This window comes from Scyliorhinus torazame, chromosome 25 (genome assembly GCF_047496885.1).
Source record: "Scyliorhinus torazame isolate Kashiwa2021f chromosome 25, sScyTor2.1, whole genome shotgun sequence".
NCBI lineage: Eukaryota > Metazoa > Chordata > Chondrichthyes > Carcharhiniformes > Scyliorhinidae > Scyliorhinus > Scyliorhinus torazame.
The window spans coordinates 35427817-35666755 of record NC_092731.1 but is presented as its reverse complement, the minus strand read 5'-3'; the positions used below and the strand labels follow the sequence as shown (position 1 = coordinate 35666755).

Sequence of the window (238939 nt, the reverse complement as noted above, 5' to 3'; positions counted from 1 at the left end):
AACAGATCCCAGCCGAGGGCAAGAGAGGGAAGCTGCTGTCACGGCCAAGGTCATGTTTACCTGCAGGGCAATGGGACAGAAAGAACAAAAGCACTTGCATTGGTATAGCGCCTTACACAGCGCCCCCCCCCCGCAAACCGCTTTGCTGCTGGTTACACAGGGAACACAGCAGCAAATGTGTACACAGCAAGACGCCATCTTTATCAGTTGGCTGGGAGATAAATATTGACCGGGTCTCCAGGGAGCCCCACCCCACTGCTCTTGCAGTAGCGCAATAAGATTTTTTTCTCTTGTAAAGGCGGGCAGGGTTGTAGCTTAATGTCTTCCCCAAGTTGGGTAGCTCTGGTGGTGGATAGCGTGCTGGAGTGTCAGCCTGGGTCAGGTGATCCAGGCTCTGGAGTGTAGCTTGAACCCAGAGCCAGCTGACAGCCAACTAACTGAGGCATGGCGGAGACTGGAGGGCAGGTGTGTAAGGCCAAGCGTTCCCAGACCGGAGATTAGTGAAATTAGTGAACAGCACTGACTACTTGCACTGTTAAACTGGGAGCAGTCATGCCCTCTGAGGGGTGGTGGGAAGGATCACGTGGCATTATTTCGAAGACGAGCGGGACAGTTCACCTTGGCGTCCTGGCTAATGAAGTGAATGTCCCAGGGGGTCCCAGGCCGCTTCCCCCTTTGAGGGGGGGGGGGAGAGCTGACTGGCGGTGATTCAACCTGAGGGTCACCACACCTCATGCGAGGGTCAAGGTTGAGAAGGCGGGGCCTTCCCGAATAACCTCAGCCGGTACGGGCATTGAACCTCCGCTGTTGGAGTTGCACACATCACGAATCAGCTGCCCAGCCCACTGAGCTGAACCGGCCCCCTCTGGCTAATATTTATCCCTCAACTAAAAATAATCCATAGAACCCCCACGTTGCATAAGGAGGCCATTCGGCCCATTGAGTCTGCACCGACCCTCCTAAAGAGCACTGCACATAGGCCCATTCCCCCCATCCTGTCCTGCAACAATCATGGCCAATTCACTTAACTTGCATATCTTTAGACTGCGGGAGGAAACCCACGCAGGCACGGGGAGAACGTGCAGACTCCTCACAGACAGTGACCCGAGGTTGGAATCGAACCCGGGTCCCTGGCGCTGTGAGGCAGCGGTGCTAGCCAGTGTGCATCACCTTATTACAACAGTGGCTACATTTCAAAGGTACGTAATTGGCTGAAAAGCTCTTTGGGAACACCTTGAGGTTGTGAAAGGCGCTATAGAAATGTAAGTCTTTCTTGCCGTTGTGACCAGAAGAAACGAACCTTCTGGGCCGCTTGCCTCGGTTTTTTTCTTTGAACCTGATAGGTCGCCAGGGAAGACAAAACTTTGCAACGTTGAAATGTAACCGTTCTGCTCGGAGCCTCCCGTCGCTGTGATTAATCTGACGCGTTGTCCAACGCATGATAAATGTCTCAGAAAGTTGCCCAGTTTGATTCTGTCAATCTTCCCTCAAAGGTCAGCGTGCCGTTGCACCCGCCCGACTGCACCGCCTTCCCCGTGATTGGGGCTAACTGACGACCGACACCATGGAGAACAATGTGGAAAACAGCATGGAACCGAAGTCGGAGCAGGACGAGATGCAGCGATGCGCTGACCAGATCACGGATGAGGTGAGTGACATTCCACGCACGAGGAAAAGTGTTGAAGAAGTGTTAGAGCAGCGCTCCCAGACTAGGCAGGGACCTCATGCAATGCCCATAGGGCTAAAATTAAAGAGGAATTGTGGCCAGCATCGCAGTCTTAAGACAATAGAGACCCAAGAACAGAAAATGATGGAATACTCAGCAGGTCTGGCAGCATCTGAGGAGAGAGAAACGGGGTTAATGGGCCGGATTCTCCGCTTCCCCCAGCCGCGCGTTACCCGCTGCTCATCAGCGGGCTTTTCCCAGTGAAGTCACTCCACGCCGCCGGGGGACCCTCGGGGGGGGGGGGGGGGGGGGGGGGGGGGGGGGGGTGTGGGTGGCTGCGCTGCCGGCGGGAATCGAGAACCCCAACGGCCGGAGAATTCCGGCCAACGTTCCGAGCCCACACGACCTTCTGCAGACTCAAGACAGCGGAGCTGGATGCGGAAAGGAGAACTGAGAAAGAAAGTAGAGGGCAGGGCTCAATTCTCCGCCGCTCAGGCCCCGGGGCCGTGAACCACGATCGGGGCGTCCGCCGAAATCGGGGTTCGTGCCGGCCGCTGAAGCGGACCGCTGTGCCCTGCCCCCCCCCGCCCTGCTGGCGTAGGGATCGAGGTTCACACCTGCTAATTAATTCAAATGGGTCTTAATGACGCATTCGCAGCCACTCAGCGGGCCAGGCACCGTATTCTCCAGCCCCGCGTTATTCTCCGGTCCTCCGGACTGCGAATCACGTGGGCGGGATTTACAACAGGCTTTTACCAAACCTGAGCCTGACGTGGTGGGGCCTCGTGGTGGGCCAAGGGGAATAACCTCTTCAGGGGGATTGGCCCCAAAGTCCATCCGAGGGACAAGCCCCCCCCCCCACCCCCCCCCCCCCCTGCAAAATGCACACTCTGCCCATCCCTCCAGAAAGGGATATTTCTGGGGGGCCTCCCTCTATTTAAGGGGTCCCGTAGTTAGGGTGTCTCTGCGGGGCGTCTCCCCATTAAAGGGTCCGGGCAGGGTTCTTCCTATTAAGGAGGTTCCTGGGAAGGGTGTCTCTTTTAAGGGGGTTCCGGGGGGCGGGTCTCCCTAGTTAGGGGGTCTCTGTGGGGAATCTATCTAGTTAGGGGTCCCTGTTGGGGGGGGTTCCTTTAGTTAGGGGCTCCTTGAGGGGGTCCTCCCTCTTTAGGGGGCTCCTGGGGTGGATCTCCCTATTTTGGGGCCCCTGGGGGTTAGGGGGGGGGGTCTGATCACTCCCATACTTGGGGGAAGGGGGGAACCCAAAATATCCGGGGGTGGAGATCTGATTTGCAGTACGGAGGGAGGGGCTTCGCAATCAGCCCGCCCACTCAAAATGGCAGCCCAGTAGCAGGATTCCCGTGGGAATCCCTCGTCTCGCTCGGCATGTAGAAATTTGCATGGCGAGTGTGGTATTATCAGGTATTGCAGTACCCGAGAGGCTGAAGACCATTGGTTAAATCTAGGAGTTTACCATTGGCTGTTTGGTATGTAGCTCCACCCTGACAGGCGGGGTATAAGAACCGGTGCAGCCCCAGCAGCCCTCATTCTGTACCGAAGCTGCTGGGGAACAGTTCTAGTCTATTAAAGCCTTCAGTTATGTTACAACCTTGTCTTTAATAGTAATTGATCGTGCATCAGCGAGTGACACTGAATTGCCGGGTGATTTGCGCTCCCACGTGTGCGATCCATCTCCGGCGGGGGAACAGAGGGCTGGATTCTCCGTTTCAGCGGCTCAGTTCCGGCTCGAACGGAGAGACCGCGGGAGGTTTACGGCCAACAAATGCGGCGGAAACGGCCGGACAATGGCCGGGTCCCTGGCCGTCAGTCGTGCGCTGTCCCGACCCGCCATCCGCGACTCCACAGGTACCCCCTGGCCTTCCCCCGCCAGTCCTCCCAGCCCTCGCAGAAGGCCCCCCCCCCCCCCCGGGCCGGCAGGCGGTATCCCAGCCGTGTTCCCGACCGCTGAGACCACACGTGTCCCAGCCCGTCAGGAACCCGGCCCATCGGGGGAGGGCCTGCTGATGATGCGCCAACGCTGTTGCAACTGCGCGCAACCCGATGACGCCATTTCTGAGGGGGGCGGAGCGTGGCTGACCGTCATCAAACCGGCGTCGGCCCCGATTCGGACGTCGGAGTTGATCCTCCGCCCGATCGCTCATTACAGAGAATCCAGCCCATTGTCTCCCAAATATGGATCAGCAGCCGACATATAAAGCGATCCCAAACGTCTTTAACAAACGTATAAATATTGAAAGGCAGTCAGTGGAAGGATGCGGCTAATTCGAGACTTAAATTAAATTCTGTGGGGGTGGAAGACATGGCCAGGGCTCTGTCTCTGCCAGGGAAGAGGGTGCCAGTCGCAGTAAAGGACAAGATAAAAATAGAAACAAAGGAGAGACTTAAAGGATGCACCGTGCTCAAAGCAGATAAGTCGCCTGTTAAGGACAGTATCAAAACGATATGGGATGGGTTACCAAGGAAAATAAAGAAAACTGCAACGGCTGTCTGCAATTTTCCAATCCTCTGTTGATATGGACATAGTGCCAGGAGGTGAGAGTTGCATTTATGTAGCACCTTTCACTGGACATCTCAAAGCACTTCGCAGCCAACTAAATACTTCTGACGTGTAATCACTGTTGTAAGTAGGGAACACAGCAGCCAATTTGCGCACAGCAAACTCCCAGAGGCAGCACTATGACAATCACGATGTGATGTGTTTCTCTGTGTTTGCTGAGGGAAACATCCTGGGTCAGACAGCAAGGCGAGTTCCTCTGCTCTTTGTCAAAATAGTGCCGTGGGATCTTTCACAGCCACCAGAGCAGGCAGGTAAGGCCTTGGCTTCACATCACATCTGAAAGACTGCTGCTCTGGCAGTGCAGTGCTCCCTCAGTACTGCGCTGGATTGTTAGTTCTGGAGTGGGACTTGAACTCAGAACCTTGTGCGGGCTAATAAACGAGAGTAAGCATCGGTTTGTTCAAGGGAAATTATGTTCGACCGACTCGATTAGAGTTTTAGAGTGATGATTGAGGTCATGTGGTAGATGTGTGTACAGGCAGCACAGTAGCCCATTGGTTAGCACTGTGGTTCAACGGCGCCAAGGTCCCGGGTTCGATTCCCCGCTGGGTCACTGTCTGTGCGGAGTCTGCGCGTTCTCCCCGTGTCTGCGTGGGTTTCCTCCGAGTGCTCCGGTTTCCTCCCACAAGTCCCGAAAGACGTGCTTGTTAGGTGAATTGGACATTCTGAATTCTCCCTCCGTGTCCCCGAACAGGCGCCGGAATGTGGCGACGAGGGGATTTTCACAGTAACTTCATTCTGTGTTAATGTAAGCCTACTTGTGACAATAAAGATTATTATTATGTGGACTTTCTAAATATCTTTGAGAACGTACAACCTAATTGTCTTGCTGGCTAACCTGAAGCCCGTGGGACATTGTTAAGGTGTTCCCCAGGGCTCAGAATTTGGACATCTGCTTTGTTTTAATATAAATGGACGATTCTTCGGCACTGCTCCCCCAGGCGCAAATCACGTTATTCCCAGACACTCTCGGGAGAGGGCCGTAAGGTGAGTTGCACCAGGGGAAACTCATTTTGAGATTCTCTCCACCCCTGGCCGGTGACGGAGTCTGGTTTACGCCCAGCGAGGATGGGGACCAGGTTAGCATATTTAAATCCTCATTAACATAACTCAGATTTAGCTTTAAACTGAATTCACCGGCCCCTTCAATCCTCCCATCCTCACTTTTGCACCCCCAGGTGGTCAGGGGGACCGGCTCCCTAGCACTGCTCCCTGGCAGTGCCAAAGGGCGGGGCCTGAAGAGGGGGGGTCTGAAGGGGGGACTGAGGGGGGGACTGAAGGGGGGACTGAGGGGGGGTCTGAAGGGGTGACTGAGGGGGGTCTGAAGGGAGGACTGAGGGGGGGTCCTGAAGGGGGGACTGAGGGGGGGACTGAGGGGGGATCTGAAGGGGGGACTGATGGGGGTCTGAAGGGGGGACTGAGGGGGGTCTGAAGGAGGGGTCTGAAGGGGGACTGAAGGGGGGATGAGGGGGGAGTCTGAAGGGGGGACTGAGGGGGGTTCTGAAGGGGGAATCTGAAGGGGGGGTCTGAAGGGGGGACTGAGGGGGGGTTTGAAGGGGGGACTGAGGGGGGGTCTGAAGGGGGGGTCTGAAGGGGGGACTGAGGGGGGTCTGAAGGGGGGACTGAGGGGGGATCTGAAGGGGGGATCTGAAGGGGGGACTGATGGGGGTCTGAAGGGGGGTCTGAAGGGGGGACTGAGGGGGGATCTGAAGGGGGGATCTGAAGGGGGGGGTCTGAAGGGGGGACTGAGGGGAGGACTGAGGGGGGGGACTGAGGGGGGATCTGAATGGGGAACTGAAGGGGGGACTGAGGGGGGGTCTGAAGGGGGGACTGAGGGGGGATCTGAAGGGGGGACTGAGGGGGGACTGAAGGGGGGACTGAGGGGGGGACTGAGGGGGGGTCTGAAGCGGGGACTGAAGGGGGGACTGATGGGGGTCTGAAGGGGAGACTGAGGGGGGATCTGAAGGGGGGATCTGAAGGGTGGACTGATGGGGGTCTGAAGGGGGGACTGAGGGGGGGAACTGAGGGGAGGACTGAGGGGGGGACTGAGGGGGGTCTGAGGGGGGATCTGAAGGGGGGACTGAAGGGGGGACTGAGGGGGGGTCTGAAGGGGGGACTGAGGGGGGATCCGAAGGGGGGATCTGAAGGGGGGACTGAGGGGGGGACTGAGGGGTGGTCTGAAGGGGGGACTGAAGGGGGGTCTGAAGGGGGGTCAGAAGGGGGGACTGATGGGGGTCTGAAGGGGGGTCTGAGGGGGGATCTGAAGGGGGGACTGATGGGGGTCTGAAGGGGGGACTGAGGGGGGATCTGAAGGGGGGACTGAGGGGGGATCTGAAGGGGGGATCTGAAGGGTGGACTGATGGGGGTCTGAAGGGGGGACTGAGGGGGGGACTGAGGGGAGGACTGAGGGGGGGACTGAGGGGGGTCTGAGGGGGGATCTGAAGGGGGGACTGAAGGGGGGACTGAGGGGGGGTCTGAAGGGGGGACTGAGGGGGGATCCGAAGGGGGGATCTGAAGGGGGGACTGAGGGGGGACTGAAGGGGGGACTGAGGGGGGGTCTGAAGGGGGGACTGAAGGGGGGTCTGAAGGGGGGTCAGAAGGGGGGGTCTGAGGGGGGATCTGAAGGGGGGACTGATGGGGGTCTGAAGGGGGGACTGAGGGGGGATCTGAAGGGGGGACTGAGGGGGGACTGAGGGGGGACTGAGGGGGGGTCTGAAGGGGGGACTGAGGGGGGTCTGAAGGGGGGACTGAGGGGAGATCTGAAGGGGGGACTGAGGGGGGATCTGAAGGGGGGGACTGAAGGGGGGACTGAGGGGGGGACTGAGGGGGGTCTGAAGGGGGGACTGAGGGGGGATCTGAAGGGGGGGTTCTGAAAATGTGGGGTTGGGGCCTTTGGCGACCCCATAGCGGGGTTTGGGGGCAGGGCCTGAGACGGAGATTACGGGGAGGGGGGCTTCTTTGCTGGCGATTGCGGGCAGAGGGGGACGGTTCTGTACATTTGTCTTAAAATCAGGATGCCCTCGATCTCCGAGAAGTCGGGCTTGCCGACGTCTTTAGATCCCGCAAACCTCATTCACCGCGCAAATCACCCCAACCTCAAAAAACCCCGCCGAGGTGTGAGCGGATTGTGATCTGGATTGCACCAACCCAGCGGGCTTCAATCACACCGCCTTTCCTGCCATTCACCCCGCTTAGAAATCTTTTGGGAGAATTGCAGCCATGGACTTGGACGTAACGGGCGGGATTCTGCATTTGTTCACGCCAATGGGATTTTCCATTCCCGCTGCGGTGAACGGAGATTTGGCCAGGCGTCCCATTCCCCGTCCTCGCTGGCAGCGGTAGCGGGATGAACCCGGATCGGGAAATCCCGGCCACAGGTTTTCAATTCAACTTTGTAGATGGCATAAAACTCGGGAAATATTGTAAACAAGTGAGGCACGAATAGGTTTAAAACTGGAGCAAGACAAATTTCGACGAAGCCATCAGGAAAGGTTATAGAGGCCGGAGCTCTGAAGACTGAGGGGTTATCATGCAGGTCTTCAACGTCTTAAGGTGTTCGAGAGGGAAAGCCTTTCTATTTGTTGGGGAGACCGAAACCAAGGCCCACAGATAGTGAATCCTGCCCTCAGTGAACGGCGCGCCAAATTCTCCATCCTCACTCGCAGCGGTGGAGGGGCGGACTCGCAACAGGGAATCCCGGCCACGGCAATCACTAATAAATCCCGGAAGGAAGCCAGGAGAAGTTCTTAGCTCAGAATATGGAGCTTGTTACCACGTGGAGTAGTTGAGCGGAATTGCATAGATGCTCTAAGGAAAAGTAGAAGACATGAGTAATATCCCAACAATTCCGGAGAGTCAGGGGGCAGAGTTGAATATGGTAGCCATCACAAAGGAGAAAGTGCTAGAGAAACTAAGAGGTCTAAAAATTGATAAATCTCCAGGCCCAGATGGGCTACATCCTAGAGTTCTAAAGGAGATAGCTGAAGAAATAGTGGAGGCGTTAGTTATGATCTTTCAAAAGTCACTGGAGTCAGGGAAAGTCCCAGAGGATTGGAAAATCGCTGTTGTAACCCCCCTGTTCAAGAAGGGAACAAGGAAAAAGGTGGAAAATTATAGGCCAATTAGCCTAACCTCGGTTGTTGGCAAGATTCTAGAATCCATTGTTAAGGATGAGATTTCTAAATTCTTGGAAGTGCAGGGTCGGATTAGGACAAGTCAGCATGGATTTAGTAAGGGGAGGTCATGCCTGACAAACCTGTTAGAGTTCTTTGAAGAGATAACAAATAGGTTAGACCAAGGAGAGCCAATGGATGTTATCTATCTTGACTTCCAAAAGGCCTTTGATAAGGTGCCTCATGGGAGACTGCTGAGTAAAATAAGGGCCCATGGTATTCGAGGCAAGGTACTAACATGGATTGACGATTGGCTGTCAGGCAGAAGGCAGAGAGTTGGGATAAAAGGTTCTTTTTCGGAATGGCAACCGGTGACGAGTGGTGTCCCGCAGGGTTCAGTGTTGGGGCCACAGCTGTTCTCTTTATATATTAACGATCTAGATGACGGGACTGGGGGCATTCTGGCTAAGTTTGCCGATGATACAAAGATAGGTGGAGGGGCAGGTAGCATGGAGGAGGTGGGGAGGGTGCAGAAAGATTTAGACAGTTTAGGAGAGTGGTCCAAGAAATGGCTGATGAAATTCAACATGGGCAAGTGCGGGGTCTTGCACTTTGGAAAAAAGAATAGAGGCATGGACTATTTTCTAAACGGTGACAAAATTCATAATGCTGAAGTGCAAAGGGACTTGGGAGTCCTAGTCCAGGATTCTCTAAAGGTAAACTTGCAGGTTGAGTCCGTAATTAAGAAAGCAAATGCAATGTTGTCATTCATCTCAAGAGGCTTGGAATATAAAAGCAGGGATGTACTTCTGAAGCTTTATAAAGCATTAGTTAGGCCCCATTTAGAATACTGTGAGCAATTTTGGGCCCCACACCTCAGGAAGGACATACTGGCACTGGAGCGGGTCCAGTGGAGATTCACACGGATGATCCCAGGAATGGTAGGCCTAACATACGATGAACGTCTGAGGATCCTGGGATTATATTCATTGGAGTTTAGGAGGTTGAGGGGAGATCTAATAGAAATTTACAAGATAATGAATGGTGGATGTAGGGAAGTTGTTTCCATTAGCAGGGAAGACTAGGACCCGGGGGCACAGCCTTAGAATAAAAGGGAGTCACTTTAGAACAGAGATGAGGAGAAATTTCTTCAGCCAGAGAGTGGTGGGTCTGTGGAATTCATTGCCACAGAGGGCGGTGGAGGCCGGGACGTTGAGTGTCTTTAAGACAGAAGTTGATAAATTCTTGATTTCTTGAGGAATGAAGGGCTATGGAGAGAGAGCGGGTAAATGGAGTTGAAATCAGCCATGATTGAATGGCGGAGTGGACTCGATGGGCCGAATGGCCTTACTTCCGCTCCTATGTCTTATGGTCTTATGGTAAACACGGGCGAGGAAGCAGTAAAAGGACGGATAAAACAAAGACCAGTGATTCAATGTGATTCAATATAATGATTCATATCATCGTCGAAAGGAGTGAACAGCTGGGTCGGGCAATGGAGATAAACCCTGGAATAATTCACTGACGATTGGATATTGTGTTTGGGGGGGGGGGTTTGCATGGCTTGCGTTGGAGGATCTGAAATGGGGGCGATCTGTTCCCACTCGTCATGTGGAGGAACATTCAGATCAGATGAACGATTCTTCCCCCTTTCCTAAGACCTTCCCACTCTGTCCCTTTCTTGTCTTTGTCTATTTTATCCAGTTGCCGTTCTCCCTCTGTGGAGTTTCTAGTGTGTGGGTATCAATTAGAATGATAGATCCCGACCGTGCCGTTTGGCCCCTCCAATCTGCACCGGCCCTTGGAAAGAACACTTTATTTAAGCCCACGCCTCCTCCCTATCCACGTAACCTACCCTGACCTTTTGGTAACTTAGGGGCAGTTTCTCTTGGCCAATCCACCTAACCTGCACATCTTTGGACTGTGGGAGGAAACCGGAGCACCCGGAGGAAACCCACGCAGACACTGGTTCTCCCTCCGCCCGCTCGGAGCTGTCCGAATGATGTGGAGCTGATTGAGGCCTGTTTGAATTTTAATTTTCTTGCTTTGGGATTCTCCCCGCCCCCGCACGCTGACGGAATCCTGTTCACGCCCGGCGAGAGCGCGAACCAGATTTGCATATTCAAATCCTGGTTTAAATCTGCTCTGTCAGTTTAAAGCCGGATTCTCCCGGCTCCCGGGATTCCCCAACCCTCGGGGGCAGCGTGAACCCAGCAGGAATCACTACTGGTTTCCGAAAACGGGAACCGGTCATGGTGTCCGCGCCGGGGAGGCCATTGACTCCGTCGGGTTAATGGCTGGGTAGTGCCCACTGGCACCCTGGCCACTGGCACCCTGGCCACTGGCACCCTGGCCACTGGCACCCTGGCAGCACCAACCTGGAAGTGGGGGTTGGCACTGCCAGGGTGGCACTGGCAAGTGGGTGAGCCTAAAGGGGCGAGGCCTTAGGTGACCCCAGGCGGGGTATCGTTCACTTGTGGGGTGGGGGCACCAATGAGGATGGATGGATGGGGCAAGTCTGGTCACCCTCATGCCTGTGTGGTGTGTTGGGTGACATGGAGGGGGTTTGCCCCGCTGGGGTCAGAGGTCGGGCTGTTGCCCATGTCTTCAGGGGGTCGCAATGACCATGGGTGGGGGTGGGGGGAAGGGGGGGGGGGGGGAGGAGGACCTTCAACTTAACTTTGAGATCCCTGAGGAGCCGGTCTTGCCAAGAGAGAATTGTAAGTGTGGGAGAATTCTAAGTGCTGGATTCTCCATTCGAGAAACCGAGGGGTGGGGTCTCTGCCACCTGCCACAGGTAACGGAGTTCTCCCTGCAGCGGAGAATCGAGCGTCGGGCATTCCGGTCACCCGATGGCGGCGGAAGTGAGGTACACGCCTCGTGCCGGCGGGAGGGTAAATGTGGGTGTTTTCATAGAACTTACAGTGCAGAAGGAGGCCATTCGGCCCATCGAGTCTGCACCGGCCCTTGGAAAGAGCACCCCACCCAAGGTCAACACCTCCACCCCGTCCCCATAACCCAGTAACCCCACCCAACTCTAAGGGCAAATTTTGGACACTAAGGGCAATTTATCATGGCCAATCCACCTAACCTGCACATCTTTGGACTGTGGGAGGAAACCGGAGCACCCGGAGGAAACCCACGCACACACGGGGAGGATGTGCAGACTCCGCACAGACAGTGACCCAAGCCGGAATCAAACCTGGGACCCTGGAGCTGTGAAGCAATTGTGCTATCCACAATGCTACTGTGCTGCCCTAAATAATCTTTTTATTGTCACAAGTATGAAGTTACTGTGAAAAGCCCCTAGTCGCCACATTCCGGCGCCTGTTCGGGGAGGCCGGTACGGGAATTGAACCCGCGCTGCTGGCCTTGTTCTGCATTACAAACTAGCTGTGTAGCCCACTGAGCTAAACTGGCTCATACTGGTTTTGAACCCATTCGCATCCAATTAGCAAGCGAGAAGCCCGTTTCTCCACACCTCCATGATGCAAGCATTATTAAACGTGGCCCTGATGTGGTGCACCTCATGGTGGATCAGGGGGTAAGTATGTAATGTAGGTGCCCCCAAAGTTCATCGGAGGGCACCCTCCCCCCACAAAGCAAATTCTGCCCATCTCACCCCAGCCCCCATCAGACCCCCTCATATCTGAGACCCCCTTATCAGAGACCCCTAAATTAGACCCCCCATATCAGAGACCCCATATCAGAGACCCCATATCAGAGACTCCCCCCATATCAGAAACCTCCTCATATCACAGTCCCACATATCAGAGACAAACCATCACAGTCTCACCATATCAGAGACCTCCCCAACAGTAACCCCTGCCCGGAAGCTGAAATCCAGGCAGAAACATTGAACAATTACTGCTTTTTCAGTCATCCGCCCCTTATTCCTGCTGCCTCAGAGAGAAGTGTTGAAAGCAGCAGCTATTACTTCATTGAAAGCCAAAACATATCACAAGACTTCAACCTGCCCTTAAAATCCTTTGATCTGTGAGGCTTCTATTTCAAAGATAAATAGCTTTTAGTAGGCTGTAATTGACAGGGTATAGCTTCCAAACATCCAGGTGTCTGGATTGTTTATTGTCATTTCCCTTCACACTTGAATGCATCTCACTTAGCCAGCTAACCACAATGTTTATAAACATAAAGCTATGATTGACAGGTCCTTACTACATCAAAAGCAAATAAGTGCTTTCTTCTGAGAAAAAGTGGAAGTGAAAGCATTTATCTCCCAGATGTTTATAACATTGTGATTAGCTTCACAGCAGGGTGCTTGTGATACATTCAAGTGTGAAGGGAAATGACAATAAAGAAGCTATTACCCTGTTAATTATAGCATATCAAAAGTTATTATCCTTTTGAAGTGAAAGCACTTTGAAGTGTACTGGGCTTCGGAGGAAGCCTCTGACACTTGTAACAGCTGCTGCTTTGAACATTGCCGTCTGAGGCAGCAGATGTTAGGGAAGGGTAAGTGCAAATGCAGCGATTTTTCAACCTGCTGCCTGGATGTTCTCAGTTTTCAGGGAGGGGGGGGTTTGATGCGCTGTCTGATGGGGGGTCTCTTTTGAGGATCTGATGGGGGCATTCTCTTTTGGGGGTTTTATGGGGGGTCTGATGAGGGGGTCCCTTTTGGGGCTCTGATGAGGGTCTCTGTTGGGGGCCTAATCAGGTGTCCCTTTTTGGGTTCTGCTGGGGGGTCTCTTTTGGGGGTCTAATGGGGGGCTCTGATGGGGGGAAGGATTTGCATTGTCGGGGTGGGGGGAGCCTTCCAAAGGACTTTGGGGACGCCAATGTTACACACTTACAGCCTTGACCCACTGCGGGGTCCACCACGTCAAGGCCACGCTTGGAATTACCTGTACCAATCCAGCCGAGAAGTGCGGAGCATCAGGGGGCCATGGGGATTCGGGATTCCAGCCCATTAATCGGATCCAAATGGGTTGAAATTACCCTCTTTGCGTGCTCCCTGCCGGTGCTAGCTCCCTCCTAGCTCGCTGCTGCCGCCGGCGGGAGACCGGAGCATCGGAACAGGCGCCGATCCCGTTTTTAGCCCGCCGCTCAGTACTCTGCCAGATCAGGAACCCTGTTTCCAGTGGTGGGCAGCAGAGATTCCACCCCCTAAGTGCGAATTACCAACTGATTCACCCCAAACCACCGGGCGGGAATCTCGCCAGGTTTTCCTGCTGGGGACCAGCACGTGGCACTTTCCTGGAGGATTCCGCCCGTCGTGTTTCACGGTGCTTGCGGCATTGCCACTTTGCTGTGTTCCCCCTTTACTGAGCGGGGTAGGGTGAAGGGCGCGGGGCAGGCGCGGATCGACAGATTTCAACCATAGAAAAGCCACTCAGATCGGCAGAAGATGCAGCTTAGCCAGGCATGCTGAGAGGAGAAGAAAGAGCTCGCAACATCCCAAAGGACTTTACGACCAATAACGTACTCTTAAAGGTCCCGTGCCGGCCTCCCCGGCGCCGGAATGTGGCGACTAGGGGCTTTTCACAGTAACTTCATTGAAGCCTACTTGTGACAATAAACAATTGTTATTGGGCGGCACGGTAGCTCAGCGGTTAGCACAATTGCTTCACAGCGCCACGATCCCAGGTTCGATTCCGGGCTTGGGTCACTGTCTGTGCGGAGTCTGCACGTTCCCCCCGTGTCTGCGTGGGTTTCCTCCGGGAGCTCCGGTTTCCTCCCACAGTCCAAAGATGTGCAGGTTAGGTGGATTGGCCATGCTAAATTGCCCTTAGTATCCAAAATTGCCCTTGGTGTTGGGTGGGGTTACTGGGTTATGGGGGATAGGGTGGAAGTGTTGACCTTGGGTAGGGTGCTCTTTCCAAGAGCCGGTGCAGACTCGATGGGCCGAATGGCCTTCTTCTGCACTGTAAATTCTATGAAGATGTGCAGGTTAGGTGGATTGGCCACGCTAAATTGCCCCTTAGTGTATAAAATTGCCCTTAGTGTTGTGTGGGGTTACTGGGTTATGGGGATAGGTTGAGGTGTGACCTTGGTCACTGTCTGTGCGGAGTCTGCACGTTCTCCCCGTGTGTGCGTGGGTTTCCTCCGGGTGCTCCGGTTTCCTCCCACAGTCCAAAGATGTGCAGGTTAGGTGGATTGGCCATGCTAAATTGCCCTTAGTATCCAAAATTGCCCTTAGTGTTGGGTGGGTTACTGGGTTATGGGGGATAGGGTGGAAGTGTTGACCTTGGGTAGGGTGCTCTTTCCAAGAGCCGGTGCAGACTCGATGGGCCGAATGGCCTTCTTCTGCACTGTAAATTCGATGAAAATGGAGTCATAGATTATCATAGAATTTACAGTGCAGAAGGAGGCCATTCGGCCCATCGAGTCTGCACTGGCTCTTGGAAAGAGCACCCTACCCAAGCCCACACCTCCACCCTATCCCCATATCCCAGTAACCCACCCAATACTAAGGGCAATTTTGGACACTAAGGGGCAATTTATCATGGCCAATCCACCTAACCTGCACATCTTTGGACTGTGGGAGGAAACCGGAGCACCCGGAGGAAACCCACGCACACACGGGGAGGATGTGCAGACTCCGCACAGACAGTGACCCAAGCCGGAATCGAACCTGGGACCCTGGAGCTGTGAAGCAATTGTGCTATCCACTGTGCTACCGTGCTGCCCTGTCACTGTTATAGGAAACATCGCTGACGGTGTGATTCCCTCTTCCCGCCGCTTGTCAATGGGATTTACTTTTGAAGCCCCCCCCCATGCCGCCGGGGGGATGGGGGTGGGAAGAGAATTCCAACGGCGGGAGGATTTCGGCCACCTCTGACGGTGCAGCATGGGAATGTCGGCCTACATTTTGTGCTCGAGCCTCTGGAGTGAGGCCTGGGCCCAGAGTCAAAGGGAAAAGTTCGATTAGCAAAGCGTTGCGCAGGTAGCTTTGGACACAAGAGGCTGGCTCTGCTCCCAGAGAGAGCATCCGCACGACACAGACAGGGCCGCAGAGCGAGAGAGGAGGAAAATAATGAGAGGAACCACTTCGCCAGGCCCTGCAGCTCTTAGCAAACGCAGATTGCTGCTTTTAGCAGGGAATATTACAGCACAGATGGAGGCTGTTTGGCCGTTCGTGCTCCTGCCAATGTCGGTTTTTTTAACCCTTTCAAAAATTTACCCAATTCCACTTTGAAAGATGCCAGCGAATCTGCTTCTGCTGCAGGATGTTTTTATGGTAAGTCGCAGCCTCTGTGGCCAAGCTTGTACACGACTGATGTGGGCTGAAAGCCTCGCACCAGGGCCTGCCTGCCTTTGATGACACTTTGGGGACTTGGAGCCTTGAAATATTACCCAGCCAGCCAACCAGTGGCAGCATTGCTCAGCAAGCCAGCCAATTGTGGAAGCTTCGCGGCTGGCGCAGTTAATGAATATTAACCAGCCTTGGTATAAAAAATTAATAACGGTCCATTAGTAACAGTCTAGCAGCCTTTCAGTGGCAGTATGCTGAGAATGTCAAGGAGCTGCTTCGGAGGAAAAGCAGGAGCACTGTGTGAATAGCCAATTCAACAAGCCTTCAGCGTGTGTGCAGACAATTGGCCGCTTCGGCCTAATTCTGAGCAAGGCGCTTGTCACTTGCAGCCTTGAATTCCGATGAGCTTTTTCCTGGGCGGGTGCCATGTGCGGAATTGATTTTTGACGATGCCGCAGAGATGGTAGCTGCAGGGATAGTAACTCAAGTGGGACAGAGACGTCGGTCACACCCGGCCTCTCGACCAACAGAAGCTCAGCAGTGGGAGCCAAAAGGGCAACGAATATTACGCGTGCCTGTGCACAGGAAGAACTTGCCTTTCAGCATGTCCCTCAGCGTTTCACGGCCAAGTGTGTTATTTTTCCCAAAAGAAAAATGTAGCCACTCTTGTAACGTGGGAAGCACAACAACCAATATCTGCACAGCAAGATCCCACAAATAACAATGCGATAATGACCAGACAATCATTTTTTCGTGACGTTGGGCAATCAGGACTGGATGGGACATTGGAGGGAATTGGGATCAGTGAATTGGGATCAGTGAATTGGGATTCCACTATCAAGAGCTAAAAGGCCAGTTCCCCACCCGCTGAAGCATCCCTTCTCACCCGGTGAGCCATACCTCCCCGCTTTATCCTATTGCCTTCGATCGAACCAGGAAAGGCATTCCCTGTGCCCGTCAGCGGTACGCGGAACCTACTCCAAGGCCCCCACTATTATTGTTCTTTGCTGTGTGATCAAGAGTTACACGAGAACATGTGCCAATGAAGTGCTCAATTGTTTAATTAATCTGTGTTTCATCATGTGAGTCTGGTAACTGATCTATGCTCACTATGCTTGATTGGTTAAACCTGGGTGATGACTCTGAGCTAAAGTAGACAGACGCTACTAGAAACTGTTTAAAAACTCTTGTAGATAAACGTATTGCACACTTGGAGCAATGCAGAGATGACACTAGTTTCTAAGATATATAAAATAATGAATAATTCAACAGTACAAAACAGGCACAACCCCAATTCTTCCTTTCTGACCCTCCTAATCCCTGCTCATAAGGAGGCACCTCAACCCTACCATATCCATTTGGAGGAATTAAGCTCACATTGGCCACTGGATATTGGCATTTCAGCACTGTATCAATACGTCACAGACCCACCCCAGGGATTCATGGCTTCAATCGCAGTGAAAGAATGTAGCCAAATCAATTGAAAATTAATTTCAGAGAGCTCTTTCCCCCAATCTCTGTTGATTATTCTTTTGTCTACTATGTATGTACCGTGTACGTTCCCGTGGCCGCAGAAAAATACTTTCCACTGTATTTCGGTACATGCGACAATAAATATCAATTAATTTTTTTTTGAAAAATATTTTATTAAGGCATTTATATTAGAAATGTTAACACAATTTTACACAAGGAACAATCTTACCCCCAAAACCAGCCAACATGGCTTGTATAAACAACACCCCAACAAAAATACCCCACAGACACGCCCCTAACTTGTCCACCTCCCCCTGCCTCCTCTTTTTAACCCTCCCCCCCCCTCCCCCCCCCCCCCTCTTGCTGACAGTTTAGTTCCTACCAAAGAAGTCGACGAACGGCTACCACCTCCGGGCAAACCCTTCCTTCGAGCCCCTCGGGGCAAACTTAATTTTCTCAATTTTCTCATGGGAAACCCATGCATGACACTCACCCCCCCCCCCCCCCCCCCGACTTTGGGGGTTCCGAGTCCCTCCACGCTAGCAAGATCCGACTCCCAGCTGCCAGGGAGGCAAAGGCCAAAGCACCAGCCTCTCTCGCCCCCTGGGGGTCTTCTGACGCACCAAAAATCGCCACCTCTGGACCCGGGACCACCGTTACTTTTAGAACCTCCGACACGATGTCGGCAGATCCCTCAAGCTTCAGACATGTCCAAAACATGTGGACATGATCCGTGGGCCCTCCCGCACACCGCACACACCTATCCTCCATCCCTTCAAAGAACCTCATCCGGGCCACAGTCATGTGTGCCCTGTGAACCCCTTAAATTGTATCAGGCTGCGCCTGGCACACCGGCGAGGATGCATTGACTCGCCTCCGGGCCTCCGCCCATAACCCCGCCTCCAGCTCCCTGTCCAACACTTCCTCCCACTTCCACTTCACCTTCCCCATCAGGGTTCCCTCCCAGTCCATCAGCTCCTTATAGGTTTCCGATACCTTCCGCTCCCCCACTCCCATTTTCGACACAACCTTACCCTGTAACCCTGGGGTGGCAGGTGCGGGAAGGTTGATAACTGCCTCCTCACAAAGTCACTCACCTGCAAATATTGGGTCCAATTGTCAAACCCCTCCCCCAAGCACGGAAAGCCTCCGTTCGTAAACAGGTCCTCAAACCGCTCGATCCTTACCCGCTGTCACCCCCGAAACCCTCCATCCAACCCCCCTGGAGCAAACCGGTGGTTGCCACCCCCGCACGGAAGACCTCACTCTTCCCCATGTCCAATTTATACCCGGAAAACCGTCCAAATTCCTCTAAAATCCCCATGATGCCCCCTATACCACCCAACGGATCTGAAATATACAGTAACAAATCATCCGCGTAACGGGAGACCCTATGCTCCACCCCCAACCTTCTTATGAAAGCACGTGAATGGAATTCTAGCCCAAACAACCAACCATTTGGGGCGGCACGGTGGCACAGTGGTTAGCACTGTTGCCTCACAGCTCCAGGGTCCCAGATTCAATTCCAGCCTTGGGTGACTCTCTGAGTGGAGTCGGCACGTTCTCCCAGTGTCTGCGTGGGTTTCCTCCGGGTGCTCCAGTTTCCTCCCACAGTCCAAAGATGTGCAGGTTAGGTGGGGTTACGGGGATAGGGTATGGCATTGGACCTAGGTAGGGTGCTCTTTCAGAGCGTCGGTGCAGACCCGATGGGCCGAATGGCCTCCTCTTGCACTGTAGGAATTCTAGGTAAATATGTGAGGTAACACATATTTGAGGGCAGCACGGTAGCATAGTGGTTAGCACTATGGCTTCACAGCACCAGCGTCTCAGGTTCGATTCCGGCTTGGGTCACTGTCTGTGCGGAGTCTGCACGTCCTCCCCGTGTCTGCGTGGGTTTCCTCCGGGTGCTCCGGTTTCCTCCCACAGTCCAAAGATGTGCAGGTTAGGTGGATTGGCCGTGATAAATTGCCCTTAGTGTTCAAAATTGCCCTTAGTGTTGGGTGGGGTTACTGGGATATGGGGATAGGGTGGAGGTGTGGGCTTGGGTAGGGTGCTCTTTCCAAGAGCCGGTGCAGACTCGATGGGCTGATTGGCCTCCTTCTGCACTGTAAATTCTATGATCTATAATCGCTAGGACACTCTTCAGCTGCAGAAGCCATATTCTTCCATTTCCCATCACGTGGGTGTTTTTAAAAATTAAATTTAGAGTATCCAATTATTTTTTTCCAATTAAGGGGCAATTTTGCGTGGCCAATCCACCTACCCTGCACTTCTTTGGGTTGTGGGGACGAAACCCACGCAGACACGGGGAGAATGTGCAAACTCCACACGGACAGTGACTCGGGGCTGGTATTCGAACCTGGGACCACGGCGCCGTGAGGCGGCGGTGCTAACCCACTGCGCCCCCGTGCCGGCCTCATGTGGTATTTTGACCAATTGCGACTGACGCCACAGGAGCTGCCGTGATTGAGATTCAAGCCTCCACCTTCAAAATGCTGGCTGCTGGATTGCAGGGAATGAATTCCTGTCTGGTGTCCCCTTTAAATATGGCACCCGGACCTTTGAACCCCCCCCCAACCACGAGGTAACAGCAGTGTCGTTGACTTGCTGCCCGCCTCAGCCACCATATTGATCGGCGCCTTTTCCGTGAAGATCTAATTGGCTGGCGGCCTACTAACCGAATCCTGCCCACTCATTGTCCAGCTCGGGGCAGGATACAAGAACTGGAATCCTCTTTGCTCAATGGATTGCACTTGGCCAGCCTTCCTTGCGTTTTGAGTGCCACCGTCGGGCAAAGCTGGATTTTACCATAGAATTTACAGTGCAGAAGGAGGCCATTCGGCCCATCGAGTCTGCACCGGCTCTTGGAAAGAGCACCCTACCCAAGGTCAACACCTCCACCCTATCCCCATAACCCAGCAACCCCAACACTAAGGGCAATTTTGGACACTAAGGGCAATTTATCATGGCCAATCCACCTAACCTGCACATCTTTGGACTGTGGGAGGAAACCGGAGCACCCGGAGGAAGCCCACGCACACACGGGGAGGATGTGCAGACTCCGCACCGACAGTGACCCAAGCTGGAATCGAACCTGGGACCCTGGAGCTGTGAAGCAATTGTGCTACCCACAATGCTACCGTGCTGCCCGTGCTACCGTGTTTACCCAGCATTTAATTTACACAAGGCAAACCTCCAGAAGCAGCAACGCTTGCGGAATCTGTTTTTGCCATGTTAGTTGTGAGATACATATTGGCCGGGAACACTGGGAATTAATCCCCCACTCTTCTCCGAAATTTCCCATGGGATCCCGTACAACGACCTGAGCGGTTGCGAATACTCGCTAATGAAAGATATCACCGCCAACGGTGCAGCAGCCCCTCAGCGCTGCACTGGGAGCATCAGCGTGAATCCAATTCCCAAATCCTTGGATAATAACGGAAAAAGCGGGACGCAGCTTGGCTTGGCTTGCCGAAGTAACCTACTGGCATTGTTACCGTGCCGCAGACTGTAAGACAGACCGGGAGGCCCTTTGAAAAGAAAATCTCATATCAATCGATTTGCAAATGCATTTTAATCTAACCCAAACCCATAAAAATAGCATTAGCGCAATTAAAGAGGTTGTTTTTTTTTAGCAATAAGAATGTGCAATCAGAATTAATGTAGTGTGAAGTCTTTCTTTAAAGACTCCGCTGGGATCAGAAGATCTCAATTCAACAGTCGAGCGGTGATAATATTCTGGCATAGCGATGGATTGGGTTATGTATCCGCTTGAAGCGATCTGCACATATGGAGCCTTGAAATTGCACAAATTAATTTTCCACAGAAATCTTCTGACAGTCGTACCTGAATAGCAATGACAGAGGATGGCAATAATAATCTTTATTAGTGTCACAAGTAGGCTTACGTTAACGCTGCAATGAAGTTACTGTGAAAAGCCCCTCATTGCCACACTCCGGCGCCTGTTCAGGTACACAGAGGGAGAGCTCAGAATGTCCAATTCACCTAACAGCACGTCTTTCGGGACTTGTGTAGGAGCGTTTCCAAGGCCTGAGTATTGAGGCAACCTTTACATGTTGCTCTTCCCTCATTGTTGTGGCTTAGCTTAATAAACAGAGCAGACACACAACCTGGTTAAGATGGCATTATTACCCCAAGCTTGGTTTCATGTACACGAGAGATGGACCTGGACAATGCCAAGATCGATCTGCTAAACACTGATAAAAACACATCGATTATACGATTTCCAGAAATCAATAGCCCATCCCAGTAGGACTTGATCCAATCCTTGAAGCTGTCATGTTCAAACTATCCAGTAAAATTGTGATCCGCTCATGACTTAACCCCATCCTGTCACCTGTTGTTTACCAAGATCCTGTGACCATTTTAACATTGTTTTTCCTGGACATTCCCATCTTGATGTCACCGTCAGATCCTGTCCACTCATTGTCCGTCAAGGGGAAGGATACCAGAATTGGTATCCTCTTTATTCCATGGACTGTTTCAGACAGGATATTGGGGGCCACTGATAAAACTTGTTTACTAAGTCCACTATGTAATCTGCTGACCACGCATCTCGTGTGTCCCAAAAACATGGGCAAGTTAGCTAGCCTAAATCCCATCATGCATTGTGGCCACTGCTTGTAGCTAGAGTTTACATGATTATCATTGCTATGTCGTAAAATACAGGTTGAACGGTCAATAATGATTACTGACTTTCTATGATCAATCTCAATCCTTAATAAACAAACTTATGTAGAACTACTCTAGTGGCATCCTAGCTATTCAGTTTTAAGAGGTCTCATTGCCGGACACACCCCTTCAACTTGTGGGAGGAAACCGGAGCCCCCGGAGGAAACCCACGCAGACACGGGGAGAACGTGCAGACTCCACACAGACAGTGACCCAGCGGGGAATCGAACCTGGGACCCCGGCGCTGTGAAGCCACAGTTCTATCCGCTTGTGCTACCGTGCTGCCCAAACACGACCCATTGTACGTGCTGGTTTCTGTTTTTACAGCAGTGGGTGTTGAGCTGTGTGAATGCCCGCTTTGGAAAGTGAGGACGCTTTGTTAATACATTTAAATCATATTCCCAGATCATTGATTCCGCTGATAGCTGTAAAGATTTGGAGCTGCCAGGAATATACTGGGTTTGATTCCTGATAAAAGCAAATTACTGCTGATGTTGGAATCTGAAACCAAAGAGAAAATGCTGGAACATTTCAGCAAGTCTGGCAGCATCTGGAGGGCAAGAGAAGAGCTAACGTTTCGAGTCCGATGACACTTTGTCAAAGATGACCGCTTTGACAAAAGGTCATCTGGACTGGGAACATCAGCTCTTCTCTCTCCCCACAGATGCCGCCAGACCTGCTGAGGTTTTCCAGCATTTTCTCTTGGGCTTGATTCCTGGTCTTTACAGAGTTAGCTGGTCCCAGGCACAATAGTGGTTGGAGTACTGCATTCAACCACATCTCTCTCTAACAGGGAGAGAACAGTATACAAGCCATGGTTCCTGCTCCATATCACCCCCATTCACCAAGTACCTGACGCTGCATCGCCTCAAATTAAAAATTATCATCCTTTTGTTCACACCACACCGTGGCTTCACTGCTGGAAACATAGGAGCCATTCAGCCCATCGAGCCTGCTCTGTTATTCAATTAGATCATGGTTGATCATCTACTTCAGTACCACTTTCCCGCACTGCCTCTTGGTATCCAGAAATCTAGCAATTTCTCTTTTGAACATGCACAGTGTTTGAGATTCCGCAGGCCTCGGGGAGAGATTTCCAAAGATTCATCACCCTACGACTGAAGAAATTCCTCCTTGTTTCAGTGCTGGATGTCCGGCCTCTTATTCTGAGACTGCATCGCCTGGTTCTAGACTCACCAGCCAAGGGGAGAGAAGCATCCACTCTGTAAGAATTTTAGAAGTTTCAATGAGATCACCTCTCGCTCCTCGAAACTAGAGAATACAGTTTCCTCAATCTCTCCACATGAAACCATCCCAAGAATCAGAATGGTGAATCTGTTACGCACCCGCTGTGGCAAAGTATATCCTTCCTTAGATTAGGAGACCAAAACTATACACAATACTCCAGGTGTGGTCTCAGAGAGACAATTGCCGCAGGACGTGTTCAATCCTCTACTCAAATACCCTTGCGATGAAGGCCAACATACCATTGCCTTCCTACCATTTTCTGTTCCGGTCTGACTCGTGGGCAAGGATACCCAGGTTCCTTTGGCCACTCACACGGCCCAATCTCTCGCCATTTGTGACGTACTCTGTCTTTCTGTTTTTCCCACCAAAGTGGGCACTTATTCCCATTACATTCCGTCTGCCATGCTCTTGCCCATTCACTTAGTCCCGTTGAAGCCTCTTTGTATCCTCCTCGTAGCTTGCATTGCCACCCAGGTTGTGTGAGCAGCACATGTGGAGATATTATTTTATTATTTTAGGTTCCCACAACCAAATTATTTCTCTAGATTATGAACCGCTGCGGCTATCCTTGCGCTATCCCGGTAGGAGCAGCCTGCCATCCAGAGTACGACCTCTTTATTCCTAATCTCTGCTTTCTGTCTATTAACCAATTCTCAATCCGCGCCAGTGAATAATAATATCTCTATTAGTGTCACAAGTCGGCTTACATTAACACCGCAATGAAGTTACTGTGAAAAGCCCCTCGTCGCCACATTCCGGAGCCTGTTCGGGTACGCCGAGGGCCAATCCACCTAACCCGCACGCCTTTGGACTGCGGGAGGAAACCGGAGCACCCGGAGGAAATCCACGCAGACACGGGGAGAACGTGCAGACTCCGCACAGGCAGTGACCCAACCTTGTATTTCCGGGAGAGCTTCTGTGTCCTCCTCTGTGATGCCCGACACAAAGTCATTGTTTTGTTTCTCTGATCTTTCCCGATACCCGCTTCTCCTGTCGCCACCAGTAATGGACCCACATTTCTCCTTTTCACAGACCTACGGAAGCTTTTACAGTCTGCCGCAATAGGCCGGATTCTTCCGCCCTGCCCGCCGCAAGGTCGCCACAGACAATGGAAAAGTCCATCGACCTCAGGCGGGTTCCCCGGTCGCCGGGCGAGCGCGGCCGCAGAACCCCGCCCATATTTTCTCACTGGCTTAAATTCAGATTCTCTTCTCCATTTCTTTAGCAGTTTCTTGGCCATCCTTCGCTGAATTCTAAATTGCTCCCAATCTTCGGGCTAACCACTTTTTCTGGCGATCTTATTGCGGTAATCACCACTGTTGTATAGATTAGGAGATGTGTGGTAAGGCCCCTGTAGTCCCTGCCTGCTGGCTCCGCCCAGTAGGCGGAGTATAAATATGTGTGCTCCCCATGCAGCAGCCATTTCGCCAGCTGCTGTAGGAGGCCACACATCTTACAGTAATAAAGCCTCAGTTGTATTCAGCTCTTGTCTCTCTGCAATTGATCGTGCATCACTTAAGCGGTTTCTTTCGATCGAATGCAATCTTTAACTTCTTTTCTTGGTCAGGGTTGATGTACCTTTCCAGCTTGGTGTTTTGTCGAAGAGTAATGTATGTTTGTTGCAGACCATGTAAAGCCTCTCTAAATACTAACCACTGCCTGCCTACTGTCAAATTTATTGGTGTATTTTCCCAATTCACCTACTTGCCCCTCATACCATCATAGTTTCCATTGTTCACTTACTGCTTTTCTACTTCCAGGTACCAGCTTTGCTTCCCTCCGATCTGAGCTCCCTCTCAAGTTCCCAGCCCTCTGCTAACCCCTCGCCAACAGCATCGGCAATTCTCCGAGGAAGTTAGCTCCAGTCCGGCTCAGGGCAACCAGTTCATCAAGTCCCGCCGGCCCCCAATTCTGCTGAAATCAGATGCCCCCCACACCAATTCTCTGGCCACGTGTTCAATCCCTCAATCTTCCCATTCCTGTGAGGCTTTTCAGGATGTTGCCTGGTATGGAGGGCATTAGCTATGAGGAGAGGTTGAATAAACTCGGTTCGTTCTCACTGGAACGACGGAGGGTGAGGGGCGACCTGATAGAAGTCGACAAAATTATGAGGGGCATAGACAGAGTGGATAGTCAGAGGCTTTTCCCCAGGGTTGGGGGGTCAATTACTAGGGGGCATAGGTTTAAGGTGCGAGGGGCAAGGTTTAGAGGAGATGTGCAAGGCAAGTTTTTTACACAGAGGGTAGTGGGTGCCTGGAACTCGCTGCTGGGGGAGATGGTGGAAGCAGGGACGATTAAGGGGCATCTTGACAAATACATGAATAGGATGGGAATAGAGGGATACGGACCCAGGAAGTGTAGAAGGTTTTAGGTTAGACGGGCAGCATGGCCGGCGCAGGCTTGGAGGGCCGAAGGGCCTGTTCCTGTGCTGAACCTTTCTTTGTTCTTTGACCCTACGAAAGAGCGCCCTACTTTTCCTTCTTCTTTGTTCTGTGCTCACCAGTACATGGCACTGGGAGTAAGCTTGAGGTTACTGCTTTCGAGAACCTGCTTTTTAACTTCTTCCAATCTGTTTTCACCTCACCTCTCTGTCTCCCTCAGTCATCGACACTAATAAGGGCAGTGACGTACAGCTGTTCACCCTTCCCAGGAGGATGTCGTGCAGCCGCTCTGTGGCATCCTTGACCCTGGCACCAGGGAGGCAACATACCATCCTGGAGTCACGCCCACCGCTGCAGAAATGTCTGCCTGTTCCGCTTACTGATGAATCCCCTATGACGAGTGCTCTTCCACTCCTCTTTCTCCCCTCCTTTCCAGCTAAGCCAGCCCTGATGCCACAGAGTTGTTTCTTTTTGCAATTCCCAGAGGAACCATTAACTTCACCAGCATCAGAAAAGGGAAACTGGGTAGCAAGCGACATCAACTCGCGAGACCTGTCTCAATCTCTTAGCCTGCCTGACGGTGACCCATTCCCTCTCTGCTTCTGTGCTTCTAACCTGTGGTGTGGCCACCTCCCGAAACCTGCCATCCGCACAGTTCTCTGCCTCGCAGTTACACTACAGTGGCTCCAGCTGCCCCTCAGGTTCTGAAATCCAAGGCTCAAAGCTTGCGCGGTAGGTGAGACCCCCTCCAGATGCGTTTGCCCAGGACAACCGGAGCGGCCACGACTTCCCACGTGTCACAGGAGATGGATTCCCCGCCGCGCGCAATTCGCTAGAGGTGGGATTCTCTACGCTGTCAGTGGGATTTCCCATTGAATGCTCCCCACGCCGCTGGGAAACCCGTGGACGGGGGGTGCGCTGCCGACGGGAATAGAGGATCCCAACGGCCGGAGAATTATGGCCCTTAACTTCACAAACTTTTTCTTACAAAAGAATGAGGAGAATAACCAACCAGTTCCTCACCAATCAGCGTTTTTCCCTGTACCAGAGGAGGAACCATCCGAGCTCTGCGGCCTCCAGCTCCACAGCTCTCTGAGGCCTCAATGTCCCTCAAACTCTGACGCCTTCAGCATCTCTCATTTCCTTCACTCCACCATCAACGACACTGCCTTCAGCTGGGAACACCCTTAACTCCGGCATTTGCTCCCGACATCTGTCTGCCTCTCTTTAAGATGCTCATTAAAACTTATCGCTTTGACCAACGTTCCTGATCACCTGTCCCAACATCTCAACATGTTGTCTCTGACAGTAAGTAAAGCCACGACAGTCCCTGATGACCACAGGCTGCTTTCCCCTTTGAGCGGGAAGAGCTGACCGGCGGTGAATTAACCTGAGGGTCACCACACCTCAGGCGAGGGGGCAAGGTTGAGAAGGCGGAGCCTTCCTGAATAACCTCAGCCGGTACGGGGGATTGAACCCGCGCTGTTGGAGTCGCTCTGCATCACGAACCAGCTGTCCAGCCGACTGAGCTAAACTGCCCTGTGCAGTGCTCTGCAATGCTGTACTGCATTAATAGCGCTTTACAAATGCAAGATGTTGCAGAATGTGAGCCTTTTGCAATCCCCCAGTAGGTTTTACAGAGGGGGATCTTGGTGGGGGACCAGCTCCTCCTTTCCCACTGCAGTACGTTTGGTGTGAAGTGCACAGGGCGACAATGTTCCCAATGTGTACAGTGAGGATAACGAATGACACAGAGGGAGTAAATCCATGGAAATGTCCCACCCAGGTGTCAGGGTGTACTTCCAGCAGGAATTCCCCTGCCCTCTGCCCAACACATGGGGAGCCCTTCAGTTACCGACTGAAATCACTGAAAGGTGGATTTCATAGAATCGCTACAGTGCAGGGGAAGGCCATTCGGCCCATCAGGTCTGCACCCACCCTCCGAAGGAGCCTCTAGGCTCACTGCCCCACCCTTACCCCTAACCTAACCTACACACCTTTGGACAGTGGGAGGAAACCGGAGCATCCAAGAGGAAACCCACGCAGACACGGGGAGAACGTGCAGACTCCCCACACAGACAGTGAACCGAGGCCGGAATTGAAACGGGGTCCCTGGCGCAGTGAGGCAGCAGTGCTAGCCGCTGTGCCACCGTGCTGCCCTATTTCCATTTTTTGTAGGCCCAGATCCCGAGGAGAATGTTCCAAAATCTCATGGGCCGATCTGCCTTCCAAATACAACGCTGCAAAATAGCACTGCACCCAAAGGCGAAAAAACCGTTTGGACCATTGTTATCACTATTTCTATCCTTTCTGGGGGCAATCATGCAGGAATGTGTCAAAGCAGCGCCCAGAGCAATAAATGAGATTCTGACTCTGTAGCTCCTCGTGGATTTAAAAGGCTCATATCTATTTTTTAAAAGGAACGGGTGAATCTGCCTGATTGGAGCGGTTTGTGCACTCTGAGCAGGCAACTTGAAACCAATGTAGGTCAGGGATTCCCAGGGGACGCCGTGGAGTCAATTCCCTGGGATAGGGCCGGAATATTGTGCTCCGGCGGCACAGAATCCCGCAGTGCACACGGAGGCCATTCGGCCCGTCGAGTCTGCACCGACCCTCAGAAAGAGCAGCCTGCCCCTCGGCCCACTCCCTGTAACTTCGCCTCACCTGCACACCTTTGGACCGTGGATCAAACTCCGCCTGCCCGGGCTCCAGCTAAACAGTCCCTGGGAGTGCTGGGATTCACCGAGCCTGACTGAGCAACATAGCTGGCAATGCGACACAATTCATTCTTATTGTCCTCCACAAGCCACATACGGAAAAGAACAATTCTGCCCCGTTATTACTCGTGCAGCTAAAAATAATTGTGTGAGAGAGAGGAAGACATAGGAAAAAGAGCTGGAGCCTTGACAAAGGCAAGACTAAAGGAAAACATACTGTGGGGTGAGGGAGGGTTGTTCAGAGAGACCTGCTCTGATTCTGGATCGACTCCCGTGATGTTCTGAGATTGCTGTGCTGTTTATCTTCAGCTTGGCTGCGAAGTTCCGAAGGGGCCGAATCGACATTCATTTCCCCCACCCACCCCGAGACTCCCCGAGGGGGGGGGGGGGGGGGGGGGTCACTGGGGCCTGGAGGAGCGGCAGAGCGAAAGCGTGTTGCGGGGAGATCGGGTGAAGGTTGACCTTGAGGACGGAGGAGACAATGGAAGACGGGGCAGCCTGCGGTGTGCGATGGGGAAGCGGATAATTCGTGCTGACAGCTCGTGGCTGGGGTCTGTGTGGTTGGTCGGAGCGTTGCTGGAAGCAAAATAATAACATACCCATCGTGAGGTTTGAACGAGTGGGTCATGTGATCCCAGCGGGGAAGCAAGAGAATTAAACTAAACAGCAGGCAAAAGGGTTGCTATTATGTTTGTGCTATTGTGAAATAAAAGAATTGCAGTCTGTTTAAATTGCACAGTGACTGCGTGATCCCTGCCACATTACCATGGCTGACTGCTCATCATGTAGAATGGTCATTAACATACAGAAACTTAAACACATCGATATATTGCACTTAACTGTTATCCCTCGAATATACGGTGACCTCTACAGTACACACATTGATTACATCTTCAATTTATGTAGAAAGCCACTCTCCCGACAATATTCAGTGTCTGTGACCTGTATGTGACCTCCAGCAGAGTCGACAATCTCGACAATTTATGGAGCTCTAAAATTCGGAGTTGCTTTTGCCAGGGGGGAAATAAAGGAAATGATCCCAAAATTTGAATTCAGCTACTTCAATGACAGAGCAGCTTTTGACACAGCAAGGCACGGTCCTGATTTTAAACTGCCCATCCTTGTTTTCAAATCCCTCCCTGACCTCCTCCCGCTTTATCTCCCAGCCCTGCCACGCTTGCGGGACCTCTGCTTCCCAGAAGATCTGGCCTCCTGTGCCAATTTTAAACGCTCTGCCATTGGTGGCCCTGAGCTGGCTAAGTTCTAACCTAGCGGTGGGCAAACTGCGGCCCACCTGGGTTCACAATGCGGCCCCCACGAGACATTTTGTGGACCGTTGCCCACGCGCGGGGTCACCACATTCCGCTGATTTCCGTCCGTGCGTTTTTTTTTCCTGCCGGTATGGCTGAAGTGATCCGCCCGGAAAGCGAGGGCGAGTGAATGAGGCGCCTGCTGACTGCTCACAAGATTGAGCCGTGAGAGCCGTGCGCCCCCTCGGTGTGCGACGAAGCGTAAATATTCATTTCCACTGGATGCTGATGCCACTTCTATTGATATACAAATAATTAAGCATTTTCCATAACCCGTAACGAAATATTTGGCCTGTATTAAATGTATTTAATCTTATGCACGGGTCACGGTTAGGGAACAAGCCCAATTTCAATCCTACGGCCCACTGGGATGAAGGAGGGTTGGTCGTGCGATCCACTAACCCGCCCAGATTGCTCTAAACTCTGCAATTCCATCTCGAAGGCTCTCCGTATTTTTAGCTCGCTCTCCTCCTCCAGAATCCTCCCGACAACCGACACCTTTGACTAATTATTTGGTCATTTGCCCCAATGTTTCCACCACACGGGTTAAAATATATTTTGTTCGATAAAGTTCTGGAAGTGCTTCAAGAACTTGGAGGAACTCGTTTAAACCATGTTAAAATTGTGACAGAGTAGTTACTTGTTATAGAAGGAATGAAACTTAATCCATGATACGTAGCCATAGTAACCTTGAACATGAGATACAGTCTATACAGAGCAAAGATAACCTCGGTATAATAAACTGTGTAATCCATTTAGTAAACAATGCTACATCGATATTAAACATGGAGTCATTGTATGGAATCTGAATGAATTCTATATGAATACATTATGTACAAAATATACATAAATATTTGCATGAGTGTGGGATTGACAGAGCAACTCACTGCGTGATTCGGGATGGCAGGAAGCGGCCTGCAATTGGTCAGCACTGGGGTCATCTGGTCCCGCCATTGTCAACGGGGTTTCCACCCATCCCCCACTCATCAACTCCCCGCCCATCCCCCACTCATCAACTCCCCGCCCATCCCCCACTCATCAACTCCCCGCCCATCCCCCAATCATCAACTCCCCGCCCATCCCCCACTCATCAACTCCCCGCCCATCCCCCACTCATCAACTCCCCGCCCATCCCCCACTCATCAACTCCCCACCCATCCCCCACTCATCAACTCCCCACCCATCCCCCACTCATCAACTCCACACCCATCCCCCAATCATCAACTCCCCGCCCATCCCCCACTCATCAACTCTCTGCCCATCCCCCACTCATCAACTCCCCGCCCATCCCCCACTCATCAACTCCCCGCCCATCCCCCACTCATCAACTCCCCGCCCATCCCCCACTCATCAACTCCCCGCCCATCCCCCACTCATCAACTCTCTGCCCATCCCCCACTCATCAACTCCCCGCCCATCCCCCACTCATCAACTCCCCGCCCATCCCCCACTCATCAACTCCCCGCCCATCCCCCACTCATCAACTCCCCACCCATCCCCCACTCATCAACTCCCCACCCATCCCCCATCATCAACTCCCCGCCCATCCCCCACTCATCAACTCCCCACCCATCCCCCACTCATCAACTCCCCGCCCATCCCCCACTCATCAACTCCACACCCATCCCCCACTCATCAACTCCACACCCATCCCCCACTCACCAACTCCCCGCCCATCCCCCACTCATCAACTCCCCGCCCATCCCCCACTCATCAACTCCCCGCCCATCCCCCACTCATCAACTCCCCGCCCATCCCCCACTCATCAACTCCCCGCCCATCCCCCACTCATCAACTCCACACCCATCCCCCACTCATCAACTCCCCGCCCATCCCCCACTCATCAACTCCACGCCCATCCCCCACTCATCAACTCCACGCCCATCCCCCACTCATCAACTCCACACCCATCCCCCACTCATCAACTCCCCCCCCATCCCCCACTCATCAACTCCCCGCCCATCCCCCACTCATCAACTCCCCACCCATCCCCCATTCATCAACTCTCTGCCCATCCCCCACTCATCAACTCCCCGCCCATCCCCCACTCATCAACTCCCCGCCCATCCCCCACTCATCAACTCCCCACCCATCCCCCACTCATCTACTCCCCGCCCATCCCCCACTCATCAACTCTCTGCCCATCCCCCACTCATCAACTCTCTGCCCATCCCCCACTCATCAACTCCACACCCATCCCCCACTCTTCAACTCCCCGCCCATCCCCCACTCATCAACTCCCCGCCCATCCCCCACTCATCAACTCCCCGCCCATCCCCCACTCATCAACTCCCCACCCATCCCCCACTCATCAACTCCCCACCCATCCCCCACTCATCAACTCCCCACCCATCCCCCACTCATCAACTCTCTGCCCATCCCCCACTCATCAACTCCCCGCCCATCCCCCACTCATCAACTCCCCGCCCATCCCCCACTCATCAACTCCCCGCCCATCCCCCACTCATCAACTCTCTGCCCATCCCCCACTCATCAACTCCCCACCCATCCCCCACTCATCAACTCCCCGCCCATCCCCACTCATCAACTCTCTGCGCATCCCCCAGTCATCAACTCCCCACCCATCCCCCACTCATCAACTCTCTGCCCATCCCCCACTCATCAACTCCCCGCCCATCCCCCACTCATCAACTCTCTGCCCATCCCCCACTCATCAACTCCCCGCCCATCCCCCACTCATCAACTCCCCACCTATCCCCCACTCATCAACTCCCCGCCCATCCCCCACTCATCAACTCTCTGCCCATCCCCCACTCATCAACTCCCCACCCATCCCCCACTCATCAACTCCCCGCCCATCCCCCACTCATCAACTCCCCACCCATCCCCCACTCATCAACTCCCCGCCCATCCCCCACTCATCAACTCCCCACCCATCCCCCACTCATCAACTCTCCGCCCATCCCCCACTCATCAACTCCCCACCCATCCCCACTCATCAAATCCCTGCCCATCCCCCACTCATCAACTCCCCGCCCATCCCCCACTCATCAACTCCCCGCCCATCCCCCACTCATCAACTCCCCACCCATCCCCACTCATCAAATCCCTGCCCATCCCCCACTCATCAACTCCCCGCCCATCCCCCACTCATCAACTCCCCGCCCATCCCCCACTCATCAACTCCCCACCCATCCCCCACTCATCAACTCCCCGCCCATCCCCCACTCATCAACTCCCCGCCCATCCCCCACTCATCAAATCCCCACCCATCCCCCACTCATCAACTCCCCGCCCATCCCCCACTCATCAACTCCCCGCCCATCCCCACTCATCAAATCCCCACCCATCCCCCACTCATCAACTCCCCGCCCATCCCCCACTCATCAACTCCCCACCCATCCCCCACTCATCAACTCCCCGCCCATCCCCCACTCATCAACTCCCCACCCATCCCCCACTCATCAACTCCCCACCCATCCCCCACTCATCAACTCCCCGCCCATCCCCCACTCATCAACTCCCCACCCATCCCCCACTCATCAACTCCCTGCCCATCCCCCACTCATCAACTCCCCGCCCACCCCCCACTCATCAACTCCCCGCCCATCCCCCACTCATCAACTCTCTCCCCATCCCCCACTCATCAACTCCCCGCCCATCCCCCACTCATCAACTCCCCGCCCATCCCCCACTCATCAACTCCCCACCCATCCCCCACTCATCAACTCCCCGCCCATCCCCCACTCATCAACTCCCCGCCCATCCCCCACTCATCAACTCCCCGCCCATCCCCCACTCATCAACTCCCCACCCATCCCCCACTCATCAACTCCCCGCCCATCCCCCACTCATCAACTCCCCGCCCATCCCCCACTCATCAACTCCCCACCCATCCCCCACTCATCAACTCCCCGCCCATCCCCCACTCATCAACTCCCCACCCATCCCCCACTCATCAACACCCCGCCCATCCCCCACTCATCAACTCTCTCCCCATCCCCCACTCATCAAATCCCCGCCCATCCCCCACTCATCAACTCTCTGCCCATCCCCCACTCATCAACTCCCTGCCCATCCCCCACTCATCAACTCCCCGCCCATCCCCCACTCATCAACTTCACACCCATCCCCCACTCATCAACTCCCCGCCCATCCCCCACTCATCAACTTCACACCCATCCCCCACTCATCAACTCCCCGCCCATCCCCCACTCATCAACTCCCCACCCATCCCCCACTCATCAACTCTCCGCCCATCCCCCACTCATCAACTCTCTCCCCATCCCCCACTCATCAAATCCCCACCCATCCCCCACTCATCAACTCCCCGCCCATCCCCCACTCATCAAATCCCCACCCACCCCCCACTCATCAACTCCCCACCCATCCCCCACTCATCAACTCCCCGCCCATCCCCCACTCATCAACTCCCTGCCCATCCCCCACTCATCAACTCCCCGCCCATCCCCCACTCATCAACTCTCTCCCCATCCCCCACTCATTAACTCCCCGCCCATCCCCCACTCATCAACTCTCTCCCCATCCCCCACTCATCAACTCCCCGCCCATCCCCCACTCATCAACTCCCCGCCCATCCCCCACTCATCAACTCCCCGCCCATCCCCCACTCATCAACTCCCCACCCATCCCCCACTCATCAACTCCCCGCCCATCCCCCACTCATCAACTCCCCGCCCATCCCCCACTCATCAACTCCCCGCCCATCCCCCACTCATCAACTCCCCACCCATCCCCCACTCATCAACTCCGCGCCCATCCCCCACTCATCAACTCCCCACCCATCCCCCACTCATCAACTCCCCACCCATCCCCCACTCATCAACTCCGCACCCATCCCCCACTCATCAACTCCCCGCCCATCCCCCACTCATCAACTCTCTCCCCATCCCCCACTCATCAAATCCCTGCCCATCCCCCACTCATCAACTCCCCGCCCATCCCCCACTCATCAACTCCACACCCATCCCCCACTCATCAACTCCCCGCCCATCCCCCACTCATCAACTCCACACCCATCCCCCACTCATCAACTCCCCACCCATCCCCCACGCATCAACTCCCCACCCATCCCCCACTCATCAACTCCCCACCCATCCCCCACTCATCAACTCTCTGCCCATCCCCCACTCATCAACTCCACACCCATCCCCCACTCATCAACTCCCCGCCCATCCCCCACTCATCAACTCCACACCCATCCCCCACTCATCAACTCCCCGCCCATCCCCCACTCATCAACTCCCCACCCATCCCCCACTCATCAACTCCCCGCCCATCCCCCACTCATCAACTCTCCGCCCATCCCCCACTCATCAACTCCCCACCCATCCCCCACTCATCAACTCTCCGCCCATCCCCCACTCATCAACTCTCTCCCCATCCCCCACTCATCAACTCCCCGCCCACCCCCCACTCATCAACTCCCCACCCATCCCCCACTCATCAACTCCCCGCCCATCCCCCACTCATCAACTCCCCACCCATCCCCCACTCATCAACTCTCTCCCCATCCCCCACTCATCAACTCTCCGCCCATCCCCCACTCATCAACTCCCCGCCCATCCCCCACTCATCAACTCCCCGCCCATCCCCCACTCATCAACTCCCCGCCCATCCCCCACTCATCAACTCCCCGCCCATCCCCCACTCATCAACTCCCCACCCATCCCCCACTCATCAACACCCCGCCCATCCCCCACTCATCAACTCTCTCCCCATCCCCCACTCATCAACTCCCCACCCATCCCCCACTCATCAAATCCCCGCCCATCCCCCACTCATCAACTCTCTGCCCATCCCCCACTCATCAACTCCCTGCCCATCCCCCACTCATCAACTCCCCGCCCATCCCCCACTCATCAACTCCCCGCCCATCCCCCACTCATCAACTTCACACCCATCCCCCACTCATCAACTCCCCGCCCATCCCCCACTCATCAACTCCACACCCATCCCCCACTCATCAACTCCCCGCCCATCCCCCACTCATCAACTCCACACCCATCCCCCACTCATCAACTCCCCGCCCATCCCCCACTCATCAACTCCACACCCATCCCCCACTCATCAACTCCCCGCCCATCCCCCACTCATCAACTCCCCACCCATCCCCCACTCATCAACTCTCCGCCCATCCCCCACTCATCAACTCTCTCCCCATCCCCCACTCATCAACTCCCTGCCCATCCCCCACTCATCAACTCCCCGCCCATCCCCCACTCATCAACTCTCCGCCCATCCCCCACTCATCAACTCCCCACCCATCCCCCACTCATCAACTCTCCGCCCATCCCCCACTCATCAACTCTCTCCCCATCCCCCACTCATCAACTCCCCGCCCATCCCCCACTCATCAACTCCCCACCCATCCCCCACTCATCAACTCCCCGCCCATCCCCCACTCATCAACTCCCCGCCCATCCCCCACTCATCAACTCCCCACCCATCCCCCACTCATCAACTCTCTCCCCATCCCCCACTCATCAACTCTCCGCCCATCCCCCACTCATCAACTCCCCGCCCATCCCCCACTCATCAACTCCCCGCCCATCCCCCACTCATCAACTCCCCGCCCATCCCCCACTCATCAACTCCCCACCCATCCCCCACTCATCAACTCCCCACCCATCCCCCACTCATCAATGCTCCGCCCATCCCCCACTCATCAACTCTCTGCCCATCCCCCACTCATCAACTCTCCACCCATCCCCCACTAAACAACTCCCCGCCCATCCCCCACTCATCAACTCCCCGCCCATCCCCCACTCATCAACTCCCCGCCCATCCCCCACTCGTCAACTCCCCGCCCATCCCCCACTCATCAACTCCCCGCCCATCCCCCACTCATCAATCTCTCCCCATCCCCCACTCATCAACTCCCCACCCATCCCCCACTCATCAACTCCCCACCCATCCCCCACTCATCAACTCCCCACCCATCCCCCACTCATCAACTCCCCACCCATCCCCCACTCATCAACTCCCCACCCATCCCCCACTCATCAACTCCCCACCCATCCCCCACTCATCAACTCCCCACCCATCCCCCACTCATCAACACCCCACCCATCCCCCACTCATCAACTCCCTGCCCATCCCCCACTCATCAACTCCCCGCCCATCCCCGACTCATCAACTCTCCGCCCATCCCCCACTCATCAACTCCCCGCCCATCCCCCACTCATCAACTCTCTGCCCATCCCCCACTCATCAACTCCCCGCCCATCCCCCACTCATCAACTCTCTGCCCATCCCCCACTCATCAACTCTCTGCCCATCCCGCACTCATCAACTCCCCACCCATCCCCCACTCATCAACTCCCCGCCCATCCCCCACTCATCAACTCCCCGCCCATCCCCCACTCATCAACTCCCCACCCATCCCCCACTCATCAACTCCCCGCCCATCCCCCACTCATCAACTCTCTGCCCATCCCCCACTCATCAACTCCCCACCCATCCCCCACTCATCAACTCCCCACCCATCCCCCACTCATCAACACCCCACCCATCCCCCACTCATCAACTCCCTGCCCATCCCCCACTCATCAACTCCCCGCCCATCCCCGACTCATCAACTCTCCGCCCATCCCCCACTCATCAACTCCCCGCCCATCCCCCACTCATCAACTCTCTGCCCATCCCCCACTCATCAACTCCCCGCCCATCCCCCACTCATCAACTCTCTGCCCATCCCCCACTCATCAACTCTCTGCCCATCCCGCACTCATCAACTCCCCACCCATCCCCCACTCATCAACTCCCCGCCCATCCCCCACTCATCAACTCCCCGCCCATCCCCCACTCATCAACTCCCCGCCCATCCCCCACTCATCAACTCCCCACCCATCCCCCACTCATCAACTCCCCACCCATCCCCCACTCATCAACTCTCTGCCCATCCCCCACTCATCAACTCCCCACCCATCCCCCACTCATCAACTCCCCGCCCATCCCCCACTCATCAACTCCCCGCCCATCCCCCACTCATCAACTCTCTGCCCATCCCCCACTCATCAACTCCCCACCCATCCCCCACTCATCAACTCTCTGCCCATCCCCCACTCATCAACTCCCCGCCCATCCCCCACTCATCAACTCTCTGCCCATCCCCCACTCATCAACTCCCCACCCATCCCCCACTCATGAACTCCCCTCCCATCCCCCACTCATCAACTCCCCGCCCATCCCCCACTCATCAACTCCCCACCCATCCCCCACTCATCAACTCCCCACCCATCCCCCACTCATCAACTCTCTGCCCATCCCCCACTCATCAACTCCCCGCCCATCCCCCACTCATCAACTCCCCACCCATCCCCCACTCATCAACTCCCCACCCATCCCCCACTCATCAACTCCCCACCCATCCCCCACTCATCAACTCCCCGCCCATCCCCCACTCATCAACTCCCCGCCCATCCCCAACTCATCAACTCCCCGCCCATCCCCCACTCATCAACTCCCCACCCATCCCCCACTCATCAACTCCCCACCCATCCCCCACTCATCAACTCCGCACCCATCCCCCACTCATCAACTCCCCACCCATCCCCCACTCATCAACTCCCCACCCATCCCCCACTCATCAACTCCCCGCCCATCCCCCACTCATCAACTCCCCGCCCATCCCCCACTCATCAACTCCCCGCCCATCCCCCACTCATCAACTCCCCACCCATCCCCCACTCATCAACTCCGCACCCATCCCCCACTCATCAACTCCCCGTCCATCCCCCACTCATCAACTCCCCACCCATCCCCCACTCATCAACTCCGCACCCATCCCCCACTCATCAACTCCCCACCCATCCCCCACTCATCAACTCCCCACCCATCCCCCACTCATCAACTCCGCACCCATCCCCCACTCATCAACTCCGCACCCATCCCCCACTCATCAACTCCCCGTCCATCCCCCACTCATCAACTCCCCGCCCATCCCCCACTCATCAACTCTCTGCCCATCCCCCACTCATCAACTCTCTGCCCATCCCCCACTCATCAACCCCCCACCCATCCCCCACTCATCAACTCCCCACCCATCCCCCACTCATCAACTCCCCGCCCATCCCCCACTCATCAACTCCACACCCATCCCCCACTCATCAACTCCCCACCCATCCCCCACTCATCAACTCCCCACCCATCCCCCACTCATCAACTCTCTGCCCATCCCCCACTCATCAACTCCCCACCCATCCCCCACTCATCAACTCCCCGCCCATCCCCCACTCATCAACTCCACACCCATCCCCCACTCATCAACTCCCCACCCACCCCCCAACTCCCCACCCACCCCCCACTCATCAACTCCCCGCCCATCCCCCACTCATCAACACTCTGCCCATCCCCCACTCATCAACTCCACACCCATCCCCCACTCATCAACTCCCCGCCCATCCCCCACTCATCAACTCCCCACCCATCCCCCACTCATCAACTCCCCGCCCATCCCCCACTCATCAACTCCCCGCCCATCCCCCACTCATCAACTCCCCGCCCATCCCCACTCATCAACTCCCCGCCCATCCCCCACTCATCAACTCTCTGCCCATCCCCCACTCATCAACTCCCCGCCCATCCCCCACTCATCAACTCTCTGCCCATCCCCCACTCATCAACTCCCCGCCCATCCCCCACTCATCAACTCCCCACCCATCCCCCACTCATCAACTCCCCACCCATCCCCCATCATCAACTCCCCACCCACCCCCCACTCATCAACTCCCCGCCCATCCCCCACTGATCAACTCGTCGCCCACCCCCCACTCATCAACTCCCCACCCATCCCCCATCATCAACTCCCCACCCACCCCCCACTCATCAACTCCCCGCCCATCCCCCACTCATCAACTCTCTGCCCATCCCCCACTCATCAACTCCCCACCCATCCCCACTCATCAACTCTCTGCCCATCCCCCACTCATCAACTCCCCGCCCATCCCCCACTCATAAACTCTCTGCCCATCCCCCACTCATCAACTCCCCGCCCATCCCCCACTCATCAACTCTCTGCCCATCCCCCACTCATCAACTCCCCGCCCATCCCCCACTCATCAACTCTCTGCCCATCCCCCACTCATCAACTCCCCACCCATCCCCCACTCATCAACTCCCCGCCCATCCCCCACTCATCAACTCCCCGCCCATCCCCCACTCATCAACTCCCCACCCATCCCCCACTCATCAACTCCCCACCCATCCCCCACTCATCAACTCCCCGCCCATCCCCCACTCATCAACTCCCCGCCCATCCCCCACTCATCAACTCCCCGCCCATCCCCCACTCATCAACTCTCTGCCCATCCCCCACTCATCAACTCCCCGCCCATCCCCCACTCATCAACTCCCCGCCCATCCCCCACTCATCAACTCCCCACCCATCCCCCACTCATCAACTCCCCACCCATCCCCCACTCATCAACTCCCCGCCCATCCCCCACTCATCAACTCCCCGCCCATCCCCCACTCATCAACTCTCTGCCCATCCCACACTCATCAACTCCCCGCCCATCCCCCACTCATCAACTCTCCACCCATCCCCCACTCATCAACTCTCCACCCATCCCCCACTCATCAACTCCCCGCCCACCCCCCACTCATCAACTCCCCGCCCATCCCCCACTCATCAACTCTCTGCCCATCCCCCACTCATCAACTCTCTGCCCATCCCCCACTCATCAACTCTCTGCCCATCCCCCACTCATCAACTCCCCACCCATCCCCCACTCATCAACTCTCCACCCATCCCCCAGTCATCAACTCTCTGCCCATCCCCCACTCATCAACTCCCCGCCCATCCCCCACTCATCAACTCCCCACCCACCCCCCACTCATCAACTCCCCGCCCATCCCCCACTCATCAACTCCCCGCCCATCCCCCACTCATCAACTCCCCGCCCATCCCCCACTCATCAACTCTCCACCCATCCCCCACTCATCAACTCCCCACCCATCCCCCACTCATCAACTCTCCGCCCATCCCCCACTCATCAACTCCTCGCCCATCCCCCACTCATCAACTCCCCGCCCATCCCCCACTCATCAACTCCCCGCCCATCCCCCACTCATCAACTCCCCACCCATCCCCCACTCATCAACTCCCCGCCCATCCCCCACTCATCAACTCCCCGCCCATCCCCCACTCATCAACTCCCCGCCCATCCCCCACTCATCAACTCCCCGCCCATCCCCCACTCATCAACTCCCCGCCCATCCCCCACTCATCAACTCTCCGCCCATCCCCCACTCATCAACTCCCCGCCCATCCCCCACTCATCAACTCCCCTCCCATCCCCCACTCATCAACTCCCCACCCATCCCCCACTCATCAACTCCCCACCCATCCCCCACTCATCAACTCTCCACCCATCCCCCACTCATCAACTCTCCGCCCATCCCCCACTCATCAACTCTCCGCCCATCCCCCACTCATCAACTCCCCGCCCATCCCCCACTCATCAACTCCCCGCCCATCCCCCACTCATCAACTCCCCGCCCATCCCCCACTCATCAACTCCCCACCCATCCCCCACTCATCAACTCTCCACCCATCCCCCACTCATCAACTCCACACCCACCCCCCACTCATCAACTCCCCGCCCATCCCCCACTCATCAACTCCACACCCATCCCCCACTCATCAACTCCCCGCCCATCCCCCACTCATCAACTCTCTGCCCATCCCCCACTCATCAACTCCCCACCCATCCCCCACTCATCAACTCCCCGCCCATCCCCCACTCATCAACTCTCCACCCATCCCCCACTCATCAACTCCCCGCCCATCCCCCACTCATCAACTCCCCGCCCATCCCCCACTCATCAACTCCCCACCCATCCCCCACTCATCAACTCCCCGCCCATCCCCCACTCATCAACTCCCCACCCATCCCCCACTCATCAACTCCCCACCCATCCCCCACTCATCAACTCCCCGCCCATCCCCCACTCATCAACTCCCCGCCCATCCCCCACTCATCAACTCCCCACCCATCCCCCACTCATCAACTCCCCGCCCACCCCCCACTCATCAACTCTCTGCCCATCCCCCACTCATCAACTCCCCACCCATCCCCCACTCATCAACTCCCCACCCATCCCCCACTCATCAACTCCCCGCCCATCCCCCACTCATCAACTCCCCGCCCATCCCCCACTCATCAACTCCCCGCCCATCCCCCACTCATCAACTCTCTGCCCATCCCCCACTCATCAACTCCCCACCCATCCCCCACTCATCAACTCTCTGCCCATCCCCCACTCATCAACTCCCCGCCCATCCCCCACTCATCAACTCCCCGCCCATCCCCCACTCATCAACTCCACACCCATCCCCCACTCATCAACTCCCCACCCATCAACTCTCTGCCCATCCCCCACTCTTCAACTCCCCACCCATCCCCGACTCATCAACTCTCTGCCCATCCCCCACTCATCAACTCCCCGCCCATCCCCCACTCATCAACTCCCCGCCCATCCGCCACTCATCAACTCCCCACCCATCCCCCACTCATCAACTCTCTGCCCATCCCCCACTCATCAACTCCCCACCCATCCCCCACTCATCAACTCCCCACCCATCCCCCACTCATCAACTCTCTGCCCATCCCCCACTCATACAACTCCCCGCCCATCCCCCACTCATCAACTCCACACCCATCCCCCACTCATCAACTCCCCACCCATCCCCCACTCATCAACTCCCCGCCCATCCCCCACTCATCAACTCTCCACCCATCCCCCACTCATCAACTCTCCGCCCATCCCCCACTCATCAACTCTCCACCCATCCCCCACTCATCAACTCTCCGCCCATCCCCCACTCATCAACTCCCCACCCATCCCCCACTCATCAACTCCCCACCCATCCCCACTCATCAACTCCCCGCCCATCCCCCACTCATCAACTCCCCACCCATCCCCCACTCATCAACTCTCCGCCCATCCCCCACTCATCAACTCTCCACCCATCCCCCACTCATCAACTCTCCGCCCATCCCCCACTCATCAACTCCCCACCCATCCCCCACTCATCAACTCCCCACCCATCCCCACTCATCAACTCCCCGCCCATCCCCCACTCATCAACTCCCCACCCATCCCCCACTCATCAACTCCCCACCCATCCCCCACTCATCAACTCCCCACCCATCCCCCACTCATCAACTCCCCACCCATCCCCCACTCATCAACTCTCTGCCCATCCCCCACTCATCAACTCCCCACCCATCCCCCACTCATCAACTCTCTGCCCATCCCCCACTCATCAACTCCCCGCCCATCCCCCACTCATCAACTCCCCGCCCATCCCCCACTCATCAACTCCCCGCCCATCCCCCACTCATCAACTCCCCGCCCATCCCCCACTCATCAACTCCCCGCCCATCCCCCACTCATCAACTCTCTGCCCATCCCCCACTCATCAACTCCCCGCCCATCCCCCATTCATCAACTCTCTGCCCATCCCCCACTCATCAACTCCCCACCCATCCCCCACTCATCAACACCCCACCCATCCCCCACTCATCAACTCTCCGCCCATCCCCCACTCATCAACTCCCCACCCATCCCCCACTCATCAACTCTCTGCCCATCCCCCATTCATCAACTCTCTGCCCATCCCCCACTCATCAACTCCCCGCCCATCCCCCACTCATCAACTCCCCACACATCCCCCACTCATCAACTCCCCACCCATCCCCCACTCATCAACTCCCCGCCCATCCCCCACTCATCAACTCCCCGCCCATCCCCCACTCATCAACTCCCCGCCCATCCCCCACTCATCAACTCTCCACCCATCCCCCACTCATCAACTCCCCACCCATCCCCCACTCATCAACTCTCTGCCCATCCCCCATTCATCAACTCTCTGCCCATCCCCCACTCATCAACTCCCCGCCCATCCCCCACTCATCAACTCCCCACCCATCCCCCACTCATCAACTCCCCGCCCATCCCCCACTCATCAACTCCCCGCCCATCCCCCACTCATCAACTCCCCGCCCATCCCCCACTCATCAACTCCCCACCCATCCCCCACTCATCAACTCCCCACCCATCCCCCACTCATCAACTCCCCACCCATCCCCCACTCATCAACTCCCCGCCCATCCCCCACTCATCAACTCCCCGCCCATCCCCCACTCATCAACTCCCCGCCCATCCCCCACTCATCAACTCCACACCCATCCCCCACTCATCAACTCCCCACCCATCCCCCACTCATCAACTCCCCACCCATCCCCCACTCATCAACTCCCCACCCATCCCTCACTCATCAACTCCCCGCCCATCCCCCACTCATCAACTCCCCACCCATCCCCCACTCATCAACGCTCCGCCCATCCCCCACTCATCAACTCCCCACCCATCCCCCACTCATCAACTCCCCGCCCATCCCCCACTCATCAACTCTCCACCCATCCCCCACTCATCAACTCCCCACCCATCCCCCACTCATCAACTCCCCACCCATCCCCCACTCATCAACGCTCCGCCCATCCCCCACTCATCAACTCCCCGCCCATCCCCCACTCATCAACTCCCCACCCATCCCCCACTCATCAACTCCCCACCCATCCCCCACTCATCAACTCTCTGCCCATCCCCCACTCATCAACTCCCCGCCCATCCCCCACTCATCAACTCCCCGCCCACCCCCCACTCATCAACTCCCCACCCATCCCCCACTCATCAACTCCCCGCCCATCCCCCACTCATCAACTCCCCACCCATCCCCACTCATCAACTCCCCACCCATCCCCCACTCATCAACTCTCCACCCATCCCCCACTCATCAACTCCCCACCCATCCCCCACTCATCAACTCCCCGCCCATCCCCCACTCATCAACTCCCCACCCATCCCCCACTCATCAACTCCCCGCCCATCCCCCACTCATCAACTCCCCAACCATCCCCCACTCATCAACTCCCCGCCCATCCCCCACTCATCAACTCCACACCCACCCCCCACTCATCAACTCCCCGCCCATCCCCCACTCATCAACTCTCCACCCATCCCCCACTCATCAACTCTCCACCCATCCCCCACTCATCAACTCCCCGCCCATCCCCCACTCATCAACTCCCCGCCCATCCCCCACTCATCAACTCCCCACCCATCCCCCACTCATCAACTCCCCGCCCATCCCCCACTCATCAACTCCCCCCATCCCCCACTCATCAACTCCCCGCCCATCCCCCACTCATCAACTCCCCGCCCATCCCCCACTCATCAACTCTACACCCATTCCCCCACTCATCAACTCCCCACCCATCCCCCACTCATCAACTCCCCACCCATCCCCCACTCATCAACTCCCCACCCATCCCCCACTCATCAACTCCCCGCCCATCCCCCACTCATCAACTCCCCACCCATCCCCCACTCATCAACGCTCCGCCCATCCCCCACTCATCAACTCCTCACCCATCCCCCACTCATCAACTCCCCACCCATCCCCCACTCATCAACTCCCCGCCCATCCCCCACTCATCAACTCTCCACCCATCCCCCACTCATCAACTCCCCACCCATCCCCCCTCATCAACTCCCCGCCCATCCCCCACTCATCAACTCCCCACCCATCCCCCACTCATCAACGCTCCGCCCATCCCCCACTCATCAACTCCCCACCCATCCCCCACTCATCAACTCCCCGCCCATCCCCCACTCATCAACTCTCTGCCCATCCCCCACTCATCAACTCCCCACCCACCCCCCACTCATCAACTCTCTGCCCATCCCCCACTCATCAACTCCCCGCCCATCCCCCACTCATCAACTCCCCACCCATCCCCCACTCATCAACTCTCTGCCCATCCCCCACTCATCAACTCCCCACCCATCCCCCACTCATCAACTCTCTGCCCATCCCCCACTCATCAACTCCCCGCCCATCCCCCACTCATCAACTCCCCACCCATCCCCCACTCATCAACTCTCTGCCCATCCCCCACTCATCAACTCCCCGCCCATCCCCCACTCATCAACTCCCCGCCCATCCCCCACTCATCAACTCCCCGCCCATCCCCCACTCATCAACTCCCCGCCCATCCCCCACTCATCAACTCCACACCCATCCCCCACTCATCAACTCCTCACCCATCCCCCACTCATCAACTCCCCGCCCACCCCCACTCATCAACTCTCTGCCCATCCCCCACTCATCAACTCTCTGCCCATCCCCCACTCATCAACTCCCCGCCCACCCCCCACTCATCAACTCCCCACCCAACCCCCACTCATCAACTCCCCGCCCATCCCCCACTCATCAACTCCCCGCCCATCCCCCACTCATTAACTCCCCGCCCATCCCCCACTCATCAACTCCCCGCCCATCCCCCACTCATTAACTCCCCACCCATCCCCCACTCATCAACTCCCCGCCCATCCCCCACTCATCAACTCCCCGCCCATCCCCCACTCATTAACTCCCCACTCATCAACTCCCCGCCCATCCCCCACTCATCAACTCCCCGCCCATCCCCCACTCATCAACTCCCCGCCCATCCCCCACTCATCAACTCCCCACCCATCCCCCACTCATCAACTCCCCACCCATCCCCCACTCATCAACTCCCCGCCCATCCCCCACTCATCAACTCCCCGCCCATCCCCCACTCATCAACTCCCCGCCCATCCCCCACTCATCAACTCCCCGCCCATCCCCCAGTCATCAACTCTCTGCCCATCCCCCACTCATCAACTCCACACCCATCCCCCACTCATCAACTCCCCGCCCATCCCCCAGTCATCAACTCTCTGCCCATCCCCCACTCATCAACTCCCCGCCCATCCCCCAGTCATCAACTCTCTGCCCATCCCCCACTCATCAACTCCCCACCCATCCCCCACTCATCAACTCCCCACCCATCCCCCACTCATCAACTGTCCGCCCATCCCCCACTCATCAACACTCTGCCCATCCCCCACTCATCAACTCCCCACCCATCCCCCACTCATCAACTCGCCGCCCATCCCCCACTCATCAACTCCCCGCCCATCCCCCACTCATCAACTCCCCACCCATCCCCCACTCATCAGCTCCCCACCCATCCCCCACTCATCAACTCCCCACCCATCCCCCACTCATCAACTCTCTGCCCACCCCCCACTCATCAACTCCCCGCCCATCCCCCACTCATCAACTCTCTGCCCATCCCCCACTCATCAACTCCCCACCCATCCCCCACTCATCAACTCTCTGCCCATCCCCCACTCATCAACTCCCCACCCATCCCCCACTCATCAACTCCCCGCCCATCCCCCACTCATCAACTCCCCACCCATCCCCCACTCATCAACTCCCCACCCATCCCCCACTCATCAACTCCCCACCCATCCCCCACTCATCAACTCTCTGCCCATCCCCCACTCATCAACTCCCCGCCCATCCCCCACTCATCAACTCCCCGCCCATCCCCCACTCATCAACTCTCCACCCATCCCCCACTCATCAACTCTCCACCCATCCCCCACTCATCAACTCTCTGCCCATCCCCCACTCATCAACTCCCCACCCATCCCCCACTCATCAACTCCCCGCCCATCCCCCACTCATCAACTCCCCACCCATCCCCCACTCATCAACACTCCACCCATCCCCCACTCATCAACTCCCCACCCATCCCCCACTCATCAACTCCCCGCCCATCCCCCACTCATCAACTCCCCACCCATCCCCCACTCATCAACTCCCCACCCATCCCCCACTCATCAACTCCCCGCCCATCCCCCACTCATCAACTCCCCGCCCATCCCCCACTCATCAACTCCCCACCCATCCCCCACTCATCAACTCTCTGCCCATCCCCCACTCATCAACTCCACACCCATCCCCCACTCATCAACTCCCCGCCCATCCCCCACTCATAAACTCCCCACCCATCCCCCACTCATCAACTCCCCGCCCACCCCCCACTCATCAACTCCCCACCCATCCCCCACTCATCAACTCCCCACCCATCCCCCACTCATCAACTCCCCACCCATCCCCCACTCATCAACTCTCTGCCCATTCCCCACTCATCAACTCCCCGCCCATCCCCCACTCATCAACTCTCTGCCCATCCCCCTTTCATCAACTCTCTGCCCATCCCCCACTCATCATCTCCCCACCCATCCCCCACTCATCAACTCCCCACCCATCCCCCACTCATCAACTCTCTGCCCATCCCCCACTCATCAACTCCCCACCCATCCCCCACTCATCAACTCCCCGCCCATCCCCCACTCATCAACACTGTGCCCATCCCCCACTCATCAACTCCCCGCCCATCCCCCACTCATCAACTCCCCGCCCATCCCCCACTCATCAACACTCTGCCCATCCCCCACTCATCAACTCCCCGCCCATCCCCCACTCATCAACTCCCCACCCATCCCCCACTCATCAACTCCCCACCCATCCCCCACTCATCAACTCCCCGCCCATCCCCCACTCATCAACTCCCCGCCCATCCCCCACTCATCAACTCCCCGCCCATCCCCCACTCATCAACTCTCTGCCCATCCCCCACTCATCAACTCCCCGCCCATCCCCCACTCATCAACTCCCCGCCCATCCCCCACTCATCAACTCTCCGCCCATCCCCCACTCATCAACTCCACACCCATCCCCCACTCATCAACTCCCCGCCCATCCCCCAGTCATCAACTCTCTGCCCATCCCCCACTCATCAACTCCCCGCCCATCCCCCAGTCATCAACTCTCTGCCCATCCCCCACTCATCAACTCCCCACCCATCCCCCACTCATCAACTCCCCACCCATCCCCCACTCATCAACTGTCCGCCCATCCCCCACTCATCAACACTCTGCCCATCCCCCACTCATCAACTCCCCACCCATCCCCCACTCATCAACTCGCCGCCCATCCCCCACTCATCAACTCCCCGCCCATCCCCCACTCATCAACTCCCCACCCATCCCCCACTCATCAGCTCCCCACCCATCCCCCACTCATCAACTCCCCACCCATCCCCCACTCATCAACTCTCTGCCCACCCCCCACTCATCAACTCCCCGCCCATCCCCCACTCATCAACTCTCTGCCCATCCCCCACTCATCAACTCCCCACCCATCCCCCACTCATCAACTCCCCGCCCATCCCCCACTCATCAACTCCCCACCCATCCCCCACTCATCAACTCCCCACCCATCCCCCACTCATCAACTCCCCACCCATCCCCCACTCATCAACTCTCTGCCCATCCCCCACTCATCAACTCCCCGCCCATCCCCCACTCATCAACTCCCCGCCCATCCCCCACTCATCAACTCTCCACCCATCCCCCACTCATCAACTCTCCACCCATCCCCCACTCATCAACTCTCTGCCCATCCCCCACTCATCAACTCCCCACCCATCCCCCACTCATCAACTCCCCGCCCATCCCCCACTCATCAACTCCCCACCCATCCCCCACTCATCAACACTCCACCCATCCCCCACTCATCAACTCCCCACCCATCCCCCACTCATCAACTCCCCGCCCATCCCCCACTCATCAACTCCCCACCCATCCCCCACTCATCAACTCCCCACCCATCCCCCACTCATCAACTCCCCGCCCATCCCCCACTCATCAACTCCCCGCCCATCCCCCACTCATCAACTCCCCACCCATCCCCCACTCATCAACTCTCTGCCCATCCCCCACTCATCAACTCCACACCCATCCCCCACTCATCAACTCCCCGCCCATCCCCCACTCATAAACTCCCCACCCATCCCCCACTCATCAACTCCCCGCCCACCCCCCACTCATCAACTCCCCACCCATCCCCCACTCATCAACTCTCCACCCATCCCCCACTCATCAACTCCCCACCCATCCCCCACTCATCAACTCTCTGCCCATTCCCCACTCATCAACTCCCCGCCCATCCCCCACTCATCAACTCTCTGCCCATCCCCCTTTCATCAACTCTCTGCCCATCCCCCACTCATCATCTCCCCACCCATCCCCCACTCATCAACTCCCCACCCATCCCCCACTCATCAACTCTCTGCCCATCCCCCACTCATCAACTCCCCACCCATCCCCCACTCATCAACTCCCCGCCCATCCCCCACTCATCAACACTGTGCCCATCCCCCACTCATCAACTCCCCGCCCATCCCCCACTCATCAACTCCCCGCCCATCCCCCACTCATCAACACTCTGCCCATCCCCCACTCATCAACTCCCCGCCCATCCCCCACTCATCAACTCCCCACCCATCCCCCACTCATCAACTCCCCACCCATCCCCCACTCATCAACTCCCCGCCCATCCCCCACTCATCAACTCCCCGCCCATCCCCCACTCATCAACTCCCCGCCCATCCCCCACTCATCAACTCTCTGCCCATCCCCCACTCATCAACTCCCCGCCCATCCCCCACTCATCAACTCCCCGCCCATCCCCCACTCATCAACTCTCCGCCCATCCCCCACTCATCAACTCCCCACCCATCCCCCACTCATCAACTCCCCACCCATCCCCCACTTATCAACTCCCCACCCACCCCCCACTCATCAACTCTCTGCCCATCCCCCATTCATCAACTCTCTGCCCATCCCCCACTCATCAACTCCCCGCCCATCCCCCACTCATCAACTCCCCACCCATCCCCCACTCATCAACTCCCCGCCCATCCCCCACTCATCAACTCCCCACCCATCCCCCACTCATCAACTCCCCGCCCATCCCCCACTCATCAACTCCCCACCCATCCCCCACTCATCAACTCCCCGCCCATCCCCCACTCATCAACTCTCTGCCCATCCCCCACTCATCAACTCCCCGCCCATCCCCCACTCATCAACTCCCCGCCCATCCCCCACTCATCAACTCCCCGCCCATCCCCCACTCATCAACTCCCCACCCATCCCCCACTCATCAACTCTCTGCCCATCCCCCACTCATCAACTCCCCGCCCACCCCCCACTCATCAACTCCCCACCCAACCCCCACTCATCAACTCCCCGCCCATCCCCCACTCATCAACTCCCCGCCCATCCCCCAGTCATCAACTCTCTGCCCATCCCCCACTCATCAACTGTCCGCCCATCCCCCACTCATCAACTCCCCGCCCATCCCCCACTCATCAACTCCCCGCCCATCCGCCACTCATCAACTCCCCGCCCATCCCCCACTCATCAACACTCTGCCCATCCCCCACTCATCAACTCCCCACCCATCCCCCACTCATCAACTCCCCGCCCATCCCCCACTCATCAACTCCCCGCCCATCCCCCACTCATCAACTCCCCACCCATCCCCCACTCATCAGCTCCCCACCCATCCCCCACTCATCAACTCCCCACCCATCCCCCACTCATCAACTCTCTGCCCACCCCCCACTCATCAACTCCCCGCCCATCCCCCACTCATCAACTCTCTGCCCATCCCCCACTCATCAACTCCCCACCCATCCCCCACTCATCAACTCTCTGCCCATCCCCCACTCATCAACTCCCCACCCATCCCCCACTCATCAACTCCCCGCCCATCCCCCACTCATCAACTCCCCACCCATCCCCCACTCATCAACTCCCCACCCATCCCCCACTCATCAACTCCCCACCCATCCCCCACTCATCAACTCTCTGCCCATCCCCCACTCATCAACTCCCCGCCCATCCCCCACTCATCAACTCCCCGCCCATCCCCCACTCATCAACTCTCCACCCATCCCCCACTCATCAACTCTCCACCCATCCCCCACTCATCAACTCTCTGCCCATCCCCCACTCATCAACTCCCCACCCATCCCCCACTCATCAACTCCCCGCCCATCCCCCACTCATCAACTCCCCACCCATCCCCCACTCATCAACACTCCACCCATCCCCCACTCATCAACTCCCCACCCATCCCCCACTCATCAACTCCCCGCCCATCCCCCACTCATCAACTCCCCACCCATCCCCCACTCATCAACTCCCCACCCATCCCCCACTCATCAACTCCCCGCCCATCCCCCACTCATCAACTCCCCGCCCATCCCCCACTCATCAACTCCCCACCCATCCCCCACTCATCAACTCTCTGTCCATCCCCCACTCATCAACTCCACACCCATCCCCCACTCATCAACTCCCCGCCCATCCCCCACTCATAAACTCCCCACCCATCCCCCACTCATCAACTCCCCGCCCACCCCCCACTCATCAACTCCCCACCCATCCCCCACTCATCAACTCCCCACCCATCCCCCACTCATCAACTCCCCACCCATCCCCCACTCATCAACTCTCTGCCCATTCCCCACTCATCAACTCTCTGCCCATCCCCCTTTCATCAACTCTCTGCCCATCCCCCACTCATCATCTCCCCACCCATCCCCCACTCATCAACTCCCCACCCATCAACTCCCCACCCATCCCCCACTCATCAACTCCCCGCCCATCCCCCACTCATCAACACTGTGCCCATCCCCCACTCATCAACTCCCCGCCCATCCCCCACTCATCAACTCCCCGCCCATCCCCCACTCATCAACTCCCGCCCATCCCCCACTCATCAACACTCTGCCCATCCCCCACTCATCAACTCCCCGCCCATCCCCCACTCATCAACTCCCCGCCCATCCCCCACTCATCAACTCTCCGCCCATCCCCCACTCATCAACTCCCCACCCATCCCCCACTCATCAACTCCCCACCCATCCCCCACTTATGAACTCCCCACCCACCCCCCACTCATCAACTCTCTGCCCATCCCCCATTCATCAACTCTCTGCCCATCCCCCACTCATCAACTCCCCGCCCATCCCCCACTCATCAACTCCCCACCCATCCCCCACTCATCAACTCCCCGCCCATCCCCCACTCATCAACTCCCCACCCATCCCCCACTCATCAACTCCCCGCCCATCCCCCACTCATCAACTCCCCACCCATCCCCCACTCATCAACTCCCCGCCCATCCCCCACTCATCAACTCCACACCCATCCCCCACTCATCAACTCCCCGCCCATCCCCCACTCATCAACTCCCCGCCCATCCCCCACTCATCAACTCCCCGCCCATCCCCCACTCATCCCCCACTCATCAACTCCCCACCCATCCCCCACTCATCAACTCTCTGCCCATCCCCCACTCATCAACTCCCCGCCCATCCCCCACTCATCAACTCCCCGCCCATCCCCCACTCATCAACTCTCTGCCCATCCCCCACTCATCAACTCCCCACCCACCCCCCACTCATCAACTCTCTGCCCATCCCCCACTCATCAACTCCCCGCCCATCCCCCACTCATCAACTCCCCACCCATCCCCCATTCATCAACTCCCCACCCATCCCCCACTCATCAACTCTCTGCCCATCCCCCACTCATCAACTCCCCGCCCATCCCCCACTCATCAACTCCCCACCCATCCCACACTCATCAACTCTCTGCCCATCCCCCACTCATCAACTCCCCGCCCATCCCCCACTCATCAACTCCCCGCCCATCCCCCACTCATCAACTCCCCACCCATCCCCCACTCATCAACTCTCTGCCCATCCCCCACTCATCAACTCCCCGCCCACCCCCCACTCATCAACTCCCCACCCAACCCCCACTCATCAACTCCCCGCCCATCCCCCACTCATCAACTCCCCGCCCATCCCCCACTCATCAACTCCCCGCCCATCCCCCACTCATTAACTCCCCACCCATCCCCCACTCATCAACTCCCCGCCCATCCCCCACTCATCAACTCCCCGCCCATCCCCCACTCATTAACTCCCCGCCCATCCCCCACTCATCAACTCCCCACCCATCCCCCACTCATCAACTCCCCGCCCATCCCCCACTCATCAACTCCCCGCCCATCCCCCACTCATCAACTCCCTGCCCATCCCCCACTCATCAACTCCCCGCCCATCCCCCACTCATCAACTCCCCGCCCATCCCCCACTCATCAACTCCCCGCCCATCCCCCAGTCATCAACTCTCTGCCCATCCCCCACTCATCAACTCCACACCCATCCCCCACTCATCAACTCCCCGCCCATCCCCCAGTCATCAACTCTCTGCCCATCCCCCACTCATCAACTCCCCGCCCATCCCCCAGTCATCAACTCTCTGCCCATCCCCCACTCATCAACTCCCCACCCATCCCCCACTCATCAACTCCCCACCCATCCCCCACTCATCAACTGTCCGCCCATCCCCCACTCATCAACACTCTGCCCATCCCCCACTCATCAACTCCCCACCCATCCCCCACTCATCAACTCCCCGCCCATCCCCCACTCATCAACTCCCCGCCCATCCCCCACTCATCAACTCCCCACCCATCCCCCACTCATCAGCTCCCCACCCATCCCCCACTCATCAACTCCCCACCCATCCCCCACTCATCAACTCTCTGCCCACCCCCCACTCATCAACTCCCCGCCCATCCCCCACTCATCAACTCTCTGCCCATCCCCCACTCATCAACTCCCCACCCATCCCCCACTCATCAACTCTCTGCCCATCCCCCACTCATCAACTCTCTGCCCATTCCCCACTCATCAACTCCCCGCCCATCCCCCACTCATCAACTCTCTGCCCATCCCCCTTTCATCAACTCTCTGCCCATCCCCCACTCATCATCTCCCCACCCATCCCCCACTCATCAACTCCCCACCCATCCCCCACTCATCAACTCCCCGCCCATCCCCCACTCATCAACTCCCCACCCATCCCCCACTCATCAACTCCCCACCCATCCCCCACTCATCAACTCCCCGCCCATCCCCCACTCATCAACTCCCCGCCCATCCCCCACTCATCAACTCCCCACCCATCCCCCACTCATCAACTCTCTGCCCATCCCCCACTCATCAACTCCACACCCATCCCCCACTCATCAACTCCCCGCCCATCCCCCACTCATCAACTCCCCACCCATCCCCCACTCATCAACTCTCTGCCCATCCCCCACTCATCAACTCCACACCCATCCCCCACTCATCAACTCCCCGCCCATCCCCCACTCATAAACTCCCCACCCATCCCCCACTCATCAACTCCCCGCCCACCCCCCACTCATCAACTCCCCACCCATCCCCCACTCATCAACTCCCCACCCATCCCCCACTCATCAACTCCCCGCCCATCCCCCACTCATCAACTCCCCACCCATCCCCCACTCATCAACTCCCCGCCCATCCCCCACTCATCAACTCCCCACCCATCCCCCACTCATCAACTCCCCACCCATCCCCCACTCATCAACTCTCTGCCCATTCCCCACTCATCAACTCCCCGCCCATCCCCCACTCATCAACTCTCTGCCCATCCCCCTTTCATCAACTCTCTGCCCATCCCCCACTCATCATCTCCCCACCCATCCCCCACTCATCAACTCCCCACCCATCCCCCACTCATCAACTCTCTGCCCATCCCCCACTCATCAACTCCCCACCCATCCCCCACTCATCAACTCCCCGCCCATCCCCCACTCATCAACACTGTGCCCATCCCCCACTCATCAACTCCCCGCCCATCCCCCACTCATCAACTCCCCGCCCATCCCCCACTCATCAACTCCCGCCCATCCCCCACTCATCAACACTCTGCCCATCCCCCACTCATCAACTCCCCGCCCATCCCCCACTCATCAACTCCCCACCCATCCCCCACTCATCAACTCCCCACCCATCCCCCACTCATCAACTCCCCGCCCATCCCCCACTCATCAACTCCCCGCCCATCCCCCACTCATCAACTCCCCGCCCAACCCCCACTCATCAACTCTCTGCCCATCCCCCACTCATCAACTCCCCGCCCATCCCCCACTCATCAACTCCCCGCCCATCCCCCACTCATCAACTCTCCGCCCATCCCCCACTCATCAACTCCCCACCCATCCCCCACTCATCAACTCCCCACCCATCCCCCACTTATCAACCCCCCACCCACCCCCCACTCATCAACTCTCTGCCCATCCCCCATTCATCAACTCTCTGCCCATCCCCCACTCATCAACTCCCCGCCCATCCCCCACTCATCAACTCCCCACCCATCCCCCACTCATCAACTCCCCACCCATCCCCCACTCATCAACTCCCCGCCCATCCCCCACTCATCAACTCCCCGCCCATCCCCCACTCATCAACTCCCCGCCCATCCCCCACTCATCAACTCTCCACCCATCCCCCACTCATCAACTCCCCACCCATCCCCCACTCATCAACTCTCTGCCCATCCCCCATTCATCAACTCTCTGCCCATCCCCCACTCATCAACTCCCCGCCCATCCCCCACTCATCAACTCCCCACCCATCCCCCACTCATCAACTCCCCGCCCATCCCCCACTCATCAACTCCCCGCCCATCCCCCACTCATCAACTCCCCGCCCATCCCCCACTCATCAACTCCCCACCCATCCCCCACTCATCAACTCCCCACCCATCCCCCACTCATCAACTCCCCGCCCATCCTCCACTCATCAACTCCCCCCCATCCCCCACTCATCAACTCCCCGCCCATCCCCCACTCATCAACTCCCCGCCAATCCCCCACTCATCAACTCCACACCCATCCCCCACTCATCAACTCCCCACCCATCCCCCACTCATCAACTCCCCGCCCATCCCCCACTCATCAACTCCCCGCCCATCCCCCACTCATCAACTCCCCACCCATCCCCCACTCATCAACTCCCCACCCATCCCCCACTCATCAACTCCCCGCCCATCCCCCACTCATCAACTCCCCGCCCATCCCCCACTCATCAACTCCCACCCATCCCCCACTCATCAACTCCACACCCATCCCCCACTCATCAACTCCCCACCCATCCCCCACTCATCAACTCCCCGCCCATCCCCCACTCATCAACTCCCCCCCATCCCCCACTCATCAACTCCCCGCCCATCCCCCACTCATCAACTCCCCGCCCATCCCCCACTCATCAACTCTACACCCATCCCCCACTCATCAACTCCCCACCCATCCCCCACTCATCAACTCCCCACCCATCCCCCACTCATCAACTCCCCGCCCACCCCCCACTCATCAACTCCCCACCCATCCCCCACTCATCAACGCTCCGCCCATCCCCCACTCATCAACTCCTCACCCATCCCCCACTCATCAACTCCCCACCCATCCCCCACTCATCAACTCCCCGCCTATCCCCCACTCATCAACTCTCCACCCATCCCCCACTCATCAACTCCCCACCCATCCCCCACTCATCAACTCCCCGCCCATCCCCCACTCATCAACTCCCCACCCATCCCCCACTCATCAACGCTCCGCCCATCCCCCACTCATCAACTCCCCACCCATCCCCCACTCATCAACTCCCCGCCCATCCCCCACTCATCAACGCTCCGCCCATCCCCCACTCATCAAGTCCCCACCCATCCCCCACTCATCAACTCCCCGCCCATCCCCCACTCATCAACTCCCCACCCATCCCCCACTCATCAACTCCACACCCATCCCCCACTCATCAACTCCCCGCCCATCCCCCACTCATCAACTCCCCACCCATCCCCCACTCATCAACTCCCCGCCCATCCCCCACTCATCAACTCCCCGCCCATCCCCCACTCATCAACTCCCCACCCATCCCCCACTCATCAACTCCCTGCCCATCCCCCACTCATCAACTCCCCACCCATCCCCCACTCATCAACTCCCCACCCATCCCCCACTCATCAACTCCCCGCCCATCCCCCACTCATCAACTCCCCGCCCATCCCCCACTCATCAACTCCCACCCATCCCCCACTCATCAACTCCACACCCATCCCCCACTCATCAACTCTCCGCCCATCCCCCACTCATCAACTCCCACCCATCCCCCACTCATCAACTCCCCGCCCATCCCCCACTCATCAACTCCCCGCCCATCCCCCACTCATCATCTCCACACCCATCCCCCACTCAGCAACTCCCCACCCATCCCCCACTCATCAACTCCCCACCCATCCCCCACTCATCAACTCTCTGCCCATCCCCCACTCATCAACTCCCCGCCCATCCCCCACTCATCAACTCCCCGCCCATCCCCCACTCATCAACTCTCTGCCCATCCCCCACTCATCAACTCCCCACCCATCCCCCACTCATCAACTCCCCACTAATCCCCCACTCATCAACTCCCCACCCATCCCCCACTCATCAACTCTCCGCCCATCCCCCACTCATCAACTCCCCACGCATCCCCCACTCATCAACTCCCCACCCATCCCCCACTCATCAACTCCCCACCCATCCCCCACTCATCAACTCTCTGCCCATCCCCCACTCATCAACTCCCCGCCCATCCCCCACTCATCAACTCCCCGCCCATCCCCCACTCATCAACTCTCCACCCATCCCCCACTCATCAACTCTCCACCCATCCCCCACTCATCAACTCTCTGCCCATCCCCCACTCATCAACTCCCCACCCATCCCCCACTCATCAACTCCCCGCCCATCCCCCACTCATCAACTCCCCACCCATCCCCCACTCATCAACACTCCACCCATCCTCCACTCATCAACTCCCCACCCATCCCCCACTCATCAACTCCCCGCCCATCCCCCACTCATCAACTCCCCACCCATCCCCCACTCATCAACTCCCCACCCATCCCCCACTCATCAACTCCCCGCCCATCCCCCACTCATCAACTCCCCGCCCATCCCCCACTCATCAACTCCCCACCCATCCCCCACTCATCAACTCTCTGCCCATCCCCCACTCATCAACTCCACACCCATCCCCCACTCATCAACTCCCCGCCCATCCCCCACTCATCAACTCCCCACCCATCCCCCACACATCAACTCCCCGCCCACCCCCCACTCATCAACTCCCCACCCATCCCCCACTCATCAACTCCCCACCCATCCCCCACTCATCAACTCCCCGCCCATCCCCCACTCATCAACTCCCCACCCATCCCCCACTCATCAACTCCCCACCCATCCCCCACTCATCAACTCTCTGCCCATTCCCCACTCATCAACTCCCCGCCCATCCCCCACTCATCAACTCTCTGCCCATCCCCCTTTCATCAACTCTCTGCCCATCCCCCACTCATCAACTCCCCACCCATCCCCCACTCATCAACTCCCCACCCATCCCCCACTCATCAACTCTCTGCCCATCCCCCACTCATCAACTCCCCACCCATCCCCCACTCATCAACTCCCCGCCCATCCCCCACTCATCAACACTGTGCCCATCCCCCACTCATCAACTCCCCGCCCATCCCCCACTCATCAACTCCCCGCCCATCCCCCACTCATCAACTCCCGCCCATCCCCCACTCATCAACACTCTGCCCATCCCCCACTCATCAACTCCCCGCCCATCCCCCACTCATCAACTCCCCACCCACCCCCCACTCATCAACTCCCCACCCATCCCCCACTCATCAACTCCCCGCCCATCCCCCACTCATCAACTCCCCGCCCATCCCCCACTCATCAACTCCCCGCCCATCCCCCACTCATCAACTCTCTGCCCATCCCCCACTCATCAACTCCCCGCCCATCCCCCACTCATCAACTCCCCACCCATCCCCCACTCATCAACTCTCCGCCCATCCCCCACTCATCAACTCCCCACCCATCCCCCACTCATCAACTCCCCACCCATCCCCCACTTATCAACTCCCCACCCACCCCCCACTCATCAACTCTCTGCCCATCCCCCATTCATCAACTCTCTGCCCATCCCCCACTCATCAACTCCCCGCCCATCCCCCACTCATCAACTCCCCACCCATCCCCCACTCATCAACTCCCCACCCATCCCCCACTCATCAACTCCCCGCCCATCCCCCACTCATCAACTCCCCGCCCATCCCCCACTCATCAACTCCCCGCCCATCCCCCACTCATCAACTCTCCACCCATCCCCCACTCATCAACTCCCCACCCATCCCCCACTCATCAACTCTCTGCCCATCCCCCATTCATCAACTCTCTGCCCATCCCCCACTCATCAACTCCCCGCCCATCCCCCACTCATCAACTCCCCACCCATCCCCCACTCATCAACTCCCCGCCCATCCCCCACTCATCAACTCCCCGCCCATCCCCCACTCATCAACTCCCCGCCCATCCCCCACTCATCAACTCCCCACCCATCCCCCACTCATCAACTCCCCACCCATCCCCCACTCATCAACTCCCCACCCATCCCCCACTCATCAACTCCCCCCCATCCCCCACTCATCAACTCCCCGCCCATCCCCCACTCATCAACTCCCCGCCAATCCCCCACTCATCAACTCCACACCCATCCCCCACTCATCAACTCCCCACCCATCCCCCACTCATCAACTCCCCACCCATCCCCCACTCATCAACTCCCCGCCCATCCCCCACTCATCAACTCCCCACCCATCCCCCACTCATCAACGCTCCGCCCATCCCCCACTCATCAACTCCCCACCCATCCCCCACTCATCAACTCCCCGCCCATCCCCCACTCATCAACTCTCCACCCATCCCCCACTCATCAACTCCCCACCCATCCCCCACTCATCAACTCCCCGCCCATCCCCCACTCATCAACTCCCCACCCATCAACGCTCCGCCCATCCCCCACTCATCAACTCCCCACCCATCCCCCACTCATCAACTCCCCGCCCATCCCCCACTCATCAACGCTCCGCCCATCCCCCACTCATCAACTCCCCACCCATCCCCCACTCATCAACTCCCCGCCCATCCCCCACTCATCAACTCCCCACCCATCCCCCACTCATCAACTCCACACCCATCCCCCACTCATCAACTCCCCGCCCATCCCCCACTCATCAACTCCCCGCCCATCCCCCACTCATCAACTCCCCACCCATCCCCCACTCATCAACTCCCCGCCCATCCCCCACTCATCAACTCCCCGCCCATCCCCCACTCATCAACTCCCCGCCCATCCCCCACTCATCAACTCCCCGCCCATCCCCCACTCATCAACTCCCCACCCATCCCCCACTCATCAACTCCACACCCATCCCCCACTCATCAACTCCCCGCCCATCCCCCACTCATCAACTCCCCGCCCATCCCCCACTCATCAACTCCCCGCCCATCCCCCACTCATCAACTCCCCACCCATCCTCCACTCATCAACTCCCCACCCATCCCCCACTCATCAACTCCCCGCCCATCCCCCACTCATCAACTCCCCGCCCATCCCCCACTCATCAACTCCACACCCATCCCCCACTCATCAACTCCCCGCCCATCCCCCACTCATCAACTCCCCACCCATCAACGCTCCGCCCATCCCCCACTCATCAACTCCCCACCCATCCCCCACTCATCAACTCCCCGCCCATCCCCCACTCATCAACGCTCCGCCCATCCCCCACTCATCAACTCCCCACCCATCCCCCACTCATCAACTCCCCGCCCATCCCCCACTCATCAACTCCCCACCCATCCCCCACTCATCAACTCCACACCCATCCCCCACTCATCAACTCCCCGCCCATCCCCCACTCATCAACTCCCCGCCCATCCCCCACTCATCAACTCCCCGCCCATCCCCCACTCATCAACTCCCCGCCCATCCCCCACTCATCAACTCCCCACCCATCCTCCACTCATCAACTCCCCACCCATCCCCCACTCATCAACTCCCCGCCCATCCCCCACTCATCAACTCCCCGCCCATCCCCCACTCATCAACTCCACACCCATCCCCCACTCATCAACTCTCCGCCCATCCCCCACTCATCAACTCCCACCCATCCCCCACTCATCAACTCCCCGCCCATCCCCCACTCACCAACTCCCCGCCCATCCCCCACTCATCAACTCCACACCCATCCCCCACTCATCAACTCCCCACCCATCCCCCACTCATCAACTCCCCACCCATCCCCCACTCATCAACTCTCTGCCCATCCCCCACTCATCAACTCCCCGCCCATCCCCCACTCATCAACTCCCCGCCCATCCCCCACTCATCAACTCTCTGCCCATCCCCCACTCATCAACTCCCCGCCCATCCCCCACTCATCAACTCCCCACCCATCCCCCACTCATCAACTCCCCACCCATCCCCCACTCATCAACTCTCTGCCCATCCCCCACTCATCAACTCCCCACCCATCCCCCACTCATCAACTCCCCACTCATCAACTCCCCACCCATCCCCCACTCATCAACTCTCCACCCATCCCCCACTCATCAACTCCCCACCCATCCCCCACTCATCAACTCCCCGCCCATCCCCCACTCATCAACTCCCCACCCATCCCCCACTCATCAACTCCCCGCCCATCCCCCACTCATCAACTCCACACCCATCCCCCACTCATCAACTCCCCGCCCATCCCCCACTCATCAACTCCCCGCCCATCCCCCACTCATCAACTCCCCGCCCATCCCCCACTCATCAACTCCCCACCCATCCCCCACTCATCAACTCCCCACCCATCCCCCACTCATCAACTCCCCGCCCATCCCCCACTCATCAACTCCCCCCATCCCCCACTCATCAACTCCCCGCCCATCCCCCACTCATCAACTCCCCGCCCATCCCCCACTCATCAACTCCACACCCATCCCCCACTCATCAACTCCCCACCCATCCCCCACTCATCAACTCCCCACCCATCCCCCACTCATCAACTCCCCGCCCATCCCCCACTCATCAACTCCCCACCCATCCCCCACTCATCAACGCTCCGCCCATCCCCCACTCATCAACTCCCCACCCATCCCCCACTCATCAACTCCCCGCCCATCCCCCACTCATCAACTCTCCACCCATCCCCCACTCATCAACTCCCCACCCATCCCCCACTCATCAACTCCCCACCCATCCCCCACTCATCAACGCTCCGCCCATCCCCCACTCATCAACTCCCCACCCATCCCCCACTCATCAACTCCACACCCATCCCCCACTCATCAACTCCCCGCCCATCCCCCACTCATCAACTCCCCACCCATCCCCCACTCATCAACTCCCCGCCCATCCCCCACTCATCAACTCCCCGCCCATCCCCCACTCATCAACTCCCCACCCATCCCCCACTCATCAACTCCCCGCCCATCCCCCACTCATCAACTCCCCACCCATCCCCCACTCATCAACTCCCCGCCCATCCCCCACTCATCAACTCCCCGCCCATCCCCCACTCATCAACTCCCCGCCCATCCCCCACTCATCAACGCTCCGCCCATCCCCCACTCATCAACTCCCCACCCATCCCCCACTCATCAACTCCCCGCCCATCCCCCACTCATCAACTCCCCACCCATCCCCCACTCATCAACTCCACACCCATCCCCCACTCATCAACTCCCCGCCCATCCCCCACTCATCAACTCCCCACCCATCCCCCACTCATCAACTCCCCGCCCATCGCCCACTCATCAACTCCCCGCCCATCCCCCACTCATCAACTCCCCACCCATCCCCCACTCATCAACTCCCCGCCCATCCCCCACTCATCAACTCCCCACCCATCCCCCACTCATCAACTCCCCACCCATCCCCCACTCATCAACTCCCCGCCCATCCCCCACTCATCAACTCCCCGCCCATCCCCCACTCATCAACTCCCCGCCCATCCCCCACTCATCAACTCCCACCCATCCCCCACTCATCAACTCCACACCCATCCCCCACTCATCAACTCTCCGCCCATCCCCCACTCATCAACTCCCACCCATCCCCCACTCATCAACTCCCCGCCCATCCCCCACTCATCAACTCCCCGCCCATCCCCCACTCATCAACTCCACAACCACCCCCCACTCATCAACTCCCCACCCATCCCCCACTCATCAACTCCCCACCCATCCCCCACTCATCAACTCTCTGCCCATCCCCCACTCATCAACTCCCCGCCCATCCCCCACTCATCAACTCCCCGCCCATCCCCCACTCATCAACTCTCTGCCCATCCCCCACTCATCAACTCCCCACCCATCCCCCACTCATCAACTCCCCACCCATCCCCCACTCATCAACTCCCCACCCATCCCCCACTCATCAACTCTCCGCCCATCCCCCACTCATCAACTCCCCGCCCATCCCCCACTCATCAACTCCCCGCCCACCCCCCACTCATCAACTCCCCACCCATCCCCCACTCATCAACTCCCCGCCCATCCCCCACTCATCAACTCCCCACCCATCCCCCACTCATCAACTCCCCACCCATCCCCCACTCATCAACTCTCCACCCATCCCCCACTCATCAACTCCCCACCCATCCCCCACTCATCAACTCCCCGCCCATCCCCCACTCATCAACTCCCCACCCATCCCCCACTCATCAACTCCCCGCCCATCCCCCACTCATCAACTCCCCACCCATCCCCCACTCATCAACTCCCCGCCCATCCCCCACTCATCAACTCCACACCCATCCCCCACTCATCAACTCCCCGCCCATCCCCCACTCATCAACTCCCCGCCCATCCCCCACTCATCAACTCCCCGCCCATCCCCCACTCATCAACTCCCCGCCCATCCCCCACTCATCAACTCCACACCCATCCCCCACTCATCAACTCCCCACCCATCCCCCACTCATCAACTCCCCACCCATCCCCCACTCATCAACTCTCTGCCCATCCCCCACTCATCAACTCCCCCCCATCCCCCACTCATCAACTCCCCGCCCATCCCCCACTCATCAACTCCCCACCCATCCCCCACTCATCAACTCCCCACCCATCCCCCACTCATCAACTCCCCACCCATCCCCCACTCATCAACTCCCCGCCCATCCCCCACTCATCAACTCTCTGCCCATCCCCCACTCATCAACTCCCCGCCCATCCCCCAATCATCAACTCCCCACCCATCCCCCACTCATCAACTCCCCACCCATCCCCCACTCATCAACTCTCTGCCCATCCCCCACTCATCAACTCCCCGCCCATCCCCCACTCATCAACTCCCCACCCATCCCCCACTCATCAACTCTCTGCCCATCCCCCACTCATCAACTCTCTGCCCATCCCCCACTCATCAACTCCCCGCCCATCCCCCACTCATCAACTCCCCGCCCATCCCCCACTCATCAACTCCCCGCCCATCCCCCACTCATCAACTCCCCACCCATCCCCCACTCATCAACTCTCTGCCCATCCCCCACTCATCAACTCCCCGCCCACCCCCCACTCATCAACTCCCCACCCAACCCCCACTCATCAACTCCCCGCCCATCCCCCACTCATCAACTCCCCGCCCATCCCCCACTCATTAACTCCCCGCCCATCCCCCACTCATCAACTCCCCGCCCATCCCCCACTCATTAACTCCCCCCCATCCCCCACTCAACAACTCCCCGCCCATCCCCCACTCATCAACTCCCCGCCCATCCCCCACTCATTAACTCCCCGCCCATCCCCCACTCATCAACTCCCCACCCATCCCCCACTCATCAACTCCCCGCCCATCCCCCACTCATCAACTCCCCGCCCATCCCCCACTCATCAACTCCCTGCCCATCCCCCACTCATCAACTCCCCGCCCATCCCCCACTCATCAACTCCCCGCCCATCCCCCACTCATCAACTCCCCGCCCATCCCCCACTCATCAACTCCCCACCCATCCCCCACTCATCAACTCCCCGCCCATCCCCCAGTCATCAACTCTCTGCCCATCCCCCACTCATCAACTCCACACCCATCCCCCACTCATCAACTCCCCGCCCATCCCCCAGTCATCAACTCTCTGCCCATCCCCCACTCATCAACTCCCCGCCCATCCCCCACTCATCAACTCCCCGCCCATCCCCCAGTCATCAACTCTCTGCCCATCCCCCACTCATCAACTCCCCGCCCATCCCCCACTCATCAACTCCCGCCCATCCCCCACTCATCAACTCCCCACCCACCCCCCACTCATCAACTCCCCGCCCATCCCCCACTCATCAACTCCCCGCCCATCCCCCACTCATCAACACCCCACCCATCCCCCACTCATCAACACCCCGCCCATCCCCCACTCATCAACTCCACACCCATCCCCCACTCATCAACACCCCACCCATCCCCCACTCATCAACACCCCACCCATCCCCCACTCATCAACTCCACACCCATCCCCCACTCATCAACTCCCCGCCCATCCCCCACTCATCAACTCCCCGCCCATCCCCCACTCATCAACTCCCCACCCATCCCCCACTCATCAACTCCCCACCCATCCCCCACTCATCAACTGTCCGCCCATCCTCCACTCATCAACACTCTGCCCATCCCCCACTCATCAACTCCCCACCCATCCCCCACTCATCAACTCCCCGCCCATCCCCCACTCATCAACTCCCCGCCCATCCCCCACTCATCAACTCCCCACCCATCCCCCACTCATCAACTCCCCACCCATCCCCCACTCATCAACTCCCCACCCATCCCCCACTCATCAACTCTCTGCCCACCCCCCACTCATCAACTCCCCGCCCATCCCCCACTCATCAACTCTCTGCCCATCCCCCACTCATCAACTCCCCACCCATCCCCCACTCATCAACTCTCTGCCCATCCCCCACTCATCAACTCCCCACCCATCCCCCACTCATCAACTCCCCGCCCATCCCCCACTCATCAACTCCCCACCCATCCCCCACTCATCAACTCCCCACCCATCCCCCACTCATCAACTCCCCACCCATTCCCCACTCATCAACTCTCTGCCCATCCCCCACTCATCAACTCCCCGCCCATCCCCCACTCATCAACTCCCCGCCCATCCCCCACTCATCAACTCTCCACCCATCCCCCACTCATCAACTCTCCACCCATCCCCCACTCATCAACTCTCTGCCCATCCCCCACTCATCAACTCCCCACCCATCCCCCACTCATCAACTCCCCGCCCATCCCCCACTCATCAACTCCCCACCCATCCCCCACTCATCAACACTCCACCCATCCCCCACTCATCAACTCCCCACCCATCCCCCACTCATCAACTCCCCGCCCATCCCCCACTCATCAACTCCCCACCCATCCCCCACTCATCAACTCCCCGCCCACCCCCCACTCATCAACTCCCCACCCATCCCCCACTCATCAACTCCCCACCCATCCCCCACTCATCAACTCCCCGCCCATCCCCCACTCATCAACTCCCCACCCATCCCCCACTCATCAACTCCCCGCCCATCCCCCACTCATCAACTCCCCGCCCACCCCCCACTCATCAACTCCCCACCCATCCCCCACTCTTCAACTCCCCACCCATCCCCCACTCATCAACTCCCCGCCCATCCCCCACTCATCAACTCCCCACCCATCCCCCACTCATCAACTCCCCGCCCATCCCCCACTCATCAACTCCCCACCCATCCCCCACTCATCAACTCCCCACCCATCCCCCACTCATCAACTCCCCGCCCATCCCCCACTCATCAACTCCCCACCCATCCCCCACTCATCAACTCCCCGCCCATCCCCCACTCATCAACTCTCTGCCCATCCCCCACTCATCAACTCTCTGCCCATCCCCCACTCATCAACTCCCCACCCATCCCCCACTCATCAACTCCCCACCCATCCCCCACTCATCAACTCTCTGCCCATCCCCCACTCATCAACTCCCCACCCATCCCCCACTCATCAACTCCCCGCCCATCCCCCACTCATCAACACTGTGCCCATCCCCCACTCATCAACTCCCCGCCCATCCCCCACTCATCAACTCCCGCCCATCCCCCACTCATCAACACTCTGCCCATCCCCCACTCATCAACTCCCCGCCCATCCCCCACTCATCAACTCCCCACCCATCCCCCACTCATCAACTCCCCACCCATCCCCCACTCATCAACTCCCCGCCCATCCCCCACTCATCAACTCCCCGCCCATCCCCCACTCATCAACTCCCCGCCCATCCCCCACTCATCAACTCTCTGCCCATCCCCCACTCATCAACTCCCCGCCCATCCCCCACTCATCAACTCCCCACCCATCCCCCACTCATCAACTCCCCACCCATCCCCCACTCATCAACTCCCCGCCCATCCCCCACTCATCAACTCCCCGCCCATCCCCCACTCATCAACTCCCCGCCCATCCCCCACTCATCAGCTCTCTGCCCATCCCCCACTCATCAACTCCCCACCCATCCCCCACTCATCAACTCTCTGCCCGTCCCCCACTCATCAACTCTCCGCCCATCCCCCACTCATCAACTCCCCGCCCATCCCCCACTCATCAACTCCCCGCCCATCCCCCACTCATCAACTCCCCAGCCATCCCCCACTCATCAACTCCCCACCCATCCCCCACTCATCAACTCCCCGCCCATCCCCCACTCATCAACTCTCCGCCCATCCCCCACTCATCAACTCCCCGCCCATCCCCCACTCATCAACTCTCTGCCCATCCCCCACTCATCAACTCCCCACCCATCCCCCACTCATCAACTCCACACCCATCCCCCACTCATCAACTCCCCACCCATCCCCCACTCATCAACTCCCCGCCCATCCCCCACTCATCAACACTGTGCCCATCCCCCACTCATCAACTCCCCGCCCATCCCCCACTCATCAACTCCCCGCCCATCCCCCACTCATCAACTCCCGCCCATCCCCCACTCATCAACACTCTGCCCATCCCCCACTCATCAACTCCCCGCCCATCCCCCACTCATCAACTCCCGCCCATCCCCCACTCATCAACTCTCTGCCCATCCCCCACTCATCAACTCCCCACCCATCCCCCACTCATCAACTCCCCACCCATCCCCCACTCACCAACTCCCCGCCCATCCCCCATTCATCAACTCCCCGCCCATCCCCCACACATCAACTCCCCGCCCATCCCGCACTCATCAACTCCCCGCCCATCCCTCACTCGTCAACTCCCCGCCCATCCCCCACTCATCAACTCCCCGCCCATCCCCCACTCATCAGCTCCCCACCCATCCCCCACTCATCAACTCCCCACCCATCCCCCACTCATCAACTCCCCACCCATCCCCCACTCATCAACTCCCGCCCATCCCCCACTCATCAACTCCCCGCCCATCCCCCACTCATCAACTCCCCACCCATCCCCCACTCATCAACTCCCGCCCATCCCCCACTCATCAACTCCCCGCCCATCCCCCACTCATCAACTCCCCGCCCATCCCCCACTCATCAACTCCCCGCCCATCCCCCACTCATCAACTCCCCACCCATCCCCCACTCATCAACACTCTGCCCATCCCCCACTCATCAACTCCCCACCCATCCCCCACTCATCAACTCCCCGCCCATCCCCCACTCATCAACTCCCCACCCATCCCCCACTCATCCCCCACTCATCAACTCCCCGCCCATCCCCCACTCATCAACTCCCCGCCCATCCCCCACTCATCAACTCCCCACCCATCCCCCACTCATCAACTCTCTGCCCATCCCCCACTCATCAACTCCAGACCCATCCCCCACTCATCAACTCCCCGCCCATCCCCCACTCATCAACTCCCCACCCATCCCCCACTCATCAACTCCCCGCCCATCCCCCACTCATCAACTCCCCACCCATCCCCCACTCATCAACTCCCCGCCCATCCCCCACTCATCAACTCCCCACCCATCCCCCACTCATCAACTCCCCGCCCATCCCCCACTCATCAACTCCCCACCCATCCCCCACTCATCAACTCCCCACCCATCCCCCACTCATCAACTCTCTGCCCATCCCCCACTCATCAACTCCCCGCCCATCCCCCACTCATCAACTCCCCACCCACCCCCCACTCATCAACTCCCCACCCATCCCCCACTCATCAACTCCCCACCCATCCCCCACTCATCAACTCTCTGCCCATCCCCCACTCATCAACTCCCCGCCCATCCCCCACTCATCAACTCCCCACCCACCCCCCACTCATCAACTCCCCACCCATCCCCCACTCATCAACTCCCCACGCATCCCCCACTCATCAACTCTCTGCCCATCCCCCACTCATCAACTCCACGCCCATCCCCCACTCATCAACTCCCCACCCACCCCCCACTCATCAACTCCCCACCCAGCCCCCACTCATCAACTCCCCGCCCATCCCCCACTCATCAACTCCCCACCCATCCCCCACTCATCAACTCCCCACCCATCCCCCACTCATCAACTCCCCGCCCATCCCTCACTCATCAACTCCCCACCCATCCCCCACTCATCAACTCCCCGCCCATCCCCCACTCATCAACTCCCCACCCATCCCCCACTCATCAACTCCCCACCCATCCCCCACTCATCAACTCTCTGCCCATCCCCCACTCATCAACTCTCTGCCCATCCCTCACTCATCAACTCCCCACCCATCCCCCACTCATCAACTCCCCGCCCATCCCCCACTCATCAACACTCTGCCCATCCCCCACTCATCAACTCCCCGCCCATCCCCCACTCATCAACTCCCGCCCATCCCCCACTCATCAACACTCTGCCCATCCCCCACTCATCAACTCTCTGCCCATCCCCCACTCATCAACTCCCCACCCATCCCCCATTCATCAACTCCCCGCCCATCCCCCACTCATCAACTCTCTGCCCATCCCCCACTCATCAACTCTCTGCCCATCCCCCACTCATCAACTCCCCACCCATCCCCCACTCATCAACTCCCCACCCATCCCCCACTCATCAACTCCCCACCCATCCCCCACTCATCAACTCCCCACCCATCCCCCACTCATCAACTCTCTGCCCATCCCCCACTCAAACTCTCTGCCCATCCCCCACTCATCAACTCTCTGCCCATCCCCCACTCATCAACTCTCTGCCCATCCCCCACTCATCAACTCTCTGCCCATCCCCCACTCATCAACACTCTGCCCATCCCCCACTCATCAACTCCCCGCCCATCCCCCACTCATCAACTCCCGCCCATCACCCACTCATCAACACTCTGCCCATCCCCCACTCATCAACTCCCCGCCCATCCCCCACTCATCAACTCCCCACCCATCCCCCACTCATCAACTCCCCGCCCATCCCCCACTCATCAACTCTCTGCCCATCCCCCACTCATCAACTCTCTGCCCATCACCCACTCATCAACTCCCCGCCCATCCCCCACTCATCAACGCCCTGCCCAGCCCCCACTCATCAACTCCCCACCCATCACCCACTCATCAACTCCCCACCCATCCCCCACTCATCAACTCTCCGCCCATCCCCCACTCATCAACTCCCCGCCCATCCCCCACTCTTCAACTCCCCACCCATCCCCCACTCACCAACTCCCCGCCCATCCCCCACTCATCAACTCCCCGCCCATCCCCCACTCATCAACTCCCCGCCCATCCCCCACTCATCTACTCCCCGCCCATCCCCCACTCATCAACTCCACACCCATCCCCCACTCATCAACTCCCCACCCATCCCCTACTCATCAACTCCCCACCCATCCCCCACTCATCAACTCCCCACCCATCCCCCACTCATCAACTCCCGCCCATCCCCCACTCATCAACTCCCCGCCCATCCCCCACTCATCAACTCCCCGCCCATCCCCCACTCATCAACTCCCCGCCCATCCCCCACTCATCAACTCCCCACCCATCCCCCACTCATCAACTCCCCGCCCATCCCCCACTCATCAACTCCCCGCCCATCCCCCACTCATCAACTCCCCACCCATCCCCCACTCATCAACACTCTGCCCATCCCCCACTCATCAACTCCCCGCCCATCCCCCACTCATCAACACTCTGCCCATCCCCCACTCATCAACTCCCCACCCATCCCCCACTCATCAACTCCCCGTCCATCCCCCACTCATCAACTCCCCACCCATCCCCCACTCATCAACTCCCCACCCATCCCCCACTCATCAACTCCCCACCCATCCCCCACTCATCAACTCCACACCCATCCCCCACTCATCAACTCTCTGCCCATCCCCCACTCATCAACTCCACACCCATCCCCCACTCATCAACTCCCCGCCCATCCCCCACTCATCAACTCCCCACCCATCCCCCACTCATCAACTCCCCACCCATCCCCCACTCATCAACTCTCTGCCCACCCCCCACTCATCAACTCCCCACCCATCCCCCACTCATCAACTCCCCGCCCATCCCCCACTCATCAACTCTCTGCCCATCCCCCACTCATCAACTCTCTGCCCATCCCCCACTCATCAACACTCTGCCCATCCCCCACTCATCAACTCCCCGCCCATCCCCCACTCATCAACCCTCTGCCCATCCCCCACTCAACAACACTCTGCCCATCCCCCACTCATCAACTCCCCACCCATCCCCCACTCATCAACTCCACACCCATCCCCCACTCATCAACTCCCCACCCATCCCCCACTCATCAACTCCCCACCCATCCCCCACTCATCAACTCCCCACCCATCCCCCACTCATCAACTCCCCGCCCATCCCCCACTCATCAACTCCCCGCCCATCCCCCACTCATCAACTCCCCACCCACCCCCACTCATCAACTCCCCACCCATCCCCCACTCATCAACTCCCCGCCCATCCCCCACTCATCAACTCCCCACCCACCCCCACTCATCAGCTCCCCACCCATCCCCCACTCATCAACTCCCCGCCCATCCCCCACTCATCAACACTCTGCCCATCCCCCACTCATCAACTCCACACCCATCCCCCACTCATCAACTCCCCACCCATCCCCCACTCATCAACTCCCCGCCCATCCCCCACTCATCAACTCCCCACCCATCCCCCACTCATCAACTCCCCACCAATCCCCCACTCATCAACTCCACACGCATCCCCCACTCATCAACTCCCCACCCATCCCCCACTCATCAACTCCCCACCCATCCCCCACTCATGAACTCCCCGCCCATCCCCCACTCATCAACTCCCCGCCCATCCCCCACTCATCAACTCCCCGCCCATCCCCCACTCATCAACTCCCCGCCCATCCCCCACTCATCAACTCCCCTCCCATCCCCCACTCATCAACTCTCCAACCATCCCCCACTCATCAACTCCCCACCCATCCCCCACTCATCAACTCCCCACCCAACCCCCACTCATCAACACCCGCCCATCCCCCACTCATCAACTCTCTGCCCACCCCCCACTCATCAACTCCCCGCCCATCCCCCACTCATCAACTCCCCGCCCATCCCCCACTCATCAACTCCCCGCCCATCCCCCACTCATCAACTCTCTGCCCATCCCCCACTCCCCACCCATCCCCCACTCATCAACTCTCCAACCATCCCCCACTCATCAACTCCCCTCCCATCCCCCACTCATCAACTCTCCAACCATCCCCCACTCATCAACTCCCCACCCATCCCCCACTCATCAACTCCCCACCCATCCCCCACTCTTCAACTCCCCACCCATCCCCCACTCACCAACTCCCCGCCCATCCCCACTCATCAACTCCCCGCCCATCCCCCACTCATCAACTCCCCGCCCATCCCCCACTCATCTACTCCCCGCCCATCCCCCACTCATCAACTCCACACCCATCCCCCACTCATCAACTCCCCGCCCATCCCCCACTCATCAACTCCCCACCCATCCCCTACTCATCAACTCCCCACCCATCCCCCACTCATCAACTCCCCACCCATCCCCCACTCATCAACTCCCGCCCATCCCCCACTCATCAACTCCCCGCCCATCCCCCACTCATCAACTCCCCGCCCATCCCCCACTCATCAACTCCCCGCCCATCCCCCACTCATCAACTCCCCACCCATCCCCCACTCATCAACTCCCCGCCCATCCCCCACTCATCAACTCCCCGCCCATCCCCCACTCATCAACTCCCCACCCATCCCCCACTCATCAACACTCTGCCCATCCCCCACTCATCAACTCCCCGCCCATCCCCCACTCATCAACACTCTGCCCATCCCCCACTCATCAACTCCCCACCCATCCCCCACTCATCAACTCCCCGCCCATCCCCCACTCATCAACTCCCCACCCATCCCCCACTCATCAACTCCCCACCCATCCCCCACTCATCAACTCCCCACCCATCCCCCACTCATCAACTCCACACCCATCCCCCACTCATCAACTCTCTGCCCATCCCCCACTCATCAACTCCACACCCATCCCCCACTCATCAACTCCCCGCCCACCCCCCACTCATCAACTCCCCACCCATCCCCCACTCATCAACTCCCCACCCATCCCCCACTCATCAACTCTCTGCCCACCCCCCACTCATCAACTCCCCACCCATCCCCCACTCATCAACTCCCCGCCCATCCCCCACTCATCAACTCTCTGCCCATCCCCCACTCATCAACTCTCTGCCCATCCCCCACTCATCAACACTCTGCCCATCCCCCACTCATCAACTCCCCGCCCATCCCCCACTCATCAACTCTCTGCCCATCCCCCACTCATCAACACTCTGCCCATCCCCCACTCATCAACTCCCCACCCATCCCCCACTCATCAACTCCACACCCATCCCCCACTCATCAACTCCCCACCCATCCCCCACTCATCAACTCACCACCCATCCCCCACTCATCAACTCCCCACCCATCCCCCACTCATCAACTCCCCGCCCATCCCCCACTCATCAACTCCCCGCCCATCCCCCACTCATCAACTCCCCACCCACCCCCACTCATCAACTCCCCACCCATCCCCCACTCATCAACTCCCCGCCCATCCCCCACTCATCAACTCCCCACCCACCCCCACTCATCAACTCCCCACCCATCCCCCACTCATCAACTCCCCGCCCATCCCCCACTCATCAACACTCTGCCCATCCCCCACTCATCAACTCCACACCCATCCCCCACTCATCAACTCCCCACCCATCCCCCACTCATCAACTCCCCGCCCATCCCCCACTCATCAACTCCCCACCCATCCCCCACTCATCAACTCCCCACTCATCCCCCACTCATCAACTCCCCACCCATCCCCCACTCATCAACTCCCCACCCATCCCCCACTCATCAACTCCCCACCCATCCCCCACTCATGAACTCCCCGCCCATCCCCCACTCATCAACTCCCCGCCCATCCCCCACTCATCAACTCCCCGCCCATCCCCCACTCATCAACTCCCCGCCCATCCCCCACTCATCAACTCCCCTCCCATCCCCCACTCATCAACTCTCCAACCATCCCCCACTCATCAACTCCCCACCCATCCCCCACTCATCAACTCCCCACCCAACCCCCACTCATCAACACCCGCCCATCCCCCACTCATCAACTCTCTGCCCACCCCCCACTCATCAAATCCCCGCCCATCCCCCACTCATCAATTCCCCGCCCATCCCCCACTCATCAACTCCCCGCCCATCCCCCACTCATCAACTCTCTGCCCATCCCCCACTCCCCACCCATCCCCCACTCATCAACTCCCCACCCATCCCCCACTCATCAACTCTCTGCCCATCCCCCACTCATCAACTCCCCGCCCATCCCCCACTCATCAACTCCCCGCCCATCCCTCACTCATCAACTCCCCGCCCATCCCCCACTCATCAACTCTCCACCCATCCCCCACTCATCAACTCCCCGCCCATCCCCCACTCATCAACTCCACACCCATCCCCCACTCATCAACTCCCTGCCCATCCCCCACTCATCAACTCCCCGCCCATCCCCCACTCATCAACTCCCCGCCCATCCCCCACTCATCAACTCCCCGCCCATCCCCCACTCATCAACTCCCCGCCCATCCCCCACTCATCAACTCCACACCCATCCCCCACTCATCAATTCCCCGCCCATCCCCCACTCATCAACTCCCCACCCATCCCCCACTCATCAACTCTCTGCCCATCCCCCACTCATCAACTCCACACCCACCCCCCACTCATCAACTCCCCGCCCATCCCCCACTCATCAATTCCCCACCCATCCCCCACTCATCAACTCCCCGCCCATCCCCCACTCATCAACTCCCCACCCATCCCCCACTCATCAACTCTCTGCCCATCCCCCACTCATCAACTCCCCGCCCATCCCCCACTCATCAACTCCACACCCATCCCCCACTCATCAACTCCCCGCCCATCCCCCACTCATCAACTCCCCGCCCATCCCCCACTCATCAACTCCCCGCCCATCCCCCACTCATCAACTCCCCGCCCATCCCGCACTCATCAACTCCCCGCCCATCCCCCACTCATCAACTCCACACCCATCCCCCACTCATCAACTCCCCGCCCATCCCCCACTCATCAACTCCCCACCCATCCCCCACTCATCAACTCTCTGCCCATCCCCCACTCATCAACTCCACACCCATCCCCCACTCATCAACTCTCCACCCATCCCCCACTCATCAACTCCCCACCCATCCCCCACTCATCAACTCCCCGCCCATCCCCCACTCATCAACTCCCCGCCCATCCCCCACTCATCAACTCCCCGCCCACCCCCCACTCATCAACTCCCCGCCCATCCCCCACTCATCAACTCCCCACCCATCCCCCACTCATCAACTCCCCACCCATCCCCCACTCATCAACTCCCCGCCCATCCCCCACTCATCAACTCCCCGCCCATCCCCCACTCATCAACTATCCACCCATCCCCCACTCATCAACTCCCCACCCATCCCCCACTCATCAACTCCCCGCCCATCCCCCACTCATCAACTCCCCACCCATCCCCCACTCATCAACTCCCCGCCCATCCCCCACTCATCAACTCCCCACCCATCCCCCACTCATCAACTATCCACCCACCCCCCACTCATCAACTCCCCACCCATCCCCCACTCATCAACTCCCCGCCCATCCCCCACTCATCAACTCCCCGCCCATCCCCCACTCATCAACTCCCCGCCCATCCCCCACTCATCAACTCCCCGCCCATCCCCCACTCATCAACTCCCCGCCCATCCCCCACTGATCAACTCCCCACCCATCCGCCACTCATCAACTCCCCGCCCATCCCCCACTCATCAACTCCCCACCCATCCCCCACTCATCAACTCCCCGCCCATCCCCCACTCATCAACTCCCCGCCCATCCCCCACTCATCAACTATCCACCCATCCCCCACTCATCAACTCCCCGCCCATCCCCCACTCATCAACTCCCCGCCCATCCCCCACTCATCAACTCCCCACCCATCCCCCACTCATCAACTCCCCACCCATCCCCCACTCATCAACTCCCCGCCCATCCCCCACTCATCAACTCTCTGCCCATCCCCCACTCATCAACTCTCTGCCCATCCCCCACTCATCAACTCCCCACCCATCCCCCACTCATCAACTCCCCACCCATCCCCCACTCATCAACTCCCCGCCCATCCCCCACTCATCAACTCCCCACCCATCCCCCACTCATCAACTCTCTGCCCATCCCCCACTCATCAACTCCCCGCCCATCCCCCACTCATCAACTCCCCACCCATCCCCCACTCATCAACTCTCTGCCCATCCCCCACTCATCAACTCCCCGCCCATCCCACACTCATCAACTCTCTGCCCATCCCCCACTCATCAACTCCCCACACATCCCCCACTCATCAACTCTCTGCCCATCCCCCACTCATCAACTCCCCGCCCATCCCCCACTCATCAACTCTCCGCCCATCCCCCACTCATCAACTCCCCGCCCATCCCCCACTCATCAACTCCCCGCCCATCCCCCACTCATCAACTCCCCGCCCACCCCCCACTCATCAACTCCCCGCCCATCCCCAACTCATCAACTCCCCGCCCATCCCCCACTCATCAACTCCCCGCCCATCCCCCACTCATCAACTCCCCGCCCATCCCCCACTCATCAACTCCTCGCCCATCCCCCACTCATCAACTCCCCACCCATCCCCCACTCATCAACTCCCCACCCACCCACCCCCCACTCATCAACTCCCCGCCCATCCCCCACTCATCAACTCTCTGCCCATCCCCCACTCATCAACTCCCCGCCCATCCCCCACTCATCAACTCCCCGCCCATCCCCCACTCATCAACTCCCCGCCCATCCCCCACTCATCAACTCCCCACCCATCCCCCACTCATCAACTCTCTGCCCATCCCTCACTCATCAACTCCCCGCCCATCCCCCACTCATCAACTCCCCACCCATCCCCCACTCATCAACTCCCCACCCATCCCCCACTCATCAACTCCCCGCCCATCCCCCACTCATCAACTCCCCGCCCATCCCCCACTCATCAACTCTCTGCCTATCCCCCACTCATCAACTCCCCACCCATCCCCCACTCATCAACTCTCTGCCCATCCCCCACTCATCAACTCCCCGCCCATCCCCCACTCATCAACTCCCCGCCCATCCCCCACTCATCAACTCCCCACCCATCCCCCACTCATCAACTCCCCACCCATCCCCCACTCATCAACTCCCCGCCCATCCCCCACTCATCAACTCCCCGCCCATCCCCCACTCATCAACTCCCCACCCATCCCCCACTCATCAACTCCCCGCCCATCCCCCACTCATCAACTCCCCGCCCATCCCCCACTCATCAACTCCCCGCCCATCCCCCACTCATCAACTCCCCGCCCATCCCCCACTCATCAACTCCCCACCCATCCCCCACTCATCAACTCCCCACCCATCCCCCACTCATCAACTCCCCGCCCATCCCCCACTCATCAACTCCCCGCCCATCCCCCACTCATCAACTCTCTGCCCATCCCCCACTCATCAACTCCCCGCCCATCCCCCACTCATCAACTCCCCGCCCATCCCCCACTCATCAACTCTCCGCCCATCCCCCACTCACCAACTCTCTGCCCATCCCCCACTCATCAACTCCCCGCCCATCCCCCACTCATCAACTCCCCTCCCATCCCCCACTCATCAACTCTCTGCCCATCCCCCACTCATCAACTCCCCACCCATCCCCCACTCATCAACTCCCCGCCCACCCCCCACTCATCAACTCCCCGCCCATCCCCCACTCATCAACTCCCCGCCCATCCCCCACTCATCAACTCCCCTCCCATCCCCCACTCATCAACTCCCCACCCATCCCCCACTCATCAACTCCCCGCCCATCCCCCACTCATCAACTCCCCACCCATCCCCCACTCATCAACTCCCCACCCATCCCCCACTCATCAACTCCCCACCCATCCCCCACTCATCAACTCCCCACCCATCCCCCACTCATCAACTCCCCACCCATCCCCCACTCATCAACTCTCTGCCCATCCCCCACTCATCAACTCCCCACCCATCCCCCACTCATTAACTCCCCACCCATCCCCCACTCATCAACTCCCCACCTATCCCCCACTCATCAACTCCCCACCCATCCCCCACTCATCAACTCTCTGCCCATCCCCCACTCATCAACTCCCCACCCATCCCCCACTCATCAACTCCCCACCCATCCCCCACTCATCAACTCTCCGCCCATCCCCCACTCATCAACTCTCTGCCCATCCCCCACTCATCAACTCCCCACCCATCCCCCACTCATCAACTCCCCACCCATCCCCCACTCATCAACTCCCCACCCATCCCCCACTCATCAACTCCCCGCCCATCCCCCACTCATCAACTCCCCTCCCATCCCCCACTCATCAACTCCCCGCCCATCCCCCACTCATCAACTCCACACCCATCCCCCACTCATCAACTCCCCGCCCATCCCCCACTCATCAACTCCCCGCCCATCCCCCACTCATCAACTCCACACCCATCCCCCACTCATCAACTCCCCGCCCATCCCCCACTCATCAACTCCCCTCCCATCCCCCACTCATCAACTCCCCGCCCATCCCCCACTCATCAACTCCCCTCCCATCCCCCACTCATCAACTCCCCACCCATCCCCCACTCATCAACTCCCCACCCATCCCCCACTCATCAACTCCCCTCCCATCCCCCACTCATCAACTCCCCGCCCATCCCCCACTCATCAACTCCCCGCCCATCCCCCACTCATCAACTCTCTGCCCATCCCCCACTCATCGACTCCTCACCCATCCCCCACTCATCAACTCCCCGCCCATCCCCCACTCATCAACTCCCCGCCCATCCCCCACTCATCAGCTCCCCACCCATCCCCCACTCATCAACTCCCCGCCCATCCCCCACTCATCAACTCCCCACCCATCCCCCACTCATCAACTCCCCACCCATCCCCCACTCATCAACTCCCCACCCATCCCCCACTCATCAACACCCCGCCCATCCCCCACTTATCAACTCCCCACCCATCCCCCACTCATCAACTCCCCGCCCATCCCCCACTCATCAACTCCCCACCCATCCCCCACTCATCAACTCCCCGCCCATCCCCCACTCATCAACTCTCCGCCCATCCCCCACTCATCAACTCCCCACCCATCCCCCACTCATCAACTCCCTGCCCATCCCCCACTCATCAACTCCCCGCCCATCCCCCACTCATCAACTCTCTGCCCATCCCCCACTCATCAACTCCCCGCCCATCCCCCACTCATCAACTCCACACCCATCCCCCACTCATCAACTCCCTGCCCATCCCCCACTCATCAACTCCCCGCCCATCCCCCACTCATCAACTCTCTGCCCATCCCCCACTCATCAACTCTCCACCCATCCCCCACTCATCAACTCCCCACCCATCCCCCACTCATCAACTCCCCGCCCATCCCCCACTCATCAACTCCCCGCCCATCCCCCACTAATCAACTCCCCGCCCATCCCCCACTCATCAACTCCCTGCCCATCCCCCACTCATCAACTCCTCGCCCATCCCCCACTCATCAACTCCTCACCCATCCCCCACTCATCAACTCCCCGCCCATCCCCCACTCATCAACTCCCCACCCATCCCCCACTCATCAACTCCCCGCCCATCCCCCACTCATCAACTCCCCGCCCATCCCCCACTCATCAACTCCCCGCCCATCCCCCACTCATCAACTCTCCGCCCATCCCCCACTCATCAACTCCCTGCCCATCCCCCACTCATCAACTCTCTGCCCATCCCCCACTCATCAACTCCCCGCCCATCCCCCACTCAGCAACTCCCCACCCATCCCCCACTGATCAACTCCCCACCCACCCCCCACTCATCAACTCTCTGCCCATCCCCCACTCATCAACTCCCCGCCCATCCCCCACTCATCAACTCCCCGCCCATCCCCCACTCATCAACTCTCTGCCCATCCCCCACTCATCAACTCCCCACCCATCCCCCACTCATCAACTCCCCGCCCATCCCCCACTCATCAACACTCTGCCCATCCCCCACTCATCAACTCTCTGCCCATCCCCCACTCATCAACTCCCTGCCCATCCCCCACTCATCAACTCCCCACCCATCCCCCACTCATCAACTTCCCGCCCATCCCCCACTCATCAACTCTCTGCCCATCCCCCACTCATCAACTCCCCACCCATCCCCCACTCATCAACTCCCCGCCCATCCCCCACTCATCAACACTCTGCCCATCCCCCACTCATCAACTCTCTGCCCATCCGCCACTCATCAACTCCCCGCCCATCCCCCACTCATCAACTCTCCGCCCATCCCCCACTCATCAACTCCCCGCCCATCCCCCACTCATCAACTCCCCGCCCATCCCCCACTCATCAACTCCCCGCCCATCCCCCACTCATCAACTCCCCGCCCATCCCCCACTCATCAACTCCCCGCCCATCCCCCACTCATCAACTCCCCACCCATCCCCCACTCATCAACTCCCCGCCCATACCCCACTCATCAACTCTCCACCCATCCCCCACTCATCAACTCCCCTCCCATCCCCCACTCATCAACTCCCTGCCCATCCCCCACTCATCAACTCCACACCCATCCCCCACTCATCAACTCCCCGCCCATCCCCCACTCATCAACTCCCCTCCCATCCCCCACTCATCAACTCCCCACCCATCCCCCACTCATCAACTCCCCACCCATCCCCCACTCATCAACTCCCCGCCCATCCCCCACTCATCAACTCCACACCCATCCCCCACTCATCAACTCCCCGCCCATCCCCCACTCATCAACTCCCCGCCCATCCCCCACTCATCAACTCCCCGCCCATCCCCCACTCATCAACTCCCCGCCCATCCCCCACTCATCAACTCCCCGCCCATCCCCCACTCATCAACTCCCCACCCATCCCCCACTCATCAACTCCCCGCCCATCCCCCACTCATCAACTCCCCGCCCATCCCCCACTCATCAACTCCCCGCCCATCCCCCACTGATCAACTCTCTGCCCATCCCCCACTCATCAACTCCCCGCCCATCCCCCACTCATCAACTCCCCGCCCATCCCCCACTCATCAACTCCCCACCCATCCCCCACTCATCAACTCCCCACCAATCCCCCACTCATCAACTCCCCGCCCATCCCCCACTGATCAACTCCCCACCCATCCCCCACTGATCAACTCTCTGCCCATCCCCCACTCATCAACTCCCCGCCCATCCCCCACTCATCAACTCTCTGCCCATCCCCCACTCATCAACTCCCCACCCATCCCCCACTCATCAACTCCACACCCATCCCCCACTCATCAACTCCCCGCCCATCCCCCACTCATCAACTCTCTGCCCATCCCCCACTCATCAACTCCCCACCCATCCCCCACTCATCAACTCCCCGCCCATCCCCCACTCATCAACTCCCCGCCCATCCCCCACTCATCAACTCCCCGCCCATCCCCCACTCATCAACTCCCCGCCCATCCCCCACTCATCAACTCTCCGCCCATCCCCCACTCATCAACTCCCCACCCATCCCCCACTCATCAACTCCACACCCATCCCCCACTCATCAACTCCCCACCCATCCCCCACTCATCAACTCCCCGCCTATCCCCCACTCATCAACTCCCCACCCATCCCCCACTCATCAACTCCCTGCCCATCCCCCACTCATCAACTCCCCACCCATCCCCCACTCATCAACTCTCCACCCATCCCCCACTCATCAACTCCCCGCCCATCCCCCACTCATCAACTCTCCGCCCATCCCCCACTCATCAACTCCCCACCCATCCCCCACTCATCAACTCCACACCCATCCCCCACTCATCAACTCCCCGCCCATCCCCCACTCATCAACTCCCCGCCCATCCCCCACTCATCAACTCCCCGCCCATCCCCCACTCATCAACTCCCTGCCCATCCCCCACTCATCAACTCCCCGCCCATCCCCCACTCATCAACTCCCCACCCATCCCCCACTCATCAACTCTCTGCCCATCCCCCACTCATCAACTCCCCGCCCATCCCCCACTCATCAACTCCCCGCCCATCCCCCACTCATCAACTCCCCACCCATCCCCCACTCATCAACTCCCCACCCATCCCCCACTCATCAACTCCCCACCCATCCCCCACTCATCAACTCTCTGCCCATCCCCCACTCATCAACTCCCCGCCCATCCCCCACTCATCAACTCTCCGCCCATCCCCCACTCATCAACTCCCCACCCATCCCCCACTCATCAACTCCCCACCCATCCCCCACTCATCAACTCCCCACCCATCCCCCACTCATCAACTCCCCACCCATCCCCCACTCATCAACTCTCTGCCCATCCCCCACTCATCAACTCCCCGCCCATCCCCCACTCATCAACTCCCCGCCCATCCCCCACTCATCAACTCCCCACCCATCCCCCACTCATCAACTCCCCACCCATCCCCCACTCATCAACTCCCCGCCCATCCCCCACTCATCAACTCCCCGCCCACCCCCCACTCATCAACTCCCCGCCCATCCCCCACTCATCAACTCCCCACCCATCCCCCACTCATCAACTCCCCACCCATCCCCCACTCATCAACTCCCCGCCCATCCCCCACTCATCAACTCTCTGCCCATCCCCCACTCATCAACTCCCCGCCCATCCCCCACTCATCAACTCTCTGCCCATCCCCCACTCATCAACTCCCCACCCATCCCCCACTCATCAACCCCCGGCCCATCCCCCACTCATCAACTCCCCGCCCATCCCCCACTCATCAATTCCCCACCCATCCCCCACTCATCAACTCCCCGCCCATCCCCCACTCATCAACTCCCCGCCCATCCCCCACTCATCAACTCCCCACCCATCCCCCACTCATCAACTCTCTGCCCATCCCCCACTCATCAACTCCCTGCCCATCCCCCACTCATCAACTCTCTGCCCACCCCCCACTCATCAACTCTCTGCCCATCCCCCACTCATCAACTCCCCGCCCATCCCCCACTCATCAACTCCCTGCCCATCCCCCACTCATCAACTCCCCGCCCATCCCCCACTCATCAACTCCCTGCCCATCCCCCACTCATCAACTCCCCACCCATCCCCCACTCATCAACTCTCTGCCCATCCCCCACTCATCAACTCTCCACCCATCCCCCACTCATCAACTCCCCACCCATCCCCCACTCATCAACTCCCCGCCCATCCCCCACTCATCAACTCTCTGCCCATCCCCCACTCATCAACTCTCCACCCATCCCCCACTCATCAACTCCCCGCCCATCCCCCACTCATCAACTCTCTGCCCATCCCCCACTCATCAACTCCCCGCCCATCCCCCACTCATCAACTCCCCACCCATCCCCCACTCATCAACTCCCCACCCATCCCCCACTCATCAACTCCCCACCCATCCCCCACTCATCAACTCCCCACCCATCCCCCACTCATCAACTCCCCGCCCATCCCCCACTCATCAACTCCCCACCCATCCCCCACTCATCAACTCCCCGCCCATCCCCCACTCATCAACTCCCCACCCATCCCCCACTCATCAACTCCCCGCCCATCCCCCACTCATCAACTCCCCGCCCATCCCCCACTCATCAACTCCCCACCCATCCCCCACTCATCAACTCTCTGCCCATCCCCCACTCATCAACTCTCTGCCCATCCCCCGCTCATCAACTCTCCACCCATCCCCCACTCATCAACTCCCCACCCATCCCCCACTCATCAACTCCCCGCCCATCCCCCACTCATCAACTCTCTGCCCATCCCCCACTCATCAACTCTCCACCCATCCCCCACTCATCAACTCTCCACCCATCCCCCACTCATCAACTCCCCACCCATCCCCCACTCATCAACTCCCCACCCATCCCCCACTCATCAACTCCCCGCCCATCCCCCACTCATCAACTCCCCACCCATCCCCCACTCATCAACTCCCCGCCCATCCCCCACTCATCAACTCTCCGCCCATCCCCCACTCATTAACTCCCCGCCCATCCCCCACTCATCAACTCTCCACCCATCCCCCACTCATCAACTCTCCACTCATCCCCCACTCATCAACTCCTCGCCCATCCCCCACTCATCAACTCTCTGCCCATCCCCCACTCATCAACTCCCCACCCATCCCCCACTCATCAACTCCCCGCCCATCCCCCACTCATCAACTCCCCACCCATCCCCCACTCATCAACTCCCCACCCATCCCCCACTCATCAACTCTCTGCCCATCCCCCACTCATCAACTCCCCGCCCATCCCCCACTCATCAACTCCCCGCCCATCCCCCACTCATCAACTCCCCGCCCATCCCCCACTCATCAACTCTCTGTTCTGGGGTTAGGACAATTTAGAAACATTAAAATTAGTTCCCTGTGGACAGATATTTGGGAAGCAACGGTTTAAGGAGATGCATATGTTTGATTGTAGATTTACTGCTAATTATCTCATCATTATAACATTGGAATAAATTACTTAAAGCAGGAGTGGACCATTCAGCCCCTCAAACTGACCCCTCCATTCAACCCTGCCCGACCTGGTTGTAGTCCGAACTCCATTTCCTCGTCTGTCCGCCATAACTCCTGACTTGTCCATCTACCTAAATCATCCTTGAATAGGTTCAGTGATCCAGCCTCCACATACCAAAGCCCCTCTGAGAGAGAAAAAAAATCTCCTCACCTCCATCTTCAGGGGATCATTTATTGTTGTATAAAATTGCATTAAGATGTGATTGGCTAGACCAGCATTTATTGCCCATCCCTAATTGCATCTTGAGAAGTCGGTGGTCAGCTGCCTTCTTGAACTGCTTCCGTCCCTGTGGTGTATGTACACCCACTGTGCTGTTAGACTGTGTCCCTCAGTTCCAGTCTCTCCAGTTGGAATCTCACTGACAGATATTGCACCTCAGCGAATGCACAGCCCCATAAAGCACTGTCGCTGTTTCAAAATGCGTCTGATGTTGTCCAGCTTTTTGAATAGACCATTGAAAGTCCTCAAAATAGACATTAAAAATTAATTTCTCTCTCCCCTCCGGTAATATGAAGCTATTAATCCAGAGGCTGATGTCTCGCGCCAGCGAAGAAGAGCGGCGCAATGGTTAGCACTGCTGCCACAGAGCGCCAGGGACGCGGGTTTGATTCCAGCCTCGGGTGGCTGTCTGTGCAGAGTCTGTACTTTCCCCCGTGTCTGCGTGGGTTTCCTGCGGGTGCTCCGGTTTCCTCCCACAGTCCAATGATGTACAGGTTAGGTGGATTGTCCATGATAAATTGCCCCTTAGTGACCAAAGATGTGCGGGTTAGATGAGGTAACCGGGATAGGCTGGTGGATTGGGCCTAGGTAGGGTGCTCTTTCAGAGGGTCGGTGAAGACTTGATGGTGTAGAGGGTACCATCTCTGCTACTCCACTACTGGGCCGATATCTGGGGTTTGAGTATCTGTGTGTGTCTTTCTCCAGCTGGCACTGAAACTTCAGAGGCCAGGGGATGCCGCACTGGGACACCTCCGCGGGAGAGGGCACTGAATCAAGCCTGCCGTTTATCCCTAACCGGAAGCCTGAGGCTTATCTCACACAGATATCCAGACCCCCACCAATGCCCAGGTGATTCTCTCTCTTGCCGGTGGTACAACACCCACCCGGTTCCTACTTCGCTGGAGTAGCTTTCCCAAGAGAGAGAATAGGACACTGCTGTTTATTACCTAACCAGCAGCCTGTCCTGAGTGAACGGGTTCGAATCGTTCAAGATGACCCTAGATTCTCGACCCTGGAATTAAGGTGAGGAATATCTTAACAATGACTTGGTCAGAGATCGCTGGTGAGAGATTGAAGAATTTAAACGACTCCAATTATCAGCAAATCGAGGTTTATTGCAAAACCCAGGTCAAAATCATCAAACAGAAGAAATTATAATAAAATCTTAAACTCTAACACAAACTAAGTCTATTCAGGAAGTACTATAACGGACACAACGTAAAATCTTATTGTTACACAATTTTAGCAATGGCACAAAACACAAATCAAGCCCCCTGCCCCAAAACCTCAACCACTATCAAAGTCAAGGGAGTTTTGCACACTGCTGCAGGGTACTTACGGTCACAGGCTGCAGGAGGTCAAGTCGAAGGTGGAGAGGTCAAGCCAAGAGCCCCTCAATCGAAACACAGCCCCTTTTATATCCGTTTTACCTGGCTTTTTCCTGTGTTCGGCCAGCCCCTTTTGCATTGAATTGGTAAGGTTTAAAGTTCCCGCTGGTCCCGCCCCCTTTGAGCCGGTCAGACCTGTTGACTTCCAGGTTCTCCTCGCACGTCCGCTCTTCCAGCCAGGCAGACCTGTCCCGATTTGAATTTGGCGCCGACTCCGCCCCCTCCACCCAGTGAGTTCCTGCCGGTGGCTTCTGTCAAGATTGGAGTACCTCCCCCAGGTCCGCCTCCAACTTGGTTTTTTCTACCGTTTATCTTCAAGGGGCTTTTCCAGAGCAATATACTGAGCCCAGACAGTCTGCCTTTTGGGATAACGAGGTTAAGCTCTCTTGTGAAGATTTTCAAAGTCTTCCATCTGCTCCGGAGATCGCTGCTATTCTCACCTCGCTATGTTGATGGGGTGTTGATTGGATTCTGCTCTGGTGGAGGCCAAGTCATTTACATCTGCATGGGGGCTATGACCATCCCATTGTCCTGCTTGCAGGCAGGCCCCTTTGTATTACCATGCCCCTTTGTCTGTGTTTTAATCTTATCTAGTTGTCTGGCTCCTTCTTCCTTGTAGCTCCTGGGGGGGGGTTGTAAATACCTATGCCCCTACTCAGCTCAGCGGACCAAGCCTGCTGGGAAATTTGGTTACGTTCCTTTGGCTGAAAAGTGTCCAGTTTACAGTCTCTGGGTTTTATTCCTGGGCAGTCAAAATAAAAGGGCCGAATTGCCTGAAAACCTTACAATGGGCCGAATGGCCTCCTTCTGCACTGTAAGGTTCTGTGAATCTGTGAAAGCACCACGTTGTCCCCTGCCTGAATAGGAGGTGCCAACTTGCAGAATCCCCTTGGAGTCTCCAAGAAGTAAAGATTCATCCCCAGACCTACGAGCCACACTCGGGAGCAAAATTACCTTGAATGTTTTTGCCTTCGTTTCCTCGGAAGACTGTTAGTTGTGAAAGAGTTGAAGCTCGGAAATGTGGCTAGGCGAGCCAGTGACGGGGAATCGCATGGTGTAACTGTTATGGGTCAGGGTTGAAAACTCCAAAGTGTATTATGGAGTTCACCTGACCTATAACTTTTTATGTTGAATTTGGCTAGGGTGAGCACAAGACCCTTCACTTCAGGTGTGATTCATCCGTCTCCCCAGACAGTTTAATCAGAAACAAGCTTTATTCGTAGAATTTAGTTAACATTTGTATAAACACACACAGCAAGATTTTTTTTATCAATCGCAGAGCTACAGTAATCTATGTATAACCCTTAATGAATTCCCCCTTAACTGTTCCAATTCAAAAACAAAATCACGTAAATAAAAAAAACCTTTTTAAGGTGTGGCCCAGCACTCTGCATTCTCACTTGGTATAAGACTGGCCTTCCCTGCAATTCTGACCCCGTCTCACCAGCAAGTTTAAACCCTTCCGGAAGGCAAACCATATCTTTTAAGTTACCAAAACAGCAGGTAACTATAATCAATGGGTTTGTTCTTGGAACAGCTCTTTACAATGGAAATAAAGAGACAGACCAAAACACTTCTGTTCTCTGTCTGAGTCCACAGCAGCCAAAATGTGAAAGCGAAAGTAAAACTCAGAGCCACAGCCCAGATCCACCCACACAATGACGTCACTGAAGCCATGTGATGAGACAAAAACCTTTCTTAAAGGGACACTCCCATGACATAACCTCCAGCGCTACCCCCACCCAGTGTTGGCAACCTTATGTGCCACCCTTATCCTGTTCTTTGTCCAATTATGGTGGATGGCCCCTATCAATGAACAATGGTCCAGGAACTGAGGTAAACACAATGACCCTGTTGGATATTTTGGTGCTTTCTAAGACCCCAAATCAATGCATTCAGCCAAGGGGACTCCATCCAGTGTGACACAATCCCGCCAGGGAGGAGGTGATGGGATCCATAACGTATCGGTAGTTAGCGAAAAATATGCACACACCAAGATCCCCTCAGTGAGAGGATTGACTTACGAGGAGAGACTGAGCAGACTGGGACAATACTCAATAGAATTTAGAAGAATGAAGGTGGGTCTTCGAGAAACATATTAAATTATGAAAGGATTAGACAGGATAGAAGCAGGGAGGTTGTTTCCACTGGCGGGTGAACCTAGAACTAGGGGGCACAGCCTCAAAATAAGGGGGAGCAGATTTTGGACTGAGTTGAGGAGGGACTTCTTCACCCAAAGGATAAGGCAGCACGGTAGCACAGCGGTTAGCACTGTTGCTTCAAAGCGCCAGGGTCCCAGGTTCGATTCCCGGCTTGGGTCACTGTCTGTGCGGAGTCTGCACGTTCTCCCAGTGTCTGCGTGGGTTTCCTCCGGGGGCTCCGGTTTCCTCCCACAAGTCCCGAAAGACGTGCTGTTAGGTGAATTGAACATTCTGAATTCTCCCTCTCCGTACCCGAACAGGCGCCAGAATGTGGTGACTAGGGGCTTTCCACAGTAACCTCATTGCAGTGACAATAATAAAGCTTATTAATATTAGGAATCTGTGGAATTCCCTGCTCCGTGGAGCAGTTGAGGCTGTTGGATGTTTTTAAGGCAAAGCTAGGTAGGTTTTCGAACAGTAAACGAATAAAAGGTTACGGCGAGCGGACGGGCAAAAGATCAGCCATGATCCCATTGAATGGTGGAGCAGGCGCGAGGGGCCAGACGGCCTTCTCCTGCTCCTAGTTCTTATTATGTTCTAATTCATTTCAAAGGGTATGTTGAGGGGGTGAAATGAAGTAGGTGAGAGGAGTATAAACACTGGGATGGAGCAGCTGGGCTGTGTGGCCTGTCCTTGCTCTGTACTGGGAGGTCGGTTCAGTTGGCCGGATGGCTAGTTTGTGAGACCAGCAGCGCGGGTTTCAATCCCCGTACCGGCTGGGTTTGTCCATGAAGGCCCCGCCTTCTCAATCTGCCTGAGGTCTGGCGACCCTCAGGTTAAACCGCCACTAGTCAGCTCTCTCTCAAAGGGGGAGAGGAAGCCATGGTCCTCGGGGACGATGGTGACTTTCTGGTTCTGTACATTCTTACAGAATAATAATAGCGATCAGAGAATCTTTCAGCCCATCGTGTCTGTGCTATCCAATAATCCTGCTCTTTCCCCCTTAGCCCAACAACCCGTAGGGTAGGAGCGAACAGCACATTTACACTGAGGCCTTCGCTATGGAAGATTGATACTGACCTCCAATCCTTTTCTCCTCATTCCACTGTTTGCACTTTTTATGGAAAGTACTGTGGTATTATCATAACTGTAAGGACTGCAAGGGTTAATGAAGTGTCTAGAGTAGCCACTAGAGGGAGCTACAGTTACAAGTATATAAGACAGTGATGCTAAGCTTTGTGGGAGAGTGTGTGCAGGCGTTAGCTACAGAGAGTCAGAAGTACAAATAGTGTAAGTGAGAGCAGATCACAGTTTATATCAGTATTACGATTAGCTGCAGACGAGCGTAGTTTAAATGTTGATAATCAACTATGTATTGTTGAGGAGCACGTGTCGAATCCTAATTAGTAGTGTTAATACATTTATAGCTTTGTTTAAGTTCAAGCTATTTTGTGGTCTTTGTGAACACTGAAATAAGCAACACAAAGAACACCACAAGTGGGTGGACTCAGATCGGGGATCGATGCCCTCCTTGAATTCGGACTTCTTGCTCATCCCCCCCCCCCCAATTTCCATTACTCCACCATTGACGGCCCTGCCTTCAGCTGTCCAGGACCTAACCTGCTGACAAAGCTTCACCACATCTCCAGCCCTCACTTCCTTTTGGACACACCTTTACCAGGCCTCTTTGACCAGGCCTTTTGTCGCCGAGCCTAAGATCTCTTGACGTTTCAGATTTTGTTGTGGTAATGCGCCGGTGGAACACCTTGAGACATTGTAGACTTCAAAGGTGCTATAAGAATGCAGATTCCTGTTGTCGCCCTGCGTTACAACAAAAACTGCAGTTCAATGGCTGGGAGGTGCTTTGCGCGTCCTCGGGATCGTGAGGTGCCCTCGGCAGAGTGGACAGGGAGAAACTATTCCCACTCGTGAAAGGATCGCAGATGAGACGGCACAGATTGAACATAAGTCGTAAATGACGCAATGGCGTCACACAGCGGGTGGTTTAGAATCTGTAAAAGGTGCTACATCAATGCAATGTTTTACTTTCTTTGCGGGCGGAATGTGCTGGATTCAGCCAGGGTGAACCACTTGCTACAGGCCGGCGTCTGAGTCGGTAGAATTCCTGTCTCTCAGTTACAAGGTTCTAAGTTGAAGTCCCACGCCAGGGCCTGAGCACGGGAATCAGAGGTGACGTCCAGCACAGTGCTGAGGGAGTGCTGCATGGAGCGAGGTGCCGTTATTTGGGACCGGCCTGCTTGGGTGCATGGAAAAGATCCCAGGGCCCTGTTTTGAAAGGCGAACAGGGGAGTCATTCCTGGTGCCCTGGCCAATGTATCGATGGAGATCACAAAAACAGATTAGCTGACCGTTGCTGCTTGTGGGATCTTGCTGTGTGCATGGTGGCGGTTGTGTTTCCTACTTTCCAAAAGCGGCTCCGCTTGAAAAAGTATTTAATTGGCTGTAAAGTGCTTTGAGATATCCTCAGGTTGTGAAAGGTGCTATCACAATGCAAGTCTCCTTTCCTGAGGAAATCGGAGATACCAGGTTGGGTTGTGGTAATTGGACAACGATATTAATGTTGGTGTAAGCATGACATCAGGGTCAGATCAGCAGGAGGCTCGAAGAAAACAGGCTGTGTACAGAAAACAATGTATGCCAATAGTCATAAATAAATCGTTTATTAAAAAAGTACATTCTGTCTCCAGAATGTATCTCCAATCACTCATTGAGTAAGTGAAACCTCAGCAACGCAGAAATCGCGTCTTGGGTATCAATAAGGATGATTCACATTATGTTGTGGCATGGTGGCACACTGCTGTCTCACCGTGCCAGGGACCCGGGTTAACACTGCTGCCTCACAGTGTCAGGGACCCGGGTTAACACTGCTGTCTCACAGTGTCAGGGACCCGGGTTAACACTGCTGTCTCACAGTGTCAGGGACCCGGGTTAACACTGCTGTCTCACAGTGTCAGGGACCCGGGTTAACACTGCTGTCTCACAGTGTCAGGGACCCGGGTTAACACTGCTGTCTCACAGTGTCAGGGACCCGGGTTAACACTGCTGTCTCACCGTGCCAGGGACCCGGGTTAACACTGCTGTCTCACAGTGTCAGGGACCCGGGTTAACACTGCTGTCTCACAGTGTCAGGGACCCGGGTTAACACTGCTGTCTCACAGTGCCAGGGACCCGGGTTAACACTGCTGTCTCACAGTGCCAGGGACCCGGGTTAACACTGCTGTCTCACAGTGTCAGGGACCCGGGTTAACACTGCTGTCTCACAGTGCCAGGGACCCGGGTTAACACTGCTGTCTCACAGTGTCAGGGACCCGGGTTAACACTGCTGTCTCACAGTGTCAGGGACCCGGGTTAACACTGCTGTCTCACAGTGTCAGGGACCCGGGTTAACACTGCTGTCTCACAGTGTCAGGGACCCGGGTTAACACTGCTGTCTCACAGTGTCAGGGACCCGGGTTAACACTGCTGTCTCACAGTGTCAGGGACCCGGGTTAACACTGCTGTCTCACAGTGTCAGGGACCCGGGTTAACACTGCTGTCTCACCGTGCCAGGGACCCGGGTTAACACTGCTGTCTCACAGTGTCAGGGACCCGGGTTAACACTGCTGTCTCACAGTGTCAGGGACCCGGGTTAACACTGCTGTCTCACAGTGTCAGGGACCCGGGTTAACACTGCTGTCTCACAGTGTCAGGGACCCGGGTTAACACTGCTGTCTCACAGTGCCAGGGACCCGGGTTAACACTGCTGTCTCACAGTGTCAGGGACCCGGGTTAACACTGCTGTCTCACAGTGTCAGGGACCCGGGTTAACACTGCTGTCTCACAGTGTCAGGGACCCGGGTTGGCACTGTTGTCTCACACTGCCAGGGACCCGGGTTAACACTGCTGTCTCACAGTGTCAGGGACCCGGGTTAACACTGCTGTCTCACAGTGTCAGGGACCCGGGTTAACACTGCTGTCTCACAGTGTCAGGGACCCGGGTTAACACTGCTGTCTCACAGTGTCAGGGACCCGGGTTAACACTGCTGTCTCACAGTGTCAGGGACCCGGGTTAACACTGCTGTCTCACAGTGCCAGGGACCCGGGTTAACACTGCTGTCTCACAGTGTCAGGGACCCGGGTTAACACTGCTGTCTCACAGTGTCAGGGACCCGGGTTAACACTGCTGTCTCACAGTGTCAGGGACCCGGGTTGGCACTGTTGTCTCACACTGCCAAGGACCCGGGTTAACACTGCTGTCTCACAGTGTCAGGGACCCGGGTTAACACTGCTGTCTCACAGTGTCAGGGACCCGGGTTAACACTGCTGTCTCACAGTGTCAGGGACCCGGGTTAACACTGCTGTCTCACAGTGTCAGGGACCCGGGTTAACACTGCTGCCTCACAGCGCCAGGGACTCGGGTTAGCACTGCTGTCTCACAGCGCCAGGGACTCGGGTTAGCACTGCTGCCTCACAGCGCCAGGGACCCGGGTTAACACTGCTGCCTCACAGCGCCAGGGACTCGGGTTAGCACTACTGTCTCACAGCGCCAGGGACTCGGGTTAGCACTGCTGCCTCACAGTGCCAGGGACCCGGGTTAACACTGCTGTCTCACAGCGCCAGGAACCCGGGTTAACACTGCTGCCTCACCGTGCCAGGGACCCGGGTTAACACTGCTGTCTCACAGTGCCAGGGACCCGGGTTAACACTGCTGTCTCACAGTGCCAGGGACCCGGGTTAACACTGCTGTCTCACAGCGCCAGGGACTCGGGTTAGCACTGCTGTCTCACAGCGCCAGGGACTCAAAGAACAAAGAACAAAGAAATGTACAGCACAGGGACAGGCCCTTCGGCCCTCCAAGCCCGTGCCGACCATACTGCCCGACTAAACTACAATCTTCTACACTTCCTGGGTCCGTATCCTTCTATTCCCATCCTATTCATATATTTGTCAAGATGCCCCTTAAATGTCCCTATCGTCCCTGCCTCCACTACCTCCTCCGGTAGTGAGTTCCAGGCACCCACTACCCTCTGCGTAAAAAACTTGCCTCGTACATCTACTCTAAACTTTGCCCCTCTCACCTTAAACCTATGCCCCCTAGTAATTGACCCCTCTACCCTGGGGAAAAGCCTCTGACTATCCACTCTGTCTATGCCCCTCATAATTTTGTATACCTCTATCAGGTCGCCCCTCAACCTCCTTCGTTCCAGTGAGAACAAACCGAGTTTATTCAATCGCTCCTCATAGCTTATGCCCTCCATACCAGGCAACATTCTGGTAAATCTCTTCTGCACCCTCTCTAAAGCCTCCACATCCTTCTGGTAGTGTGGCGACCAGAATTGAACACTATACTCCAAGTGTGGCCTAACTAAGGTTCTATACAGCTGCAACATGACTTGCCAATTCTTATACTCAATGCCCCGGCCAATGAAGGCAAGCATGCCGTATGCCTTCTTGACTACCTTCTCCACCTGTGTAGCCCCTTTCAGTGATCTGTGGACCTGTACTCCTAGATCTCTTTGACTTTCAATACTCTTGAGGGTTCTACCATTCACTGTATATTCCCTACCTGCATTAGCCCTTCCAAAATGCATTACCTCACATTTGTCCAGGTTAAACTCCATCTGCCATCTCTCCGCCCAAGTCTCCAGACAATCTAAATCCTGCTGTATCCTCAGACAGTCCTCATCGCTATCCGCAATTCCACCAACCTTTGTGTCGTCTGCAAACTTACTAATCAGACCAGTTACATTTTCCTCCAAATCATTTATATATACCCGGGTTAGCACTGCTGTCTCACAGCGCCAGGGACCCGGGTTTACACTGCTGCCTCACAGCGCCAGGGACTCGGGTTAGCACTGCTGTCTCACAGCGCCAGGGACCCGGGTTAACACTGCTGCCTCACAGCGCCAGGGACTCGGGTTAGCACTGCTGTCTCACAGCGCCAGGGACTCGAATTGCACTGCTGTCTCACAGTGCCAGGGACTCGGGTTAACACTGCTGTCTCACTGTGCCAGGGACCCGGGTTAACACTGCTGCCTCACAGCGCCAGGAACCCGGGTTAACACTGCTGCCTGACCGCGCCAGGGACCCGGGTTAACACTGCTGTATCACAGTGCCAGGGACCCGGGTTAACACTGCTGCCTCACCGCGCCAGGAACCCGGGTTAACACTGCTGCCTCACAGCGCCAGGGACTCGAGTTAGCACTGCTGTCTCACAGCGCCAGGGACTCGGGTTAGCACTGCTGCCTCACAGTGCCAGGGACCCGGGTTAACACTGCTGTCTCACAGCGCCAGGAACCCGGGTTAACACTGCTGCCTCACCGCGCCAGGGACCCGGGTTAACACTGCTGTCTCACAGTGCCTGGGACCCGGGTTAACACTGCTGCCTCACCGCGCCAGGAACCCGGGTTAACACTGCTGCCTCACAGCGCCAGGGACCCGGGTTAGCACTGCTGTCTCACCGCGCCAGGAACCCGGGTTAGCACTGCTGTCTCACAGCGCCAGGGACCCGGGTTAGCACTGCTGTCTCACAGTTCCAGGAACCAGGGTTAGCACTGCTGTCTCACAGCGCCAGGGACCCGGGTTAACACTGCTGCCTCACCGCGCCAGGGACCCGGGTTAACACTGCTGCCTCACAGTGCCAGGGACCCGGGTTCAATTCCGGCTCCGGGTGTCTGCGTGGAGTCTGCACGTTCTCCCCGTGTCTGCGTGGGTTTCCTCCGGGTGCTCCGGTTTCCTCCCACAGCCCAACGCCGTGCAGGTTAGGTGGATTGGCCGTGATAAATTGCCCCTCAGTGCCCAAAGATGTGCAGGTGAGGTGGGATTACGGGGATAGGGCGGGAGAGTGGGCCAAGGTGGGGATCTCTTTCAGAGGGCCGGTGCAGACCCGATGGGCCGAATGGCCTCCTTCTGCACTGTCAGGGTTCTGTAGAGATTCTATGCCCTGAGCAGCCTGGACTCTGCTGGTAAATGATCGCAGCCCCTTGTGTAGATGATACAATAACTAAACACACAATAACCTCTAATAATAATAACTTATTGTCACAAGTTGTGACAACTCCCCTGCCCTCTCCCCATTACCCTGCACATTTTCCTTTTCAGATAACAATTTTATTCCCTCTAGAATGTGTGGATTGTATCTGCCTCCACCACACCCTCAGGCAGTATGAAGGCTTCAATGAAGTTACTGTGAAAAGCCCCTAGTCGGAACATTCCGGCGCCTGTTCGGGGAGGCCGGTACGGGAATTAAACCTGCTCCGTTGCCTTGTTCTGCATCACTAACCTGCTGTTTAGCCCACTGTGCTAAACCAGTCTAGCAGTGACTAGAAGAGTAGCAGTATGGGGGTAGCAACACCTAACCCACCCCGCTACTCACAATTTCCATGACCTCAGTGCAGCTTCTCAAAGACTTGTTGTCACTGGCCCCTCAGAGGACTTATGGACCATGGTCTGCATTCCGGAACCTTCTGAAAGCTAATGTCCATAGATCTGACCATGCTCCCCCATGCTAAGCCATGTCCTTCCACCCAATGGTCCCTCAGACAATCCATGCCAATTCGTTGCACTTCTATACCAATTCACCCAGTACACATTCTGTACAGAACCAATCAACCCTATAATAACAGTGGCATGCATGGAAAAGCTTAAAAAACAGCAATTCATAATTTCCTTAAAATCATTGAAACCCTTTAAAAATAGTCAACCAAACGGACCTTTAAAGTATCAATGGCAGAGACAATAAGCACATTACACTTCTTCACCTTGTGTTAATAAACATTGAGCCATTGACAAAATAGATCTAAGAAAAAAAAGCTATCAGTCAGGCAAATCCAACCTCTGTCCGGGGGATGATAGGCCCAACTCCAAAATGCACCAGCCCCCAGAATGGAAACTGCACCACTCGAGTCACTTTCTCCCAAGGCGCGCATGCCGAGTCGGGAAATTTCCCTACTCCTGCCTCTAAGTCGAAAATTTTGCGCATTACTGCAGCACATCTGCCCTGTCTCTCTGAAGGAGCAATTTATCCCATGCCACTCCCCTGCCCTCTCCCCATTACCCTGCACATTTTCCTTTTCAGATAACAATTTTATTCCCTCTAGAATGTGTGGATTGTATCTGCCTCCACCACACCCTCAGGCAGTATATCCCAGACCCCAATCACTCACTGCCTGAAGATGTTTCTCTTTCATGTTGCCATTGCTTCATTTGTGACTTACCTTAAATCTGCAACCCTCTCGTTCTCGATCCTTTCACAAGCGGGAACAGTTTCTCCCCATCTACTCTGTCGAGACTCCTCATGATTTGGAACATCTCTGCCAAATCTCCTCTCAATCTTCTCCTCTCCAAGGCAAGCAGCCCCCAGTTTCTCTAGTCTATCCACCTGCAAGTACCTGAACTCATTCCCTCTCGCCAGCCCAAACTTCTCCTCTAACGCCCTCATGCTCGGGAAGCTCCCTTCCAAGGACAAATCCCCCATCCTCTCTATCCCAGCCCTCCGCCATGCTCGGAAACCCACCGCCCATATTCCCCGGGGCAAACCGGTGATAGTCGCAGTTTGGGGACCAAACCGATACCCTCACTACCCCCATGTGCCTTCTCCATTGGCCCCAGATCCGCAAAGTCGCTACCACTATAGGGCTGGTGGGGTACCGAGCTGGCGGGAGCGGCAGGGGCGCCGTGACCAGGGCTGCCAAGCTGGTGCCCCTGCACGAAGCGGCCTCCATTCGCCCCCAAACCGACCCCGCACCCACCATCCACTTCCTTATCATAGCTATGTTGGCCGCCCAGTAGTAGTTACTAAAGTTTGGCAGCACCAGCCCCCCCTCCCCTCGATTCCTCTCGAGCATCAACCTCCTCACCCGCGGGGACTTCCCCACCCACACAAATCCATTCACGACCTTTCGTAGTTTCCTGCAGTCATGGGCAGAGCAGGCTCCATACCAAGCTGTGATACAACCAGTGTAGCGCACAATGACTTACGAGAGACGAATAGAGATGAAGTCGATGAGGCTTTATTAAGCGTGACTTGTTCCCCGCAGTTCAGCAACAGACTGGAGCTGCGGGGCGAACTCCTGGTTCTTATACTCCGCCTTCAGGGCGGAGCTAGAGATCAACAGCCAACCAGGACCCGGGATCTGTCAGCCAATGGCATCACGGCTTCACAGTCCCACATGACCCCTAATGCATACTACCACAACCAGAAAGAATGCTTTCTATGGAGCATCTGTAGAAGTTGGTGAGGGTCGTAGCTGACATGCCAAATTTCCTTCGTCTTCTGAGAAAGTAGAGTCGTTGGTGGGCTTTCTTAACTATAGTGTCGGCATGGGGGGACCAGGACAGGCTGTTGGTGATCTGTACACCTAAAAACTTGAAGCTCTCGACCCTTTCTACTTCATTCCCATTGATGCAGACAGGGGCATGTTCTCCACTATGCTTCCTGAAGTCGATGACAATCTCCTTCATTTTGTTGACATTGAGGGAGAGATTATTGTCGTCGCACCAGTTCACCAGATTCTCTATCTCATTCCTGTACTCTGTCTCGTCATTGTTTGAAATCCGACCCACTACGGTGGCGTCACCAGCAAATTTGAAAATCGAGTTGGAGCGGTGATATGCCATCAATAAACACACGACGAGCGGTGAACGTAACTGAGGCTTTAATACACTAAACAGCAAGCCTCCTGGCCTCTGGTCCCGAACTGGGTCGGAGGCGGAGACTAGCCACCTTTATACATGAGCCCGAGGGGAGGAGCCACAGGCGGAGCTTGCAGGGACAAGCCCAGGCATGTAACAACACAACACAATGCAATACAGTGGTTTACCACAAGGGGACTTTGGCCACACAGTCATAGGTGTACAGGGAGTACAGTAGGGGGCTGAGGGCACATCCTCGTGGGGCACCGGTGTGGAGGATGATCGTGGAGGAGGTGTTGTTGCCTATCCTTACTGATTGTGGCCTGTGGGTTAGAAAGTTCAGGATCCAGTCACAGAGGGAGGAGCCAAGGCCAAGGCCACGGAGTTTGGAGATGAGTTTCGTAGGAATGATGCTGTTGAAGGCTGAGCTGTAGTCGATAAATAGGAGTCTGTAATTATCTACCTACCTCCGCCCTTTCATACCTTTATGGAATTCCATTAGATAACCCTTGGATTCCTCTATCCCAGGGAAGAGAGCCCATCCTGGTTACTCTCTCGTGATGCTAGGCATGTTTGTTTATTGACGTATTGGTGAAAATGAGGCCCTGGGTGTTTGTCTGCCGTGGTCTAACTGTGCTTCTCTCTCTCTCTCTTCACAGTCCCTGGAAAGCACTCGTCGTATGCTGCAGCTGGTGGAGGAGGTACTGTGTCAGAAAGTTTAATTTATTTTATCTGTCACCTAATGAACGCGCCACCAAATTCCTGTAACAATTTGTAAGCAAGACATACTAGAGGTTTTTACGACCCGTCAAAATGGTCCTATGTCATTGGGGGTGTGGGGGGGGGGGTGGCACGATGGCACAGTGGTTAGCACTGCTGCCTCACAGCGCCAGTGACCCGGGATCAATTCCAGCCTTGTGTGATTGTGTGAAGTCTGCACGTTTTCCCCGTGTCTGCTCCGGTTTCCTCCCACAGTCCAAAGATGTGCAGGTTAGGTGGATTGGCCTTGATCAATTGCCTCTTGGCGTCCAAAGATGCACATTTTAGATGGTGTTACAGGGATAGGGAGGGGGATAGGGCCTAGATAGGGTTCTCCTTCAGAGGGTGGGTGCAGACTCGATGGGCCGAATGGCCTTTTTCTGCATTACAGGAATTCTATCGTCAGCGTGGGACATGCTACTGGCTGCAAGACTGGCATCTGGCCACACACCACAAGGGACAGTGGGTTTGTACAATGATGGGGATTGAATAGCCATTGTCTTAGATTTACCTGTGGGACAGGATATCACTGACACACCGAGACCTGCAACAGTGGGACTGACCGGGAATCAATGACATTATCCATACTATTCACTAGCTGCAGCTTCTCTGCACTATCCCATAATCAATACTGGGTTGCATATATCCACTTCCTGTGTTAACCAATGTCAGCCAGGGCATCTGGAATATCCTCCGCTCCCCTGGGTTAGGGAGCGGCTACAAGCCAGAGTTCCTGCTGCCAGTCTCCCAATATCTCCTGTTGGGAAATGTTCCAGTGCGGGAGAGTCGGATTTACCAGTCATTTTCACACTGACCACGCTTGTTAACTCTGGTTCGACAGGTACTCTGTCACATGACCTTCCACCTCCACGTGGTCACATGGCCCTGTTTCCCGCCTCTCCAACATTTTGTAACACATAAAAGTGTTCAAAGAAAAACGCACAATTACCTTTAACGCTCCAAATGGATTTCCTCCCAAGTTGCTGGTAGCAGGGACCAGATGTGCAGCACGGTGGCACAGTGGTTAGCGCTGTTGCTTCACAGCTCCAGGGTCCCAGGTTCGATTCCCGGCTTGGGTCACTGTTATAACCTGCCTGCTTACCATTGGCTGGGGACTAATGACAATCCCACAATCCTGTGGGAGTATGAGCTTCCCCAATGAGGGGGGCGGAGAAACCATTAGTAAACTCCAAGTATAAATAAAGCTGGCCAGTTGAGGAACCAGCAGGAAGGAGTGTGCAGCAAGGAAAGTTGCTGCTGCTGTTATATATATATATGTTATTGTAAATAAATGTTATTACTTTGTATCCTTAAAACTCGTGCTGGATTCTTCGTGGCCCTTACAAAACTGGCGACGAGGGTTAAAGTGAATAGCTGTCTATACTGCTGAAGCCACCTCCCTGGATTTTTGTTGGATACAGGTTGGGAGTTGTTTTCTATTATACCATGCCTCTGTACGGACGTTTGGATGTTTTTGATGCTGCGCTGGAAAGTTGGAACCAGTACGCACAAAGGATGCGTTACTATTTCCGGGCAAACAATATCACCGAAAACGAGCGCCAGGTGGTCATATTGCTCACCGCCTGCGGCCCGCATACGTTTGGGGTGATTAGGAGCCTTACGTACCCAGCTGCGCCGGACACCAAAACGTTTGATGAACTTGTGAATATAGTGGGGCAACATTTTAACCCAACCCCGTCTACGATAGTCCAGCGTTACCGGTTTAATACCGCTGAGAGGACCCCTGGAGAATCCCTTGCCGATTTTCTATCCCGGCTACGCAGGATTGCGGAATACTGTGACTATGGTGAGACCTTGTCAGAAATGTTACCCGACCGTTTGGTTTGCGGTATTAACAATGCGGCCACCCAGAGAAAGTTGTTAGCTGAGCCAACATTGACTTTTCAACAGGCAATTCAAATAGTATTGTCCCGAGAGAGCGCAGAACGAGGAGTGCAGGAGCTACAGGGAATGGAAGTGCATGCCTTGGGGCGCAACCCCTTCCATCCGAAAACGTCCCCCCGCACTCCTGCGGTACCTTGGGCGAGGCGACATCCGGATCGACGCCAGTGGCCATCGGACATTCCTCCCCGAAGGGAGCCTTCTCCAGAACCAATGGATGAGGAGCCATGTCCGTGTCAAACTTGTAGGCGCCGACCCCGTCGCGGACGCCGGTCCTGGGGGCGCCAGACCGTTGTTCCGACCGAAACTGGGACCAGCCCAGGGGCGTAACTGGGACCAGCCCAGGGGCCGTAACTGGGACCAGCCCAGGGGCCGTACCTTCCATGTGGGTGAACCTGCGGCGACTACTCCTGAGGACGTGGAGACGGAGGACGACTGCCTGCAGCTGCATTGTGTGGCAGCTCCCCGTGTGGCCCCCATTAAGGTGACAGTACGGGTCAATGGTCACCCGCTTGAGGTGGAGTTGGACACTGGCGCAGCGGTCTCCGTGATCGCCCAGAGGACATTCGACCGCATCAAGCAGGGTATACAGACTCTTACATTAACTGACTCACAGGCCAGGTTGGCCACCTACACGGGGGAACCACTGGACATTGCAGGAACTACAATGACCCCTGTTGTTTATGGACGCCAGGAGGGGCGTTTCCCACTTATCGTGGTGCGCGGCCATGGGCCCAGCCTGTTGGGTCGGGACTGGTTGCGCCATTTGCGGTTGCAATGGCAGCACATCCTCCAAACAGTTTCTGAAGGGTTGACTGAGGTGCTAGGACGATAGCCAGATGTATTCCAGCCTGGTTTGGGAAAATAAGAGGGGCCGTAGCCCGTATCCAAGTTGAACCAGGAGCCACGCCGCGCTATTTCCGGGTGCGCCCGGTGCCTTTCGCCTTGCTCAAGAAGGTAGAAGGGGAGCTCACTCGTTTGGAGAGTTTGGGTATTATCAGGCCCGTCCGTTTTGCTGACTGGGCAGCACCAATTGTACCTGTAATGAAGCCAGATGCCACAGTTTGCTTGTGTGGCGACTATAAACTTACAGTGAATACGGCTTCCCGACTCGACCGATATTCAATGCCTCGCATAGAGGATCTCTACGCGAAGCTTGCAGGTGGACTCTCGTTCACAAAATTAGATATGAGTCACGCCTACCTGCAGTTGGAGCTGGACCCTGCCTCCCGACCATATGTAACGATTAATACACACCGGGGCCTGTATGAATATACACGGTTGCCCTTTGGAGTATCCACTGCCTGCGCTATTTTTCAACGTGTTATGGAGGGCATTTTGAGAGGTTTACCACGTGTTGCTGTCTACTTAGATGACGTTTTGATTACAGGGACGTCGGAGCAGGAACATTTGGAAAATCTGGAGGCTGTCCTTAGACGCTTTTCGGAGGCTGGAGTCCGTTTACGTCGCACAAAGTGCGTATTTCAGGTAAAGGAAGTAGTCTACCTGGGTTATTGGGTGGACCGCGAAGGTTTGCACCCCGTCGCAGAGAAGGTGCGTGCGATTCAACAGGCCCCCGCCCCGACTGACACTTCGCATCTTCGTTCTTTTCTCGGTCTCGTAAACTATTACGGAAAGTTCCTCCCCAATCTGGCAACTACGCTGGCCCCCTTGCACCTGCTGCTAAAGAAAAATCACACCTGGGTTTGGGGTCAGCCGCAAGAAACCGCTTTCCGGCGGGTAAAGCAACAATTGTCGTTGTCTGGGTTACTAACCCACTATGATCCGGGAAAGCCTTTGCTCGTCACATGTGATGCATCCCCGTATGGTATTGGGGCCGTCCTGTCCCACAAGATGGAGAACGGGGCCGAGTGACCGATAGCTTTCGCCTCCCGCACATTGACTGCAGCAGAGAAAAAGTACGCGCAGATCGAGAAGGAGGGCCTGGCAGTGGTTTTTGCGGTGAAACGCTTCCACCAGTATGTGTATGGCCGCCATTTCACTATCGTGACTGATCATAAGCCCCTGCTGGGACTTTTCAGAGAGGATAAGCCAACACCGGCCATTGCCTCCGCACGGATCCAGCGCTGGGCTTTGTTGCTTGCTGCATGCGAGTATTCTCTGGAGCACAAACCAGGTACGCAGATAGCAAATGCCGACGCACTGAGCCGATTGCCTTTATCGACCGGCCCCATGAGGTGGTTGCAACCCTAAATTTTATGGACACCTTGCCTATCACGGCATCACAGATCCGTGAGTGGACCCAGACGGAGCCAGTCCTGTCAAAGGTTCGGCACATAGTCCTATATGGTGGGCAGCATAGACAGCTCCCAGGCGAGTTGCGGGCATTTCCCTCCAAGCTGTCAGAATTCAGGGTGGAAGACTTGTGGGGGACGCGTGTGATTGTCCCGGAAAAAGGCCAGGAGCTGATACTGAGTGACTTGCACAATTGGCATCCAGGTGTGACCAAAATGAAAATGTTGGCCCTGGGTTATGTCTGGTGGCCAGGCCTCGACACCGACATTGAGAAGGTGGCCCAAAACTGCTCCATTTGCCAGGAGCATCAGAAGCTTCCGCCGGCCGCGCCCCTACATCACTGGGAATGGCCAGGGCGGCCTTGGGCACGCTTACATGCAGATTTCGCAGGCCCTTTTCAGGAATCCATGTTCCTTCTATTAATTGACGCCCAGTCTAAATGGCTGGAGGTGCATAAAATGCAGGGGACAACGTCCTGCGCAACAATTGAAAAGATGCGTTTGTCCTTTAGCACACATGGCCTCCCCGAGGTGCTGGTCACGGATAACGGCACTCCATTCATGAGTGAGGAGTTTGCGAGGTTCATGAAGGTGAACGGCATACGCCATATCCGCACTGCCCCTTACCACCCGGCTTCAAATGGGTTGGCAGAGCGCGCAGTGTAGACATTCAAAAGAGGACTAAAGAAGCAGTCTTCCGGGTCAATGGACACGAGACTGGCATTTTGTTTACGTATAGGACCACCCCCCATGCGGTGACTGGGGTAGCTCCCGCAGAACTCCTAATGGGCCGGAGACTTCGCACCCGCCTTAGTATGGTTTTCCCGGACATTGGCGCAAAAGTACTCCGCACACAAGAACGGCAGGGACAGGGATTTTCTCGGCATCGGCCGATTCGGCAGTTTGCGCCCGGTGACCCAGTGTTCGTTCGGAATTTTGCTGGTGGTGCCCAGTGGGTCCCTGGCATAGTCTTTCACCAAACGGGCCCTATATCTTACCAGGTGCAAGCCCAGGGTCGTCTCCAGCGCAAACATGTAGACCACGTTCGGTCCAGAAGATTATCCCCTCCAAAGTTCCCCCGCCCCCGGAGCTCATTTCTACAGCCGCAGAGACCAGAGACAAGGGAAGGTAGTCCTCACAATCTTCCACTGGTGCCTCACTCAAAGCCTGCGCAGGTCGTTACAGAACCAAATGGAGATAGAGACGCTGACATGACGGAGGTAGCAGACTCTGACTCCGAGATGGAGACACAGGACGCATCAGAGGGGGAATCCTCGGGTCCACGGGCCGTGGATGTACAACCGTTACACCGTTCATCACGGAAGCGCCGGTCTCTGTCTCGTTACACGCCGCCTAATCCAGCGCCGCGTGCAAATGGTGTCCGGCCAGCGGCAAAACGAGTCTAACGCCCTCCTTCGCCAGGGTCTTCGGTGGATTCCTTGGACTTTGCGGGGGAGGGATGTTATAACCTGCCTGCTTACCATTGGCTGGGGACTAATGACAATCCTACAATCCTGTGGGAGTATGAGCTTCCCCAATGAGGGGGGGGGGGGGGGGGGGGCGGAGAAACCATTAGTAAACTCCAAGTATAAATAAAGCTGGCCAGTTTAGGAACCAGCAGGAAGGAGTGTGCAGCAAGGGAAGTTGCTGCTGCTGTTATATATATGTTATTGTAAATAAATGTTATTACTTTGTGTAGCGCATCGAGTGAAGTCGATGAGGCTTTATTAAGCGTGTCTGTTCCCCCGCAGCTCGATAGTAAACTGGCCTGCGGGGGAAGACTCCGGCTTCTTATACTCCGCCTTCAGGGCGGGGCTTGAGGTCAACGGCCAACCAGGACCCGGGATCTGTCAGCCAATGACATTAGGGCTTCCAGTCCCACATGACCCCCAATACATACTACCACACTTTGTATCCTTAAAACTCGTGCTGGATTCTTCGTGGCCCTCACAAAAGTCACTGTCTGCGCGGAGTCTGCACGCTCTCCCCGGGTCTGCGTGGGTTTCCTCCGGGCGCTCCGGTTTCCTCCCACAAGTCCCGAAAGACGTGCTTGTTGGTGAATTGGACATTCTGAATTCTCCCTCCGTGTACCCGAACAGGCGCCGAAGTGTGGCGACTAGGGGCTTTTCACAGTAACTTCATTGCAGTGTTAATGTGAGCCTATAAAGATGATTATTACTATTATTATTCATCTTAATTCTGACTGAACCGTTTGAAAAGATTTCAGCTGATCAGAGAGAAGCAGCCTGGATTTGTTAAGGGGGGGGGGCGGTCACGCCGACAAACCTGATGGAATTTTCTGAAGAGGTGACTACAGTAATGGTCTGGGGAATGTCTGGGATGTTATTGCTCCGGGCTGCCAGGAAGCATTAAGTTCCTCTTTCGAAGGCTGCTAGTTAAAAATTGCAGCCCATGGAAATGAGGATTGATTATCGATCCGGAAATTGGCTGAGGCCTCCAGACGGAGACAGGTCAATAAAGTAAAGCCGACGCAGGCCCAGATGACCAGAGGCTGCTTTCCCCTTGGAGGGGGGAGAGATGACTGGTGGTGATTTAACCCGAGGTTCACCACACCTCAGGCAAGGTTGAGACGGTTAATAACCTCGGCCGGTTCGGGAATTGAATCCCCTGCTGTTGGCCTCGCTCCGCATCACAAGCCGGCCGTCCAGCCGACTGAGCTAAACCCCATTGACAGGCGTCAGGAGCAGAGAATCCCGCTGGCAATGAACGGTGCGCTGCCTCCCGCTGCCGTGAAACACGCGCCTGGGAGAATTCAACCCAGGATACCCAGCTACCTGAGGAGATGAGCGGCCAATGATTACGGTTTAACGGGTGTTTTCCGAGAGGAAAGTGAGGGTATGGGGGCACAGAGCTTCCGGGAGGGAATTCTGGAGCCGTGCTTCAGCGGAGGAAGTTCCTGATCATCCAGTATTGGGTGTCGGACAAGTATTCTGAGCGTTGAGAAACAGGGGAGGGGTCGCGAGAGGCGGTGCTGAGCTAGGGTTGGGTGTCGTTAGCAAACGGGTGGACATAGCCTTAATGTGGGGGAGGGGAGCAAGGGGAGGGGAGGGGGAGGTGAGGGTAAGAGGCAGGACAGGGCAGGGGTAGGGTACCGGAGGCGAGGGCGAAGGGCAGTGCAGGGGAGGGGTACCGGAGGGGCAGGACAAGGGAAGGGGTAGGGGAGGGGAATGTGAGTGGCAGGACAGAAGAGGGGGCAGGGGAGGGGGAGTGGTAGGAGGAGGGTAGGGGGGCAGTGGGTGAGGGGCAGGACAGTGGAGAGGTAGGGGAGAGTGAGGGACAGGACAAGGGGAGGGGAGGGGTAGGAGAGAGGTAGGAGAGGGTGAGGGGTAATACAAGGGGAGAGTGAGGGGCAGGACGAGGGAGGGGAGCGGTAGGGGAGAGTGAGGGACAGGACGGGGGGGGAGAGGTGTAGAAGGAGAGGTGAGGAGTAGGGAAGAGTGAGGGACAGGACGGGGGGGGAGAGGGTGAGGGCAGGCAAAGGGGAGGGAGGGTGGGGGCAGAGCTCTAACTGTTGACTCCACGTTTGAAGATAAGGATGTCTCCAACTGTAGGCCCATGGTTCAAACTCAGGCTATTGATTGGCAATATTAGGCCCCAGCCTTTATTGATGTTCACTGGTTCAGGTACAGGTTTCCTCACAAAGGTCTGACAGGTTAATCTGCTAATTATAATTTAAGTCAATGTTTATTTTGGGATTTCAGACCATCTGTGCCTGCTCGCCCTCCTGTACAGACCATCGCAATATTGACCTGGCCCGAATTGTTCACTTCCCGAGCCCTGTCTCTGATTACGCCCCCCCCCCCCCCCCCCCCGCCCCCCCCCCCGCCCGTCTCCCTCACCATCTCCCCCATCTGATTTGGTGGCTCTCTTTTCCACCAGTGCCGAGTACAATCAGCCCTTCTCCCTGACTTCACAGCACCAGCCCCACCTCGGCCCCACCTCGACCCCACCTCGGCCCCACCTCGACCCCACCTCGATGCCTCCTTCACTCACCAGACTCACTTCCTTGCGCTGGTCCACGTCGATGTGCCTCGACGCAGTGCTCAGTGATCGCCCTGCTCTCTCCATACCTACACTGACCCATTTACACAAAAACAGTAGACAGGGATCTCTTTTCCCATTGTCAAAATCCCAGTGCCGAACGGAGCTGCAATCTGGGAACAGTGGCACAGTGATTAACACTGCTGTCTCACAGTGCCAGGGACCCGGGTTAGCACTGCTGCCTCACAGTGTCAGGGACCCGGGTTACCACTGCTGTCTCACAGTGCCAGGGACCCGGGTTAACACTGCTGTCTCACAGTGCCAGGGACCGGGTTAACACTGCTGTCTCACAGTGCCAGGGACCCGGGTTAACACTGCTGTCTCACAGTGCCAGGGATCCGGGTTAACACTGCTGTCTCACAGTGCCAGGGACCCGGGTTAACACTGCTGCCTCACAGTGTCAGGGACCCGGGTTACCACTGCTGTCTCACAGTGCCAGGGACCCGGGTTAACACTGCTGTCTCACAGTGCCAGGGACCGGGTTAACACTGCTGTCTCACAGTGCCAGGGACCCGGGTTAACACTGCTGTCTCACAGTGCCAGGGATCCGGGTTAACACTGCTGTCTCACAGTGCCAGGGACCCGGGTTAACACTGCTGCCTCACAGTGTCAGGGACCCGGGTTACCACTGCTGTCTCACAGTGCCAGGGACCCGGGTTAACACTGCTGTCTCACAGTGCCAGGGACCCGGGTTAACACTGCTGCCTCACAGTGTCAGGGACCCGGGTTAACACTGCTGCCTCACAGTGTCAGGGACCCGGGTTACCACTGCTGTCTCACAGTGCCAGGGACCCGGGTTACCACTGCTGTCTCACAGTGCCAGGGACCCGGGTTAACACTGCTGCCTCACAGTGTCAGGGACCAGGGACCCGGGTTAACACTGCTGCCTCACAGCGCCAGGGACCCGGGTTAACACTGCTGCCTCACAGTGTCAGGGACCAGGGACCCGGGTTAACACTGCTGCCTCACAGCGCCAGGGACCCGGGTTAACACTGCTGCCTCACAGCGCCAGGGACCAGGGACCCGGGTTAACACTGCTGCCTCACAGCGCCAGGGACCCGGGTTAACACTGCTGCCTCACAGCGCCAGGGACCCGGGTTAACACAGCTGCCTCACAGCGCCAGGGACCAGGGACCCGGGTTAACACTGCTGCCTCACAGCGCCAGGGACCCGGGTTAACACTGCTGTCTCACAGTGCCAGGGACCCGGGTTACCACCGCTGCCTCACAGCGCCAGGGACTCGGGTTAACACTGCTGCCTCACAGTGCCAGGGACCCGGGTTACCACCGCTGCCTCACTGTGCCAGGGACCCGGGTTAACACTGCTGCCTCACAGTGCCAGGGACCCGGGTTAACACTGCTGTCTCACAGTGTCAGGGACCCGGGTTAACACTGCTGTCTCACAGTGCCAGGGACCCGGGTTAACACTGCTGCCTCACAGTGCCAGGGACCCGGGTTAACACTGCTGTCTCACAGTGTCAGGGACCCGGGTTAACACTGCTGTCTCACAGTGCCAGGGACCCGGGTTAGCACTGCTGTCTCACAGTGTCAGGGACCCGGGTTAGCACTGCTGTCTCACAGTGCCAGGGACCCGGGTTAACACTGCTGTCTCACAGTGCCAGGGACCCGGGTTAACACTGCTGTCTCACAGTGTCAGGGACCCGGGTTAGCACTGCTGTCTCACACTGCCAGGGACCCGGGTTAGCACTGCTGTCTCGCTGCGCCAGGGACCCGGGTTAACACTGCTGTCTCACAGTGCCAGGGACCCGGGTTAGCACTGCTGTCTCACAGTGTCAGGGACCCGGGTTAACACTGCTGTCTCACAGTGCCAGGGACCCGGGTTAACACTGCTGTCTCACAGTGCCAGGGACCCGGGTTAACACTGCTGCCTCACAGTGCCTGGGACCCGGGTTAACACTGCTGTCTCACAGTGCCAGGGACCCGGGTTAACACTGCTGTCTCACAGTGCCAGGGACCCGGGTTAACACTGCTGTCTCACAGTGCCAGGGACCCGGGTTAACACTGCTGCCTCACAGTGCCAGGGACCCGGGTTAACACTGCTGTCTCACAGTGTCAGGGACCCGGGTTAACACTGCTGTCTCACAGTGCCAGGGACCCGGGTTAGCACTGCTGTCTCACAGTGTCAGGGACCCGGGTTAACACTGCTGTCTCACAGTGTCAGGGACCCGGGTTAACACTGCTGTCTCACAGTGTCAGGGACCCGGGTTAGCACTGCTGTCTCACACTGCCAGGGACCCGGGTTAGCACTGCTGTCTCGCTGCGCCAGGGACCCGGGTTAACACTGCTGTCTCACAGTGCCAGGGACCCGGGTTAGCACTGCTGTCTCACAGTGTCAGGGACCCGGGTTAACACTGCTGTCTCACAGTGCCAGGGACCCGGGTTAACACTGCTGTCTCACAGTGCCAGGGACCCGGGTTAACACTGCTGTCTCACAGTGCCAGGGACCCGGGTTAGCACTGCTGTCTCACAGTGCCAGGGACCCGGGTTAGCACTGCTGTCTCGCTGCGCCAGGGACCCGGGTTAACACTGCTGTCTCACAGTGCCAGGGACCCGGGTTAGCACTGCTGTCTCACAGTGCCAGGGACCCGGGTTAACACTGCTGTCTCACAGTGCCAGGGACCCGGGTTAACACTGCTGTCTCACAGTGCCAGGGACCCGGGTTAACACTGCTGTCTCACAGTGCCAGGGACCCGGGTTAGCACTGCTGTCTCACAGTGCCAGGGACCCGGGTTAGCACTGCTGTCTCACAGTGCCAGGGACCCGGGTTAGCACTGCTGTCTCACAGTGCCAGGGACCCGGGTTAACACTGCTGTCTCACAGTGCCAGGGACCCGGGTTAGCACTGCTGTCTCACAGTGCCAGGGTCCCGGGTTAACACTGCTGTCTCACAGCGCCAGGGACCCGGGTTAACACTGCTGTCTCACAGTGCCAGGGACTCGGGTTAGCACTGCTGTCTCACAGTGCCAGGGACCCGGGTTAGCACTGCTGTCTCACAGTGTCAGGGACCCGGGTTAGCACTGCTGTCTCACAGTGCCAGGGACCCGGGTTAGCACTGCTGTCTCACAGTGCCAGGGACCCGGGTTAGCACTGCTGTCTCACAGTGCCAGGGACCCGGGTTAACACTGCTGTCTCACAGTGCCAGGGACCCGGGTTAGCACTGCTGTCTCACAGTGCCAGGGACCTGGGTTAACACTGCTGTCTCACAGTGCCAGGGAACCGGGTTAGCACTGCTGTCTCACAGTGTCAGGGACCCGGGTTAACACTGCTGTCTCACACTGCCAGGGACCCGGGTTAACACTGCTGTCTCACAGTGCCAGGGACCCGGGTTAGCACTGCTGTTTCACAGTGCCAGGGAACCGGGTTAGCACTGCTGTCTCACAGTGCCAGGGACCCGGATTCGCACTGCTGTCTCACAGTGCCAGGGACCCGGGTTAGCACTGCTGTCTCACACTGCCAGGGACCCGGGTTAACACTGCTGTCTCACAGTGCCAGGGACCCGGGTTAGCACTGCTGTCTCACAGTGCCAGGGACCCGGGTTAGCACTGCTGTCTCACAGTGCCAGGGACCCGGGTTAGCACTGCTGTCTCACAGTGCCAGGGACATGGGTTAACACTGCTGCCTCACAGTGCCAGGGACCCGGGTTAACACTGCTGTCTCACAGTGCCAGGGACCCGGGTTAGCACTGCTGTCTCACAGTGTCAGGGACCCGGGTTAGCACTGCTGTCTCACAGTGCCAGGGACCCGGGTTAGCACTGCTGTCTCACAGTGCCAGGGACCCAGGTTAGCACTGCTGTCTCACAGTGCCAGGGACCCGGGTTAACACTGCTGTCTCACAGTGCCAGGGACCCGGGTTAGCACTGCTGTCTCACAGTGCCAGGGACCTGGGTTAACACTGCTGTCTCACAGTGCCAGGGAACCGGGTTAGCACTGCTGTCTCACAGTGTCAGGGACCCGGGTTAACACTGCTGTCTCACACTGCCAGGGACCCGGGTTAACACTGCTGTCTCACAGTGCCAGGGACCCGGGTTAGCACTGCTGTTTCACAGTGCCAGGGAACCGGGTTAGCACTGCTGTCTCACAGTGCCAGGGACCCGGATTAGCACTGCTGTCTCACAGTGCCAGGGACCCGGGTTAGCACTGCTGTCTCACACTGCCAGGGACCCGGGTTAACACTGCTGTCTCACAGTGCCAGGGACCCGGGTTAGCACTGCTGTCTCACAGTGCCAGGGACCCGGGTTAGCACTGCTGTCTCACAGTGCCAGGGACCCGGGTTAACACTGCTGTCTCACAGTGCCAGGGACCCGGATTAGCACTGCTGTCTCACAGCGCCAGGGACCCGGGTTAACACTGCTGTCTCACAGTGCCAGGGACCCGGGTTAACACTGCTATCTCACAGTGCCAGGGCCCCGGGTTAACACTGCTGCCGCACAGCGCCAGGGATCCTGGTTAACACTGCTGTCTCACAGTGCCAGGGACCCAGGATAACACTGCTGTCTCATAGTGTCAGGGACCCGGGTTAACACTGCTGTCTCACAGTGCCAGGGACCCGGGTTAACACTGCTGTCTCACAGTGCCAGGGACCCGGGTTAACACTGCTGCCTCACACTGCCAGGGACCCGGGTTAGCACTGCTGTTTCACAGTTTCAGGGACCCGGGTTAATACTGCTGTCTCACAGTGCCAGGGACCTGGGTTAGCACTGCTGTCTCACAGTGCCAGGGACCCGGGTTAACACTGCTGTCTCACAGTGCCAGGGATCCGGATTAACACTGTTGTCTCACAGTGCCAGGGACCCGGGTTAACACTGCTGTCTCACAGTGCCAGGGACCCGGGTTAACACTGCTGTTTCACAGTGCCAGGGATCCGGGTTAACACTGCTGTCTCACAGTGCCAGGGACCCGGGTTAACACTGCTGCCTCACAGCGCCAGGGACCCGGGTTAGCGCTGCTGTCTCACTGTGCCAGGGACCCGGGTTAACACTGCTGTCTCACAGTGCCAGGGACCCGGGTTAACACTGCTGTTTCACAGTGCCAGGGACCGGGTTAACACTGCTGTCTCACAGTGCCAGGGACCCGGGTTAACACTGCTGTCTCACAGTGCCAGGGACCCGGGTTAACACTGCTGTCTCACAGCGCCAGGGACCCGGGTTAACACTGCTGTCTCACAGCGCCAGGGACCCGGGTTAACACTGCTGTCTCACAGTGCCAGGGACCTGGGTTAACACTGCTGTCTCACTGTGCCAGGGACCCAGGATAACACTGCTGTCTCACTGTGCCAGGGACCTGGGTTAACACTGCTGTCTCACTGTGCCAGGGACCCGGGTTAACACTGCTGTCTCACAGTGCCAGGGACCCGGGTTAACACTGCTGTCTCACAGTGCCAGGGGCCCGGGTTAGCACTGCTGCCTCACAGCGCCAGGGATCCAGGTTAACAGTGATGTCTTACAGTGCCAGGGACCCGGGTTAGCACTGCTGCCTCACAGTGCCAGGGACCCGGGTTAGCACTGCTGCTTCACAGCGCCAGGGACCCGGGTTAACACTGCTGTCTCACTGTGCCAGGGACCTGGGTTAACACTGCTGTCTCACAGTGCCAGGGGCCCGGGTTAGCACTGCTGTCTCACAGTGCCAGGGACCCGGGTTAACACTGCTGTCTCACAGTGCCAGGGTCCCGGGTTAACACTGCTGTCTCACAGTGCCAGGGACCCGGGTTAGCACTGCTGCCTCACAGTGCCAGGGACCCGGGTTAACACTGCTGTCTCACAGTGCCAGGGACCGGGTTATCACTGCTGTCTCACAGTGCCAGGGACCCGGGTTAACACTGCTGCCTCACAGTGCCAGGGACCCGGGTTAACACTGCTGTCTCACAGTGCCAGGGACCCGGGTTAGCACTGCTGTCTCACAGTGCCAGGGACCCGGGTTAGCACTGCTGTCTCACAGTGCCAGGGACCCGGGTTAGCACTGCTGTCTCACAGCGCCAGGGACCCGGGTTAACACTGCTGTCTCACAGTGCCAGGGACCCGGGTTAGCACTGCTGTCTCACAGTGCCAGGGTCCCGGGTTAACACTGCTGTCTCACAGCGCCAGGGACCCGGGTTAACACTGCTGTCTCACAGTGCCAGGGACCCGGGTTAGCACTGCTGTCTCACAGTGCCAGGGACCCGGGTTAGCACTGCTGTCTCACAGTGTCAGGGACCCGGGTTAGCACTGCTGTCTCACAGTGCCAGGGACCCGGGTTAGCACTGCTGTCTCACAGTGCCAGGGACCCGGGTTAGCACTGCTGTCTCACAGTGCCAGGGACCCGGGTTAACACTGCTGTCTCACAGTGCCAGGGACCCGGGTTAGCACTGCTGTCTCACAGTGCCAGGGACCTGGGTTAACACTGCTGTCTCACAGTGCCAGGGAACCGGGTTAGCACTGCTGTCTCACAGTGTCAGGGACCCGGGTTAACACTGCTGTCTCACACTGCCAGGGACCCGGGTTAACACTGCTGTCTCACAGTGCCAGGGACCCGGGTTAGCACTGCTGTTTCACAGTGCCAGGGAACCGGGTTAGCACTGCTGTCTCACAGTGCCAGGGACCCGGATTAGCACTGCTGTCTCACAGTGCCAGGGACCCGGGTTAGCACTGCTGTCTCACACTGCCAGGGACCCGGGTTAACACTGCTGTCTCACAGTGCCAGGGACCCGGGTTAGCACTGCTGTCTCACAGTGCCAGGGACATGGGTTAACACTGCTGCCTCACAGTGCCAGGGACCCGGGTTAACACTGCTGTCTCACAGTGCCAGGGACCCGGGTTAGCACTGCTGTCTCACAGTGTCAGGGACCCGGGTTAGCACTGCTGTCTCACAGTGCCAGGGACCCGGGTTAGCACTGCTGTCTCACAGTGCCAGGGACCCAGGTTAGCACTGCTGTCTCACAGTGCCAGGGACCCGGGTTAACACTGCTGTCTCACAGTGCCAGGGACCCGGGTTAGCACTGCTGTCTCACAGTGCCAGGGACCTGGGTTAACACTGCTGTCTCACAGTGCCAGGGAACCGGGTTAGCACTGCTGTCTCACAGTGTCAGGGACCCGGGTTAACACTGCTGTCTCACACTGCCAGGGACCCGGGTTAACACTGCTGTCTCACAGTGCCAGGGACCCGGGTTAGCACTGCTGTTTCACAGTGCCAGGGAACCGGGTTAGCACTGTTGTCTCACAGTGCCAGGGACCCGGATTAGCACTGCTGTCTCACAGTGCCAGGGACCCGGGTTAGCACTGCTGTCTCACACTGCCAGGGACCCGGGTTAACACTGCTGTCTCACAGTGCCAGGGACCCGGGTTAGCACTGCTGTCTCACAGTGCCAGGGACCCGGGTTAGCACTGCTGTCTCACAGTGCCAGGGACCCGGGTTAACACTGCTGTCTCACAGTGCCAGGGACCCGGATTAGCACTGCTGTCTCACAGCGCCAGGGACCCGGGTTAACACTGCTGTCTCACAGTGCCAGGGACCCGGGTTAACACTGCTATCTCACAGTGCCAGGGCCCCGGGTTAAACACTGCTGCCGCACAGCGCCAGGGATCCTGGTTAACACTGCTGTCTCACAGTGCCAGGGACCCAGGATAACACTGCTGTCTCATAGTGTCAGGGACCCGGGTTAACACTGCTGTCTCACAGTGCCAGGGACCCGGGTTAACACTGCTGTCTCACAGTGCCAGGGACCCGGGTTAACACTGCTGCCTCACACTGCCAGGGACCCATGTTAGCACTGCTGTTTCACAGTTTCAGGGACCCGGGTTAATACTGCTGTCTCACAGTGCCAGGGACCTGGGTTAGCACTGCTGTCTCACAGTGCCAGGGACCCGGGTTAACACTGCTGTCTCACAGTGCCAGGGATCCGGATTAACACTGTTGTCTCACAGTGCCAGGGACCCGGGTTAACACTGCTGTCTCACAGTGCCAGGGACCCGGGTTAACACTGCTGTTTCACAGTGCCAGGGATCCGGGTTAACACTGCTGTCTCACAGTGCCAGGGACCCGGGTTAACACTGCTGCCTCACAGCGCCAGGGACCCGGGTTAGCGCTGCTGTCTCACTGTGCCAGGGACCCGGGTTAACACTGCTGTCTCACAGTGCCAGGGACCCGGGTTAACACTGCTGTTTCACAGTGCCAGGGACCGGGTTAACACTGCTGTCTCACAGTGCCAGGGACCCGGGTTAACACTGCTGTCTCACAGTGCCCAGGGACCCGGGTTAACACTGCTGTCTCACAGCGCCAGGGACCCGGGTTAACACTGCTGTCTCACAGCGCCAGGGACCCGGGTTAACACTGCTGTCTCACAGTGCCAGGGACCTGGGTTAACACTGCTGTCTCACTGTGCCAGGGACCCAGGATAACACTGCTGTCTCACTGTGCCAGGGACCTGGGTTAACACTGCTGTCTCACTGTGCCAGGGACCCGGGTTAACACTGCTGTCTCACAGTGCCAGGGACCCGGGTTAACACTGCTGTCTCACAGTGCCAGGGGCCCGGGTTAGCACTGCTGCCTCACAGCGCCAGGGATCCAGGTTAACAGTGATGTCTTACAGTGCCAGGGACCCGGGTTAGCACTGCTGCCTCACAGTGCCAGGGACCCGGGTTAGCACTGCTGCTTCACAGCGCCAGGGACCCGGGTTAACACTGCTGTCTCACTGTGCCAGGGACCTGGGTTAACACTGCTGTCTCACAGTGCCAGGGGCCCGGGTTAGCACTGCTGTCTCACAGTGCCAGGGACCCGGGTTAACACTGCTGTCTCACAGTGCCAGGGTCCCGGGTTAACACTGCTGTCTCACAGTGCCAGGGACCCGGGTTAGCACTGCTGCCTCACAGTGCCAGGGACCCGGGTTAACACTGCTGTCTCACAGTGCCAGGGACCGGGGTTATCACTGCTGTCTCACAGTGCCAGGGGACCCGGGTTAACACTGCTGCCTCACAGTGCCAGGGACCCGGGTTAACACTGCTGTCTCCCAGCGCCAGGGACCCGGGTTAACACTGCTGTCTCACAGCGCCAGGGACCCGGGTTAACACTGCTGTCTCACAGTGCCAGGGACCCGGATTAGCACTGCTGTCTCACAGTGCCAGGGACCCGGGTTAGCACTGCTGTCTCACACTGCCAGGGACCCGGGTTAACACTGCTGTCTCACAGTGCCAGGGACCCGGGTTAGCACTGCTGTCTCACAGTGCCAGGGACCCGGGTTAGCACTGCTGTCTCACAGTGCCAGGGACCCGGGTTAACACTGCTGTCTCACAGTGCCAGGGACCCGGATTAGCACTGCTGTCTCACAGCGCCAAGGACCCGGGTTAACACTGCTGTCTCACAGTGCCAGGGACCCGGGTTAACACTGCTATCTCACAGTGCCAGGGCCCCGGGTTAACACTGCTGCCGCACAGCGCCAGGGACCCTGGTTAACACTGCTGTCTCACAGTGCCAGGGACCCAGGATAACACTGCTGTCTCATAGTGTCAGGGACCCGGGTTAACACTGCTGTCTCACAGTGCCAGGGACCCGGGTTAACACTTTTGTCTCACAGTGCCAGGGACCCGGGTTAACACTGCTGCCTCACACTGCCAGGGACCCGGGTTAGCACTGCTGTTTCACAGTTTCAGGGACCCGGGTTAACACTGCTGTCTCACAGTGCCAGGGACCTGGGTTAGCACTGCTGTCTCACAGTGCCAGGGACCCGGGTTAACACTGCTGTCTCACAGTGCCAGGGTTCCGGATTAACACTGTTGTCTCACAGTGCCAGGGACCCGGGTTAACACTGCTGTCTCACAGTGCCAGGGACCCGGGTTAACACTGCTGTTTCACAGTGCCAGGGATCCGGGTTAACACTGCTGTCTCACAGTGCCAGGGACCCGGGTTAACACTGCTGCCTCACAGCGCCAGGGACCCGGGTTAGCGCTGCTGTCTCACTGTGCCAGGGACCCGGGTTAACACTGCTGTCTCACAGTGCCAGGGACCCGGGTTAACACTGCTGTTTCACAGTGCCAGGGACCGGGTTAACACTGCTGTCTCACAGTGCCAGGGACCCGGGTTAACACTGCTGTCTCACAGTGCCAGGGACCCGGGTTAACACTGCTGTCTCACAGCGCCAGGGACCCGGGTTAACACTGCTGTCTCACAGCGCCAGGGACCCGGGTTAACACTGCTGTCTCACAGTGCCAGGGACCTGGGTTAACACTGCTGTCTCACAGTGCCAGGGACCCAGGATAACACTACTGTCTCACTGTGCCAGGGACCTGGGTTAACACTGCTGTCTCACTGTGCCAGGGACCCGGGTTAACACTGCTGTCTCACAGTGCCAGGGACCCGGGTTAACACTGCTGTCTCACAGTGCCAGGGGCCCGGGTTAGCACTGCTGCCTCACAGCGCCAGGGATCCAGGTTAACAGTGATGTCTTACAGTGCCAGGGACCCGGGTTAGCACTGCTGCCTCACAGTGCCAGGGACCCGGGTTAGCACTGCTGCTTCACAGCGCCAGGGACCCGGGTTAACACTGCTGTCTCACTGTGCCAGGGACCTGGGTTAACACTGCTGTCTCACAGTGCCAGGGGCCCGGGTTAGCACTGCTGTCTCACAGTGCCAGGGACCCGGGTTAACACTGCTGTCTCACAGTGCCAGGGTCCCGGGTTAACACTGCTGTCTCTCAGTGCCAGGGACCCGGGTTAGCACTGCTGCCTCACAGTGCCAGGGACCCGGGTTAACACTGCTGTCTCACAGTGCCAGGGACCGGGTTATCACTGCTGTCTCACAGTGCCAGGGACCCGGGTTAACACTGCTGCCTCACAGTGCCAGGGACCCGGGTTAACACTGCTGTCTCCCAGCGCCAGGGACCCGGGTTAACACTGCTGTCTCACAGCGCCAGGGACCCGGGTTAACACTGCTGTCTCACAGTGCCAGGGACCCAGGATAACACTGCTGTCTCACTGTGCCAGGGACCCGGGTTAATACTGCTGTCTCACAGTGCCAGGGACCCGGGTTAACACTGCTGTCTCACAGTGCCAGGGACCCGGGTTAACACTGCTGTCTCACAGTGCCAGGGACCCGGGTTAACACTGCTGTCTCACAGCGCCAGGGACCCGGGTTAACACTGCTGTCTCACAGCGCCAGGGACCCGGGTTAGCACTGCTGCTTCACAGCGCCAGGGACCCGGGTTAACACTGCTGTCTCACTGTGCCAGGGACCCGGGTTAACACTGCTGTCTCATAGTGTCAGGGACCCGGGTTAGCACTGCTGCCTCACAGCGCCAGGGACTCGGGTTAACACTGCTGTCTCACACGCCAGGGACCCGGGTTCGCACTGCTGCCTCACAGTGCCAGGGACCCGGGTTAACACTGCTGCCTCACAGTGCCAGGGACCCGGGTTAACACTGCTGTCTCACAGTGCCAGGGACCCAGGATAACACTGCTGTCTCACAGTGCCAGGGACCCGGGTTAGCACTGCTGTCTCACAGTGCCAGGGACCCGGGTTAACACTGCTGTCTCACAGTGCCAGGGACCCGGGTTAGCACTGCTGTCTCACAGTGCCAGGGACCCGGGTTAACACTGCTGTCTCACTGTGACAGGACCCGGGTTAACACTGCTGCCTCACACTGACAGGGACCCGGGTTAACACTGCTGTCTCACAGTGCCAGGGACCCGGGTTAACACTGCTGTCTCACTGTGACAGGACCCGGGTTAACACTGCTGTCTCACTGTGACAGGACCCGGGTTAACACTACTGCCTCACAGCGCCAGGGACCCGGCTTTACACTGCCGCCTATCTGTGCCACGGACCCGGGTGAGCACTCCTGCCCCACACTCTAACCTCTCCTCCTGCTCCCCACATTCTCCTTACTTCCTGCACCCTGCACGCTCCCAGTTTTCCTGCCTCCCTGCCCACACCCTCTGCTCCAAACGCCCCCCCACCGCTGTCTCCTTCTCATCCAGCATTTCGCCCGCATACTCTGCCCCTCTTCCTCAGCCGCAATATTTCCCACTCTTCCCAGATCCCGCATTGTTTCTCCAGCCCCTCCTACCTCTCACTCTCCCTCCCCCTCCCTCCCATCCTGGCCCCTACCAGAGCCTCCTCCCACCCTCGTTCCCCATTTTCTAGCCACAGATATGACCCCACACCCGACAATCCGTTTTCAATATTTCTCGGAGTTCAATATTGGTCAGGATCAAACTCCCCTCGTCATTTTGAACTTGTTCCCCGGAATCTGTTGACCTCAGAGGGCAGGAGAACTTTGTGTAACCACTCATCTGAAAGCTGGTGTGTGTGACGGTGCAGACCTCCGACAAACTGGCCCTGCGTGTGCCAGTCTGCAGCTGGGTGGCGCTGCCACACACACTGGCACTGTGTGTGCCAGTCTGCAGCTGAGTGACACTGGGTGACACTGCCACACACACTGGCACTGGGTATGCCAGTCTGCAGCTGGGTGGCACATGGTAACGCTGCCACACACACTGGCACTGGGTATGCCAGTCTGCAGCTGGGTGGCACTGGGTAACGCTGCCAGACACACTGCAACTGGGTATGCCAGTCTGGAACTGCGTGACACTGGGTAACGCTGTCACACACACTGGCACTGGGTATGCCAGCCTGCAGCTGGGTGGCACTGGGTAATGCTGCCACACACACTGGCACTGGGTATGCCAGCCTGCAGCTGGGTGGCACTGGGTAACGCTGCCACACACACTGGCACTGGGTATGCCAGTCTGGAACTGGGTGGCACTGGGTAACGCTGCCACACACACTGGCACTGGGTACGCCAGTCTGCAACTGGGTGGCACTGGGTGACACTGCCACACATACTGGCAACGGGTATGCCAGTCTGGAACTGGACCGCACTGGGTAACACTGCCACACACACTGGCACTGGGTATGCCAGTCTGGAACTGGGTGGCACTGGGTAACGCTGCCACACACACTGGCCCTGGCTGCATCAGTCTGGGACTGGGTGGCACTGGGTAATGCTGCCACACACACTGGCACTGGGTATGCCAGTCTGGAGCTGGGTGGCACTGGGTGACACTGCCACACACACTGGCACTGGGTATGCCAGTCTGGAGCTGGGTGGCACTGGGTGACACTGCCACACACACTGGCACTGGGTATGCCAGTCTGGAGCTGGGTGGCACTGGGTGACACTGCCACACACACTGGCACTGGGTATGCCAGTCTGCAGCTGGGTGGCACTGGGTAATGCTGCCACACACACTGGCACTGGGTACACCAGTCTGGGACTGGGTGGCACTGGGTAACGCTGCCAGACACACTGCAACTGGGTATGCCAGTCTGGAACTGCGTGACACTGGGTAACGCTGTCACACACACTGGCACTGGGTATGCCAGCCTGCAGCTGGGTGGCACTGGGTAATGCTGCCACACACACTGGCACTGGGTATGCCAGCCTGCAGCTGGGTGGCACTGGGTAACGCTGCCACACACACTGGCACTGGGTATGCCAGTCTGGAACTGGGTGGCACTGGGTAACGCTGCCACACACACTGGCACTGGGTACGCCAGTCTGCAACTGGGTGGCACTGGGTGACACTGCCACACATACTGGCAACGGGTATGCCAGTCTGGAACTGGACCGCACTGGGTAACACTGCCACACACACTGGCACTGGGTATGCCAGTCTGGAATTGGGTGGCACTGGGTAACGCTGCCACACACACTGGCCCTGGCTGCATCAGTCTGGGACTGGGTGGCACTGGGTAACGCTGCCACACACACTGGCACTGGGTATGCCAGTCTGGAGCTGGGTGGCACTGGGTGACACTGCCACACACACTGGCACTGGTTGCATCAGCCTGAATCTGGTGTTCAAGTCTGTGGAAGTTCGTTTGAACCCATCACCCTGGACCTCACAGTGAAGGGTGCCCGTGACACAATGACCCACCGACAGTTTGTCGGTTCTGTGATGGGGTGGGACCGCTGACTGGTCTGGTGGTGCTGAGGGCAGTTTTATCACCGCAGCTGAGGTCAGCAGACTGCAACACCTTCCGCGGATCGAACGCAGGATTCCCCCTGGTCTACATGCTTGGGCAACGCCCCATTCCAAACCCCCCCCCACTTACATTTCAATAAGAGACCCAACAATTGTGCAGTATGTATAAAGGATCTAACAGCCTCCTTTCTGGAATGTGCATCGTAGGGGACCCAGACACTTGCAAACTTCGAAAAATAGAAATGTTTTCTGATCATCAGGATGACCAAACTGTTGGTGATGTATGGAACCTGCCTGACAAGTGATTGGTTGCTTCTCCCGGGTAATACACTTGCAGGCAGTATCTGCTGCCTGTGCACTCCTGTTACTTGCAAAATATATCAATTCAATCAGAAACCTGTCTGGAGAGGGAAGGTTTCTGCCATTAAATCTTTTTTCAGGCAGGAAGATTTAGTGGTGGGATAGATTTGCTGTTGAGAGGATTTTCACCTTCTGAATTCAAAGTCTGCAACCTGTGCATTAGAGAGGAATAATTCTCAGTACAGGGGCCCCAGAATCGCTCCAGCGCAGGAGGAGGCCATTCGGCCCATCAAGTCTGCACCGACCCTCTGACAGAGCGCCCTCCGTTGGCCCACTCCCCACCCTAACCCCGGCACCCTTGCAGATGGCCAATCCACCTACCCTGCGCATCTTTGGATTGTGGGAGGAAACCGGAGCACCCGGAGGAAACCCACACACACACGTGGAGGGTGTGCAGACTCCGCACAGACAGTGACCCAGCGGGGAATCGAACCCGGGACCCTGGCGTGGTGAGGCAGTAGTGCTAACCACTGCGTGCCGCCCACACAGCGAGAGCAAGCGGGACAAACAAAAGAGCACGGCCGTAGAGAACAGACCCTGTTGCCACAATTGCTGAGACCAGTTGCGTGTGGGTTAATTAACTGTATAACTGTAGACGTAGCAGAACAGTCATTATTGTCCCAGGTTTCACACGAGGTGCCGTTATTGAGGTGCACGTGTCTTTTCTCACAGATACTCAGGGATGAGGGGGTAAAGATTCATTTTGGGCGGAAGCACAAACCGGCGCCGCAGTTGCCCACTCGACACCCTGCCCAGTATTCAGTATCATTGACTTTACTGCAGCTTGGTTAAAACCCTTATTAGAACGCATGGAATACTGTGCACAGTTTTAGTTTCCGTGTGACAAAAAAAAAAGATACGTGGGGCGTATTCTCCGACCCCCCGCCAGGTCGGAGAATCCCCGGGGGGCGGCGCGAATCCCGGCCCCCCCCCCACCAGGTCGGAGAATCCCCGGGGGGCGGCCCGAATCCCGCCCCCCCCCGCCCCGATGCCGGCTGCCAGATTCTCCGGCGCCATTTTCGGGCAGGGGCGGGAGTCACGCCACGCCGGTCAGGAGCCGTTGGCAGCGACCCCCCCCCCCCCCCCCGGCGATTCTCCGGGCCCCGATGATCCGAGCGGCCATCCGTTTTTGGCCAGTCCCGCCGGCGTGGGGTACATATGGTCCCACACGGCGGGACCTGGTAGGTAAGTCAGCGGGGGCGGTCCTCGGAGGGGGGGAGGTGCGGGGGGATCCGACCCGGGGAGGGGGGGCCACGGTGGCCTGGCCCGCGATCTGCGGGCGGGCCTGTGCCGTGGGGGCGCTTCTTCCTTCCGCGCCGGCCCCTGTAGGGCGTCCACCATGGCCGGCGGCTCCGCGCATGGGCAAGATCACGACGGCCGATCCGCGCATGCGCGACCTCGCGCAGTCCCTTTGGCACCGGCTGGAGCAGCGGCAGCCCCTCCGGCGTCCACCTAGCCCCCTAGACAGGTGAGAAATCCCCACCTTGGGGGCCCGTTGGCGCCGGTTTTCCTGCCGGCGTGGGGCCTTAGTCCCCGGAAGGGAGAATCCCGGCCAGTTCTGGAGAGGCCCTGCGACAAATCGAGTCTGCACCGACACATGAAGGAATCTGACCTGCCCACCTAATCCCATTGGCCAGCACTTGGCCCAGAGCCTGGAATGTTGTGACGTGCCCAGTGTTCATCCAGGTAATTTTTAAAGGATGTGAGGCAACCCGCCTCTCCCACCCTCCCAGTCAGCGCGTTCCAGACCCACCTCTCCCACCCTCCCAGTCAGCGCGTTCCAGACCCGCCTCTCCCACCCTCCCAGGCAGTGCGTTCCAGACCCGCCTCTCCCACCCTCCCAGGCAGTATGTTCCAGACCCGCCTCTCCCACCCTCCCAGGCAGCGTGTTCCAGACCCACCTCTCCCACCCTCCCAGTCAGCGCGTTCCAGACCCGCCTCTCCCACCCTCCCAGGCAGTGCGTTCCAGACCCGCCTCTACCACCATCCCAGGCAGCGCGTTCATATTAGCAAGAGGCTGCACGGTTTTGTGGAGGGGAGGTCGTGTCTCACTAACTTGATAGAGTTTTTTGAGGAGGTCACAAAGATGATTGATGCAGGTAGGGCAGTGGATGTTGTCTATATGGACTTCAGTAAGGCCTTTGACAAGGTCCCTCATGGCAGACTGGTACAAAAGGTGAAGTCACGTGGGATCAGGGGTGAGCTGGCAAGATGGATACAGAACTGGTTAGGTCATAGAAGGCAGAGAGTAGCAATGGAAGGGTGCTTTTCTGATTGGAGGGCTGTGACTAGTGGTGTTCCATAGGGATCAGTGCTGGGACCTTTGCTGTTCGCAGTATATATAAATGATTTGGAGGAAAATGTAACTGGTCTGATTAGTAAGATTGCAGACGACACAAAGGTTGGTGGAATTGCAGATAGTGATGAGGACTGTCAGAGGATGCAGCAGGATTTAGATTGTTTGGAGACTTGGGCGGAGAGATGGCAGATGGAGTTTAATCCGGACAAATGTGAGGTAATGCATTTTGGAAGGTCTAATGCAGGTAGGGAATATACAGTGAATGGTAGAACCCTCAAGAGTATTGACAGTCAGAGGGATCTAGATGTACAGGTCCACAGGTCACTGAAAGGGGCAACCCAGGTAGAGAAGGTAGTCAAGAAGGCATACGGCATGCTTGCCTTCATTAGCCGGGGCATTGAGTATAAGAATTGGCAAGTCAGGTTGCAGCTGCATAGAACTTTAGTTAGGCCACACTTGGAGTATCGTGTTCAATTCTGGTCCAGAAGGATGTGGAGGCTTTAGAGAGGGTGCAGAAGAGATTTACCAGACTGTTGCCTGGTATGGAGGGCATTAGCTATGATGAGAGGTTGAATAAACTTGGTTTGCTCTCACTGGAACAACAGAGGTTGAGGGACGACCTGATAGAGGTCTACAAAATTATGAGGGGCATAGACAGAGTGGATAGTCAGAGACTTTTCCCCAGGGTAGAGGGGTCAATTACTAGGGGGCATAGGTTTAAGGTGAGAGGGGCAAGATTTAGAGTAGATGTACGAGGCAAGTTTTTTACACAGAGGGTAGTGGGTGCCTGGATCTCGCTGCCGGAGGAGGTGGTGGAAGCAGGGACGATAGTGACGTTTAAGGGGCATCTTGACAAATACATGAATAGGATGGAAATCGAGGGATACGGGCTCCGGAAGTGCAGAAGATTTTAGTTTAGACGGGCAGCATGGTCGGCACAGGCTTGGAGGGCCGAAGGGCCTGTTCCTGTGCTGTACTTTTCTTTGTTCTTTGTATTCCAGACCCTCACCACCCTCTGGGTAAAAATGTTTTTCCTCAAATCCCCCCAAATCGCCTACCCGTCGCCTTGAGCTTGTGTCCCCCTCGTAACTGACCCTTCAACGAAGGCGAACAGCTGCTCCCTATCCACTCTGTCCATGCCCCTCATAATCTTGTCCACCTCGACCAGAACGCCCCTCAGTCTTCTCTGCTCCAGCGAAAACAACCCAAGCCTATCCAACCGCTCTTCATAACTTAAATGTTCCCCATCCCAGGCAACATTCTGGTGAATCTCCTCTGCACCCCCTCCATTCCAATCACATTCTTCCTATAATGTGGCGACCAGAATTGCACACAGTATCCAGCTGTGGCCTCACTAAAGTTCTACACAACTCCAACATGACCTCCCTGCTTTTGTAATCTATGTCCTGATTGATAAAGGCGAGTGTCCCAATTGCATTTTTCACCACCCTATTAACCTGCCCTTCTGCCTTCAGAGATCTATGGACAAACACTCCAAGGTCCCTTTGTTCCTCGGAACTTCCCAGTGCCAGGCCATTCATTGAATATTTCCTCGTCACACTATCCTTCCAAAGTATATCACCTCACACTTTTCAGGATTAAATTGCATCTGCCACTTTCCTGCCCGTTTGACCATCCCGTCTGTATCTTCCTGTAACACAAGACACTCAGCCTCACTGTTACCCACCCGGCCTATCTCTGTGTCATCCACAAACTTACTGTCGCTGCCCCCACATAGTCATCTATGTTGTTTATGTAAATGACGAATAATAGGGTCCAGCACGGATCCCTGTGGTACGTCACTGGACACTGGCTTCCGGTCACGAAAGCAGCCGTCTGTCATCACCCTCTGTCTCCGACAGCTCAGCCAGCTTTGAATCCACCTTATCAGGTTTCCCTCCAACCCATGTGCATTTGCTTTCTTTATAAGTCTCCCATGTGGAACATTGTCAAAGGCTTTGTTGAAATCCATGTAAACCACATCAACTCACTACCCTCATCTACACACTTGGTCACCTCCACAAAAAATGCAATCAAATTCATTCGGCATGACCTCCCTCTGACAAAACCATGCTGACTATTCCTGATCAAACCTTGCCTCTCCAAGTGGAGATAGATTCTCTCCTTCAGAATTTTCTCCCAATAGTTTCCCTACCGCTGCGTGTGACTTGCTGGCCTGTAGTTCCCTGGCTTATCCCTACCACCTTTCTTAAATAATGGGACAATGTTAGCTGTTCTCCAGCCGCAATCCCCGGTCAGGTCCACGGCCAATTCCAGCCCCACTTGACCCCGAGTCGGAACACAAGTGAAATTAAATGTTACTTCAAAATACCTGAGGACCTTGGCTGAACCCCAATTAACTACAGTCACCTTGTTTGTAAATTTAGCACAAATAGCCTTTTATTATTTAACAGTAATATAATTAAACTGACAGAAATGTAGTTCACTACCTAATACCCCCTTTTCAACTCTCCACATTCTACCCACACACACAAACACAAACACACACACAAACAACATAGAGGAAAAGCATGGTGAAGAGAGAAGAAAAGACTGATAAAATAAAAGGATAAAGCATCTCTGATGCACCAGGATGACTTCCAGTTAAAGTCTTTCTGGTGTTCAAGCTTTCGGTTCAATACCTCTTCCCTCTAGGCTTGAGATGGTTGTCTCTGGCAAGGCTGTCTACTTTTTCTATAGATTCAATATCATTTCAAATATATAGTAAAGATGTGCCAGGCACTCACTGGCTTTCGAACAAGAAAGCAGTCCTTTACTTCAGCAGTGAGAGAGAGAGAGGGTTCCTTCACCTTTCAAGATCTAGTCACTTCTGCCCAGCTCTCTCAGAACCATCACACAGGAACCAACCACTGACTGTTGCCGAGAACACTGTCCCCAGCCAACCCACAGCTTCCCAGCCAGCCAACCCAACTGACTTCCTCCAAAGCTGGTTCTTAAGATTCATCCGGCGCCGACGAGTGTATTTTGTCCTCTCCAAGATACAAAGCCTGGAACACGCTGTCCTGGCTAGCAGGCTGCCACAGCTTGTGTCCTCTGCTTAAAGGCACTTCCCGATTAACAGTCCTCGGACTAAAAATAATAAAGGAAAAGAAAAGAAATGGGAACAAAGTGAAATCAAAGGGAAAGAATCTGATGAGCAATTTTAGAAAGTGCATTAAGGTGTAAAAAGGTGACACCAGAACTGCGAGCTTACAGCCATCAGGAAAGGCCGATCAAACATTTCTCTGCAAACGCGAAGGCTGAGCAGAATTAAAATGATGAAAGGCTTTTGATGGATTAATGGCGAGAAGATAGGTCCATTTCACGGTGGTTAGCACTGTTGCTTCACAGCGCCAGTGTCCCAGGTTCGGATTCCCGGCTTGGGTGACTGTCTGAGCGGAGTCTGCACGTTCTCCCCGTGTCTGCGTGGGTTTCCTCTGGGTGCTCCAGTTTCCTCCCACAAGTCCCGAAAGACGTGCTGTTAGGTGAATTGGACATTCTGAATTCTCCCTCTGTGTCCCCGAACAGGCGCCGGAATGTGGCGACTAGGGGATTTTCACAGTAACTTCATTGCAGTGTTAATGGAAGCCTACTTGTGACAACAATAAAGATTATTAATTAAAAAGAGGGAGCCATAAATAAAAGACAACAAATGCTACATTGGATTCAGGACTCTTTGCGCAGAGGGGTGAGTGTGGAACTCACCACCACAGCGAGTGGTTGAAGTGAACAGGACAGAAACATTTGAGCTGTATAAGAATAGAGGGAGCAAGGACTAGAAGGGGCTGGTTTAGCACACTGGGCTAAATCGCTGGCTTTTAAAGCAGACCAAGGCAGGCCAACAGCACGGGTTCAATTCCCGTACCAGCCTCCCCGAACAGGCGCCGGAATGTGGCGACTAGGGGCTTTTCACAATAACTTCATTTGAAGCCTACTTGTGACAATAAGCGATTTTTATTTCATTCGATATACCGATAGGTTAGCGGCAGAGGAGTGGGAGCATTTGGAGAGTAAGCAGCTCCTTGTACACCAGGTTGTCCATCGAGCCAGGAGAACTGTACAATATTTTACACAAAGTAAGCTGTTTGGCGACTAGGGGCGGGATTTACCGGCTGTTCGTGCCGGCGGGAAATTCCGGTCCCACACGCCGGTGCACGGGTTTCCCAGCGTGGGAAACCCCCTTGACAATGGCCACCCCCTCCGAAAAAAACACGGCGGGGTGGTTGGTAAACCCCCCCCCCCCTCCCCCACCCCCGGCAAGAGTGCTACAAGTTGGACTCTTCAATGGCGGCGCGGTGGCGCAGTGGTTAGCACTGCTGCCTCACGGCGCCGAGGTCCCAGGTTCAATCCCGGCTCTGGGTCCCTGTCCGTGTGGAGTTTGCTCATTCTCCCCGTGTCTGCGTGGGTTTCGCCCCCACAGCCCAAAGATGTGCCGGGTAGGTGGATTGGCCGCGCTAAATTGCCCCTTAAGGAAAAGCACTTTAAATTTATTTTTAAAAAATGAAAGTTGGACTTTTCACCTTACCCACAATAACCTTCCCCATTTCAAATATTGTAGAAACATCGAGTGTTGACCTAGCTGGGATGAAATAGATTCAGTGCTGCTGTCTATTTTGGGAAACAGACACACGCCAAGGTTTCTTTCCCCTCGGGGGTCCGTTCTGCCTTTGCCTGGGTGAAATGCACATTGCAAACCAGTTCTTTTTATCTCTCTGTGTTTCATAACCGTCTTTTGCAATTGCCTTGAGGGGAGTATACTGCGAGTGCATTCTTTTCCCTTTAAGCTTCAGTCTAATTGTTTTATTAATGGCAAGCGCACGCTCCGAAACATTTGCTATCTGCTTGTACTGAGGCGACTATTTACCTAATTGGGGGGGGGGCTGATCGCAGAGCTCTATGGGTTGGGACCTGAATATTCCTCCGCCTCTCCCTCGATTCCAAAATTCTCTTGGCTACCTAGCTAGTGCCCACTGCCCAACTTCTGCCCACCCGTAATGCCACTCTCTGTATCCTATCCTGCACCCAAATTCCGCACACGTCACTCTTTTTTGCCCTCCGACCTCACTTACCGATCCGCCAACTCAAATATAACATTTGCATTCTTTGTTGTGAATTGCTCTATGCCCTTGCTCTTCCCAATCTTTGCATCTGTCTTTACCAAAGGAAACCATGCTGCCCAGGTCATGGTCAAGGAGGAGGCCATTCAAATACCTGGAACGGTTTAACATTGACCAGGAGGAGGCGCTAGATCGGTGGATTGCACTTAAAGTTGATGAGGCACCGGATGAGATAGAGCCCAGGATATTGAGGGAAGCCAGAGTGGAAATTTGCATGAGGTGCTGGGCAGGATTTTCCAGCATCCCTTGGACTCAGGGATGGTGCCAGTGGACTGGAAAACTCCCAGCGTTACACCCTTGTTCACAAAAGCCATTGTGTCCAGCAACCATTTTCTATGGTTCTAACCGCAGGCCGGCAAGGGTGGGTCTTCAGTGGCAGGGAAGCTTCTAGAAGCAATAATTCAGGATCAAATTAATTGGCATTTTGGAAAATGCAAGTTAATTAAGGAGCATGGAATTGTTAAGGGAAAATTGTGTTCAACGAACTTGCTGTAATTTTTGAAAAGTTAACAGAGAGGGTTGATGAGGGTAACACAGTCGATGTGGTGTATGTACGCCAGAATTGTATGCCATCACCCCCCTCCCCCGATGGGTTCTGAGCATGAAATTCCCTCCAGGTTCTCGCCTATCCCGACATCACATTTACGCTGGAGTAGGCAAGGACTCAAATGGCAAGCCCACCCTTGCCCCAGATAAGGCCCTAAAGTGGCTGCCATTTCCTGCCCTGCCTCAATTTCTAGGATGGCAGGCAGATGACAGCTCGGTGACGGAAACCCAGAAATCATAGCACCCCTACTACTGCACAGAAGGAGGCCATTCAGCCCGTCAAGTCTGCACCGATCCTCTGAAAGAGCACCCTACCTAGGCCCAACCCCCCCCCCCCCCCGCCAATCCCCGTAACCCCACCCCGCCTTTGTACACTAAGAGGCAATTTTAGTATGGCCAATCCACCTAATCTGCACACCTTTGGACTGTGGGAGGAAACCGGAGCACCCGGAGGAAACCCACGCACACACGGGGAGGACGTGCAGCCTCCGCACGGACAGAGACCCAAGGCTGGAATTGAACCTGGGACCCTGGCGCTGTGAGGCAGTGGTGCTAACCACTGTGCTACCGTGCCGCCAGAAATAAGGAACATGAATAAGGAATTAACGAGGAATGTTAGTTATCAGACAGGGGGGTCCCTTTCTGACTAGGGGTGATTCCGACTAAAATCCCTCTGGACCTTTCCCCCCCGGCCTACCTCCCGAGATCTCGTATGTTGCCCTCACAACCTCTCAGGCCTTCCCTACCCTCCTTGCCCGGGATCCCTTTCACTTCTCTGGGTTCTTTGGCTCCAGAAGCTGCATGTAGTGTCTCTTCCGGCCACTGGAGGGAGTGGAGAGCTGCCAGCCAGTCTGATTGGCCATCAGCTCTTCAGGGTGGGACTTCCTCCTGACTGGGGGGGGGGGGGGGGGAGGTGAAGCCCCGTCTTTTGCAACAACACTCGTTAGAGCGTAAAACGGCTTTGGGATGTATTGACCTAGGCTTCAAAATGTCGTTTGATACAAGGCCAATGGGAAAATGCTGGAAAATCTCAGCAGGTCTGGCAGCATCTGTAGGGAGAGAAAAGAGGTAACGTTTCGAGTCCAATGACTCTGTCAAAGCTCAAGACAGAGAAAGTGGGAAATATTTATATTGTGGATGTGGAGGCTTTAGAGAGGGTGCAGAAGAGATTTACCAGAATGTTGCCTGGTATGGAGGGCATTAGCTATGAGGAGCGGTTGAATAAACTTGGTTTCTTCTCACTGGAACGAAGGAGGTTGAGGGGAGACCTGATAGAGGTCTACAAAATTATGAGGGGCATAGACAGAGTGGATAGTCAGAGGCTTTTCCCTGGAGTAGAGGGGTCAATTACTAGGGGGCATAGGTTTAAGGTGAGAGGGGCAAGGTTTAGAGTAGATGTACGAGGCAAGTTTTTTACGCAGAGGGTATTGGGTGCCTGGAACTCGCTGCCGGAGGAGGTGGTGGAAGCAGGGACGATAGTGACATTTAAGGGGCATCTTGAGAAATACATGAATAGGATGGGACTAGAGGGATACGGACCCAGGAAGTGTAGAAGATTGTAGTTTAGTCGGGCAGCATGGTCGGCACGGGCTTGGAGGGCCGAAGGGCCTGTTCCTGTGCTGTACATTTCTTTGTTCTTTTTTTGTTCTTTGGAGTGAGAATGAAAGATGAGTCATAGCCTCAGAAACCCAGGGAAACCGGGTGCTAATGACACAGAAACCAAGGGGAAAGAGTCCTAATGGCAGTCCCCAGAGAGGACAAAAGGTGTGAAAGGTCAAACAGCAGGGAAACTAACATCAGAGGGTGAACTGTAGATGTGGGGGTGGGGAAGGGGGAAGCAAAGAGGAGAAAGGGTAAGGAAAGGTGGATAAGATGGTGGTGGTGGTGGGGGGGAGTTAATATATATTAAGAAAGAAAGAAATGGTAAAAAAGACAGTTAAAATGAAATGGGATGAAAACAAATGGGTCGAGTTGGGATGGGGCTGATCATCTGAAGTTGTTGAGTTCGATGTTGAGACCGGAAGGCTGTCGCGGGCCCAACCGGAAGATGAGATGTTGTTCCTCCAGTTTGCGTTGAGCTTCACTGGAACATTGCAGCAGGCCAAGAACAGACATGTGGGCATGGGAGCAGGGTCTTGTGTTAAAGTGACAAGCAACGGGAAGGTCAGGGTCCTGAATGCGCACAGACCGAAGATGCTCAGCAAAGCGACCACCCAGTCTGCGTTTGGTCTCTCCGATATTGAGGAGACCACATTATTTGATACAATGCCTCTCAATAGACATGGGATGAAAGTGACAGGAGCAACATGGATACGGAATTGGCTGGGAGACAGGAAGCAAAGAGAGACTAGCGCCTAATGGATGTTTTGGGGTTGGGAGGAGGGTTGATGTTGGAGCTCCCCAGGGGTTGTTGTTGGGACCCTTGCTTTTCCTGATACATATCAGCGGCCTTGCTCTTGTCGAAAAGGGAACAATTTCAACATGTGCAGATGATTCAAAATTTGGAAGCATTGAGAACTGTGAGGGGGTGAGTGTAGAAGGTCAAAAGGACAGAGTCAAGTTGTAGGAGTGGGCGGACAAGTAACAGATGAAATACAATGCAAAGAATGATGAAGCAATTACTTTTGGTAGGACAACATTGTCATGTGAGAGTACCTTTAAGAAATGGGTGTTTAAGAAATGTACCTTTAAGAAATGGGTGTTTATCAGTGATGTCAGAGTGTGGGTGCAGCTGGGCTGTCTGTCAGCTTTTTACTTTCGTTTTAGGCTGTTTGCTGCAGGGTGTGTTTTAGTTTTGTTTTCAGTGTTGGAGCTGAAGCCAGACAAAGCAGGTGTACTGTTGATCTCCCTCCATGAAAAGACTATCTCTTGATCATTTGGTGAATTCAAAATTCTAAATGTTTTCAGTAGTGAATGTAAACCTGATGTGCTTCTGTTAAAAGGTGTTCATTTTGTCTTCTGGATGTTGTTTGGGAAGTTATTAAGGATTACCTAGTGTTGTATTCTTTGGGGGTTGTATTTGAATTGATGGTTGCTAAGATGTTCACTGTATGTTTTAAAAAGGTTAACTTGAGTTCATAGAATAAACATTGTTTTGCTTTAAAAAATACTTTTCCATTTCTGCTCTCCCACACCTGTAGAGTGGGCCGTGTGCTCCCCATACCACAATCTATTAAAAGTTGTGGGTCAGGTGAACTCCATGATACACTTTGGGGTTCTCTAAACCCTGGCCCATAACAAATTGGGGGCTCGAGGGGGATAAAAGTCTATCTATTGGATTGGCTTAGTGAACTTAAAGACAGTGAGGGGTGAGCATATTGCGGTAGCTTTTCAGGTGTGGTATTTCAGTTTAAGTGGGGAGTGCGTTGTGGACAATGGCTCTTTCAGAGACTGAAGTCTTTGGGGGTGGAGATGGTCACACGCAGTACCTTACAGACAGAGACTAAAAACAGACTGTGAGATTTGGCAAGAACATTGCAGTTAACATTACCTAACAAAATGTGAAAAGATTAGATGATTATGGCGGTGGCAAAGCATTTAAAGTTGCCTGAGATACAGTTTGACTCATTGGAAATGGCAAAAATTCAGTTACAACTTAAACAAATGGAACATGAGAAAGAATTAAAGCGGCTTGAATACGAAAGAGATAAAGAGGAAAAAGAAAGGGAGAGAGAAGAAAGGAGAAAAGAAAGAATAGCCCTAGCAGAACAAAAAGAAAAAGAATGGGAAATACAGATCAGGCAAAAAGATAAAGAGAGAGAGTTTGAACTTCAGAAAATGGCCATGAAACATGACAGACAGTTAAAATTGGCGGACGTAAAGGGAAACGTACAGTTGGATGATAGTGATGAGGATAGTGAGAAAGAGCATCATAGTCGAAGGTTTGGTGGGGATCTATTTAAATATGTCCAAGCATTGCCAAGGTTTGATGAGAAGGAGGTGGAAGCCTTTTTCATTTCATTTGAGAAGGTAGCTCAACAAATGAAATGGCCACAGGACATGTGGGTATTACTGATTCAAACAAAGCTGGTAGGTAGGGCTACTGAAGTGTTTGCATCACTACCGGAGGAGGTATCTGGGACGTTTGAGGAGGTGAAAAAAATCCATCTTAGGTGCATATGAGCTAGTGCCTGAAGCCTACAGACAAAGGTTTAGAAATTTAAGGAAAGAATTTGGTCAAACATACATGGAGTTTGAAAGGCTCAAACAGAGTAAATTTGATAGGTGGTTAAGGGCTTTGAAAATAGACCAAATGTATGAAGCTCTCAGAGAAATTATACTTTTAGAGGAGTTTAAAAATTCAATTCCTGATGTAGTGAGAACTCATGTGGAAGACAGAGGGTCAAAACTGTGAGATTAGCAGCGGAAATGGCGATGATTATGAATTAGTTCATAAATCAAAGTTTGGATTCCGACATCAGTTTCAGCCGGTGAGGGATAGAAACTGGGGACATGAGAAATACTCAAATGGTAAAGGTAAAGGTGATCGATGGGAGATAATAAGGAGAGTGTACCTCAGATTAAAAAAGAAATCCAGGAGGGTGGAAGAGAAATGAAAAGTATCAAATGTTTTCACTGTAATAAACTAGGCCATGTAAAGTCACAGTGTTGGAGGTTGAAGAAAAGCACTGGGAAGGCTGATGTGGTGAAACAGGATAAGACAGTGGGGTTTGTTAAAGTGGTAAAGGAAAGCCCAAGGGAAACGAAGGAGGTGCAAAAGATTGTACAGCCTGTTCAAGAAGTAATTGTTAAAAAGGTGCCAGATGTATTTAAAGAATTTACTTGTGTGGGTAAAGTTTACTCATGTGTATCAGCACATGCGCGAAGTGTTTGTGTATCAGGAGGAGCAGGTAAAGAAGTCACAATTTTAAGAGATACGGGAGCTAGTCAATCTTTAATGGTAAGAGATGAGGAATTATGTAGTTTGGGAAGAATGTTGCCAGAAAAGGTGGTGATATGTGGAATTCAGGGTGAGAGGAGTAGCGTTCCATTGTATAAGGTAAGGTTGGAAAGTCCAGTGAAGAGTGGTGAAGTGGCAGTAGGAGTAATAGATAAACTATCTTGTCCAGGAATATAGTTTATCTTGGGTAATGATACAGCTGGATCGCAGGTGGGAGTGATGCCTAGTGTGGTTGACAAGCCAGTGGAGAATCAGTCAACTGAAGGGTTGAAGGATGAATATCCTGGAATTTTTCCGGATTGTGTAGTAACAAGGTCGCAAAGTCACAGGTTAAGACAAGAGGAGAAATCAAAGAGTGAAAATGAAGTTGAAGTGCAATTATCAGAAACGATTTTTGATCAGATGGTTGGAAAAGAACAAGAACAGGTGGAGGGTGCTCCCCATACCTAGGGAGGAGATTGCTGAGCCTTTGGCTTTGATCTTTAAGTCATCTTTGTCTACAGGAATAGTGCCAGAAGACTGGAGCAAATGTTGTCCCCTTGTTCAAGAAGGGGAGTAGAGACAACCCCGGTAACTATAAACCAGTGAGCCTTACTTCTGTTGTGGGCAAAGTCTTGGAAAGGTTTATAAGAGATAGGATGTATAATCATCTGGAAAGGAATAATTTGATTAGAGATAGTCAACACGGTTTTGTGAAGGGTAGGTCGTGCCTCACAAACCTTATTGAGTTCTTTGAGAAGGTGACCAAACAGGTGGATGAGGGTAAAGCAGCTGATGTGGTGTATATGGATTTCAGTAACGCGTTTGAGAAGGTTCCCCACGGTAGGCTACTGCAGAAAACACAGAGGCATGGATCAGAAATTGGCTAGCTGGAAGAAGACAAAGGGTGGTAGTTGATGGGAAATGTTCAGACTGGAGTCCAGTTACTAGTGGTGTACCACAAGGACCTGTTTTGGGGCCACTGCTATTTGTCATTTTTATAAATGACCTGGAGGAGGGCGTAGAAGGATGGGTGAGTAAATTTGCAGATGACACTAAAGTCGGTGGAGTTGTGGACAGTGCGGAAGGATGTTACAAGTTACAGAGGGACATAGATAAGCTGCAGCGCTGGGCTGAGAGGTGGCAAATGGAGTTTAATGCAGAAAAGTGTGAGGTGATTCATTTTGGAAGGAATAACAGGAAGACAGAGTACTGGGCTAATGGTAAGATTCTTGGCAGTGTGGATGAGCAGAGAGATCTCGGTGTCCATGTACATAGATCCCTGAAATTTGCCACCCAGGTTGAGAGGGTTGTTAAGAAGGCGTACGGTGTGTTAGCTTTTATTGGTAGAGGGATTGAGTTTAGGAGCCATGAGGTCATGTTGCAGCTGTACAAAACTCTGGTGCGGCCGCATTTGGAGTATTGCGTGCAATTCTGGTCGCCGCATTATAGGAAGGATGTGGAAGCATTGGAAAGGGTGCAGAGGAGATTTACCAGAATGTTGCCTGGTATGGAGGGAAAATCTTATGAGGGAAGGCTGAGGGACTTGAGGCTGTTTTCGTTAGAGAGAAGAAGGTTAAGAGGTGACGTAATTGAGGCATACAAGATGATCAGAGGATTGGATAGGGTTGACAGTGAGAGCCTTTTTCCTCGGATGGTGATGTCTAGCACGAGGGGACATAGCTTTAAATTGAGGGGAGATAGATATAAGACAGATGTCAGAGGTAGGTTCTTTACTCAGAGAGTAGTAAAGGTGTGGAATGCCCTGCCTGCAACAGTAGCGGACTCGCCAACACCAAGGGCATTCAAATGGTCATTGGATAGACATATGGACGATAAGGGAATAGTGTAGATGGGCTTTCGAGTGGTTTCACAGGTCGGCGCAACATCGAGGGCCGAAGGGCCTGTACTGCGCTGTAATGTTCTATGTTCTATACCACAATCTATTAAAAGTTGTGGGTCAGGTGAACTCCATGATACACTTTGGGGTTCTCTAAACCCTGGTCCATAACAACATGGAGAGACAGTGTTAAATAGAGGGTGCAGTGCTCCCGGGGATGCAGGAGCAGAGAGCCCTGAATGTATGTGTGCATAAATCATTGAAGGTGTCAGGATAGGTTGAGAGAGCAGGGGTTAATAAAGCGAACAGTAATAATAATAATAATCTTTATTAGTGTCACAAATAGGCTTACATTAACAGTGCAATGAAGTTACTGTGAAAATCCCCTAGTCGCCACATTCCGGCGCCTGTTCGGGTACACAGAGGGAGAATTCAGAATGTCCAATTCACCTAACAGCACGTCTTTCGGGACTTGTGGGAGGAAACCGGAGCACCCGGAGGAAACCCACGCAGACACGGGGAGAACGTGCAGATTCCGCACAGACAGCGACCCAAGCCGGGAATCGAACCTGGGACCCTGGCACTGTGAAGCAACATTGCTAACCACTGTGCTACCGTGGCGCCCAGCATCTTGGGCTTTATTAATAAGGGCATTGAGTACAAGAGCAAGGAGGTTATGTTGAGCTTGTATAAAACACTAAATCCATAGAATCCCTACAGTGCAGAAGGAGGCCATTCAGCCCATCGAGTCTGCACAAACCACCTGAAAGGGCATTGTACCTTGGCACATTCCCCCGCCCTATCCCTGCAAATTGATCACGGCCAATCCACCTAAACTGCACATCTTTGGACTGTGGGAGGAAACCGGAGCACCCGGAGGAGACCCACACGCACACACGGGGAGAACGTGCAGACTCCGCACAGACAGTGACCCAAACCGGAAATTGAATGCAGGATCCTGGCGCTGTGAGGCAGCAGCACTAACCCTCTGTGCCCCGCGCTGCTCAATCCTTTAATGTATAGAGAGGATTCCAGATCGTAACTCACTGTGTTAATCAACATTCCCCTATCGTAACTCACTGTGTTAATCAACATTCCCCTATCGTAACTCACTGTGTTAATCAACATTCCCCTCCCCCTGCTAGTGGAATCTACTCAATCAGAATCGTATCCTAATTCTTCCATTAAATCTCCCCTTAACCTTCCCTGCTGGGACAAAGACTATGCACAGCAATAAGATATTAAGTACGGCCTGGAAATTGCTAAAGGTTGCAGGTTTTGGACTGGGCCACAGAAAGTATCTGGAGAAACTGGTGACTTGAGATTAGCTGCAGTTATTAGTCTTCATGCCGTTCTGACTGGTTTGTGAATAATTTACACAGCCTTTCACAGCTTGAACAGTCAGCTGAAAAGTGAAAACAAAGCCAGTGGGGGAACAATCTCTCTTCCTTATTCATTACCTTTCAGCAAATGGGATGTGAGTCAGTACGTGACCCTGGGAATGAAGAAGAAGGTGACTTTTTTCAAACGGCCATTTTCTGCCGCTTTCTGGAAGTTATGGTTGATGAGTTGGGTGCTCTGGATCCGTGGAACACACACAGGCCACCAACACTTAAAATAGTGCAACACTATTTTATTAAGTTAGAAACTGTTAAACATACTTTCACTGTGGGTTAACACGATGTTAGTTTCAACTAAAGACCTATGCCTTGTCCTAACCAGTCTATGCACTCAGCACATGGTGAAGATCTGTTCTGCAGGCTGTAAGCTCTGTCCTTCTAGGAGGCTGCATCCCGAATGAGCGGGAACTCTGATGCCCCCTGTCTTTATAGTGAGTGTGCTCTAACTGGTGATTGGCTGCGGTGTTGTGTGTGTTGATTGGTCCCGCTGTGTGTCCATCAGTGTGTGTGTCTGCACCATGATATACTGGTGTATATTATGACATCCCCCCTTTTAATAAAAGAATGTATGTGTGTGGCAATAAATAGTGTGTGGTGAGAATGTTCCTACGTGTGGAGCGCGAAGACATATTTACAGGACTACGTACATGAGAACTAAGCTATTTACATGGGAAGGTGCCTGGTGCAGAGAAGCAGTATGCAACAAGAGTAACGAGATCAACACTATATACAAACCAGGGAAACGATCAAACAAAGCAACGAAACAATTCAGAGAGTCTATAAGTCCGCAAAGTTCATAAATTAAGTCTCTGAGGTGGGCGATGAATTCTGGTTGACCGCCTCAAGGGTGGGTCGGGAGCCGTCGGCTGAGGAGCGGGCTGGACTGCGTCAGAGTGAGGAGGATGCAGAGTGACCGGGATCTCTGCATAGTCCAGGTCAGGGACAACAGGAGGGCGAGGCGACAGTGGAGGATCACGTAGCGAGCGTGGAACGAGACGAAGGGCTCGTCGATTGTGGTGCAGAATGGAGCCATGCGGTAGATGAACCAGGAACGAGCGGGGGACCACCTGCCGAAGGACCACAGCGGTTGCAGACCAGCCACCATCCGGAAGATGGATGCGGACGTTGTCATCTGGAGCCAGAGCAGGGAGATCAGCTGCACGGGAGTCATGAGCCGCCTTGTGCTGTGCACGAGACAGCTGCATCCAGCGAAGGACCGGAACGTGGTCGAGGTCTGGGACATGGATGGACGGCACCGTCGTCCTCAGGGTGCGACCCATGAGCAGCTGGGCTGGCGACAGGCCAGTGGACAGTGGGGCGGCGCGATAGGCCAGCAAGGCGAGGTAGAAATCGGACCCAGCATCGGCAGCCTTGCAGAGGAGCCGTTTGACTCTCTGAATGAAATGAATGAACTCTATGTACTCCCTTCTCCGCTTTGCCGTTGGATTGGGGGTACAGAGGACTGGATGTCACATGGGCAAAATTGTACCGCCTGGCAAAGTTGGACCATTCCTGGCTGGCGAAGCAGGGGGCATTGTCCGACATATCCGTGAGCGGGATGCCGTGTCGAGCAAAGGTGGCCTTACAGGCACGAATGACTGCAGACGAGGTGATGTTGTGCAACCGTATCACCTCCGGGTAATTCGAAAAGCAGTCCACAATCAGGACATAGTCTCTACCCAGCGTGTGCAACAGGTCGATGCCCACCTTGGTCCATGGTGACGTGACCAACTCATGGGGCTGCAGGGTCTCACGTGGTTGGGCCGGCTGGAAGCGCTGACAAGTGGGGCAGTTGAGCACTGTGTTGGCGATGTCCTCATTAATGCCGGGCCAGTACACTGCCTCTCGGGCCCGTCGGCGGCACTTTTCCACGCCAAGGTGGCCCTCGTGTAGCTGTTCCAGGACAAGCTGGCGCATGCTATGCGGGATGACAATGCGGTCCAGTTTTAGAAGAACCCAGTCTACTACCACCAGATCATCTCTGACATTATAGAACTGAGGGCAGGTCTCGATGGCGGTCGCTAGGGTGAGCTGCTTTACCTTGAGGAGCTGCTGTCGTAGGGGGTCCGACTGAACACCGAAAACGATCTGGTCGCGTTTCATGGAGTCGGAGGTGGGCCCGTAATTACAGGACTGCACAAGGATGCGGAGGTGGGTGAGAAAGGACTGGAAAGGTTCATCCTTACCCTGCAAACGCTGCTGGAACACATGGCGCTCGAAACTTTCATTCACCTCTACGCTGCAGTGAGTGTCAAATTTGAGGAGGACCGTCTTGAGCCTTGCTTTATCTTCATCATCCGCAAAGGTGAGAGAATTGAAAATGTGGATGGCATGGTCCCCGGCCGTGGATAGGAGGAGAGCAATCTTCCTGGTATCCGAGGTGTCCTCCCTGACTGTGGTCTCAAGGAAGAGCTGGAAGCGTTGTTTGAATACCTTCCAGTTGGCCCCGAGGTTGCCGGTGATGCGGAGCGGCGGCGGTGGGCAGTTGTTGTCCATTTTGCAGGATGGCTGTATGCTGGTGGAAGTCAGATCACTTGCAGGTAGGTCTAAGAAGTTCTAATATCCCTCAACTCTTGGTATCATGTTGTGTTGGGTGCTCTGGATCTGTGGAACACACACAGGTCACCAACACTTGAAATAGTGCAATATTATTTTATTAAGTCAGAAACTGTTGAACATACTTGCACTGTGGGTTAACACGATGTTAGATTAAACTAAAGACCTATGCCTTGTCCTAACCAGTCTATGCACTCAGCACATGGTAAAGATCTGTGCTGCAGGCTGTAAGCTCTGTCCTACTGGGAGGCTGCAGCTAGAAAGAGCGGGAACTCTGATGTCCCCTGTCTTTATAGTGCATGTGCTCTAACTGGTGATTAGCTGCGGTGTTGTGTGTGTTGATTGGTCTTGCTGTGTGTCCATCAGTGTGTGTGTCTGCACCATGATATACTGGTGTATATTATGACAAAGTATTTATCCAAATCCATTTGCAAAGTTACTCATGGTGCTGCTTCCACTGCCCGTCCTGCAACTGCAAAAGAAACATTCATTCCTCATTGGGCGGCACAGTGGTTAGCACAGTTGCTTCACAGCTCCAGGGTCCCAGGTTCGATTCCAGCTTGGGTCACTGTCTGTGTGGAGTCTGCACGTCCTCCCCGTGTGTGCGTGGGTTTCCTCCGGGTGCTCCGGTTTCCTACCACAGTCCAAAGATGTGCTGGTTAGGTGGATTGTCCATGATAAATTGCCCCTTAGTGTTAAAAAAAAGATTGGGTGGGGTTACTGGGTTACGGGGATAGGGTGGAGGTGTGGGCATAAGCGGGGTGCTCATTCCAAGGGCCGGTGCAGACTTGATGGGCCGAATGGCCTCCTTCTGGCCCGTAAATTCTATGATTCCATGATTCTATCTCACTCCCTGTCACCCTGTCCCCATCCCTCACTGCCCCCTGACCCCACCCCTCACTGCCCCCTGTCCCCACCCCTCACTGCCCCCTGAACACACCCCTCACTGCCCCCTGACCCCACCCCTCAGTGCCCCCTGTTCCCACCCCTCACTGCCCCCTGACCCCAACCCTCACTGCCCCCTGACCCCACCCCTCACTGCCCCCTGACCCCATCCCTCACTGCCCCCTGACCCCATCCCTCAGTGCCCCCTGACCCCACCCCTCACTGCCCCCTGACCCCACCCCTCACTGCCCCCTGACCCCATCCCTCACTGCCCCCTGACCCCATCCCTCAGTGCCCCCTGACCCCACCCCTCACTGCCCCCTGACCCCATCCCTCACTGCCCCCTGTCCCCACCCCTCACTGCCCCCTGACCCCACCCCTCACTGCCCCCTGACCCCATCCCTCACTGCCCCCTGACCCCATCCCTCACTGCCCTCTGTCCCTCACTGCCCCCTGACCCCATCCCTCACTGCCCCCTGACCCCATCCCTCACTGCCCCCTGACCCCATCCCTCACTGCCCCCTGACCCCATCCCTCACTGCCCCCTGACCCCACCCCTCACTGCCCCCTGACCCCATCCCTCACTTCCCCCTGACCCCACCCCTCACTGCCCCCTGACCCCACCCTTCACTGCTCCTTGACCCCATCCCTCACTGCCCCCTGACCCCATCCCTCACTGCCCCCTGACCCCATCCCTCACTGCCCCCTGACCCCATCCCTCAGTGCCCCCTGACCCCATCCCTTACTGCCCCCTGACCCCATCCCTTACTGCCCCCTGACCCCATCCCTCACTGCCCCCTGACCCCATCCCTCACCGACCCTCAGTCGGGGTTTTATCTCGGGGTGTTTGAACCTTGTCCAGAGTCAGCAGGTTTCCTGGTGACTCCTAGGTTTTGCATCACCACATTGGGAATGAGCCGCTGTTCTGAGGGACCGAGTTTTAAAAAGTAGAAGAACTGTTTGTGTTGCTTAAATATATCAAGGTTCATTCATAACAGTTACGTTTTTAAAAATAAATTTGGAGTGTCCAATTATTTTTTCCAATTCAGGAGCAATTTAGCGCGGCCAATCCACCTACCCTGCACATCTTTGGGTTGTGGGGGCGAAACCCACGCAGACACTATAAGGTTTGGGGTGGGAGATATAGGAGGGATGTCCGAGGTAGGTTCTTTACTCAGAGAGTGGTTAGGGTGTGGAATGGACTGCCTGCTGTCATAGTGCAGTCGGACACTTTAGGAACTTTCAAGCGGTTATTGGATAGGCACATAGAGCACACCAGAATGACAGGGAGTGGGATAGCTTGATCTTGGTTTCAGACAAAGCTCGGCACAACATCGAGGGCCGAAGGGCCTGTTCTGCGCTGTACTGTTCTATGTTCTAGGTTCTAACACGGGGAGAATGTGCAAACTCCACACGGACAGTGACCCGGGGCCGGGATCGAACCCGGGTCCTCACGCCGTGAGGCAGCAGTGCTAACCACTGCGCCACCGTGCTGTCCTGTAAAAGGTACGTTTACCTATTGAATGTAAAATAAATTGTTAGCTTACAGTCTGATGTGGAATATATTCAGTTGAGCTACCGTGCGTGGTGGTTTCCAGTAAACTGCTATACAATGGCAAAGAGTTTCTTTGTCCCTCTGGCACAGGACGACACGCTCTCGGTTAGAAGGGACACAAGGTGATGGAGTCCCCTGTCGCCCAGCGGTGTGCCCGTCATCGCTGCCGGCGGGGTTCTTTACTCCCGCTGCTTGTCAATGGGATTTGCCAATAAAACCACCCCCACAATATCCCTGGCGGAAACCATTGCTTAACTTCCAGCAGCGGGAGGATTGTCTCCGTGTCTGACTCCAACACAAATGTGCCCCAGTTCAGCCTTCGAGACTCACAGGGTCCTCGAGTTGTAGAATCATCGAGTTTTACAGCACACTGGCCCAACGCCCCGTCCTGTCAGCACTGGCCCCCAAGCACCCTGGGCGCAATTCTCCCATCTAAGTGCCGACACCGGAGTGAAAACCGGAGTGTTTCACTCCGGCGTCGGAGGCTGTTCCCAGCCCCCTATTCTCCCACCCCCGGGGGACTAGGAGCGCCGCCGCGTCATTTACGCGCGCCGGGCCTTGGCGCCGTGTAAAAGCAGCGGCGTGTAAATGACGCGGCCGGCGCCGCGTAAATGACATCACCCGCGCGTGCGCAGGCTGACTGGCGCCAACCCACTCATGCGCGGTTTGACCGGCGCCAGCCCGTACATGCGCGGTTGCCGTCCTCCCCGCGGCCGCCCCCCAAGAAGATGTCGGATGGATCTTGCGGGGCGGCGGAGGAAAGGAGGTCCTCCTTCAGAGAGGCCGGCCCGCCGATCGGTGGGCACCGATCGCGGGCCAGACCCCTTTTGAGGCCCCCCCCCCCCGGTGCAGGAAACCCCCCCCCCCCCACCACAGGCCACCCCCCCCCCCCAGCGTTCCCGCACTGTTCCCGCCGGCAGCGACCAGGCGTGGACGGCGCCGGGGGGGGGGGAACCTATCGTGTTGGGCAGGCCGCTCAGCCCATCCGGGCCGGAGAATTGCCGCTCGCCCGTTACAAACAGCAAGTGGCGATTCTCCCAGCGGCCAGCCGTGATTCTCGCGCGCCGGTTTGGGGGCGGGGTGGGCGGAGAATCGCGTGCGGGTACCGGGGCGGCGTGGCGGAACTCGCGCGGCACCCCGGCGATTCTCCCACGCGGCGCGGGGGGGAAAATTCCCCCCCCTATCTATTCTAACCCCATTTTCCAGTGCTTGATCCATTGCACTCCCCGTGTCTGCGTGGGTTTCCTCCGGGTGCTCCGGTTTCCTCCCACAAGTCCCGGAAGACGTGCTCGTTAGGTGAATTGAACATTCTGAATTCTCCCTCGGTGTACTTCATTGCAGTGTTAATGTAAGTCCACTGTGACACTAATATTATTATTATACTGTGACGTTTCAAGTGCTCATCTAAATGCTTCTAAATAGTTGTGAGGGTTCCCGCCTCCATCAGCCGTTCAGGCAGCGAGTTCCAGATTCCCACCACCCTCTGGGTAAAAAGGTTTTTCCTTAAATCCCCTCTAACTCTCCTGCCCCTCACCTTAAATCTCTGCCCCCTGGTCATTGATCCCTCCACCAAGAGGAAAAGGAGCCTCCCTATCTACCCTATCCATGACCCTCATACTTTTATGGACCTCGATCAGGTCCCCCCTCAACCTTCTCTGCTCCAAGGAGAACAACCCCGGCCTAACCAGCCTCTCTCCATAGCTGTAACGCTCCAGCCCAGGAACGACCTGGTGAATCTCCTCCGCACCCCCTCCAGTGCAATCACATCCTTCCTATAGTGTGGCGACGAGAACTGCACCCAGTACTCTAGCTGTGACCTAACAAGAGTTTTACACAGCCCCATCATAACCTCCCTATTCTTATATTCTGCGCCTTGGCCAATGAAGGCAAGTATCGCATCTGACTTTTAAAAAAAAATGTTTATTCAGAATTTATCAACAAAAATTTTCAACCATTCAAACCCCCCCCCCCCCCACCCCCGTAACAGAAAAGAAAAGAAAAGTAACAGAACAGGCCATAAACATATCAATCCCACATAATACAGAACTTGTACAGTGGGTTCCTCCCGCACATATTGACTCTCCCATATGTTTATGTGTTTCCTTTTTCAAGTGCCCCTAGGAAAAAACCCTTTCCCCGCCCACCCTTCTACCCCCCCCCGAAAGAAACGCCCCCCCTCCCCTCTCTCCCCCCCCCCCCCCCCTCCCCCCTCCCGGGTTGCTGCTGCTGCTGACCTCCTCCTAACGCTCCGCGAGATAGTCTAGGAACGGTTGCCACCGCCTGAGGAACCCTTGCACAGACCCTCTCAAGGCAAACTTTATCCTCTCCAGCTTGATGACCCCTGCCATGTCATTTATCCAGGCTTCCACACTGGGGGGCTTCGCGTCTTTCCACAATAGCAAGATCCTCCCCCGGGCTACCAGGGACGCAAAGGCCAGGATACCGGCCTCTTCCGCCTCCTGCACTCCCGGCTTGTCCGTCACTCCAAATAGTGCCAATCCCCAACTCGGCTTGACCCGGGCTTTCACCACCTTAGGCATAGTCCTCGCGACACCCCTCCAAAACCCATCCAGTGCCGGGCACGACCAGAACATGTGGGCATGGTTCGCCGGGCTTCCCGAGCACCTCCCACATCTGTCCTCCACCCCGAAGAACCTACTCAGCCTCGCCCCTGTCATATGCGCTCTGTGAACAACCTTAAACTGTATCAGGCTAAGCCTGGCACACGAGGAAGAGGAATTAACCCTACTTAGGGCAGCAGCCCATAGCCCCTCCTCAATCTCCTCCCCCAACTTCTCCTCCCATTTGCCCTTCTGCACTTTTACCAGAGCCTCCTCCTCTTCTTTCATCTCCTGGTATATCCACCTTGCCCTCTCCGACCCATACACCCGAAATCACCCTGTCCTGAATTCCCTGTGCCGGGAGCAGCAGGAATTCCCTCACCTGTCGCCTCACAAACGCCCTCACTTGCATGTATCTGAAAGCATTTCCCGGGGGTAGCCCAAACTTCTCCTCCAGCGCCCCTAAGCTCGCAAACGTCCCATCGATGAACAGGTCCCCCATTCTTCTAATCCCTGCCCGATGCCAGCTCTGAAACCCCCCGTCCATTCTTCCTGGGACAAACCGATGGTTACCCCTGATCGGGGACCACACCGAGGCTCCCATCGCACCCCTGTGTCGCCTCCACTGTCGCCAGATCTTCAACGTTGCCGCCACCACTGGGCTCGTGGTATACCTTGTCGGCGAGAGCGGCAGCGGTGCCGTCACCAGCGCCCCCAGGCTCGTTCCTTTGCAGGACGCCATCTCCAACCTCTTCCATGCCGCCCCCTCTCCCTCCATCACCCACCTACGGATCATCGCCACATTGGCTGCCCAGTAGTAGCCACCCAGATTCGGTAACGCCAACCCTCCTCTGTCTCTATTACGCTCCAGAAACCCCCCTCCTCACCCTCGGGGTCTTGTTTGCCCACACAAAACCCATAATGCTCCTACCTACCCTCTTAAAAAAGGCCTTGGTGACCATAATTGGAAGGCACTGGAACACAAAAAGAAACCTCGGGAGGACCATCATTTTCGCATCTGACTTCTTAACCACCCGTTCTGCAGTCGTCAGGGATCTCCCTGACCGATGCCAGTCACAGAGGCACTGCATTCTGTGCCTGCAGTTGCCCCATGTAACAGGGGGGGGGGGGGGGGGTCAGCATTCCAGGTGCATAATGAAAGATGTAAATGAGCCAGTTAGAGGGCAGCTGCTCTAATGACAGTCCAGCGCGTGTCCAAACTGACACATTTTCATGTTAACGAAAGCTGACATGAGCTGGGTGTCAGCCAAGATTGCAATTTAAATAACATTCAAACTGTGCCCCTGGCAGGGGCTCCATTTTCTCTGGCCAGAGCACATTGGCAGTAAAACTTCAGGCATGCCAGCTCGACGATCCGCAGGGCTGCCGGGCAGGTTTGGACCTGTACTTGACGATGCGCATCGCCTCTGACAAAACGTCCAGGCTGCTTCTGGCCCCGCTTCCTGCAGAGGACGGACAATAGTCCCACCGGAACATCTTGCCGCAACAGCTGTCTGCTCCCCACTCCAGCGGCAGACAGATTTCGTAAACCCTTGTGTCCGAGGCGCGGGATTGATTTTCTGCTTGGTAATCACCAGAAGAGTTCTGAAAAATTGAGATAATTATGGGATTCTCCCAGAGCCTTGAGGCAGTGACTGAATCTTTATCGCCAATTGTACTGTCTTTCTATTAACCTCCGTTCTATTAACTTCATCTGTTTTATTTTTACATCGTTCAAGCCCAGCGCAATGGAGTCTGCAGATTGTCCGCTGTAATTTACAGAACAAGGCTTGTTGTAAATAGAAACAATAGGAGAAATGCTTGCATTTATGTAGCGCCTTTGATGACCTCAGGCTGTCACAAAGCGCGTTACAGTCAATTAAATACACTTGACCCGTGGGCCGAGTGGCCTAATTCTGCCCCAAGGCCTTGAATGAAATGAAATGGAATGACATGAAAATCGATTATTGTCACAAGTAGGCTTCAAATGAAGTTACTGTGAAAAGCCCCTAGTCTCCACATTCCGGCGCCTGTTCGGGGAGGCTGTTACGGGAACCTTATGGCCTTATGGACATTTTCTCATTGTTACGATGGACGGGAATGTTCGTTTGTGCGCAGCAAGTCCCCACAACCAATAGTGGGATACATGGCGAGATCGTTGTTTTAGAGATGTTGGTCAAACGGTAAAACCTGGCCCGGAAAGTGGGGAGAACTCCCCTAATTCTTCTTCCAACGGCGGCACAGTGGTTAGCGCTGCTGCCTCACAGCTCCAGGGTCCCAGGTTCGATTCCCGGCTTGGGTCACTGTCTGTGCGGTGTCTGCACGTCCTCCCCGTGTGTGCGTGGGTTTCCTCCGGGTGCTCCGGTTTCCTCCCACAGTCCAAAGATGTGCAGGTTAGGTGGATTGGCCGTGTTAAATTGTCACTTAGTGTCCAAAGATGTGCAGGTTAAGTGGGGTCACGGGGATAGGATGTGGGAGTGGGCCTAGGTATGTTTCAGAGGATCGGTGCAAACTCGATTGGCCCCCTTCTGCACCGAAGGGATTCTGTGGAATTAATATGCCTCGGAACCTGTTACACTTACCTGAGAGGACAGACTGAGGTTTAAAATAACATTCAAAAGTTAGCACTGCTGCCTACGGTGCTGAGGACCCAGTTTCAATCCCGGCTCTGGGTCACTGTCCGTGTGGAGTTTGCAGATTCTCCCCGTGTCTGCGTGGGTTTCGCCCCCACAACCCAAAGATGTGCCGGGTAGGTGGATTGGCCACGCTAAATTGCCCCTTAATTGGTCAAAAATAATTGAGTACTCTAAATTTTTTTTTTTATAAATAACATTCAAGAGACAGCGCCACCAACCCTGCAGCACCCCCACTGCACCCGGGAGTGCCAGCCTAGCCTTTGTGCTCAAGTCCCCCGCGTGCGTCTGGGGCCCACATCTCAGAGGTAGACCTACTACCACCGGGCCACAGCGGGCGCCAGGCACCGGGTGACAGTGGGTGAGAGAGAATGTTCGAGGAGAGACCCAGACATTGGCTGGGAGTAGTGCTATCCCCACATTGTTGCTCAGGCCTTTGCGCTGTCTAATGGCTTTCTAATAGCGTGACCGCTTGTCTGGTTTCAGCACCATCCGCTCACCAGCAACTCCCCAGTGCAGTGATTGTGTGGTGTGGCAGAAAAGATGAGGTTTTCCTACATTTGATTCTCTTTTGGAAGGTTCGTGGGCCATGGGTCGGTGGTCATAGACCATTCAATGTCCTCGGTTTTAATCAGGAGTTTTTAACGAAACCTGCGTTCAACACTCGTTCAACTGGAATATCATGACCAATTCTGGGCATCACACTTTAGGAAGGGGGCTGGTTTAGCACAGGGCTAAATCGCTGGCTTTGAAAGCAGACCAAGGCAGGTCAGCAGCACGGTTCAATTCCCGTACCGGCCTCCCCGAACAGGCGCCGGAATGTGGCGACTAGGGGCTTTTCACAGTCACTTCATTTGAAGCCTACTTGTGACAATAAGCGATTTTCATCTCATTTAAGGTTTCGGAGAGGTTACTGAAGAGATTCACATGAATTGTTCTGGAGCTGAGGGATTACACCTGTGTGGATAGACTTTGGAAACTGGGGTCGTGAGCAGAAGGCTACAAAGAGATTACGAAGACGTGTCTGAAGTCAGGCAAGGTTTCGACAGAGGGCACAGTTTTAAGGCGGTTGACAGAATAACCCAGAGATGACATACGAGAAACCTCTTGTATGGTTAGGATTTGGAATCTATTGCGATGACGGACAGGTTTAAATTTGCCTTCAAAACTGAATTGGACAAAGGAGTAAAAATGGCAGTGATATGGGGAAAGAGCAGGGGCGTGTGGCTAACTTTGAAAGAGCCAGTGCAGGTCTCGATGGGCCGAATGGCCTCCTTTTGTTCTGTGATATTCTGTGACTCGGGGGGCCCCACCGAAAGCGGCAGGGGTGGGGCGAGGATGTGGGGCGGGTGGGGGGTAACCCCATTTCCGTGGGTGGGGGGGTAACCCCATTTCCGTGGGTGGGGGGGGTAACCCCATTTCCGTGGGTGGGGGGGTAACCCCATTTCCGTGGGTGGGGGGTAACCCCATTTCTGTGGGCGGGGGGGGTAACCCCATTTCCGTGGGCGGGGCGGTAACCCCATTTCCGTGGTCAGTGGAACCCAGGGCCACATCCTGCTGGCAACAAAGCAACTAAATGTTTACCATCGAGGCGGTGAAGCAGCTCAGCAGCACCACTGAGAGCAGTGGCCAATGCTGGGACTGCAGCTCGAAGAAGCGGGGCGGCGGGGAGGAAGGGGGGCATTGCCTCCACGGGAAACATCTGGCACCGTTCCCACCATCAGAGAGAGGACATGGAAGCGGGATGATGGAAACTGCAATCCCCGTTAATGGTAAAATTCAGCCCAATGATTCTATGATTCATGGCAGTAGATATTTTTTATGTGTTAAGCCCCCAGAGACCAGCAAGTTTAAAAAAAAAATGATTGAAAACAAATTTGTACCATTTCCAGAGAGATCACAGGGCCTCTGCAAAGGGCCTTAACATAGTGAAAACAAACAGTGGGAAAGAATAAATATGTTAATAAAGCACTTCCCCGGTCAGCTCTGCTTGCCCTGCCCCACGTGTTCAACTAAACTAACGCGGCTCTAACCCTCCCCCCCTCGGGTGCTGCTGCTGTCGTTTTCCTGCATCGCTCCCCGAGAGTCTGCAAGCGACTGTCTCCCTCAGGGGGTCCCTCGACACCCCCCCCCCCCCTTGCCCCTTAAGTCTCCTCTGCTCCCCTTCCCGTCTGCCCCCCCCCCCTAACCTCCCCCACCCCCCGAGGCCTGACCTGCCAGGCCAGCCCCGCGCCTGGCCCTAGCCCGCCCCTCCTCCTACTCTCCCTGGTGCCCCCCTGACCTACGCTAGCTACGCTGACCCCTGCCCTTGGCGCCTGTCTGTCTCCCGCCCGGGCCCTCCCCCCACACACCAAGGACCCATGGAAGCCTCTCACTGTGCCCTTCCATGTCCCCCTGACCAGCCCCTAGCCCATCCCCCTATCGGAGGCCCCGATCTCCCCGAAGGTACCAAGCGCGGGGCCCCCTTTGCGGGGCCCCTCTCTCTACCCCCACCCCCCCCCCCCGATGCAATCTCCCACAAACACCCTACACAGTGCGCCCTCCAGCCCCCGCTCCCTGCCCCGTCTGCAAACAGTATTGGATATAACATTACAGTACAGGATAATTTAACAAACCGCCGCCACACAAAAGCTCTGAGAGCCCAGAGTCCCTGAGTTCAAGTCCAGCTTCTTCTTTCAAGAAGAGAAAAAAAAAAATCACTCCTAATCAGAGCAAGTTAGGTTAACAGACCGCCGTCACTGTACCGCAGTGAAAAAAACTAAGTGCCCTTTAGTTCAAGTCCAGCTTCTTTTCTTTGATAAAAGTCCAGAGACCAGCAAGTCGATTGACGATCAATTGCACAGAGACGGGAGTTGAATACAGCTGAGGCTTTATTACTCTAAGATGTGTGACCTCCCACAGCAGCCGGCGAAATGGCTGCTGTATACGGAGCACAGATATTTATACTCCGCCTACTGGGCGGAGCCAGCATGCAGGGACTACCCCCGTACCTGTAGTACAGGGCCTTACCACACATCTCCTAATATATACAACAGTGGTGATTACCACATTCACCCCCTGTTAAAATTGAGTCCGGCAGGGGTGGTGGAGAAGTATATAGAGAGCAAGTTTAATATACAGAAGCGGAAAAAAAAATGATTTCTGAAGTCCAGTACAAGGTGTCTTGATAGTCCCGAACCAATTATAGGTTTAGCCGGTCCGGGGCCTTGATTTGCCGTTGGGAGGGCCGCAGTGGTGGCGGCCATTCCGGTGTTGGTTTGGTCCTCGGTGACTCCGGGAGCGTGCCGAAATCCTCCTCATCCTCGGGCGTGGGCAGGGGGAGGACGGATTGTCCTGGGGTGGGGGTTGCGACTGGGTGCGCCGGGGGAGGGGGGGGGGTGGCGCCGGGGGAGGGGGGTGTGTGTGGAACCAGCTGGTGCCAGGTCCCTGAGGCGTGGAGTAGCTGTACCCTCTCAATTAATGCCTTGTGGAGTCGGACGTGCTTCCGGAGGAACACGGGTCCTGGAGCTGCGAGCCAAGCCGGGAGCGACACCCCGGATGTGGACTTCCTGGGGAAGGCAAAGAGACGTTCATGGGGGGTGTCATTAGTTGCAGTGCATAGGAGCGACCGAATGGAGTGAAGTGCATCGGGGAGGACCTCCTGCCAGCGGGAGGCCGGGAGATTTCTGGACCCTAGGGCCAGCTGGACGGCCCTCCAGACCGTCCCATTCTCCCTCTCCACCTGCCCGTTTCCCCGGGGGTTATAGCTGGTCATCCTGCTCGAGGCGATACCCCTGCTGAGCAGGAACTGACGCAGCTCATCAGTCATGAATGAGGAACCCCTGTCACTGTGGACATAGGCGGGGAAGCTGAACAGAGCGAAGATGGTGTTGAGGGCTTTGATGACGGTGGCAGACGTCATACCGGGGCATGGGATGGTGAAGGGGAATCTGGAATATTCATCGACCACACTGAGGACGTACGTGTTACGGTCGGTGGAGGGGAGGGGCCCTTTAAAATCCACGCTGAGGCGTTCAAAGGGGCGGGAGGCCTTCACCAGGCGCGCACGGTCCGGCCGGTAGAAGTGCGTTTTGCACTCCGCGCAGACCTGGCAGTCCCTGGTGATTGCCCTGACTTCCTCGACGGAGTAGGGCAGATTGCGGGCCTTGATGAAGTGGAAGAACCGGGTGACTCCCGGGTGACAAAGGTTATCGAGCACGGTCCGGAGTCGGGCCTCCTGTGCGCTGGCACATGTACCTCGGGACAGGGCATCTGGGGGCTCGTTGAGCTTGACGGGGCGATACAAAATCTCGTAGTTGTAGGTGGAGAGCTCGATCCTCCACATCAAGATTTTAGCATTCTTGATCTTGCCCCGCTGTGTGTTATTGAACATGAAGGCAACCGACCGTTGGTCAGTGAGGAGAGTGAATCTCCTGCTGGCCAGGTAATGCCTCCAATGTCGCACAGCTTCAACGATAGCTTGGGCCTCTTTTTCGACGGAGGAGTGCCGAATTTCAGAGGCATGAAGGGTGCGGGAAAAGAATGCCACGGGCCTGCCTACCTGGTTGAGGATGGCGGCCAGCCGTCGCTCTCCACTTGAAAGGGCATCGTCTCATCTACTGCGTGCATCGCGGCCTTGGCGATATCGGCTCTAATACGGTTGAAGGCCTGGTGAGCCTCGGCCGTCAGGGGGAAAAGGGTGGACTGGATGAGTGGGCGGGCCTTGTCCGCGTAATTTGGGACCCACTGGGCGTAGTAAGAAAAGAACCCCAGGCAACTTTTGAGGGCCTTGGGGCAGTGGGGGAGGGGGAGTTCCATGAGGGGGACATGAGGTCAGGATCGGGCCCCAGAACTCTGTTCTGGACCACATAGCCGAGGATGGCTAAGCGGTTCGTGCCGAACACACACTTCTCCTTGTTGTAGGTTAGGTTGAGGAGAGTGGCGGTGTGGAGAAATTTGGCAAGGTTGGCATCGTGGTCCTGCTGATCGTGGCCGCAGATGGTGACATTGACCAGGTACGGGAAGGTGGCCCGCAGCCCGTACCGGTCAACCATTCGGTCCATTTCCCGTTGGAAAACCGAGACCCCATTGGTGACGCCAAAGGGAACCCTGAGAAAATGGCAGAGGCGGCCATCTGCCTCGAAGGCGGTGTATGGGTGGTCCGCTTTACGGATGGGGAGCTGGTGGTAGGCGGATTTGAGGTCTACGGTTGAGAAGACCCGGTACTGCGCAATCTGATTGACCATATCAGATGTGTGGGAGGGGGTACGCGTCGAGCTGCGTGTACCTGTTGATGGTCTGGCTGTAGTCCACGACCATTGTGTGTTTCTCCCCAGTGTTCACCACTACCCTTGGGCTCTCCAGGGGCTGTTGCTGGCCTCGATGATGCCTTCCCGCAGCAGTCGCTGGACCTTGGACCTGATGAAGGTCCTGTCCTGGGCGCTGTACCGTCTGCGCCTGGTGGCGACGGGTTTGCAACCTCCCGGTCCTCCCGGAGTCCAGCAGGCAAGATATCTCGTGCCCATCGATCTTCATGCTTGTCGAGGCGGTGGCTAGATTGTGCGGCGAGACTGGTCGATCGTGACCAAGGCGAGTCGTGGCTGGTGTCAAACGATGGGGTGCCCGGGGGGCACGGGTCCTGGAACAATGGTGGTGCCCATGTGCCGTGGGGAAGACAAGATGGCGGCGCCAACGGACCGCACGTGGTCTGAGGGGGAGAAGATAGCGGCGCCCACTGGCCACACGGGGTCTGAGGGGGAGAAGATAGTGGTGCCCACTGGCCACTCGTGGTCTGAGGGGGAGAACATGGCGACGCCCATGGGCCGCACGAGGTCCGAGACGGGGAAGATGGCGGCGCCCATTGTCCGTACGCGAGGGGGGTCGGGGCAATAGCGGTGACTGAGTGGGCCTGGCACACCGCAGCAAAGTGCCCCTTCTTGCCGCAGGCCTTGCAAAAGGCAGTGCGGGCCGGGCAGCGTTGGAGGGGGTGTTTCTGTTGCCCGCAGAAGTAACATCGGGGGCCCTCGGGGTTGGCTGGCTGGCGCGTGGCACAGGCATATTGACTGGGTGAGGCCCCCGGTGGGGCGGCCGTCTGCGGAGTCCACGATGTGTAGGAGGGGTCGGCCACACGGCTGGGGGTGTAGGCCTGAATATTGCGCGAGGCGACCGTCATCGATAGCGCCAGTTTTTTTGTTGCTGCGAGGATCGAGCGTGGCTCCCTCTAAAAGTCGCTGACGTATGAGGTCTGACCCTATCCCCGGAACGAAAGCGTCCCGCGTGAGGAGGTTCGAATGTTCCGTGGCCGTGACGGCCTGACAGTCACAGTCTCTGACCAGGGGAATTAAAGCACGCCAGAAATCTTTTACGGACTCACCAGGGAGTTGACTGCGAGTAGAGAATACGTGTCTGGCGAAGAGCGTGTTCGTCTGCTGGGCGTAATTCTCTTTCAGTAGTGCCATGGCTGCAGCGTAGTTCGGCGCGTCCTGGATAAGCGGAGAGACGTCGGAGCTCAGCTGCGTGTAGAGGATCTGAATCTCCTGAGCTTCCGGAATTGGGTCTGGTGCAGACCTGATGTGAGCTTCGGAACAGGCTCGCCGATGATCAAGGTCCTTTTTGGCGTTGCCTGTTTGCGGATCCGGCAGCAGGCGATCGGCTTGATGCGGAGGTCCATCTTCTGAATTACTTTAGAGTAATAAATTGATGCACGATCAATTGCACAGAGAAGAGAGTTGAATACAACTGAGGCTTTATACTCTAAGATGTGTGGCCTCCTACAGCAGCTGGTGAAATGGCTGCTGTATAGGGAGCACACATAGTTATACTCCGCCTACTGGGCGGAGCCAGCAGGCAGGGATCTACCCCCGTACCTGTAGTACAGGGGCCTTACCACACATCTCCTAATATATACAACAGTGGTGATTACCACACAAGTTGATACCTGAACTGTGGACTGAGAGACCCCCCTACCCACAGGGAGAGTAAAATGATGGTCAGGACCCCCGGTGCCTTCCTTTGCCTCCGAAAGACCCCTTTGGACTCGCGGTTTGTGAGGTGCTATTGAAGGTTGAACTGTAATGTAAATAGTTCTGGTGATCAGAGAAGTAACTGCCTCAGTAATAATCTCACCTTTGAGGTTCTTCAACGGCATCACCCAAACCGTAGAAATGTTACGGCACCGAAGGAGGCCATTCAGCCGAATGGCTGAAAAACACCAGCCGCCCAGTCCAATGCCACCTCCCTGCCCGGGGCCGTAGTCTGGCAGGTTACAGTCCTTCAGACATGGATCCAGGTATCTTTGAGATGAGTTGAGGGTTTCTACCTCAACCACCAACCTGGGCAGCAAATTCCAGACCCTGACCGCCTTACGGGTGACAATGTTTTTCCTAATCTCCCCTCTAATCCTTCTGCCAACCACCTTTTATCGCTGTGGCCCCTGGAGAATTGACCCCCCAGTTAGGGGGAACAAGTCTTTCTGGAACACCCTGCCCGGGCCCCTCATAATTTTGTACCTCAATCAGGTCACCCCTCCACCTCCTCTGTTCTAATGAACATAATCCGAGCCTATCCTATCTCTCCTCAGAATAATACAGCGCAGAAGAGACCCTTCGGCCCATCGAGTCTGCACCATCGCATGGGAAACACCTGACCTAACTACCTAATCCCATTTGCCAGCACTTCAATGTTGTGACGTGCCCAGCGCTCATCCAGGTACTTTGTAAAGGATGTGAGGCGACCCGCCTCTCCCACCCTCCCAGGCAGCGCGTTCCAGACCCGCCTCTCCCACCCTCCCAGGCAGCGCGTTCCAGACCCGCCTCTCCCACCCTCCCAGGCAGCGCGTTCCAGACCCGCCTCTCCCACCCTCCCAGGCAGCGCATTCCAGACCCGCCTCTCCCACCCTCCCAGGCAGCGCGTTCCAGACCCGCCTCTCCCACCCTCCCAGGCAGCGCGTTCCAGACCCGCCTCTCCCACCCTCCCAGGCAGCGCGTTCCAGATCCGCCTCTCCCACCCTCCCAGGCAGTGCGTTCCAGACCCGCCTCTCCCACCCTCCCAGGCAGCGCGTTCCAGACCCGCCTCTCCCACCCTCCCAGGCAGCGCGTTCCAGACCCGCCTCACCCACCCTCCCAGGCAGCGCGTTCCAGACCCGCCTCTCCCACCCTCCCAGGCAGCGCGTTCCAGACCCGCCTCTCCCACCCTCCCAGGCAGCGCGTTCCAGACCCGCCTCTCCCACCCTCCCAGGCAGCGCGTTCCAGACCCGCCTCTCCCACCCTCCCAGGCAGCGCGTTCCAGACCCGCCTCTCCCACCCTCCCAGGCAGCGCGTTCCAGACCCGCCTCACCCACCCTCCCAGGCAGCGCGTTCCAGACCCGCCTCTCCCACCCTCCCAGGCAGTGCGCTCCAGACCCGCCTCTCCCACCCTCCCAGGCAGTGCGTTCCAGACCCGCCTCACCCACCCTCCCAGGCAGCGCGTTCCAGACCCGCCTCACCCACCCTCCCAGGCAGCGCGTTCCAGACCCGCCTCTCCCACCCTCCCAGGCAGTGCGTTCCAGACCCGCCTCTCCCACCCTCCCAGGCAGCGCGTTCCAGACCCGCCTCACCCACCCTCCCAGGCAGCGCGTTCCAGACCCGCCTCTCCCACCCTCCCAGGCAGTATGTTCCAGACCCGCCTCTCCCACCCTCCCAGGCAGTGCGTTCCAGACCCGCCTCTCCCACCCTCCCAGGCAGCGCGTTCCAGACCCGCCTCACCCACCCTCCCAGGCAGCGCGTTCCAGACCCGCCTCTCCCACCCTCCCAGGCAGCGCGTTCCAGACCCGCCTCTCCCACCCTCCCAGGCAGTATGTTCCAGACCCGCCTCTCCCACCCTCCCAGGCAGTGCGTTCCAGACCCGCCTCTCCCACCCTCCCAGGCAGTATGTTCCAGACCAGCCTCTCCCACCCTCCCAGGCAGTGCGTTCCAGACCCGCCTCTCCCACCCTCCCAGGCAGCGCGTTCCAGACCCGCCTCTCCCACCCTCCCAGGCAGCGCGTTCCAGACCCGCCTCTCCCACCCTCCCAGGCTGCGCGTTCCAGACCCGCCTCTCCCACCCTCCCAGGCAGCGCGTTCCAGACCCGCCTCTCCCACCCTCCCAGGCAGTATGTTCCAGACCCGCCTCTCCCACCCTCCCAGGCAGCACGTTCCAGACCCGCCTCTCCCACCCTCCCAGGCAGTGCGTTCCAGACCCGCCTCTCCCACCCTCCCAGGCAGCGCGTTCCAGACCCGCCTCTCCCACCCTCCCAGGCAGCGCGTTCCAGACCCGCCTCTCCCACCCTCCCAGGCAGCGCGTTCCAGACCCGCCTCTCCCACCCTCCCAGGCAGTATGTTCCAGACCCGCCTCTCCCACCCTCCCAGGCAGCGCGTCCCAGACCCGCCTCTCCCACCCTCCCAGGCAGCGCGTTCCAGACCCGCCTCTCCCACCCTCCCAGGCAGTGCGTTCCAGACCCGCCTCTCCCACCCTCCCAGGCAGCGCGTTCCAGACCCGCCTCTCCCCCCCCTCCCAAGCAGCGCGTTCCAGACCCACCTCTCCCACCCTCCCAGGCAGCGCGTTCCAGACCCGCCTCTCCCACCCTCCCAGGCAGCGCGTTCCAGACCCGCCTCTCCCACCCTCCCAGGCAGTGCGTTCCAGACCCGCCTCTCCCACCCTCCCAGGCAGCGCGTTCCAGACCCGCCTCTCCCACCCTCCCAGGCAGCGCGTTCCAGACCCGCCTCTCCCACCCTCCCAGGCAGCGCGTTCCAGACCCACCTCTCCCACCCTCCCAGGCAGCGCGTTCCAGACCCGCCTCTCCCACCCTCCCAGGCAGCGCGTTCCAGACCCGCCTCTCCCACCCTCCCAGGCAGTGCGTTCCAGACCCGCCTCTCCCACCCTCCCAGGCAGCGCGTTCCAGACCCGCCTCTCCCACCCTCCCAGGCAGTGCGTTCCAGACCCGCCTCTCCCACCCTCCCAGGCAGTGCGTTCCAGACCCTCACCACCCTCTGGGTAAAAAAGCTTTTCCTCAAATCCCCCCCTAAACCTCCCGCCCCTCACCTTGAACTTGTCCCCCCCTCGTAACTGACTAACTCGTCGCTGCCATTTTCAAGCAACATTCTCATAAACCTCCTCTGCACTCTCTCCGGGGATATGATGCCCTTCCTGTTATGTGGTGACCAGAACTGTACGCAGAATTCCAGCTGAGGCCTAGTCAGTGCTTTATACGGTTCCAGCAATACATCCCTGTCTTTGTATTCAGTCCCTCGCCCAATAATGGAAAGAATTCGATATGCTTCCTGTAACCTCCTTGTCCCTCTGTCCTGCCACCTTCAGGGGCCTGTGGACATGCCACTCCCAAAGCTCTCACTTCCTCCACCCCTCTCAATAGGCTCCTGTTTAATGATAATTCTCTTGCTCTGTTGGTCTCCCAAAATGCCTAACCTCGCACTGCTCTGCATTGAATTGAATTGGTCACTTTTCCACCCACTGAATCGAACCACCCACTGAAGCCACCCGCAGCCTCTCCCCACCAAGGGCAGCAGGTGCATGGGAACGGCGCCCCCTCCAGGTCATTCACTACGGCTGGGCCAAAACGTTGGAACTCCCTTCTGAACAGCCCACCGTCACCAGATGGATGGCGGCTGCTCGAGAAGACAGCTCGAAGGGTGTCTAGGGATGGGCAAAGTTGTTAACGATAGGGCAGCACGGTAGCATGGTGGATAGCACAATTGCTTCACAGCTCCAGGGTCCCAGGTTCGATTCCCGGCTTGGATGACTGTCTGTGCGGAGTCTGCACATACTCCCCGTGTCTGCGTGGGTTTCCTCCGGGTGCTCCGGTTTCCTCCCACAGTCCAAAGATGTGCGGGTTAGGTGGATTGGCCATGCTAAATTGTCCATAGTGTCCGAAATTGCCCTTAGAGTTGGGTGGGGTTACTGGATTATGGGGATTAGGTGGGGTTCCTGGGTTATGGGGATAGGGTGGAGGTGTGGACCTTGGGTAGGGTGCTCTTGCCAAGAGCCGGTGCAGACTCGATGGGCCGAATGGCCTCCTTCAGCACTGTAAATTCTATGTAATCTATGATACCCATCTCCAATAGAATGAGTCTTCAAAGAGCCAGGAGTTTCTGGCTTTGATTTCCGCTCTAAGCAGGGTAGTGCTGAGGGAGTGCCGATAGCCTTAAAATGAAATGTTGAACCAGAGGCCTACCATCCTGGACAAGTGGGCTGTGCAGATCGGGGATAGCATTCGTTCTTATGCCACAAACCTCCTCTCAGCTAACTAGGCCAACGGTAGACTAATTGGTCACCCGTCCCATTACTGTCTGTGGACGAATGTTGTGCGCAGAATTATTGATGTGTTTGCCGACATACCAGTAGCGACTTGCACTTCAATGTAATGAATTGAATGTGAAGTGCTTTGAACATCTCTGAGAGCTGTGATAAGGAGCGAGATAATTGTGAGCCTTTCAAAATGCCTGCTCGATTCCGTAATCTTGTTTTTTGCTGGCAGTGTGCGTCTTTGAGGAGCAACGGGACAATGTTTTGAGCTGACTGTCAGCGTGTATTCACGATCCCCGCAATCTGATCCCGTTAATGAGCAGAAATGCAGGCAGCCGAGGAACCGAGGGTGTATTCTCTGGCCGGCGGGTCTGCGCCTGTCAGCGCAGTTCGGGTGAGTGCAGACAGGGGAATTCTTCATTTCAAGATTGCAACAAGACGCTGCTGCGAGTAACCATTGAGTGCGTGTGATGTGTCTGGCTGTGTGTTCAGCCCACACAGTTGCAGTGGGAGTCGAGAAGATAAAAAGAAGCAAAGGCCGTTCAGCTGCTCAAGACCCCACATGGGCGACAGGATGTGTTCTAACATCCGACCACAGGTGGCGCGGCGATGGGAGAACGTTACTGGAAGACACCAACATGTGAGACAGGATGTGTTCTAACATCCGATCACAGGTGGCGCGGCGATGGGAGAACGTTACTGGAAGACACCAACATGTGAGACAGGATGTGTTCTAACATCCGACCACAGGTGGCGTGGCGACAGGAGAACGTTACTGGAAGACACCCACATGGGAGACAGGATGTGTTCTTACATCCGACCACAGGTGGCGTGGCGACAGGAGAATGTTACTGGACGACACCAACATGTGAGACAGGATGTGTTCTAACATCCGACCACAGGTGGCGTGGCGACGGGAGAACCTTACTGGAAGACACCCACATGGGAGTCAGAACCTGGACTGCAGGCACAGAGTCCAGTCGCATATCGGGCAGCTGCTGAGTCAACAGTAATCAATACTAGTTAATTTTGGTTGTTTGTATTTAGCTGTCATAACCAACTGTAATCACAGCAGACATCATAGAAGCCCTTTAGTGTTTTAGTTAATGAATAAACAGTTTGTTCATTTACAAAGCCGTATGTTCTCTGACCACTCCAACCACAAAGACATCGGCCTCCGTGTACACAGAGAACATTACAGTGTACCAATCTTAACGTTGAAATTTTCAATTCATCCCCACCCTGAATAGTTTTTTTTTGGGTGTTAGTGAGGGGGGGGGGGGGGGGGGGGTGGATTTCCATTCCCCTCTGCGTGGAGAAAGTCCTGACATCAAACCCCGAACTCTGGTTTCGTGATGATTTTCCTTTGTTCTGCCTGCGCTGGAGGAATAATTTCTGTCTTTTGTTTTCCCTATTCAATCCTTTGGTCGTTCAGTCAAATCGCTTCTTTGTCTTTTGCTCTCAAAGGCAACGCATGCCTTTCATCCGACCTGTCCTTTTAATCGAACCCTCTTCGCCCCAGTACCTTTCCAGGAACGAGAGGAGGCCATTTACCTCTCAAGCCAATTCCATCGTTCAGTGAGGTTGTGGCTCATATTTGAGCCAATACCATCGACCCACCGTTACTCCATATCGCCCCATGTGGTGAACAAAAAACTAGCAGTCATAGATATATCATTAAAAATTGGCCTATCAGAGAACCATAGAATTGCTACAGTGCAGAAACAGGCCATTCGGCCCATCAAGTCAGCACCGACCCTCTGAAAGAGCGCTCTACCCACTTTCCACCCCCCCCCCCCGCCCCCCCCCCCCCCCCCCCCCCGCCCTATCCCCGTAACCCCACCTAACCTGCACATCCCTGGACACTAAGGGGCAATTTAGCATGGTCAATCCACCTAAGCTGCTCATCTTTGGAATGTGGGAGGAAACCGGAGCGCCCGGGGGAAACCCACGCAGACACGGGGAGAACGTGCAGACTCCACACAGTCACCCAAGGCCGGAATTGAACCTGGATCTCTGGCGCAGTGAGGCAGTAGTGCTAACCACCGTGCCGGCCTTGTCTCTGATTTTTACATCATGACCTCTCGTCCAAGAAATAGTTAAAATGAATTCTTGGGATGTGGGAGTGGCTGGCTTGGCCAGAACCTATTGCCCATCCCTAATTGCCCTTCGGAAAGTGGTAGTGAGCTGCCTTCTTGGACCTCTGCAGTCCCTGAGGTGTAGGTGCACCCACAGTGCTGTTAGGGAGAGGGTCCCAGGACTTTGACCCAGCGACAGTGAAGGAACGGCCGATATATTTCCAAGACATTCGCCGGGCATTGGTAACTTCACTCTTTCTAACCTGTCAGTTTCTGTTAATGCCTTGGACGTTTTGATGAAATCCCCATTCTAACTTCACAGGAAATGCAACCTTCGTTTGTGTAATCGCTCCTTGAAATTCCATTCAGGTAAATCTAAACTGCAACTCACCTGAGGCCAAATCCTCTTCCGACGGTGTGGTACCTGGAATTGCTCCAGATGTGGCCCAGCTTTGGAAAGCTGCGGCATAACATCTGCCCCCTTATGTTGTAATCCTCCAGATACAAAACCTGTTGGATAATTTGCTGTGCTCATGAACAGAATATGTTAATGGTATGTGTTAGGAGATTCTCGAGTCTGTTTGGAACCCCTTTGTTTCCAGCTGTTCACCTTTGAGAAAGTACATCTGTTCTAACCATAGAATCACTACAGTGCAGAAGGAGGCTATTCGGCCCATTGAGTCTACACCGACCCTCGGAAAGGGCAGACTAACTCGACCCACTGCCCCACCCTAACCCACTCCAACTTTGGACACTAAGGGGCAATTTATCACGGCCAATCCACCTAACCTGCACATCCTTGGACAGTGGGAGGAAACCGGAGCACCCGGAGGAAACCCACGGCCATTTGAGTGAAGGGGCAGGCTGCACGGGTGGCACTGAATCCCGTTAAATATGGTCCGCGGTCTCGCCAGCGCGGCTGTCGTGATACACCCCGCCAAACGCGCCCAAAGTCACACTTTGTTTTCATCAAATTACGCCCAACATGTCGGGCGGTTTTGTAAACAGCATAACGTTCCCGATAGTGTAATGGGAAAGTTACACCACTTCCACTTTCTCCCTTTCTGCTGCGTCCCACGGGACCATAATTAAAATTAATAATAATCTTTATTCGTGTCACAAGTAGGGTTACATTAACACGGCAGTGAGGTTACTGTGAAAAGCCCCCAGTCGCCACATTCCGGCGCCTGTTCGGGTGCACCGAGGGAGAATTCAGAATGTCCAATCCACCCAACAGGCACGTCTTTCGGGAGGAAACCGGAGCACCCAGAGGAAACCCACGCAGACACGGGGGGGAACGTGCAGACTCCGCGCAGACAGTGACCCAAGGCCGGGGATCGAACCCGGGACCCTGAAGCTGTGAAGCAACAGTGCTAACCACTGTGCTACCCAAGTGCCACTGGCGGGCAGGGGAGACGCGTTCGATTTAGTGACAGGGGAAGCTTTTAATTGGTGAAGCCCATCAGCCGACACAACGCTGCTATTACGTGCTGTCTGTTACAGAATCTCGAGGCCAAACATCGAGACTCTGCATCACAGCCATAACATTGCTGTCCAACTCCAGTGTCATCATCAGAAGCTCAGAGCCGGGGTGTTTCTCAGATTGAAATTTCACTTGTAGATACTTCATATGATGTTGGTTTCATTTCATTCATGAGAGTATCATTGTTAATAGGCGGCTGGGGAATGTTTGTGCGGGGTCTGAGGGTCGGGGTGCGCGGCTGATCGGGGGGGGGGGGGGGGGGGGGGGTCTACCTCGGTGGTCCGAGTCCGCCGTGGAGCTCAGCGCCGCTGCTGCAGGCTCTGACCCGGAAGTGCGGGGGGCCCGCATCTGCAGCGAAAGCTGCCAGATTCACTCCGCGTCCCTGCTAGACCCCTGCAGGGCGAGGAATTCGTGTCACTTTTCTCGAGGATTTTCAGGAGTAAAACCCCACCGTTTTTACCCCGGCGTGGCAACATCGTCCCTGAAACGGAGAATCCAGCCCTCTGTGTAATCGGTTCGTAAGTAAACCGCTCCCATTCGTTATTACACTGACAATTCTTTCTTGACGACAAGAGGTTATTCCTCCTCAAACTTGCCCCTGGTCTGAGGTGTGGTGACCCTCGGGTTAAATCACCACCGGTCAGCTCTCCCCCCTCACAGGGGAAAGCAGCCTGTGGTCGCCTGGGACTGTGGCGACTTTACCTTTTACAAGGAGGTACGGCGAGGCAGCTGAGGACACAGCAGCCAGTCCTGGATGAGGCAAATCGGTGATAAGGAAGAGGCCAGAATGAAATAGCAGAGGGACCGCAGGGGATGTAGAGATAGCAGGAGCGGGGGGCACGGGAATATAGCTTCTCTTGGATAATGCAAGGGACCTGCGCACTGGAAGTTATGTTCAAGCGTTTATTTGTTTCTGCAAATCCCCTGGGCTGCGCCAAGCCCTGGCCCACATTCTGCAGACACAGCTCCCGGTGAGAATATGGACAAAAAAAGCCCGAAGCAGCGATCTACAGTGTGAGGAACGAGAATGACGATGGTGCCGTGGCTCCTGCAGACAGCAGCCTGTGTGATGCTCTATCAATTACGGCGAGACGAGAGCAGAGAGTAATCGAGGCTTTATTACGCAGAGATGTGGAGCCTCCCTCAGCTGCTGCCAAAATGGCTGCAGCTCGGAGAGCACACACATTTATACTCCGCCTACTGGGCGGAGCCAGCAGGCAGGGATCTACCCCCGTACCTGGAGCACAGGGGCCTTACCGTAATACTGGAAGTAATCAACAGGCCAGGTAACACCCTATGGAGGGGGAGACAGAGTTCACTTTTCAGTCAGAGATACAAAAGCCAGAGAGGTGTAGCCAGTGTGGAGGCTGGTAAAGGGAGGAATGAACAAAATGGAATCCCTGTGGTAAAGCGGGCAGCAAGAGGGATCTATGTTCCAAAGATTGGTGGAGGAAGCGTAAACGGGAATTATGAAGACCCAGGGGACCAGAGAAGACAAGTAAGCGTAAGTTTTGTCTATAAGACAGAGGAGTACAATTAGGCCACTCGGCCCATCGAGTCTGCTCCGCCATTCGGTCATGGCTGATATGTTTTTCATCCCCATTCTCCTGCCTTCTCCCCATAATTAATCAAGAACCTAGGTAGCACAGTGGGTAGTAGTAGCACTGTTGCTTCACAGCGCCGGGTTCGATTCCCGGTTTGGGTCACTGTCTGTGCGGAGTCTGCACGTTCTACCCTGTGTCTGCCTGGGTCTCCTCCGGGTGCTCCGGTTTCCTCCCACAAGCCCCGAAAGACATGCTTGTTAGCTGGATTGGACATTCTGAATTTTCCTTCTGTGAACCCGAACAGGCGCCGGACTAGGGACTTTTAACAGTAACTTCATTGCAGTGTTAATGTAAGCCTCTTTGTGACAATAAAGATTATTGTCTCTGCCTTAAAGACACTCAGCGATTTGGCCTCCAAATCGGGTCAAAGAAAATGGCCGCCACGGCGGCATACACACAATGGGTCCCGGAATCCCGGTCCCCATCCGGGCCGGCTTTATTCCACAGCAAGGCGACGAGCCCACTCGCGGGGGAGCTCGTATTGCGCGCGTCCCACGGAGAGATCGATTAGTGAACCCCCGTGGGCCGCGTAAGGGTTATTGCGGGAATAACAGAATTATTAGCGTGGGCTGCTGTCCAAATAAATGGGGGGCAGAGGCTATGATCTGAAACGGTCGAGTGCCAGTACTCTTCATCGTTTTGTTGTAGCCAGCGCATTGACGTTCTGGCCTGGAATTATAGAATGTTACAGAATTGAGGCTATTCAGCCCATTCCCTGTGCTGGCTCTTTGCTCTCCAATTCAGTCCCTCAGCTCAAATCTGTCCTCTTAACTCTGCAAATGGGCCCTGACTCACCAAGTACACGTTGGGTAATCGCCCTTTGAGAGTTCCGATGGATTTGTGTTCCGTCATCACTGACAATCCTCTCCTCTGTTCAAAGCAGCTCTGCAGCCGTCTGCCTCCATCTCAAAGCGAACAGAATGTGCTCTTCCAGTCAGAAACACACCACAGATGGGGCGGTTGGCATGTTTCCAAATTTATAGAATTCGGGATAAAATGGGTGCGTTTCGCAGTCAAGCTGCAGCTAAGTCTGTGTCACCACAGGCAGCGAGCGTCTTACAAAGAAGATAATGAACAGAGCTTGTAGAGTGTTCTTGGCAGGTTAATGCAAAGCTTTGGTCCTCATCTGCACAGAAGCTAGAAATATAAACATCCAGGACTTGTCATCTGAACCCCAAAATAAGCGGACAGACCCGGATTAACCCGCAGGGATGAAATTGTCCGGCGCTATATCAGTGGGCAATTACTTAACAGTTTAGGTTGGGAAGGGAATGTTCCCCCAATGTTGGTCCATATCTGCGAGTGGTTGCGGTTATCATAGGCACCGACTCACCCAAGGAAAAGTGACCTCCCTTACTCAATATCCTACTAATCTTCCACCGGTACTTTGGAAAATTAGGAAAACTGGAGATAGCTCAATGATTTTCCACTACCCTCGAAGTTGTGGCCTAATTCATAATTGACTAGGATGTTCCGCAGACCCAAACCAGACCCGGGCAAAACGGCACGGTGGCACAGTGGTTAGCACTGCTGCCTCACAGCGCCAGGGACTATCTGTGTAGAGTTTGCACGTTCTCCCCGTGTGTGCGTGGGTCTCCGCCGGGTGCCCCGGTTTCCTCCCACAGTCCAAAGATGTGCAGGTTAGGTTGGGTTATGGGGAATAGGGCGAGTGGGGTGGGCCTATGTAGGGTGCTATTTCAGGGGGCTGGTGAAGACTCGATGGGCCGAATGGCCTCCTGCACCATTGAGATTCTCTGGATCCCAGGATGATTGAATTTAGACTCTGCCATGGGGTGAAAGGGGGGAGGGGTTGCTACTGGAGGCAGCCTGTTCCCCCCCCCCCCGGAAACAGTGCGGATGTTGCCTCAGGCACTGGCTATTTAAGACGCCCGCCTCCGTGCGCTAGGACTTCATTGCAGTGAAGATAAAAACAATAAAGGCCCTCAAACCACACACATTACATCCATACTACCTCATGCCTCCAATCACCATGCCAACAAATGCCCCACTTCCCACCCCCCATGGCCCCACACATCATTCATGCCAATTTAGTGTCAACTCATGCCTCATCTCCAATGCCAAATCATCCAGTATCCACCATGGACAGTCTTCATGACCCCTACGGAGATGAGATACAATAAAGTTCAGGCTTCACTATATTGATTAAAAAAAGCATTCCCATTCACATAAACACAATTACTACACTTACATTCCTTCAGATACATAAAGCTTGAAAACAACAAGCATTGGAATTCATAGTCCCACTTCAAAGAGTCTACAACCGCTTGTAGCCGTCAATCAAACTGTGAAATGGCAAGCACCCAACTGTGATAATAGATGGTTGTGAAGCCATTCATGCAACAGTAATCCAGTCATGGAAGCCCTCCAGTTTATGTCAACAGACAGAGTTAAAGAGCAAACAATGATTTTTTTGTGAGCACTGGGCACTTCTTTCAACCGTGTAAAGGGCAGGATTTTTAAATGCCTTGTCAGTTTCATGGTTCCCTTTGACAGGTGCTTTTGACAGTTCCTCTTGACTACCTTATCAGCCTGTTGACAGCACCCGTGAACTGGACAGTGATGAGATTATGCACTTTTTACGCACATTTTTTTGCTACATCTAAAAAATCCAAAAGGCACCTTACCTCCCTGAGAGGGCACCTGACCTCCACCAGAGGTGTCCTGGGACCATATCCAAAGGAGTATCGTGTCTCTTGTTATGGGCCAGGGTTTAGAGAACCCCAAAGTGTATCATGGAGTTCACCTGACCCACAACGGTTAATAGATGGTGGTATGGGGAGCATACGGACAGGTGTGGTACAGCAGAAATGGAAAAGTATTTTTTAAAGCAAAACAATGTTTATTCTATGAACTCAAGTTAACCTTTTTGAAACACACAGTGAACATCTTAGCAACCATCAATTCAAATACAACCCCCAAAGAATACAACACTAAGTAATCCTTAATAACTTCCCAAACAACATCCAGACAAAGAAACACCTTTTAACAGAAGCACATTAGGTTTACATTGACTACTGAAAACATTTATAATTCCGAATTCATGGCAGAGAGAACAGCAGTACAGCTGCTCTGTCTGGCTTCAGCTTCGACACTGAAAACTAAACTAAAACACACCCTGCAGCCTGCTCAAAAATGAAAGTAAAAAGCTGACAGACAGCCCAGCTCCACCCACTCTCTCACATCACTGCAGTAATAAACACCCATTTCTTAAAGGTACTCTCACTACAGATATTTATATACACTGCCATGTGAGAGCGCCTTTAAGAAATGGATGTTTGCGCAATGTACCTTTCAGAAAACGCAGTGATGTCAGAGTGTGGGTGGAGCTGGGCTTTAGATCAGCCATTTTGCAGTTTTGCAAAAAAGAGCTTGGGGAGTGTCTGTGTTTGCAGTGAGCTGGATTTGCTGTGATCTCTGCCATGAAAGACTATCTCTGGATCATTTAAACTCATAATAGTAAAGCCTTTAACCTGATGTGATTCTGTTTAAAGGTGTTAAGTCTCTTGGAAGTGAAGGAACATTTTGAGAAATTATTTACTGTTGTAAGGGTGTTAAGCGATCCAATGTTTATTTAAGATGTTAAGTTGAGTTCATGGAATAAACAGTGTTTTGTGTTTAAAAACCCACGTGTCCATAATTGTAATCCCACACCTAGGGAACAAGCCGTGTGCTCGGAAAAGCAACAAATACATTAAAGGGAGAGGTTGGTTGAACTCCATGATACATTTTGGGGTTCTGAAAACGCCTTGCTCATAACAATTGGGGGCTCGAGGGAGATAAAAGTCTATCTATCGGATTGGTTTTTGTGAACTTAAAGACAGTGAAGGATTGTTGTTTATCCGGTGTGGTATTTTAGTTTAAGTGGGGAGTGTGTTGTGGACAATGGCTCTTTCAGAGGCTCAGAAGTTTTTGGGGGTGGAGACTGTCACACGCAGTACTTTACGGACAGAAACGAAAAGCAGATTGTTGGGTCTGGCAAAAAACATTGCAGTTAACATTACCTGACAACATACGAAAAGATGAGGTAATTATGGCGGTGGTTAAGCATTTAAAGTTGCGTGAGATAGAGTTTGACTCATGGGAAGTGGCAAAAATTCAGTTGCAAATTAAACAAATGGAACATCAAAAAGAATTAAAGCGGCTTGAATACGAAAGAGTGTGAGCGGAAAAAGAAAGAGAAAGAGATAGAGAGGAAAAAGAAAAGGAGAGAGAAGAAAGAAACAAAGAAAGAGATAGAGAGGAAAGAGAAAAAGAGAGAGAGTTTGAACTTCGGAAAATGGCTCTGAACATTGAAAATCAGTTAAAATTGGCAGACGCAAAGGGACACGTACAGTTGGAGGAGATGGATGAGGATAATGAGATAGAGCGTCATAGTCGAAGTCGGGGTGGGGATCTATTTAAATATGTCCAAGCATTGCCAAGGTTTGATGAGAAGGACGTAGAAGCCTTTTTCATTTCATTTGAGAAGGTAGCTAAACAAATGCAATGGCCACAGGACATGTGGGTACTACTGATTCAAACAAAGCTGGTAGGTAGGGCTAGTGAAGTGTTTGCATCACTACCGGAGGAGGTATCTGGAACGTATGAGGAGGTGAAGAAATCCATCTCAAGAGCATATGAGCTAGTGCCTGAAGCTTACAGACAAAGGTTTAGAAATTTAAGAAAAGAATTACATACATGGAGTTTGAAAGGCTCAAACAGAGTAATTTTGATAGGCGGATAAGGGCTTTGAAAATAGACCAAACGTATGAAGCTCTCAGGGAAATTATACTTTTGGAGGAGTTTAAAAATTTAATTCCTGATGTAATGAGAACTCATGTGGAAGAACATAGGGTTAAAACTGCGAGATTAGCAGCGGAAATGGCAGATGATTATGAATTAGTTCATGAATCAAAGATTGGTTTCCGACATCAGTTTCAGTCGGTGAGGGATAGAAACTGGGGACATGAGAAATACTCAAGTGGTAAAGGTAAAGGTGATCTGATGGGAGACAATAAAGAGAGTGTACCTCCGATTAAAAAAGAAATCTAGGAGGGTGGAAAAGAAATGAAAAGTTTCAGATGTTTTAACTGTAATAAACTAGGCCATGTAAAGTCACAGTGTTGGTGGTTGAAGAAATGCACTGGAAAGGCTGATGTGGGAAAACAGGATAAGACAGTGGGGTTTGTTAGAGTGGTAAAGGAAAGCCCAAGGGAAGCGAAGGAGGTGCAAACGATTGTACAGCCTGTTCAAGAAGTAATTGTTAAGAAGGTGCCAGATGTATTTAAAGAATTTACTTGTGTGGGTAAAGTTTACTCATGTCTATCAGGAGGAGCAGGTAAAGAAGTCACAATTTTAAGAGATACAGGGACTAGTCAATCTTTAATGTAAGAGATGAGGAATTATGCAGTTTGGGAATAATGTTGCCAGAAAAGGTGATGATATGTGGAATTCAGGGTGAGAGGAGTAGCGTTCCATTATATAAGATAAGGTTGGAAAGTCCAGTGAAGAGTGGTGAAGTGGTAGTAGGAGTAATAGAGAAACTATCTTGTCCAGGAATACAGTTTATCTTGGGTAATGATACAGCTGGATCTCAGGTGGGAGTGATGCCTACTGTGGTTGATAAGCCAGTGGAAAATGAGACAACTGAAGGGTTGAAGGACGAATATCCTGGGATTTTTTCGGATTGTGTTGTAACAATGTCGCAAAGTCACAGTTAAGACAAGAGGAGAAATCAAAGAGTGAAGATTAAGTTGAAGTGCAATTATCAGAAACGATTTTTGATCAGATGGTTGAAAAAGAACAAGAACAGGTGGAGGATGAGGCGGATATTTTTAGTTGAGGAAAATTGGCGGAGTTACAACAGAAAGATGTAGAAATAAAACGGATATATCAGAAAGCATATACGGAAGAGGAATCTGAGAGTATACCAGAGTGTTATTACCGTTAAAATGATGTCTTGATGAGATAATGGAGACCTGTACATATGCAGGCAGATGAAAAATGGGCAGAAGTTCATCAAGTAGTATGCCAGTTGGGTATAGAAAGGAGGTGTTGCGAGTTGCACAGGAGGTACCAGTGGGAGGTCACTTAGGAATAAGGAAAACTCAAGCTAAAATCCAGAAACATTTTTATTGGCCTGGACTACATAAAGATGTAGTTAAATTTTGTCAATCATGTCACACCTGTCAAGTGATAGGGAAACCTCAAGCAATGATAAAACCAGTGCCCTTAATACCCATTCCAGCATTTGAGGAACCTTTTACGAGGGTCATAATTGATTGTGTAGGACCGTTTCCTAAAACAAAAAGTGGGAATCAATATCTTTTGACTATAATGGATGTGTCTGCTAGGTTTCCAGAGGCCATTCCAGTACGTAATATTACATCTAAAAGGATTGTGGAGGAATTACTTAAATTCTTTACTAGATATGGACAACCCACAGGAATTCAATTGGATCAAGGATCAAATTTTACTTCAAAGTTATTCAAAGAAGTTATGGATAGCTCAGGAACAAAACAATTTAAATCGACTGCGTACCATCCAGAATCGCAGGGAGTGTTAGAAAGGTGGCATCAGATATTAAAGACAATGTTGGGGCGTATTGTCAAGATTATCCAGAGGATTGGGATAAAGGAATTCCATTCGTATTGTTTACAATTAAGGCAAACATAAACCTGATGAGTCTACCAAATTTAGTCCTTTTGAACTAATTTTTGGTCATGAGGGAAGAGGACCACTTAAATTGATTAAGGAAAAATTGGTGGGTGAGAAATCGGAAATTACCCTATTGGATTACGTGTCAAATTTTAGGCAACGATTAAATAGAGCAGGTGAATTGGCTAGACAACATTTGAAAGTTGCACAAAATGTGATGAAACGGGTAGCGGACAAGAAATCCAAAGTTCGTAGTTTTGCCAGTGGGGATAAAGTTTTAGTGTTGTTACCAGTGGTAGGTGAGCCTTTAATAGCTAGATTTTGTGGACCGTATCAGATTGAAAGGAAATTAAGTGAGGTGAATTGTGGTAAAAACACCAGATAGAAGGAAGACTCACCGAGTGTGTCATGTGAATATGCTTAAAAGTTACTTTGAAAGGGAAGGAGAGAAAAAGGAGGTTTTAATGATTCTAACTCAAAGTGACGAACCAAATCCAGATGACTGTGAATTTGACATACCTCAAATTAAATTGGAAAATGAGGATGTTCTTAAAAATTGGGATGAATTGTTGTTACCTTCCAGAGGAAAAACGAACTGACCTGAAAGAGTTATTGATATCACATGGGCAAGTTTGTAGAGATAAATTGGGAAATATCTGATGTAGATGTGGGAAATGCTGTTCCTATCAAACAACATCCATGTAGACTTAATCCTTTAAAATTGGCACAGGTTAACAGAGAGATTGAGAGTATGCTTAAAAATGGCATAATTGAAATGGGTTGCAGCCAATGGAGCTCACCCATAGTGATGGTGCCTAAACCAGACGGTACCCAGCGGTTGTGTGTGGACTATCGATAGGTGGATGCAGTTACAAGAACGGACTCTTATCCTATCCCACGTTTGGAGGATTGCATTAAGAAAGTGGGACAATCTGCTTTTATTTCCAAATTGGATTTACTGAAAGGTTACTGGCAGGTAGCTTTATCTGAAAGGGCGAAGGAGATTCCAGCTTTTGTGACTCCAGATGGTATATACCAATTCAAAGTTATGCCATTTGGCATGAAAACGCCCCAGCCATATTTCAACGGTTAACTAACAAAGTTGTTTCAGGATGACCCCATTGTGCGGTATACATAGACGATCTGGTAGTTTTCAGCCAGACATGGAAAGAACATTTAAAACATCTGAGGGAGTTATTCGATCGACTTCAGGAGGCGGGTTTGGTGATAAACCTAGCCAAAGGTGAATTTGGAAAAGCCCAAGTCATTTTCCTTGGCCATACAATCGGACTGGGTCGACTGGTCCCACGGGATATGAAAACAAAAGTTGTTGGGGAGTTTCCGATACCCTCGGCCCGACGGGAAATAATGCAATTTCTTGGTATGAGTGGATTTTACCGGAAATGTGTACCAAATTTTAGCAGTGTGGTCGCTCCACTGACGGACTTGCTCAAGAAGCGTAACAAATTCCAGTGGACAGCGGAGTGTCAACAGGCATTTGACGGCCTGAAGGTTGTGTTAGCCACTGCTCCTGTGTTAGTCATCCCAAATTATACCAAACCATTCAAAGTGGCTGTTGATGCGAGCGATGTGGGCGTAGGTGAGGTGCTTCTACAAGACGACGACGAAGGGCTAGAACGGCCAGTTGGTTATTATTCAAAGAAATTTAATTCTCACCAGAAAAAGTCTTCGACGATTGAGAAGGAGACTTTGAGTTTGGTGCTGGCTTTGCAACATTTTCACGTTTATCTGACCAGCAATCTGTCTGGCACCATTATATATACTGATCGTAATTATTTGACGTTTTTGGAGCGATTCCGGAATAACAATGCAAGGCTGTTTCACTGGTGTTTGTTGTTACAGCCATTTCATTTTAAAATAGTACATGTGGCAGGACGGGAAAATGTGATAGCCGATGCTTTGTCACGAATATGATCAATTGAGAAGGTTTTCGGTTGGAGGAAGAAGAACAAAGAAAAATGGACTATATTATTATACCTGTTTGCATGCGTTGTTTTTTTTTAAACGAAAAGGCATATTTACCGTGTATATTTCTTAGTGGATGGTGCAAAAATGAAAAATGAAACCATCTTGCAGTTGATAGTTTTTTTTTTCTTGGGGGGAGGTGTCATGTGAGAATGCCTTTAAGAAATGGATGTTTACGCAATGTACCTTTAAGAAAATGCAGTGATGTCAGAGTGTGGGTGGAGCTGGGCTTTAGATCAGCCATTTTGCAGTTTTTAGTTGCAGTTTGGAGGAAAAGAGCTTGGGGAGTGTCTGTGTCTTGCAGTGAGCTGGATTTGCTGTGATCTCTGCCATGAAAGACTATCTCTGGATCATTTGGGTGATTTAAACTCATAATAGTAAAGCCTTTAACCTAATGTGATTCTTGGAAGTGAAGGAACATTTTGAGGAATTATTTACTGTTGTAAGGGTGTTAAGGGATCCAATGTTTATTTAAGATGTTAAGTTGAGTTCATGGAATAAACATTGTTTTGTGTTTAAAAACCCACGTGTCCATAATTGTAATCCCACACCGAGGGAACAAGCCGTGTGCTCGGAAAAGCAACAAATACATTAAAGGGGGAGTTTGATTGAACTCCATGATACATTTTGGGGTTCTGACAACGCCTCACCCATAACAATACACCCATTTATAAACACCCATTTCTTAATGGTACTCTCTGGAAAGGTGTGCCTTGGCTATGCAATGAAATGTACAAAGTTCAGATCTTCTCTTACCAGGTGTACTCTGCACATTTTGTGTTGCAAACTCCTGGCTACCAAAATCAGACTCGACAGGAGGCAGCTCATGATTTAAATGGCCAGCTGCCTCCGTGGAACACACACGTGATAAACGTGAATCCTTCCCCCCCCCACCATTGTCACCACCGCGAAAATGACTTGTGATTTCTGGGTTCATCTGCCATTTTCAGAATGCCAGAGGGACTCCACGTCAAGATGCTAATGGGCAGCACGGTAGCACAAGTGGCTAGCACGGTGGCTTCACAGCGCCAGGGTCCCAGGTTCGATTCCCGGCTGGGTCACTGTCTGTGCGGAGCCTGCACGTTCTCCCCGTGTCTGCGTGGGTTTCCTCCGGGGGCTCCGGTTTCCTCCCACAGTCCAAAGACGTGCAGGCTAGGTGGATTGGCCTTGATAAATTGCCCTTAGTGACCAAAATGGTCAGGAGGGGTTATTGGGTTACGGGGAAGTGAGGGCTTAAGTGGGTCGGTGCAGACTCGGTGGGCCGAATGGCCTCCTTCTGCACTGTATGTTCTGTGTTCTGAGGTGAGAATCCAGGCCTAAGTGTCTATTGCAAACTTTGCTACATTAACAACAAACATGCTCGTCGATAAAAGCCCATTCAATACGTTTAAACCCCTTCAAGTACTTTGTCTTCTCCTTGACTTCTGTGCCCGAAGGCAGGTCTGACCCACATCACCACCACGAGGCTGTGCGGGGGCAAGCAGAAAGATCCCAAAATGCACCCCATCTGGGACAGGTGCTCAACTGTCGGTGCTAATCTGATCCACACCGGCCCGGCCCGTCAACTGAGCCCCCCAGCCCCCCCAAGGAGTCCCAGTTGTGGCAGCAGACATTTTTGCACAATAATCATTTTTATTATCGTCACAAGTAGGCCTCCATTAGCACTGCAATGAAGTTACTGTGAAAATCCCCTAGTCGCCACATTCCGGCGCCTGTTCAGGTACACAGGGAGAATTCAGAATGTCCAATTCACCTAACAGCAGGTCTTTGGACTGTGGGAGGAAACCGGAGCGCCCGGAGGAAACCCACGCAGACACGGGGAGAACGTGCAGACTCCGCACAGACAGTCACCCAAGCCGGAATCGAACCTGGGACCCAGGCACTGTGAAGAAACAGTGCTAACCACTGTGCTACCGTGCCGCCATGCTTTGTAGTCTGACGCTATGCGTAGTGATGGAAGAGGCTCCCTATTTTGCAACATCACGTAGCCAACTAGGGATCTCTTACCGCCTGTCATTGCTGTATGCTGAGATGATTTGCAAGTTGATACCCAACCTGTTTAGCCCCGTTATGAATAGAATCATAGAATTTACAGTGCAGAAGGAGGCCATTCGGCCCATCGAGTCTGCACCAGCTCTTGGAAAGAGCAGCCTACACAAGCCCACACTTCCACCCTATCCCAATAACCCAGTAACCCCACCCAACACTAAGGCCAATTTTGGACACAAAGGGCAATTTATCACGGCCAATCCACCTAACCTGCACATCTTTGGGCTGTGGTAGGAAACCGGAGCACCCGGAGGAAACCCACGCACACACGGGGAGGATGTGCAGACTCCGCACAGACAGTGACCCAAGCCAGGAATCGAACCTGGGACCCTGGAGCTGTGAAGCAATTGTGCTAACCACTGCGCTACCGTGCTGCCCGAAAATACCACCATCAAGTCCTTGAGTGGGACTTGAACCCGGAATCTCTGGCTGGGACGTAGCACCATAGGACATCCCGTCAAATATTTAAAATATTTAAATTTTTAAAAACAAGCATTTTCTTGAAGTACTTAATCCCTTATAAAAGCAAACATTTTTATTTGTAGCCCCAGATCAAGATAGGTTATAACCCAGTTATAACCAGCTGGACTGTCAATCAAACTGTGAATTTACATGTCCCCCACTGTGGTAATGATAGTTGTGGAGACAGTCAAGCAGCACTAATCCTATAATGATAGGCTTTCGTCAACAAACATCTACTAACATTGCCAACACTGATATATTTCAACTCGGAGTCCCAGCAGGCTGTTTTATTTTCAAAATTTTAAAGGGCAGGTGAGTTAAATGACCTGAACGCCCGACAGTTCCAAAGAGTTTACCCTGCCTTTATGCACATTCATGTCTACTGTTAACAATCCCAAATGGGTGTCTGAACCTCTCCAAAACGATACCTGATCTCTTCAAAGAACTTTGCCATATTTAGACCTTTCCCTCAAATGTCTAAAGTTCATGAGTCGTGTTTCAGAAACTGGGGTAACGAAAACGGCTCCCGAGTCAAGGCATCAGCAGGTTTAAAACTGCAGCATTTTTAATTACGCTCCTGTCTCTGTGAACCAGGGGTGTGAGAAATAGGTCTACTCCCCCCTCCTCTCAGACCCCCCCCCCCACCCCGGATGAAATTGGTGGATGTTGAATTCGGGGGGGGGGGGGGGCGTGACCCCTTGGCTTAGGCAAGGGGCCCTTCCCTCTGTGCGGCAATCTGGGCCTTAGTTTCTTGACCATCAGTTCCTACGAGCATGCTCCTCTCTGGGCACACCCTGTCCACCAGCCAACCCTACATCTTAGTTACTGAGTCTGTTGACAAACTCTTATTTCAAACTCTTGGTCGTTATGGCTTGGTGCCACATTTCCCATTGCAAACCCACCCTATATGTGCATCGCTGTGTAATATGCAGAGGAGCGCTGGCCATTGGAGGGAGGCCACATGGAAACCTGACGGATAAGACTCTTGACGTTATGTACTTGAGACCGTCGACTCCCAAATCTGAGTTGATCAAAGCACAGGAACTGCCCTTGTCAAGGTTATAAATGGCACCGTGTGTGATTGTAACTATGACAAACTATCCCCCCTTCATCCATCTGCAGCCTTTGACGTGCTCGACCATACCATCCTCCTCCAACACCTCTCCATTGCCATCCAGCTGGGTGAAGCTGCTCCCCTCTGCTTCCATTGTGTCTAGCTAATCATAGCCAGCAAATCATCTGCAGTCATTTCTCTTCCTGCTCCCACATTATGCCTGGTACGCCCCACGGATCCGACCCCTCCTATTTCTCATCGACATACAACTTGTTGATATCATCTGAAAACACCAGGTTAGCTTTCACATTTGTTTGTTCGTCATTTACAGCACAGAAGGAGGACATTCGGCCCATCGTGTCTGCACCGGCTCCCGAAAGAGCAACCTAGCTAGTCCCATTCCCCAGCCCTATCTCCGTAGCCGTCTAAATTCAACACTTTCAAATATATATTCAGCTCCCTTTTGAAACCTCCTATGGAATCCCCCCCCCCCCCCTCCCCCCGACCACCCCTCTCCCAGGCAGCGCATTCCAAACCCCAACAGCTCTCTGAGTAAAGAGGTTTCTTTTCACCTCACCCCTCGCTCCCTCGTTGACCATCTTGAAATTGTGACCCCCCCCCCTAGTCACTGACGTACCAACTAGTGGAAACAGAATATCTTTCTTTCCCCTGTCAAAATTGTTCAGAATATTGAACACCTCAATAAGGTCACCCCTTAATCTTCTCTGCTCCAAGGAGAACAAGCCCCATTTCCCCCATCTTTCCTTGTATCTAAAATTCCTCATTCCTGGTATCATAAGAACATAAGAACTAGGAGCAGGAGTCGGCCATCTGGCCCCTCGAGCCTGCTCCGCCATTCAATGAGATCATGGCTGACCTTTCTGTGGACTCAGCTCCACTTACCCTCCCGCTCACCATAATCCTTAATTCCTTTACTGTTCACAAATCTATCTTTGCCGGAGAAACATTTAACGAGGTAGCCTCAATTGCTTCACTGGGCAGGGAATTCCACAGATTCACAATCCTTTGGGTGAAGAAATTCCTCCTCTTCGTTCTGGTAACTCTCCTCTGCACTCTCTCCAGGGCTTTAACAACCTTTAATAAGGTGGCCAGAACTGAACACAATACTCCAAATGTGGTCCGACCAATGATTTGTAGAGGTGCAGCGTCACTCCCTTTCTTTTACACTCTCTGCCTCTATTTATAAACCCAAGGATGCTATAAGCCTTCTTAACAACCTGTTTCAACTTGCCTGGCCACCTTTAGATAATTATGCACTTGAACCCAGAGGTCCCTCTGCACCTGTACTCCCCTCAAAGTTGTACCATTGAGCCTATATTGTGTCCTCTTCGACTAAAATGTATTACCTCACATTTCGCTGCATTGAAGTTCATCTGCCAGATGTCTGCCCATTTGGCCAACTTGTCAGTGTCCCTCAGACGTAACTCAGCGTCATCCTCATAATTCGCTATTGCCCCTAGCTTAGTACTGTCTGCAAATTTAGAGATTTTGCCCTCATTACACACTTGCAATCTATCTATATAAATCAGAAAAAGCAAAGATCCCAACACTGAGCCCTGGGAACACATATATGCTGCTGACACCTCGCTCTACCTCACCACCATCTCTGTCGGCCCTGCCTCTCTCTTTGATTGGGACGCTGCATGTTCCACCGGTTACAAATTGGGAAGACGGAAGTCAGTGATTTTGGCCCTTGTCACAAGCTCCAGTGTCAACCTTCCCCAGGGTAACTGAGTGAGGCGGATCCAACAGTTCTCAACCTTGACATTCTGGTTGAACCTAAGCTGAGCTAAAGCCCTCAGCCATGCCTCCACTAGACTCGACCACTCCAATTCTCGCCTTGCACTCGTCTGTAAACCTGACCTCATCCAAAGTCGCATTCACCCCTTCACTCACTCGCCTACTGTGGCTCCCAATCAAGAAAAGCCTCGGTTTAAAAATCCTCAGTCTTGCATTCAAACCCCTCCCTATCTGGATAATCACATCAAGCCACACAACCCTCCGAGATCTCCGCATTTCTTGAATTAGGCAGCATTAGGAACTTTGCAGGGAAAATACATTTTTGAGATTATGTCTCCAGTTCATGAAGTAAGTGAAGAGACGCCTGGAGAGGGTTTTATTTCGAATGAGCTCTTTTTTTTTTACGACTCCTCTCCCCATCCCTCAGCAGATGGAGCTCTAGATGCAGGTAATTACCCAATATGTTACTCTGTGTTGCTGGATATTTAACACAGGTTAGCAAACCAAACTCTCTTCACACTGGAGACGGGATGACTTGTAGAAATCATCTGAATATTCCTGTGCAACAAACTTCTAAATTAGAAATGTGTGTTTGAGATTAATTCAGAACAAGTCTCCGCATTGGGAATCTATCCTTCAATGGACCTGCAGGGCAGTTTATCCGTAAATACCTGAAGGGGATCTGTGTTACAAACAGCTCGTATCAATCTGCGTGTAGCTCCTCCTGGTTCTGATACAAATGAGATTTTATTGTTTCCCTAACACTGGGGGAAGTGTAAAAGACGCTGCCCTCCTTTGCTGACAGCAGTCTGGGATGTGGTTCACGTTTTTGATCTCTGCTTACTCCGGTCCGTGTTTAACTTGGTCCATGTTTCTCTGCTCCGTGATTACTTTCGTCTGCGTTTACTTTGGTCCATGTTTGCTTTGACCTGTATTTACTCTGGTCTGTGTTTACTCTGCTTACGGTTTACTTTTGTCTGTGTTTACCCTCGCCGTGTTTACTCAGTTCTATGTTAACTCTAGCCCGTGTTTACTCTGGTCTGTGTTTACTCTGGTCTGTGTTACTCTGGTCCATGTTTACTCTGGTCCATGTTTACTCTGGTCTGTGTTTACTCTAGTCTGCGTTTACTCTGGTCCATGTTTACTCTGGTCCGTGTTAACCCTGGTCTGTGTTTACTCTAGTCTGCGTTTACTCTGATCTGTGTTTACTCTGGTCTGTGTTATTGTGGTCTGTATTTACTCTGGCCCATGTTTACTCTGGTCTGCGTTTACTCTGATCTGTGTTTACTCTGGTCTGTCCTATTGTGGTCCGTATTTACTCTGGCCCATGTTTACTCTGGTCCGTGTTTACTCTGGTCTGCGTTTACTCTGATCTGTGTTTACTCTGGTCTGTGTTATTATGGTCCGTATTTACTCTGGCCCATATTTACTCTGGCCTATGTTTACTCTGGTCTGTGTTTACTCTGGTCCATGTTTCCTCTGGTCCGTGTTTACTCTGGTCTGTATTTACTCTGGTCCATGTTTACTCTGGTCCGTGTTTACTCTGGTCTGCGTTTACTGTTCACTTTAGTCAGTGTTTACTCTGATCTGTGTTTACTCTGGTCCATGTTTACTCTGGTCTGTGTTTCCTCTGGTCTGTGTTTCCTCTGGTCTGTGTTTCCTCTGGTCTGTGTTTACACTGGTCCATGTTTACTCTGGTCTACGTTTACTGTTCACTTTAGTCAGTGTTTACTCTGGTCTGTGTTTACACTGGTCTGTGTTTACTCTGGTCTGTGTTTACTCTGGTCTGTGTTTACTCTGGTCTGTATTTACTCTGGTCTGCGTTTGCTGTTCACTTTAGTCAGTGTTTACTCTGGTCTGTGTTTACTCTGGTCCATGTTTACTCTGGTCCGTGTTTACTCTGGTCTGCGTTTGCTGTTCACTTTAGTCAGTGTTTACTATTCCATTATTCATGTGGAGAGCGAGTATGACTTGCAGCAAGGGACCTGTTTAATCTACTGAACAGATGTCTGCAAGTGAAATACCTGCCAATTATTTTTTTGTCTTGTGCTGCTATTTATTTGAGTGGGTAAGACCTTTAAAATGGTGTTGGCTGCATGCATTGCAGCTTCAACATGTGCTGGGCCTTTGCGAGAAGTTCTGGATTGCTGCACATGAGGTGGCTGCAAGTGTTGCCATTGGTGCCCAATCATAGGGGCCACCCAATTATCCACAAGGACAGATCTTAAAACCCCAATCTTCTAAAATTCGCACAGAACCGGGGCTGCTGAAGAGTGAGGCTCTTTGAATAGAAAGTCATTTTATTAAACATCTGGATGGGCAAATATCATGCTAGGATGCTTTGAAAGACAGCGTGAGGTTCACGCATTGTCCTTGCATTCCTTCCAGTTTGACCATCCACGGCGGCACAGTGGTTAGCACTGCTGCCTCGCAGCACCAGGGACCCGGGTTCAATTCTGGCCTTGGGTGACTGTGCGGAGTCTGCACGTCCTCCCCGTGGGTTTCCTCGCACAGTGCAAAGATGTGCTGGTTAGGTGAGGTTATGGGGATAGGGCGGAAGGGTGGACCTGGGTAGGCTGCTCATGGTAGAGTTGGTGCAGATTCGATGGGCCAAATGGCCTCCTTCTGCACTAGGGATTTTAAGTCACTCACTAATGCTCAAAATGAGCCTGTGTAGATTGGGTGGAATTTTCACCACTCACCAACATTTACTCGCGGCCCAATAGGAAGCTCAGTGTGTGTGGTGAAATGTCAAAGTAATAATGTAATAATAATCTTTATTGTCACAAGTAGGCTCACATTAACGCTGCAATGAAGTTACTGTGAAAAGCCCCTAGTCGCCACATTCCGGCGCCTGTTCGGGTACACAGAGGGAGAATTCAGAATGTCCAAATTACCTAACAGCACGTCTTTCGGGACTTGCACTGCAACAGATGGGCCGGTTTAGCTCAGTGAGCTAGACAGCTGGTTAGTAATGCAGAACAAAGCCAACAGCACGGGTTCAATTCCCGTACCGGCTTACCCAAATAGATTTTGGAATGTGGTGACTAGGGGCTTTTCACAGTAACTTCAAACTTGTGACAATAAAAGATTATTATGGGGCAGCACAGTAGCATAGTGGTTAGCGCAATTGCTTCACAGCTCCAGGGTCCCAGGTTCGATTCCCGGCTGGATCACTTTCTGTGCGGAGTCAGAAAGCGATCCGGCTTCCTCCCACAGTCCAAAGATGTGCAGGTTAGGTGGATTGGCCATGCTAAATTGCCCTTAGTGTCCAAAATTGCCCTTAGTGTTGGTTGAGTGGGGTTACTGGGTTATGGGGATAGGGTGGTGTGGGCTTGGGTAGGGTGCTCTTTCCAAGAGCCGGTGCAGACTCGATGGGCCGAATGGCCTCCTTCTGCACTGTAAATTCTATGAAATCTATGACTTCCGGGAAATTTGCAGATGACACTAAAGTCGGTGGAGTTGTGGACAGTGCGGAAGGATGTTACAAGTTACAGAGGGACATAGATAAGCTGCAGCGCTGGGCTGAGAGGTGGCAAATGGAATTTAATGCAGAAAAGTGTGAGGTGATTCATTTTGGAAGGAATAACAGGAAGACAGAGTACTGGGCTAATGGTAAGATTCTTGGCAGTGTGGATGAGCAGAGAGATCTCGGTGTCCATGTACATAGATCCCTGAAATTTGCCACCCAGGTTGAGAGGGTTGTTAAGAAGGCGTACGGTGTGTTAGCTTTTATTGGTAGAGGGATTGAGTTTAGGAGCCATGAGGTCATGTTGCAGCTGTACAAAACTCTGGTGCGGCCGCATTAGGAGTATTGCGTGCAATTCTGGTCGCCGCATTATAGGAAGAATGTGGAAGCATTGGAAAGGGTGCAGAGGAGATTTACCAGAATGTTGCCTGGTATGGAGGGAAGATCTTATGAGGAAAGGCTGAGGGACTTGAGGCTGTTTTCGTTAGAGAAAAGAAGGTTACGAGGTGACTTAATTGAGGCATACAAGATGATCAGAGGATTGGATAGGGTGGACAGTGAGAGCCTTTTTCCTCGGATGGTGATGTCTAGCACGAGGGGACATAGCTTTAAATTGAGGAGAGATAGATATAGGACAGATGCCAGAGGTAGGTTCTTTACTCAGAGAGTAGTAAGGGTGTGGAATGCCCTGCCTGCAACAGTAGTGGACTCGCCAACACTAAGGGCATTCAAATGGTCATTGGATAGACATATGGACAATAAGGGAATAGTGTAGATGGGCTTTTGAGTGGTTTCACAGGTCGGCGCAACATCGAGGGCCGAAGGGACTATACTGCGCTGTAATGTTCTATGTTCTATGTTCTTGTGGGAGGAAACCGGAGCACCCGGAAGAAACGCATGCAGACACGGGGAGAACGTGCAGACTCCGCACGGACAGTAACCCAAGGCCGGGAATCGAACCTGGGACCCTGGTACTGGGAAGCCGTAGTGCGAACCACTGCGATACCGTGCTGAATTAATGCGATGGTGACTACATTTCAAAAAGACCTCTTCAGCTGTGAAAGATTTTGGGATGCTCTGATGAGGTTCCTCACTCCTTTAACCTTTGCAGGGTATATTTTCTACAGGAGCTGTGATGCATTGAAATAGATTAATGGCAATTTAATGTTCGTCGAGATGCAACTTCAAGCTGATGTTTGTGTGTAACAGGTGTAAATATCCCCACAGTGCAGAAGGAGGGCATTCAGCCCATCAGGTTGGCATCGACTCTCCGAAAGAGCACCCTTTCGGAGACCCTAACCACATCTTAGCCACGTCCACCCAGCACTCTCCTCCGTAACCTAACCTGCACAACCCTGGACACTAAGGGACAATTTATCATGGCCAATCCACCTAACCTGCGCATGTTTGGACTGTGGGAGGAAACCGGAGCACCCGGAGGAAACGCACGCAGACACGGGGAGAATGTGCAAACTCCACACAGACAGTCACCTGAGGCCGGAAGCGAACCCGGGTCCCTGGCGCTGTGAGGCAGCAGTGCTAACCGATGTACCACTGTGACGCCTGTTGCTGATCTATAATATTGGTTATATGTTTATCAGGAATCGATTAAATAAGACCATAAGACATAGGAGCAGAATTAGGCCACTCGGCCCATCGAGTCTGCTCCGCTATTCAATCATGGCTGATATTTTCTCATCCCCATTCTCCTGCCTTCTCCCCACAACCCCTGATCCCCTTATTGATCAAGAACCTATCTATCTCTGTCAAACAGATTGAATTACTGATATACGGGGAAGAGCTAGTAAATCACTTGTTTAGTTCTGAATAATTCCCCATTCCGTCGCTCTTAACATTCTTTTTCTTATCACAGAGCAAAGATGCTGGGATCAGGACTCTGGTCATGTTGGATGAACAGGGAGGTGAGTGGATTTCAGTGATATGGGTACACAGCGGGGATGGGGATGGGCAATGATGTACTTGCTGAAGCAAATGTAAAGATGTTGATTTCAATTTTACTGCATGCAGCTTTCCGTGCGATACAACTCACCCACAGAGAGCACGATAAAACTCACACACACAGAGCACGATAAAACTCACACACAGAGAGCACGATAAAACTCACACACAGAGAGCACGATAAAACTCACACACACAGAGAGCACGATAAAACTCACACACACAGAGCACGATAAAACTCACACACACAGAGCACGATAAAACTCACACACAGAGAGCACGATAAAACTCACACACAGAGAGCACGATAAAACTCACACACACAGAGAGCACGATAAAACTCACACACACAGAGCACGATAAAACTCACACACACAGAGCACGATAAAACTCACACACAGAGAGCACGATAAAACTCACACACAGAGCACGATAAAACTCACACACACAGAGAGCACGATAAAACTCACACACACAGAGCACGATAAAACTCACACACAGAGAGCACGATAAAACTCACACACAGAGAGCACGATAAAACTCACACACACAGAGAGCACGATAAAACTCACACACACAGAGAGCACGATAAAACTCACACACACAGAGCACGATAAAACTCACACACACACAGAGCACGATAAAACTCACACACACAGAGCACGATAAAACTCACACACAGAGAGCACGATAAAACTCACACACAGAGAGCACGATAAAACTCACACACACAGAGCACGATAAAACTCACACACACAGAGCACGATAAAACTCACACACACAGAGAGCACGATAAAACTCACACACACAGAGAGCACGATAAAACACACACACACAGAGCACGATAAAACTCACACACAGAGAGCACGATAAAACTCACACACAGAGAGCACGATAAAACTCACACACACAGAGCACGATAAAACTCACACACACAGAGAGCACGATAAAACTCACACACACAGAGAGCACGATAAAACTCACACACACAGAGCACGATAAAACTCACACACAGAGAGCACGATAAAACTCACACACACACAGAGCACGATAAAACTCACACACACAGAGAGCACGATAAAACTCACACACACAGAGCACGATAAAACTCACACACAGAGAGCACGATAAAACTCACACACACACAGAGCACGATAAAACTCACACACAGAGCACGATAAAACTCACACACAGAGAGCACGATAAAACTCACACACAGAGAGCACGATAAAACTCCCACACACAGAGCACGATAAAACTCACACACAGAGAGCACGATAAAACTCACACACACAGAGCACGATAAAACTCACACACACAGAGAGCACGATAAAACTCACACACACAGAGAGCACGATAAAACTCACACACACAGAGCACGATAAAACTCACACACACAGAGCACGATAAAACTCACACATAGAGAGCACGATAAAACTCACACACAGAGAGCACGATAAAACTCACACACACAGAGCACGATAAAACTCACACACACAGAGCACGATAAAACTCACACACAGAGAGCACGATAAAACTCACACACACAGAGCACGATAAAACACACACAGAGAGCACGATAAAACTCACACACACAGAGCACGATAAAACTCACACACAGAGAGCACGATAAAACTCACACACACAGAGCACGATAAAACTCACACACAGAGAGCACGATAAAACTCACACACACACAGAGCACGATAAAACTCATACACAGAGAGCACGATAAAACTCACACACACAGAGCACGATAAAACTCACACACAGAGAGCACGATACAACTCACACACACACAGAGCACGATAAAACTCACACACAGAGCACGATAAAACTCACACACACAGAGCACGATAAAACTCACACACACAGAGCACGATAAAACACACACAGAGAGCATGATAAAACTCACACACACAGAGCACGATAAAACTCACACACAGAGAGCACGATAAAACTCACACACACAGAGCACGATAAAACTCACACACAGAGAGCACGATAAAACTCACACACACACAGAGCACGATAAAACTCACACACACAGAGCACGATAAAACTCACACACACAGAGCACGATAAAACTCACACACACAGAGCACGATAAAACTCACACATAGAGAGCACGATAAAACTCACACACAGAGAGCACGATAAAACTCACACACACAGAGCACGATAAAACACACACAGAGAGCATGATAAAACTCACACACACAGAGCACGATAAAACTCACACACAGAGAGCACGATAAAACTCACACACACAGAGCACGATAAAACTCACACACAGAGAGCACGATAAAACTCACACACACACAGAGCACGATAAAACTCATACACAGAGAGCACGATAAAACTCACACACACAGAGCACGATAAAACACACACAGAGAGCACGATAAAACTCACACACACACAGAGCACGATAAAACTCACACACAGAGCACGATAAAACTCACACACACAGAGCACGATAAAACTCACACACACAGAGCACGATAAAACTCACACACACACAGAGCACGATAAAACTCACACACAGAGCACGATAAAACTCACACACAGAGAGCACAATAAAACTCACACACACACAGAGCACGATAAAACTCACACACAGAGCACGATAAAACTCACACACAGAGAGCACGATAAAACTCACACACAGAGCACGATAAAACTCACACACACAGAGAGCACGATAAAACTCACACACACACAGAGCACGATAAAACTCACACACACAGAGCACGATAAAACTCACACACACAGAGCACGATAAAACTCACACACACAGAGCACGATAAAACTCACACACACAGAGCACGATAAAACTCACACACACAGAGCACGATAAAACTCACACACACACAGAGAGCACGATAAAACTCACACACACAGAGCACGATAAAACTCACACACACAGAGCACGATAAAACTCACACACACAGAGCACGATAAAACTCACACACACAGAGCACGATAAAACTCACACACAGAGCACGATAAAACTCACACACACAGAGCGCGATAAAACTCACACACAGAGCACGATAAAACTCACACACACAGAGAGCACGATAAAACTCACACACACAGAGCACGATAAAACTCACACACACAGAGCACGATAAAACTCACACACACACAGAGCACGATAAAACTCACACACACACAGAGCACGATAAAACTCACACACACACAGAGAGCACGATAAAACTCACACACACACAGAGCACGATAAAACTCACACACACACAGAGCACGATAAAACTCACACACACAGAGCACGATAAAACTCACACACACAGAGCACGATAAAACTCACACACACACAGAGCACGATAAAACTCACACACACACAGAGCACGATAAAACTCACACACACAGAGAGCACGATAAAACTCACGCACACAGAGCACGATAAAACTCACACACACAGAGCACGATAAAACTCACACACACAGAGCACGATAAAACTCACACACACACAGAGCACGATAAAACTCACACACACAGAGCACGATAAAACTCACACACACAGAGCACGATAAAACTCACACACACAGAGCACGATAAAACTCACACACACACACAGAGCACGATAAAACTCACACACACAGAGCACGATAAAACTCACACACACACACAGAGCACGATAAAACTCACACACACAGCGCACGATAAAACTCACACACACACAGAGAGCACGATAAAACTCACGCACACAGAGCACGATAAAACTCACACACACAGAGAGCACGATAAAACTCACGCACACAGAGCACGATAAAACTCACACACACAGAGCACGATAAAACTCACACACACACAGAGCACGATAAAACTCACACACACACAGAGAGCACGATAAAACTCACACACACAGAGCACGATAAAACTCACACACACAGAGCACGATAAAACTCACACACACACAGAGCACGATAAAACTCACACACAGAGAGCGCGATAAAACTCACACACACACACAGAGCACGATAAAACTCACACACACAGAGCACGATAAAACTCACACACACACACAGAGCACGATAAAACTCACACACACAGAGCACGATAAAACTCACACACACACACAGAGCACGATAAAACTCACACACACAGAGCACGATAAAACTCACACACACACACAGAGCACGATAAAACTCACACACACACACAGAGCACGATAAAACTCACACACACAGAGCACAATCTTTTCCAGCAGTTCCAAACCTCGATAATACTGAGCCAGGTTGGGAAAATGGCCTTTGTTTCAATCACTGGTTTGTGATGAGCTAGCTGATCCTAGCTTGCGGAGGGTGCAGGGAACATGAATGTTCGGAAGACTGAATATTTGGGCTACGGTCCCCTCCAGGATCAGGCAGCCTGGTGACACATCACAGTCTGGCCTGCACACAGTTGCAGGCCCCTGAGCTGAGCTACAGGAGAGCTGTAGAACCACATCGCAGGGGCTGCGCAGCACCTTCATGCCAAGCAATTATAAAGAAGGCCAGAGTCACTCCAGCCTACTGCCTTGCTGGGTTATCAACATTCGGCTCCCAACCAGGATTTCTATCAACCAAAACCTATTCACAATTTTGCGAGCTATATTCAGCCCACCACAAAGAGTCATGTTTTGTGATGGTAATAACGGAGCTGGAGAAAGGTACAAGACTGCTAATTCCCAACTAAACCTGGAGATTGCCAAAGTCCAATCCTGTACATGTGACCATCAAATCCTCAACCATGTGATCGTCAATCCTGTACCATGTGACCATCAAATCCTCAGCCATGTGATCGCCAATCCTGTACCATGTGACCATCAAATCCTCAACCATGTGATCGCCAATCCTGTACCATGTGGACCATCAAATCCTCAACCATATGATCGCCAATCCTGTACCATGTGACCATCAAATCCTCAACCATGTGATCGCCAATCCTGTACCATGTGACATCAAATCCTCAGCCATGTGATCGCCAATCCTGTACCATGTGACCATCAAATCCTCAACCATGTGATCGCCAATTCCTGTACCATGTGACCATCAAATCCTCAACCATATGATCGCCAATCCTGTACCATGTGACCATCAAATCCTCAACCATGTGACTCGCCAATCCTGTACCATGTGACCATCAAATCCTCAACCATATGATCGCCAATCCTGTACCATGTGACCATCAAATCCTCAACCATGTGATCGCCAATCCTGTACCATGTGACCATCAAATCCTCAACCATATGATCGCCATCCTGTACCATGTGATCACCAAACCCCCAACCATGTGACCACCAATTCTACACCATGTGACCAATCCCCCAATCATGATCACCAAGTCCCGAACCATGTGACCACCCGGCATGGTACGTACAAAGATTCCTCTCCATTTCACCTCCTATCCTCCTCCGCCTCTCAGCACATTGTCAGATCCATCCTGTTATACTATTAGTAACATGGGGCAGTGGGGGAGATGAGTGGGGTGGTGGGTGGTGGTGGGGGGAGGGGGGTGTACGTTAATGCACATTAACGTACCTGATCCCAGCAGAGTATCCTCCCTGTACATCAAACAGTTCACCATTCCCCACCAGTGAACTCGATGTCAGAACGAGAAATCTTCACCGGCCCGAAGGAAGGATCTCCCTGTGACGGACAGTTCGTAGAATTGTGGGGTTCTCCGTCCAACCAAGAAAAGTTGCCCCACAAACTCGCTTTTCATCTTCAAATCCCTGTTATTTTTAAAATACAAACATTCGTCTACATTCCTCAACCCCAAGACTCGCAGAATCTTGGACGTTTGCAGCAGATTTTGGCCCATTATGGAAATGCCCCCCCCCCCCCCCCCCCTTGCTCGACCAGGCCAGAACCAAACCTGCCCTCCCCCACAAATCGCCACCTTCATGTGTTTCAAATCTTATTACAAATCGTCCAGGATTCCGCCTGAAAATATTGCTGTGGCAAAATCTCAACGGATCTCAGTGTACAGAACGTTTCATGGAATAGATCCTTCAAAGGTGACCTCCATCCTGCCTGGCAGCGGTTTCGGGATCATAGCAATGTCATTTCTCCAAACGGCGCGGCTCATTTTTCCTGCTGAGAATTCCAGCCCCGTAAACCACTGCCTGAGATCAATCATCTTGTATCCAAAATACTAACTGATCTGATTAACACAAATTGCCAATCAATGTCCCAGCAGCATATTATATTCCTGTGAATGATTCAATTGCATTATCAGTATATATAATATGAGGATGCACCAAATTGTACCCCCTCCTCCCCTCCCCCCACCCACCCTCCCCCTCCCCACACCCTCCTCCCTCCCCCACCCCCTCCCCCACCCCCCTCCCCCACCCCCTCCCCCTCGCTCGCCTCCTACCTCCCTCCCCCTCCCCACCCCCCCTCCCCATCCCCCACCCCCCTCCCCCACCCCCTCCTCCCTCCCCCTCGCTCGCCCCCTCCCTCCCTCCTCCTCCCCCACCCCCTCCCCCTCCCCCACCTCCCCTCCCCCTCCCCACACCCTCCTCCCTCCCCTCCCTCGCCCCTCCTCCCCTCCCCGCCCCCCCTCCCCCTCCCCACACCCTCCTCCCTCCCCCCTCCCTCGCTCCCTCCTCCCCTCCCCCTCCCCCACCCCCCTCGCCCCCTCCCCCACCCCCCTCCCCCTGCCCCACACCCTCCTCCCTCCCCCTCCCTTGCTCCCTCCCTCGCTCCCCCTCCCCATCCCCCTACCCCACCCCTCTCCCTCCCCTCCTCCTCCACCTCCCCACAAACACCTCCCCTCCCCCACCCCGCTCCTCCACCCCCCCTCCCTCCCCTCCCCCCACCCCCTCCCCCACCCCCTCCCCCACACTCCCTCCCTCCCCTCCCCCACACCCCCTCCCTCCCCCTTCCCCTCCCCTCCCCCACATCCCCTCCCTCCCCCTCCTCCCCCACACCCCCTCCCTCTCCTTCACCACACCTCCTCACTCCCCTCCCCACACCCTCCTCCCTCCCCCACACCCTCCTCCCCTCACCCTCACCCTCCCCGCCCCACACCCTCCTTCCTCCCCCTCCCCCTCCCCACACCCTCCTCCCTCCCCCACGTCCTCCTCCCCTCACCCCTCACCCTCCCCTCCCCACACCCTCCTCCCTCCCCCACACCCTCCTCCCTCCTCCACACCCCCTCCCTCCCCCTCCCCCACACACCCTCTCCCTCACCCACACCTCCCCCTCCCCCTCCCCCACACCCCCTCCCTCCCCCACACCCCCACACCCCCTCCCTCCCCCACACCCCCCTCCCTCCCCCTGCCCCACACCCTCCCCCACTCCATCCCTCACACCCTCCTCCCTCCCCCTCCCCCACACCCTCCTCCCCAATCCCCCCACACACACCCTCGCCTCCTCCCCCACACCGTTCCCCTCCCCAATCCCCCACTCCCTAGCCCCCTCCCCCACACCCTCCTCCATTCCCCACACACCCTCCACCTCCCAATCCCCCATACCCCCTCCCTCCCCAATCCCACACACCCTCTCCCAATCCACTCTGTTTTCTGTCCATTAACCAATCCCCGCTAATATATGACCCCCAGCCCCATGCGCCCTCATCTTGCCAATTGATCTTTTGTGTGCCGGAGGAATCTGGAGTGAGCGGAATGGGGAATGTGGGATAGAAAGTGGTTCACGATAGGGAGGAATGCAATCGTGGAGGGACTAAATGATGAGGATTTTAAATTGGAGGTGTTGGGATTGCAGTGAGCCCACAGAGGCCCGTGATATCCGAGCAGGCCTCAGTGGGGAATATTGTGTGGGCAGGAGTCATCACAAATCAAGTCAGGAATATTGTGTGGGCAGGAGTCATCACAAATCAAGTCAAACTGCCTCTAATTCCTCTATAATTGAGCAATCTTTCTCCCAAAACGAGCAGTAGGATTGTTGATGTGGGAGAATATAAATGGCCAAACAGAGAGCAGATGGACAGATGGCGTCAGTCAGAGCTGCCAGCAATGACAGGCTTCCTCATTCTTCCCAGTCTGGCTCCTTAAAATGTTCCACAGGTGAAGAATGAATATCGCGGTGTTTCCGAGGTCTGTGCTTCCGCATCAATAACTTGGAGGCCGGCCCAGCTAGAGAGGGCTGAACTCTCAAGCCCTGGGTGGGCCTAATTCGCTGACAGATGCTGAGATTCTGCCGGAGTTCATTTTCAAACGTTGTTCTGTTTCCCGACTCCCGCCCTGAATGTACCGAGGTAGGAATATCGTCGAATCACAGAATGGGAATAGAGGGATACGGACCCGGAAGTGTGGAAGGTTTGAGATCAGACGGGCAGCGTGGTCGGCGCAGGCTCGGAGGGCCGAAGGGCCTGTTCCTGTGCTGCACTGTTCTTTGTCCTTTGTTAACCCCCTACCGTGTAGAGGCCATTCAGCCGGGTCTCCCTCTTAATGTTCAGGTGACAATTCCAGCCCAGGTGTGATGAAGACATGTTACTCCGCCCACTGGAGTTCAGCATTGTGAAGTGATGGCCGTCTGATTAACCGTCTCCCTAATTGCTCCGCTCCTGGTGTTTTCCAGAGCTGGAATGTGGCTGCTTCCCCCATTCCCGTTTCACTGCCCCTCAGACTCAGCCCAGCAGCCCGGACATCGGTAAAGCGGGAAACACGCCTGTCCTGTCTGCTTCGCTGCCTTTGCCAGCTAAACCTCTAGGGGGTGCCTTCTTTCAAAGTATAACACAGGGCCGAGAACGCAGTAAAACAAGCACCGACCGGGATAGTTCCAGCTGGGCTTTGACAAAGGGTCACCTGGACTCGAAACGTTAGCTCTTTTCTCCCCCTACCGATGGTGCCAGGCCGGCTGACAGTCCCAGCATTTTCTCTTCAGTTCCAGCCGGTGAATGGAGATGGAGGACGGGGGTTTGCATCCCAGTGTGGGAGTGGTTTTGGCCTGCAGCAGCCCAAATACACAGCCCCCATCATAAATTCCAGCAAAGTGCTTCTCCCCCCAGAAGGCCACCTGCTCCCGAATTCTCCGGCCATTGGGATTCGCTTTTCCCGCCGGCAGCGCAACACGCGGGAAGGGGACATAGAATCCCAACCCTGCTGTTGAGGGATAATCCCTCTGGTAAATACATTCACTGACATTCCTTTATTGGCTACTTTGAATGTCCATCTTAACCAGGCAACAACAGTGCATAGAAAGGGGGGGGGGGATTTCTCCCAAATGGAGCCCAAGTGTTCCCGCCGTCGTGAACGCCGTCGCGTTTCACGACGGCGCGAACCGGGCCCGGGTACGACCGATTCTGTCCCCCACAGGGGGCCAGCACGGCGCTGGGGCGGTTCACGCCGCTCCAGCCTCCTTTCCCAGCGGCAAATGGGCGCCGCGCCAACCCGCGCCTGCGCGGGGGACGTCTTTAGCGCGCCGGCCCCGACTCAACATGGCGTCGGTGTTCAGGGGCCGGCCGCGCAGGGAAGTAGGCCCGTGGGGGGTGGGGGGAGAGGCCGGCGCGGCCGATCGGTGGGCCCTTATCGCGGGCCAGACCCCATCGGAGGGCCCCCCCCCCCCTCGGTGAAGGAGCCCCCCCCCCCGCACTGCGTTCGCGCAGAGTTCCCGCCGGCAGCAACCAGGGATGAACGGCGCCGATGGGACTCTGTCGGATCCGGGCGGCCGCTCAGCCCATCCGGGCCGGAGAATCGGCCCCGCCAAACGCCCAGGCGCAAATGGCGGCGATTCTCCGCACCTCGGAGCAATCGGAGAATCGCCCCCAGGGCGCTTAGACTGAGTACATTGATCAGGACCCTGAGGGGTCTCGATGAGGTGGACGCCGAGAGGATCTCTCCTCTTTGTCGGATGGACTCGGGGTCACTGTTGAAAAATAAGGGGGTCGCCGATTTAAGAGAGACGTGGAGAAATGTTTTCTCTCAGAGGTGGGGGGGGGGGGGGGGGGGGGGGGGCGGTGACAGGTTGTCGGGGGTCGGTGACATTTTGGAGTCGAGGTGGCAATCGGATCAGTCGCAATCTCACAAAATGGCGGAGTAGGCCCGAGGAGCCTCCTTTTCCTAATTCACATGTCGGTGTGGCGCCCTCTCAGGTGGGATAAAACCCCGCAGCGACTCTCCACGGGCAGCTTCTGTCAGTGGGGGGGGATTGCTGTTGCCCTCCACTCTCGGGGAACAGGGCGAGGAGGCAGGTCCTATATCCCCCCCCCTGCCCCCCACCCCGGGCCAGAGCAAGAATCGAACCCACACTGTTGGTGTCCTTCTGAAACATCTGACCATCTGAGCTAACCTGCCCCCATTGCCGCCTATTTAAATGAGGGCGTGGACAAGCAGATCTATCATTTGCCACCACTACAGACGGCTGTTCATTTAGGCCTTCCTCGTGCAGTGTTTCACAGGGAATTACACGGAATGGAGAGCCCAGTGTCTGGCCATTTGGCTAGACCAGCCCACGCTCCACACAAGTCTTCCCCTACCGCCCTTCATCTCATAACCCCATCGCATACCCTGCTAGTCATTTTGCCCTCATGCTTTTAATTAGCTTCCCTTTCAACAGTTCAACCCGCCCACTCTTCATGATAACCAGGTTCCACATTCTCACCACTCTGCCCCCTGTTGATTTTATCTTCATTGACTAAGCGTGCTTGCACTGAGGTGGGCTCCACCAAGGCCTAAACAACCGGGTAAGCATTTGAGACCTGGGAAATGGGGCATGGGCGACCCAGCGGGTTGCCACACTGTTCTGGGGCCCACAATTCGCTCAGCGAGGGAGACTGCCCCTCAGCCGCCGGCCCTGGAACCCCCGCACCCGAAATGAGGTCGGGCAATCTGCATTAAGCGTAACGCAGGGGACACGAGCTGTTGGTAAACAAAGCCGCTTGAGGGCGGGCGGGTCTGAGAAATGACAGAGTCAGGCGAAGGCTGTGATCTAGGAATCGAAGCATCGGTTACTGGAGCCACGTAAAAAGATGTTGGGCTGGATCCTGCGGTCGCCTGGCCGCGGGTTTCTCGGCCCGTGGCGGTCGCTGGCTGCGGGACCCTCTGCTCCCGCCGCTTGTCAATGGTATTCCCCATTGAGGCCACCCCAGGCCGCCGGGAAACCCCGCGGGCGAGGGAAACGAGAATCCCGATGGCCGCAGAATTCCGACCCTCTCCTCTGAAGCGAGTTCTATATGTAATGCTGCCCCCCAAGCTGAACATCCTGCCTGATGGGCGCTCTGAAAGACAGGGAAAAGGCATAGCAAAGTCTTGGGACCTTTCCATTTGCCCCCAAAGCCGTTGGCCTTCAAGGGTCCGCATTCGCTGTGCTGAGTCAGGGTTACGTACGAAACTCCTGTGTCCATGTCGTGCTGTTGTTCCTGTCTTGTCTATTTCTCTCTTTTTCTTCACTCGACAAGTGTGTAGTTTGTCAGAGGGATCAGGGAATCCCGCACTGAATAGGGGGGTCGGTGTAACGTGTGGCATGGGTGCCAATTGGGGACATCAACGTCCAAACCCTTGAAGCTCCTCTAAGAGCTGCTGTACCCCATTTTGCAAATAACGTGGTCCAACCCCCATCATTTGGCAGGGTGGGGTGGGATTCGCTGATCCCCTGCTCGTTCTGTCCTTGGTGTGTGTGTGTGTGTGCGGAAACTAACTGTCTCCCTCATTCAGAGCAACTGGAGAGGATTGAAGAGGGAATGGATCAGATCAATAAGGACATGAAAGAAGCAGAAAAAAATCTGTCGGATCTGGGCAAATGCTGTGGTCTATGTTCCTGCCCGTGCAATAAGTAGGTGCCAACCTTCGGTCCGAGGGGCCGCCTGCCTGCCTGCATGCCTGCCTGATACCTGCTTGCTCAGAAATAACACGGTTCCACACAACCGCTGGCGGCCCTCATGTGAATCAAGTAGCACTTTGAGAAGCAATCTGCAAATATGCCGGTTTTTTCATTCCCTTAGAAATTAATTCCCACATTAAAGCCGTAATGAAATGAGCTGGAAATGTACAGCAAGGCGATCTGCATCTGAAAGGGAGAAGACGGTGACAATTTATGTGGCGACGTTCTGTAAAATGTCCCCAGGCGCTTGCCAAGAGCACTACAAGACTAAATTTGATAACACACGAAGGGATGTTAGGACATGTTCCCAAAAGCTTGGCCAGTGAGTTCGATTTAAGGAACATTTCAGAAAGTCGGAAGGTGTAGGGAAGACATTTCCAAAGCTTAGTGTACAGGCAGATGCAGGGCAGTCCGAGAGGCAGGATTAGAGGAGTGTGGATAACTCGGAGGATTGGGGGGCGGGGGGGCGGGGGGATCACAGATACAGGTGTGGGGCAAGGCCCTGAAGGGGTTTGAACGCAAGGGCGACAATTCCAAAATGCAGACCTTGTCAGACCAGGAAGCAGCGTGTGTCAGCAAGTAGAGAGTGATGGGTGAAGGGGACTTGGGCGTGAGTTGGAATACGTGAGCAGGACGGTTTGGGATGAGGGGTTAGTCAGGGAGGATTCTCACCTGCCCAGATTGCTCAGGAACAAAATAACCATCAACAGACTCATATTCGTCCTAACGCTCAATACTGTCATTGCCAAATTGTAGCTGCGATGCTCCACTGACCGCTGTTGTGGCGATTAAAGCACAATGATTGGCAGGGAACGATCTCAGTACACAGCCATGCATTTGGTGCCTCCCAGCATGTTCATCATGAGTTGTATTGGCCTACGGTGTTGCCAAAGGGGCAGCAGATGGGTTCAGTCGCCTGTGGAATGTTAAGACGGTAAGGCTGCCGTTTGACCTCCGAAGAAGCACAAATTAAACAGGTGAGTAAAGAGCCCCGGGATCGAAGGGGAATCGCTGGGGCGTGCATGGGTGAATCTGAGAATGGACTGACGAGGATAATTGGCCGATTGCATGTTCCCAGCAAAACATCATCCTCAAAGAAAGAGCGAGTCACAGGATTAGTGCAGCATGGTTGACGTCCCATCTGCTACCATACTGCACATTCACCTGAGGAAGGAGCTGTGCTCCGAAAGCTAGTGATTCCAAAACAAACCTGTTGGGACTTTAACCTGGTGTTGCAAGACTTCTTACTGTGCCCGTCCCAGTCCAACACCGGCATCTCCACATCAACCCTGCTCTTGAGCATTGGCTCCCGTATTGAGGACATAAGATCAGAGAATTCGCCCTCGCGCGAGGTGGGATCATTTATGGACGGGGTGCTCCTGTACCCGGAGTGGGCGTGACTTTCAACGGCTCTCTAAATTCTCCTGTCCAACCTGCGATGATGCCCGCGGATATCGGGGCCTGGAAATCCCGCCCTAATCCTGATGTTGTTGCAGTTTCTGACGGTAGGTCACTAACCTCTCTCCCAACCACCCAGGGAAGACCTGACGCAGTGCTATCAGCCACTGGTTAACTGACGAAGAGGGCCTGTTGTCAAGCGTGTGGAAACCAAGTGGTACAGGATGTAATCGTTCGTACACTATGGCCGAGAAGGCAGCGAGGTTATGTTGTATCGACTGGGGAGGTGGGATTGAAACACGAGGCCACATTGGCAACCCAAGCTGCATGTAACGGAGTAAATAAACAGATACATTGGCCCAGAGTTCGCTGGGAAAATAACAGCACTTGTCATTATTACTGTGTAACCATGCCAGCAAATATACCAGCAAAGGAGGCAGAGAGATCATGCTTGGTACATCATCGCCTCTTGCTCAACAACTTCAGCTGATCCACCAATGCCCTCAACCTGCCATCTATCTTGCCGCATCCACGGTGTAAATATGAATGAACCTGACACAAAATGATCGGGCTGGTACATTGGAACAGAGCAGGAGGAGGCTAGTCGGTCCCTCGAGCCGACTCCGCCATTGCTGACATGATTGTCACCTCAACCCAGGCCCTTTAACCCCCCCCTTGTAAATTAAGCACCTACCTCGTTCTACCCTAAAAACATTCAAAGACTCTGCTTCCGCTGCCTTTCGAGGTCGAGGGTTCCGGACACTCGCCTGCTCGGGGAGAAAACTTTCCTCCTCATCTCTGTCTTAAATGTGCGACCCCTTGATTGTTAAACTCTGACCCTGGTTCTAGATTCTCCTACAGGAGGAAACATCCTCTCCACATCCAGGGACTGGTTCTTAATGACAAGATTAAAGATTCGGCACCGTCACTCAATCTTTCCCGGCCTGACAGGGAATGATTGACACCATGGGATCTCATTCCCGCAGATTGTAAATTGTTCTGAAAGATTTTTACATTTAAATTTCTTTACCCTTTGCCTTAGCTTTCCTGTTTTCTCTTTTGTCCTCTCTCTCTTCACCCGATCTTTTTTTCCCTCTTCATTTCCTTTTCTGTATCTGATTTGACGCTCATTCCCATCTCCCTCCCTTGCCTGTTCTTCCTCTTTCCTTAAATCTCATTGGTTAAGGAGATAGATGATTGGTCCCGCCATTCACTGAGGTTCCCAGGTGTCCCCTCGCCCTCCCCTCTCCAGAAACACCTTCAAGCTGAAAGTCGAGGGAGTAACCCAGTTCATAGGGTGCGGCGCTCCAGCAAATTCTGGGCCAATGTTTAAGAGGCAGCGACGTAGCACAGTGGTTAGCACTGTGTCTTCACAGCGCCAGCGTCCCGGGTTCGATTCCCCGCTGGACTACCGTCTGTGCGGAGTCTGCACGCTCTCCCCGTGTCTGCGTGGGTTTCCTCCGGGTGCTCCGGTTTCCTCCCACAGTCCAAAGACGTGCAGGTTAGGCGGATTGGCCGTGATAAATTGCCCCTTAGTGTCCAAAAAAAAGGTTAGGAGGGGTTATTGGGTTACGGGATGGGGTGGAAGTGAGGGCTTAAAGTAGGTTGGTGCAGACTCGATGGGCCGAATGGCCTCCTCTTGCACTGTATGCGTGGAAAAGGAATTTAGGATGTCTGAATCCCTCGTGCATCATTGTCCAGTAGCACCATGCAACCCGTCTGTTACCCCATTCATGCCTGAGTAGTTTGGTCAGCATGGTTTGAGTGAGGCTTACAACGCTGCAATCTCCATGACGTCCAAACGGGCCCTTCTCCACCTTGCCCAGTTCCAGCAACGCGTAAGAACACAGAGTGAGGCCGCCAATTTGTAATATGACAGTGTGGGTAGGGTGAGCGCGAGTCTTGCATGGGGGAATGGTGGATGCTGGGGTAGTCTGACCAGGCCCAATTTAAATAAAGGCTCCCAGAATCCCACCCAAACTCCGCCGATTCCACTACCCGACAGGAAGGTGGCAGTGGGAGCTTGGAGGCTGACAGCCTGGAAGGGCAGGCCGGTGTGCCTGGTGGAAAGGAGGCCCACAGTCCTTTTCCAAGGACTCGTGCAACTCCTGCTCACAAGGAAATCTAAAATAAAGTTACATATCCACCACCATGACCTTCATGCCCTTCGTCGCCGACGCACAGAGACAGCAGTGTGCACCATAGACGAGATACCCTGCAGCGACTCACCAAGACCACCTCGGCCACACCTTCCAAACCCGCAGCCTCTACCACCTACAAGGACAGGGGAGCACCTAGACCTGCAGGTTTCCCCTGTCCCGAATTGGATAAATATCATCCTTCCATCATCGCCACTGGGTCAGAATCCTGGAACTCGCTACCCAACAGTGGGATCGCCTTCACCAGATGAACCAGTTCGAGAAGATGACCCACTCAGTGCCAGCTACGCAAGGGAAATGTATGGATAGGCAATACATTCCACCTCTATCAGTGCTGAGAATGACTAAAACGAAGAACGCTTGCTCAGATATGTGTCCACATTCACACAGCACCACTGGTATCTTTGTTTCCATTTCCATCTCTGTGTCTTATGCTACTTTGTTTGTGCATCTGACTATTTTCTGTTGTGATATGGCCACAGCAGTTAGCCAGGTTCTGGGGTCAGTTCGAGAAAGACAATTCACTGTTGTATACAGCCTGCATCTGCGGGGCATAGCGTTCCTGCGTGGCTAGCAGGGGGGGGCACAGCCCCCTTTCCGCTTGGCCTCTCCATTCATTACTCAATGGCAATATCTTATACACGGAAACCCAGAGGAGCTTCCTTGATATGGGACCCATATACTATTTCAGTAGCTGAGCTAGATAGAGCCTGACGGCTGGTACAAAACCTATTGTCATCCTCTGGGACATGCTCAATAACAGTTCCCCCAGTGCTGGCTGGAAGCCATCATTCTCAGTGCAAAACACAGGTCTATCAGAGGCACTCGGAGGGGGGGGGGAGTTGTAGAGGGAAGGGTGTTTTAGAATCAGAGTGTTCATTGAGTCCCTCCTTTACAATGCAAACATTGATAGACAGTAAAAGACCCCCTGTCCCACCTAGCCTTTCCACAGGCGGCAGTACAGGTTCAACTCCTGTATCGGCCTCCCCGAACAGGCGCTGGAATGTGGCGACTAGGGGCTTTTCACAGGAACTTCCTTGAAGCCTGCTTGTGACAATAAGCGATTATTATTATTACTTATCGCCACATATACATGCAGCCTCCTCGGCGAAGTGAAAAGCCTGACTGGTAACTTTGGGGGGGGGCAAAGGAAGATCTGTGACATTCCCTCCGAGCACCCAAGGTGGACAAACTAATCCAGGGGGTGGCCCTCAATTCCTTGTCGTTCCAACAAGACGGCCTCCGCCCCCAGTCAGAAGGTGTCTTGCTTTATCCTTGACCCTCAGAAGCTAATGTTGCTAATCAGAGCCCACTGCAAATTGGGACTGCTCTACAATCTGCTTTCTGCTATCCTGTTCAAAGAGCTGATTATTTTACAGACAGAAGAACATTGTCAGAATAGAATCAGCGTTTGTCCACAAGGGTCATCTCCTAGTCTCGAGAGCGAGAGGAAATGAATTAAAGAACAAGTTACTATTTCAGTGAACCCTGGGTGGGGCAGTGCTTTAGTTTCTAGCTGAAGAGTCTTGACATGACCTCTCTACGGGCTGCGGAGTGTTTTCGCGAACCCTGAGCTCCCATCTCAGAATATCACGGGTGGGAAGACCGGTTGATGATGGAGCTACAAAACCTGGGCCGGAATTCTCTGGCTGATTGCATTCTCTATGCCCCCCCCCCCCCCCAATCAACGCCCCCCCCCCCCCCCCTCCCCCCCCCCCGCCCATGGGTTTCGGACGGTGTGGGGGCGGCTTCAATGGGAATTCCCATTGACAAACGGCGGGAAGAGAGAATCCCGTCACCAGCGATCGTCCCACCGCCGAGAACACGCGGCTGGGGGAGTGGAAAATCCCACCCCTGTACTCCGAAACCTCTACTACCTGCTTCCGTTGAGTAAAGTCCCAAGGTAGGATCTCAAGGTCACCGAACAAAACTTTAAACCATTGTCCCTGCCTTGAAAACCCAATATTGTCCAGTGTTCCCATTGTAGAGTGACACTTTTCCGGATGGCCTGCTCCGTGACTATTCCGTCCTGTTGATCGCTAGGAGATGTCTGAGAGTCGCGCAGGAGGAGTCAGCCTCAGTTTAATGCTCTTCCCCAAGGGACAACGCCCCGTTTCCCAACGGCATGTCTGAGATTGGGAACAGTAAAGATAACTGGCACAAACCATTCTCTTGCCAATTAGACCATGAACATCCTGAGCTTATGAAACTACAACAAACTAGGTGCCAAATTAGCTGCCAGTTTAGTGCACAGAGTTAGGTTATGGGCGCACAGAATGTTGTCGAAAGGTACACAGAACGTGGATATACAAACCTGGCTGTGGGTATACAAAGCTCGGGCATAATTATTCAGACTTTGGCAGTTAGAGAGCATGGCCTTTGGTATAGGGAGCTTGGACGCAAGTGTTCCGAGCTTGCTGTATGTGTACAGAAGTTGGATTTAGGTATACTGAGCTGGATATTGGAGTTATGGACTTCGTTTGAAGTTGATCACGAGGACATCTTTTTACCTGACCTTTTCTACTCCACAATCTGGGGAGTTTATTTCCCCCTGCCTTTGTTCAAGAGAGTTACAATTTGTGTGTTAAAGCAGTCTACTGTTTCCTTTACATACAAATTACGAAAAAAAAATAACGGGATCAAATCAAATCCCGTACCTTTTAAGATATGGTAGCAAATTGCCCGAAGCACTGACCATGGTCAGTTCAAACTAAGCCATCTTTACAGACAGGTGCTGGGAGAAAGACCTCAGAATCATCCTCGGGGTTTCGACTAGTGGCCAGCATCCGCAACTACATCACCGTGACAGTTGACACAGGAAAAATGAATTGGGGAAAGGACTTGCATTCATAGAGAGCCTTTTACGACCTCACAGTATCCCAAGACGCTTTACAGATAAAGTACTTTTGGAGTGCTGTCGAGAAAGCATTACCGCTTTCAATGGTCAGCAGAATGTCTTGACGCAAGACATTTGACAAGAGGGCGCAGCAATTGTGCTCAGGGAAAGTACACGCCACAGAGGAGGTTTTGAATAACAAGTCTGAAGGCTGGAACCTCTCAAGCTGTGTCTCCTGAGAGGCTCAGAACCAGCACTTTGAGCAGTTACTTAAAAGCGGAGGAGCGTTTTTCCCTGAAACCCTCACGCCTGAGCCATAGCCTTCACCTTCAGAACAGAAGAAGGGAAATTGAAGGGGAAAGAAAAAACAGCGACACACCTAATCCAGTCACGTGACAACAACAAAAAAGTGTTGTGATAAATGCATTTTTAATAGGTGTGCATATTTGGTGACGTCATGACAAACTTGGATTGCACGTTGCTTGTTGGTAGCATTATGGTAAGGCATTGGGATCGCTGGCATGCCTGCATGCTCTCTGGGGTGGTCACAGCTCAAAGCAAGTTGTTGCCTGGTTTCAGCTTCAGACATATTTGGGGTAAACATGAGTGAAAAGTACATCGAAAGCAATCGCGACGGCTATGTCTGTATCTGATGCCACGGGTTGCACACGGGTCTGTGGGAAGGGTATGGGCGCAATGTGTAGCCGGGCAGGTGTTGGCTTTGAGCCGGGGTGACTTGAGACGACCAAACCCCTTGTGCGTTTTCTCTCTCCCAGGTTAAAGAACTTTGAGGCGGGAGGGGCCTACAAGAAGGTGTGGGGGAATAATCAGGATGGCGTGGTGGCCAGTCAGCCGGCTCGAGTGATGGACGACCGCGAGCAGATGGCGATGAGTGGTGGATACATCCGGAGGTAAAGACTCCGTTTTGCAAAGATTAGCCGCTGTTAATTCCATTGGAAAGAGGTTCCATAGGCAGCTTTTGCCACAAAGTCTACATCAATGCATATTAGTCCACATGTTACTGATCGCTGCTGGGAAACCTTATCTACCATGTTGATAACTTCTCCTCTTAAGGAGCAAAGAACAAAGAACAGTGCAGCACAGGAACAGGCCCTTCGGCCCTCCAAGCCCGTGCCGACCATGCTGCCCGTCTAAACTAATCCTTCTACACTTCCGGGGTCCGTATCCCTCTATTCCCGTCTATTCATGTATTTGTCAAGATGCCCCTTAAATGTCACTATCGTCCCTGCTTCCACCACCTCCTCCGACAGCGAGTTCAGGCACCCACTACCCTCTGTGTAAAACACTCACCTCGCACATCTCCTCTAAATCTTGCCCCTCGCACCTTAAACCTATGCCCCCTAGTAATTGACCCCTCTACCTGGGGAAAAGCCTCTGACTATCCACTCTGTCCATGCCCCTCATAATTTTGTAGACCTCTAGCCGGTCGCCCCTCAACCTCCTTCGTTCCAGTGAGAACAAACCGAGTTTATTCAACCGCTCCTCATAGCTTAATGCCCTCCATACTAGGCAACATCCTGGTAAACCTCGTCTGCACCCTCTCTAAAGCCTCCACATCCTTCTGGTAGTGTGGTGACCAGAATTGAACACTATACTCCAAGTGTGGCCTAACTAAGGTTCTGTACAGCTGCAACATGACTTGCCAATTCTCATACTCAATGCCCCGGCCGATGAAGGCAAGCATGCCGTATGCCTTCTTGACTACCTTCTCCACCTGTGTTGCCCCTTTCGGTGACCTGTGGACCTGTACACCAGATCCTGTCAAAACTCTGAAGGGTTCTCCCATTTACTGTGTATTTCCCACCTGTATTAGACCTTCCAAAATGCATTAGCTCACATTTTGTCAGACACTTCAGTCCCAAGGCTATTCAAATAAGAATTATATCCCTGCGGATTACAAACAGGCTCATCACAGCTCAGCTTGCAGTGCTGGCCCCTGGCACCCCATGGACAGCCCAGTTATGGGTTGACCATGTGAAATTGGTCCCTAGTGTTCACAGGTTAGGTTGGATTACGGGGATACGGCAGGGGAGTGTGCCCAGGTAGGATGCTCTTTCAGAGGGTCGGTGAAGACACGATGGGCTGAATGGCCTCCTTCCGCACTGTAGGGATTTGATGGAGTCTCCCACCGCAAGACACAGTAAGGCCTGAACTCCAGGGTTGACACCTCGAGGGCCCTCCATGTAGGTACCACACAGTCTGGTTCTGAGTGAGACCCATCATCGATGGGCCTGGTTTCAACCAACGGGACATCCCTGCATTTAATTCAGAGATTGCTGGTATCAGTCAGAAGGAGACTAAATTTCCACCTCCCTGTCCCAGGGACGTGGGTGTCACCTGGACCGTCCAAACTCACAAAGTTTGTCCAAAGCTGACACCAGGGGGGGGGCGATTCTCCGATATGGAGGCCAGGTTTTCGCGTCGTTGTGAACGTCGTCGCATTTCACGACGGCGCGAACAGGGCCCGGGCGCGACCTATTCCGGCCCCCACAGGGGGCAGCAGGAGCGGTTCACGCCGCTCCAGCCTCTTGAGCCGCGCCAACATGGGGTCGGAGTTCAGGGGCCGGCCGCGCCGGGAAGTAGGCCCGGGGGGGGGGGGGGGGGGGGGCGGCCCGCCGATTGGTGGGCCCCGATCGTGGGCCAGACTCCATCAGAGGGCCCCCCCCCCCTGCGGTGAAGGAGCCCCCCCTCGCCCCCCACAGGCCGCCCCCCCCCAAGCGTTCCCGCAGTGTTCCCGCCGGCAGCGACCAGGGGTGAACGGCGCCGGCGGGACTCTGTCGCGTCGGAGCGGCCGCTCGGCCCATCAGTGCCAGCGAATCGGCAGCCCCGCCCATTCCAGCGCCCGGCGCCGCGCCAAACGCGCCGGCGCAAATGATGCCGATTCTCCGCACCTCGAAGAACCCCGCGTCGGGGCGCGGTTGCTCCGATTCTCCGGCCCGGCGCGGGGTTCGGAGAATCGCCCCCCACAGGCGAGGGGACAGAAGTTGGAAGTTTTTGATCTGTAGTTCCACACCCCAAAGAAAGATAGACTGCATTTATATAGCACCTTCCACTACCTCAGGGTGTCCCAAAGCCGGTGAAGGTCCTTTGAGGCCTGGTCACAACTGCAATGTAAGGAGCACACCGACCAATTCTCACTCAGCGGGATCCCACACAGAGTTATGGCAATGACCAGATTTTCTGTTTTTACTGAAGTTGGTTAATCATCAAATTCCCACAGCACAGAAGGAGGTCATTCGGCCCATCGAGTCTGCACCGATCCTCTGAAAGATCACCCCATCTACGCCCCATTCCCCACCCAAACCCTGGAACCACTGGACACTAATGGGCAATTTATCACGGCCAATCCACCTAACCTGCAGATCTTTGGACAGTGGGAGGAAACCGGAGCACCCGGAGGAAGCCCACGCACACACGGGGAGAACGTGCAAACTCCGCACAGACAGTGACCCAAGGCCGGAATTGAACTCGGGTCCCTGGCGCTGTGAGGCAGCAGTGCTAACAACTGTGTCGCCGGGATAAATATTGGCCAGGATACCAAGGAGAACTCCCCTGCTATGGCATCATTTACATCCAGATGGGAGCCTGGGTCTCATTTTAACATCTGTATCCCCAAGATGGTCCCTCCGACAGAGAAGCACTCCCCCAGCACTGCACTGGAGTGTTCAGCTTTCATTTTCGACTGCGGGGGGAGTGCTACTCTCTGACTCACACTTAATGCGAGTAACGCTGCATTTTTCTTATTAGGGGCACATTGGCAAGAAAAAGGTAAAGCTGAACCGAAATATGGGGTAAAATTCTCCGCAATCGGCGTGATGTCCGCCAACCGGCGCCAAAAACGGCGCGAATCAGTCCGGCATCGCACCGCCCCAAAGGTGCGGAATCCTCCGCATCTTGAGCGGCCGAGCCCTAACCTTGAGGGGCTAGGCCCGCGCCGGACGGACATCCGCCCCGCCAGCTGGCGCGGAAATGACATTGCCGGGCGGCGCATGCGCGGGTGCGTCAGCGGCCGCTCGCGGCATCCCCGCGCATGCGCAGTGGAGGGGGTCTCTTCCGCCTCTGCCATGGTGGAGACCATGGCGAAGGCGGAAGGAAAAGAGTGCCCCCACGGCACAGGACCGCCCGCGGATCGGTGGGCCCTGATCGCGGGCCAGGCCACCGTGGGGGCACCCCCCGGGGCCAGATCGCCCCGTGCCCCCCCCCGCCCCAGGACCCCGGAGCCCGCCCGTGCCGCCTTGTCCCGCCGGTAAGAGAGGTGGTTTAATCCACGCCGGCGGGACAGGCATTCTAGCAGCGGGACTTCGGCCCATCCGGGCCGGAGAATCGCGGGGGGGGGGGCCCGCCAACCGGCGTGGCGCGGTGCCGGAGAATTCGGCAACCGGCAGGGGCGGGATTCACGCCAGCCCCCGGCGATTCTCCGACCCGGCGGGGGGTCGGAGAATCCCACCCCCCGAGTCAATCATAAAACCATAAGGAACCCTTCAGCCTCGAACCTGCTCCGACATTCAATAGGATCATGGCTGATCCGACATTCCTCACGTCCACTTTTCCTGCCCTTTCCCCGTATCCCTTGATTTCCTTACTGACGAAGAATCTATCGATCTTGGCCTTAAATACACACCAGGGGCAGGGGAGCACCGCCAGCCGGAGAAGTTTATCTCTGCAGCCGGAGAATCCCGGTCACGCACTCTTCCCCCACAGCTCTCTGTGACACGGAGCTCCAAGGACTCACGATCCACTGGGAGAAGAAATCCCTCCTTATCTCAGTCTTCATTTGGTTCCCTTTCACTCTGAGACTGTGCCCTCTGGTCCTAGACTCTTCCATGGGCGAAACGTCCTCTCGACATTTACCCTGTCAAGGCCCTTCAGAACCCTATGGGTGCGATTTAACGGCCTGATCGTCCCCGACTTGGTGTTGGGATGCTTGAAACGCTTCGTGAGATTTAACCGAGTCTCGAGAGGCCGCGATCTGGATCTTTCCCTCACTGGGTGTGATCCAGGTCAGGAAACTTAACTGAGCCATTGGACAGTGGTAGGGCGGCCGGGTGCTAGGTTGGCACTGCTGGGGACCAGGCCCAGGGGGGATCTTACCAGCTGGGGCGGGGGGGGGGGGGGGGGGGTAATGGGGTGTTCCCGGGGGCCTCCCAGGTTTGGGGGAAGGAGGGTCAGAATTGGGGGAGGCGGGGCTGAAAGGGGCGGGGGGGAGATCGAGGCAGCCAAACTGGCGTCCCGACCTTCCAGGAGCCTTTCCCGCTGGGCTGACCAGGAGGCAATGACTCAAGTGCGGCCTCCACGGAGAGAAACTCCCCCAGGCCAAAAGAAACGGCAAAGCTCATGGTAAGATTCTTGGCAGTGTGGATGAGCAGAGGGATCTCGGTGTCCATGTACATAGACCCCTGAAAGTTGCCACCCAGGTTGAGAGGGTTGTTAAGAAGGCGTACGGTGTATTAGCTTTTATTGGTAGAGGGATTGAGTTTAGGAGCCATGAGGTCATGTTGCAGCTGTACAAAACTCTGGTATGGCCGCATTTGGAGTATTGCGTGCAATTCTGGTCGCCGCATTATAGGAAGGATGTGGAAGCATTGGAAAGGGTGCAGAGGAGATTTACCAGAATGTTGCCTGGTATGGAGGGAAGATCTTTGGCGTCATTCTCCGACCCCCCGCCGGGTCGGGGAATCGCCGGGGGCTGCTGTGAACCCCGTCCCCGCCGGTTGCCGAAGTCTCCGGTACCGGATATTCGGCGGGGGCGGGAATCGGGCCGCGCCGGTTGGCGGGCCCCCCCCCGCTGGATTCTCCGGCCCGGATGGGCCGAAGTCCCGCCGATAAATTGCCTGTCCCGCCGGCGTGGATTAAACCGCCTTTTGAACGGCGGGACAAGGCGGCGCGGGCGGGCTCCGGGGTCCTGGGGGGGGCGCGGGGCGATCTGACCCCGGGGGGGTGCCCCCATGGTGGCCTGGCCCGCGATCGGGGCCCACCGATCCGCGGGCGGGCCTGTGCCGTGGGGGCACTCTTTCCCTTCCGCCTCCGCCACGGTCTCCACCATGGCGGAGGCGGAAGAGACTCCCTCCACTGCGCATGCGCGGGAAACTTTCAGCGGCCGCTGACGCTCCCGCGCATGCGCCGCCCCAACATGTCATTTCCGCGCCAGCTGGCGGGGCAACAAAGGCCGTTTCCACCAGCTGGCGGGGCGGAAATTCCTCCGGCGTCGGCCTAGCCCCTCAATGTTGGGGCTCGGCCCCCAAAGATGCGGAGCATTCTGCACCTTTGGGGCGGCGCGATGCCCGTCTGATTGGCGCCGTTTTGGGCGCCAGTCGGCGGACATGGCGCCGTTTCGGGAGAATTTCGCCCCTTATGAGGAAAGGCTGAGGGACTTGAGGCTGTTTTCGTTCGAGAGAAGAAGGTTAAGAGGTGACTTAATTGAGGCATACAAGATGATCAGAGGATTGGATAGGGTGGACAGTGAGAGCCTTTTTCCTCGGATGGTGATGTCTAGCACGAGGGGACATAGCTTTAAATTGAGGGGAGATAGATAGAGGACAGATGTCAGAGGTAGGTTCTTTACTCAGAGAGTAGTAAGGGTGTGGAATGCCCTGCCTGCAACAGTAGTGGACTCGCCAACATTAAGGGCATTCAAATGGTCATTGGATAGACATATGGACGATAAAGGAATAGTGTAGATGGGCTTTAGAGTGGTTTCACAGGTCGGCGCAACATCGAGGGCCGAAGGGCCTGTACTGCGCTGTAATGTTCTATGTTCTATAAAGTGCCTCTGAAGAGGTGGTTCTCGGCGTTGTAGCCTGAAACCGGACATAAATATTTTCCACTTATATTGGGGCCTTTATGTTCTAATGAGACCACATCTGATTCTTCTAAATTCCAATGAGTAGAGTCCCAACCTGTTTAACCTTTGCTTCGAAGACAATCCCCAGTTCCTTCCTAATCTTCAGTAGTTCCGTTGGGAACGTTGCGAATAGGCCTCTGATTGCTGCAGCGAGATTTCTTGGAAAGGCCAGGGTTGGATCTCGGTCAGCTGGTCTGATTTCCTCTCCAGTGAAAGTCTGGAGGCAGAGCTGTCCCATCCCCTCCACTATTGGCTTCAGCTCAGTCAGTTCACTCACTGAGATTTGGGATTTGGCAGCCGGGACCCAACAGAGGTCACCCGCAACAAGCGGCGGTCCGGGCTGCCGCAGGTCCTAACACCGTGTTCCTTGGTCCGATTTCAGAGTGACAGAAGACGCTCGGGAAAATGAGATGGAGGAAAACCTGGATCAGGTGGGCAGCATCATCGGAAATCTGCGGCATATGGCGCTCGACATGAGCAACGAGATTGGTTCCCAGAATGCCCAGATTGACCGGATCGTGGTTAAGGTAAGATGTTTAGTTGTATTATTGGGAAATTCTCCGTGAAAAGCAAACGTCCTGAAGTGTGAGGCACTCCCAAAGTGGGAAAACATAGGACGGGAGACACGATTAATCAAATAGTTGGGTGACAGTGAGCTTGGATTTTGGAAATCTGAAGACAAAGGATGGTGATGAGGGGGCGATTCATCCAAAATATTTTGAAGTGTCATTTTGGGTGAGTTTGCCGAAGTGTTTTTCTCTGGCTTTCTGGGTGCGATCCACACCGGTTTTCATCCACACTTTTTAACGCACGATTTAACGGGGAAAAAACAGTCCGTTGTGAGCGGGGTTAGCGGGATCACAAGGGGGACTGACCCGCTATCAAATGGCACTATTTTTTTTAGAGTCTCGGCGGGGAACCCCCTCCCCGAGGCCACACTCCTTCGCATCTTATGCACTGAGGACCTCCGCTCATCAGATGGCGCTCCGATCTCTCAACCCCCCCGACGCAACCCATGGACCCTCCTCCCCCAATGCCCCAACTCACCTGTTGGGGGGGTAGTTGAGCCACCTCATACGGGCAGGGCACCAGGTGCAGGTAAAGTGCCACCACCTCGGCACCTTGGCACTGCCGGCTTGGCCGTGCCACCTGGACACCGTGGAAGTGCCGGGATGGTGCCCAGGTGGCACAGCCTGATTACCCAGGTGGCATAGCCAGGGCACCCCGGCGGAACTGTAGTGCCAAGGTACCCGGGTGACACCAGCAGTGCCAAGGTGCCACACTGCCCAGAGGCCGATCACCTGGGGGCCTCTGATTGGCAGGGAGACCCCCCCCCAAGTGCAGTGCCGCCTGGTTCCCGTTTGTGGGGACCAGTGCTAAACGGCGCCCGGCTCGGGTCTCCTCGGCGAGGCTGGTAGATCCCGGGAGCCGGTTAGATCTGGTGTCGGCAGAGTTAAGTGAGCTTTTGAACTCACTTGCTTTTCAAGTATTGGTCTCTCTCTCTCTGTGAGGATAGACCTCTTGATAACAATTCTAAAATTAACATTGACTAGTTTGATTGATAAGCTTTTGTGCATGAGCCATAATATAGGCACATACGCACACACATATTCATAAACGCCCAAGCATGCATGTACAAACCCGCATGCACACATACCACATGCAAATGTAGACGCACACACATGCATACACAGGCATGCACATATGAACACATTCACACGCATATATATGCACACACACACAGATATGCATATACGCACACACATACACACAAGCATATATATATAGACACACACATGCATATATACACACACATATGCATGCATACAAACACACACATACATACATATATACACACATACATATGTACACACATGCATGTGTATCCACATATACACACATGCACACATACACACACACGCATGCATATGTACACGTACACACACATTCATATATGTACATACACAAACATGAGCATATACACATACACACACATATGCACAAATACACATCTATATGTACAAGTACACACACGCATATATGCACACACACACACGCACATATACATGCACAAACAGTTTGTGCACAACACAAACATATGGACGCATGCAGGCGCGTAAGCGTGGTCACACATGCAAGCATCACCTACACGAGTAAGCGTCGATACCCGTGGGTGTACCACACCAGAACCAACACCTCCAGAGCAACAGAAAGAAAACTCTTGCTGTGCTGCCCCATTAAAGCTGCTTCTATTTTCTCTTCTAGGGCGACATGAACAAAGCTCGCATCGATGAAGCCAACAAGCACGCCACCAAGATGCTGTGAGCTGCTTCCAGACAAGAATCCTCCTTTCTGCCAGATTTCCCCCATCCCATTATCCATTGCAGCATCTGAAAGGTTCCTGGAGGGGCAAGTCCCTATTGCTGTGATAGGAAACCACGAGGTTCAATATTATCCTGTACATTTTAATTTATTTTATAAGTTCTCAGTGTAGCGGATGTTTCCAGTTGTGTAAGGTGTATATTTCAATGTCAATGTGTGTAATTGCCTGCCCAGAGTGAGCTACGTGTACTATTTTGTTTTAACCTCTGTGCTAATCGGTCCTTTTTATGAATGAATTGTTCTCTGTAATCACGTGATAAACATGAGCATGAAACCAAGCTCGATGTGCACAGCTGAATTCCAATAAATGTCCAGCAGATCCCTCGACCTTCTTTAAAATGTCAAACCAGTTGATGGAAGGGAGGGGCTCCTCTGAGATCGGGGACTGATGCAGAGATCACGGGCAGCCAGGAGGAAAAAGAGGAGGATTGGACAGAGACAAAGAGCACAATTTTGTGATAGGAAAACGCGGCGTGACTTCACGCTGGTGAATGCTTTGCGGTGCAGATTGCCAGAGCTGCGAGCTCTCCCGGTTTCCTTTAATCGCCTGGCAGCTGAGACTTCACTCCTATTATTTCTTGGGTAAGCAAGCTCTGACTTTCGCTACTTCTGTCGCGGCGGGAAACAGGGCGCCAGCCATCGGGTTACGAGGGAAATGGGAATTAGGGCTGAATGGGCGTTGATCAGAACTGAGCTGGCCTTGTTCCTTCTGAAGAGCCCACCCTCACCTTGCGTTCTTAGCGAGAGCAGGGGTTGCATTTAGAATGACGTGAGATAGCTAGATAGTCCATTAATTGCTCTTAGAAATAACGGGTTGCATGGGCTGAATCCCTCACGCAGGAAGCGTCAGAAATGCAGTCAGCCTCTGAAAAATAAATAAAGGTCACATTTTGTGGAGAGGCCCTCACTTTAGAGGCAGTGTTAACTCAAACCATTATCCGTCCCTTCTCTTCCTGTTCCCTGCCCTTGTAACTGAGGTGGAAAGTTAAATTCAAGGCCTCGCTTTATGGACAGTAAGAAGTCGTACAACACCAGGCTAACGTCCAACAGGTTTGTTTTGAATCACTAGCTTTCGGAGCACAGGTGAGGAAGGAGCTGTGCTATTGGACTTTAACCTGGTGTCTTAAGACTTCTTACTGTGCCCACCCCAGTCCAACGCCGGCATCTCCACATCATCGCTTTATGGACACATCTTGAAGCCCCATCAAAACATTAAACAAAAGAACAGGAACTGGAACTGCGTCCGATCAATCGAAAACGACAGGCCAGTCGGTCAGGGCATTTTCCAGACCAGTGGCGTCATTCTCCGACCCCCCGTCGGGTCGGAGAATCGCCGGGGGCTTGCGTGAATCCCACCCCTGCCGGTTGCCGAAGTCTCCGGCACCGGAGATTCGGCAGGGGCGGGAATCGCGCCGCGCCGGTTGGCGGGCCCCCCCGCTCGATTCTCCGGCCCGGATGGGCCGAAGTTCCGCCGATAAATTGCCTGTCCTGCCGGCGTGGATTAAACCACCTTTTGAACGGCGGGACAAGGCGGCGCAGGCGGGCTCCGGGGTCCTGGGGGGGGGGCGCGGGGCGATCTGGCCCCGGGGGGTACCCCCACGGTGGCCTGGCTCGTGATCGGGGCCCACCGATCCGCGGGCGGGCCTGTGCTGTGGGGGCACTCTTTCCCTTCCGCCTCCGCCACGGTCTCCACCATGGCGGAGGCGGAAGAGACTCCCTCCACTGCGCATGCGTGGGAAACTGTCAGCGGCCGCTGACGCTCCTGCGCATGCGCCGCCCGGAGATGTCATTTCCGCGCCAGCTGGCGGGGCAACAAAGGCCGTTTCCGCCAGCTGGCGGGGCGGAAATTCGTCCGCCGCCGGCCTAGCCCCTCAATGTTGGGGCTCGGCCCCCAAAGATGCGGAGCATTCCGCACCTTTGGGGCGGCGCAATGCCCGTCTGATTGGTGCCGTTTTGGGCGCCAGTCGGCGGACATCGCGCCGTTTCGGGAGAATTTCGCCCCAGTTTCTCACTCGCTTCCGGTCGCACGCGTTGAAATTATAAAGACACTGTCCACTCTGGACCGTCACAAAGTGGAAATCGCTCATTATTATTGCCAATAGTCTTTCTTCCCCCTCCCCCAGGAGACATCATTGATATATTTTGCAAATCTCATTTTAGACATTGGCCGGAATTCTCCGGCCTTTGGAATTCTCTTTTCCAGCGGGTATCCCAGCGGCGTGGGGCGGCTTCAATGGGAAATCCCATGGGGGGGGGGGGGGGGCGGGAATCCCCCCCCCCCCGCTAGCGAATGGCGCCGGGCCGGGAAACACCCGGCTGAGGTGGAGCGGCGAAACCAGCCCATTGTTCAGTTGTGTGACTTTGTGGCGCAGCTACTGGGGTGTTTGAAGTGTCGTGGAGCCCAGGCAGAGGTCATTCCGTCCATCCTGATTCCGCTGGCCCCATTGGTAGAGTTTATCCAGTTAGATTTCCCCCATATTCCCGGCAAATATGTCTCCCCTCCGAGGTATTCACCCCTTTTGAAAGTTACTATTGAATCGGCTTCCGATGCGCGTTGAGACGACGCGTTCCAGCGATGCTTGTGGCTAAGACAGGACACTTACCCTGTTATAGGATCATGAAAAATGTCAATACACAAGCGAATCATGACTCTCGCTTTCAATACTTTCCGCGCACCCAGTTCCACCTTAAACAAGACTAAAGAACAAAATGTTGGTCCGTCAAGCAGCATCTGAGGAGGGAGAAACGGAGCTAACATTTCAAGTCAAGCCCTTTACTCGGTTCCCATGAAAGGTCATTGACCTGAAACGTTAATTCGGTTTCTCGCCCCACAGGTGCTGCCTGACGTGCTGAGTATTTTCTGCTCCCGTTACCGGTTTTCCATCTTTCTCAGTGTCTTTCTTTCATTTCCGTCCGAAATGATTTGGGTTCCGCTACCCCTGGGTTGTAAATGAACCTTTGTCACAACAACACTTGCTTCAACCTATCAGAGCTTGTCTGGGTCTTCACTTCCTCGTCACAAGTGCCAGGAACATAGGAATTAAGAGCAGGAGGAGGCCATTCAGCCCCTCGAGGCTGCTCCGCCATTCAATCAGATCCTGGCTGATCTCTTCCTGGTCTCTAATCCACCTCCCCACCTGTTCCCCATTTCCCTTTAACTCGTATTTTTAACCAGAATTATATCGATCTCCTTCTCGAGATTCTCGAGTTCCTCCTCGTCTCAGTTCTGCCCCGGAGAGATCAAGGCCGGGATTCTCCGTCGCGAGTCTGCCCCGGAGTGATCAAGGCCGGGATTCTCCGTCGCGAGTCCGGCCCGGAGAGATCAAGGCCGGGATTCTCCGTTGGGAGTCCGGCCCGGAGTGATCAAGGCCGGGATTCTCCGTCGCGAGTCCGCCCCGGAGAGATCAAGGCCGGGATTCTCCGTCGCGAGTCCGCCCCGGAGAGATCAAGGCCGGGATTCTCCGTCGCGAGTCCGCCCCGGAGAGATCAAGGCCGGGATTCTCCGTTGGGAGTCCGCCCCGGAGAGATCAAGGCCGGATTCTCCGTTGGGAGTCCGCCCCGGAGAGATCAAGGCCGGGATTCTCCGTCGCGAGTCCGGCCCGGAGTGATCAAGGCCGGGATTCTCCGTCGCGAGTCCGGCCCGGAGTGATCAAGGCCGGGATTCTCCGTCGCGAGTCCGGCCCGGAGAGATCAAGGCCGGGATTCTCCGTTGGGAGTCCGCCCCGGAGTGATCAAGGCCGGGATTCTCCGTCGCGAGTCCGCCCCGGAGAGATCAAGGCCGGGATTCTCCGTCGCGAGTCCGGCCCGGAGTGATCAAGGCCGGGATTCTCCGTCGCGAGTCCGGCCCGGAGAGATCAAGGCCGGGATTCTCCGTTGGGAGTCCGCCCCGGAGTGATCAAGGCCGGGATTCTCCGTTGGGAGTCCGCCCCGGAGAGATCAAGGCCGGGATTCTCCGTTGGGAGTCTGCCCCGGAGAGATCAAGGCCGGGATTCTCCGTCGCGAGTCCGCCCCGGAGAGATCAAGGCCGGGATTCTCCGTCGCGAGTCCGCCCCGGAGAGATCAAGGCCGGGATTCTCCGTCGCGAGTCCGCCCCGGAGAGATCAAGGCCGGGATTCTCCGTTGGGAGTCCGCCCCGGAGAGATCAAGGCCGGATTCTCCGTTGGGAGTCTGCCCCGGAGTGATCAAGGCCGGGATTCTCCGTCGCGAGTCCGGCCCGGAGAGATCAAGGCCGGGATTCTCCGTTGGGAGTCCGCCCCGGAGTGATCAAGGCCGGGATTCTCCGTCGCGAGTCCGCCCCGGAGAGATCAAGGCCGGGATTCTCCGTCGCGAGTCCGGCCCGGAGTGATCAAGGCCGGGATTCTCCGTCGCGAGTCCGGCCCGGAGAGATCAAGGCCGGGATTCTCCGTTGGGAGTCCGCCCCGGAGAGATCAAGGCCGGCATTCTCCGTTGGGAGTCCGCCCCGGAGAGATCAAGGCCGGCATTCTCCGTTGGGAGTCCGCCCCGGAGAGATCAAGGCCGGGATTCTCCGTCGCGAGTCCGCCCCGGAGAGATCAAGGCCGGCATTCTCCGTTGGGAGTCCGCCCCGGAGTGATCAAGGCCGGGATTCTCCGTCGCGAGTCCACCCCGGAGAGATCAAGGCCGGGATTCTCCCTTGGGAGTCCGGCCCGGAGAGATCAAGGCCGGGATTCTCCGTCGCGAGTCCGCCCCGAAGAGATCAAGGCCGGAGTCTCCGTTGGGAGTACAGCCCGGAGAGATCAAGGCCGGGATTCTCCGTCGCGAGTCCGCCCCGGAGTGATCAAGGCCGGGATTCTCCGTTGGGAGTCCGACCCGGAGTGATCAAGGCCGGGATTCTCCGTTGGGAGTCTGCCCCGGAGAGATCAAGGCCGGGATTCTCCGTCGCGAGTCCGCCCCGGAGTGATCAAGGCCGGGATTCTCCGTTGGGAGTCTGCCCCGGAGAGATCAAGGCCGGGATTCTCCGTTGGGAGTCCGACCCGGAGAGATCAAGGCCGGATTCTCCGTTGGGAGTCTGCCCCGGAGTGATCAAGGCCGGGATTCTCCGTCGCGAGTCCGGCCCGGAGAGATCAAGGCCGGGATTCTCCGTTGGGAGTCCTCCCCGGAGAGATCAAGGCCGGGATTATCCGTTGGGAGTCCGACCCGGAGTGATCAAGGCCGGAGCCTCCGTCGCGAGTCCGCCCCGGAGTGATCAAGGCCGGGATTCTCCGTTGGGAGTCTGCCCCGGAGAGATCAAGGCCGGGATTCTCCGTTGGGAGTCCGACCCGGAGAGATCAAGGCCGGATTCTCCGTTGGGAGTCTGCCCCGGAGTGATCAAGGCCGGGATTCTCCGTCGCGAGTCCGGCCCGGAGAGATCAAGGCCGGGATTCTCCGTTGGGAGTCCGCCCCGGAGTGATCAAGGCCGGATTCTCCGCTGGGAGTCTGCCCCGGAGTGATCAAGGCCGGGATTCTCCGTCGCGAGTCCGGCCCGGAGAGATCAAGGCCGGGATTCTCCGTTGGGAGTCTGCCCCGGAGTGATCAAGGCCGGGATTCTCCGCTGGGAGTCTGCCCCGGAGTGATCAAGGCCGGGATTCTCCGTCGCGAGTCCGGCCCGGAGAGATCAAGGCCGGGATTCTCCGTCGCGAGTCCGCCCCGGAGTGATCAAGGCCGGGATTCTCCGTCGCGAGTCCGCCCCGGAGAGATCAAGGCCGGGATTCTCCGTCGCGAGTCCGCCCCGGAGTGATCAAGGCCGGGATTCTCCGTTGGGAGTCTGCCCCGGAGAGATCAAGGCCGGGATTCTCCGTTGGGAGTCCGACCCGGAGAGATCAAGGCCGGATTCTCCGTTGGGAGTCTGCCCCGGAGTGATCAAGGCCGGGATTCTCCGTCGCGAGTCCGGCCCGGAGAGATCAAGGCCGGGATTCTCCGTTGGGAGTCCGCCCCGGAGTGATCAAGGCCGGATTCTCCGCTGGGAGTCTGCCCCGGAGTGATCAAGGCCGGGATTCTCCGTCGCGAGTCCGGCCCGGAGAGATCAAGGCCGGGATTCTCCGTTGGGAGTCCGCCCCGGAGTGATCAAGGCCGGGATTCTCCGTCGCGAGTCCGCCCCGGAGAGATCAAGGCCGGGATTCTCCGTCGCGAGTCCGGCCCGGAGTGATCAAGGCCGGGATTCTCCGTTGGGAGTCCGCCCCGGAGAGATCAAGGCCGGGATTCTCCGTCGCGAGGCCGTCCCGGAGAGATCAAGGCCGGGATTCTCCGTCGCGAGTCCGCCCCGGAGAGATCAAGGCCAGGATTCTCCGTCGCGAGTCCGGCCCGGAGAGATCAAGGCCGGGATTCTCCGTTGGGAGTCCGCCCCGGAGTGATCAAGGCCGGGATTCTCCGTTGGGAGTCCGCCCCGGAGAGATCAAGGCCGGGATTCTCCGTCGCGAGTCCGCCCCGGAGAGATCAAGGCCGGGATTCTCCCTTGGGAGTCCGCCCCGGAGAGATCAAGGCCGGGATTCTCCGTCGCGAGTCCGCCCCGGAGAGATCAAGGCCGGGATTCTCCCTTGGGAGTCCGCCCCGGAGTGATCAAGGCCGGGATTCTCCGTCGCGAGTCCGCCCCGGAGTGATCAAGGCCGGGATTCTCCCTTGGGAGTCCGGCCCGGAGAGATCAAGGCCGGGATTCTCCGTCGCGAGTCCGCCCCGGAGAGATCAAGGCCGGAGTCTCCGTTGGGAGTCCGACCCGGAGTGATCAAGGCCGGAGCCTCCGTCGCGAGTCCGGCCCGGAGAGATCAAGGCCGGGATTCTCCGTTGGGAGTCCGGCCCGGAGAGATCAAGGCCGGGATTCTCCGTCGCGAGTCCGGCCCGGAGAGATCAAGGCCGGGATTCTCCGTTGGGAGTCCGGCCCGGAGTGATCAAGGCCGGGAGTCTCCGTTGGGAGTCCGCCCCGGAGAGATCAAGGCCGGAGCCTCCGTCGCGAGTCCGCCCCGGAGAGATCAAGGCCGGAGCCTCCGTTGGGAGTCCGCCCCGGAGAGATAAAGGCCGGGATTCTCCGTCGCGAGTCCGCCCCGGAGAGATCAAGGCCGGGAGTCTCCGCCGCGAGGCCGTCCCGGAGTGATCAAGGCCAGGAGTCTCCGCCGCGAGTCCACCCCGGAGTGATCAAGGCCGGGAGTCTCCGCCGCGAGTCCACCCCGGAGTGATCAAGGCCGGGAGTCTCCGTTGGGAGTCCGACCCGGAGAGATCAAGGCCCAATTCTCCGTTGGGAGTCCGACCCGGAGAGATCAAGGCCGGGATTCTCCGTCGCGAGTCCTCCCCGGAGTGATCAAGGCCGGGATTCTCCGTTGGGAGTCCGACCCGGAGAGATCAAGGCCGGGATTCTCCGTTGGGAGTCCGCCCCGGAGTGATCAAGGCCGGGAGTCTCCGTTGGGAGTCCGCCCCGGAGAGATCAAGGCCGGGAGTCTCCGCCGCGAGTCCTCCCCGGAGTGATCAAGGCCGGGATTCTCCGTTGCGAGTCCTCCCCGGAGAGATCAAGGCCGGGAGTCTCCGTTGGGAGACCGGCCCGGAGAGATCAAGGCCGGGATTCTCCGCCGCGAGTCCGCCCCGGAGAGATCAAGGCCGGGATTCTCCGCCGCGAGTCCGCCCCGCTACCACTGGGATTTCCCGTCGAAGCCACCCCCACGGTGAATTGCGGAGAATTGCGGCCCAAGTGGACCCATGTTCCTGTCGCCCCCCCCAAAGCCGGCCGATGGATGTGTGGTTAGTGACGTGAGGGTGGCTCAGGGGCTTGGTGACGCTGCGCAACAGAACAGCACAATAAAAAATAATTCAATATGAAAGAGTGGCCAGTGAGGAATTGGAATTGGCGGCAGGGATACAACGTCGGAGCTGAAACTGATGGCCCCGTAATGTTACCACGGCCGGGCAGAAATAAAATCAGGCCCGAAAATGTATTGAGGGGGCCTATAAACTGGGGAGGGAGCCTTGCTTCCTGGCTGCACACAATGGGATCTTTGTGCTTCTCCTTAATACAGTTGTTTTATACAGTGACGGGGGCGGGTGCTGTCCCTTTAAGGGTTTGTTTGCTTGTCGGCTCACTGTTACTCTGGTTACCTGGTGGTTTCCTGCACCAATGAAAGTATCACAAACGCCACCCCCCGCTCCCCCCACCCTGGAAACGTCATGGCACCCTGACCCCTGCCCCCTGACCTCACTCGGCTCACTGGCCTTGCAAGAGATCTGCATGCGGCCTCTGTAAAGTATAAACGTCTTTGTCCGTCCCCCCCTCCCACCACCGTCCCCCGCCCGCTGCCGATCACCGTACTGTCGTTAGTGACGTTGTGCTGAGCAGACGGTTTCGTCACCGCTCGCCCAGCTCCGAGATCTGTTCTTCCTTCGCCGCCGGAAACGATGCATCCGCTAATGCTGCCCGGCAGTGTCTGAAGCCACCACCACACCCCGACACTGCTCACAGGCCCAGAACTGCAGCATCTCGCTTCCTGCTTGTGTTTGCCTCTCCCGCCGTCCCGATACTGAATCACATTCGGGCTCTTACAGCCGACCTAAACCTAAAAGAGGGAGTTTGCCCCGAGGATTCCACCTTACAAAGACGATTCTGCCACCGTTTAGGTTGAATGTTTCCTCGCATGGTCCCTGCTCCCCGTCAGGCGGCTCGCTGGGCCTATCCCATTTTGCCCCCCCCGGCAGGTGTCTTGAGGTTTAACCGCGCGTTTCGTGGACTTCTTCGCATTTTGTCCCACTTCCCGGCTTCTGGAGAACGCCACCTGGCGAAGGATGAAACATTTTGTCGGAATGGGATGGGTGGGGCCCATTGCCCCAAGCCCGGGACGGGATGGCCGCCTCGTATCGATCCACGCCCCCCCCCCCCCAGCCAAACCCCCTCTTTTGTTTCCAGTCACGTCCACCAGCAGAGAAAGTGGAGGCAAAAGCAGGTATCGTCTGCAAGCTGCTGAAATATCCCAGCCAGCAACAAATTCCTCACATCATTCCAAAATACTCAACGCAAGTAGGGAAAAGCATTTGAAAAATGCCAAAGCAATGTGTGCCTAAAAATGAAGTTATTCGGTTTTTTTATCCACTGCCTCCGGCCCCGTTTCCCAGTGCGGCGGCTCGCGGCGTCAACGGGACCCTCCGTTCCCGCAGCCGGCCAATGGGGTTTCCCATTGTGACCACCCCACGTTGTCGGGAAACCCCCGGGCGTGGGGGCGATGCCCACAAAGCAGAGGATCCCACCGACAGAGAATCCCGCAGAAAATCATTTTAACTACTTGTGGTAGGCTATATTAAGGGTATTGCGGTACCTAGGTGGGATGTACCTTGTACTGTAGTATGAGTGGTGGAACCTGCCTGCTGGCTCCGCCCAGCAGGCGGAGCATTAGAGTCTGTGTTTCACCCACAGCAGTCATTCTGTACCGGAGCTGCTGGGGGTAACTACTTGTTCATTAAAGCCTTCAATTGGACTACAATCTCCCTTCCGTAGTGACTGATCGTGCATCAACAAATGATTGTTTAACTACGTTGTTCGTTTTAAGGAATCCTGAAACCAGTTTGCTCCGCTCCAGACTGCAGGGTGAGCCAGATTTATTCATGAGCGAAAGGCTTCGAAAACCTGTCGGCAATCTCTACTCCTGTCTGTAGATGCGAGACCAGGGTAGGGGGATCTCAGGGGGCTTTGATGGGTTCGTTCAGCTGAACTCAGTCCCCAGTGAATCTGTTCCACACTGGCTTACTGGAAAGGAGATGTAGCTGCTCACGGCTGTGTGCTGTGAGGTTCGTCAAACTAAGAAGAACTTACTTTAAATCTGATGTGGGAAAACCGCTGACGGCTGAATTCCTCCCTCCAATGATCACCTCTCTGTCATGGTCAGTATGTGTGGGCACCTCACTGTGATGGTCAGTATGTGTGGGCACCTCACTGTGACGGTCAGTATGTGTGGGCACCTCACTGACGGTCAGTATGTATGGGCACCTCACTGACGGTCAGTATGTGTGGGCACCTCACTGATGGTCAGTATGTGTGGGCACCTCACTGACGGTCAGTATGTGTGGGCACCTCACTGATGGTCAGTATGTGTGGGCACCTCACTGTGACGGTCAGTATGTATGGGCACCTCACTGATGGTCAGTATGTGTGGGCACCTCACTGATGGTCAGTATGTGTGGGCACCTCACTGACAGTCAGTATGTGTGGGCACCTCACTGACGGTCAGTATGTGTGGGCACCTCACTGTGATGGTCAGTATGTGTGGGCACCTCACTGACAGTCAGTATGTGTGGGCACCTCACTGTGACGGTCAGTATGTGTGGGCACCTCACTGATGGTCAGTATGTGTGGGCACCTCACTGTGACAGTCAGTATGTGTGGGCACCTCACTGACGGTCAGTATGTGTGGGCACCTCACTGACGGTCAGTATGTGTGGGCACCTCACTGATGGTCAGTATGTGTGGGCACCTCACTGTGACGGTCAGTATGTTTGGGCACCTCACTGACGGTCAGTATGTATGGGCACCTCACTGACGGTCAGTATGTGTGGGCACCTCACTGACGGTCAGTATGTGTGGGCACCTCACTGTGACGGTCAGTATGTGTGGGCACCTCACTGTGACGGTCAGTGTGTGTGGGCACCTCACTGTGACGGTCAGTATGTGTGGGCACATCACTGACGGTCAGTATGTGTGGGCACCTCACTGTGACGGTCAGTATGTGTGGGCACCTCACTGTGACGGTCAGTATGTGTGGGCACCTCACTGACGGTCAGTATGTGTGGGCACCTCACTGACGGTCAGTATGTGTGGGCACTTCACTGATGGTCAGTATGTGTGGGCACCTCACTGATGGTCAGTATGTGTGGGCACCTCACTGTGAGGGTCAGTATGTGTGGGCACCTCACTGTGACAGTCAGTATGTGTGGGCACCTCACTGATGGTCAGTATGTGTGGGCGCCTCACTGACGGTCAGTATGTGTGGGCACCTCACTGATGGTCAGTATGTGTGGGTACCTCACTGTGACGGTCAGTATGTGTGGGCACCTCACTGATGGTCAGTATGTGTGGGCACCTCACTGACGGTCAGTATGTGTGGGCACCTCACTGACGGTCAGTATGTGTGGGCACCTCACTGATGGTCAGTATGTTTGGGCACCTCACTGACGGTCAGTATGTGTGGGCACCTCACTGATGGTCAGTATGTGTGGGCACCTCACTGACGGTCAGTATGTGTGGGTACCTCACTGTGATGGTCAGTATGTGTGGGCACCTCACTGTGATGGTCAGTATGTGTGGGCACCTCACTGACGGTCAGTATGTGTGGGCACCTCACTGACGGTCAGTATGTGTGGGCACCTCACTGTGACGGTCAGTATGTGTGGGCACCTCACTGTGACAGTCAGTATGTGTGGGCACCTCACTGATGGTCAGTATGTGTGGGCACCTCACTGATGGTCAGTATGTGTGGGCACCTCACTGTGACGGTCAGTATGTGTGGGCACCTCACTGTGACAGTCAGTATGTGTGGGCACCTCACTGATGGTCAGTATGTGTGGGCACCTCACTGTGACGGTCAGTATGTGTGGGCACCTCACTGATGGTCAGTATGTGTGGGCACCTCACTGACGGTCAGTATGTGTGGGTACCTCACTGTGACGGTCAGTATGTGTGGGCACCTCACTGTGACAGTCAGTATGTGTGGGCACCTCACTGATGGTCAGTATGTGTAGGCACCTCACTGTGACGGTCAGTATGTGTGGGCAGACTCATTAATGAATACGATATAAGTGACTATGGGTGTTTATGTGCGTAAGTGGATATTCATTTCTGAGGGGGGCAGTGGGAGGCGGGACATCGCCCAGCATGTATTGGGAGGACGTGCAGGGGAGGGGGGTTTCTGGAGGGTGGGGTATGGGTGACAATTAGAGTTGGGCCCTCAGCCCCCAGTAGGAGCTCAGAGGGAGCGATCAGGGTTTCCGAGAGCTGAGACAGACTGTTTAAAAGGCCCATCCCAAAGCTCCCGAAACCCTCCCAGGTTTAATAATGGCAACAAAACAAAGATCAGCCTTGTTAGCCAACACCCCCCCCCCGCCCCCCCGTCCATGCCATGCCACGCCCCGCCACCATTTCTCATGGACCCTCATACCCTTCCTGTCCATTCACACATTAGACACTCAGTACAGAGCCGATGAACCCTAAGGTAACAATTCCAATTCTCTTCCCATCTCTACGGGTGCCCTAATGCAGACTTCCATCTGTTTCCAGAGCGAGTAATTCCCGGGACAAGTCACTAGTCTGTCACCAGGAGCTTATAGCTTGAGGGGCCCCACTCCACATCAAGTGTGGCTGAGAGGGAGCCTCTCCCGCTCTTAACGCCAACCATTGGCGTGCTTGCAAAGGATTTTACAGGTTGACCCACTCAACCTATTTACCACGTTACGAATGCACCTTCCTTGGCTATCAAATCCTGGCGTGGGCTCCAACCCAGAGTTTCTGGTGCAGATTCAGGTATGCTACCCACTGCGCCTCAAGACCACCATGTAGTAAAAAATAGGATGGACGAAAAAGCTTTTTAAAAAGTAATTCAATCATAACTTTCTACATTCTTCAAAACATTTTTTTCACTATAGCCCAATAGAAGTGTCAATCATCCAGACCCTTTAAAGTATCAACAGCAGAAACCCCGAGCACTTAACACCTTTTTATCATGTGTGACTAAACATTGTGCAATTGACAGAATAGATCAGAGAGCAAGATCTGTCAAGAAAAGTTATGCCTGAAGCGTAGCTGTTTCAGTGGAGTAATGGATGCCTGGTCGGCCAAGCTTCATTATGAATTAGGCTGGATGAATCTGCCTGTGAAGGACCCGAGCTAAAGATATACATGCAATGTGGTGAACTGTGAGTGTGTACGGGTCAGTCCCTGTGACTGACCGTCTCTGCGATTGGCTTTAAAGGTGGATTTTGGTCTGTGGGTGTTGCCAGGTTAGAGCTGGATTCTGTGGAAGACTGCCTGTTTTGGAATTTAGTCAGAAACAATTTCCATTTCAAATATTGATGCTAACATTGGAACTGTGGCCTCCCAAACAAAACATGCAACCACAGTGATATTAAAACCAGAGGCAAGCTAAGGCCGTGGTTATGGCTCCTTACATCTGCATCTCTAATAGAGTCATTACTGGACAGAAGGATACCATTCGGCCTACCAAGTCTGGCTCGTGTATTTGTTTATTAATGTGGTGTTAGTAACGCGAGGTCTCGGGTTGTGGTGATTAGGTTACCTGAGCTACAGGTGAATTCAGGTGCATTAACTGTTAAATCCCTGGATGGGACCCCCTAGGGCAGGTGAGCGACGCAGTGTCCCTTGTATCACCATGTGCATTGTGGGCTGATTAATAGCAGCAGGCAGGATCCTCGCTCGTCCCCAGCGGGCACACGGGAAATCTCTACCTTTCCACCTCTGTGCCGATCGATCCCGTTGACAATTACAGGGCCCTTTCGTGAAGCTCTGTCGGCCAATTCAGCTACAAGATGGGGGAGCAGATACACCGAGGTGACAACGGCCGAGAGGATCTGTTTGGAGAACATATCCCACAAACCACCGCTGTTGGCAATGGAATCACAGGCAACCCATTCTTTCCAAGTTAAGTCATTCCCAGGGTATGAACAGTTCCTGCCATCACTATCCCAGCATTCCCGGTCCCCTTCAAACTCCCATTTCCCCATTCGTTGATAAAGAGCTTTCCTTCCTTTAGGCCCTGTCTGAGAGTCACTGTCAGGAGATCTACAATCTGCCTTGTTTACTGCATGTTAGTGTTTAACATGTAATTTCTGTTCAATGCACAGAATTGTGTGACCAATGGCTATATCACTATCGTATTCATCCAGTCCAATGCACAACTTAAACTATCAGTTCTGGCAATGCACTGCTGTGAAACAAACAAAAAAAAGAAATGCATTAAAATTTCTAGTACAACCTCGGGATTCCTGTCCTCTTCCTTGTGTTGAGTGTCTGTCTCCAACTCATCTGTCTCAAACTTCTTTGATTGTACCCACTAATCTCTGTGTATCAGAAATACAGCACGAGTTCAGTAAACACCACAGAACGATATCCTGCCTCCTGATAATGTTCCAGGTCTATGTAGATACTTCCATCTCCTTAGCCTTGCCAACCCTTTGACACTCTGCCAATTCATCCAAAGTGTTGAATGCTCCGTTATCTCGTTCAAGAAACCGACAAGCCTGGGTACAGAGTCAGCAGGATGTCTGGGACTCCAATTCCTGTCCTTGCCTGACTTGATGAGGCCTGTGGCTTTGGAGTGGGCCTAGGTAGGACGCTCTTTCAGAGGGTGGGTGCAGACTCGATGGGCCGAATGGCCTCCTGCACTGTAGGGATTCTATGGAGACCAAAGCATAGAATCACTCCCTCACCCTAACCCTGCAACTCCATAACCCCACCTAACCTGCACATCCCTGGACACTAAGGGGCAAATGATCACGGCCAATCCACCTAACCTGCACATCTTTGGTCTGTGGGAGGAAACCGGAGCACCCGGAGGACACACAGACACGGGGAGAGCGTGCAAACTCCACACAGCCACCCAAGGCCGGAATTGAACCCGGGTCCCTGGCGCTGTGGAGCAGCAGTGCCAACGTGCCGCCCACCTACACAGCCTCACCTCGGAGCACGTTATCGGCTCAGGTTCAATGAGCAAGAAGGAAGTTAGCACAGGCAAGCTGGTCAGCTTAAGGAATGTTACAAATTAATGTGAGTGAGTTTCAGGGATATCAGCGACGACTATATCTTGCGGCTGTTGCTTAATAAAGCAATCAAGAAAAGCAAAACTTGGAAGGTAGAAGATATATTTACATTGTGCTTTGTTTATGTCATGTTTTATATTGAGTGTGTTGCCTGAGGATGGGAACGCACCTTCTGTTATGACAGATACTTAAGGAGAGCAACCTGCTTCTACATAAGTAGTTTTGATTTAAGGAGTTGTTTCCTGAAGGGTATCTGCTATTCAACACAGGAGATTCCTGGAGTCTGGTATGAGAAACACTTTACATTTCTCCAACATTATTCAAAGCCTCAGGCACCGCAAAGCAGTTTACAGCCACTAAACTACATTTGAATCATCGTCACTTCTATAAAGTGAGAAACGCAGGTGCGACCTTACCAGACTGATTCCTGGGGTGGCGGGACTGACGTACGAGGAGAGATTGAATCGGTTAGGATTGTATTCACTGGGGTTCAGAACAATGAGGGAGGAATCTCATAGAAACCGATAGAATTCGAACGGGTCTGGACAGGATAGACACAGGAAGGATGTTCCCAATGGTGGGGGGTGTCCAGAACCAGGGGTCACAGTCTGAGGATACGGGGTAGACCATTTAGGACAGAGATGAGGAGAAATTTCTTCACCCAGAGTGTGGTCGGCCTGTGGAATTTGCTACCACAGGAAGTAGTTGAGGCCAAAACATTGCATGTTCTCAAGAAGCAGTCAGATACAGCTCTTAGGGCAAATGGGATCAAAAGATATGGGGGAAAGCAGGATTACATAGAACATAGAAAATACAGCACAGAACAGGCCCTTCGGCCCACGATGTTGTGCCGAACCTTTGTCCTAGATTAATCATAGATTATCATTGAATTTACAGTGCAGAAGGAGGCCATTCGGCCCTTTGAGTCTGCACCGGCTCTTGGAAAGAGCACCCTACCCAAACTCAACACCTCCACCCAACACCAAGGGCAATTTTGGACATTAAGGGCAATTTATCATTGGCCAATTCACCTAACCTGCACATCTTTGGACTGTGGGAGGAAAAGGATTAGGCTATTGAGTTGGATGATCAGCCATGATCAATGTGGTATTATCAGGTATTGCTGTACCTAAGAGGCTGATGACCATTGGTTAAACCTAGGAGTTTACCATTGGCTGTTGATACGTAGCTCCGCCCTGACTGACGGAGTATAAGAACCGGTGCCATCCCAGCAGCCTTCACTTTCTGTGCCGAAGCTGCTGGGGAACAAGTTCTAGTAGATTAAAGCCTCCAGTTATGAAATCACTTTGTCTTGAGTGTAATTGATCGCGCATCAATTTAATCGACTAGACTTAAGCTGGAAGGATGGAACTCCGAATCAAACCAGAGCGCCTTCAACTCAGCCCCCATGCGGAGAACCTGGCTGCAATATTTAAACACTGGCTGGCGTGCTTTAAAGGCTATCTCGAGACGGCCGGAGGCACCTCCTCAGAAGGACAGAAAATGCATCTCCTGCACTCAAGGGTCAGCCCTGGGATCTACGCCCTTATCGAGGAGGCGGAGGACTATGATGCCGCGATTGAACTGTTAAAAGGACATTATATCCGCCCTGTAAATCAGGTCTACGCACGTCACCTGCTTGCAACTAGACGGCAAAGACTCCTAGAAAAGGACACCCTAGGACTTAGAGAGGCACGGGCCCTGGCAGGGTCCATGGACGTTGCCTACAAAAACGCGCAGTCCTATGCGCCCGACCGCGCGGCGGCCCCCTGGGCTGCGTGGCACCCCGCAGCGGCAGCCCCACAGACCTTCCCCCTGACCCCGCAGGCCTGCGCTGCGAGACGGCCCGCTAACGCCGCCGGGCCCCGCTGTTTCTTCTGCGGGCAGGCGAATCATCCCCGCCCGCGCTGCCCGGCCCGCACCGCCGCCTGCAAAGGGTGCGGCAAGAAGGGCCACTTTGTGGGGGTCTGCCAGGCCCGCACCGTGGCCGCGGTCTCCAGCGACTCCGGACCGCCGCGGCAACCCCCCCTTCAGGCCCCGACCGGCCAGCGCTCACCGCCACCCCCCTATCCTAGGGCCATGTGCGACCCACGGGCGTGGCCATCTTGCCCCGCGGACACCACGCTGGACGGGTGGGCGCCACCATTTTGCCCATCCCCGCCGCCATCTTGTCCACCCCCGGCCACCATGTGCGACCCATGGGAGACACCATCTTGGATGGGGCCCCAGGCCCCCAGCACGGCCGACTACACGCTGCCCGATCAGAACTCGCATCTGCTTCATCTGGCCTCGGTGACACTGGACCAAGGTCGACCTCGGACACTCACAACGGCTACAACGACGGTCTTTATCAACGGCCACAAGACATCTTGCCTGATTGACTCTGGGAGCACGGAAAGCTTTGTTCACCCCGACACGGTAAGGCGCTGTTCTCTTGTCACCCACCCTGTAAACCAAAGGATCTCCCTGGCCTCCGGGTCACACTCGGTGGAGATAAAGGGGTTCTGCCTAGCGAACCTCACTGTCCAAGGCAGGGAATTCAACAATTTCCGCCTTTATGTCCTGCCGCACCTCTACGCGGCTACCCTCCTGGGGTTAGACTTCCAATGTAACTTGCAAAGCCTGACCTTTAAATTCGGCGGCCCTATAACCCCCCTTACTGTTTGCGGCCTCGCGACCCTTAAGGTCGACCCGCTTTCCCTGTTTGCGAACCTCACCCCGGATTGCAATCCCGTCGCCACCAGGAGCAGACGGTACAGTGCCCAGGACCGGACCTTCATCAGGTCAGAGGTCCAAAGGCTGCTGAGGGAAGCGGTCATCGAAGCGAGCAACAGTCCCTGGAGGGCTCAAGTAGTGGTGGTAAAGACCGGGGAGAAATATAGGATGGTCATTGACTACAGTCAGACCATCAACAGGTTTACGCAGCTGGACGCGTACCCTCTCCCCCGTATAGCCGACCTGGTAAACAGGATCGCGCAATATAAGGTCTTCTCCACGGTGGATCTCAAGTCCGCCTACCACCACTATCCCTCCGTAATAGTGACCGCAAATACACTGCCTTCAAAGCAGACGGGCGGCTCTATCAATTTTTAAGAGTTCCCTTTGGTGTCACAAATGGGGTCTCGGTCTTCCAGCGAGAGATGGACTGAATGGTTGACCGGTACGGCTTACGCGCAACGTTCCCGTATCTGGATAACGTCACCATCTGCGGCCATGACCAGCAGGACCACGACACCAACCTCCGCAAATTTCTCCAGACCGCGAAAATCCTTAACTTAACGTACAATAAGGATAAATGCGTATTTAGCACCGACTGTCTAGCCATTCTAGGCTACGTAGTGCGAAATGGAGTTATAGGCCCCGACCCTGAGCGCATGCGCCCCCTTATGGAGTTCCCCCTCCCTCACTGCCCCAAGGCCCTGAAGCGCTGCCTAGGGTTTTTCAGTTACTACGCCCAATGGGTCCCCAACAATGCTGACAAAGCCCGTCCCCTGATCCATTCACAACTTTCCCCCTGTTGATAGAGGCCCACCAGGCCTTCAGCCGCATCAAAGCAGGTATCGCAAAGGCCACGATGCGCGCCATTGACGAGTCCCTCCCCTTCCAGGTCGAGAGCGATGCGTCCGACGTAGCTCTGGGGGCCACCCTCAATCAAGCGGGCAGACCCGTGGCCTTCTTCTCCCGTACTCTCCATGCTTCCGAAATTCGCCACTCCTCGGTCGAAAAAGAGGCACAAGCCATAGTTGAAGCTGTGCGACATTGGAGGCATTACCTGGCCGGCAGGAGATTCACTCTCCTCACTGACCAACGGTCAGTTGCCTTCATGTTCGACAATGCACAGCGGGGCAAGATTAAAAACGACAAGATGTTGCGGTGGAGAATAGAACTCTCCACCTTCAACTACGAGATCTTGTACCGTCCGGGGAAGCTAAACGAGCCTCCTGATGCCCTGTCCCGCGGCACTTTGCACACGTGGACCGCCTCCGAGCCCTCCACGAGGACCTCTGCCACACGGGGGTCACTCGTTTCTTCCACTTCATCAAGACCCGCAACCTGCCCTACTCCATCAAGGAGGTCAGGACAGTCACCAGGGACTGCCAAATCTGCGCGGAGTGCAAACCGCACTTCTACCGGCCAGAGAGGGCGCACCTGATAAAGGCTTCCCGTCCTATTGAACGCCTCAGTATGGATTTCAAAGGCCCCCTCCCCTCCACCGACCGCAACACGTACTTCCTGAACGTGATTGACGAGTACTCCCGGTTCCCATTCGCCATCCCCTGCCCAGACATGACCACTACCACCGTCATCAAGGCCCTCCAGGGTATCTTTACACTGTTCGGTTTCCCCGCGTACATACACAGCTTTATGAGCGACGAACTGCGTCAATTCCTGCTCAGCAAGGGCATTGCCTCGAGCAGGACGACCAGTTACAACTCCCGGGGAAACGGGCAGGTGGAGAGGGAGAACGGAACGGTCTGGAAGACTGTTCTACTGGCCGTACGGTCCAGGAATCTCCCAGTCTCCCGCTGGCAAGAAGTCCTCCCGGTGGCCCTCCACGCCATCCGGTCGCTGCTCTGTACAACTACCAATCAGACACCTCATGAACGTCTCCTTGTTTTCCCCAGGAAGTCCTCCTCCGGGACCTCGCTCCCAACCTGGCTAGCGACACCCGGACCCGTCCTGCTTGGAAACACGTGCGGGCGCACAAGTCGGACCCGTTGGTTGAGAGGGTCCACCTGCTGCACGCTAACCCCCAGTACGCCTACGTGGCGTTCCCTGACGGCCGGCAAGATGCAGTCTCCCTTCGGGACCTGCCGTCCGCCGGAACCCCACGTGCACCCGAACCATTACCCCCACCCCCCCACACCCCCCCCCCCCCACCCCCCCACCCCCACAGTACCTCACTGGAGGGTCAGTACTCCCGCCGCTCCTGCCTAGGCCCGCCCACCCACCGACGCCCCCTACAGGCGCCCCCCCCCCGTGTCAACCGTTTGCCCCAACAGCACCGCTTAGGGGTGACGAAGATGCCAGGGAGGCCGAAATCACGCTCCCGGAGTCGCAACCACCTGGACCCCCACCAGAATCACCACCGAAGCCCAGACGATCCAGAAGGACGACCGGGCCACCCGATCGACTGATTGCTTCGCTGTGACTTTAACCGCGAACGAACACTTTGTAAATATTCTCGACAGCCCTGTAAGGAGGTATCACGGTACCTCCATATCTGATCATACCATGTCAAAGGCGACTGTTACCACTGGCCACCACCCCCGCCGGACTCTTTTTTAACAGGGGGTGAATGTGGTATTATCAGGTATTGCTGTACCTAAGAGGCTGATGACCATTGGTTAAACCTAGGAGTTTACCATTGGCTGTATTACGTAGCTCCGCCCTGACAGGCGGGGTATAAGAACCGGTGCCTTCCCAGCAGCCTTCACTTTCTGTACCGAAGCTGCTGGGGAACAAGTTCTAGTCGATTAAAGCCTTCAGTTATGAAATCACTTCGTCTTGAGTGTAATTGATCGTGCATCAATCATAATGAATGGCGGAGCAGGCTCGAAGAGCCGAATAGCCTCCTCCTTCTCCTATTTTCTATGTTTCTAACTGCAATGCGATCAGCTCTTTTTAACAATGTCGATTGAGAGGTAGGAGACATAGGCTCCTCGGGTAACCTCCCGCTCTGTTAAAACAGTGGCCGTGAGACCTTTCATATCCGGCTGAAAGGGCTTTGGTTTTTAATGCTTCGCCTGGAAGACAACACTTCCGACAGTGCAGCACTCCCTCAGTACTGACCCTCTGACAGTGCAGCACTCCCTCAGTACTGACCCTCTGACAGTGCAGCCCTCACTCAGTACTGACCCTCTGACAGTGCAGCACTCCCTCAGTACTGGCCCTCTGACAGTGCAGCACTCCCTCAGTACTGACCCTCTGACAGTGCAGCCCTCACTCAGTACTGACCCTCTGACAGTGCAGCACTCCCTCAGTACTGGCCCTCTGACAGTGCAGCACTCCCTCAGTACTGACCCTCTGACAGTGCAGCACTCCCTCAGTACTGACCCTCTGACAGTGCGGCACTCCCTCAGTACTGACCCTCTGACAGTGCAGCACTCCCTCAGTACTGACCCTCTGACAGTGCAGCACTCCCTCAGTACTGACCCTCTAACAGTGCGGCACTCCCTCAGTACTGACCCTCTGACAGTGCGGCACTCCCTCAGTACTGACCCTCTGACAGTGCAGCACTCCCTCAGTACTGACCCTCTGACAGTGCAGCACTCCCTCAGTACTGACCCTCTGACAGTGCGGCACTCCCTCAGTACTGACCCTCTGACAGTGCAGCACTCCCTCAGTACTGACCCTCTAACAGTGCGGCACTCCCTCAGTACTGACCCTCTGACAGTGCGGCACTCCCTCAGCACTGACCCTCTGATAGTGCGGCACTCCCTCAGTACTGACCCTCTGACAGTGCAGCACTCCCTCAGTACTGACTCTCTGACAGTGCAGCGCTCCCTCAGTACTGACCCTCTGACAGTGCGGCACTCCCTCAGTACTGACCCTCTGACAGTGCGGCACTCACTCAGTACTGACCCTCTGACAGTGCAATACTCCCTCAGTACTGACCCTCTGACAATGCAGCACTCCCTCAGTACTGACCCTCTGACAGTGCGGCACTCCCTCAGTACTGACCCCCTGACAGTGCAGCACTCCCTCAGTACTGACCCTCTGACAATGCAGCACTCCCTCAGTACTGACCCTCTGACAATGCAGCGCTCCCTCAGTACTGACCCTCTGTCAGTGCAGCGCTCCCTCAGTACTGACTCTCTGTCAGTGCAGCACTCCCTCAGTACTGACGCTCTGACAGTGCGACACTCCCTCAGTACTGACGCTCTGACAGTGCGACACTCCCTCAGTACTGACGCTCTGACAGGGCAGCACTCCCTCAGTACTGACCCTCTGACAGTGCGACACTCCCCCAGTACTGACCCTCTGACAGTGCAGCACTTCCTCAGTACTGACCCTCTGACAGTGCAGCACTCCCCCAGTACTGACCCTCTGACAGTGCAGCGCTCCCTCAGTACTGACACTCTGTCAGTGCAGCACTCCCTCAGTACTGACCCTCTGACATTGTAGCTCTCCCTCAGTACTGACCCTCTGACAGTGCAGCACTCCCTCAGTACTGACTCTCTGACAGTGCAGCACTCCCTCAGAACTGATCCTCTGACAGTGCGGCACTCCCTCAGTACTGACCCTCTGACAGGGCAGCACTCCCTCAGTACTGACCCTCTGACAGTGCGACACTCCCCCAGTACTGACCCTCTGACAGTGCAGCACTTCCTCAGTACTGACCCTCTGACATTGCAGCATCCCACAGTACTGACACTCTGTCAGTGCAGCACTCCCTCAGTACTGACTCTCTGACAGTGCAGCACTCCCTCATACTGACCCTCTGTAGTGCAGCACTCCCTCAGTACTGACCCTCTGACATTGTAGCTCTCCCTCAGTACTGACCCTCTGACAGTGCAGCCTTCCCTCAGTACTGACTCTCTGACAGTGCAGCACTCCCTCAGTACTGACCCTCCGACAGTGCGGCACTACCTCAGAACTGATCCTCTGACAGTGCTGCACTCCCCCAGTACTGACCCTCTGACAGTGCAGCACTCCCTCAGTACTGACCCTCTGACAGTGCGGCACTACCTCAGAACTGATCCTCTGACAGTGCTGCACTCCCCCAGTACTGACCCTCTGACAGTGCGGCACTACCTCAGAACTGACCCTCTGACAGTGCGGCACTCCCTCAGAACTGACCCTCTGACAGTGCAGCACTCCCTCAGTAGTGACCCTCTTACAGTGCAGCTCTCCCTGAATACTGATCCTCTGACAGTGCAGCACTCCCTCAGCACTGACCCTCTGACAGTGCTGCACTCCATCAGAGCTGACCCTCTGACACTCCCTCAGTACTGACCCTCTGACAGTGCGGCACTCCCCCAGTACTGACCCTCTGACAGTGCAGCTCTCCCTGAATACTGATCCTCTGACAGTGCAGCACTCCCTCAGCACTGACCCTCTGACAGTGCTGCACTCCATCAGAGCTGACCCTCTGACACTGCAACACTCCCTCAGTACTGACCCTCTGACAGTGCGGCACTCCCTCAGTACTGACGCTCTGACAGGGCAGCACTCCCTCAGTACTGACCCTCTGACAGTGCGACACTCCCCCAGTACTGACCCTCTGACAGTGCAGCACTCCCTCAGTACTGACCCTCTGTCAGTGCAGCACTCCCTCAGTACTGACCCAATGACAGTGCAGCACTCCCTCATACTGACCCTCTGTAGTGCAGCACTCCCTCAGTACTGACCCTCTGACAGTGCAGCCTTCCCTCAGTACTGACTCTCTGACAGTGCAGCACTCCCTCAGTACTGACCCTCCGACAGTGCGGCACTACCTCAGAACTGACCCTCTGACAGTGCGGCACTCCCTCAGTATTGACCCTCTGACAGTGCAGCACTCCCTCAGTACTGACCCTCTGACAGTGCGGCACTACCTCAGAACTGACCCTCTGACAGTGCGGCACTCCCTCAGTAGTGACCGTCTTACAGTGCAACTCCCCCTGAGTACTGATCCTCTGACAGTGCAGCACTCCCTCAGCACTGACCCTCTGACAGTGCAGCACTCCCTCAGCACTGACCCTCTGACAGTGCGGCACTCCCTCAGTACTGACCCTCTGACAGTGCAGCACTCCCTCAGTACTGACCCTCTGACAGTGCTGCGCTCCCTTAGTACTGACCCTCTGACAGTGCAGCACTCCCCCAGCACTGACCCTCTGACAGTGCAGCAAACCCTCAGTACTGACCCTCTGACAGTGCAGCACTCCCTCAGTATTTACCCTCTGACAGTGCAGCGCTCCTTCAGTACTGACCCTCTGACAGTGCAGCACTCCCTCAGTACTGACCCTCTGACAGTGCAGTGCTCCCTCAGTACTGACCTTCTGACAGGGCAGCACTCCATCAGTACTGACCCTCTGACAGTGCAGCACTCCCTCAGTACTGACCCTCTGACAGTGCAGTGCTCCCTCAGTACTGACCCTCTGACAGGGCAGCACTCCCTCAGTACTGACCCTCTGACAGTGCAGCACTCCCTCAGTACTGACCCTCTGATAGTGCAGCGCTCCCTCAGTACTGACCCTCTGACAGTGAACCACCCCCTCAGTACTGACCCTCTGACAGTGCAGCACCCTCAGTACTGACCCTCTGACAGTGCAGCAGTCCCTCAGTACTGATCCTCTGACAGTGCAGCACTCGCTCAGTACAGACCCTCTGACAGTGCAGAACTCCCTCAGTACTGACCCTCTGACAGGGCAGCACTCCATCAGTACTGACCCTCTGACAGTGCAGCACTCCCTCATACTGACCCTCTGACAGTGCAGCACCCCCTTAGCATTTCCACTCCTGTTTCCGGGGTGGTGGGATCCCATTCCGATTGTCCACTCCCCCTGGCAATGATGTAAGGGAAATCCTGCCGTTCGCCATTTCAGTGCTGTGGTATTATAGGTATTACGGTACCTGATAGGCTAAAGCACCATTGGTGGAAACTGTATGCTTTCTGTTGGTTAGAATGTATGATAGCTCCGCCCTGCTAGGCGGGGTATAAGAGCCCGTGCCGCCCCAGCAGCCTTCATTCTGTACCTGAGCTGCTGGGGGAAACATCTAGCTTATTAAAGCCTTCAGTTGGACTACAACCTCGCTTTAGTGGTCATTGATCGTGCATCAAGTACATTTAATATAATTATCACGCGAATCAGAAAAAGCCCCCCACGACGAGCACCTGGCGAGCAGAACCCACCGGAAGCACGCAGGTGAGGACCACCCCCAGGGGAGCGAGGGCCAGGCCCTGGCACTGTCCCCTGGCATTGCCCCTGGTGCAAGGGGGTTGTGTCGGGGGTGGGGGGGGGGGATGTTCCGTTAGTGGGGGGGAGCTGTGTGGGTGAGTGCTCTGGAGGGGGTGGGGGTGGGGAGGTCCTACTTTCCATTCTTTGTCCATTTTAAAAGTTTCTCCGCTGGTGGGAATTCTCAATCAGAGCGGCATCGAGGGACTGGCCAATTTTCTCTTTACCCGGCGATGGATTGGATTGGATTTGTTTATTGTCACGTGTACCGAGGTACGGTGAAAAGTATTTTTCTGCGAGCAGCTCAACAGATCATTAAGTACATGGGAAGAAAAGGGAATAAAAGAAAATACATAATAGGGCAACCCATTATGTGCTGGACAACATGGTGGGGAAAGGCCCCCTTGTGGCCGGCACCTTCCTCGCCTCCTTTCCCTCCCGCTGGGCCACTCTGTCTATGATATCTGAGTTATCTACGCCTCCATAAAGCACTTTGGGACTTGCACGACATCGGAGGTGCTACACAAATCGTCTCTGTCACCGCCAGCTCTGTGTCTGCCTCTGAACAATGCTCCCTGTCATTCTTCACTTCATGTCTGCTGCCTGTAGAATGCGCGGCGCCTTTTCACTCTCTCTGGCTGGCATTGCCCACACATCACCTGAAAGAGGAGGTTTTGTGAGCGGCCTGCGTGGTTGTCCCTCCCTCCCAGAGTTCCTGCACCATCCGCGTGTGAACCTTAGCAGGAGCCCCGCCCTCAGCCCACCTGCTGCTCAGACCCACGTCCACAAAAACCTGGACCGTCCAGAACCCGACAATCTCCACATCTTGCCCCCCTCTCCTCCAGCCTGAGTCCCGTTGGCTCATCCTCCTGAGCCCGCTGATCTCCGCCGGTGACAGCTCCATTGAGGCCTTAAAATTCCGAGTCCCGTTCCCGTGTCCAAATCGCTTCCCCCTCCCCGTTTTCCATTATCTGTACATCCCTTTGGCTCCTCAAATATGAGCCTTTGTGTGCCACTGATTTCCGTCATTGGCGCTGTGCCTTCAGCTGTGGACGCCCCTCCCCACTCCCTCTCCTCCTCCTCCTTTGAGCCAGTCTTCAAAAGCTGTCCGAATGGGTCCTTCAGGAGCTCGGTGTCAAACGTTGTTTGGTGACAATTCTGCAAAGTGCTTCATTCTGTCATTCTGAAATGGAATGAGAATCGCTTATTGTCACAAGTCGTCTTCAAATGAAGTTACTGTGAAAAGCCCCTAGTCGCCACATTCCGGCGCCTGTTCGGGGAGGCTGGTACGGGAATTGAACCCGCGCTGCTGGCCTGCCTTGGTCTGCTTTCAAAGCCAGCGATTTAGCCCAGTGTGCTAAACCATTCTGTGCAATTCGCTGTTCTCCTGAAGTGTTCTTCGATGTTTGAGAGGTGCTGTAGAGAGCCGTGTGGTGGCGCTGGGTGGCAGCTTCAATTACTAAGTGGGACAGGGCCAACAGACGCATGAAACACCACAGGAACAGGAGCTGCAACACGGCCTTAATCAGCAGCCACTTCCCAATGACACTCCCTTTCCCCTCTCAGTAAAGTTCCCCAGCAGCAATGCTCTCGATCTCGACATCAAGAGTGCCCCGACGTGCACACATTAACTGGACTGCAAGCTTTTAATTTAGACTCGACACTCCACGCCTAATTAAACACAAACACGCCACATGCTAGTCTATTGCTGGGCTTCCCTGTCTGTGCGAGTGGAGTTGGGAAGGCTCCGCAAACCTTTAAAGATGACGGACGGGACCCAGAGTCGGACGCCCGCCCCAACCCACCCCCATTTCCTGACAGATCCAACCTTTGCCAGCAGGGGGAAGAAGGGGGCGGGGGGGGGAAAGCCAAATTTAACAGGACCGTTTGGACTTGGTGCTGAGTTCAAACGAATCCCGTTCTGGATGTTCCAAGGGTCTTAATAAAAAGTGTGGGAGTCAGGAATTAATGGAGTCCACGCAACTCTCTCGAAGGGTGGATTTAGTGGTCATGATCTGAAGTTTTTGAAGACCCAGCAATTAGACCTGGGGGAAAAAACAGGTTTAAGTTGTCAGTGAAAGTTTTTAAAAAATCACTGTCTGCAAAACTGCTTTGATTGCCAGGCCACCTGGTGTAGGTGAGAAAACATCTTTGTTGACATTTCCTAAGGACTGTTATTATGTCATTATGAATACTTGACTGAGTTTCAAAAGTGTGCAAAGCATTAACTCAACAGTGTGTTCCGAGTTCACAGATTGATTGACAGTTTAAATCAGACTTGTCCAATGTCCGGCCTGTGGGCCTCCCCTCTATCCCCCCCCTCCCCCTCCCCCGCCGCCCCCACCACCAGAGTAAGCTGGGAGATCCTGAACGGAACTTCTCCTCCAATCCACAGGACATTCTTTCTCTCGTGTTTGCTGCTGGTAGAGTCCATGTGAGAGAGAAACAAATTGTGACTGAGGATCAGCCAACACCAGTCGCAATGCGTTCAGCCCGAGGATGCCCAGGAATGGGGAGCCCAGGAGTGCAGGTGTTGGGAAGTGTGGATCATCTTCAGCTGCTTCATCAATGACCTCCCTTCCATCATAAGGTCAGAAGTGGGGATGTTCGCGGATGACTGCACAATGTTCAGCATCATTCGCGACTCCTCAGATAATGAAGCAGCTCATGTCCAAATGCAGCAAGACCTGGACAATATCCAGGCTCGGGCTGACAAGTGACAAGTTACATTCCCGCCACACAAGTGCCAGGCAATGACCATCTCCAATAAGAGAGGATCTAACCACCGCCCCTTGACATTCAATGACATTACCATCGCTGAATCCCCCACAATCAACATCCTGGGGGTTACCATTGATCAGAAACTGAACTGGACCCAGCCACATTAATACTGTGGCTACCAGGGCAGGTCAGAGGCTGGGAATCCTGCGGAGAGTAACTCACCTCCTGACCCCCCAATGTCTGTCCACCATCTACAAGGCCCATGTCAGGAGTGTGATGGAATACTCTCCACCTGCCTGGATGAGCGCAGCTCCAACAACACTCAAGAAGCTCAACACCATCCAGGACAAAGCAGCCCCGCTTGATTGCTCCCCCTTCCACACACATTCACTCCCTCCATCACCGACGAATAGTGGCAGCCGTGTGTACCATTTACAAGG

General features: G+C 55.1%; 1 protein-coding gene across 1 annotated transcript; it reads left to right on the top strand.

The window, feature by feature from the left end:
• Positions 1–1493: 1493 nt before the first annotated feature.
• LOC140402481 (synaptosomal-associated protein 25) lies at positions 1494–211490 on the top strand. Its single transcript, XM_072490305.1, has 7 exons — positions 1494–1648; positions 99005–99046; positions 183653–183701; positions 195368–195485; positions 202703–202837; positions 209171–209315; positions 211054–211490. Exons 1-7 carry the CDS (start codon positions 1565–1567, stop codon positions 211111–211113), a joined length of 633 nt encoding a protein of 210 aa, XP_072346406.1. The 5' UTR covers positions 1494–1564; the 3' UTR covers positions 211114–211490.
• Positions 211491–238939: the final 27449 nt, after the last annotated feature.

Coding starts and splice junctions, on each gene's coding strand:
- LOC140402481 (XM_072490305.1), top strand. CDS start 1,565: ATGGAGAACAATGTGGAAAACAGCATGGAACCGAAGTCGGAGCAGGAC. Junction 99,047..183,652: donor TGCTGCAGCTGGTGGAGGAG/GTACTGTGTCAG, acceptor TTCTTATCACAG/AGCAAAGATGCTGGGATCAG. Junction 195,486..202,702: donor TGTTCCTGCCCGTGCAATAA/GTAGGTGCCAAC, acceptor TCTCTCTCCCAG/GTTAAAGAACTTTGAGGCGG.